Source organism: Scyliorhinus torazame, chromosome 1, assembly GCF_047496885.1.
Source record: "Scyliorhinus torazame isolate Kashiwa2021f chromosome 1, sScyTor2.1, whole genome shotgun sequence".
Classification (NCBI taxonomy): domain Eukaryota; kingdom Metazoa; phylum Chordata; class Chondrichthyes; order Carcharhiniformes; family Scyliorhinidae; genus Scyliorhinus; species Scyliorhinus torazame.
Window position 1 is genome coordinate 346,164,384 of NC_092707.1, and position 277,162 is coordinate 346,441,545.

Genomic DNA, 277,162 nt, shown 5'->3' on the forward strand with positions numbered 1-277,162 from the left:
GGGCTTCCTGAGCACCTCCCACACCTGTCTTCCACCCCAAAGAACCTGCTCAGCCTCACCCCTGTCATATGCGCTCTGTGAAGAACCTTAAATTGTATCAGGCTAAGCCTGGCGCAAGAGGAAGAAGAATTAACCCTACCCAGGCTGTCCGCCCACGTACCCTCGTCTATCTCCTCCCCAAGCTCCTCCTCCCATTTACCCTTTAGCTCCTCCACCGAGGTCTCCTCCTCCTCCTGCATCTCCTGGTAGATCGCCGAGACCCTGCCCTCTCCAACCCACACCCCCGAGCGCACCCTATCCTGGATCCTGAGTGCTGGAAGCAGCGGGAACTCCCTCACCTGCCGTTTTACAAACGCCCTTACCTGCATGTACCTGAAGGCATTTCCGGGGGGAAGCCCGAATCTTTCCTCCAGCGCCCCAAGGCTCGCAAACATGCCATCTAAAAACAGGTTCCCCCATCCTTCTAATTCCTGCCCTGTGCCAGCTCAGGAACCCTCCATCCATTCTCCCTGGGACAAACCGATGGTTCTCCCGGATCGGGGACCAAACCGAAGCCTCTACCTCACCCCTGTGGTGTCTCCACTGCCCCCAAATTTTCAAAGTCGCCGCCACCACCGGACTCGTGGTGTACCTAGTCGGCGGGAGCGGCAGCGGTGCTGTCACCAGTGTTCCCAGACTCGTGCCCATACAGGACGCCATCTCCAGCCTCTACCACGCCGCCTCCTCCCCTTCCATTACCCACTTGCGTATCATCGCCACATTGGCAGCCCAGTAATACCCACACAGATTAGGTAACGCTAACCCTCCTTTGTCCCTACTACGCTCCAGAAACACCATTCTCACCCTCGGGGTCTTTTTCGCCCACACGAATCCCATGATGCTCCTACTGACCCGCTTAAAAAAGGCGTTAGGGATCAGGATGGGGAGGCACTGGAATATAAAAACCTCGGGAGCACCGTCATCTTCACTGAATGTACCCTACCCGCCAAGGAGAGTGGCAGCATATCCCACCTTTTAAACTCCTCCTCCATCTGCTCCACCAGCCTCGTCAAGTTGATCTTGTGTAGGGCCCCCCAGCTCCTGGCCACCTGAATCCCCAGGTACCGAAAACTCCTTTCCGCCCTCTTCAGTGGAAGCTCATCTATCCCCCTTCCCTGGTCCCCTGGGTGTACCACGAAGAGCTCACTCTTCCCCACGTTGAGCTTATACCCGGAAAAGTCCCCAGACTCCCTGAGGATCCACATCACCTCCGGCATCCACCCCACTAGGTCCGCCACATACAGTAACAGGTCATCGGCATACAACGAAACCCGGTGCCACCCCCCCCCCCCCCCCCCCCTCTGACCTGCTCCCTCCAGTTCCTGGACTCCCTAAGAGCCATAGCTCAATTGCCACAATTAGATCAGCCATGATCTTATTGAGTGGTGCAGCAGGCTTGAAGAGCTGAAGAACCGAATAGCCTCTTCCCAAGTCCTCTGTTTATGATAATCTAGTCATTTCATGTTCACTACTGATAGAAGATTTAATTCTGAAACTGAGAAACAACTATAATTCAGTTTTGGAACTCCGGATGAAGCAGTGTCTCAAATATCTCACTTGATGTTCCGCATCTGGTTTGCAGCTTATTGAACAACAGAAGTTGAAGTTGGTTGTACCCTCCTGACTTACATACAGCACTTGCAGCAGGGATTGTTGTGCCATCAGAAGTAGGCGTAGCAGCCATCTTTTTGCTTCGATAATCCCAAAACACTGGGGTCAAGATAATCTGACAGAGCAGAAATTGAAGATTTGGTTTATTTTATTTTTTTTTTTTATTTTATTTTTTTTAAATTTTTTTTTTTTTGAAGATTTGGTTTATGTTTTGATATTTCGGAATGGTCCACACAATAATTTGCAAATCTGATGCAGGAATGTTAAGCAAGGTGTGATCTGGTGGAGAGAAAAAAATCTGACCCAGACAAGCAGAAAATACTGGAAATGTTCATAGAATAAAATCACAGAATTCTTCCAGTAAAGAAAGAGGCCATTTGGCCCATCAGGTCTGCACCTACCCACCGAAAAAACACCCTACCCTAGACCCACTCCCCTGCCTTATCCCTGTAACCCCACGTCTCGAAAGACATGCTGTTAGGTAATTTGGACATTCTGAATTCTCCTACTGTGTGCCCGAACAGGCGCCGGAATGTGGCCACTGGGGACTTTTCACGGTAACTTCATCGCAGTGTTAATGTAAGCCTACTTGTGACAATAAAGATTATTATTATTATCCCCGTTGGACACAAAGGGACAATTTAGCATGGCCAATCCACCTAACCTGCCCATCTTTGTACTGTGAGAGGAAAACGGAGCACCTGGAGGAAACTCACGCAGACGCGGGTAGAACGTGCAGACTCCACACAGTCACCCAAGGCCGGAATCGAACCCGGGTCCCTGGCGCTGTGAGACAGCAGTGCTAACCACTGTGCCACCCCGTGCTAACTACTGTGCCGCCCCAGGGAGGCAGCATCTGGGGAGAGATCTTCAGGTCAATGTGAGCATTCTCTGCTTTTACTTCAGATTTTCTGCATTTTGTTTTCTGCTCAAGGAGGGTGGGGTGGGGTAAATGAACTAAAATGTGAATTGGTCAACAAGTGAATTGTTTTAGCAGTTATATGTTGTCAAAAAGACTGAAATAACAAATAAATGGTTTTGTCTGAACTTGGTGCCCTGATGATTGGTCTGACAATGGGAGAGGGTGATTGGCTGAGGGCCCATGCCCCCCAGCAGAGCGGATGTTTGGCCTTGGTGACGATCATTTCCGCTTTCAGACCCGCTCCCGTTTCTTAGGCCCAGAAATCCAAGATGGCCGCCACTGAGTCGGACGAGGTTCCGTCCATCCCGAAGTTTTTAATGGACTGTTCGGCGAAGGACATCGCCTTGGTACGAAATATAACCCACCTTCTGTTCATTTTCCTCCTGCTAATACAGTCGGAAACCGGTGTTCCCGTTGATTTCTTCCCCCGGCAGAAAGCAGCAGTTTGTATTTCTCAGACAGAGGGAAGGTTGCTATGTAAAGACCTCTCTCTCTCTCCCAGGCCTGAGGCGCTTTCCTCGGATTTGCTGAGACATGGTGTCCGCGGCTCACATGAAAGGCTGGTGAAAGAACCAGCCAGCGCTTTAAGCTCCTGTGGGGATCTCCACGACACTTGGGGATGGTCGTTATTGTTTGTCAATTACTTGTTTTTTTTCAACAGCTGCAGGTCCACTTCCGTTGTTAACTTGCCGGGTTTGGCACTTGCTGCTGTTGACGTGAAGTTACAACCTCATCAGGAACAAATTGTTTTATTATTTTGCGGGATGTGGGTGTCGCTGGTTAGCACTAATTTATTGCTCATCCATAGTTGTCCTTCAGAAGGTGGTGGTGAACTGTATTCTTGAACCTCTACAGTCCCTGAGGTGTAGCTACACCCACGGTGCTGTTAGGGAATTCCAGGATTTTGACCCAGCGACGGTGAAGGGACAGTGTGCTGAGTGACTTGGAGGGGAACCTCTAAGTGGTGGGGTTCACAGGTATCAGATGCTCTTGTGTTTCTAGATGGTAGTGGTTGTGCGTTTGGAAGGTGTTGCCTAAGGAACCTTGGTGAGTTCCTGCAGTACACCTTGTTGATTGTGCACAAGGCTGTCACACTTCGCCAGTGGTGGAGGGATTGAATGTTTGTGGAAGAGGCGGCAGTCAAGCGGGCTGCTTTCTCCTGGAGTTGAACTTTTCCCCCCATTTATTTTAGCATGGCCAATCCACTTACTCTGCGCATCTTTGGGTTGTGGGGGTGAGATCCACGCAGACACGGGGAGAATGTGCAAGCTCCACACGGACAGGGACCCGGGGCCAGGATCGAACCCGGGACCTCAGCGTCGTGAAGCAGCAGTGCTTGCCACTGTGCTGCCTGGTATCGAGCGCTTGAATGTTGTTCGAACTGCACTCATCCGGGCAAGTGGAGAGTATTCCATTGCAATTCTGACTTGAGCCTTGTATGTTGAGTTGCACAGGCTTAGCTGGAGCCAGGAGGTGAGTTTCTCGCTGCAGGATTCCAAGCCTTTGACCTGCACTCATAACCACAGTATTAAAAGAGCTAGTCTAGTCCCAAGATGTTGATAATTGATTCAGCGACAGGAATGCCATTGGATGTCAAGGAGCCATGGTTCGATCCTCTCTTGTTGGAGATGGTCATTGCCTGGCACTTGTGTGGCAGAAATATAACTTGCCGCTTGTCAGTCCAAGCCTGGATATTATCCAGGTCTTATTGCATTTGGATATGAACTGCTTCAGTATCTGAGGAGGTATGAACAGTGCTGAACATTGTGCAGTCATCTGCGAACATCCTTATTTCTGACTTTATGGTGGAAGGAAGGTCATTGATCAAGCAGCTGAAGATGGTTGTAACTAGCACACTACCGTGAGGAATTTCTGCAGTGATATCCTGGAGCTCAAATGATTGACCTCCAATCACCACAACCATGTTCTTTTGCACCAGGTAGAACTCCAACCAGCTGAGAGTTTTCCCTGATTCCCATTGGTTCCAATTTTGCTAGGTCTCCTTGGTGCCATATTTGGTCAAATGTTGCCTTGATGCCAAGGGCAGTTATTCTTGCCTCACTGCTTTCATTTGGCTCTTCACTCCATGTTTGCACTGAGGCTGTAACAAGGTCATGAGTTGATTGTCTCCGGTGGAACCCAAACTGGGCGTCTGTGAGCAGGTTATTGTTGAGTAAGTGCTGTTAGATGGCACTGTTGATGACCCTTCCATCACTTTGCTAATGTTTCAGAGTAAACTGATGGGGTGGTCGTTGGCCTGGTTGGATTTGTCCTGTTTCTTTTGTGTGCAGGACATACCTGGGCAATTTTCAAATTGCCATGCAGATGCCAGTGTTGTTGCTGTACTGGAACAGGTTGGTTAGGAGTGTGGCAAGTTCTGGAGCATTAAACTTGAGGACTGTTGTCAGAAAATTGTCAAGGCCCATAGCCTTTTCAATATCCAGTGCCTTCAGCCTTTTGTGTACATCATGTGGAGTGAATTTAATTGGCTGAAAACTGACACGTGATGCTGGACACCTCCAGAGGAAGCCGAGATGGATCATCTACTCGGCACCTCTGGCTGAAGATTGTTACGAATGCTTCAACCTTCTCCTTTGCACAGATGTGCTGGGTTCCTTCATCATTATGTCTATTGGTTGTGGAATTGCTTAGCTCTGTCTATTACTTGCTGCTTATGCTGTTTGGTACGCAAGTAACCCTGTCCCAAGTTTCACCAGATTGATATTTCATTTTTAGGTATGCCTGGTGTTGATCCTGGCATGCCCTCCTGCAGTCTTCATTGAGCCATACCTGGTTTGGTGGTAATGGTATTGTGGGGGATATGCCAGCCATGAGGTGACAAATTGTGGGTGAATACAATTCTTCAGCTGCTGATGGGCCACAGCACTGCATGGATGCCCAGTCTTTAGTTGCTTGGTCTGTTCAAAGTCTGACCCATTTTGAATGGCGGTAGTGCCACATAACATGATGGAGGGGATCTTCAGTGTGAAGACTGGGCTTTGCATCCACAAGGACAGTGCGGTGGTCACTCCGAACGACACTGCTATGGACAGATGCATCTGCAGCAGGCAGACAGGTGAAGATGAGGTCAGGAAGGTTTTTCCCAGAGGCAGCACGGTGGTGCAGTGGTTAGCATTGGTGGGATTCAAACCCAGATCCCCAGGGATTACTCGTGCAGCGGCAATGCCACTGTGTCACCTCCATCCACATTTGGACCCCAATTCTCATTTGACATCTAATCTAATGATATGTAACCAATATTTAAATATCCAGAATCTGGAACTAGAGGAGCAGGTTGACTGGAAAAAAAAAACAAGCTTTCGGAGTTAAAATATTCATTAAAAATACCAGCTGTTATTATCTGTTAATTGGCCACACTCCAAATGTATTACTTATAGCAATTTGGTCGTGTCTAAGTTGAATCTATTACCACTTGTCATAAATCTGCACTTCAGTTGTGAAGTGGTTTATTTTTGAGAGAAATTTTATTAGCCTTTGAGCAAGGTTTGAAACCTTGGCAAGCCTGTCAACTATCTGTATATTGCATAAAAGATAGTTTGTGGGGTGTAATTTTATCCAAACTAAACAAGAATAATGAAGTGTTTTCTAAAAGTGTTTTCTAAAGTGTTTGGGGTGCTCTTAAGTGCTTGATAGTTATTTTGATGTTCAGTCATTTTAAGGCCGGCAAAATTTCAATAATTTAAAAAAAAAAAACCTTTATTGTCACAAGTAGGCTTTCATTAACACTGCAATGAAGTTACTGTGAAAAGCCCCTAGTCGCCACTATCGGGCGCTTGCTTGATTACACTGAGGGAGAATTCAGAATGTCCAAATTACCTAACAGCACGTCCTTCGGGACTTGTGGGAGGAAACCGGAGCACCCGGAGGAAACCCACGCAGGCACGGGGAGAACGTGTAGACTCCACACAGACAGGAATCAAAACTGGGACCCTGGAGCTGTGAAGCAACAGTGTTACTGTGCTGCCCACAATAGCAGCCAATTTGGTCCAGAACAGCCAGCTATGAAGAAGAGTCATAAGGATTCAAAATGTTAACTCTGTTTCTCTTTCCACAGATTCCAGCATCTTTTGTTTTTATTTAAGCCTATTTGATGGGTTGCCGAGGAAATGAGGTTAATTCCCCATGCATGAAAAGTGCTTTCTGAGGAAATATTTGCCGTCCTATACTAAAGCGTATTTCAGCCAGTTCAGTACATTTGAAGTTCAACACTGTTGCAATGTAGGGAAATGTGGCTGTCAGTCTGCGCACAACAGTGAAACCTGTAACCAGATGATCTGTTTAATGTTAATGGTTGAGGCATTAATATTAGCTCGGAGCCAGGGAAAACTCTGCTGCTCTCCGAATAGTGCCTTGGGATATTTTACAGCATCTGAGAGTGTTAGTTTAAAGTTGTTCAAAATTTCATATGAAAGACAGCAGAACCCTCAGCACCGACACTCCCTGGAGTGGGACTTGAACTTGCAACTTCTGCCAATCAGTTGTGCTCCCCCAGTAGAACACAGAACTATCAACCTAGCTCAAAGGTGTCAATATCTTGTCAATTTAAGAGTTTAATTTAGCCAATGGTGTGCTATGTTGAGGGTTGTCAAGACTGATGGAACTGATAGTGAATCTCCCTGGTACTGCTTTTCATGGTCTGGGACTGCTGAGGATTGGGGGATTGGAACATTGGGAAGGAGGTGTGTTTGGGAGGTTTGGATTCCTGAGAGGAGGGATACAGAGTTGATTCAGGTGGAGCAGAAAATCCACCAACGCTTTGGGATTCCCAAGACAGGAAGGTAGGGGAGGATTGCTCAGGAAATTGGAACTTGTGCTGGAGGCAGTGGTTTGGGAGAACAGAACTCCCTAAATAGCATGGGATTCATTTGGGAGATTGGAACATCTGGGAAATAGTGGAGGTTAGTTATGGGGACTTTTATAAGGTTGTGGCTCCCAGGATTGGGATATAGTAGGTGTGTGTTATTCTAAGAATGTGGGCATTGCTGGCTAGACCAGCATTTATTGTCCATCCCGAATCGTCCTGGAGAAGGTGGTAGTGAGTCGTTGCCTTGAACTGTGGTGTAAGTACATCCAGAGCGCTGTTTGGTTTCATGCCTTTGATACTTCATTACGGTTTGTTGCAACTGAGTTGCCATTTCAGAGGGTACAACCACATTGCTGTGGTTCTGGAGTCACATGGAAGGATATTAGATTTCCTCTCGAGGAATAAGTGAATCTGGTGACATTGACATTTGAACCTGTGTTCCCAGAGCATTAGCCTAGTCCTTGGATTGCTATTCCAGTGATGTTACCACTACGCCACTGCCTCCCTATTAACTTCTTGAGTGTTGGAGCTGCACTCGTCCTGGCAAGTGGAGAGTATTCCATTGCACTCCTCACTTATGCCTTATAGATGATGGGCAGCCTTTGGGAGGTCAGGAGGTGAGATACTCGCAGGATTCCTAGCCTTTGACCTGCACTGGTAGCCACAGTATTAATATAATAATGTTCTTTATTAGTGTCACAAGTAGTCTTAGATTAACATTGCAATGAAGTTACTGTGAAAATCCTCTAGTCACCACACTCCAGCACCTGTTCGGGTAGACTGAAGGAGAGTTCAAAACATCCAGTTCACCTAACAAGCATGTCTTTCGGGACTTGTGGGAGGAAACCTGAGCGTCCGGAGGAAACCCACGCAGACACAGGGAGAGCATGCAGACTCCGCACAGTGACCCAAGCCGGGAATCCAACCCGGGTCCCTGGCGCTGTGAAGCAACAGTGCTAACCACTGTGCTACTGTAGTCCAGTTCCGTTTCTGATCAATGGTAACATTCAGGATGTTGATTTTGGGGGATTCAGTGATGATAATGCCCTTGAATGTCAAGGGGCGATAGTAAGAACCTCTCTTGTCAGAGATGGTCGTTGCCTGGCACTTGTGTGGCATGAATGTAACTTGTCAGCCCAAGCCTGGATATTGTCCAGATCGTGCTGCATTGGGACATGGACGGCTTCATTATCTGAGGAGTCGCGAATGGTGAGCATTGTGCAGTCATCTGCGAGCAACCCCACTTCTGACCTTATGATGGAAGGAAAGTCATTGATGAAGGAGTGGAAAATGGTTGGGCCTAGGACACTACCCTGAGGAACTCCTGCAGTGATGTTCTGGAGCTGAGATGAATGACTTACAACCACCACAACCAGGACTCCTTTGTGCCAGGTATGACTCCAACCAGCGGAGAGTTTTCCCCCTGATTCCCATTGACTCCATTTTAGCGAGGGCTCCTTGATGCCATAGTCAAATGCTGCCTTGATATCAAGAGCAGTCACTCTCACCTCACCTCTGGTATTCAGTTCTTTTGTCCATGTTTGAACTGAGGCTGTAATGAGGTCAGGAACGGAGTGACCCTGGCGGAACCCAAATTGAGTTTCCGTGAGCCGGTTATTGCTCCGTAAGTATAGCTTGATAGCACTGTTGATGACTCCTCCCATCTCTTTGCTGATGATGGAGAGTGGACTGCTAAGTTAATTGCCTGGGCTGGATTTGTCCTGTTTCTCGTGTACAGGAGACACCTCGGCAATTTTCTACATTTCTTCATTGACGGATAGATGTCAATGTTATAGCGGTACTGGAACAGCTTGGTTAGGGGTGTGGCAAGTTCTGGAGCACAAGTCTATTGTCCGAATATTGTCAGGGCCCATCCCTGTTGCAGTATCCAGTGCTTTCAGCTGTTTCTTGATATCACATGAAGTGAATCATATTGGCTGAAGACTGACATCTGTGATGCTGGGGACCCCCGGATTAGACCGAGATGGATCATTCACTTGGCACTTGTGGCTGAAGATTGTTACGAATCCTTCAGCCTCGTCTTTTGCACATATATGCCGGGCTCCTCCATCATTGAGATGGGGATATTTGTGGAGCCTCCTCTGCCAGTGAGTTGTTTAATTGCCTACCACCATTCAGGGCTGGATGTGGCAGGACTGTAGAGCTTAGATCTGATGCATTCGTTGTGGAATTGCTTAGCTCTGTCTATTACTTGCTGCTTATGCTGTTTGGCACACAGTAGTCCTGAGTTGTAGCTTTACCAGGCTGACACCTCATTTTTCGGTATGCCTGGTGTTGCTCCTGGCATGTTCTGAACTCCTCATTGAACCAGGGTTGATCTCCTGGCTTGGTGGTAATGGTGGAGTGGGGGATATGCCGGACCATGACATTGCTGATTGTGGTCGAGTACAATTCTGCTGCTGCTGATGGCCCACAGCACCTCGTGGATGCCTTGTCTTGAGTTGCTAGATCTGTTCAAAGTCTATCCCATTTAGCATGGTGGAAGTGCCACAAAACCGTTATTATTGTATTTATTTTCCCCCTTCTGCCCCTGATTATCTATTTTTGGAATGTTCTTCGTATCTTCCACCGTGTAGACTGATGCAAGGTATTTGTTTAATTTCTCTGTTATTTTCTGGTTCCCTATTACTATTTCCCAGGCTCATTCTCTAAGGAACTTATGTTCAGTCTAGCCTCTCAAGCTCTTGCTGTCCGTTTTTATATTACTTGCTAGTTTACTTTCATAGTTTATCTTCTTCCTCTATTATTTTCTTGCTCATCTTTTGTTGATTTTAAATACTTTCCCAATGCTCTGGCTTGCCATGAACCTTTGCCACATTATATGTTTTTTCTTTCAGTTTAATACTAGCCTTCACTTCCTTGGTTAACCATGGTCCATGTAGCCCCTTCCGAGAATCCTTCTTCCTTACTAGGATATGTTTTTGTTGTGAGTCATGATCTATTTTCAAGTTTGCCATTGCTGAACAACCGTCTTTCCTGCTCAACTCCTCTCCTCTCCTAATCCACTCCAACCAATTCTGCCCTCATTCTCCAGTTGGATCCACATTTGTTCTTAGAAACTGTCCTGAATGCATTCGGATTCTTCCTCCAGGCTACCCCTTAGCCAATTGATTTCCCAATCTACATGAAGATTAAAGTCACCCATTATTAAAGTACTGCCTTTTTTACGTGCCATTGTTATCTCCTGATTTATTCTCCACCCTACAGTATAGCTACTGTTTGGGGGCCTATAGATTACTCCCACCAGTGTTTTCTTCCCCATGTTATTTCTGACCTCCACCCATATGGATTCTACATCTTCCGATCCAAGATCATTTTCTTGCTATTGTACTTATTCTATCTCTTACTAACAAAGCTACTCCTCCATTCTCTCCTTCCTGCCTGTCTTAGGAAAAGTCACATACCCCCGAATATGTAGTTCCCTGTTTTGATCTTCCTGTAACCAGGTCAATCTCAATTTAAGCTGTTAATTCATTATTATTGTGCCGAATTCTATGTGTGTTTAACAAAAGAAGCATTAGTTTTGCCTTGTTCCAGGGCGGCACAATGGCGCAGTTGTTGGCACTGTTGCTTCACAGTGCTGAGGACCTGGGTTCGATCTTGGCCCCAGGTCATTGTCCCAGTGGAGTTTACACATTCTCCACCTGACTGTGTGGGTCTCGCCCCCATAACCCAAAAGGAAGCCCCCCCCATCTCACTTGAATGGTTCCCTATTCCATGGTGCTATGATCAGTTTGTTCATTCTCCACACAGTCCCTCCTCTTGTCCACACAAGGAGCATGAATGTCAAACTTGTTAGACAAGGGCAGGGGCTGAAGTTCCTGCAGTGCTCCCTCTTGGAAACCTCTACCTGCCTCATTTGTAGTCACACCCTCCTGTCCCTCGCCACTGAACAAATTCAAGGCAGTCAATCTGCCTCTTGAAGCACAGCGTCCAGGCAACTCGAATATGTCACAATGTCAAGCTCAGAATTCAGCTCATTAGCTCTGAGCCTAAGTTCCTCTGGGTCTCTGGATTACTAGTCCACTGACATTACCACTATGCTACCCTCCCCAACAATTTTAATATAGAATCATAGAATGATGTTGCATAAAAGGAGCCCATTTCGGCCATTGTGTCTGTATCAGCTCTCTGATAGAGCGATCAAATTAATATTGTTCCGTTAACCCCCTCCCCAGCCACTGCTCTTTCCCCACAGTACTCCATTTTTTTTACCACCAAGTATTTGCATGGTAGCACAGTGGTTAGCACTGTTGCTTCAGTGTGCCAGCGTCCAAGGTTAGATTCCCGGCTTGGGTCTCTCTACGCGGAGTCTGCACGTTCTCCCTGTGTCTGCGTGGGTTTCCTCCGGGTGCTTCGGTTTCCTCCCACAAGTCCCGAAAGACATTCTTGTTAGGTGAATTGGACGTTCTGACTTCCTTGAGCAACCAGCATTTGCTATGGATATGGTCGCTATGAACCACAATGGGGTCCACCATCTCCCACATGCAGCAACAACATGTCGTCTGGCCTTCCATCCCTACCCTATTTAATTAGATTTTCAATTTGTTTTCATTTTACGAATGATCTTTTGTTTTGCTCTGATGTTTTCTACCTAGCCTTCAATCTGAAAGCAAGTCTGAAAAGGTAGAAGAGAGAAATATTCACCTACCAAACACTTAACTGTGATATCACATGGGCATTTTCACTCTATGTTGTAGGACTGCAGCTTATTTCCCAGCTCTCTGACCTTGGCCTGCTCCTGCCCCACTGACCTGCGAACGTAGTAATGAAATCAAAACACAGCAATACCTCCCTCCCCCACTTCATAAAGCTTCCACACTTAACCCAACTCCAGAGACTCACTCATTGCAGCTAGCACTCCGTGTCCAAAGTCTACCTCAGTGTGTTGAATATGGCCCATGGGAAGCTCCAGGATGTTTCATCAAGCCCTCTATTTAAAATAAGCTTGTCATTCTCAGCCTCAGTTACGTTCTCATTATGGAGAAGAGCTCAGATCTGTAATTTTCTGAATCTGATGAGTGCTAGCTATGAGCCAAGTGGATACTTATGTCAATCTTGAGTCAGAGCCTAGTTTTGACTTCAGAACAAAGTTGAGAGTCAAGGGCGGTTTCTCTGAACTTCGTTGTACCTGTTATCAAATGTCTCTTGAGATCATTGCAGGATTAATGTTACCCACTGTCATGCTAATCTTTCCCTTTGAATTCTTCCAGTCCAGCTTTCATCAGCCACCAGTAGTCAGTCAATTCAACAGCTGCATCCTTTTATGTTACCCAGTGTTTTCCTTCCTTTTGTCCTCATTGCCCTGTCCAAGGCATTGACACAATTGATCATATTGTCTTTGTGATACTGTTGACGTAAACAGAATTAATTTTAATTAGTTTGGCTCTTACATTTTAAGCAATGGTTTCTCTTCCTGACCCTGTGCAGCAATCGCACACTGGCATGCTTCAAAGTTCATTTTTCTTTGTTTGCATGGGACTTCTTCTTAAAAAATATATATTTTATTCAAATTTTTTTCCGGTCAAACAAAACAATACAAAGGTTTACCTTTTTACAACAATAAAACAATATATATAACAGTGACCGTTTTAACAAATAAATAAATAATATATAAACTAAATGGCAACTGCCATAACAAAAATAATAACTCTCCAGCGATAAAATCAAACAATCCAATATACATAACCAAGTACAAATATCTATACAAAAACACCTCTGAGGACCTGCCCGAGCTCTCTTCCCCCCTGGGTTGCTGCTGTTACCTTCCCATTTCCTTTATCGTTCTGCGAGGTAGTCAATGAACGGTTCCCACCGCCTGGTGAACCCTTGAGCCGAACCCCTTAGTGCGAACTTTATCCTTTCTAGTTTTATAAACCCTGCCATGTCATTTATCCAGGTCTCCACGCCCGGGGGTTTGGCTTCCTTCCACATAAGCAATATCCTTCGCCGGGCTACTAGGGACGCAAAGGCCAAGACATCAGCCTCTTTCGCCTCCTGCACTCCCAGCTCTTCTGCAACCCCAAATATAGCCAACCCCCAGCCTGGCTCGAGCCTGACCCCCACCACCTTCGAAAGCACCTTTGCCACCCCCACCCAGAACCCCTGCAGTGCCGGGCATGACCAAAACATGTGGGTGTGGTTTGCTGGGCTTCTCGAGCATCTCCCACACCTATCCTCTACCCCAAAAAAATTTACTGAGCCTTGCTCCGGTCATATGCGCCCTGTGCAAAACCTTAAATTGAATCAGGCTTAGCCTGGCGCACGAGGACGACGAGTTTACCCTACGTAGGGCATCAGCCCACCGCCCCGCCTCAATCTCTTCCCCCAGCTCTTCTTCCCATTTCCCCTTCAGCTCATCCACCATGATCTCCCCCTCGTCCCTCATTTCCCTGTATATATCCGACACCCTACCATCCCCCACCCATGTCCCTGAGATCACTCTGACTTGAATCTCCTGCATCGGGAGCTGCGGGAATTCCCTCACCTGTTGCCTCGCAAATGCCCTCCGTTGCATGTACTGAAATGCATTCCCTTGGGGCAACCCATATTTTTCCGTCAGCGCTCCCAGACTCGCAAACGTCCCGTCTACGAACAGATCTCTCAGTTGCACAACCCCAGCTCTCTGCCATGCTCCAAATCCCCCATCTATTCTCCCCGGGACAAACCTATGATTATTTCTTATCGGGGACCGCACCGAGGCTCCCGTCCTTCCCCTATGTCGTCTCCACTGCCCCTAAATTTTTAGCGTTGCCACCACCACTGGACATGTGTATTTCTTTGGGGAGAACGGCAACGGCGCTGTCACCAGTGCTTGTAAGCTGGTTCCTTTGCAGGACGCCATCTTCAATCTCTTCCACGCCGCTCCCTCCCCTTCTCCCATCCACTTACACACCATTGAGATATTGGCGGCCCAGTAGTATTCACTTAGGCTCGGTAGTGCCAGCCCCCCCCTATCCCTGCTATGCTGCAAGAACCCCCTCCTCACTCTCGGAGTCTTCCCGGCCCACACAAAACTCATGACACTTTTCTCTATTTTCTTGAAAAAAGCCTTCGTGACCATCACCGGAAGGCACTGAAACACAAAAAGGAATCTCGGGAGGACTACCATTTTGACCGCCTGCACCCTACCCACCAATGACAGGGGTACCATGTCCCATCTCTTAAAATCCTCCTCCATCTGTTCCACCAATCTTGTTAAATTAAGCCTATGTATGGTTCCCCAACTCCTGGCTATCTGAATCCCTAAGTACCTGAAATCTCTTATTACCTTCCTCAGCGGTAAATCATCTATTCCCCTGCTCTGCTCCCCCGGATGCACCACAAACAACTCACTCTTCCCCATATTCAATTTGTACCCCGAAAATTCCCCAAACTCCCTGAGTGTCTGCATTATCTCAGGCATCCCCTCCACTGGGTCCGCAACATACAGCAATAAATCATCTGCATACAAAGATACCCGGTGTTCTTCTCCTCCCCTGAGTACTCCCCTCCACTTCCTGGAGCCCCTTAGTGCTATGGCCAGGGGCTCAATCGCCAATGCAAACAGTAACGGAGACAGGGGACACCCCTGCCTTGTCCCTCTATGAAGACGGAAGTAGTCGGACCTCTGCCTGTTCGTGATCACACTCGCCACCGGGGCCCTGTACAGCAGCTGTACCCATCCAATAAACCCTTCTCCAAAACCAAATCTCCTCAGCACCTCCCACAGATAATCCCACTCCACTCTGTCGAATGCTTTCTCGGCGTCCATCGCCACCACTATCTCTGCCTCCCCCTCTGGTGGGGGCATCATCATTACCCCTAGCAACCTCCGTATGTTCGTGTTCAGCTGTCTCCCCTTAACGAACCCAGTTTGATCCTCGTGGACCACCCCTGGGACACAGTCCTCTATCCTCGTCGCCATCACCTTGGCCAGGAGCTTAGCATCTACATTCAAAAGGGAAATGGGCCTGTAGGACCCACACTGCAGCGGGTCTTTATCCTTCTTCAAAAGGAGCGACATCGTCACCTCCGACATAGTCGGGGGCAACTACCCCCTTTCCCTGGCCTCATTAAAGGTTCTCGTCAAAAGCGGGGCCAGTAGGTCCATATATTTCCTATAAAATTCCACCGGGAATCCGTCCGGTCCCGGGGCCTTCCCCGCTTGCATGCTCCCAATCCCTTTTACCACCTCCTCCATCTCAATCTGTGCTCCCAGTCCCGCCCTCTCCTGCTCCTCCACCTTCGGGAATTCCAGCTGATCCAGGAAACACCTCATTCCCTCCCTCCCTTCCGGGGGCTGAGCCTTCTATAGCCTCTCATAGAATGCCTTGAACACCCTGTTCACTCTCTCCGCTCCCCGTTCCATCTCTCCCTCCTCATCTCTCACCCCACCTATCTCCCTCGCTGCTCTCCTCTTCCTCAATTGGTGGGCCAGTAGCCGACTCGCCTTCCCTCCATACTCATATTGTACACCCTGTGCCCTCCTCCACTGTGCCTCTGCCTTGCCCGTGGTCAGCAGGTCAAACTCCACATGTAACCTTTGTCTTTCCCTGTACAGTCCCTCCTCCGGTGCCTCTGCATATTGCCTGTCCACCCTCAAAAGTTCTTTCAACAATCGCTCCCTTTCTTTACCCTCTTGCTTCCCTTTATGTGCCCTTATGGATATCAGTTCCCCTCTGACCACCGCCTTCAACGCCTCCCAGACCACTCCCACCTGAACCTCCCCATTGTCATTAAGCTCCAAGTACCTTTCAATACACCCCCTCACCCTTAAACAAACCCCCTCATCCGCCAATAAGCCCATATCCATTCTCCAGAGTGGGTGCTGTTCTTTTTCCTCTCCTACCTCCAGGTCTACCCAATGTGGAGCGTGGTCCGAAATGGCTATGGCCGTATATTCCATCCCTGTCACCTTCGGAATCAGTGCCCTTCCCAAGACAAAAAAGTCTATCCGTGAGTATACTTTGTGAACATGGGAGAAAAATGAAAACTCCTTACTCCTAGACCTACTAAATCTCCAGGGGTCTCCCCCTCCCATCTGCTCCATGAAGTCCTTGAGCACCCTGGCCGCTGCCGGCCTCCTCCCGGTCCTGAACCTCGACCGGTCCAGCCCTGGATCAAGCACCGTATTGAAGTCTCCCCCCATTACCAACTTTCCCGCCTCCAGGTCCGGGATACGTCCCAACATACGCCTCATAAAATTTGCATCATCCCAGTTCGGGGTGTAGACGTTCACCAGAACCACCGCCTCCCCTTGCAATCTGCCACTCACCATCACATATCTACCCCCACTGTCCGCCACTATGGTCTTTGCCTCAAACAGTACCCGTTTCCCCACTAAGATAGCCAACCCCCTATTCTTCACATCTAAACCCGAATGAAATACCTGTCCCACCCATCCTTTACGTAGTCTGACCTGGCCTATCAGTTTCAGATGCGTCTCCTGCAACATAACCACATCTGCCTTTAATTTCTTTAGGTGTGCGAGTACCCGTGCCCTTTTAATCGGCCCATTCAGCCCTCTCACGTTCCACGTGATTAGCCGGGTTGGGGGGCTCTTTACCCCCCCCCCCCCCCCTTGTCGATTAGCCATCCCCTTTTTTAACCCAGCTCCTCACCCGGTTCCCACGTACCCGTATATCCCCCCGACGGTGCCCTCCCGCCTCGACCACCCCATCTCATAACAGCTCCCCCTTCTCCTTAGCAGCAGCAACCCAGTTAACCCCCCCAATCTCGCCGGTTGCAACATTCCAAACTGGAGCTTCTTTTTGTGAAGCACCACCTTAGCCCGATTGAAACTTGCCCTCCTTCTCGCCACCGCCGCACTCCAATCTTGGTATACGCAGATCACCGCATTCTCCCACCTACAGCTCCGAGTTTTCTTCGCCCATCTGAGAACCGTCTCTCTGTCATTGTAGCGGAGAAACCTCACCACTATAGCTCGAGGTATTTCTCCAGCCTTTGGTCTTCGCGCCAGAACTCGATAAGCTCCCTCCACCTCCAAAGGGCCCGTCGGGGCCACCGATCCCATTAGCGAGTGAAGCATCGTGCTCACATATGTCCCGACGTCCGCCCCTTCTGCGCCTTCGGGAAGACCCAGGACTCTTAAATTCTTCCTCCTTGAGTTATTCTCCAGCGCTTCCAACCTCTCCACACACCTTTTATGCTGTGCCTCGTGCATTTCTGCCTTCACCATCAGGCCCTGTATTTCATCTTCGTTTTCAGCAGTCTTTGCCTTCATGACCCGAAGCTCCAGCTCTTGGGTCCTCTGCTCTTTTAGTCCTTCAATCGCCTGCAATATCGGGGCCAACAGCTCCTTCTTCAACTCCTTCTTCAACTCCTTCTTCAACTCCTTCTTCAGCTCTTCCACACAGCGCCGCAGGAACTCTTGTTGCTCCGGGCCCCATAACAAACGGCCACCTTCCGACGCCATCTTGCTTTGAGCTTCCCTTCCTTGCCGCTGCTCCAGAGGATCCTCCGCAATCCTCTCCCTTTTCCATGCGTGTCCGAGGGGATTCCCTTCTGGTTTACCGCAGTGTTTTTGCCGTTTAAATTGCCGTTGGGGCTCCTATTAAGAGCCCAAAAGTCCGTTCCAACGTGAGTTGCCGAAACGTGCGACTCAGCTGGTCATTGCCGCACCCGGAAGTGCATGGGACTTCTTCGTGACATTATCTATTGTATGGGGCCAGTCTCCACCAATAGGCTAAAGATATATAGCCTCTTCACAACCATCTCCATGTCACCAGATTGTTATGCCAAAGAGTTTCTAACTTTGTTTCGCTCCCTGGTTTCTCATTCAGATTGAATCAGAAATTTTGCAACTTGGGTATTCCATTCAGCTCTGAACTGATCGACAAACTCCACGTACTCGGACTGCCTGCTTCCATCGTTTTGTTATCTTTTAGAATGTTTGCTCTTTCACCTCATGCACCACCTCTGCTACAAATAGCCACACTCTTGCCTCAAGACTGCACCTCTGCAACTGCCACTATCATTTGAGCTCATGCTGCAACAACTTCAACTTATCACTTGAATATCTGTTGTGCATATTTATTATTCCTGCTCTTACTTGTTTGCCTTCATGTTTTTAAAATAATCAATTAACCTCTAATTTCAATGAAGCAGCGTGAATGGCGCAGCAAAGAGGCATGTACTGCCTGAAAGGTTAAAACAATAACTTAAAAATATCTTTAAAATGCTGTATTCATATAAAATGGAGGAATCCACTTGCTATTGAGCCTGACTTTGGAAGGAGAATGGTACAGAAAGGACAGAAGATGATATGGGTAGGAGGGAGACAGGATGTAGGTGGAAAAGGCAGTGGAGATGGGAGAGTGAATGATGAGGATGATTGACATTGCCTTGCATTCTCTTGACTGCCCAGCAATTGAGGTGGTAACGGTAGGCTGCTGAGGTGGCCGTGGAGGAGATGAGGTGGATGTGGAGGAGAAGTGATGGTGACCTGGCATTCCTCTGGGTGTTAAAACAATCAATCTCAGGCAGGAGTGGGATGGGGGTTGGGATTCTGGAGAAAGTTCACTGTAAATTATAGGATAGCTACCATAACCAAGGCTGTGCGATAAAGGTCATCACTTGGTCCAATTTCTTTCTCACTCTCGTGGCCAAGGAGTTGTAGGTGATGTGTTGAAATGGGGGAAATTATTCTGGGATGAACTGGGTTGCTTCAGAATCATAAAACTTGAGAGGGTCTCAGTTCATGACCATAAGCCTAAGATCAGAATGAGGTGAAGCAAGTTATGCTTGTTTCAGATGTGTAAAAAATGTTGGCTTTTCTTCAAGAGGCAGCGTGGCAGATGCATCAGGACATCACTTTTTTGTTCTTTTTTTCATTAGGATGTGGAGGCTCTTGACAAGAGGCTAGATTGGCTTTTTAAAGTTTCTGAAAAGTACTAAGCTGTTAGTTTTTTGTATCGGTCAAAATCCTGGGACTTCCTTCTTGACTTCACTGTGGGTACGCCTGCACTATATTGACTGCAGCAGTTCAAGAAGGTGGCTCACCATCACCTTCTCCACTTAAAGATAGTTTAGCCAGTGATGCCCACATCTTGTGAAAGAAGAAATTAGTAATTGCTAGAAGGGGCATGCCAGGAATTCCCTATGACTGTCCCCCTCTCTAACAAGTATACCGTTTTGGATGCTGTTAGGGGGGGAAGAGCTATCAGGGGAAAACAGCAGCAGCCAAAGCAGCGGCACCACAGTTCGCTCTGTTGTTAAGCATGGAGGAATAAAGTGCAGAAGAGCTCTAGCTATAGGGGACTCTATTGTCAGAGGCACAAATATGCACTTCTGTGGACATAAAAGAGACTCTAGGATAGTATGTTGCCTCCCTAGTGGCAGGGTCCAGGATGTCTGAACGGGCAGGGAGCATTCTGAAGGGGGAGGGGGAGAAGCCAGAGGTCTTGGTACATATTGGTACTAATGACATAGGCAGGAAGAGTGACAAGGTCCTGCAGCAGGAGTTATGGGCGTTAGAAAGAGAAAAAAAAGGACCTCTCGGGTTGTAGTCTCAGGATTACTCCCTATGCCACATGCCAGTGAGGCTAGAAATGGGAAGATAGCACAGCTAAGCATGTGGCTAAACAGCTGGTGTAGGAGGGAGGCTTTCAGATATCTGGACCATTGGGATCTCTTCTGGGGCAGGTGGGACTTTAACAAGAAGAACGGGTTGCTTCCAAACTGGAGTGGCATAAATATCCTGTCCGCGAGGTTTGTTAGTGTCACACTGGTGTGCCGGGGAGTGGGAACGCAAAAGGTCAGAAGGTGAAATAACTGAGGGGGAACTAGAGAATAGGGCCAGTAAGACTCCGAGGAAGAGCAAGCAGGGAGATGTTGCTGAACACAGCAGGGCTGCTGGTCTGAAGTGCATTTGTTTCAAGGTGAGAAGTATAACAGGTAAGGCAGATTAATTTAAAGCTTGGATTAGTACTTGGAACTTTGATATTGTTGCCATTACAGAGACTTGGTTGTTTGGCAGGTAAATGTTCCATGATTTAGATGTTTCAGGTGGGATAGAGGGGGATGGAAAAGGGCTGGGGGAGTTGCACGACTGGTTAAGGGGGATATCACAGCTATACTGCGGGAGGATACCTCAGTCGTCTCATGCAGCGAGGCAATAAGGGTAGAGCTTCGGGATAGCAGGGTGCAGTCACAATGTTGGGGGTTTACTCAGGCCTCCCAACAGCCAGCGAGAGAGAGAGGAGCAGATATGTAGGCAGTATTGCTGTGGTGGGTGACTTTAGCTTCCCCTATATTGACTGGGACTCACTTGTGGTAGGGGCTTGGATGGGGCAGATTTTGGAAGGTGCATCCAGGAGGGTTCCTTGGAACAATATGTAAATAGTCCAACTAGGGAATGGGCCATACTGGACTTGGGAATGAGCCTGGTCAGGTGGTCGAAGTTTCTTCGGGGAGCATTTCGGGAACAGTGGCCATAATTCAGTACGTTTTAAGGTACAGTTGAATAAAGATAGGAATAGTCCTTGGGTGATGGTGCTAAATTAACAATATTAGGCAGGAAGTGAAGAATCAAGATTGGGGGTGGGTGTTTGAGGTTAAATCAACATCTGACATGTGGGAGGCTTTCAAATGTCAGTTGATAGGAATTCAGGACCAGCATGTTCCTGTAAGGAGGAAGGATAAATATGGCAAGTTTCAGAGAGGTTAGCTATGGCAAGGGTTGACCCACTTAAGGACGGGGCAGGCAATCAAGCGTGGAAGCAGAGGTAATGGGTGAGGTACTAAATGAGTACTTTGCATCAGTATTCACCAAAGAAAAGGACTTGGTGGATGAGAGTCTGCGGAAGGATGTGCAGATAGTCTGGGTCACATTGAGATCAAAAAGGAGGAGGTGTTGGATGTCTTGAAAAACATTGAGGTAGATAAGGCCCCAGGGTTGATTCTGATTGAATCTATCCCAGAATACTGAGGGAGGCAGGGGAGGAAATTGCTGAGGCCTTGATAGGAATCTTTGTATCCTCACTGGCTGCAGGTGAGGTGCCAGAGGACTGGAGAGTAGCTAATTTTGTTCCTTTGTTTCAGAAGGATAATCCAGGAAATTATATGGATAGGATTCTCCGAGACTGGATTTACTCATTTGGAAGCAAATGGAGCTATTAGGGAGAGGCAGCATGGTTTGTGAAGAGGAGGTCGAGTTTTTCGAGGAAATGATGGAAGATGATTGATGAAGGAACATTGGATGTTGTCTCTGTGGACTTCAGTAGGGCCTTTGACAAGGTTCCTCATGGCAGACTGGTACAGAAGGTGAAGTCGCATGAGATCAGAGTTGAGCTGGCAAGATGGATGCAGAACTGGCTCGGTCATAGAAGCCAGAGGGTAGGAGTGGAAGGGTGCTTTTCTGAATGGAGGGCTGTGATGAGTGGTGTTCTGCAGGGATCAGTGCTGGGACTGTTGTTTGTAGTATAGATTTGGAGGAGAATGTAACTGGTCTGATCAGTAAGTTTGCGAATGACACAAAGGTTGGTGGAATTGCGTGCATATAGCGATGAGGACTGAACAAAGAAAAGTACAGCACAAGAACAGGCCCTTCGGCCCTCCAAGCCTGCGCCGACCATACTGCCCATGTAAACTAAAATCTTCTACACTTTCAGGGTCCGTATCCCTCTATTCCCATCCTATTCATGTATTTGTCAAGATGCCCCTTAAACGTCACTATTGTCCCTGTTTCCACCACCTCCTCCAGCAGCGAGTTCCAGGCACCCACTACCCTTTGTGTAAAAAAAAACGTGCCTCGCACATCTCCTCTAAACCTTGCCCCTCGCACCTTAAACCTATGCCCCCTAGTAATTGACCCCTCTACCCTGGGAAAAAGTCTCTGACTATCCACTCTGTCTATACCCCTCATAATTTTGTAGACCTCTATCAGGTCGCCCCTCAACCTTATTCGTTCCAGTGAGAACAAACCAAGTTTATTCAACCTTTCCTCATAGCTAATGCCCTCCATACCAGGAAACATCCTGGTAAATCTCTTCTGCACCCTCTCTAAAGCCTCCACATCCTTCTGGTAGTGTGGCGACCAGAATTGAACACTATACTCCAAGTGTGGCCTAACTAAGGTTCTATACAGCTGCAACATGACTTGCCAATTTTTATACTCAATGCCCCAGCCAATGAAGGCAAGCATGCCGTATGCCTTCGAGACTACCTTCTCCACCTGTGTTGCCCCTTTCAGTGACCTGTGGACCTGTACACCAAGATCTCTCTGACTGTCAATACTCTTGAGGGTTCTACCATTCACTGTATATTCCCTACCTGCATTAGACCTTGCAAAATGCATCACCTCATATTTGTCCGAATTAAACTCCATCTGCCATCTCGCCGCCCAAGTCTCCAAACGATCTAAATCTTGCTGTATCCTCTGACAGTCCTCATCGCTATCCGAAATTCCACCAACCTTTGTGTCGTCTGCAAACTTACGAATTAGACCAGTTACATTTTCCTCCAAATCATTTATATATACTATGAACAGCAAAGGTCCCAGCACTGATCCTGCGGAACACCACTAGTCACAGCCCTCCAATCAAAAAGCACCCTTCCATTGCGCCTACTCTCTGCCTTCTATACCCCGGCCAGTTCTGTCTCCATCTTGCCAGCTCATCTCTGATCCCGTGTGACTTCACCTTTTGTACCAGTCTGCCATGAGGGACCTTGTCAAAGGCCTTACTGAAGTCCATATAGACAATATCCACTGCCCTACCTGCATCAATCATCTTTGTGACCTCCTCGAAAGACTCTATCAAGTTAGTGAGACACGACCTCCTCTTCACAAAACCGTGCTGCCTCTCGCTAATATGACCCCTTGCTTCCAAATGGGAGTAGATCCTGTCTCAAAGAAATCTCTCCAGTAATTTCCCTACCACTGACGTCAGGCACACCGGCCTGTAGTTCCCTGGATTATCCTTGCTACCCTTCTTAAACAAAGGAACAACATTGGCTGTTCTCCAGTCCTCTGGGACATCACCTGAAGACAGTGAGGATCCAAAGATTTCTGCCAAGGCCTCAGCAATTTCCTCTCTTGCTTCCTTCAGTATTCTGGGGTAGATCCCATCAGGCCCTGGGGACTTATCCACCGTAATATTTTTCAACACACCCAACACCTCGTCTTTTTGGATCTCAATGTGACCCAGGCTATCGAGACACACTTCTCCAGACTCAGCATCTACCAATTCCTTCTCTTTGGCCCATTTCCTCTGGCTCCACACATAGATTCCCTCCCCTGTCCTTCAGTGGGCCAACCCTTTCCCTGGCTACCCTCTTGCTTTTTATGTTTGTGTAAAAAGCCTTGGGATTTTCCTTAACCCTATTTACCAATGACTTTTCGTGACCCCTTTTAGCTCTCCTGACTCCTTGGTTACATTCCTTCCTACTTTCCTTATATTCCACACAGGCTTCGTCTGTTCCCAGCCTTCTAGCCCTGACAAATGCCTCCTTTTTCTTTTTGACGAGGACTACAATATCCCCCGTTATCCAAGGACCGTGATATTTGCCATATTTATCCTTCTTCCTCACAGGAACATGCCGGTCCTGAATTCCTTTCAACTGACATTTGAAAGCCTCCCACATGTCAGATGTTGATTTACCCTCAAACATCCGCCCCCAATCTAGGTTCTTCAGTTCCCGCCTGATATTGTTATAATTAGCCTTCCCCCAATTTAGCACATTCACCCTAGGATCACTCTTGTCCTTGTCCACCAGCACTTTAAAACTTACTGAATTGTGGTCACTGTTCCCGAAATGTTCCCCTACTGAAACTTCTACACCTGGCTGGGCTCATTCCCCCATACCAGGTCCAGTACAGCCCCTTCCCTAGATGGACTATGTACATATTGTTTTAAGAAGCTGGTTTAGCACAGAGCTAAATCACTGGCTTTGAAAGCAGACCAAGGCAGTCCAGCAGCCCGGTTCAATTGCCGTACCAGCCTCCCCGAAAAGGCACCGGAATGTGGCGACTAGGGGCTTTTCGCAGTAACTTCATTTGAAGCCGACTTGTGACAATAAGCGATTTTCATTTCATTTCATTTCAGAAGCCCTCCTGGATGCTCCTTACAAACTCTGCCCCATCCAAGCCCCTAGCACTAAGTGAGTCCCAGTCAATATTGGGGAAGTTAAAGTCTCCCATCACAACAACCCTGTTGCTTTTACTCCTTTCCAAAATCTGTCTACCTATCTGCTCCTCTATCACCCACTGGCTGTTGGGTGGCCTGTAGTAAACCCCCAACATTGTGACTGCACCCTTCTTATTCCTGATCTCTACTGTCATGTGAGAGTACCTTTGTGAAATGGATGTTTAAGCAATGTACCTTTAAGAACTGGAGCTGATCATTTTACTGAAGTGATGTCAGAGGGTGGGGGGAGCTGAGCTCACTTCTGCTTTTGGTTTCAGTTTTGATGAGGCAGCTGAGAGTATCTGGGTGTTTTGCTGAGAGCTGCAGGAAGAAAACACAGAGCTGGTCTGTTGTCTGCAAATCCAAAGACTACAATTATATTGAATGTAACCTCATGTCTGTTTTTGAAGGTTTGAAGTCTTTTGGATGTTTAAAGGAACAGTTTGAAGGATTATTTAGTGTTGTAGTCTTTTGGGGTTATCTTTGAAGTAATGGGTGTTAAGATATTCAATGTTTGTTTTTAAAAGGTTAAATTGAGTTCATAGAATAAACATTGTTTTGTTTTAAAAACCATTTGTCCATAATTGTATCACACCTGGAGAGTACGCAGTGTGCTCCCCACACCACAATCTATTAAAAGTTGTGGGTCGGTTGAACTCCATGAAACACTTTGGGGTTCTGTAAACCCGGACCCATAACACTACGCATATAGCCTCGCTGCCCTCTGAGGTGTCCTCCCGCAGTACAGCTGTGATATTCTCCCTAACCAGTAGCGCAACTCCTTCGTCCCTTTTACCTCCCCCTCCCGCCTGAAACATCTGAATCCTGGAATGTTTAGCTGCAAATCCTGTCCTTCCCTCAACCAGGTCTCTGTAATGGTAACAACATCATAGTTCCAAGTACTAATGCAAGCTCTTAAGTTCATCTGCCTCACCTGTTATACTTCTTGCATTAAAACATATGCACTTCAGGCCACCAGTCCTGCTGTTTTCAGCAACATCTCCCTGTCTGCTCTTCCTCAGAGCCATAGTGGCCCTATTTCCTAATTCTCCCTCAATTTTTTCACCTTCTGACCTATTTCTCCGGTGCCCACCCCCCTGCCATACTAGTTTAAACCCTCCCGTGTGACACTAGCAAACCTTGCGGCCAAGATATTTATGCCTCTCCAGTTTAGATGCAACCCATTCTTCTGTTAGAGGATACAGCAAGATCAGTTAGAGACTTGGGCGGAGAGATGGCAGATGGAGTTTAATCCAGACAAATGTGAGGTAATGCATTTTGGAAGGTCTAATACAGGTGGGAAATATACAGTAAATGGCAGAACCCTTAAAAGTATTGACAGGCAGAGGGATCTGGATGTACAGGTCCACAGGCCACTGAAAGTGGCAACGCAGGTGGAGAAGGTAGTCAAGAAGGCATCCGGCGTGCTTGCCTTCATCGGACAGGGCATTGAGTATAAAAATTAGCAAGTCATGCTGCAGCTGTATAGCACCTTAGTTAGCTCACACTTGGATTATAGCGTTCAATTCTGATCACCATATAACCAGAAGGATGTGGAGGCTTTGGAGAGTGTACAGAAGAGGTTTACAGGATGTTGCCTGGTATGAAGGACATTAGTTATGAGGCGAGATTGGATAAACTCGGTTTGTTCTCACTGGAACGATGTAGGTTGAGGGGGGGCCTAATAGAACTCTACAAAATTATGGCAGGGGCATGGACAGAGTGGATAGACAGAAGATTTTTCCAGGGTGGAAGAGTCCTTTAGTAGGGGACAGAGGTTTAAGGTGCGAGGGGCAAAGTTTAGAGGAGATGTATGAGGGAGGTTTTTTTGCACAGAAGGGTGCCTGGAACTCGCTGCCGGGGGAGGTAGTGGAAGCAGATACGATAGTGACGTTTAAGAGGCGTCTTGATAAATACATGAATAGCACCGGAATAGAGGTATACGGGCCCCAGGTTTTTTGTTCAAGGGGCAGCATTCTGCACAAGCTTGGAGGGCCAAGGGGCCTGTTCCGTGCTGTACTTTGTCCTTGTTTGTTCAATTGCCTGGAATCAATTTGTGCTTTGAATTGAGGAACCAAAGTTGAATGTTATTCACAGGATCAGTAGGATGGTTGGTGTAGGGGTAAGATTCTCGCTTCGGGGTTTGTGCTGCAGGAAAATGTGAGAGGTCCCGGGTTCAAATCCCGGACGAGCCCTTTGATGTTGGACAGCACGGTAGCATTGTGGATAGCACAATTGCTTCACAGCTCCAGGGTCCCAGGTTCGATTCCGGCTTGGGTCACTGTGCGGAGTCTGCACATCCTCCCCGTGTGTGTGTGTGTGGGTTTCCTCCCACAGTCCAAAGATGTGCAGGTTAGATGGATTGGCCGTGATAAATTGCCCTTAGTGTCCAAAATTGCCCTTAGTGTTGGGTGGGGTTACTGGGTTATGGGGATAGGGTGGAGGTGTTGACCTTGGGTAGGGTGCTCTTTCCAAGAGCCGGTGCCAACTCGATGGGCCGAATGGCCTCCTTTTGCACTGTAAATTCTGCGATAATCAGTAGGATCTTGGATTTTAAATTAGTAATGGCAAATCAGTGCCCACATACTCAACGAGTGGTTAGTTTTAAAGTTGTTTTGCCAGGCCCATATCAGATTAGCTATATGCAGATATGGCAGTGTCCAGGCTAACTTAATGTTAGTTGAATCTCGCTGTACTTAAAGCTGATTCTCAGAGCTCTATCCACAACAATGTTATTGGAATGTTGAACCTATTCATTGGTTGTAAGTATAAATCAGAGTTTGATATATAATTTTTCCAAGTGTGAAATATGACTGAATTATAAGGAGTAGATGGATTTAAATACCGGACTTAAATGATTGTTGGTTCCCACTAGTACAAAATATGATCCAAAAAAACAAATTTGCATCAGGCAAAGCGCTACATATTTTTAAAATTGTATTTGGATCTTTGGCTGTCAGGTAAATATTGGGTTTATATGATAATTTTCAAGGCCACTGAAGTCTAATTTACTGATTAAAATATATGAGCCAGAAATACAATATTAGGGCATCATAAGAACCTTTGTTTCTTGCTATTGATTGCTCATAAGTGCTCCCTACTAGAAAATGTGTTTATATCTGTTCAGAAAACTGATTTAGATGTGACGGCAACATTGCTAGATTGTCCACTGACACTGTATACACGCTCATTTGAAGAGGTGCGAGAGGGTTATTGTTGCCATTATGAATTCTGTGAGGAGGTGAATGGAGAAAATTAAAAATAAATGCTGGTTCAGAGGGAGAATAAGATTTCAGATTGCAGGGGATGAAGTGAAGGTGAATAAATATTATTGAACACTAAGGATAGGTGTGTTGCGTGTAGAACAGCATTTCTCATAATGGGGTCTGAAGATACTGTCCGAGTTTGGGGGGGGGGGGCGGCGGGCGGCTTGGGTGGGGGGGGGGGGGGGTTGGATCCTTGAAATAATCTGAAAGTACTTAAAAGAGCTGAGACCACATAATGGCTCAGGTTATTGTGGTCAGGGCTTAAATCTCACCCTGCTGCGACAGAACCACTCAGCACTGCCAGCTGCTGCTTAAGATGCTCTGCTCCATGGTTAAAAGCCCTATGCAGTGTGACAAAGCAAACAATGAAGCCTGCAGCTCCTTGCATTAATGCATCAGAGAATCATGTCATAGAAACTCCGGCACGGAGACAGGACCTTTGGACCAAACTGGCCCATGCCAAACAAAAAGCCCATCTAAGCTAACTCCATTTGCCTGCATTTGGCCCATATCTCTCTAAACCTTTCCTATTCATGTATCTATCCAAATGCCTTTTAAATGTTGTCAATGTCTCTGCCTCAACCACTTCCTCCGGCAGCACATTCTGCATACGTGGCACCCTTTGTGTGCAAAAAAAAAAAAAAAGTTGCTCCTCGGGTTCCCATTAACTTTCCCCTCTTAACGTAAACCTCTGCTCTCTCGTTCTCGATGCTGCCACTCTAGTACTGATTAGGGCCACTGGTTTACTAGGCAGTAAAACAAATTTGGTTTTCAATTATGTCGGATTTTTGCAAGTGTTTTGTGGGACCACATTCTGCAATTCCATCCACTTTAACTGAAAAGCAAGAAATATAAATTTTTATACAGGATGATTTTTCAAGTGCTATTTTCAGGTATCACACTAAGGATAGATACTGACTCTTCAATGAAAAACAGGCACATCCTTTTTCATGTATATAAGTAAATACTTAGCTTAGAACCATAGAAAAGTTACAGTGCATTTGACTTCCGGTGACAGCCATGAATTAGGTCGCACTTTTGATAGCTCCCGCCTGTTACGGACTTTTGGACCTTTTCTCCCGGTGTTTTCCGGATTTTATTGGATGAAGTGGTGGAGAGTGAGACTGAGAGGAGAAATCCCCCTCCAGTGTATGGAGAATTGGACCAGAGTGGCCGTGTCAGAAGACAAAGCTCTACAAGAAAGACGCGAGCAGGGCAGGCAATGCAGGAAAGCATGGCGGAGAAGCAGGGCCGCGGGGAGATGGCACAGTGGTCGACGGAGCAGCTGGTGAAGTTTGTTTAAGATTGCTTCGCCAAGCTTAAGAAGGACACGCTGGTCCCAATCAAGGCTTCGATTGATCAGGTGGTGCAGAATCAAGAAATCCACGGATGTGTGGTCCAGGAGGTGGAGAAAAGGTGTCCGAGCACGAGGAATACCTAACCGTGCTGGAGACCAAGGTGCAGATGATGAATGACCGCCAGAAAAGAATGCAGGAGAAGCTGGAGGACTTGGAGAACAGGTCCAGGAGGCAGAACCTGAGAATCGTCGGCCTCCCTGAGGGCAGTGAGGGATCGGATGTGAGGGCCGATGTGACGAACATGCTGGAGAAGTTTTTTGTTTTAATTTAGAGTGTCCAATTCATTTTTTCCAATTAAGGGGCAATTTAGGTGGCCAATCCACCTACCCTGCACATCTGTGGGTTGTGGGGGCGAAACCCACGCAAACATGGGGTGAATATGCAAACTCCACACAGACAGTGACGCAGAACCGGGATCGAACCTGGGACCTTGGCGCTGTGAGGCAGCAGTGCTATCCATTGTGCCACCGTGCTGCCCTACATGCTGGAGACGTTGATGGAGGCTGAGGTGTTCCCTCGGCCCCCGGAAGTGGAAAGAGCGCACAGAGTCCTCGCAAAGAAGCCCCGAGTGAACGAGCCGCCGAGGGTGATGGTGGTACGAATGCACCGATTCCTGGACAAGGAACACGTTCTGCGGTGGGCCAAGAAAGAACAGAGCAGGAGGTGGGAGAATTGCGCATTTATCAAGACCTGGGCGCGGATTTGGCCAAGAGGCGAGCCGGGTTTAGTCGGGCAAAATCGGCCCTCTTTAAGAAGGAGGTGAAGTTCGGGATGTTGTACCCAGCGCGCATGTGGGTCACATATGAGGACCGGGAATTTTACTTTGAAACACCAGATGATGCTTTGACTTTCATCAGAGAAAAAAGACTGGATGTGAACTAAAGACACTGAATCCTTGGGAAGAGTATTGCAATGGCAATTTGTTGGCAATCACTTCTGTGTCGGTTTGAGTAAGTAGTGTTAGGTGCAATAAGGGGCTGTTTCAATGGCTAAAATTAACTTTGTCTTACTGGGAGCTGGGTGGAAGGGGGAGGGGGGGTGGGGGGGGCGGGTGGGGTGCTCTGTGGTTGTTTTTTCTTTGGTTGTTTTTTCTGCTGTTTGTTTACTGGGGAATGTGATGCTTTGAATATGTATGTTCAAGTGGGGGGAGAGGTGAGAGAACAATGGGGAGACAGTCCCTTTGGTGCCATGGGTGGGAGCTATCAGGCCAGCTAGATCAGCTGACTCACGGAAGCACAGTCATGGGGCGAGCAGGTGATAAGCTTGAGCTTGATATGTGGGGGGGGGGTTGGGTTTCTGGTGCTGTTACCAGAGGGGAGGGAAGGGCGGGGGGTGGTGGGTGGAAGCTGCTTGGCTGACGGGAGAGGAATTGTTACGCGGGGACAAATGGGAGGTCGGAGATGGCGGATGCCCGAGGGCGGGCTCGAGGAGGTTGGGCATACGAGCTGGAGGCTGGCCTAAAAAGGGTGATGGCTGGTCGGCAGGGTGGGGGTGGGGGGGGGTGGCGGTGAAAGCTGCCTTGCTGACAGGAGAGGAACTGTTACTCGGGGACAAATAGGAGGTTGGAGACTGCGGATGCCCGAGGGCGGGATCGAGGAGGTCGGGTATACGAGCTGGAGGCTGGCCTAAAAAGGGTGATGGCTGGTCGGCGGGGGAGGGGTGGGGGGGCGTTGAAAGCTGCCTTGCTGACAGGAGAGGAACTGTTACTCGGGGACAAATAGGAGGTTGGAGACTGCGGATGCCCGAGGGCAGGCTCGAGAAGGTCGGGGACGCGAGCTGGAGGCTGGTCTAAAAAGGGTGATGGCAAGTCGGGGAATCAGCAAGTCCGATCAGGCTGATTGCATGGAACGTGAGAGGGCCGGTCAAGAGGGCTCGCGTGTTCGCGCATTTGAGGGGGCTGAAGGCGGACGTGGCGATGTTACAAGAGACACACCTAAAGGTTATAGACCAGACTAGATTGAGAAAGTGGTGGGCTGGCCAAGTATTCCACTCAGGGTTGGACTCAAAGACCCGGGGGGGTAGCGATTTTGATTAATGAATGGGTGGCATTCGAGGCAAGGCGAATCGTGTCAGACCCTTGGGTGGGAGTGGGGGGTGGGGGGGGGGGGGGGGGGGGGGGGGTACTCGTGAATGTACATGCTTCGAATTGGGACAGTGTGAAATTTATGAGGCGGGTGTTCGGTAAGATCCCAGACTTAGAGTCACATAACTTGATCATGGGGGGAGATTTTAACACAGTCATTAATCCGGAATTGGACCGGTCAAAATCCAGGACGGAGGGTGCCAGCCGCGGCAAAGAAATTGAAAGGGTTTATGGAACAGATGGGGGGAGTAGACCCATGGAGGTTTGCACGGCCAAAGGCGAAGGAGTTTTCTTTTTTCTCCCATGTCCACAAGGTATACTCTCGGATCGACTTTATTGTTCTGAGCAGGGCTCTAATACCAGGGGTGGTGGATACGGAGTACTCGACAATCGCGGTATTGGATCATGCCCCATATTGGGTGAATCTACAGGTTCATTTGGAGCGAGGACAACGCCCGCTATGGAGGCTGGATGTGGGGTTGTTAGCAGACGAAGCAGCCTGTGGGCGGTGTGAACAAGTCCATCCAGAACTACCTGGAAAAAAATGATGCGGGGGAGGTCTCTGCAGCAACGGTCTGGGACGCTTTGAAGGCAGTGGTCAGAGGGGAACTAATCTTGATACGGGCCCACAGAGAAAAGGTGGAACAGGCTGAGAGAGACAGATTAGTTGAGGAGATACTCCATGTGGACAGGAGATACTCGAAGGCCCCGGGCATGGGGCTACTGAGGGAGCGGCGGAGGTTACAGGTCGAGTTTGGGCTGTTGACTACAGGGAAGGCGGTGGAACAATTGAGGAAGGCAAGGGGGACGATCTATGAGTTTGGGGAAAAGGTAAGCAGAATGTTCTGTGCACCAGCTCAGAAAAAGGGAGGCGTCCAGGGAGATAGGGAGAGTAAAGAGTAGAGGTGGGATCACGGTCCTGGACCTAGTGGGGTGAATGATGTGCCTAAGGACTTTTACAGCAAATTATATGAGTTGGAACCCCCGGCTGGGGTGGAGGGGATGAGTCAGTTTTTAGGTCAGTTGAGGTTCCAGAGGGTGGATGAGGATCTGGTGGAAGGGCTGGGAGTCCCAATTGAAATTGAGGAAATAATGGAGGGGCTGGAGGGCATGCAGTTGGGCAAGACCCCGGGGCCGGACAGCTACCCGGTGGAATTCTCTCCGACCTTTTCGGAGATATTGAGCTCACTGCTGGTGAGGACATTTAATGAAGCAAGAGAGAAGGGAGTCCTCCCCCCAACAATGTCACAGGTCTCGATTTCGTTGATCCTGAAATGGGAGAAGGATCCGGAGCAATGTGGGTCATACAGGCCAATTTGTCTACTGAATGTGGGCGCCAAACTGCTAGCTAAGATATTGGCCACAAGGATAGAGGATTGTGCCCCGGGGGTGATAGGGGAAGACCAAGCAGGATTTGTAAAGGGCAGGCAACTCATGGCCAATGTTGGAAGGCTTTTAAATGTTATTATGATGCTCTCAGAAGGAGGGGAGATGGAGGTGTTGGTCGCGATGGATGCGGAGAAGCCTTTTGATTGGGTGGAGTGGGATAACCTGTGCGAGGTTCTGGGAAGGTTTGGGTTTGGTGAGGGCTTCATTGACTGGGTGGGTTGCTCTATCAGGCACCAGTAGCGAGTGTGTACACGAACCGGCTGAGGTCGGGGTATTTTAAACTACACTGAGGGACGAGACTAGGGTGTCTCCTCTCCCCGCTCCTGTTTGCTCTGGCCATAGAGCCATTGGCCATGGCGTTAAGAGCCTCTAGGAACTGGAAAGGGCTGGTTCATGGGCGGCGGGGGGGGGGGGGGGGGGGGGGGGGGGTAGTGGAGCACCTGGTCTCGCTTTACGCAGATGACCTGCTCTTGTACATTTCAGACCCGTTGGAGGGGATGGGGAAGTTATGCGGATCCGAGGGAAATTTGGTAATTTTCCAGGTATAAATTGAACATGGGGAAAAGCGAGATGTTCGTGATACAGGCGAGAGGGCAGGAGAAGAAACTAGAGAGCTGCCGTTGAGAATGGTAGGAAAGAGCTTTCGATATCTCGGAATCCGGGTGGCTCGGGAATGGGAGGCACTGCACAAATTAAACCTATCCTCGCTCATAGAACAAATGAAAGAGGACTTTAAGAGATGGGACGTGCTCTCGCTATCACTGGCGGGGAGGGTACAGACCGTGAAAATGATGGTTCTCCCCAGATTTCTGTTTGTCTTTTCGTGCCTTCCCATCTTTATCCTGGGGGCCTTTTTCAAACGGGTAAATAAGGTTATTTTGGGCTTTGTGTGGGCGGGTAAAACCCCACGAGTGAAGAAAGTGTTGCTGGAGCGCAGTTGGGGGGAAGGTGGGTTGGCGCTGCCAAACCTTTGTAATTACTACTGGGCAGTTAATATAGCCATGATTAGGAAGTGGGTAGTGGGGGAGGGGTCAGTGTGGGAGCAAATGGAGGCGGCGTCATGTAAAGACACAAGTTTGGGCGCACTGATAACGGCACCTCTTCAGTTCTCGCCAGCCCAATGCTCCACAAATCCGATAGTGGTGGTGGCTCTGAGAATCTGGGGGCAATGGAGGAGATATAAGACAGTGGAGGGAGCATCGGTTTGGACCCCGATTTATAATAGTCATAGGTTTGTACCGGGTAGGCTAGATGGTGGGTTCCGGAGTTGGCAAAGGGCAGGAATTAGGAGGATGGGGGATCTATTTATAGACTGGAGCTTCCCCAGCTTGAAACCCTTGGAGGATAAATTTAATTTGCAATGGGGAATGGGTTTCGGTATCTGGAGGTACGAGACTTCTTGATAAGGCAGGTTCCGGCCTTCCCGCTGCTGCCGCCACAGGGGATACAGGAGTGAGTTGTCTCCAGTACATGGGTGGGAGAGTGGAAGGTATCAGATATCTACCAGCAACTTTTGGAATCGGAGGAAACTCCGGTGGAGGAGCTGAAGGGCAAGTGGGAAGATGAGCTCAGAGGCGAGATGGAGGCGGGTCTGTGGGCGGATGCCCTAAGCACGGTTAACACATCCTCATCGTGTGCCAGGCTTAACTTGATACAGTTCAAGGTAGTCCACCGGACACACATGGCGGTGGCCCGGATGAGCATGTTTTTCGAGGTAGAGGACAGGTGTGCGAGGTGCGCGGGAAGCCCAGCAAATCATGTCCACATGTCTTGGGAGGGTTTTGCTAAGGCGATGTCCATGGTACTCAAAACACGGGTGGTGCCGAGTCCAGAGGTGGCGATCTTTGGAGTGTCGGAAGAGCCGGGAGTACAGGGGGCGAAAGTGGCCGACGTCTTGGCCTTTGCCTACTTGGTAGCCCGGAGATGGATCTTATTAATGTGGAGGGACTCGAAGCCCCCAAGTGTAGAGACCTGGGTAAGTGACATGGCTAGGTTTCTCAGTCTCGAGAAAATAAAGTTCGCCTTAAGAGGGTCAGTGTTAGGGTTCACCCAGAGGGGGCAGCCGTTCATCGACTTTCTCAGAGAAAATTAAAATGTCAGCAGAAGCAGAATTCCAAAGGGGGGGGGGGCAGACTGTTGTTTTATGATTGGTGTGTGTGAAGATTGTGATGGGGATGGAAATGTTTATTGTACCATGTTTATGTCGCTGTTATTATAAAAATTGCAAATAACCTAATAAAAACATTTTTTTTTAAAGAGGCCATTCAGCCCATCTATTTGGCTCTGACCAAAAAAGAGAAAAAAGAAACTTGATACTCATTTTAATCCCACTTTCCAGCAGCTGGTTGGTAGCCTTTCTGGTTACAGCACTTATAGATATCTTTTAAGTGAGTTGAGCATTTCAGCCTCAACTGCCAGTTTAGGCAGTGAATTTCAGATGCCCATCACCCTCTGGATGAAATTTTTGTTCCCTCTAATCCTTCTGTGAATCACCTTAAATCTATGCCCGCTAGTAACTGTCCCCCCAGCTAAGCGAAACCAGTCTTAAAAGCATTAGTAAAGCACTCTTTCTACATTGCAATTTCATATTATGAGTATTATATAATAATGTAACATAATTTAGTTGGCGGTAGGGGGTGGGGTTCTGTGATTTACTAATCCCTTAAAAAAATTGAGACCCATGAAGGTAGAGACAAATGGTGAAGATTAAATTCCCTTTACTGTCCTGTTGGACAGATTTTTCTGTTCTTCACTTTTGTTCGATCAGGAAAAATAATGAACAGTTTGTATCCCTTAGAGACATTAAGCTCACACCCTGTCCACCAGTTTAGGTGGATGCAAAAGGTCCCATGAGTTTTTCCCATGGTGGCCATGTCCATATTCCCGTATTAACACTCACAGCAGAGATTAATTGAATGTTTTATTTAATTTTTTTATCTATTCTTGCATAGAATGTTGTCATCGCGGGCAAGGCCAGCATTTGTTACCCATCCTATGCTTTCAGCCATTGATATGTGAAGTGAATTGAATTGGCTAAATATTGGCATCTATGTTACCGGGGACCTTATGGGGTCTTGCTGTGTGTAAATTGGTGCTATATTTGGCTACAAAACAACCTGTCACCTACAATATGTACCTCTTTGGCTCTTAGAAGGCTAAAGAGCATGACAAGGACAAATATAATGCTTAATTTTTCCCCTCTCTCGCCCTATAAATGTTACCATTGAGTGGCATTTTGGATGAAGTGTTCTTTTGCACACATTTCTGGTGTTGCACTTTGGGAATTTCTGCACTTTTCTATTCATGACCCTAAATTATTGGCTTAGAACTTATCACAAGTCTTGAACAGAACATTTGTGAAATCACTTTCCAGGAATTTCTGTTCAAAATTCAACTCCCCATAATGCTAATTTGTTGTCCATATGAAGCATAGACAGTAACTGTGATGATTGACCGCAGTGTATTTTCAGTGTATTTTTCTTCAGACTTTTTTATTAATCTGCACTAATTCCAAAGTCACACATTATCGCCTCATCATTGTATATGTGGAGCAAAAAGTAAATCATGCAAGTGACCACTGCTTCTTGAATAGAATTCATTTGGTCAGTGGGTACCTCAATGGCTATAAAACAATCAAAGTGGAGGATGAGAATGTAGGCCAGACCATCTGAAATTAGCAGGTTCCTTTCCATGAAGGACATTAGTGAACCAGTTGGCTTTTTCATTGTTATCTTTCTGGCAACATCCCAAACAAATTGACACATTTATTGAATTTCTTAACCACCAATTGCATTTTGAGCTGAGTAACCCTTTTCTGTCATCTTCCTGTGTATATACTGGATAAGGGAATGGCACTCACTGATATGCTGATACAAGCTGCTTGTGTCTCTCTCTGTTTAATTTAATTGTTTATTTGTGGTTGCGTTATTGCTGAATCTCTTTTGTCTTCTCCCCCTGGACCTTAGCTACATGTTGTTTCACCAGCTCAAGCTCTTGAAGTTGACTAGTAACAAAGTACATTACATATCTTTAATTTAAAGAAAGTAAATAAACTGCATTGACACAAAAGCAACTATTATGGGTGCTTGAAATCTTGATTAAGGATATGATAAGCACCACAGCAAGCGCATGAAGTGGAAAGATCTCATTTCTTAAGAGTTCTTTACAATCCCCATATTCCTCAACCAAAATGGAACTGTGCTTTCAACCGAATTATTTGAATTTTAAAATACTACTCAGGAACACAGCATTAAAAATAAGTTACCAATGATCAAGACCTGTGGATTATTCATTATTTAAAAAGAAAAAAATATATATTGCAGTTTGTTGAGCTTGCCAGTACAGCTTTCGAAAGAATCATAAATAATTGATACTGTAGTGTTCCAGGGTTGAAGTACATTTTGTTGATGAATTTCGGGCGTCTTCCAGGCTAGAGTAAATTAAAATGGATTGTTACTGACAATGCAGGCATAAAATACTGAAATTATTGAATATTGTGGATTGGGAGCTGTTTGTAGGGCTGCTGCCCCATTGAATGACCAACTCATTCTCTGAGGCCTGCACTAAGCCTGCAAGAATAAAAGAAGGTCACAGGTTGCTTTGATAAGATAATTGATCGGCCGAGTCACTGGCTTTTATCTTGGGGAAGAAAACAACCAGTCTTAAATGGGTACTTAAAATGCCCAGTATTTTTGAAGTGTGGGGTCGGTCTGGTAACTGAGGAAACACAATGACCAATTCTGATGCTTGATCTCAGTGATGGTTAAAACATGCTAAAAGTTGTTGAGAGCAAAAGAAGTGTCTGGATATCTGCTTTTAATGCATTAATTTTGGATTAAATCAGGATTAAATTTTTAAAAGCAGCTTGATCTTTTACATTTTTGAGGGTGAGATATCCAGAACAAAGGAGGGAGGGAAAACCTTTTAGCCTGTAAAGCTATCTTTCGCATATCTGTTTACTTATGGATTCTATCCAATTGAATTAACACATGTTGCTAACTTTTGGTTGGCTCTTAAATCGTAATTTGCTCTGTTATTTTAACCGTTGCTCTAGAGTCGCCAGGTATTTTTATGATACCGCCACGAGGTTCAAGTTCAAGGACTGATCAATTACTCAACACACCAATTAGTAAGATTCAAATCAAAACGCATTTATTATACACAGTAAATCACTACTCATGCATAAACTCTACTTTCTAGGCTATTCCTATCACTAAAAGGCCTATACTTAGCTTCGGACTGGCCCACCAGGTCAGGGGAACAAATGGCCTTTCGTTCAGGTCCTGAGTCTGCAGGATTCAAAAGCTGGTATGGACTGGTAGCTAGGAGCGCCTATCTCGTAGCGAGCGTTGACTTGAGACTTACTTGGTTGGCGGCAGCTGAGACAGGCCACTCTCATGGGTTGATTCAAGTTGCTGAGTGACCCTTCCAAAGAAGGACGATTTGAACTTGGGGGCTTTACTTTATAGTCCCCAGGGGCTTCCCGCCCTTCGGGGCGGACCCCGTACCTGGTTCCAAATTATTGGACTGCGTCCCGATCACGTGATTCGATTTCTCCAATACTGGAGTTGTTCCCTGATTGTTGGGCGGTCCCTAAATGTCCATTGGCCTTCCTTTGTCTTGGCTCCTGCTGGTGCTGAGGAGTCTGGCTTGGCTCTATTCACCTTAACTGTTGCCATTGTGCCTTGGAATCGCTCATTACTATGCAGATGGCTGCTGCATTACTATGCAGATGGCTGCTGGTTTCAGTGCTGTCTGGTTGTTTTGCAGGTTTCAATATACATGATTTCTGCACTTGCTAGTCTTTGCCTGTGTTGGCTGAATTTCCCTTCAGCCTTTGCGGTTCTCCATTTTAAGTCGGGAAGTGGCCAACCCAGGTGGCTACACACCCATGTGAAAATTTTGCATTATTTTTCTGGCTAATGAAAATCAACATACTGCAATGTACCTTCACTATTTTTAAGTTCACCAGATTTTTTTTTTTTTTTAAACAGTCCTGGCCTGAGGTACATAAAACCTCGGGTTGTGGTATTATTTCCCTCTGTGTGCCTTATAACCATTCTTCATACTCTTAATTGTCTGTCGCATTTTTCTGAAGGAGTTATTTGATGACGATACAATCTACCTGTCAGTTTTGAAAAATGCGTTTTTTTTTAAACAAACAATTTTATTGAGGTCTTTTTTGGCATTGTAAACAGTTACAGATAACAGAAATGCGAAGTCGATGAATGGTTGCCACCTTCGGGCGAACCCCAGTACAGATCCCCTCAAGGCGAACTTAATTTTTTCCATACCCAGAAAACTTGACATGTCCGAAAGCCATAGTTCGGCCTTTGGAGGTTTTGAGTCCCTCCATGCCAGCAGTATTCGCCACCGGGCTATTAGGGAAGCAAAGGCCAGAACATCTGCCTCTTTCTCCCCCTGGACTCCCGGGTCTTCCGAAACCCCGAAAATTGCCACCCCTGGACTCATCACCACCCTTGTTTTCAGCACCCGGGACGTGACCCCCGCAAATCCCTCCCAGTACCCCCTAAGCTTAGGACATGCCCAAAACATGTGAACATGGTTTGCTGGTCCTCCCGCGCATCTAGCGCACTTGTCCTCTACCCCAAAGAATTTGCTCATCCGAGCTACCGTCATGTGGGCCCGGTGAACGACCTTAAATTGAATCAGGCTGAGCCTGGCACACGTTGCGGTTGACTTTTTACCCTACTCAGAGATTCCGCCCACAGCCCGTCCTCCATCTACCCGACAAACTCCTCCTCCCATTTGAGTTTCAGTTCCTCCATCTGGGACTCTTCCCCCTTCATGAGTACCTTGTAGATATCCAAGACTCTACCCTCTCCTCCTTCTCCTCTAGAGACTATTCTGTTCTGGATCCCTATTGGCAGGAGGCGTGGGAAGGATGGGACCTGTCTGCGTACAAAGTCCTGCATCTGTAAGTACCTAAAGTCATTTTCCCTTACCAGCCCAAATTTCTCCTCCAAACCCTTCAAACTCGCAAAGCTCCCCTCCAGGAACATATCGCCCACCCTCCCCACCCCTGCCCGCCGCCATGTTCGAAACCCTCCTTTCATGTTCCCGAGGGAAAAATGCGTTTTTAACTGTTACTGGCTGATTTTACAGATTTGACTTGAATAATTTTTAAATCTTACACTGGACATGGGCATCACTAGCAAGGCTATCATATATTGCCCAGCCCCATTTGCCTTTGAGAAGATGGTGGTGATGAATTGCTTTCCTGAACTTCTGCAGTCCATGTAGTGTAGATATACCAACAGTGCTGTTAGGAAGGGAATTCCAGGATTTTGACCCTGCGACATTGAAGGAATGGTGGCAATATAGTTCCAAGTCGAGATGGTGTGTGACTTGGAGGGGAACTTGTGGTGTTCACATTCATCTGCTGCCCTTGCCTTCCAGGTGGTAGAGGTTGTGAGTTTGGAAGCTGTTTTCGGAAGATACTTGAATGTCATGGGGAGATGGTTGGATTCTCTCCTGTTGGAGATGCTATTGCCTGGCACTTGTGCGGCACAAATGTTACTATAATAGCGTTATTGCAATGCTATAAACATGTACTTTTTTTGCCGCACAAAGAAATAAAAATCTGTAAGCTGTTTATAGAATGATTAAAGCAAATTCTATTTACTAATCAAAATAATAGGATTAAACTAGATTTTCAGTCTGACAGGTTGCAGAAATTACTAATTCTCAGCTGTTCCCTCCCTCAAATATTTATCTCATTCTCTTGTAACTTTTTCCATGCGGTTTGCCCTTGTGCCTCACTGGGTAAGCCATTTTACACAGAGCACTTTATAATGTGGGTCAGTCATGGACTCTGGAAATTTATCATTTCAGAATGCATTTCAGAACATTGTTGAAGTATAAATACTCCACAGATGATTTGAAAACAAATAAATCAAATAACAGCCTTGTGAATAATAAAGGTGCCTGTTTTCTCTGTATAAATACTGGTCAAACTTTCAGTGATACCCATATACCAATCATCACAACATTGTGTGTTGAATCGCAAAAGAGAACATTTGCTGAGACGAGGAAATATATATCAAGGAAGGCAATATGCAGGCATCCATTTCACAGTGAATCATCGCTTCATGTGTGGTAGCAAGATGAAGAGAAGTTGAGATTGGTGTAATTGGACATAGATTAAAGTGGCCAAGCAAGGAAGAAAGCCTAAAATGTCAACAACACATATCTTGACAAGGATGTATATATTGGGTTCACCCCACAGAGAGATGAGGACATATCTGTCTCTGCCCCTGTTGTTCAAGGTCAGGTTAACAAATTTTGCCACCAAATGAATGGAACTATAAAAGTCCCCGTAGAACTTGGAGGCAACAAAGGATCGTTAACACAATTGAAGAACTGGCAAGGCATTTTGCACATTACTACAAGAGGACAATGTTGTATAGACAAGTCAACTGCAGCATAACTTTCAGCTGAATCCAAGAATTCACCTCTGTGCTCATCACAGCAGCCTACACCCCACCCCAGCCGTAAGTGAAGAAAGCACTTGACGAACTACATTCCACCATCAACAACCAAGAAACAAATCACCCCGAAGCCCTGACAATCGTCGCTGGATACTTCAACCAGGCCAACCTCAGGTAGGTCCTACCCAAACTCCATCAACATATCTCCTGCTCCACCAGAGGTGCAAACACCCTGGACCACTGCTACACAAGCATCAAAGGAGCCTACGGCTCCATTCCCTGACCTCACTTCGGCAAATCTGACCATAAGTCGGTATTCCTACTTCCGGCTTACAAACAGCTGAGCCAGTCAAGAAAACCGTGCAGTGCTGGTCCGAGGAATCTGAGGACATCCTCCGCAACTGCTTGAAGACTGTGGATTGGTCCATATTCAAGGTCGCGGCAGCTAACCTGGACGGGTAGGCAACCACCGTCATAGACTTCATCAGTAAGTGTGTTGAGGTCTGTGTACCGAAGAAGACAATACGGGTATTCCCCAATCGGAAACCCTGGCTCAACCAAAAGGTTCACTCCCTGCTGAAGTTCCAGATGGAGGCTTTCAAGTCTGACGACACTGACCTATATAAGAAATCCAGGTACGATGTACGGAAAGCCATCAGGGATGCAAAAAGACAATACCGCATCGAACTAGAGTCCCAGGCCAACAACACAAATCCATGACGACTATGGCAGGGCCGACACAAGATCACAGGCTATAAAGCAAGGCCAGGCGGAATATCTGGGGCTGGAGCATCCCTACCCGATGATCTGAACAAGTTCTATGCCCGCTTTGAGCAGTCAGCCAATGTATCAGTGCCACCTGCCCCAACAGCCCTGGACACACTAATACCCACTATTACAGCCTCCGAGGTAAGAGCTGCCTTCTTGAAAGTGAATCCGCGGAAAGCGACGGGCCCCGACCGAGTCCCTGGGTGAGTTCTCAGAGCCTGCGCAGACCAGCTGGCGAGTGTATTCGCAGATATCTTCATCGCCTCACTCCTCCGCACTGAGGTCTCCACCTCCTTCAAGAAGGCCACCATAATACCAGTACCAAAGAAGAACCAGGTAGCCTGTCTCAACGACTACCGACCGGTGGCCCTAACGTCTGTTATCATGAAATGCTTCGAGCGGCTGGTCATAAGACGGATCAGTGCCAGTCTCCCAGACTGTCTCGATCCACTGCAGTTTGCCTATCACCGCAACCGGTCCACAGCAGATGCTATCTCACTGGCTCTGCAATCAACACTAGAACACCTCGACAACAAGGACACATATGTAAGACTGCTGTTCATAGACTACAGTTCCGCCTTCAACACCATTATCCCAACAAGACTAATAACCAAACTCCGCAATCTTGGACTTGACCCCTCCCTGTGCAGCTGGACCCTCGACTTCCTCACCAACGGACCGCAATCTGTCAGGATAGGCAACAGCACTTCCTCCACAATAGTCCTCAACACCGGAGCCCCGCAAGGATGTGTGCTCAGTCCTCTACTGTACTCACTATACACCCATGACTGTGTGGCAACATTTAACTCCAACTCAATCAATAAGTTTGCGGATGATGCGACTCCGGTGGGCTGCATCTCAAACAACGACGAATCAGACCACAGGAGGGTGATAATTCACTTGGTTGCATGATGCACCGAAAACAACCTGTCTCTAAATGTTGGAAAGACAAAGGAACTGATCATCTACTTCAGGAAGTGCAGCACGACCCCCCCCCCCCGGTCTGCATCAATGGCTCCGAAGCGGAGATGGTCGATAGCTTTAAATTCATGGGGGTCGCCATCACCAACAGTCTGTCCTGGTCCACTCACGTTGTTGCAACAGTCAGGAAAGCCCAACAACGTCTCCCTGCGGAAGCTAAAGAAATTTGGCATGTCTGCATCGACTCTCACAAACTTCTACAGATGTGCGATAGAGAGCATCCTATCTGGCTGCATCACATCCTGGTATGACAATTGCTCAGTCCAAGACCGCAAGAAACTGCAGACTGTGGTGAACTCAGCCCAACGCATCACACAAACTTGCCACCCCCACATTGATTCTGTATACACCTCTCGCTGCCTCAGGAAGGCAGACAGCATAATCAGAGACCCCTCCCACCCAGGCATTGCCTTCTTCCAGACCCTTCCATCAGGCAGAAGGTACAGAAGTCTGAAGACTCGCACAGCCAGACATAGGAAAAGCTTCTTCCCCACAGCTACAAGACTCCTCAACGACTCCCCCTTGGACTGATCAGTTCCCTGTAAGAACACTATTCACCACGCCCTATGCTGCTCTTGCTCATGTATTTGATATGTTTGGCCCCTTGTTCCACATTGTAACCAATCACTGTTTTGTCGATGTACCATTTGTCAATGTTCCCTGTTGATTATTCTTGTGTCTACTATATACGCACTGTGTACATTCCTCGGCCGCAGAAAAATACTTTTCACTGTACTTCGGTACATGTGACAAATCAAATCAAGAAGATTTTGGGCAAAGGAGATGAACCAAAGAACACATCTACAACTGAAATAAGATGGCTCTGCATACAGTACTTCATTGCAGTGTAAATGGAAGGTTACTTGTGACACTAAAGATTATTATTATGTTAGCAGAGGAGACCCAAGCAACAAGAAATGGCACCTACAAAATGTCCAGATTTAAACAGAAAATGAGAAGGTTGACCGTCTGCCTTTGCAACAAAACTGATTGACACAAGCTGACTCAGTTTGACATGGAAATTTGCCACACCAAGCATCCATTATCTAAACCTGAAATCACTATCATGCCAATACTCGTGCAGCACCCAAAGTTAGGATGACATCAGAAAACATCTTGGAACGAATTACTGAGGAAGGACATCTTGTTCCTTGACAACAGCTTTGCAGGACCACCCCAGAGAAGCTCGTAAAGCGAGATAGGATACGTCTATCGAAAGAAAAACATTCAGCATTTAACCCCTTTACCAAAGTATCTGATTGACTTTCAGACAGCAAATACTTGGGAAGGCAAATGGAATGTTGACCTTTGTTGCAAGGAGTGTAAAGGTAGGGAAGTCTGACTACAACTTTACATGGTATTGGTGAGACAGCAACTGGAGTACTGTGTACAGTTTTGGTCTCCTTAGCTAAGGAAGGCCTTGCATGCGTCGGAAGCAGTTCAGAGGAGATTAACCAGGCTGATATCTAGGTTGACGTGGTTGTCTTTGAGGAAAGGTTAAGCTCATTGGGACTGAAGGTGATCTTATTGAACTGTAGATTCTGAGGGAGCTTGACAGCTTAGATGCTGAGAGGATGTTTTCCCTCATGGGAGAATCTATTTAAAAAATTTTTTTTTTTTTTTTTTTTAAAGAGTAGCCAATTTTTTTTTTTACTGATTTAAGGGGCAATTTAGCATGGCCAATCCACCTACCCTGCACAACTTTGGCTTGTTGGAGTGAGAATTGGGATCACTGGGAGAATGTGCAAACTCCACAAGGGCAGTGACCCAGGGCCGGGATCGAACCCGTGTCCTCGTCGGCGTGAGTCACCAGTGCTAACCACTGTGCCACCGTGACGCCCCATCATGGAGGAAGCTGGAACAAGCGGCATAGCTTAAAGATAAGAGGTTTTCCGCTTCAGGTAACAATGAGAGGAAATTATTGTCTGAGGGTTGTTCACCTTTTTTGAATTCTCGTCCTCCAAGCAAAGGAGGCTGGGTCATTGAATACATTAAAGGCTGAATCAGCCAGATTGTTGATCTACAGGAGAATCTCGGGTTACGGGACATGGCAAGAAAGTGGAATGAAAACTACAATCTGATCAACCACCATTTTTTTTTCTCGAGGATATTTTATTCCAAACACATTCAAAAATTAACACAAGCTTAATATCCAATAAACGTATACAGTTTGTACATTTTCCCTCTGTTACTCTCTTCCCCCCCCCCCCCCCCCCCCCCCCGACAAACAGATACCCAAATATCGCCATTTACAGCCTCCACCGTATCTCAAAGCCACCCTCTGACCCCCTTGAAGCAAATTTGATTATCTCCAATCTGAGAAATTCGTACAGATCCCTCAACCATGCCGCAACCCCCTGTGGCATAACCAACCTCCAATTCAAAGGTATTCATCGCCGGGCAATCAGAGGGCCGAAGGCCACGACTTTGGTCCCTTGCCCCTCCAGCAGCTCTGGCACCTCCGACACCCCAAAGATCGCCACCATAGGTCTCAGCTTCACCTCACCCCCTGCAATCCTTGATAGATTCCGGGACACTGTCTCCAAAGGTTTTGCAACTCCTCACACCCTGAGAACATATGCGCGTGGTTCGCCGGCCCCCTCCCACACTTCTCACCCCCGTCTGTTACTTTGCGGAAAAAACCCACACTTCCGAGCCCGAGTGATGTGGACCCTGTACACCACCTTAAATTGTATCAAACTCATTTTTGCACAGGAGGAGGTTGAGTTCACTTGCCACATTACCTCACACCAAAGTCCCCATCCTATCCCCCTCTCCAACTCAGGCAGTACGGTGGCACAGTGGTTAGCACTGCTGCCTCATGACACCAGGAACCCGGGTGCAGTCCCGGTCTTGGGTGACTGTGTGGAGTTTGTATATTCTCCCTGTGTCTGTGTGGGTTTCCCTCGGACGCTCGGTTTCCTCCCACAGTCAAAAGATGTGCGGGTTAAGTGGATTGACCATGCAAAATTGCCCCTTAGTGTCCAGGGATTTGCAGGTTAGTTGGGGTTACAGGGATGGAGTGGGGGAGTGGACCTGGGTAGTCATCATAGATTATCATAGAATTTACAGTGCAGAAGGAGGCCATTCGGCCCATCGAGTCTGCACCGGCTCTTGGAAAGAGCACCTTACCCAAGGTCAACACCGGCACCCTATCCCCATAACCCAGTAACCCCACCCAACACTAAGGACAATTTTGGACACTAAGTGCAATTTATCATGGCCAATCCACCTAACCTGCACATCTTTGGACTGTGGGAGGAAACCGGAGCACCCGGAGGAAACCCACGCACACACGGGGAGGATGTGCAGACTCCGCACAGACAGTGACCCAAGCTGGAATCGAACCTGGGACCCTGGAGCTGTGAAGCAATTGTGCTATCCACAAGGCTACCGTGCTGCCTTTGTACTCTTTCAGAGGGTTAGTGCAGACTCGATTGGCCAAATGGCCTCCTGCACTGCAGGGATTCCATGAACAACTCCTCCCATTTCCACTTGATCCTTTTCACTAATGTCATGCTGTGCTCTCCCAACCACCAATACATATCCCCAATTCTGCCATCACCCACTTCATCCGAGAGCAGCATTTTCTTCAGAAGTGTATACTCCAGAACCTGAGTGAACGAAGGCAACTCCTTTCGCGCAAGGTCCCGCACCTGCCAGTGCCTAAACTCACTCCTCTTTGGGAATTCAAACCTCTCCAGCAGCTTCTCAAGCCCAGCAAACCTCCCCACTGCAAACATGTCCCTGACCCGCAGTAACCCCTCCACTGCCTATAAATCCCATCCATCGACCTCCTGCCGATGTGAACCTGTGGTTCCACACATTGATAGCAAAGGTTATCAACCGAAATTCTCAGTTGGGAGAGTGTTAGTCTGAAAATCTAAAGGACACTTGTTCAATCCCGGGTTTAGGCACCTGGCCGCGTGCTGGCTTTTCTCGCTATCTGTCAAGTTGCCCTACCTTTGGGGCGGCCCGGTGGCACAGTGGTGAGCACTGCTGCCTCACAGCTCTCGGGTCCCGGGTTTAATTTGGGTTACTGTCTTCTGTGGACTTTCTCCCTGTGCCTGCGTGGGTTTCTTCCGGGTGTCCCATTTCCTGCCATAGTCCAAAGATGTACAGGTTAGGTGGATTGGCCATGCTAAGTTGCCCCTCGGTGTCCAAAAGTTAGGTGGGGTTACGGGGAGAGGGTGGAGGTGTGGGATATTAAGTAGGGTGCTCTTTCCAAGTGCCAGTGCAGACTTGATGGCCCGAATGGCCTCTTGCACTATAAATTCTATGATTCTATGACATCAAAACCGACATGTGACCCAGTTTAAAGTGCCCCTCGGCTGGTTCCAGATTTTCATAGATGACTCCGCCACCGGATTCCCCATATACTTTCTCGGAGCGAGCGGCAACGGGGCAGGCAGCAGAGCCCTCCGGATCATACCCATGCAAGACTCCTCCTCTAATCTGACCCAGCCTTCCCCCTCCCACCACCGTCTCCACATTCGCTGCCCATTAATAATGTAACATGTTCGGGAGCACCAACCCTCCTTCCCGCCTCTACCTTTGCAACAAAGCTCCTTCACCCTAACCACAAGCTTATTGATGGTAGAGCAGACTCGATAGGCTGAATGGCCCTCTTTGAATTCTTATATTCTTATGATCTCAAATGTAACCATAAAAGGGAACTGATCAAAAGAATAGTGGAGGGTAAGGAAGACATGACAACTTGCCTGAAGAAACCCGATGTCTAGAGGGCATTTGCATTTGTGGCCGTGCCTGGCAAGAAGTGATAAGCAAATGTGTTTAAAACTTGGAGAGGTATGCCGAGGCTGCTGCATTCAAGACTGAAGTGAACAGTGACAACATGGAAGATTTCAAAGGCTTCACTAAATAAATATTTGAAAGTGAGAAGAGAGCTATGGACTTGATGCTTTCAATGCTTGCGACCTGAATGAGATACTCCTTCTGTACCAGGAGCCACCTGTGCCTGGCAAAGGCAGAGGTGAGGAGTAGATAAACATCATGGATCTGAATGTACTGAAATGAACATAAATTAAAAATGACTGACTTCTTCACATTTCCATCCATTCAACAATAAATGATTGTACGTGCATATTCAGATTTCTGTTACTTGAAGAAATAAAAATGTATTGGTTGTCTTCACTTTTTCATGTTATTCTGGCTACTCGGGTTTGTGTTTTTTGAAAGAATCTCATTGTAATGCAGACTCGCCTATAAATCAGAATCAAGATGCATTATAACAGGGTCCCAGTGTAGGACTCCAGGTATAGTCATACCTGTGCTTTGTGCCAGCATGGGTTGGTGGTAGACTCTCCTGTTGGAATTAAAAGTATTCAGTTCAAGAACTGTTCCTAGAACTTGAGCAGATAATTTAGACTGACACCAAGTGTAATGCTGAGGAGGTGCTATATTGTTGGATATGCCTTTCAGATGAAACATGGGACATAAAATAACTTGTACTGCTATTTGAGAAGTGTTCACAGAATAATAGAATCCTACAGTGCAGAAGGCGGCCATTCAGCCCATTGGTTCCGCACCGACCCTTCAAATAAGCACTCTGCCCATTTACAAGTGTCCACCCCTACCTATCCCGGTAATCCCATAATCTGTCCTGCACATCCTTGGACATTAAGGGGCAATTCAGCATTGTCAATCCACCTAACCCGCACATGTTAGGACTGGGGGAGGAAATTGGAGCCCATGGAGGAAAACCCACGCTGACATGGGGAGAACGTACAAACTCCACACAGTCATCCCGAGGCCGGAATTGAACCCGAGTCCCTGGTGCTACAAGGCAGCAGTGCTAACCACTGTGTCACTTGTGATGCCCACACGTGTTCGTGAGGTTTAAAAAATGTTTTCAAAATTAATTGACGGGAAGTGGGCGTCGCTGGTTAGGCCAGCATTTATTGCCCATCCCTAGTTGCCCTTCAGAAGGTGGTGGTGAGTTGCCTTCTTGAACTGCTGCAGTCCTTGAGGTGTCCTTTTTGTGTTTTCAAAGTGGTTGAATACAACTGAGTGGCTTGCTAGGCCATTTCAGAGGGCATTTAAGAGCTGTGGGTCTGTAGTCACTTGTAGGCCAAACCAGGTAAAGATGGCAAATTTCCTTCCCTAAAGGACATTAGTGAACCAGGTGGGTGTTTAACGAAAATTGACAATCGTTTCATGGTCATCATTCGACTTCAATGCCAGATATTTTACTGAGTTTAAATTCCATCACCTTCCGTGGTGGGATTCGAACCTGGGTCCCCAGTTTATTATCTTGGGTCGCTAGTTCATTCTCCTGGGTCCCTGGATTACTCGTCCAGCGGCAATACCACTATGCCACCACCTCCCAATTGTGCCAGTTAGTGGGGTTCATTGGTCAGCATTGCGCATGCTGGCCAACATTTACCGTTTGATCATTATTAAAGCAAACGAGTTGTTTTAGCTGTAAGAATTTGCCTTTTGAAAGGTGGCTTCATAACGACGACATGCCTGGATGACCGAAGAACAAGAGCCGGTGCAGACCCAATGGGCCAAATGGCCTCCTTCTGCACTGTAAATTCTATGAAGACATTTGCTATAATAAGTATATGTTTGTTCTTAGTATTTTTAATCACCTCCGTGGACATGTACTCTTAAGTTCTGGTTGTACATGACTAACAGCGTGCAGTGGGGTTTTTGAGCAGCCTCCAGTTGTTTGAATTGGGTATGGAAGAGATGCACTAAAATGGCTCCAAAGGGAGGGATGACTGTTGAATGGATAGACACCGAGAAGATTTGATATGGTTATTTAAAAGTATTAGAGGTTCAGATAGGTTAAGTCAGAAAATAATGTTTCCAATGGCCAAAGGGTTGATAACCAGAGCTTGCACATTTAAGGTGATTGGCAAAATAACAAGAGGTGACTTGAAAGCTTTTTCTATGCAAGTCAAACGGTAGAGGCTTATCAGAGTCCCCATTGCACCAGTGAGGACGACATTCTGGCTGCTCATCAACTGGTAGACTATTGGCAAATCTGGACTGACACCTGGAGCAAAAAGACAAGAGTTGTTAAAAGTATTAAGTTAAAGCGATTTCATCGATATAATTCTCTTCGCTATGCAAAGAGAAGATTGAGCCTGGAATGTACTAGCCGATAAGATAGTGAGTGCTTGTCCTCCCGAGATTCCTCTTTGTGTTTCAGTGCCTCCCGGTGGTGATTACGAAGGTTTTTTTAAAAAAGGATTGAAAAGAGCATCATGGGTTTTGTGTGGGCCGGGAAGACCCCGAGAGTGAGGAAGGGATTCTTACAGCGTAGCAGGGATGGGGGGGGGCTGGCACTACCGAGCCTAAGTGAGTATTATTGGGCCGCTAATATTTCAATGGTGAGTAAGTGGATGGGAGAGGAGGAGGGAGCGGCGTGGAAGAGATTAGAGAGGGCGTCCTGTAGGGGGACTAGCCTACAGGCTATGGTGACAGCCCCATTGCCGTTCTCACCGAGGAACTACACCACAAGCCCGGTGGTGGTGGCTACACTGAAGATTTGGGGACAGTGGAGACGGCATAGGGGAAAGACTGGAGCCTTGGGGGGGTCCCCGATAAGAAACAACCATAGGTTTGCCCCGGGGGGAATGGATGGGGGATATGGAATGTGGCAAAGAGCAGGAATAACGCAACTGAAAGATCTGTTTGTGGATGGGAAGTTCGCGAGTCTGGGAGCGCTGACCGAGAAATATGGGTTGCCCCAAGGGAATGCATTCAGGTATATGCAACTGAGGGCTTTTGCGAGGCAACAGGTGAGGGAATTCCCGCAGCTCCCGACACAAGACGTGCAGGACAGAGTGATCTCAAAGACATGGGTGGGGGATGGTAAGGTGTCAGATATATATAGGGAAATGAGGGACGAAGGGGAGACTATGGTAGATGAACTAAAAGGGAAATGGGAAGAAGAGCTGGGGGAGGAGATCGAGGAGGGGCTGTGGGCAGATGCCCTAAGCAGGGTAAACTCGTCGTCCTCGTGTGCCAGGCTAAGCCTGATTCAGTTTAAGGTATTACACAGGGCACATATGACTGGAGCACGGCTCAGTAAATTTTTGGGGGTGGAGGATAGGTTTGCGAGGTGCTCGAGAAGCCCAGCGAATCATACCCATATGTTTTGGTCATGCCCGGCACTACAGGGGTTTTGGATGGGGGTGACAAAGGTGCTTTCAAAAGTAGTAGGAGTCCGGGTCGAACCAAGCTGGGGGTTGGCTATATTTGGGGTTGCACAAGAGCCGGGAGTGCAGGAGGCGAGAGAGGCCGATGTTTTGGCCTTTGCGTCCCTAGTAGCCCGGCGCAGGATATTGCTAATGTGGAAAGAAGCCAAGCCCCCGGGGGTGGAGACCTGGATAAATGACATGGCGGGGTTTATAAAGCTAGAGCGGATTAAGTTCGTCCTAAGGGGGTCGGCTCAAGGGTTCACCAGGCGGTGGCAACCGTTCGTCGAATACCTCGCAGAAAGATAGACGGAATGGGAAAAAGAAGGCAGCAGCAGCAGCCCAGGATCGGGGGGGGGGGGGGGGAGGGGGGGAGGAGGAACCAGAAGGACTCTCAGGGTTGTTAATATATACTGTATAGTATGTATAGGTCGTTGCTACAGATAATTATATATTGGACTGTTAAATTATATTTTTGGAGAGTGTTACTTGTGACAAGGTAGTTGCCAATTAGGGTTAGTTTTCATTTTTGTTATTTATTATTTATTCATTTTTTGTTTATAAAATAGGTCATTGTTATTTGTGTTATAATATTGTGTAAAGGATGCACAATGTACTGTGTTGGTTGACCAAAAATTTTCAATAAAATATTTAATTTAAAAAAAAAAGATTGTGAGTGCTTATTCAATACTAGCCTAGAGATAAACGCTTGACGAAAAACATTGTAGCGACATGAGAAAACAGAGGAAAGAGACAAATTCTATTTCTCTTTGAAAGGTTCAGGTTTGATTGTGGCCAAGTGGCAATCTCCTTTACTATTATAGGATTCATATTGTACCTTCAACTGCGACCCTATTTTGAAGTGCTTTACAGAGGTGTCATGAGGCAAATGATTATTTAAAAAATATATTTTTTTATTCAAATTTTTACATATTTTCAACCAAACCCCCCCCTTACAGAAATAAGAAAAAACAAAGAACACATAAATAAACATCTTATAGCTATGTCACGTATTCCCCCAATATACAAGCCCCCATTAAACGATAATAAACACAGTAGTAAACAAAAAGTCCCCCCCGCCCCCCCCCCCCCCCCCCCCCCCCCCCCCGGGTTGCTGCTGCTGTCCACCTCATAACGCTCCGCTAGAAAGTTAGGAACGGTTTCCACTGCCTGAAGAACCCTTGCACAGATCATCTTAAGGCAAATTTTACCCTCTCCAGTTTAATGAACCCTGCCATGTCGCTGATCCAGGCTTCCACGCTTGGGGGCCTCGCCTCCTTCCACCGTAGCAGAATCCTCCGCCGGGCTACCAGGGACGCAAAGGCCAGAATTCCAGCCTCTTTCGCCTCCTGCACTCCCGGCTCGTCCGATACCCCAAATAGTGCGAGCCCCCAACTTGGCTTAACCCGGGTGTTTACCACCTTAGACACCGTCCTCGCAACACCCCTCCAGAACCCATCCAGCGCTGGGCAGGCCCAGAACATGTGGGTGTGATTTGCTGGGCTCCCCGAACACTTCACACACCTGTCCTCTACTCCCAAAAACTGACTCAGCCTTGCTCCAGTCATGTGCGCCCTGTGCAGAACCTTAAATTGTATCAGGCTAAGCCTGGCGCAAGAGGAGAAAGAATTTACCCTACCCAGCACGTCCGCCCACGTGCCCTCGTCTATCTCCTCCCCCAGAGGCAAATGATTCTAAGATCTCGTTACCTTTTTTTATTATTTGCGAAGATGATGATGTTGTGGTAATTTCACTGAACTAGCAATGCTCTGGGGACATTGGTTCAAATCCCACCAAAGCAGCTGGTGGAATTTGAGTTCAATAATAAATCTGGAACACAAAGCCAGTCTCAGTAATGGTGACCATGCCATTGATTGTGGATTGTTGTAAAAACCCATCTGGTTCACTGATTTATTTTAGGGAAGGAATCTGCTTTCCTTACTCGGTCTGTCTATGGACACATAGCCATGTGGCTGACTCTTCACCACTCCCTGAAATGACCTTGCAAGCCACTCTGTTCAAGGACACCAGATGCCTGCCTTGCCAGCAGCGTCCATATCCCATGAATGAATACATAAATTATTGTAGCCTTGTGCTTTGCATTTGGCTTCCTTGAGCTACCCACCATCGCAGAATTCCCATCCATTGCACAGGTGATGAAAATTGGTTGATCGGCTGTAAAAAAAAATGCAGTTCATGTGAAACATTGAATAAATATTTGCCTCTTCACCCTGATACTGCTGCTTTCTGCATTTCTAATTAAATTGCCGAGATTAAGTTTCACATCTTTGTTTTATTTTGATTGTGAATATGTGTTTTAAATACCCACTGCAAGAATCTAACACAAGTCTTTTTTTCTTAGAACTGGCTTCAAGCAACAGATTTGACCAGGGATGTGTACCAGCACCTTGCCTATTATGTACCAAAGATTTACTGTAGAGGCTCTAACCCGAATCCACTTAATGAAGAAATGTTAGCACAACACATACTGTTGGGGCCAATGGAATGGTACCTGTGTGCAGAGGATCCTGCTGTGGGAATAACTAAACTTGAAAAGGCAAACAAGTCATCACAGCTCTGTGGGCGTGTTTTCAAAATTGGAGAGCCTACCTACTCTTGCAGGTACAGAAATCCTAGCAAGTTTCACATTATTTCCATGTGTTCATATTTGTTAATGCGATGAGTGTTCATAATGGCAAAAGTTTTTGAATCATGCCACAATATCAGGGTTGTTTTAAATTTCGCTTGGTCAGAATACGGTGGCAGTCAGCCACTAAGGAAAGGCACTTGATGTTCAATATGATGACAGTTGCTCAGAGGTTTTGCAGGCTTTTGTCAGGAATGTCTGGTCCATTGTGTCGCCCTCGATTGGGGATCTCTGGCATGTGTGAGCAGGGCAGTGAAACAGCAAGGCTCTTCAACCAATCGGATTGAAGAATGAAGCATGTCGAGCTTAAATTAGGAACTTTTACCCAGGAATTAGACTATAATTAAATTGGATTTAAGTCATATATGTAAGCAAAACACAGACTCCAGCCCCACCGTTTAAAAGTTAACTTAATTTGATAAAAAATCTCCAACACTGATTAAATTAGTGAGATTGCACATTGGTAAACCTATATTATCAGAGCCAGAGAGGTTGTTTGGCAGGAAGAATGACTCCTCTACCCCTCCACCTTGTAACAAATCTTTGTCTTCCTCTGAATCTGGCTTCTTGAGAATTCCAGGTTTTCAATTGCTCCACCATTGGTGGCTGTGCCTTCAGTTGCCAGGCTCAAAGTCTGGAATACACAATAAACTACTCCACCTCACTGTTTTTCTTCTTTAAAACACCTTAAAAGCCACCTCTTTTACCTCTCATATCTCCTGTATCTTGATGTCAAGTTTTCTTTGTTTCTGTTTCTTTGAATTGTCTTGGCCTGTTATACTGTGTTAATTGCATTTTCGTTAAATACAAATGTTGTTAACATGGTGAAACCATGGGATGATTTGAAAACAAGATAGAGAATTCTAAAAGCAAGAATAATGTCAGTGAATGTCATGGTGAGATGCTCAGGTGAGGTCTATGTGGCCATGTTCATTTTAATTTTCTAATAATCTTTATTAGTGTCACAAGTCGACTTAGATTAACACTGCAATGAAGTTACGGTGAAAACCTCCTAGACGCCACACAAAGGCGCCTGTTCGGATACAATAAGGGAGAATTCTGAATGTCCAAATTACCTAACAAGCACGTCTTTTCGGGACTTGTGGGAGGAAACTGGAGCACATGGAGGAAATCCGCGCAGACACGGGAAGAACACGCAGACTCCGCTCAGACAGTGACCCGAGCCAGGAATCAAACCTGGGTCCCTGTGGGTGGAAACTGAAATTTTAGTACATCAATAACTCAACCTGCATTTATATAAATCCTTTCATGTAATAAAATGTCCCAAGGTCCTTCATAGGAGCATTATGAATCAATATATAATGCTGAACTCAGCCTCCTCTGCCTCCTTCAGGTACAATGCCGGAAGAGGGTGTTGGCAACCTTGGACTTGCATTAGATTGTCCATGATTTTGCTTGGAAAACTAATGCAGTGGTTTCCAATTGCCTTTTGCAGTATGTCTGACCAGGAAATACTCCCACTCTTACTGCCTGCCACCAGGTATACTGGAAGGACTGATCATCTGTTTGGCCACACTATGAACACACTTTCTGTGGCCATCAGGTCCTCAAGTGGGACTTGACTCCAGAGCTTCTGGCCTGGAGGTCGGGACGCTACCACTGTGCCACAAGACCTACTGACACTGAGCCTCCAAAGTAAATTTTAGGGAAGATGACTAGAAGGTGGGTAAGGAAGGTAGGTTTAAGGAGGTAGAGAGGTGGAGTAGCTTCAGTACCGAATTCCATGCTAAGGGTCTTTCGGATAGCTGAAATCATGGCCACCAATGGTGAAGTGATTAAAAATCATGGGTACTTGAAGCCAGCGATATTTCAGAACATTGTAGGGCTGGCGGAGATTAAAGTAATGGGAAGCAGGAAGGCCATGGGATTTGTAAACATGGTAACTGTTCTAAAATTGAGATGTTGCTTAACTCTCAACCAATGTGGGTCAGTGAGCACAAGGGCAATGGGTGAACAGGACTTGGCGTAAGTTAGGACAGTGGCAGCAGAGTTCTGGATGTGGATGGTCTCCAGGAGTACTTTGGAATAGTCACCTCTAATGTGTGACCGTCTTTGTGCAGGTAGTCCCTAATTACTGCCCTGACCTTTGACTTGTATGTTTCACAACAAAATCAAATCAAATCATTGTCAATGTGTTGAATGAGTTGCAAGGTGGCTATTTCCAGATTACATTGCTGGTCGGCCTGAATGCTGCAGTTTCCTCAGCACAATGATCATAGAAATGAGCATTTGAAAACTAAAGTTGCTTCTCACTGCTCGATTAAGATGGAGAAATTCCCCATGTCAAATTTGACTTCTGAGCCGAAATTTCAATATTTAAGTCCATTCCTAAAGTCTAACCTGAGCAGCTTGGACTTCCATCTTATTGAAGGCTTAGCTAATGGTGTTATTACAGACACCTATCAGAATTTACTGCTACTGATGAGACATAATTTTCGGCTCTTTTAATGACCTGTTTGCTTCGGCAGCAGTCTTGTTCTAATTTGTTTCATTCTTGGCTTGAAATTGACATTTCTGACCAGAGTTGTGATGGTCTGAGCTAAATTTGGAATTGGTGCATGAAGAGTACACCATTACCTGAGTACAAGTAATCTGGACTGCAATTGTTTTTCTTTTCATTTGTTTGTGGACAATTTATTCTATTATTTGGAAAATAAGTGGACAAATGTCAGAACATTGACTTGGGGAGATTGTGTTATTTTTAAAACAAAATACAGTTTGAACCTTTGTTTTGTATTTCGTAATCTGCAGAAATAGCAAGATGTGCACAGTAGACAAATGGAAGGTGTGAGGGAGAGGAAAAGTGAGAGGATTTTCTAGATTTTCTTTTCCTCTTGAATTGGCTTTGTTTTCACCCGACCTATTTCCTGGCCCAGGGAAATACATAACTCAGGTGGGGAGTTTTATGTCGTGACATAGAACAAGGGAGAGCATGAGTGAGTAGCATCACAATTTTATGGAACACACTGGATTACCAGTCTGCCTTTGTCTGTAATTTTTCACTTGTTTGTGAAGACAAACACCAAAAATGCAGGAACCAGGTTGGATTTGGGTGACACAGTACCAGAGAGTGGTTCAGAGACTCTCACTGTCTTCACAGTGAAGACAAACTGATCGTTGAATCAAGAATATCAGTTTTAAAAAAAATAAATTGAGTACCTAATTGTTTTTTTTGCAATTAGGGGGCAATTTAGTGTAGCCAATCTTCCTAACCTGCACATCTTTGGGTTGTGGGGGTGAAACCCACGAAAGCATGGGGAGAATGTGCAAACTCCACACGGACAGTAACCCAGGGCCGGGATTCGAACTCGGGTCCTCAGTGCCGCAGTCCCAGTGCTAACCACTGCGCCGCATGCCACCCCCAGTTTTTTTTTTACTGCCAATGCTGCAGATGAGCTTGTGCTGTGTTTAGTGTCCTGTGTCTTGAATTTCTGATATTAATTATTGGAACATTTGGGCCAAACTCAAGTGTGATATCTTGTTTTCTTGAGGGGCTTGCACAAATATAATTTACAGTAGGCACCTGTGATCTTGCATCCATCAAGAGCAGTGCAGGTTGAGCTTCCTGTGTTTTGTTTATTTTTTCAATTAAAGTGGCAATTTAGCGTAGCTAATCCACCTACCCTGCACATTTTTGGGTTGTGGGGGTGAGACCCCCGCAGGCATGGGGAGAATGTGCAAACTCCACATGGACAGTTACCTGGGGCCGGGATTGAACCTGGATCCTCAGTGCTGTGAGGCAGCAGTGCGAACTACTGCGCCACCATACCATCCAATGTTTTGTTTTTCTTGCTGTTTTGTGGCTTTAGATTTGATGCTACTGCAATTGGTTTTGTAACATTAGGTTTTATTACCTCCTCCAGTACAAGACCTTTCTAATCCTGTGCATTTTTGCTGCAGTTTTCAATCCAATTTTTTTGTGACGAGCAACTGGTTCTAGTCTTCACCCCGCACATGACTCCAGTAATGTTCAATGTAAGACCTGAGAGTCACGTTGCATTGTTGGCAGTACTTTAATCTTCGAGTCAAAAGATTGTAGACTTCCACATTGGGAGTTTCAGATTATAAATAACTCTTGATCAGTTCTGTAAGACGACTAAATTGTAAAGGTGGTGCCTGATGAGATGTTTAATGTAGGGCTTCTTCCAGCCGTCTAAGTAGCTAATGCATTGGAATCGATAACGTGGAAAGCAGCGACTCCTGGTATCCTGGACAATATTGCTTCCTTACAAAATATCATCCTACACATAATAACTAGTTGACTCATTTTTGTTTATCAGAATCTTGCTATGTTTGCCTACGTCACTCACTGCACTTAAAGCACCTCACGTACAGTAAATAATTTGAACATTTCTGGGATGATGTGATGACATGCTTACATAATTGCTGGTATTTTTTAATTGTTTGGATGCAGGAAAGGAAATTTGGCAGGCGGGTGAACCTGTGCAACTTTTAATGTTCTCTGAAGCTTGAGAACAGTTGCTCACATTGGTTGAGGAATTGTAATGTGCAACAGGAAACCAAAACAAATATTAAAAAGCAGTTGATGAGGTTGCCAAACCACAACTTGAGGACAAAATATTGTTTAAGTAATACATTCTTATAGTGCACTGTTTGTATATGAGACTTGAATAGTTAGGAAATACTAATTGTCACGTACATCTGCATTATAACATTGCTGATCTACAAAGTTAACTGCAGTTAACAGATCTCGCTGTGGAACATGTCTGTGAATGTGTTCATAAGCTCACCTGCTGTGAGGAATTAAAGACACTTTCTTGGTGAGCTCAGAACATTCTTTAAATTGTGCAAAAAACCATGACCCATAACTTTCTGGTTCCCCAGCGTCACATTTAGGGAGTGCCCCAATGATGCACTGGGGAAACTCTCGAGGAGGTTCCCACTTAAGGGTTTACCCGGCAATTGTCCAGATGGTTCTTTGGATGGTTCTGCCAGTTTTGCCCTGATTAACTATCACGATTAACTCCAGAGTAACTACTTTAAAAACTGAGACCCAGTCTTGCACAGCATACACACAAACGACCCCGCCCCCCCCCCAAAAAAATTGTCTGACCCACTTACGTTTTAATTGTCCCGTCAAACACCTTTACAGCAGCTGGTGCTGTAAAAAGGGGGCATTTCTTACCTTTATGCACCCCAGTTACACAAACCGATGCAGCTGGGAGCGCGTTTCTCACCTAGTCTGATGACGAAGTTTGGTCGAGCCGGGGGCTTTCGAACCCCAGTTTGGGTAAGTCCGTTGAGAATGGCAGTCCGCCGGATCGTGCCACTCTGAGGAAGTCCTGGGCCGATAAGACAACTTTAAGGTTCTGAAATTTGATTTTAGCCCTTTCTGCTCTGTTTATCAATATGCATGGATCCTTCTGTAGCACAATAGCATTGGTTAGTGTTTCACTGACCTATATAGGCCAGAAGCTACTGGGGTTCGAGCTACTTTCTGATGCCTCTTTTTGGAAGTAGTGCATGTGGGAACATGGCACAGGAAAATGTTTAGACTGAAGTGTGATAAACTGCTGCCCGAGCAAACGTTTTATATGTAGAATGGTCACTCGTGATGGCTGCTGATAGCTGCGGACCAACAGAACAAAATCACTTAGTAGCTTTGTCGGGGAAACAAACCTGAAGATGCAAAATGTATATGAATATCAGTTCCCTCTATTCTCTTGTCTTATTTTTAAAGATCCCTGTTATTGCTGTTTACCTTTATTTGCTCAATTGGGCATCATTCTTAGCCAAAGGACTAGAATGAGTATAATGTTCCTTCCTTGTTAAAGAAATTGTAGAGGAATATGAGAAAAATTATTCCAATTCTTGTATTAGGTACAGGTAAACATCTAGAATCCAAACATAATAAGGCTGAAATTAGTGAATATTTCGGAAGATGTGGACTGCCATACATAGAAATATGGCCAATACGTCAAGCAAATACCAGCAGATTGTGGGAGGGGAGACTGTCTTGGTTGAGGGAGTGAAGACAAAGTGGGTAGAAGAGCTAGGGTGGGGCGGGGGGCGTTACAGTGGTTAGCATTGCTGCCTCACGGCACCGAGGTCCCATGTTCGATCCCGGCTCTGGGTCATTGTGTGGAGTTTGCACATTCTCCCCGTGGTTGCGTGGGTTTCGCCCCCACAGCCCAAAAGATGTGCAGGGTAGGTGGATTGGCCATGCTAAATAGCCCCGTAATTGGAAAAAATGAATTGGGTACACTAAATGTTATATTAAAAAAAAAGAAGAGCTAGGGCCAAGTTTGGAGGAGGAAGTTTGGGGTGAGCACTGAGAAGAGTGAACGCAACCTTGTCCTGTGTGAGGCGGAGTCTCAATCAGTTAAAAGTAGTGTTTCGAGCGCACATCACGAGGGCTAGAATGAGCTTGTTTTTTGATGAGTGGGGGATAGATGTGATTGGTGTTCGAGGGGTTCGGCACATACCCCGCACATGTTCTGGTCGTGCTCTAAGCTGGTGGGCATCTGGAGGTCCTTTTTTGACTCCATGTTGGCAATCCTGAACATCGGGTTGGAGCTGTGCCCACTGGTAGTGATTTTTGGTGTCTCGGATGTGCCCAAGCTCCGGATGAGGGCAGGGGCAGACACTCTGGCCTTTGCCTAGCTTTTGGCAAGGATGCGGATCCTCTTAGACTGGAGGTCAATTACACCGCCAAGTGACCGGCACCCCGAGAAAGTCAGGTTCACCGTGAGAGGATCAGTGTACGGGTGTATAATGTATTTTAAAGGGTTGGTCACTGCTGGCTGTTGGAGGAGGGGATTTAGTTTACAGTGTTGTGGGAGTGGAGGGGTTTATCACTGTTATTATTTGTTGTTGTGTGGTTTTTGTAAAATGCATGAAAACTGTTAATTTTAATATAAAACATAGAAATATGAAAGTGCAGTAATGGTCCTGAACTAGCAGCCCAGAAATTTTGAGTTCCGATCCCACCACGCGAAACTGGAATCAACAACTCTGGTAGTGATGGCTCAGCAGCATGCAAATAACCATTAAAGTTACTGGATTGCCATTTTAAAAATAACTCGGCGTGTTGACGCATGCAACTCCATGAAGGAACACGTTATCTCTACCTGGTGGAACCAAAATGTGACTATAAATCCACAATTCATGGTTGACTCTCTGAAGTGACCTCAAGTCATAGACAGACCAGATCAGATAATGATGGCAAATCTCTTCCCTAAAGTGCATTTGTGATCCAGGGTGCAGGTGGTAAAGATGAATGTATATTCAAAAGTTTGTACTCTTCTCCCCCCCGGCCTTTTATTACCCCCCCACCGCATGACGAACAACTCCTCAAATAACGTCAAGAATGGACTCCACTGCAGCTCAAAACATCCTCTGGCCCCCTCAATTCGAACTTGATTTTCTCCAGCCAGAGACAGTTATACAAGTCCCCAGCCAGGCCGCCACCCTCCGCGGCATATCCGACCTCCAAGCAATCAGAGGGGCGAAGGTCACAACATCGGCCCCCTTCCCCTCCAGCAGCTCTGGCTTCTCTGAGGCTCCAAAGATTGCCACCACAGAGTTCGGCCTGATCTCTACTCCCACTAGCGTGGATAGCGTCCCAAACACCGCCTCGCAAAAGCCCTCCAGCTTCTTGCAGCCCCAGAAAATGAAATGAAATGAAAATCACTTATTGTCACAAGTAGGCTTCAAATGAAGTTACTGTGAAAAGCCCCTAGTCGCCACATTCCAGTGCCTTTTCGGGGAGGCTGGTACGGGAATTGAACTGTGCTCCTGGCCTGCCTGAGTCTGCTTTACAAGCCAGCTCTTTAGCCCTGTGCTAAACCAGACTATGTGAGCATGATTCGCCGTCCGCACTTCTCACATCCATCGGTCACCCCTGGAAGAAATGTTCATCCTCACCTGAGTCAGGCACTACCTTGAACTGAATAAAACTCAACCGTACGCAGGAGGAGGTTGAGTTCACCCGCCGCATTGTCTCACTCCATAGTCACGTGTGAGAAGGAGTACTCCCTACCACCCGGGTTCCTAAACTCCCATGGATTCACCAGCTCAACACTCTCCATAAACCCTCCCCGCTCCTTCGCCATCCTCGACCTTCCCATTGACTTGGGAATTGGGGCTCGAACTTCCACCTTTGGCTCCATTACACAGTTGAGATCCCCTCCCATGATCAGCTGGTGTGTTAACTCCATCCTACACCGCCCCTCAGTCCCCGTCTCTCCTCCCCCCCCCCCCCCCCAAAAAACGTCAAGTCTATCATGAAGTCATTTGCCTCCTCCGGCGTTCTCAAAGTAATACTCATGACCGTCATACGTTACCCAGAGTCTGGCTGGGTACAGCACTCCTAAAACAAATCTGTCTGTACAACATCGCCTTGGCCTTGTTGAATCCCTCTCGCCTTTTCGCCAGCTCCGGGCCAATCTCCTGATAAATCTGGACTCATTTTCGACCCATTCACAGAGTCCCTTCGCCCTAGACCACCTCAGGATCTACTCCTTGTCCACGAACTTATGCAACCTGCAGCGGCACCCCTGCTCTCTTCTGCCTCAAGGACCTATAGGCCCGAACCACCTCTGGAGCCTTGGCCAGCATCTTCTCTACCAACCTGGATAGCATCCTCTAAATGTACTTTGTGGCACTCGTTCCCTCCACATCCTCCTGCAGACCCACAATCCGCAAATTCTGTTGTCTGGACCTGGTCTCCTGGTCCTCCACTGTCGACTGCAGGAACTTGTATAGATCTCCCAGGATCCCCACCTCTGCCTTCAAAGACACCAGTGCAGCCACTCTGGTTGGGCACCATCTTTTCCACCTCATGGATTGTCACCCCATGCACTTCGAGGCACTTCTCCACCCGATCCACTGGCCCTCGAAGAAGTGCCCCTGTTTCCTCAATCGCCCTCGACCAGTCACTGTGCATCTCCTCCTTCTGCTGTTGAAATTGCTCCTTGATGAAGCTTTTCAATTGCTCCACATGAAGCTTTCATACCGATGACCACCCTTCCCCCTTTGACATTCTCACAATTGGTGCTGCGCCACAGATCTCCTCCAGCTCCTTATCCAGGTCTTTCACTGTCTTCTGCCGGGTCTGATAGCCAATAGATGCCAATCCAGGGGAGAAGCTCTTCTACACCTTCTGCTCAACTTTTCTGCCGAAACTATCCCGCTAACAAGTAAAAATGCAAAACTGACGCCATTGAGCCGGCTCTGCTCTTTGTGCAACCACTCACTCCATGGTTGCCTACGGAAGTCCAGCAGCTGTTCATTTATAAACAAATTTAAAGGCTGGAAAGCATCCAAGAGCCCCAAAATTCCCCAAATAAGCAATTTAACCTCTCAAATGTTAATTTTAGCGTCCGTCTAAACTGAAAACATATAAAAGCAATTGAAACTGTTTCAAAAATTCAAAACTTGGTCCTTTTATTACTGGGTCGCATTTATAATATTGTGTAATGTTCATTACCATTTATTTCATTTTAAGTACTTCCTAAAATTCATTTCCAGCCTTTTCCCATGTTTACTTGCATGATATTAAAGGTTGTATAAACTCATAAAAACAATTAGAATCTTTGAAAAATTAAAAATAGTTTTATACCAGGGCTGCACGGTGGCACAGTGGTTAGCACAGCTTCCTCACGGCGCCGAGGATCTGGGTTCGATCCCGGCCCAGGTCACTGTCTGTGTGGAGTTTGCACATCATTCCCATGTCTGTGTGGGTCTCATCCCCACAAACCCAAAAGATGTGCAGGGTAGGTGGATTGGCCACGCTAAATTGGTGTTGTATAAAGTGTAAAATAACTACCATCTGCGGTTAAATAAAAATTTCAAGACAGCATCAAACTATCAACCCATGATCTTAGTAAATGGCACAGCAAGGCTGACTGGCCTACTCCTGCTCCTAATTGGCATGTTCATAAGAACCAAATTTGGAGAAAATGAGCATCCAGGCGTGTACGTAAACTGTGGTCACTTGGGCAAAATATCACAGGTGACTATTATCTTTGGAACTGTACTTCAATAAAGAGATGCCGCTTTCCAGTGGAAGAATTTAAGTATTATCAGAAACTTATACTCATTGACAATTTATATCTGGTGGGACTGCAGAAAAATAATTCTTCATATCTTTGCATTATGACACCTTAGTTAACTTTTTATTTTAAAAATGAAGAAAATCCCCAATAATTTTTTCTTCCACTTCTTCCTTCACTGAGAGTTTGGAAGGCTCGATGCTCTCAGATCTATGAATGAGTTTCCAGAAGGTATGTTCAAATAATGTGAAGAGATTTATTAATATTTCTCATATTTGCTCAGCTGAAATTCATTCTGATAAAAAAGCTAAAAACAAAACACATACTCAAGCATAATATGAACTTTTTGTTCCTTTGATTAAAGGGATTGTGCAGTAGATCCAACCTGTGTACTATGCATGGAATGCTTCTTGGCCAGCGTGCACAGAGCACATCGATATAGGGTAGGTTGTTTAAGTATTTATCTCTCTTCGTATTCACTGCTGTTGTTTGTATATTGTCGGGTCAACAGATACAAATTGAGAAAAACCCTCACTGCTAATCTGAAAAACAGAAATGTAGTTTTTCCTTGGCAACTTAGTGACTAACCATCATATAGATAGGCACAAAAACATCCTTTGATTGCTAACTTGCACTGATGTGCCTAATAACTGATCCACTGAAATCATGGAATCAAAGAATTTACAGTGCAGAAGGAGGCTATTCGGCCCATGGAGTCTGCACCGGCTCTTGGAAAGAGCACTCACTTAAGCCCACACCTCCACCCCATCCCCCTAACCCAGTAACCCCATGAAACCTAAGGGCAATTTCGCATGGCCAATCCACCTAACCTGCACATCTTTGGACTGTGGGAGGAAACTGGAGCTCCCAGAGGAAACCCACATAGACACGGGGAGACCGCACAGACAGTGACCCAAGCCGAGAATCAAACACTGGAGCTGTGTAGCAACTGTGCTAACCACTGTGCGACTCTGCCACAGCATTGGCTTGTATGTTCCTGTTGCTGGAGGAGGGAGGAAGATGCCAGGGTTCCTGCCCATTGTTGCTGCCCATAGATCGTACAGTTCAATGCCTTGGAGACACAATGAATGGGCCTTTGCTACAAAATACTAGAAGTGTGTCAGTGTAATTCAGTATAAATTGGTGCTTTCACACTAAAAAATCTTTTTGAAGTATCTTGGTTACCTGCACAAGTTGTTTGAAAATCATATGTTTATCACATATGCCTGTTAGATGGAAATAAATGGAATATCTTCGTAGCCAATATAGAAATGAAATATACGGTATATATCCATGTAAAGGTTGGCTTTTAAGCCCAAATTATAAGCAAAAGGTTATGTTAGCTAATACATGAGTCATATTTTCAACGGGTTGAAATCCATGCATGTTCTGGACATAATGTACTTTAGGGCTTTTACTTTCCCATTATTTTGCCCCGGGACCAAGGGAGTGTTGGTGACTCGATTAGTGCCATTTTGGAATGGGCCTATTAACTTACCGTGACTCTCTATCACCTGCATCCTCTCTTTTGCCACCCCTGTCCAGAGTCCTTGCACACAGCAAGGGTTCGGGAGAGAAAGCAGCGAGTGGCAAGGTTGGGATCTGAAGCGAGTGCCGATCTGCAGGAGAGTCAGTGAGTTGGTGCTACGTAGAAAAAAATGTTTCTGGCGAAAATCAGGAGATTGACTTTTACACCAGATTGACTATTACTCTAATAGATTTGGTAATCCGGTTTCCTTAATAGATTACAAATTGTGGAGCCTTGCCACTTAGTATCTCTGTATACCCATTTATACCTTGCCTCCATTTTGCTTAAATCCTCTCCCATGCGTTTGTCAACTTCTCCAATGCATTCTTTGTTGATCGCATCTTGACCCAATTTTCAACAAATCTGGAGCTCTGCAAATCTGCATCCTATCCCTGCAAAGTTCTGCTCATATATTTCCCTTATTCTTGCCAACCTCTCTTTCTTGCCCATCCCTCAGCATACCAATTTCATAGTCTTTATCCTCATCTGCAGGTTCTTCCATAACCTTGCTGCTCTAATACTCTGCTTGCTTCCTCTCTTATTATGGCTCTAATTTATTTGGATTTTCCTTCCCCCAGCCTAACCATCACTGGTAGACCTTTCTGCTGTTTTGTTTTATCGCTAATGCCATATTAGTATTTTCCCCCTTTCAAAAGTCTACATAAAGCCTACTCTTGAACTGCATTTTGTGCTGCCTCCTCTCAATGGGAAGTTTGATGCTCAACTGTGAAAACATGTTGCCGTTAAACTTCCAAACTCTGGAATGTTGTAACTAGGTGTTTGTAGCAATTTTATTCCATGTCAAATTAAATTTTGTTGCACTTGGCAGAATAGGCTTATATGAAACGTGAACAAAACTGCCCACATTTTGACATCTGGAATAATCCAAAATTGTAAATGTCGATAACTAGATCCAAATTATGTGATCATGAGTAGCTTGTTTGCAATTGCATAATATTCTTCAGGCACAACATTTTTTCCCCTTTGAATTGATTCCCTACTGTGCAACAGTTGGGATTTGAATTTCAATATGACTATGCTTGTTTTAATCTAGATGACTACTTCAGGTGGAGGGGGTTTCTGTGACTGTGGAGACACTGAAGCTTGGAAACAAGGCCCATATTGCCTGAAACATAAACCTACTGTCTCAGGAGCAATGGAGGAGGTATATTTTCTTGATCAGTTATTTAAAGTTACATGTTTATTGTATCTATTGTAGTTTTTAAAATAAATATTCATTCTTGGGATGTGAGCATTGCTGGTAAATCCAGCATTTATTGGCCTTCTCCCACTGGACCATTTCTGAGGTCAATTAAGAGTTAACCATGTTGGTGTAGGACAGACTAGGTAAGAATGACTAATTTCTTTCCGAAAAGTTCAATCACAAACTAATTGAGTTTTTATGATTAACAGCTTTATGATCTATTGTTGGTAGTTTATTTCCAGATTTTTATTTTCAGTGGAATTAAAATCCTTAAGCCACCTGGGTAAAATTTGTATTTGTATTGGATTAATAATCCAGGCCTCTGGGTTGCTTGTCCAGTAACATTGTTTTTATGTTGCTGTTACTGCTATTATCGTTATTTCTTCAAATGTTCTAGATGCTTCTGTAGAATGTTCTCAGGAATTCAATTTATGCCACACAATTCAGTCTCTGAAATGTACTCTGATGTTTCACTGTCCTCACAGTTTGTACTGTTAGGTTACAATAATTTCCTCCTCTGATCAAGCAACCTGTTGGAAATAGGGAGAAAAACCACATATTCACAATGGACTTAGTTTTCCATAGAATCCTTGCAGTGTAGAAGGGGGCCATTCGGCCCATCAAGATGCACCGACCCTCTGAAAGAGCATTCTACCTATGCCCACTCCCCTGCCTTATCCTCGTAACCCCACCTAACCTGCACATCTTTGGACTGTGGAGGAAACCAGAGGAAACCCACGCAGACGCAGGAAGAATGCACAAACTCCACACCGTCAACTAAGGACAGATTCGAACCTGGGTTCCTGGCGCTGTGAGGCAGTAGTGCTAGCCACTGTGCCAGCATGCTGCCTTTATATCCCGGGTCCCCGAGGCAGCAGTGGCAGCCCACTGTGCTGCCTTTACATCCTTAAGTTGTAAATACAGCACTTCGACAAATTGATGAGGGTGTAATGTATTTATTATGCGGAAGATGATAGAGTTCAGTAAATAACAGGACAGAAGTTGCGCAGGCATTGGTTCTCATATCTCAATTTTATTTTGTTTCTTTGTAATTTTCTCTTTTTAAAATTCCAAATATTTGTTAAATTTCCTTTTGAACTCTGTTGCACTCTGTCTCAATAGCTTCTTTGTTCTAATCACCCCATTTGTGCAACGATTTATTTTGTTTTCCCTTTTATTCTTGCGATAGTAATTGAGTCTTTATCCCCATTCATATTGATTCAAATATCGGTAGAAGCAATATTGTACTTGTTCTCAAAATCTTTCACAATTTTGACAACTTCTGTTAGATCCTCAATTTTCTTTGTTCTTGCAAAGGCACCAATTTTTCATTCCCTTCAATTCTGGTGCAATTCTCATAAATTTTAGCTGTTTGCTTTCCATATCACTAATATTTCTACAGAGGGATGACCTGAACTGCGCACAGTTTACTCAATTGTGGCAGAACCGTGTCTCATCCAACAGAGTTTGTCTGCTTTATTGTTTCAAAAAGAGATTTATTTGGTTTTTACTCCCCACTGCTAACACTTTGGTAAATCTATATATCTGTTCATGCACCTGTTAAGCACCTTGCCACAGGGCTTTTCGTTCCATGACTGCTTTTCCCAAAATGTGCTATTTCACATTTTTTCATTGAAATACATCTCGTACCTATCTGCTCACTTACTAACCTATTCATGCCCTTCAGCGGCTTATACAATATTTCTTGCAGATTTTCCCTATTTTGGCAATTACAATTTTTGACATGTTTTATGTGCCTATTTCTAAGCTATCTACATTATAAGTATATTGGAGATGGGAGCTTCCAACTCTAATCCCTGGACACTGAATAACTCCCATCCCTCCAAGCAGCTAAATACTAAATTATCACCACTCTTTATTGTCTTTCCCGAAGCCATTCCACCTATATGGTTTAATTCTCTCAAACCATGCACCTTAATGTACCATGTACTGGGCGGCATGGTAGCACAGTGGTTAGCACTGTTGCTTCACAGCTCCAGTGTCCGAAGCTCGATTCTGGCTTGGGTCATTGTCTGTATGAAATCTGCACGTTCTCCCCGTGTCTGCGTGGGTTTCCTCCAGGTGCTCCGGTTTCCCCTCTCAGGCCCCGAAAGACATGCTGTTAGGTAATTTGGACGTTCTGAATTCTCCCTCCGTGTACCTGAACAAGCGCCGGAATGTGGCAACTAGGGGCTTTTCACAGTAACTTAATTGCAGTGTTAATGTAAGCCTACTTGTGACAATAAAGATTGTTATTATAATAGCACCATGAGTCTTGTAAGGCATTTTATATTTTATAAATTATGTATATGTCCACGTATTTCCCTTTATTTAAATAGTGTTTTTTAGCCCCCCAAAAATCTATTATCTTGAAGCCAAACCTGTTACAGATCCTACCTGACTTCACATAATTAGCCAATGCCTTTCTAATTCTGCCTGAATTTCAATTCATATTATAGATTCTTGAAAATTTACCTACAACTGTGGTGAGAGTAATTGGCATAAAATTTAGTGATATATCCCCTTCCACTTGAACAGTGGTGTAAAGATTGCACTGTGCAGCACAATTTCCAAAATGAAGATATGGTTATTGCCATGACAATCTTTGCAGCGGAGGCAGAGGGTGCGATTTACCCGCTGCATCCCACCGGAATCGAGACGGGACGCGGCTGGTAGATCCCGGGAGAGGCCTCCCACAGATTCCCGACGGCCATTGCGCCTTGCGAGATCTGGACCCCACCCACAATGGGCGGGACATGGCCTTGCAAGGTTTAGTGAGTCTAAGAGGCCACTTAACCGTGCTGATGTCAGATCGAATTTCCACCCGGCATCAATCGGCCACGGCGAGGAGACCTCAGCCGAGCGCCGAGTAGTACTGGTCCCCACAAACCGGGACCAGGCGTACCGGCACTTGGGCGGAGGCACCTAGACGATCGGAGGCCCTGGGTAGGTGGCCTGTGGCAGGCTGGCACCCTGGCATTGCTTGTGTCGGCCTGGCACACTGGCAGTGCCACCAAGGTGCCCAGTGCCCCTGCCAGGCTGGCAGTGCCAAGCTGGCATCTTTCCCACACCGGGGATCAGGCCCAGGAGTGCCCTACCAGTTTGGGTTTGGGGGGGGGTTCCGGGGGTTGAGAGCTCAGCTCACCCGAAATGCGGTTCAGTGTGGCCTAGGTGGGGCGTGAAGTTTAAAAACTCACCACTATTCTTAGAATTCCCCCTATACCAAAAAGAGGGTCGATATTCTAAATGGTGAACAGGAATTCTCACTCCCCGACTCCGATACAGGCTTCAGTGGGTGCTATTCAGGTCAAACTATATTTTCAAGTCATCCCCCAGTATAACCTATACCTTCACCGAAGAATTGTACCTACTTACTCCTCAGTAGCATTGATATACTGGGTCCTGCGTTGCTAAGTAAGTAAAGTAGGCTAATAACCACTGTTTCAGGTTAAAACTTTAAATTTATTTTATTATTATATATTTAAAAAAAAAAAAAGATGCAATCACTGTCTTTACAGAAAAGTAAAAAGATCTTGCTTCTGGATCCTTCTGGTTGGTTGAAAGGACCTTCAGGCCCAACTTGACAATCAATCTTCTTTTTGAAATCTTGTCTTCTTTAAATGTATTCGCTGATGAGCTCGGTTGCTGTGTCCTATCTTTCCCATGTACCGAGCTATGAGAGCTGGCTCTGCTGCCTGTCCCCTTTCTTCGGGTTTATATATTTTTCTAACAGTTATCTAGTTTTTATGACTTTATTGTAAAGTAACTCTTGATTCTCTTTGATTGTAAAAAGTATCTTTGATCTAAACATTCTAATCCAACTAAGTATTCATTTTGACATAACCTCATCTCGTAGATCTGATTACATTGTGTCCTTTGTGATGTTCAAAATGCTTTGACTTTAAGAGGTGTTACTTTTAATTTCTGTCATTTCTATAGTTTTATTTTCCAATTGTGTCCTCAGCTCATAATTTTGACTTTGATTTTGGCTTTAAATTATGTTTCTCGTCGACTGATAGTCTCCAGTTTTCTTTAATTTACCTGGTATTAGCAAATTTTCACACCTAGATTCTCACCAAATTCAACTGAACCTCATCCATGCTTTTCCAGATGTTTACTAAGATAGTTACTTTCAATGAAGGTGTGAGCCATTGTTTTTGGCTTCATTCAAAATCCTGTTTGTCTTGTTTGCTTAGCCTGCTTGACCAAGGATATCTGCATTTTACAATCCTTCCCTGGCAGCTGCTGTTAACCCTTTGTGGGATTTTGCCCTGTATTCTCTCATGTTTCTCTCAGACCAGATATTGCCAGACTTCCATGTTTCAAATGACACATCTTTCCATATTTTCAATAACAGGCGTTCCTGCGGGGGCCAAAATAAAAGTGGGGTCGTTCCTGGTGCTACAAGCGCTGGGAATGACCTCTCAATTCCCGCCCAGAACGGACTCTACTTTAATTAAATTGCGCTCTGAGCCTTTAAATAGCTTTAAGGCATAGCTGGATAGATTTTTGATAAACAAGGGGGTGAAAGGTTGTTCGTGGTAGGCAGGAATGTGAAGTAGATATTAAAATTAGATCAGCTATTATCATATTGAATGGTGGAGCGGGCTCGAGGAGCCCAGGGGCCTACCCCTTGCCGTAATGCATTTGCTCATATTTATTTCTAGTATTTGTTATTGACCAGTACTTGAGTGGTATAAACCGCTCGTCAGTTCAACACTCCTGCTGGTCTTGCCATTGGTGGTATGGAAGCTTCTGTATTGAAGTTGTAATGAATGGGCTTAAGTTGTAGAATAATCAAATAAGCAGCATCACTTCTGACATGGGGAAAAGTTGAGATGGTTTCACCCCTACCTTCCAAATGGATTGTTCTGGGAGGAGCTCCATCTTCTGGGTTGATAGGGGATCAACCACACCTGTTATTTATTTGATAGCTGAAGTAGTTACCTCTGAGATACAAATCAGTTGGATAAATGGTTTCTGTGGCTTAATAACAAATATCTGCACATTATAGCTCGTGTTTGTTTAGATTACTTGACGTTGCCCTTTCTTTGTTGTGATTGTATTGAGCTTTATTTTGCTTTTATTTTCATAGGATCCACTGGCACATTTGCCTGAGGATATGATTGGACGCGCCTATAACATTTTTGCAATTACATTCAAATATGCTGTAGATATGTTGACGTGGGTGGAGGAAGATAGACTACCTTCTGGTTTAGAGCCTCCGTAAGTATGCATAATGAAAATGTTACAGCCGTTAATTATATTGACAAATGGCTGTAAATTGATACAAATTTCTTAAAAGAAGACTGGATTGAAAAATATTGCCGATTTCTTTCCTCCTCAGCACCACCACAATTCCCAACTTTTTTTGTTTCTGGTAAAGGTGGTAGAAATGTCCATTTTTTGCTGGTTGACGTATCCTTGAAAGTTTGCCTCTTTTGGCCTGGTTTCTGGGGTGCACTTGTGGGAAAAAAACTATCCATCTGACGATATAAGGAACCTGTTTCTTGAGAATGCCAAGAAAGGCTGGAGATAAGAAGCCTGTGAACGGGAATTCGTCGACAGACCCGGAAGCTTCGAGTGGCACCTCTATAGAGAAAATGGTCTCAATAGAGCATTTGAGACCGGCTGCAGCCGCTCCGAGCACGGCGTACATGCTTATCGGCGTGCTATCAATGGAGTTCAATAAGGAATTTGAGAAGCAGTGGAAGGTGATGTCTGAGACCCTTGAAAGTCGATCGAGGAGGCTCTGAACCCCATCTGAGCGCAGTTGGAAAAGACCTTTGAGACAGTGAAATAGCGTGGGGAGGTATTGAAGGATGTGGAGAAGGCCCCGTCGAGGCACAGCGAGCAAATTGCCTCGCTGGAGGCTGAGACCTACTTGGTGGCTGAGAAGAACAAGAGTCTGAGGGCTAAGGTGGACAACCTTGAGAACCGGTCGAGGAGACCGAACCTCAGATTAATGGTTTTGCTGGAGAGTGTGAAGAGCCCGGCTCCCACTGTGTATTTCTCGCAGATGTTTGGGAAGATGATGGGAGAGGGTGGACTCTCACCCCTCCAGAGCTGAACAAGGCCTAACGGACAATCTGGCAGAAGCCTCGATCGAATGAACCACCACTGGTATTTTTCGTTTGGTTTCACAGCTTTCAGGAGAAGAAGCGGTTCTTGAACAAGGGCCAATGAACACCGAGATTGGAAGCGGGAAGGTAACTAGAATGCAACGAAGAGACACACGGAACGCATAGGAGGATGTAAAATGAACGACGGTTTATTTGGTATACATAGCTAACTCTCCTTGCCCCGAAGGGTCACCCTCACCGACCTGCACCCAGATTGGGGTTTAAATACAACGAGGGTCGCTGCTGTTGCGCCCTTGGCCATTGCCTTGAGATCTTCACGTAAGTGGAAGGGGATTCCGCTATCTGAGAAACCAGATGGCCCGTGATTGGGCCCTGCCCCACAAATTGAACTAAGCTAGCCTGGTGAGCAAGGGTAAGTCCATCTTGCAAAAATGAGTGAACTTTCCCCTGTCTTTAGCGGGTAGAGTCCAGTCTATTAAAATGAATATCCGCCCAAGGTTTTTGTTTCTTTTTCAATGCCTCCCCACTTTTCTCCCCAGATCATTTTTTGTTAAGGTTAATAAGTTGGTAATATCCTTTATATCGGTGGGTAGGGCCCCAAGGTTCTGTAGGGCTGGTCGGCAGAGAAACAGATAGTTGGGGAGATTAGTGTTGCCCAATTTGCTCTATTATTGGGCAGCCAATATTGAGAAGGTGCTGGGGTGGTTTAGAGATCCGGGTTCCATGTGGGGACAGATGGGGGTGAGCTCATGTAGGGGTGCTCTCTCGGGCTTAGGTGCGTTGGTAATAGTTCATTCATGGGTGGGGAGAGGTTTTTTTTTCTTTTGAATTAGCTTTATATGGTTGGTTGTGGTTTTGCTATATTTGGTGGTGTATCCATTGTTTGTAATGTATTATAAACGAAAAATCTTCAATAAAAATACTTTAAAAAAAAAAAAAAAACAACAAAAAAACGTCGTCTTCGTAAAGCAAATTCAAAGGTGTGGTTCCTGAAAGCAGTCAGTTTTCATTTGTAATCTGATCACACCCAGTTCTACCCCACTTACTTCACTTTTCCACAGTTGTTATATTCTCTGATTGCTTGTCTGAAATCCAGGACCGGATAACCAGATATTTCCGCCAATTATAATTGAGAAGTCTGAAATGAATCTTCAATCCCGCTGAAAATCCCTTCCCGAGCTCCAGATTCCACCCCTTTGGGGCGGCACAGTGGCGCTGAGGACAAGGCCCGTGTCACTATCTGTGTGAGTTTGCACACACTACGTGTCGGCATGGGCCTCACCCCCACAACCCAAAGATGTGCAGGTTAGGTGGATTGGCCACACTAAAATTGCCATTTAATTGGGGGGAAAAGCAAATTGGGTACACTAAATTTAAAAGGAAACAGATTCCATCACTTTCCCTGGCAACTGGCTGAGGCTGAGCCAAACTGTTTGCAACCTTGGTTTGACCACTTGGATGTTGTCATTCAAATCGCCTATTTCCAACTTCATAATATTGCGTGACACTACCCTTATCTGAGCTGTTGAATCCTCATGTCTAAACTTGACTATTCCAACAGACTCCTGGCTGGTTCCAACATTATACGCTCCATAAACATGGCCATCCAAAATTCTGCTGCTCATGCGCTTACTCACAACTATTACCCTTGAGCTTGAATTAGCTACCAGATAGGCAATGCCTTGATTTTAAAATTCCGGTCCTTTTTTTTTAGGTTCCTCCCTAACTTTGCTCCTCCCTATCTCTGGGCTCTCCTCCAACGTCTGTTTGCACTCCTCTAATTCTGACCTCTTAAGCGTCCTTGATTTTAATCGCTCCACCAATGGTTGTGATGCCTTCCGCTGCGTCAGTGCTAAGCTCGGAAACTCGTCGGGTCACATAAACTGCCAAGTGGCTGATCCATCTCAGCCTCCTTCTGTTCCCCATCATTGTAAAAAAGAAGCGGCAGCCAATTCAGTTCACTCCACCTCAAATCAAGAAACACCTGAAGGCACTGGTTACAGCAAAGGCTATGGGTTATGATAACATTCCAGCAGTACAGAAGATCATAGAATCCCTACAGTGCAGAAGGAGGCCATTTGGCCCATCGAGTCTGCACCGGCCCTTGGAAAGAGCACCCTAAAGCCCACGCTTCCACCCTATCCCTGAGACCTAATAACCCAACCTAACCTTTTGGACACGAAAGGGCAATTTAGCATGGCCAATCCACCTAACCTGCACACCTTTGGACTGTGGGAGGAAACGGGAGCACCCGGAGAAAACCCACCCAGAGAAAAGACACTGGGATAAGTTGCAAACTCCACACAGTCACCTGAGGCTGGAATTGAACCCAGGTCGCTGGAGCTGTGAGGTAGCCGTGCTAACCACTGTGCCACCGTGACACCCAAGATGTGTGCGACAGAACTATCATGCACCCTTAGCCAAGCTGTTCCACTACAGCTACAACACTGATATCTGCCTGCCAATGTGGAAAATTGCCTGGATGTGTCCTGCCTAGAAAAAGCAGAACAAATCGACTACTCTTGACCATCAGCAAAGTGATGGAAGGAGTTATTGACTGTGCTTTCAAGTGGCGTTTATACAACAATAACCCACTCACCAATGCTCAATTTAGATTCTGACATGTCACTTGGCTCCAAATGTCATTGTAGCTTTGGTCCAAACATGGGGGGAAAAAGGCTGAACTCAAGACGAGGCGAGAGTGACTGTCCTTGAAATCTAGACAGCATTTGACCGTGTGGTATCAGGGAGCCTTAGCAAAATTAAAGACGATGGAAATAGGGGAAAACTCCCCACTGGTTGGAGTCAGACCTAACACAAAGATAGGTATTGTGGTTATTGGAGGTCAATCATTTCAGCCCTAGAACATTGCTGCAGGAGTGCTCCAGGGTAGTGCAGGCCCTAAAGATTTTCACTGCTTCATCAATGACCCCCATCATGAGGTCAGAAGAAATGGCAATGTTCACTGATCATTGCTCTGCCATTTGCTGCAACTCAGATGCTGAAAAGGTCCGTGTCCATAATGCATCAAGACCTAAATAACGTTCAGGCCTGAACTGACCGATGGCAAGTAACATTAGTGCCATACAACCGCCAAGCAATGACCACCTCCAACAAGAGAGAGTCTAACCCTCTCCCCATGACATTAAACAGCATTGCCATTGCTCAATCACACTATCAACATTCTTGGGGTTACCATTGACCAAAAACTGAACTGACCAGCCATATAAATACTGTAGTTGCAAGAGCAGGTCAGAGGATGAGAATTCTGCCATGAGTAACATGGTAAAACTCCCTTTTACCACCTGCAAGGCTCAGGGGAAGCACGGTAGCATTGTGGTTGGCACAACTGCTTCACTGCTCCAGGGTCCCAGGTTCGATTCCCGGCTTGGGTCACTGTCTGTGCGGAGTCTGCACGTTCTCCCCGTGTGTGCGTGGGTTTCCTCCGGGTGCTCCGGTTTCCTCCCACAGTCCAAAGATGTGCAGGGTAGGTGGATTGGCCATGCTAAATTGCCCTTATTGTCCAAAATTGCCCTTAGTGTTGGGTGGGGTTACTGGGTTATGGGTGTTGCAGGGAAAAAGTCAGCCTGAGTCAGAAGTTTGAATCGCAAGACAGGGTTTATTGTCTGAAGCTCCAGGGAGAACAGCGGGCCGGCGTTAAAAGACAGCATGGTCCACACTGAACTCAAAATACATACAGAAAGACTTTATCTTCTAGTACAGATTTCTTACAAGTTTTGGTGGTTTTTCTGGTTCTGACGTCAATACCATGCATTTTTATAGGATTTATTTAGGTTCACAATAGAGCTCCCTTTAACTAGATTAAATTATTTAGGTTCACAATAGAGCTCCCTTTAACTAGATTATATGATGATGGCTTTTGGGTGGTGGTTGAGATATGTTCCGGGTTTCATAACGAGGTGTTAAATGCAGGCTTTGTATTGATTGGGAATACTTTATTGTCCTGATAGGATCTGTGTCTGTGGTTTTTAAGTGTGGTCTTTCTGTGCTACCCATCTGATTTAACCCTTTGCCTGCCTGTTTCTGGTACAGTGTCAGCCATGATTTATGGTCTTGATCCGTTGTCCCAAATTTTCCCCTTACAACTCCCCCCTCTCGGCCAGGGGGTCCCATTCATGGCCGACCCCCCTCAGGCCGACATTTGTTCATAGATATGTCGTTGGTAGTTGAAGATCTTCTGGGGGAGTGAAGTCGCGGGGCTCTTCTGTCATTAGACTTGCGGTTGGAATGGCTTTGGACACAATTAATTTGCAACACATTTTTACACAACCCAGGCCTAGGCAGAGTACAAACAGTGTGGATAGCAGCAGAATCACCCCATTCTTCAAATATGTTCCCCAAGCCTTACCCAGTAACCAGCCAAGCCAATCACCATTCCCCTGGGACCACTGCCTGAACCCATTCAGCTGTTTGCGTATTACAGCCATTGCTGCTGTGATATTGAGGGTCTCATCGTGTACATATGTTATGCATTTGTCCTGAATAATAGTGCACACCCCTCCTTGTCGGGCCAGCTGATAGTCTACTGCATAGCGAGTTTGTTGTGTGTACAGCCTAAGTTCCGCGAGTTCCTGATTAATAGCCCCTAATGCCTGCAAAGTGTGATTCCCGAGAATGGTTAAACCACAGATGATGAAGTTCCTGTTTTTTGCACTAACCACCCCGGCTGCTCCCCCTCGGGATACAGTCCCTAGGAACCCATATCCTAATGATGACCGCAATGTAGTAGGTGTCTGCCAGTCAGCGCAGAATTCTGCACTGGCAGATCGAGGAACTATTCGTTTTTGGACGTGTCCCTCGCTTGGGCATGGAACAGTAAGGGGTTTCATAGTCCCTACTGTGAAGAACCTCGGGGGTCGCGCTGTGACTGTTGTGTAAACATTTTTAAACAAGAACACGTATCCCTCCTTTGCCCGGTAGCACCCTGTGCTCCTGGGTCGCTTAACCCTGTGGTTCCATGTGGAGGAACCCTCCCTTTTCCTCGACTCACCAGTTGATTCTACCCCCTGGTAGAAATCAAATGGGTATGTCCATAAGGCTGAGCTTACGTGTGTACCGTTGCACATACCACACATAAGCTGCCTTCCCTTTGTAATCGCGACGCATTTCTGCTGCATGCAAACGCAGGTGAAGTGTCCCTCTTGAACCTGGCATTTCTGCTGGGTACACTGTGTCCGGACGCACGAATTGCTTCTAGGGACTAGGGCATACACGCATCCCCAGCTCTGTCCTTTGAAGCATTGGGGTAATCCCCATATCCCTCTGCCCGTTGGGGCTCTGATCTTCCCGATATCCCGAGCTCAGTGAGCTCCACACACCTCCCCTGTATTCCCCGTTTGAAATGTCCAATTTGCTCGTTGCAGGGTTTCCCTGAGGTGTCTATGGTAATAATTTGTGTGGTAGCCACCCTGGTGTGGCTATGAATAGGGATTCTACTGACCGTGCTTTAGGATAGCAGGCGGTCCTGTTCCCATGTATCTGGGTGTGGGTTTTATAAAACAAGTACTCCCCTATAAGTGACGTTTTTACATTGGTAGGACATAGATATTGGAAAATATATATAGTTATAAGAATGGATTTGTCTAGCCCCATGTTGTGGGCCTCAATACAGTTATATACAGTACAGAAATATAACCAATATTAAATAGGGTGTTGTCTTGCTGGTCGATCTTTTGATGAATTGAGTTCGTCCTGTAGTCCAAAAAGAGAAAAATTAATATTTAGATTTGGTTATCTGTACATGGTTTCAATTGGGTCCAGTGTTTCCAAATCCCTTGTCTTCTGATATCTACACATGCACAGGTGTCTCCACTAATAATAATTTCATATGGTCCACACCACTTTGGGGCAAATCCCGGTTTTGCGGGCAGCATTTTTACAAAGACACGGTCTCCAGCTTCTGGGACCTCGGAATATTTCTAGGTCCCTCTGTGCGTCGGCTTGTGTCTGATTAGTAATTGTGGATCGGCGCATCCCTTTCAGTTGGGTGCTAAGATCCTGGATGTATCACCGAATTTTGTCTTTTATTGGACCCACATCGGTCCCACCTGTGATGATATTTTCGGGCAGTTGCATGGCTCGCCCGGTCATTAACTCGTACGGGGTTAAACCCGTGGTCCGGTTTGTGGTTGCCCTAAGTCTCATTAAAATTGCCGGCAGGACCTCTGTCCCACCCTCTTCCCGACGTTTGTATATCTTTAGCTAGGGCAACTTTTAAAGTTCGATTCATTCGCTCTACCATCCCTGAGCTTTGAGGGTGGTATGGTATGTGGAATTTCTGTTTTATATCTAATAATTGGCAAATGGTTTTCATGACCTTACCTGTGAAATGTGCTCCTTGGTCCGAATCGATTTGTACTGGCATTCCCCATCGGGGAAGTATCTCCTTTGCTAAAATTCTGGCCACAGTGGTGGCAGTACAATTTGTTGTTGGGAATGCTTCCACCCACCTGGTAAATTGGTCGATAATAACCAGGCAGTGTGTTTTCCCATGAGAGAGTGGCAACGGTCCTATGAAGTCCATTTGTATCTGTTCCCAGGGCCCCCTTGGTCTCAGTCACATTCTAACTTTTATGGGTCTCCCGGGATTGTGCTATGCGCACACGGTGCAGTTGCGACAATATGTTGCTACATTTCTCCCCAATCCCTTCCACCACCATTCTCTCTCCAGGCTGCTTATCTGCATCTCTGCCTGTCTGGGAGAGTCCGTGGTGTAGTTCCAATAAGGTGGTCTGAATACATTCTGGTGCCATTACCCTATTGTCCTTCCTCCAAATTCCATCAGCCCTCTCGGCTGCCCCTAATTCTCTCCATCTATCTCGCTCCGGTTGTGGAATGTCCTCATGTAATTTCTGGATATTGATTTCCTCCCTTTCTATCCCTAGTACTGCAACGGGTTGTTCCTCTATAGCACTGTCTTCCAGTGCTCGTTGTGCTGCTCTGTCTGCGGCTTGATTTCCTTTATAATGGATCCACCCCGGGGTTCCTTTCCCTGGCTCCTTTTGGTGGGCTTTTATTTTTATTACTGCGGCCTCTTCAGGCCCTCCGCTAGCTTCTAGCAGTGCTGTTATTCGCTGCTGGTGTTTAATGGGGGTACCACCAGTCGTAAGGAATCCCCTTTTGCCCCATGCGGTCATGTAATCATGGATCACACCGAACGCATATTGGCTGTCCGTGTAGATGTTTACAGTTCCTCCTTTGGCTTGCCGTAACGCTTGTGTGAGGGCTGCCAATTCTGCTACCTGGGCGGATTGACCCCCATCAATCCTTCCCTTTCCCTATTCTCCTGAATTGGGGGCCTGTGATTGTCACCCCTGCGGACTCCGGGAATGTTGTGGCTCCGCAGTGGGCCTAGGTTGGCCCTGGGGTCTACCATGCGTCTCCCAGCATGTTGCCTCCCTGTGCCCTGTCCTGTGACAGTAACTACAGCGGGGCCCGTCGTTCCTCTGCCTATCTCCTGCTTGTGGGTTCCTGCAATTTCTAGCTATGTGTCCCGGTCTGTCACACTTGTAGCAGCTGGGCCCACTCCCTCCTTCGCCTCCTTGGTAAGAGGCTCCTATCCTGTCTGGTCTTGGTTTTGCTTGGGGCATTTTCCCTTCCTGTACCCCGCTAGCCCACTCGACTAGCTCATCATAATCTTGGGAGGCTATCACTCCCATTCTCAGGATTCCCTGATGCGTTTCGGATAACCCGTCCTTAAAGGCTTGGACAAAGGCTCTGTCCCCCCTCTCGGAGTTATCCTGCCCTGAGCATTCTTTATAGATTTTAAACAATCGTTCCCCAAATTCGGATGCTCCCTCTCCCTTCTGCTGTTTTGTGTTAGTAATCTTGCTCCAATTAGTGGGAGAGTTCCCTAACACCCGCTGTATTTCAATTTTAAATTGCGCAAAGGGAACCAGCTGCGCTTCTATTTCTGCCGTTAAGGGAACGGCATGGGTCCATCATCCCCCATTATAATCCTGGGCGGTTGGAGTGGTGGGTCCACCCGCTATCAGTCTCCACTTATCCGCTGGGCAGGCTGCCCTGACCAGCTGGTGTACATCTCTGAGGTGTAGTTGGTGTCCCACCCAGAGTGAATCCAATTCCTCCCAAAGCTTCAAATTTGTACTTCTGGGACTCAGTCGCCCCAGGGAGGCCATAATCTGTTGTGTCTCTCCTGGGGTGAAAGGTTTGTAATTTGCTTTTGGTTGCGCCTCAGTCCCCCCTCTGGTGACTGGTGCCAAATTGCAATTCCTCGTGCCCCACTCCTGTTACGGAGCAGTAGCCCCAAGTTGCACGGGCTCATATGGAGGTGAGGGGTCTGTTCTCCTTTTCCTCTGCTTTACCCTCAACATGTAATTCTCTTGTTCTAACTCCCCAATCTTCTCCTCCAGCTCACTGATTCGTTTGGTTTCTTTCTCCTTTTCATCCGAGGAGGCATTTACTTCCTCAATCAGTCCCGCTAATTGAGTTACTAACATGATGCCCATCTTCTTTACTTTATCCCGTTTTATCCCATTTATCCATTCTCTTTGGTGTTCTTAAGGTTGTGTTGCATCCCACCCTTCCTTTTTCATCTTGGCCACTATCGCTTCTCTGGCTGATAAATACTTAAACATGAGGGAGTCTGCAGACACTCCCTTCAAAACAACACGGTCTGCCATTTTCTGGACAGACCCACAACCCCCGCATGCTTGACTACAGTAAAGTGCCCGACTGTTTATCCCACTCCTATTCACTCTCCTGTCCCAGCACCGTACAGTATTGCTATGTGTCCTCGTAGTGTGATCACAGTGGGTCTCCTTGCCCCTGTACCCCCCACTATTCCTGGCACCTCACGCTTGGCTTATCGCTGTCCTAGTAGGGTATACGCCCGGGGATCACCCCGAGGCAGACACCTTCCAGCACCTCCCGCTTGGCTACCGCCTGCACCTAACAAGGCTGATCCGTTGGCCCCCTGGCCACCTGCTATTCAGACGGTGTTCCACATAGACGAACAGAGTTGTGACACAAAATTCGCGGGTCCCCGTAAGGATTGCCACATAAAAACGTGGACTTTTGGTCAGAGGGGATCGATCTTCTGTTCCTCACCACAACACTATACTTAACAGCAAAGCCCCTGTAAGTTAGTAACCCTTTTTCGACCCTGCGTTGTTCACCACTACAGGGTCTTTTTGGTTACGCGATTTCCACCACTCGTGACCTTCAGTCCAAGTGCCCTTGTGTCTCAATTCCTACTTCAAATCCTGACCTTCGCGTGGGAGATTTCTCCTCTTAACAGCCAGTCCAAGGCAAGGTTTTGAGACAGACACTGTCCTTTGCTTAGGGACACAGGTAGTGCTTTCTATACACAATACATGGGTTAGTTACAACAGTTATCAGCATGCGGTTTATCTTACTTTGAATCTACACCCAGTGATCACTTCTTACCCTGTCAATTTCACGAATACTGGATTTTACTTTTAGCTCTGTTCCTTATTGTATGGAAAACTTTTAAACAATAATTACATACCTGTTTTCTGAGCTTGCTCCGACCTTTACCTCTGGGTTCCTTGACCCTTCACCTTGAGTAAAACTCACTTGCTCCGGAATTAAAAGTTTCTGTAAGTTAACTTATATTTTAAACAGTTACCATACTTAGTCAGGAATCCCGTTCCCCAAATTTAAATGTAAGAACCCCAAATTTCCCCCAAAGTACCTTTTGTTTAAACCGTGTCTTGTGTCCGTTCTGACTGTTTTTCCAGATTTGTTGGAAATCTGACCCCGACCTCCGTGCCATGGCCATCGGCCAGAAAGTCAGAAATCAGACCCGTGTTCGCAGCGCCATTTGTTGCAGGGAAAAAGTCAGTCTGAGTCAGAAGTTTGAATCGCAAGACAGGGTTTATTGTCTGAAGCTCCAGGGAGAATAGCGGGCCGGCGTTAAAAGACAGCACGGTCCACACTAAACTCAAAATACATACAGAAAGGCTTTATCTTATATAGTACAGATTTCTTACAAGTTTTGGCGGGCTTTCTGGTTCTGACGTAATAGAGCTCCCTTTAACTAGATTAAATTATTTAGGTTCACAATAGAGCTCCCTTTAACTAGATTAAATGGTGATGGCTTTTGGGTGGCGGTTGAGATATGTTCCGGGTTTCATAACGAGGTGTTAAATGCAGGCTTTGTATTGATTGGGAATACTTTATTGTCCTGATAGGATCTGTGTCTGTGGTTTTGAAGTGTGGTCTTTCTGTGCTACCCATCTGATTTAACCCTTTGCCTGTCTGTTTCTGGTACAGTGTCAGCCATGATTTATCGTCTTGTTCCGTTGTCCTGAATTTTCCCCTTACATGGGGATGGGGTGGAGGTGTGTACTTGGGTAGGGTGCTCTTTCCAAGAGCCGGTGCAGGCTCGATGGGCCGAATGGCCTCCTTCTGCACTGTAAATTCTATGATTCTATGAGTGTGATGGAATACTTTCCACTTGCCGAGACAAGTACAGCTCCAATAATAGTGAAGCTCAACACCATTCAGGACAAAGCACGCTTGATTGGCACCACATCAACCACCACCACTTCCTTAACCACCAATGCACATCAGTAGCGGTGTGTACCATCTTCAAGATACAGTGCAGCAACTTGCAACGGTTCTTTCACAGTACCTTCCAAACTGTGACCTCTGACACCCAGCCAGACAAGGGCTACACAAAACAAGTTTCCCTCCAAGACTCTCACCATCCTGACTTTGAACTATCATTGTTGCTTCATTGTCATTGGATCAAAACCTGGAATTCCCTTCCTAACAGTGGTATGGGTGTTCCTGTCCAGATAGACTGCAGCGGTTCAAGAAGGTGACCCCACCAACACTTCCTCAAAGGCAATTAGGATTGGGCAACAAATGCTCACCTTGCCAGTGATGCTCATATTCTGTGAAAGAACAGAAAAAAAACCTCATGAAGTTATGTCTACTGTCGTGCCTGATCAGTAAATGTTTTTGGGCTCTTCTACTGTGGGACTCGGAGCTTAACTTGGACTCTGGGCAGCACGGTGGTGCAGAGGGTGAGCCCTGCTGCCTCACGGCGCTGAGGTCCCAGGTTCGATCCTGGCTCTAGGTCACTGTCCATGTGGAGTTTGCACATTCTTCCCGTGTTTGCATGGGTTTTGCCCCCACAACCCAAAGATGTGCAGGTTAGGTGGATTGGCCACACTAAATTGCCCATTAATTGGAAAAAATAAATTGGGTACTCTAAATTCATTTAAAAAAAACTTGGACTCCTCTACAAGTGACTGAATTTCAGCAAAGATTTTCAGGATGGAGAAGAATGATCCCCATGAGGAACTGGATGGCTTCGGAGCTGTATTTGTCCCCGAATGAGAGACATTTGACATTGGGAAGATGCTGCACCAAATCTCAAGGCCCAAAGTGTATTAAAACACCTAAAGTTGTTCCTCCATCATGGGTAGTGTGTAATTTATACATTGTAGCTGTAACTTTCCTTGATGGAAAAAATACTTTTGCTTAGTCAATGTGGTGTAGGTTAGAAGATCAATTTTGCATTCTGTTTTTGTTAAAACCACTTGGGTATTTTGGTGCCTCTAAACTTAGAGATGTATCTTTTATTGGATCATTGCATCTTCACAGTCGCAGGAGTTGGCCCTTCATCCCATTGTGGCTGTGCTGGCTCCCTGCAAGAACACCTCAACTCACCCGACTCATGTGCCTTTACCCGTGGCTCTGCACATTTCTTTTCTCCTTCGTAATTCAATTTCCTTTAGCAAGCCATGATTGAATCTGCCTCCACCACAATGCAGATTCGAAAAACTTTGTGTGCAAAAATATTTTCTCCATGTTCCCATTGCTTTTTGTGCCAATCAATTTCATTTTGACATTCATATGTTTTGATCAACAAAGGCTCTGAAGGGAATCTGAAATATTTGTGACTATTTTCTCTTCAGGGAAAAGGAAGATACTTACTATTGTATGTTATTTAATGATGAAGTCCATACTTATGAGCAAGTGATTTACACCTTGCAGAAGGCTGTGAACTGTACGCAGAAGGAAGCTGTCAGCTTTGCGACCACTGTAGATAGAGATGTGAGTTATCTTTTAAGTATTTTCCACTTGTTACACCCCTTACTGTAAGTTCACCAAAAACAGTTAGATTGGAAAGAAAGGTTTGACAGAAAAGTAGAGTTTAAAAAAAATGCTGAACTACAATTTTGCAAATGTGGTTCAATGACATGAAAATTAGAAAAACACGGTCATAACTGGATGATCCTGTGGCTTCGAATTTCTAAATCCTTTGTAGAATTTATTCATGGAAGATCTACATTACTGTACTGTCCATGTGTATGTTTATATTGCTAAAATACGGCAACTGAAAGTAGATCTTGCAATTTGAAAACGCTATTGCATAAAAAAACTCTGCTTTTCTATTTAATTTTATTTTTGTGGTTCGATTTACCTGATGGTTTTGATTCAGTCATGGATAGATCTACAAATGTATTTTTTCTACTCTTATTTTCATATACATGCCTTACTTAGTCAAACTATTGTTGGGCTGTTGACAGTTTCTGAAAATAGCAATAAGGTATTGTTGCCACAGTCACAGATGACCAGAGGCCTCTTTCTCCTCTGAGGGGGAAAGCAGACTGGTGATGATTTAATCTGAGGATCAGCACATCTCAGGTGAAAGGCAAGGTTGAGAAGGCAAAACCTTCATGAAAATAGCAGTTCATCATTAAGCCCCTCTCGGCCCCCCTGCGTTCCCCCTCTCGGCCCCCCTGCGTTCCCCCTCTCGGCCCCCCCCCCGCGTTCCCCCTCTCGGCCCCCCCCGCGTTCCCCCTCTCGGCCCCCCCCGCGTTCCTCCTCTCGGCCCCCCCGCGTTCCCCCTCTCGGCCCCCCCCCCGCGTTCCCCCTCTCGGCCCCCCCGAGTTCCCCCTCTCGGCCCCCACGCGTACCCCCTCTCGGCCCCCCCGCGTTCCCCATCTCGGCCCCCCCGCGTTCCCCATCTCGGCCCCCCCGCGTTCCCCCTCTCGGCCCCCCCGTGTTCCCCCTCTCGGCCCCCCCGCGTTCCCCCTCTCGGCCCCCCCGCGTTCCCCCTCTCGGCCCCCCCGCGTTCCCCCTCTCGGCCCCCCCGCGTTCCCCCTCTCGGCCCCCCCGCGTTCCCCCTCTCGGCCCCCCCGCGTTCCCCCTCTCGGCCCCCCCGCGTTCCCCCTCTCGGCCCCCCGCGTTCCCCCTCTCGGCCCCCCGCGTTCCCCCTCTCGGCCCCCCCGCGTTCCCCCTCTCGGCCCCCCCGCGTTCCCCCTCTCGGCCCCCCCGCGTTCCCCCTCTCGGCCCCCCCGCGTTCCCCCTCTCTGCCCCCTCTCGGCCCCCCCCCCCCCCGCGTTCCCCCTCTCGGCCCCCCACCCCCCCCCGCGTTCCCCCTCTCGGCCCCCCCCCCCGCATTCCCCCTCTCGGCCCCCCCCCCCGCGTTCCCCCTCTCGGCCCCCCCCCCGCGGTCCCCCTCTCGGCCCCCCCCCCCGCGGTCCCCCTCTCGGCCCCCCCGCGTTCCCCTCTCGGCCCCCCCGCGTTCCCCCTCTCGGCCCCCCCCGCGTTCCCCCTCTCGGCCCCCCCCGCGTTCCCCCTCTCGGCCCCCACCCGCGTTCCCCCTCTCGGCCCCCCCGCGTTCCCTCTCTCGGCCCCCCGCGTTCCCCCTCTCGGCCCCCCCGCGTTCCCCCTCTCGGCCCCCCCCGCGTTCCCCCTCTCGGCCCCCCCCGCGTTCCCCCTCTCGGCCCCCCCGCGTTCCCCCTCTCTGCCCCCCCCCGCGTTCCCACACTCGGCCCCCCCGCGTTCCCCCTCTCGGCCCCCCCCCCCCCGCGTTCCCCCTCTCGGCCCCCCCCCCCCCCGCGTTCACCCTCTCGGCCCCCCCCGCGTTCCCACACTCGGCCCCCCCGCGTTCCCCCTCTCGGCCCCCCCCCCCCCCCGCGTTCACCCTCTCGGCCCCCCCGCGTTCCCCTCTCGGCCCCCCTGCATTCCCCCTCTCGGCCCCCCCCCCCCCCCGCGTTCCCCCTCTCGGCCCCCCCCGCGTTCCCCCTCTCGGCCCCCCCCGCGTTCCCCCTCTCGGCCCCCCCCGCGTTCCCCCTCTCAGCCCCCCCCCCGCGTTCCCCCTCTCGGCCCCCCCGCGTTCCCCCTCTCGGCCCCCCGCGTTCCCCCTCTCGGCCCCCCCGCGTTCCCCCTCTCGGCCCCCCCCGCGTTCCCCCTCTCGGCCCCCCCGCGTTCCCCCTCTCGGCCCCCCCGCGTTCCCCCTCTCTGCCCCCCCCCCCCGCGTTCCCACACTCGGCCCCCCCGCGTTCCCCCTCTCGGCCACCCCCCCCCCCCCCCCCCGCGTTCACCCTCTCGGCCCCCCCCGCGTTCCCACACTCGGCCCCCCCGCGTTCCCACACTCGGCCCCCCCGCGTTCCCCCTCTCGGCCCCCCCCCCCCCGCGTTCACCCTCTCGGCCCCCCCGCGTTCCCCTCTCGGCCCCCCTGCGTTCCCCCTCTCGGCCCCCCCCCCCCGCGTTCCCCCTCTCGGCCCCCCCCCCGCGTTCCCCCTCTCGGCCCCCCCCGCATTCCCCCTCTCGGCCCCCCCGCGTTCCCCCTCTCGGCCCCCCGCGTTCCCCCTCTCGGCCCCCCCGCGTTCCCCCTCTCGGCCCCCCCGCGTTCCCCCTCTCGGCCCCCCCGCGTTCCCCCTCTCGGCCCCCCCGCGTTCCCCTTCTCGGCCCCCCCGCGTATCCCCTCTCGGCCCCCCCCCCGCGTTCCCCCTCTCGGCCCCCCCCCCCCCCCCCCGCGTTCCCCCTCTCGGCGCCCCCCCCCCGCGTTCCCCCTCTCGGCCCCCCCCCCCCGCGTCCCCCCTCTCGGCCCCCCCCGCGCGTTCCCCCTCTCGGCCCCCCCCGCGCGTTCCCCCTCTCGGCCCCCCCCGCGCGTTCCCGCTCTCGGCCCCCCCCGCGCGTTCCCGCTCTCGGCCCCCCCCGCGCGTTCCCGCTCTCGGCCCCCCCCGCGCGTTCCCCCTCTCGGCCCCCCCCGCGCGTTCCCCCTCTCGGCCCCCCCCGCGCGTTCCCCCTCTCGCCCCCCCCCCCCGCGTTCCCCCTCTCGGCCCCCCCGCGTTCCCCCTCTCGGCCCCCCCGCGTTCCCTCTCTCGGCCCCCCCGCGTTCCCCCTCTCGGCCCCCCCGCGTTCCCCCTCTCGGCCCCCCCGCGTTCCCCCTCTCGGCCCCCCCCCCGCGTTCCCCCCTCTCGGGGGGCCCCCCGCGACCCCCTCTCGGGGGACCCCCGCACCCCCTCTCGTGGCCCCCCCGCGCCCCCCCCCCCCCGCACGTCGTTTTCCCCCACCCCCACCCAGCGTCCTCCTCTTGAGCCCCCCCCCTCGGGTCCCCCCTCCTTCCCCTCTCGGGTGTGAGGGGGGCACGTCCCCCTCTCGGCCCCGCGGCCCCTTCTCGTGCCCCCCCGCTTCCATCTCTTCCCCCCGCGCCCCCCTTGCAGCCTCCTCCCCTCGCACACTCACTCCCTCTTCCCCTCGCGCGCTCTCCCCTTCGCCCCCTCGCGCGCTCTCCCCCTCGCGCGCTCTCCCCCTCGCGCGCTCTCCCCCTCGCGCGCTCTCCCCCTCGCGCGCTCTCCCCCTCGCGCGCTCTCCCCCTCGCGCGCTCTCCCCCTCGCGCGCTCTCCCCCTCGCGCGCTCTCCCCCTCGCGCGCTCTCCCCCTCGCGCGCTCTCCCCCTCGCGCGCTCTCCCCCTCGCGCGCTCTCCCCCTCGCGCGCTCTCCCCCTCGCGCGCTCTCCCCCTCGCGCGCTCTCCCCCTCGCGCGCTCTCCCCCTCGCGCGCTCTCCCCCTCGCGCGCTCTCCCCCTCGCGCGCTCTCCCCCTCGCGCGCTCTCCCCCTCGCGCGCTCTCCCCCTCGCGCGCTCTCCCCCTCGCGCGCACTCTCAAATGACAGAGATGCACATGTCAGGTTTGCAACGTACTATATGGAAAGTTACAACTGCAGACCTGTATCCTAACATTAAGCAGCAGTGCACAGCTTTACCTTTAGCAGCACTGTTGCAGGTCAAATTATGTTATTATAGGCATTTAGGCTTCCTGTGGACATCCTGGTTTATAATGCTACTAACATTTATTAATCCATTGTTTCTTTTTTTAATAATCTTTATTGTCACAAGAAGGCTTACATTAACACTGCAATGAAGTTACTGTGATAAGTCCCTAGTCGTCACATTCTAGCGCTTGCTTGCTTACACAGAGGGAGAATTCAAAATCTCCAAATTACCTAACAGCACGTCTTTTGGGGACTTGTGGGAGGAAACCGGAGCACCCGGTGGATACCCATGCAGACGTAGGGAGAATGTGCAGACTCTGCACAGACCCAAGCCCGGGAATTGAGCCTGGGACCCTGGCGCTGTGAAGCAACTGAGCTAAACACTGTGCTACCCGTGACCAGTGCCACATACTAGATTTTAGGTTGCAAAAGTTTTGTTAGTAAAATACTTCTAATTTTCTGACATTTTCAGGGTCGGAGATCAGTTCGCTATGGTGACTTTCAGTTTTGTGAGCAGGCGAAAACAGTAATAGTGGTGAGAAATTTCTTCTCCATTTAAAATAAAATGTACATGTGTTACTAAAAGCAATTAGAAGTTTGTGTATATTCTTCTGTCCTTCAACAGCTTGACAATGTGTTTTCAACATTTGATTTGCTCTAGAGGAATACTAGTCGACAAACAAAGCCGCTAAAGGTGCAAGTAATGCATTCATCTGTTGTTGCACATCAGAACTTTGCCATAAAACTATTAATTTGGCTGAGTCAGGTGATTGGTTACTCAGGTAAGCATTATTTACAAATAATTTGCAGTTGACCCTGCGGTGTAACACTGCCCACTACTTAAAAAGCAGTTCATTTCAGCTTAATTAAAAAATAATAAATTTGCCATTTTATATCAGAAAGGACCAATAATAACACGTGTTCTGTCTTGAAAATTGATGGTTTGTTTGTGTTATGGATAGGTTTTTTAAAAAAGTGGAACGTGAACTCTGTTTTTGAGAAATGTCGCAATCCCTGTAGAGATCTATAATTTTTAAAAAGATACTTTAATTTCCAGTGTCTGCCTGGAAGTTTCACACAAGATTAAGTTTTAATCATTTAAGTCTTTCACTGCAATAAACAATCAAATAGAACATTATCTGAGCACTATTCGGTCTGCAACCTGTACTCTAAAGTAGAAAAATGACTGAAAATGACCCACCATTTTTGTACTTTAAACTGTCCCAATATTCCGATAGATATCCGACTTGAGTTATTAGGGGTAGAGAAGGAAAGTTAGGTTCAGTGAAAGTGTTTGTGTACTTTTAATCTATTTTATGTAACTAACTATTTAAGATCAAGTGCAGTTAGTAGTATATCACGTTCTTAGATATTTGAGGAGTAAAATTCTTTTTGATTTGAACAGTGAACCTTGTAGCTTCATTCTTTTAGTTAGTAGCTGAGATTTCTGAATGAAACATAAACAAGTTACTTGTCTCTACGAGGACTATAACAATTTGGGACTTGTATGGGACTGCAAATTCACAAATTGTGAAGGGTGCACTCGGTTATTGGCTAAAGTTAGGGTAACAGGAGTTCATGGTGAATGTTACTGTACTAAATGAACAGCAGGCTAGCTTTGTTAATTGGTATGACTTACTGGAGACGAGATATTTATTCCTGCACGATTTGCAATAATCATCAACGGTTCAGTTAATCGAATTAGGAGAATTGAAGTTGGAGATGAAAGCAGAGTCTAAAAAGGCAGACGTAAGCGATGCAGCAGATTGCCATTTTGAATTTGAAGGAAAAGAAAGTTAACCCAGGGAAACAGAGTTTGCGATAGTTTAAATGCGGTTGCAGATTTGGAAAATTGAGTTGGAAGAAAATAAATTGGGAATTGAGCCGTGAACTTGAACTCCAGAGAGAGTGAAGTTTCGAAGGGAGGAAAGCGATGATAAAGTTTCAAAGAGACATGGAAGTCAGAAAGCATGAATTCGATAAAGAAAAGCTGAATTTGTGGGCTGAAAGAGAAACTCATAGTTAAAGACAATGAGTTGAGATCCATTGTAAATTTTGATTTCACAAAGATTCTTTGCCTGGTGCCTAAATTTACTGAGCACAGTACGAAGTCTTACAACACCAGGTTAAAGTCCAACAGGTTTGTTTCGATGTCACTAGCTTTCGGAGCGCTGCTCCTTCCTCGGGTGAAGGAAGGAGCTGAGGAAGGAGCAGCGCTCCGAAAGCTAGTGACATCGAAACAAACCTGTTGGACTTTAACCTGGTGTTGTAAGACTTCGTACTGTGCTCACCCCAGTCCAACGCCGGCATCTCCACATCATAAATTTACTGAGGATGGAGTTTCAGAGATATTTTGTCTCATTTGTCTCATTTAGGGCAGCACGGTAGCACAAGTGATTAGCACTGTGGCTTCACAGCGCCAGGGCCCCAGGTTCGATTCCCCGCTGGGTCACTGTCTGTGCGGAGTTTGCACGTTCTCCCCGTGTGTGCGTGGGTTTTCTCCGGGTGCTCCGGTTTCCTCCCACAGTCCAAAGACGTGCAGGTTAGGTGGATTGGCCATGCTAAATTACCCGTAGTGTCCATAAGGGTTGGGAGGGGTTATTGGGTTGCGGGGAAAAGGTGGAAGTGAGGGATTAATGTGGGTCGGTGCAGACTCGATGGGCCGAATGGCCTCCTTCTGCACTGTATGTTCTATGTAATCTATGTAATCTATTAGTAATAATAATCTTTATTGTCACAAGTAGGCTTACCTTAACACTACAATGAATTTACTGTGAAAAGTCCCTAGTAGCCACATTCCGGTGCCTGTTCGGTGGCCACAGGGACTTTAGACTCTTATTTTGCAAAGCGTTTTAATAAGAAAAGCAATGGTTGTGCATTCCATTTTTCAGGAGAATAATCCCCAGATTATGAGACTGTTAAAAATGCAGTCCTTAACACTCGTGAGCTGGTTCCTGAAGCATATCAATTAAAATTTTGGACTTTGAAGAAAAGACAGAATGAAACATTTGTAGAATTTGCAAAAGAGAAGTAAATGTTTTACTGGTGGTTTTAGTCAATGAAATTCGCTGAGACTTGTAAATGTGAGAGGTAATGATTCTAGAATTCAGGAAAAGTATTAGGTCTCATTCGGAGGATTGGAAATCATAGAATCCCTACAGTGCAGAAGAAGGCCGATTGGCCCATCGAGTGCACCGGCCCTCTGAAAGAGCACCTCACCTACACCCAATCTCCCCAACTATCCCTGCGATTTAGCATGACCAATCCACCTAACCTGTACATCTTTGGACTGTGGGAGAAAACTGGAACACCCGGAGGAAACCCCCACAAACATTGCGAGAACGTGCAAACTGCACACACTCACCTCAGGTCGGAATTGAACCCGGGTCTCTGGCGCAGTGCTCACCACCGTGCCGCCCCGTCAAAAATATGGGAATCTGCAGTTTTAGCCACTGGTTATGATAACAAAGGCGCATTAAATCTTCATTTATGGACCTACAGGGAGGAATTGGAAATTTGGAAATGATTATGGCTTTCAGGGGAAGGTGAGGCTATTATGGTTAATAAGGATGATAATGTTGAAACGAGGAGTCAAGAAATTTGTAGGTTTTCATTGCGGCAAGCTAGGGCATTAAAATCAAATTGTGGGTCTCTTAAAGGAAATCCAGTTGAATTTGTAGGAATCTCTCCAGTGTCTCTGTAAAATAAATTAGTAGTAAACCCATAGCAAATAATAGTTGCAAAATGATCCCTCTGAACCAACTATAATGGTGGATGCAATGGGCGGCACGGTAGCACAGTAGTTAACACTGTTGCTTCACAACGGCAGTGGCCAAGGCTCAATTCCCACTTGCATACTCCTCACAGACAGTGACCATGTTCTCCCCGTGTCTGCGTGGGATTCCTCCGGGTGCTCTGATTTCCAACCACAAGTCCCGAAAGAGGTGCTGTTAGGTAATTTGGACATTCTGAATTCTCCCTCTGTGTACCCGAACAGGCACCAGACAGAAACTAGGGGCTTTTCACAGTAACTTCATTGCAGTGTTAATGTAAGCCTACTTGTGCCAATAAAGATTATTATTATCATTGGCTGCTGAGTTACTTTAATTAAGGAGCGTGATACTTTTTACTGCGGTCATTATTGTGTATTTATACTCCTATGTTAAGACGGAAGTAGAGCATTGCAGCATCAGCTTAATGTGAACGTTTAAAGTAAAAGCATCATAATTTCTTGAAAATTCTGGAACACCTCACCGAATAACACTGTCAAAACACTAGTGGTTCAAGAAGGTGACTGGTCACCACCTGTTGTACTGATGACATAGCTTTTGCCAATAGTTTAACTTGGGCTTTACCTTGAAATATTATGGTAGTACTGATATGTAAAATAAGTTCATAATTTGGTCTATTCTGTTTAAACTTCATACATTGAACCTTGCACTTAAAAGGGAAAAACTTTCAAAGGGAAAATATTTTCAAATCGGATAGTGCAAAGCAGCTGGTAGATTGTGTTGGGCACTACCATATCAGGTATCTTGTGTTCAGATAAACAGCTGGAATTCATTAATACTTATTTTTGCCTAATAAAGGTGGATTGAGGCGAATATTGTGTGAAGTCGGATTACAACAAAGACCAGATGAAGAAGGTTCTTCCCTCATTGATAAACTGATGCTCTGTGACTCCAAACTGTGGAAAGGTAATGTTTTAATCTCAAATTTAGGAATGTATTAATTGAACTGTTTGAAGCATGTTGGGTCCACAGTACTTAGTTATTTCCCATCCCTTTGAAGTTTGCCTTTCTTAACTGTAAATCCTTGGTTTGTGACTCAATTTCCCTGATCAAATCTAACACCAAATTGACTAATAATGGAGTCACTTTTGCAAGGTATTTCCTTTAAAAAAAAATAAAAAAATTTATAGTACCCAATTCATTTTTTCCAATTAAGGGGCAATTTAGCATGACCAATCCACCTAGCCTGCACATCTTTGGGTTGTGGGGGCGAAACCCATGCAAACACGGGGAGAATGTGCAAACTCCACACGGCCAGTGGCCCAGAGCCGGGATCAAACCTGGGACCTCGGCGCTGTGAGGCATCAGGGCTAACCCACCGCTCCACCGTGCTGCACCTGCAAGGTGTTTTCTGTAGTCCGATTGTGAATTAGCTCTTGTTTTTTCCTGATCAATAATTCTAATATGCTATGTTCTCTTGTTGGTTTTCAAAAATATTGGTTTGGGAATATTCCAGAATGCATTCTACAAATTCATTGCTTTTACTACTTGAGCTGTTCTACCTTTCCCTGAACGTTAAAATCTGCCATCATAGCTAAGTTTCTGTTGCCTGCATCCCTGATCTCCAGATTTATACATTCCAGCACTACATCATTAATGTTAGATTTAAAGACAACTCCAACCAAAGACTTGCATTCTCTGTTGTTCGTTCGTTCAACATGTTGTGTTTTCTTCTTGAAATCCTTTCTGCTGCTGGACTTAGAACATAGAACGATACAGCGCAGTACAGGCCCTTCGGCCCACGATGTTGCACCGAAACAAAAGCCATCTAACCTACACTATGCCATTATCATCCATATGTTTATCCAATAAACTTTTAAATGCCCTCAATGTTGGCGAGTTCACTACTGTAGCAGGCCTCACTACTCTTTGCGTAAAGAACCTACCTCTGACCTCTGTCCTATATCTGTTACCCCTCAGTTTAAAGCTATGTCCCCTCGTGCCAGCCATTTCCATCCGCGGGAGAAGGCTCTCACTGTCCATCCTATCTAACCCCCTGATCATTTTGTGTGCCTCTATTAAGTCTCCTCTTAACCTTCTCTCCAACGAAAACAACCTCAAGTCCATCAGCCTTTCCTCATAAGATTTTCCCTCCATACCAGGCAACATCCTGGTAAATCTCCTCTGCACCCGCTCCAAAGCCTCTACGTCCTTCCTATAATGCGGTGACCAGAACTGTACGCAATACTCCAAATGCGGCCGTACCAGAGTTCTGTACAGCTGCAACATGACCTCCCGACTCCGGAACTCAATCCCTCTACCAATAAAGGCCAACACTCCATAGGCCTTCTTCACAACCCTATCAACCTGGGTGGCAACTTTCAGGGATCTATGTACATGGACACCTAGATCCCTCTGCTCATCCACACTTTCAAGAACTTTACCATTAGCCAAATATTCCGCATTCCTGTTATTCCTTCCAAAGTGAATCACCTCACACTTCTCTACATTAAACTCCATTTGCCACCTCTCAGCCCAGCTCTGCAGCTTATCTATATCCCTCTGTAACCTGCTACATCCTTCCACACTATCGACAACACCACCGACTTTAGTATCGTCTGCAAATTTACTCACCCACCCTTCTGCGCCTTCCTCTAGGTCATTGATAAAAATGACAAACAGCAACGGCCCCAGAACAGATCCTTGTGGTACTCCACTTGTAACTGAACTCCATTCTGAACATTTCCCATCAACCACCACCCTCTGTCTTCTTTCAGCTAGCCAATTTCTGATCCACATCTCTAAATCACCCTCAATCCCCAGCCTCCGTATTTTCTGCAATAGCCTACCGTGGGGAACCTTATCAAACGCTTTGCTGAAATTCATATACACCACATCAGCTGCTCTACCCTCGTCTACCTGTTCAGTCACCTTCTCAAAGAACTCGATAAGGTTTGTGAGGCATGACCTACCCTTCACAAAGCCATGCTGACTATCCCTGATCATATTATTCCTATCTAGATGATTATAAATCTTGTCTCTTATAATCCCCTCCAAGACTTTACCCACTACAGACGTGAGGCTCACCGGTCTATAGTTGCCGGGGTTGTCTCTGCTCCCCTTTTTGAACAAAGGGACCACATTTGCTATCCTCCAGTCCTCTGGCACTATTCCTGTCGCCAATGATGACATAAAAATCAAAGCCAAAGGTCCAGCAATCTCTTCCCTGGCCTCCCAGAGAATCCTAGGATAAATCCCATCAGGACCCGGGGACTTATCTATTTTCAACCTGTCCAGAATTGCCAACACCTCTTCCCTACGTACCTCAATGCCATCTATTCTATTAGCCTGGGTCTCAGCATTCTCCTCCACAACATTATCTTTTTCCTGAGTGAATACTGACGTAACTATTATTCACGTTCCTAGTTCTTGCCCAATTCCCTGTCCTTTCTAAAGACCGTATTGCTTGAAATATTAACTCCCAATTATGTCCAGTTTATACCCACGTCTCTAAAGAGCTATGACATCATGCCCTTTAACGACAACACTTGTATTTATATGGGAGCTTGACATAAAACTTCCCAAGATGCATCACAGGAGCATTATAATACAAAACACGACACCGAGTCATGTAGGATGATAAGTCAAAGAGGTAGGTTTTAAACAGTATTTTAAAGGAGGGAGGAGAGGTAAAGATGGGTAGGGAAGGAATTTCAGAGCTTGGGACCGAGGCAGCTCAAGACACGGCTGCCAATGATGGAGCAATTAAAATCAAAGATGCTCAAGAGGCCAGAACTGGATGAGCAGAGATATCCAGAGGGTTGTGGGGTTAGAGGTGATTATAGAGAGGGAAAGGCTGTGGAGGAATTTGAAACCAAAGATGAAAATTCTAAAACCAAGACACTACTTAAGTAGAAGAAAGAAGCTAAAATATTGACAAAATGGCAGATGTCCAATTAGTACAACTTCAAGAAGACTGTGCTTGATCTTAACAGGCTGTGATTGCCCATGAAAGCTTGGGGGAATCACTTTACACCTACCCTTACTGAAATCAAATCAGTTGGGGATGGCAGGCGCCCTTTCTAAATTGGGTTTTCTTTGTGGGGAGTTGGGGGAAGGAGGGATCCCGGGCCCTGGCATGGTGTGAGGCCTAATTGTGGGACTGGCTGGAAACCACATGGACTGAGGGGTTAGATTGGCTGCAGGAGCTGCTCTCACGGGGCCAGCTGGTGCTAACGTGAGAACCCTTGTAGGACTCGTACCTGGAACTCGCTGCCGGAGGAGGTGGTGGAAGCAGGGACGATAGTGACGTTTTAAGGGGCATCTTGACAAATGCATGAATAGGATGGGAGTAGAGGGATACGGACCCCGGAGGTGAAGACGATTTTAGTTTAGACGGGCAGCATGGTAGGCGCAGGCTTGGAGGGCCGAAAGGCCTGTTCCTGTGCTGTACTTTTCTTTGTTCTTTGTTATACCGAGGCCAAGCAGCAAAGAAAGGTAACCTTTCAGCTTGGAAACTGGATGTGAAGACAGTGCTCTGGTATGAAGAATGACTCATTCCACAATGTGTACACATGCCTGACCTGATTGACCGTGAGCTGCACAAACCTGGTGTCGACATTGCTGCTCTACAAGAAACGATTATCTGGTCTGCTGTAGAGCTGACACAGGCTCTATTCATGTGGCTAATTACATCATCTACTCTCATGGAAAGGGTGCTAAAGACCATCCTGAGAATGGCACGGGCATCGCAGTGAGCAACCAACTGCACAGTCAGTGGAGTCACCAGACGCAACCTTGGAGTATCTCGTCTTCGGCTGTCATCTGATGAAGGCTTAATCAACGTCTTGAGCACCTACGCACCAACTCAATGCCAGAATTTTAGACAGTTAACATTCTATGACTGATGTTCTGAGGAACATTTCAAATTTAAAAAAAAAAAAAAAAAAAAATGTTTTTGCGGGATATGGGCTTCGCAGGATAGGCTAGCATTTGTTGCTTATCCCGAATTGCACTTGAGGAGGTGGTGGTGACCTGCGTTCTTGAACCATTGCAGTCCATATGGTATAGGTGCGCCCAGTCTGCTCTTAGGGAGGGAGTTCCAGGATTTTGACCCAGCGACAGTGAAGGAACGGTGATATATTTTCTCAATGTGGTGAGTGACTTGTAGGGGCACTTCCAGATGGTGATATTCCCATGTATCTACCTATGTCCTTCTAGATGATAGTGATCGTGGGTTTGGAAGGTGCTGTCTAAGGAACCTTGGTGAGTTCCTGCAATGCATCTGGTAGACAGCACATCTACTACTACTGTGCGTCAATGATGGGGGGAGTGAATGTTTGTGGAAGGGGTGCCACTCAAGCGGGCTGTGCTGTTCTGGATGGTGTTGAGCGAGTGTTGTTGGAACTATACTCATCCAGGCAAGTGGAGAGTATTCCATCACACTCTTGACTTGTGCCTTGTAGATTGTGGATGGGCGTTGAGGAGACAGGAGGTGAATTATTCTGACCTTCTCATATAGTCACAGTATTTATATGGCTAGTCCAGTTCAGTTTGTGTTCAATGGAAACCCGCAGAATGTTGGTTGTGGATGATTCAGCGATGGTAATACGCTGAATGTCAAGGGAGGATGGTTAGATCCTCTCTTGTTGGAGTTGGTCATTGCCTGGCATTTGTGTGGCGTGAATGTTAGCTGCTGCTTGTCAGTTCAAGCATCATGAATTGGCTTCTTCTGTTATCAGCAAAGGTGCTCCATATTAATAAAAGCCCCACCTGAATTGGATTTGTTAGCTATATGTCTACCGTCTTTTGTAGACAGCTTGATGTGGAACTGCTTAACTGGGGAACCACTGTAGGTCAGTGAGTACAGGATTGATTTGTGAACAGGACTTGGTACAACAAAAGACACGAGCAATTGAGTTTTGGATTACCGTAGTTTATGATGGTTCGAATGTGGGAGACCATTCAGGAGTGCATTGAAATAGTCAAGTCGAGAGGTAATAAAGGCATGAATTAGGGGTTTCAGCAGCTAATGTGTGGAGGCAGGGAATGAAGTTGGAAGATGGTGATAGACAGTCTCAGTGACGGCATAATTATGTAGTCAAAAGCTCATCTTGGGAGTAAATGTGATAAGTTTCCAAACAGACTGGTTTAATCCCAGACTGTTGCCAGGGAGAAGAAAGTCAGAAATAAGGTAATGGAATTTGAAGTGGGGACCAAAGACACTGATTTTGATCTTCCCAATACTTAGTTGGAGTAAATTTCTGCTCATCTAGTACTGCATGTTGGATAAGCAGACTGATAATTTAGCAGCAGTGATGGAGTTGTGAGAGGTGGTGATGTGATAGAGTTGGACGTATGTCGCCAGCGGGAAGCATACAAATGAGAAATAGGGGGCCAGGATCATTGGGGGGGATGCTTGATGGAACGGGAAGAAAGACATTGCAAGTGCCACTCTGTCTATGATTAGATTAGAGCAGTCCCACCCAGCTGGATGACAAGTGGAGGGGCATAGGCTTGGAGGACGGGTAGGAATGGGGATATATCCGGGTGGTTGGGAGAGCAGGGTTGGGACACAGGTGGTGAGGATAAAGCACAAGGAGTTGGGGAGGAAAATAGGTTTGGTGAGGCGGTGTGGCGCGTGAACTCAACAACCTCCTAAACGAGGATGAGCTTGATTCAGTTCAAGGTGGTGCACAGGGTACACCTGACTCAGGCAAGTTTTTCCGGGGGATGATCGATGGGTGTGACGAATCATGCTCACAGGTTCTGTGGCTGCGAGAAGTTGGAGAGCTTTTGGGAGACGGTGTTTGGGATGCTATCTAGGATAGTGGTGGTTAGGCCAGACCCCATTGCGGCGATCTTTGGGGTCTCGGAGGAGCTGCTGGAGGGGAAGGCGGCTGATGATGTGGCCTTCACCTCTATGATTGCCTGGCGAATGATCCTGTTGAATTGGAGGACGGATACGCTGCCCGGGTGGCGGCATGGCTGGGGGGAACTTGTCTGACATCCTCCGGCTGGAGAAGATCAAGTTTGAGTTGAGGGGGTCAGAAGAGGGTTTCGAGGAGCAGTGGAGGCTATTCATGATGTTATTTGAGGAGTTTTTTGTCGTTGGGGGTGGGGGGGGGAATAAAAGAGGAAAAACTGTACAATCTTTTGATTATGCTTGGATGGAATGTGGATTTTGTTGATGTGTATGCTTGGAATAAAAGTGGAGGGGTACAGGACGAGGATGGCGTAGTCAACTCTGTCATCGGCTCAGGATAGGCTGAGTAGGATGATGAGAGATGGTTTACCTTTGTCACAATTAAATGAAATGTGATTTGTAACTGAGTTTTTTTAATCATTGCTTTTGTTTCTTTTTCCTATTGCTGAATCTGTGCCCCTCATTCTCGATTCTCTCTTGAGTGGGACTCTGATCGGACCCCTCATGATTTTGGAAACTTCTTTCAAATCTCCTCTCTGCTTTCTTTTCTCCAAGGAAAACGGCATTAATTTCTCCAATCTATCTTCATAATTGAAATTCCTCATCCCTGGTACCACTATTGTGAATCTTTTCCACACCCTTTGGAGGAAATTGAACACAAGGATGAGACTTACCAGTTCTTCAAGGGAACTCTTAATGTGACAATTGCTCTCAGTATAATGTTGACACGTATTTTTGTTTTGGTATTGTGGCATGCGTGATTCAAACAGAGTTCCAGAAAAGATGGGCATGGATTTGGGAGGTGACAACACATTCAAAGACTTTGGAAAGGGAAGGGAGATTGGAGGTGGCATGGTAGGTTGCTTTGAACAGGGGATAATGACAACAAATTTAAAGGAGGGAGGCACAACACTTGAAGTTAGAGATTAACAGTATCAGCTAATCTGGAGGCCAGGAGGAGAGTTGGATGGTCAACAGTTTAGCGGTAATAAGGTCAAGGGAGTAGGAGGTGGGTCTCATGGACAAGATGAGCTTGGAGGGGCCATGAGGGGAGATGAAGGTAGGAGAGAAACTAGAGAAAGACAAGAATTCAGGCCTGAGGGGTGTGTGCCATTTTGGTAGATGTTTAGTGGGTTAGTGCAATGCACAAACATACAAATTAGGAACAGGAGTAGGCCGCTCGGCCCCTTGAGCTTGCTCCACCATTCAATAAGATTATGGCTGTTCTGATTGTAACTTCAATTCCACATTCCTGTCTACCCTGATAACCTTTTAGCCCTTATTAATCAATAATAGATCTAGCTCTGCGGTAAAAATATTCAAAGACTCTGCTTCCACTACCTTTTGATCAAGAGAGTTCCAGAGAATCGTGACCCACTATGAGAAAAAATTCTCTTCATCTCTGTCATAAATGAACGACCCCTTGTTTTTAAACCGTGAACCCTTGTTCTAGATTTTCCCACAAGAGGAAACATCCTCTCCACATCCACCCTGTCAATACCCAGCAGGATCTTCAAGGTTTTGATCAAGTCACCAATTACTCCTCTTCACTCTCGTGGATACAAATCTAACATCTCCAACCTTTACTCATCCGACAACCCGCCCATTCCTGGTAGTAGTCCAGTAAACCTCCTCTGAACTGCTTCTAACTCATTTCAACTTTCCTTAAGTGAAGAGACAAATACTGTACACAATACTCCAGATGTGGTTTCACCAATACCCTGGGCAACTGAAGCATATCCTCCCTGCTTTTGTAATAATTTCTCCTCCCAATAAACAACTGCATTCTGTTAGGTTTCCTCATTACTTGCTGCACCTTCATGCACATTAGAGCTCTGCAATCTCTTACCATTTAGATAATGGGGCTGGTTTAGCACACTGGGCTAAATCGCTGGTTTTTAAAGCAGACCAAGGCAGGCCAGCAGCACGGTTCAATTCCCTTACCAGCCTCCCCGAACAGGAGCCGGAATGTGGCGACTTTTCACAGTAACTTCATTGAAGCCTACTCGTGACAAGCGATTTTCATTTCATTCATTTTTCATTTCATTTTCATTTCATTTCATTTTTTCATAAGCTTTTTCATTCTTCCTGCCAAGATGGACAGTTTCACATTTGCCCACATTATACTGCATTTGCCAGATTTTCTTTTGTCCGCTCACTTAACCTATCTATGCCTCTTTGTAGCCTCCTTATGCACTCTTCACAATTTAACTTTCCTACCTATCTTTGTGTCGTCAGCAAATTTAGCAAACATACCTCAGGTCCCTTTATCATCTGTAAATTGTGAAAAGTTGAGGCCCCAACATTGATCTCTGTGGCACACCACTCATCACATCCTGCCAACCAGAAAAAGACCCACATATGTCAACTCTGCTTCCTGTTAGCTAGCCAATCTTTAATCCATGGCAGAGGATGGATGGCCTCGATCTTTGATACAAAGAAATCTCTGAGCTTATTGCACTTACAGTTGGACGTGAGGGCAGAGGAGGCAGAAGGGGATTTAAGAATGCAACTTGAGGTAGAATAAATAAGTTGGGAATGATCTTTGCAATCTCGGATGATCTGAGAACATTGAGCAGGACCTGATAATACTTACATGACCCAGCCTGATTTTGCAGTGGATGATTAAATTAGTTATCAGCCATAGCCTTTCAAATCTGCTTCATTTTGACTTGAGGAATTAGAGACCCATGCAGGGGAAGAAATGGAGGGCCAAAGACTAAACAGTTAGGATTTTGACAGTGCAGTTGTAAGTGAATTGCAGGATTCTTTGCAGTAGCAGATACAGAAGGAGGGAAGTTTGAGGCACTGGAAGGGGATGTGGGTGGAGTGGGATACAAAGAATTGACAAGAGTTGGCATCATCTGTGATAAATGTGATCGGACTAGTAAGAGCATGAGAGATGGTAAAATCAATGGATTGGCTGCCTAAATGGGTCGGGGAGGTTACTTGAGGAAGGATGAAAGCGTTGTACACTTGGAGGAGAGAGATCAGGATGACTTGGATCATCAGGGATGAGAAGTTATTCAATTCAGAGGCTGAGGAAGGAGAGCAGTGAACATTGAGAAAACATTTTTACGTACTGAGGAGTGTAGTGAAGAACAGATATTTTGAATGAGAGGTGAGGTGAGGGGACTGGAGTAAGACAAGATGCTCATCGACCTAGAAGATGCCAGGCAATGAAGGACACAGGCCATGGTGAGATTTTTGCCCTCTACCACTGCAGCAGTCTTGACTGGAGAAGTCGTGAAGGAATAACCAGGTGGAGCAATTTCATTAAGGGGCAAAGATGTCATCACTCCTCAGCTACGTTTCCATTAAGGGCGCCATGTTGATGCATCATCCATAGTTAGTTCATGGCTGGCAACAGTCTTGTTTACAAGTGAATGGACATTCAGAAGTGTGAGCAGTGGTCGGGGTGAGCTCAACAAAAAGGAGATTTTACGGTTTTCCTCCAGAGATAGGCTGGGCCCAGGTTCTGAATTGATGCTTCAAACTCATCTCTTATTACTTATGCTGCGTACATTTGTGTACAGAATACTCCGGTTGCTAACCGTGCCCATATGCCCTGATGGCATTTTTCTCTCACTATTTGACTTTTTAAAAATAAATTTAAAGTGCCCTATTTTTTTTTTCCAATTAAGGTGCAATTTAGCGTGGCCAATCCACCTACCCTGCGCATCTTTGGGTTGTGGGGATGAGACCCAAGCAGACACGGGGAGAATGTGCAAACTCCAAACTTTCAAGATAAAGATAGATAGTTTTTTTGAGAATAAAGGAATAAAGAGTTATGGTGTTCGGACCGGAAAGTGGTGCTGAGTCCACAAAAGATCAGCCATGATCTCATTGAATGGTGGAGCAGGCTTGAAGAGCCAGATGGCCTACTCCTGCTCCTAGTTCTTATGTTCTTACGTTATGTTCCACACTGACAGCGACCGGGGGCTAGGATTGAACCCAGGTCTTCGGCACCGTGAGACAGCAGTGCTAAGCCGCCCTACTTTGGACAATTTAATATGGTCTGATTTTTCATCACTCCTTTATCATTGCAAGTTTTTTGTGCAATATATTTCTGTGACCTTTTCTGTTCCTTGATTATTTATGCTTTCTTTATCTTTTTATGTACTCTGACTTTTGCTCTCAGCTTCTCTTGATTTTATCTTTCGGTTACTACTATTTGCACTACCTCCTCACTGACTGGTTCAAAATCCTTTTTACATTTCTCTTTATCCTTTGTTCCAGCCCAGTTCAGGTGCCACTGTCCCATGAAGAGAGGAAATTGCTGGGGCCTTGCAGTAATCTTTGTGTCCTCATTGGCTACAGGTGAAGTTCCAGAGGACTGGAGAATAGCCAATGTTGTTCCATTGCTTAACAAGGGCAGCAGGGATAATCCAGGAAATTATAGGCTGATGAGCCTTACTTCAGTGGTAGGGAAATTATTGGAAAAGATTCTTAGTGATAGGATTTACTAACATTTGGAAATAAATGGACTTATTAGTGATGGACAGCATGGTTTTGTGAAGGAGAGGTCGTGCCTCGCTAATTTGATTGAGTTTTTCGAGGAAGTGACAGATGATAGATGAGGGAAAGATGGTAGATGTTGTATACATGGACCTCAGTAAAGCATTTGACAAGGTACCTTATGTTAGACAGGTAAAAAAGGTGAAGTCACATGGGATCAGAGGCGAGCTGCAAGTTGGATACAGAACTGGCTTGGGCACAGAAGACAGAGGGTAGCTGTAGAACGGTGCTTTTCTGAATGGAATGCTGTGACAAGCAGCGTTCCACAGGGATCAGTTCTGGGGCCTTTGTTGTTCGTGGTGTATATAAATGATTTGGAAGAAAATGTAGCTGGTCTGATTAGTAAGTTCGCAGACGACACAAAAATTGGTGGAGTTGCGGATAGTGAAGAGAATTGTCAGAGGATACAGCAGGATATAAATTGTTGAAGACTTGGGCGGAGAAATGGCAGATGGAGTTTAATCCGGACAAAGTGTGAGGAAGTTGGAAGGCCCAAAGCATGTAGGAATTACACAATAAATGGTAGAACTCTTGCGAGGACTGACAGGCAGGGAGACAGGCAGAGAGATCTGGGCGTACATGTCCACCGATCACTGAAAGTGGCAACGCATGTGGATAAGGTGGTCAAGAAGCCACACGGGAGACTTCCGGGTGCGGCGATGACCAGCTGAGTCGCACGTTTCGGCAGCTCCCGGTGAAACGGACTTTTGGGCTCTTGATAGGAGCCCCAACGGCAATTTTGACGGCTAAAAACACTGTGCGGTAAACCAGAAGGGAATCCCCCCTGGATACGGATGAAAAAAGGAGGAGTAAGTGGCCAGATTGCAGTGGATCCTTTAGAACAGCGGCAAGGAAGACAAGCAAAAACCAAGATGGCGTCGGAAGGTGGCAGTTTAACATGGGGCCCTGAACAACAAGAGTTCTTGAAATGCTGTGTGGAAGAGCTCAAAAAGGAAATGAATAAAGAGCTGTTGGCCCCGATACTACAGGCGATCGAAGGGCTAAAGGAGGAACAAAAGACCCAGGAGCGAGAGCTTCGGGTCGTGAAGGCAAAGGCAGCCGAGAATGAGGACGACATACAGGGCCTGGTGGTGAAGACGGAGACGCATGAGGCACATCAGAAACGATGTGTGGAAAGGTTGGAGGCACTGGAGAACAACGCAAGGAGGAACAACCTGAGGATTCTTGGTTTTCCTGAAGGTGCGGAGGGAGCGGACGTCGGGGCATATGTGAGCACGATGCTGCACTCGTTAATGGGAGCGGAGGCCCCGGCGGGTCCATTGGAGCTGGAGGGAGCATACCGAGTGATGGAGCGAGGACGGAGAGCAGGAGAAATTCCCAGAGCCATAGTGGTGAGATTCCTCCGTTTTAAGGATAGAGAGATGGTCCTTAGATGGGCAAAGAAAACTCGGAGCAGTAAATGGGAGAACGCGGTGATCCGCGTTTATCAAGACTGGAGTGCGGAGGTGGCGAGAAGGAGGGCGAGCTTTAATCGGGCCAAGGCGGTGCTTCATAAAAAGAAGATAAAATTTGGAATGCTGCAACCGGCAAGACTGTGGGTCACATATCGAGGGAGGCACCACTACTTTGAGACGGCGGATGAAGCGTGGACTTTTATTGTGGAAGAAAAACTGGAATGAGCGGGTTATTAAAAAGAACATTTGAACAAAGTGGTGGGGCGAATGTGGGGGGCGACGAGGGGGGTTAAAAAGGGGGAAAGAGGAGTTTTATGTACTAATCCTGCGATGTGGTAACTTTTTTCTCTTCCACAGGTGGTGATGGGGGAGGAGGGGAGGTGGAGGAGATGGGGCGTTGGCCATTGGGGGCGGGGCCAAGGGAGAAGCGCGGGCTTGGTTCCCGCGCTATGATAATCATGGCGGGAATAGAGAAGCAGGAAGGAGGGGGCGTCGCACGGTGCAAGCCGAGGTCGCGGGGGGAAGCCGAGGTCGGCCAGAGTTTGCTGACTTCTGGGAGCACCATGGGGGGAGTAATTACGCTAGCGGGGGATCTAGCGGGGGGGGGGGGGGGCGGGGGTGGTGGGAGGGGGGAATTACTGGGTTGCTGCTGCTGGGGAGAGGGGGGAAGCTGGTATGGGAGGGGATGGGCGGGGGGGCACCGCCTGGGGGAGATACAGCTGCGTGGGAACCGGGTGAGGAGCTGGAAAAAGGGGATGGCTAATCGACAAGGGGGAGTGGGGGGGGTAGGAAGCCCCCCAACCCGGCTGATCACGTGGAACGTGAGAGGGCTGAATGGGCCGATAAAGAGGGCACGGGTACTCGCACACCTTAAGAAACTTAAGGCAGATGTGGTTATGTTACTGGAAACGCACCTGAAACTGATAGACCAGGTTAGGCTACGCAAAGGTTGGGTGGGGCAGGTGTTCCATTCGGGGCTAGATGCGAAAAACAGGGGGGTGGCTATATTAGTGGGGAAGCGGGTAATGTTCGAGGCAAAGACTATAGTGGCGGATAACGGGGGCAGATACGTGATGGTGAGTGGCAAACTACAGGGGGAGACGGTGGTTTTGGTAAACGTATATGCCCCGAACTGGGATGATGCCAATTTTATGAGGCGGATGCTAGGACGCATTCCGGACCTAGAGATGGGAAAGCTGATAATGGGGGGAGATTTTAATACGGTGTTGGAACCAGGGCTGGATAGGTCGAAGTCCAGGACTGGAAGGAGGCCGGCAGCAGCCAAGGTACTTAAAGATTTTATGGAGCAGATGGGAGGTGTAGACCCGTGGAGATTTAGCAGACCTAGGAGTAAGGAGTTCTCGTTTTTCTCCTATGTCCATAAAGTCTACTCGCGAATAGACTTTTTTGTGCTGGGAAGGGCGTTGATCCCGAAGGTGAGGGGAACGGAGTATACGGCTATATCCATTTCGGATCACGCTCCACACTGGGTGGACTTGGAGATAGGGGAGGAAACAGGAGGGCGCCCACCCTGGAGAATGGACATGGGACTAATGGCAGATGAGGGGTTGTGTCTAAGGGTGAGGGGGTGCATTGAAAAGTACTTGGAACTCAATGATAATGGGGAGGTCCAGGTGGGAGTGGTCTGGGAGGCGCTGAAGGCGGTGGTTAGAGGGGAGCTGATATCAATAAGGGCACATAAAGGGAAGCAGGAGAGTAAGGAACGGGAGCGGTTGCTGCAAGAAGTTTTGAGGGTGGACAGACAATATGCGGAAGCACCGGAGGAGGGACTGTACAGGGAAAGGCAGAGGCTACATGTAGAATTTGACTTGCTGACTACGGGCACTGCAGAGGCACAATGGAGGAAGGCACAGGGTGTACAGTACGAATATGGGGAGAAGGCGAGCAGGTTGCTGGCACACCAATTGAGGAAAAGGGGAGCAGCGAGGGAAATAGGGGGAGTGAGGGATGAGGAAGGAGAGATGGAGCGGGGAGCGGAGAGAGTGAATGGAGTGTTCAAGACATTTTATAAAAAATTATATGAAGCTCAACCCCCGGATGGGAGGGAGAGAATGATGGGCTTCTTGGATCGGCTGGAATTTCCCAAGGTGGAAGAGCAGGAAAGGGTGGGACTGGGAGCACAGATCGAGGTAAAAGAAGTGGTGAAAGGAATTAGGAGCATGCAGGCGGGAAAGGCCCCGGGACCGGATGGATTCCCAGTCGAATTCTATAGAAAATAGGTGGACTTGCTCGTCCCGGTATTGACGAGGACCTTTAATGAGGCAAAGGAAAGGGGACAACTGCCCCCAACTATGTCTGAAGCAACGATATCGCTTCTCTTAAAGAAGGAAAAGGACCCGCTACAATGCGGGTCCTATAGACCTATTTCCCTCCTAAATGTAGATGCCAAGATCCTGGCCAAGGTAATGGCAATGAGAATAGAGGAATGTGTCCCGGGGGTGGTCCACGAGGACCAAACTGGGTTTGTGAAGGGGAGACAGCTGAACACGAATATACGGAGGCTGTTAGGGGTAATGATGATGGCCCCACCAGAGGGGGAAACGGGGATAGTAGTGGCGATGGATGCCGAGAAAGCATTTGATAGAGTGGAGTGGGATTATTTGTGGGAGGTGTTGAGGAGATTTGGTTTTGGAGAGGGGTATGTTAGATGGGTGCAGCTGTTGTATAGGGCCCCGATGGCGAGCGTGGTCACGAATGGACGGGGATCTGCATATTTCCGGCTCCATAGAGGGACAAGGCAGGGATGCCCTCTGTCCCCATTATTGTTTGCACTGGCGATTGAGCCCCTGGCGATAGCGTTGAGGGGTTCCAAGAAGTGGAGGGGAGTACTTAGAGGAGGAGAAGAACACCGGGTATCTTTGTATGCGGACGATTTGTTACTATACGTGGCAGACCCGGCGGAGGGGATGCCAGAAATAATGCGGATACTTGGGGAGTTTGGGGATTTTTCAGGGTATAAATTGAACATGGGGAAAAGTGAGTTGTTTGTGGTGCATCCAGGGGAGCAGAGTAGAGAAATAGAGGACCTACCGTTGAGAAAGGTAACAAGGGACTTTCGTTACCTGGGGATCCAGATAGCCAAGAATTGGGGCACATTGCATAGGTTAAATTTAACGCGGTTGGTGGAACAAATGGAGGAGGATTTCAAGAGATGGGATATGGTATCCCTGTCACTGGCAGGGAGGGTGCAGGCGGTTAAGATGGTGGTCTTCCCGAGATTCCTCTTTGTGTTTCAGTGCCTCCCGGTGGTGATCACGAAGGCTTTTTAAAAAAGGATTGAAAAGAGCATCATGGGTTTTGTGTGGGCCGGGAAGACCCTGAGAGTGAGGAAGGGATTCTTACAGCGTAGCAGGGATAGGGGGGGGGCTGGCACTACCGAGCCTAAGTGAGTATTATTGGGCCGCTAATATTTCAATGGTGAGTAAGTGGATGGGAGAGGAGGAGGGAGCGGCGTGGAAGAGATTAGAGAGGGCGTCCTGTAGGGTGACTAGCCTACAGGCTATGGTGACAGCCCCATTGCCGTTCTCACCGAGGAACTACACCACAAGCCCGGTGGTGGTGGCTACAGTGAAGATTTGGGGACAGTGGAGACGGCATAGGGGAAAGACTGGAGCCTTGGGGGGGTCCCCGATAAGAAACAACCATAGGTTTGCCCCGGGGGGAATGGATGGAGGATATGGAATGTGGCAAAGAGCAGGAATAACGCAACTGAAAGATCTGTTTGTGGATGGGAAGTTCGCGAGTCTGGGAGCGCTGACTGAGAAATATGGGTTGCCCCAAGGGAATGCATTCAGGTATATGCAACTGAGGGCTTTTGCGAGGCAACAGGTGAGGGAATTCCCGCAGCTCCCGACACAAGAGGTGAAGGACAGAGTGATCTCAAAGACATGGGTGGGGGATGGTAAGGTGTCAGATATATATAGGGAAATGAGGGACGAGGGGGAGACTATGGTAGATGAACTAAAAGGGAAATGGGAAGAAGAGCTGGGGGAGGAGATCGAGGAGGGGCTGTGGGCAGATGCCCTAAGCAGGGTAAACTCGTCGTCCTCGTGTGCCAGGCTAAGCCTGATTCAGTTTAAGGTATTACACAGGGCGCATATGACTGGAGCACGGCTCAGTAAATTTTTTGGGGTGGAGGATAGGTGTGCGAGGTGCTCGAGAAGCCCAGCGAATCATACCCATATGTTTTTGGTCATGCCCGGCACTACAGGGGTTTTGGATGGGGGTGACAAAGGTGCTTTCAAAAGTAGTGGGGGTCCGGGTCGAACCAAGCTGGGGGTTGGCTATATTTGGGGTTGCACAAGAGCCGGGAGTGCAGGAGGTGAGAGAGGCCGATGTTTTGGCCTTTGCGTCCCTAGTAGCCCGGCGCAGGATATTGTTAATGTGGAAAGAAGCCAAGCCCCCGGGGGTGGAGACCTGGTTAAATGACATGGCAGGGTTTATAAAGCTAGAGCGGATTAAGTTCGTTCTAAGGGTGTTGGCTCAAGGGTTCACCAGGCGGTGGCAACCGTTCGTCGAATACCTCGCAGAAAGATAGATGGAATGGAAAAAAGAAGGCAGCAGCAGCAGCCCAGGATCGGAGGGGGGGGGAGAGGAACCAGAAGGACTCTCAGGGTTGTTAATATATACTGTATAATATGTATAGGTCGTTGCGACAGATAATTATATATTGGACTGTTAAATTATATTTTTGGAGAGTGTTACTTGTGATAAGGCAGTTGCCAATTAGGGTTAGTTTTCATTTTTGTTATTTATTATTTATTCATTTTTTGTTTATAAAATAGGTCATTGTTATTTGTGTTGTTATAATATTGTGTAAAGGATGCACAATGTACTGTGTTGGTTGACCAAAAATTTTCAATAAAATATTTATTAAAAAAAAGAAGCCACACGGCATGCTGGCCTTCATCAGTCGGGACATTGAATATAAAAATTGGCAAGTCATGTTGCAGCTATACAGGACCTTAGTTAGGCCTCATTTGGAATATTGTGTACCAAAAGAATGTGGATGTTTTGGAGAGGGTTCAGAAGTGGTTTACTTGGATGTTACCTGGTATGGAGGGCATTAGCTATGAGGAGAGGTTAGATAAAGTAGGTCTGTTCTCACTGGAACGACAGAGGTTGGGAGGCGACCTGATAGAGGTCTACAGGATTGAGTGGTATGGACAGAGTGGATCGTCAGATGCTCTTTCCAAGGGTAGGAGAGTCAAGTATTAGGGGACATAGTTTTAAAGTGTGTGGGGAAAAGTTTAGAACAAATGTGCGAGGCAAGTTTTTTTTACACAGAGGGTGGTAAATATATGGAGCGTGCTGCCTGGAGAGGTGGTGGGAGCAGGTACGATAGTGGCATTTAAGGGGCATCTAGACAAAAATATGAATAGGGTGGGAATGGAAGGATACGGACCCCGTACGTGCATACGGTTTTAGTTTAGGCAGGTACCATGGTCGGCACAGGCTTGGAGGGCTGAAGGGCCTGTTCCTGTGCTGTATTGTTCTTTGTTCTTTGAAATTGGATAACTGCTTTCCACAAAAGTCTTCCAGCAATGTATTTTTTCCTAACCTGTTTATCGCTGTGATTTAGTAAGTGGCTTGTATAGTAATCTGGAGGTTGCCACCCATGGGGTCCTTTTTAATTTAACGCCTGGCTCCTGATGCTGCCCTAGAAGAATTTACTTCCTGATCTTTACTGCATCATTGGTTTTATGGATCACAACAACTGATTTTATCACAGTCCTGATCTTCGTCTGCACTGCTATCTCCTGCGCCCACAAGTTTGGCAAGTGTCTGGGATTCTGGATTAAAAATTCCCATTATTGCAGTACGGTATGTTTCATGTTTTTCTCCCTGCTCCCAGAAGAACAATTATGTCCTTTTATTCAATAGGAGCACGAAACATCTATCACCAATTGTTTATGAGCAGTCTGCTCATGGATCTGAAAAGCAAAAAGCTATTTGCAGTTCGATTTGCAAAAGTAAGTGCAGTATTGAGTTACTTTGTGTAGTAAAGATTTACATAGTTTTGATCCATTAACTGAAAAAAGTTTTTATTCTTTGTCTTCATAATGTGTATCTGCCTTTAACTTGCTCAATATTACTTTTGTTTGTTAATTAGTGGCATTAACTGTTTTGATGCTGTTAAATAGTGGGCTCTTTTTTTTACTGCTGAAATAACATTCACTTCCAAGAAGTGTAGTGAGGAAAATAAGCATTATCTTTTTTGATAGCAGTAAATAATTTTTGCTTTCCTGTATCTAATACGTCAAAGTAATAATTTGAAATTAGGATAAGTTTGCACAGAAACAGATAATTAAGATGTGTTTAAAACTTGATTTATCTATGATTAATGTACTTGTACAAAAACTGGCTAAATAGGGTTGCAATTATTATGTTTTGTGTTTTCAATTTAATCATTCTTAATTGTGGTAACATTGTTCCATTTATTGCATTCTTCTGTAATTTATTTCTGTTAAAAAATTTATGACCTGAACTACAAAGGAACTAAATTAGTCTCCTAGTTAGAAATGGCTACTCTTAGTTTGAAATGTGCAGGGAATTTCCGGTGTTGCACCCTGTCCTCTCATCTCTTGGACCTGGGTTTGAGTCCAACTGGATTGATGGAATGAAAGGGCACTCTCTCTCTCCTGGCTGTTTGGCTTTTGCAGTCTTCTACCAGATGACTGATAATTTCAGTACTAAACTCCCAACACTTGTGACAATAAAGATTAATTATTATTCTGTGCCAGGTTGGCAGTCTCATTCAGATCACAAGATTAGTTGTCGTGGGGAAGATCACAAAATTTTTTAGTGTGGGTAAGTGCAATGGAGTCAGGAGAAGAGAATCTCAAGGGTGGTGCTATGGTACCTTGGCATGCATGACCTTGACTCAGCTTGATGCTGATTCCAGGTGGCAATAGCTGATCAAATATATTGTCTCCCAGGAGTGACATTCTTGGCTAAAACCTAGACATATGCAAAAGTCAACCTGTGCCTTCATACCTATCCAAACAAACATGTTCTCTAATGGCTGTATATTTGTTAATTCAATTTAAAATTGAGACCCACGAAAAGTGATGCAACAGGCAGAAATGATGCAAGTCAAGTGATGCATTTCTTTAAAATTCATTAATTTGGATTAAGTAAATTTGTTTGTGGACATGGACAAAATACTTTTTTTTTATCCCTTCTCATAAAATCTGCACTGAAGAATGTTTGCCCTCCACCGTTTCAGGAAACTTAATGGTTAGAAGTAGAATCAGTATTTAATTCTGAGGACAGTCTGGACATGACCTGGAGGTGAATTTATCTTGTTGTTTAGAATTACCCACAGTTGCAGAGAGATTTTATGGAGGATGATCACGAGCGGGTAGTGTCAGTGACCGCTCTGTCTGTCCAGCTCTTCACTGTCCCAACTTTGGTAAGTACAATGTGTTTTCATTCAAGTCATTTGTCCACCACCTTGCTTCTTCTCTGCCTTTTCATTAGAACTATGAGAGGTTGCAGACTGACTATGTGAATGATGACCACGACAGAGAGTTCTCGGTTACCGACCTTTCAGTGCAAATTTTTACAGTCCCGTCCTTGGTGAGTAGTGATTTGAATTTGACCAAGGACACTAAGATGTTTTGGTGGCATAACTGTGTGAAAATTGATTTTCTGGGATTCTTCTCAGTGGACCAGCAGGTTAAGGATAGTTCTGAGCCATGGAGATCAGGAAGGTTCCAGGTTTGCAGTTGATCTGTAGTGTTTAAGCTGCTCTCAGTTGAAGTAGCAGGTTAGACTCAGGATTTCTTAATTGTGGGGGAGTGTGGTGAGTAAACCCAGCGCTCTTACTCAATGGCGCCTGGTATCATTTCTTCTAACCTCCCGTCTGTTAATGACCATTGGGTTCACACTTAAAGAACAGCCAATTAAACAAGGTACAAAGGGTACAGTTTGCAGGTGAAAATAAACTCCAGTAATGATATACATCTTGAAGAACGAACTGTGGAAGAGAAAAAGGAGTTGGAATTCTGATTACTGTTGGCCTAATCTCATCAGCTAGGCTTCATTGGTAATCGTTTCCTCTACACCTTTTAAAAATCTTCTGAAAATATATCTGTTTGGCCAACTGTATGCTTCTCTCTCCTAAATCTACTGGACAGGCTTGGCACCCAATCTTTTCTTCTGTGAAGCACATTGAGACTTTTCTTTTCTCCTTTGAAGGCATGATATCAATGCAATTCATTGCTGTATTTACGGCTGCACAAGAACACAAGAATTATGAGTAGGAGTAGGCCATTTAGGCCTTGAAGCCTACTTCGCCATTTGATTCATAATCTATCCAATTTAGCCTTGAATATATTCAAAGCCCCATCTTTCACTGTTCTTGGGAAGAGAATTCCACAGACAAATATCCTTAGAGAGAAGAAATTTCTCTTCACCTCAGTCTTGAATGGGAGATCCCTAATTTCTAGCTTGTCTCCTAATTCTAGACTCCCCCACAGATGGAAACATCCATTCAACATCCACCTGTCAACTTCCCTCAGGATCTTGTATGTTTCGATGAGATCACTTCTCATTCTTCTCAACTTCTCAACCTTTCTCCCAACGTGCTCAACCTTTCCTCATAAAATAATCCCCTCATCTCAACAATCAGTTGAGTGAACCTTTTCTGAACTGCTAATGAAATTATATCCTTTCTTAAGTAAGGAGACCATAATTGTACACAGTCCTCCAGTTACAGTCTTACTGAGGCCTGAACAGCTGGAGCAACACTTTCCTTCTTTTATACTTGATGCCCCTTGCAATAAATGCCAACATTCCAATTTCCTTTCAACTCACTTGCTGCACTTCCATATTCACTTCTTGTGATTCACACCAGGAAACCCAGATCACTGGTACATTGAGAGTGCTGCAGTTTCTCCCTATTTAAATAATGTACTACTTTATTATTCTTACTGCCAAAGTGAACAAGTTCACATTTTCCCATACAGGGTATTATCATCTGCCAAATTAACCAATCTAAATCCCCTTGTACGTTTTATGTCCTCTTGACAACTTATTTTCCTGCATATTTTTATGTCATCAGCAAACTTATTTGGTCCCTTCATCCAAGTAATTGGTATAGATTGTAAATAATTGAGGCATCAGCACTGATCCCTGTGGCACTCCAGACGTTACAGCTTGCCAACTAGAAAATTACCCATTTAATTGTGTCCTCTGCTTCCTTTTACTCGGCTGCCTGTGAGCTCAATACAGTGCATCAGTATCTCAGGATACTGCAACTAAAATTGTCCCAGCCTGCAGTGTTTTGATTGATCTGTCTCTAGAGCAGTAAAATAAATAAAGTCCTGCATTCCCTTGTTTAATGAACAGGACATGACTTTTCATTTGGAATATGCTCAAGGGACTGAATAGGCTACTCGTGTTCATATGCTGTGGAATACCTTTTACCAATTGGACCATTGTTAATGTCTAGCTCAAATATAAAAGTAAATGCAAGAAAACGCAGAGTGAGAAGACTGTTGGCGTGTTCAAACTCTTAAGCGGCCTATGCTCACTGTTCCACTACTCATCTGCTCTCTTGAAGGTGATTGTGCCAAGTTGTTTCCTGTCTCATTCAGCACAAGTGATTGTGCAACTCTTGAAAAGTAATATTGCATCATTTACCCATGAGTATTTTGTGTTGGATAGAGGGAGAAAATGCAATTTTTAGTGGAGCCGCGGAAGATATGAAAATTGAGAGTCTCACCGATGCAAAATGTTGGAGAAGTTGATAGAATCATAGAATTTACAGTGCAGAAGGAGGCCATTCGGCCTATCGAGTCTGCACCGGCCCCTTGGAAAGAGCACCCTACCTAAGCCCACGCCGTAACCTTTTTTGGACACTAAGAGCAATTTAGCATAGCCAATCTACCTAACCTGCACATCTTTGGGCTATGGGAGGAAACCCGTGCGCCCGGAGGAAACCCACGCAGACACCAAGAGAATATGCAGACTCCACACAGACAGTGACCCAAGCCGGGAATCGAACCTGGGACCCTGTAGCTGTGAAGCAACTGTGCTAACCACTGTGCTACTGTGCTGATGGAGGAAGCCTGAATGGCATACCAGGTGGTTTAACAGGCCTTTCCCCACTGGATGTTGGAGCACTGGTATACTTGTACTTTGTACACTGACATATGGGTTTCAAACCAGGCAAATCAGTGGGATGGAAATCTCTTTCTATTGTCTTTGAATACACTTTGTGATTAAAATTTCAGTAGCTTTTGCGAGCTCGTTATTTTTGGGATGAGTTACTGATCATCCTTGCATGGGGATGTAATTGAGGGTTTTCTGCCACATTGGGATTAAGACGTAATCATAGATTATCAGAGAATTTACAGTGCAGAAGGAGGCCATTTGGCCCATCGAGTCTGCACCGGCTCTTGGAAAGAGCACCCCACCCAAGGTCAACACCGCCACCCTATCCCCATAACCCAGTAACCCCACCCAACACTAAGGGCAATTTTGGACACTAATGGCAATTTATCATGGCCAATCCACCCTAACCTGCACATCTTTGGACTGTGGGAGGAAACCGGAGCACCCGGAGGAAACCCACGCACACACGGGGAGGATGTGCAGACTCCGCACAGACAGTGACCCAAGCCGGAATCGAACCTGGGTCCCTGGAGCTGTGAAGCAATTGTGCTATCCACAAGGCTACTGTGCTGCCCAATGCAGGAACATGGTAGTTTAATGGGTATAAAAATGTGTTGTTCCCCATCACCAGCATTTATGAAATGTTCTGGGCATGGTTGCCTTTATAGGATAGTCATCTGTTATAGCCACTGTTAACAGTCACTAATTAGTTCCAGTGGAAGTAAATAGAACATTTCCTCCATTAAATATATGTATATTATGTTGTACTTTTGTTGAGTTTCTGCCCAAAGGCAAGTCATTGGTGATTATTCTCTGAACTCGTGCCATGATTTTTAAAAAACTTATAGGTAGGGCAGGCAGACAGGCCCCAAGTCTACATTGGCTGGAACAAGGATTGAGCCCTATGCTGTTGGTGTTAATCTGATCCACATGGTAGCCAGTCAACTGAGCTATCCCCAAAATTTTGCATCACAGCTACTCAATTCAGCCTATATATATGTAGTACTTGTGTAATTTATTTGTACTTGACGGTTAGAATCACTGAAGAGCACTACAAAGCAGAGTGTCATGTGAGAGTGCCTTTAAGAAATGGGTGTTTATCAAATAGCTGCAGTGATGTCAGTGTGTGGGTGGAGCTGGGCTCTGCTCTGCTTTTACTTTCATTTTGAGCTGTGAGCTGGTTTTGGCTCTGTGTTTAGTTTCGCTTTGAGTTGGAGAGCTGCAGTCAAAGTAAGCAGATGTATACTGGTATCTCCCTACAAGCTAAAGAATGTCCAGCTCATTTGATGATTTCAAAGTAATACCTGTTTCTGTAGAGAATACAAACCAACTGTCTTTGTTAAAAAGTGTTTTGTCTTATGGATGTTGTTAGGAAAGTTACTAAGGGTTACCTATGGAATATTGTATTTAGGAAAGTATCAGTGTTTGTAGTTGATAAGATGTTTACTGTGTGTTTATAAAGTGTTAACTGAATTCATAGAATAAACATTGTTTTGTTTTAAAAATACTTTAGATCTCTGTTGCATCACACCTGTAAAGTGGGCTCTTGTGCCCCCCATAACCAAAATCTATTAAAAGTTGTGGGTTGGGTGAATCCCATGATATACTTTGGGGGTTCTCTAAACCCTGGTCCATAACAAGAGTGAATCTGACAAGATGATCTTGGATTAAGTGCCACCTGGTTATTACACCCATCAGGCAGGTCCTGTGGGTAACTGTAATTAATATATTGTATTCTGCATGACTTGTACTTACTCCAGAGTTTTAGTGGTGTGTATCAATCTGTCTGTTTGGCAGTTAACTTGAAACATTGCTAGCTAACAGCAGTGCAAGCAAAATGCTTCATTCTCTATTGAAGAGCTTTTTAAAAATAGTTAGCTTATGGAATTTAAATGCTTTCCATTGTATTTGGTAAAATTTGTTATTTGCAGTTCTCATTGAAACTTGTGGAAAACGATCTAAAATATATTGCTGGGGGCAGCATGTGGCGCAGTGGTTAGCACTGGGACTGCGGCGCTGAGGACCCAGGTTCGAATCCCAGCCCTGGGTCACTGTCCGTGTGAAGTTTGCAAATTCTCCCATGCCTGCATGGGTTTCACCCCCACAACCAAAGATGAGCAGGCTAGGTGGATTGGCCACGCTAAATTGCCCCTTAATTGGAGAAAAAATAATTAAGGTATTCTAAATTTATTAAAAAAAATATTGTTAACTGCTTTCACATTAGTGAATGAAATGCACTGCCAAGTGAGGTGGTTGAGGCAGATACGTTAGCGACCTTTAAGACTTATCCAGATAGGCACATGAACAGACTGGGTATAGAAGGATGCAGGCGGTTGGCCTAGATAGGACACGTGATCGGTGCAGGCTTGGAGGGCCTACGGGCCTGTTCCTGTGCTGTATTCTTTGTTCTTTATTGTTATACCATCTGGTGTGTAAACTCAAAGTCTGCCAATGTTTCCAACACATATCTCCTTCTGTACCCAGACCGAAAGATGCCTGATCTGTTACGAGTCAACCATGAGATTGTTCCCTGAGCTGGATTAAACAAAAATCTTATTCCTCATACAATACTAAATTGGGGAATAATTTTCTTGTCATCTTCCTCCTATTTCTAATCTTCTATAGGGACATAAAATTTAAAAGAAAGGGGCCAGGCCACTGCATTTTTTTGGGAAAATATTTTTATTCTGTTTTATGACATTTTGTACAGAAAACAAAACGAGAGCAACCCCCCCCACTCTACCAACTAACACCCCAATATCTCAAAGAATAGCCCCCCCAGCAGCTGGCGGTCACCAACTCTTTAAAATGAAGAATAAATAAACCCTACCTCTTGTGAAATACCTCAAGATAAACTTAACTGTCTCCAAATGCAAAAACTCCATCAGGTCCCCCAGCCATAGCAAGATGCTGGACAGAGAGGCTGACCTCCACCCCAATCAAATCCACTTATTGTCACAAGTAGGCTTCAAATGAAGTTACTGTGAAAAGCCCCTCGTCACCACATTCCGGCGCCTGTTTTGGGGAGGCTGGTACGGGAATTGAACCCGTGCTGCTGGCCTTGTTCTGCTTTACAAGCCAGCTGTTTAGGCCACTGTGCTAAACCAGCCCCCTTCACAAGATGAAGACCAAGATGTCTGTTCCTGTCTGCAGCTTCGGCAAATCTGACACCCGAAATGTGGCCCCCACAGGACTGGTCTTCAAATCCAAGTACAAGATCGCCCATATGGTGCTGAAAAACAGCCCCCAAAATGTCTCCAACTTGAGGCATGACCAGAACATAATGTACATGTTTGGCCGGACCTCTCCCACACTGCTCGCAAATGTGTTCTACACCCTCAAACAGCCGGCTCATCCTCGTCTGGTGAACCCGGTGCACCACCTTTAACTGTATTAACCCGAGCCTCGCACACAAGGTTGAGGCATTCGCCCTCCGCAACACCTCACACCACAAACCCTCCTCCAATGCCACGTGCAGCTCCTCCTCCCACTTGGTCGTAACCCCCTCCAGCGACTCCATCGCCTCCTCCAAAACCTTCCCATAAATCGCCGAGATTACCTCCACCCCATCACTGGCAACACCCCCTCCAAAATCGAGGAAGAAGGTGTCACCGGAAACGTCAAGAAAACCTTCCTGGCAAAGTCCTGTACCTGCATATACCTCAATGCCTCCCCCCAGGAATCCCAAACTTCTCTGTCAACCTCCAAACCTGCAAACTGCCCTTCCAAAAATAAGTCCTTAATTTCCATTACCTGCCGCACTTCGATTACCTGTAACCAAGCATCCAGTCTCACCAGTCCAAACACATGGCTCTCTTGAACCAGCATCAGCTTCGACCCTGCCCTAACTCAAAATGGTGCCAAAATTGCCTCTACATCTTCAGCGTGGCTGCCAGCACTTGACCACTCGAGTATTTCCCTGGGGCAAACTGGAGCGGCACTGTTGCCAGTGCCTGCAACCCCGACCCCCTACAAGAGCCTGCCTTCTAGCTCACCCACATTGCCTCTGGCTCCCTACCCCAGCACCACACCCTTCTCGCCGTTTGCCGTCCAATAGTAATACATCGCAATCAGAAGAACCAAACCCCTCAATTATCACCTTGAAGCACCGTCTTTGGAATCCTCGCCATCTTACACGCCCATACAAACCACAAAATCACCCCCATATAAAAAAAAAATCACCGTTGGCAAAATGACTGGTAAGCACTGGAATAAAAATAACAACAGCGCAAGATATTCATCTTTACCGCCTGCACTCGGCGTGCCAATGATAGACTGCCCCACCTCAACAAACTGCCTTGATCCTACCCACCAGGCTTGTAATATTCAATTTACGGAGCTGGGCCCAGTCCCGAGCCACCTGCACCCCCAGGTACCTGAATTGAGTGGTCACCACAGGAAATGGCAGTCTCCCAAAGCCAGCCGTAGAGGTAACCAAAAAGCACTCATTCTTCAAATTCAATTTATATCCTGAAAAAGCCCCAAAACGCCTGAGGACCCCCATTATATCCCCTACCGTGGGACTCGGGTTAGAAATATACAACAAAAGGTTGTCAGCACAGGGACACCTTGTGCTCCACCTCCGCCCCCTCACTATCCTCCTCCAATTATCCGAGCTCCTCAGTGCAATGGCCAAGCGTACTATCGCCAGCGCAAACAAAAGGGGGGGACATGGAACATCCCTGTCTCATTCCCTTTTGCAGCTGAAAATATCAAGGAGTTGACCTCATTTGTACGAAATGACCATGCCATAAACTTCAGCCCAATCCCAAACCACTCCAACACCACTCTACTCGCACAAACGCCTTCTCTGCACCCAACGCCACCACCAGCTCCCCGCCCTTCTGAAGGGAAAAGCACCACATTTAATAAACGCCGCACATTTGAGGATAACTACCTGCAAACCCTCTCTGATCCTTCCCAATCACCCGCGGAAGGCACCCCTCCAACCTCAGCAGTAACACTTTGGCAAGAGTTTTGGCATCCACATTTAACAGGGATATTGCCGATATGACCTGCACTGAGTCCTTATCTTTTTCAAACAACAGCAAAATAGATGCCTGTCCCATCGTCTCCGAGAGCGCCCCCATGGCCACTGAGTCCTCAAACATCTCTACCAACAGCGGCGCCAGCCTATCCAAAAACCGCTTTCAGAATTCCACCGGAAACCCATCCAGCCCCGGTGCTTTACCAATTTGCATTTTCTCCATCGCCGTCTGAACCTCCTCAATCCTCACAGGCCTTTCAAAGTTTCCCTCTTCTCCTCTCCTACTTTCGGACACCCCAGCCCCTCCAAGAACTCGCTCATATCCGACTCATCCCGCGGAGGCCTTCTTCAGCCAGAGAATGGTGGGTCTGTGGAATTCATTGCCACAGAGGGCGGTGGAGGCCGGGACGTTGAGTGTCTTTAAGACAGAAGTTGATAAATTCTTGATTTCTCGAGGAATTAAGGGCTATGGAGAGAGCGCGGGTAAATGGAGTTGAAATCAGCCATGATTGAATGGTGGAGTGGACTCGATGGGCCAAATGGCCTGACTTCCGCTCCTATGTCTTATGGTCTATACAATCTCTTATAAAACTCCTCAAATGCCCTGTTCACCTACTCCGGCGCCACCACCTGCCCTCCTCGCCCCATCCTGGATCTCGATAATCTCTCGCAAGGCCACTTGCTGGTGGAGCTGTCCCACCAACGAGTGACTGCTGTCCTCCCTATATTCGTACACCACGCCCGTTGTCCTCCTCAACTGGAGTACCGCTTTGATCAAAGCATTTATGTGCCTATTTGTTCAGGTTTCATCACATTTTAGCTTAATTTCTTTATTACAATAATATCATGCCAAAATATTTTGTTAGGGAAGGGACGAGGGGAGGTTTGATGTTGCTCCTTCGACTCATTGCTATGTGGGGAAATATCACTGCACTCTTATAATTAATATGATTGCATTTCAGGCTCGCATACTGATAACTGATGAAAACCTCATGACAACCATAATTCAAACTTTCATGGATCATTTGATGAGACAGCGGGATTCTCATGGCAGGTTTCAGTTTGAAAGATATACAGCCATACAGGCCTTCAAATTCAGGAGGGTGCAAAGTCTCATTGGTGATCTGAAGTAAGCGAGAAAAGTGAACATTTTTTAAGTTCTTTTGTAGAAATGCCTTTCAGAGCACCTGCTGAATGCCTCCTCTGACCAGTTCATCATTAAATTTAGTGATTGTATAAAAGTTATTTAAGAAATAACTAATGAAATAAAAAATAATTAATGTTTCCAGTTTTGCAGCAACATTAATGTAGATCATTAAAAAAAATGTGATGGTAGAATTGCCAGCTTTCGTAGCTCAACAAATATGTCTCCTGATGATGCACTGAGATTATGGGAATTAACTTTTAATCAGAATGACTTGGTATAAATCTGGTGGCTCATAATTTAAATAAACATTTTGGTAGCAAACTGCTACCATAACTTTTAATCTATATTTTAGTTATACACAGTGACCTGTTAAGATGTTGTGGGGCTGCTCTCACCTTGTTTCCTAGATGGGTCCAAGCTAATGCTTTATCAGTGAAAAGGAGGTTGATTTCTGATCAGAAATCCTCTCTATATCTACAGACCTTCACCTCGTGACATATCCACCCCTCCTTGTGGGGATCCATTAAATTCTACCTCAAGTTAGAAATGCAGCAATCGGTAAAACTAAAACAGCGTAGGCTTTGAATTTGGGGACAGCACGGTGGCACAGTATTCAGCACTGCCGCCTCATGGCGCTGTGGACCCGGTTCAATCCCGGCCCTGTGTGGAGTTTGCACATTCTCCCCGTGTCTGCGTGGGTTTCACCCCCACAACCCAAAGATGTGTAGGGTAGGTGGATTGGCCACGCTAAATTGTCCCTTAATTGGAAAAAAATAATTGGGTGCTCTAAAATAAAAATAAAAAGAATTTAGGAGCAGATGTTGGAAGGGTGCAACAAAGTCTGTTATGGCTTGGACGGCAGCACGGTACAAATATTTGGTATTTTCGGCAGATAAGGAGCAATGGTAACACAGTGTAGACTGTGGCAAAAGCAGAGAAACAGCTGTACTAGCCATCCACTGCAGCTGCCAAGCTGGTTAAATGTCTTTGATCCTCCTTGCTCCTGGGATTGTGCAAAAATAAGCCAGAGAGTGGGAGCAGCAGCACGCATCTTTTCCTCCTCCTCTGTACTCAGACTCTTTAGCTAGGATTTAGCCGTGAAATGTGACATACAGACATGTATTCAAATCCTACAGTGATGGGAAGTGGGTGAAGTGACGGGTGCATTCCCACTGGATGTTGTATAAGATGTACCTGTTGTAAAATTGGTACTATTAATGATACAAAATTTCTTCTATGCACTTCTGCACAAAGATAATCTTCTCCACATATTTTGCTCAATGCAGATGGACTGGTGATTTGCTCCCACTTTCCCAACATCATTTTATCGGAGGGGCACAAATCAATCTGTTCTTAAATTTTTCTTTGTTTCGTTGTGCAGCTCTTTGAGGATCTAGTTGAACTTTATATGTTTGGAATCTGATTTAATATTTTGTGATTAAAATTAGTGCAAATGTCTTATTTCTTCATCATAAACGTTCAACAAATTCCATCAATAAATTCAGCGCATATGCTGTTTTAGCTTTACTGATTACTGCATTTGTATCTTGTGCAGTATTTTTGGCAGTTTGTACAGTTATAATATTAAGACTGGAATAATTTGGTCATTTTTTTGCCATCGGAATGGAGTAGAAGTCCCCATTCTACTATAAAATCACTAAGTTGTAAAAATTCTGCATTTAACAGAGTGCTCTTTTCTTCACAGATATGTATTGGTTAGCAAACCCACAGAGTGGACTGACAAACTAAGGGAGAAATTTCTGGAGGGCTTTGAGGTGTTTTTGCAGTTATTAAAACGCATGCAGGTTGGTTCAGAATTTAAATTTCTTAAAAAGTCAGGAGAATAATAAACAGATAATTCATTCCAAAACAAAACAATTTCATTTTGGTGTAAATGCTATTTGATCTGAATTACTATTACCATTAAATTTCTTTACTGTTTTGATGCATATAAGTACATTTAAAAGAAATTGTTATCCTTAGCTTGCATAGCTTAAGCAAATAAGCTAAACAAGACCATAATAACTTCGGTCCGTGTCAATATTTGGGCTTTGGATTAATCCCTTTCAAAACTCAACAATAAGAATGTTCAAGCCAATTTGTCTTGATTGCCAATTGCATAATTTTTAAATTATATGATTGCCAATTATATAATTTTTAAAAAATGTTACTAATCAGTGGTCTTGGAAGGAGGGAGTATATGGGGGAAGAGGGAGGTCTGGCACTAAAAACTGTAAGTTCTGTCTTGGAGGGCATGCTCAATAAAGACAATAATTTGTTATTAATCCAAGTGGAAAAGCTGGATTTGTTTGAAATGTGCAAGATAGGTCCAAATGGTTTAAGAGTGGGAACCCATTATAAACATAATAGAGAGGAATGTAAGCACAGAGCTGCACATCCTGTAGTTTCAAGTTACACTTATGATGCCGAGGGGCATACATTTATCTCTTCAAATATATTCAACTTGCCTGTTCATTTATAAGATCCATTTTAAAACAAAAGGTCTTTGTGAGACTTGTGTTGGAAGAGAATGTTTTTATACAACACGCTACATTACTCAGGTTATGAGACAGCTCCTGAAAAAAAGTGATTTTTTTTTCAGTCAGCTTCCTTTACCCACCATGGTGTTTGAGCACATATTACTTTGAAGTTTGAAGAACTGGCACCATCTGTATATGAGATAACATCTTTTAACATCAATTGCTTGTCTTTTCATTCATTCTGGAGATGTACAGAATGGAGGTTAGCAAGTCCTCTTGACAGGACTTGAGTGGAAGGAGTATGATTAGAGGGTACACAGATGATCACTGGATGATGAAATTATTGTTTGGGGTGATTATGTAAAGAATTTTGCCAGATGCCTTTGGAGGCATTGCATTCTTCTGATATAACACTGCTTATCAAGGGAACACTCACTCCTTGGACCAATTTTGAACATGTTGGGAGCCTTTGTGAATTTGGCATTGGATAATGACAAAAAAACCATTTCATATTTCTAGTTAGGATCAGCTTGATTTGTGGTCTATTAATCATAGAATTCCTACAGTGCAGGAAAAGACCATTCGGCCCAACAAGTCTACACCAACCTTCTGATAGAGCATCGGCCCACTCCCCCACCCTATCCCCATAACCCCATGTAATCCATGGACACTGAGGGACAAGTTACAGTGGCCACTACGCCTAACCTGCACATCTTTGGGCTGTGGGAGAGAACCGGAGCACCCGGAGTAAACCCATGCAACATGGGGAGAATGTGCAAACTCCACACAGACAATCGCCCAAGGTCAGAACCAAACCCAGATCCCATGTGCTGTGGGGCAGCAGTGCTAACCACTGTGCCACCATGCTGCCCTACATTTCTGAGTGCTGTGGCCTCCTCATGGAAAAGGACAGCCACACTCCTTTTGGGTTTGTACTGAATTTTTGTTATTTATGTACTCTGTTGCAATGGAGCTGGAAAATGAAGTTGCCTGCCCTGTAAAGTTAACAAGGTTTCCTGAATAGAAATAATCATTCTAAAACATAAATTACACACACAGTTTCTCTTTCTGCAGTTTTGAGAATTTCCAGCATTTTCTGCTTTATTTTGCATAACATGTAACATTTAGCCAAAAAGGCCAAAATTCCATTTGCCTTCCTTATTACCTGATATAGCTGCATAATATTTTAATGAGAGTCATGTACGAGGACACCCAGATCCCTCTGCATCAAAACACTCTGAAGTTTCTCTCCATTTAGGTCATTTCCATTTTTCCGACCAAAATGGACAACCTCACACTTGTCCATGTTAAACTCCATCTGCCAAATTTTGGCTCACTTATTTAACTTATCTATATCCATTTATAAATGTCTTACTTCCTCATTGCACCTTACTATCCCCACCTATTTTAGTGTCAACTGCAAATTTGGCTATAGTACACTCTAACCCTACATACAAGTCATTAATATATATTGTAAATAGTTGGGGCCCACGGACCAAACTCGATGGCGCCCCAAACCCATTTATCCCGACTTTCTGTCGTCTATCGGTTAGTCAGTCTTCTATCTAAGCTAACAAATTACCTTAATCCCATTTGCAATTCTGTATTGAACTTTTGTGCAACACCTTTTCAAATGCCTTCTGGAAGTCAAGCTTTACGATACCTACAAGATGTCCATTATCCACTTGACTTGTTACATCTTCGAAGAGCTCTAGCAAATTAGTCAAACACAATTTACCCTTCATAATACCATGCTGACTCTGATGGATTACGTTTTGACTTTCCAAATCTCCTGTTATTACTTCCTTAAAATTGGGTTCTAACAATTTCCTAATGACAAATGTTTAACTAACTGGTGTATAGTTTCCTACTTTCTGCCTCCCTCCGTTTTTGAATAAGGATTTTTCCAATCTACTGGAACCTTTCCCGCATAAGGGGAATTTGGAATAAAGGTAATGTGGACACAAGTTGTTATTGTTGGCTAACTTATGATCAATCTTAGTTAACTATTTCTTTAAATAACTCCACATGTTCTGTAATTTTGTATTAACATTTGTGGCTAACATAAATTTCTTCATCAACAACAAAAACAGAAAATACTGGTCAATCTCTGCAGGTCTGACACCATCTGTGGAGAGACAAGGGAGCTAACATTTAGAGTCTGGATGACTCTTTGTCAAAGCTAGAGAAAACTGGAAATGGGGTCAGATTTATACTGTGGTGGGGGGGGGGGGGCGTGGAGCAGTGGGGCTGGATAGGGGGCCAGCTATAGTGGTGATAGACAAAGATGTTGAGGACAGAAGACAAAAGTAATGTAAATGGGGGTGACTAATGCGAAGAAGGGTTCTGATAGTGGCACATAGAGAAATTCAAATGTGTGAATTTCAGAACAAAGTTGAGCGGTGTGTCAACTAGGAACAGTTGGCCCAAGTGGAGTTGGGGGGGGGGAACAGATCAATGGAAGAAAGAAAAATAAAATGATAGAAAGAAAAATGGGGTGGAAGTTGAGGAGAGAGTTCACAGTCTGAAGTTGTTGAACTTGATGTTAAGCCTGGAAGGCTGTAACGCGCCTAATCGGAAAATGAAGTGCTGTTCCTCCAGTTTGCGCTGGGCTTCACTGGAACATTGCAGCAGGTCAAGGACGGACATATGGATGTGGAAATGCAGGACTGTGAGTTGAAATGGCAAGCGACAGGAAGGTCTGGTCCTTTTTGCGGACGGACCGGAGGTGTTCTGCAAAGCAGTCACCCAGTCTGCGTTTAGAGTAGACTGATGTCGAGTAAATTTCTTCATGTTGTCTTTTGCAGGGAATGGATCCAGTAACAAGACAAGTAGGTCAACACATAGAGATGGAACCAGAGTGGGAGGCAGCATTTACCTTGCAGATGAAGCTTACACATATCATTTCTATGATCCAAGAATGGTGTGCCTCAGATGTAAGTCCCAGTTCAATGTAGCACTTCATCTTCTGTAATGTTTCTCATGGATAACATATTAAAAAAATATTTTCTTAAGTAAAGTTTAAATGCCTGACACCTTACTTGAATATAGGAGCAGAGGTAGGTCATTTGAGCCTGCTCCACTATTGACTGATCTGTCTGTGGTCTTAGCTCCACTTCCCTGTTTGCTCCCCATAACCCTTGCCCAACAAAAATCTGTCCAGCTCTACTCTGCTTTGAATAAATTCTAATATCCAGCTTCCACTACTTTCTGGGGAAGAGAATTCCACACACCAACGACCCTTCAGGAGAAAAGGTTTCTCCTCATTTTTAATTTGAATTCTTTGCTAATTGAGGTGATGAAGCACAATGTTGTCCAGGCCTTCAACTTAGTGCTTAAGGGAGTTGAACATTGATTTGCAGCTTTTTAACCAAGTTGAAATAATTATTGAGTCTTCAGTTGATATGGTGGTGCATCCAATCCTGTGTTCAGGGATGTAATTCTCTGATTAAGTCCTGAAAATAACATGGCCGACAACATTGTTTGTCCATTGTTTTAAAAAAAAAATTTTAGAGTGCCCACTTATTTTTTTTTCCAATTAAGGGGTAATTTAGCGTGGCCAATCCACCTACCCTGCACGTCTTTGCATTGTGGGGGTGAAACCCATGCAGACACGGACAGGGCCGGGATTCAAACCTGGGTCCTCAGCGCTGTAGGCAGCAGTGCTAACCACTGTGCCACGTGCCGCCCCTTGTTTTGTCCATTGTTCGGATCAACCAATCTGATACACTTCATTCAGGCTACTGGTATATAGAGAAAAATATTTCCATTTGAACCGTTATTTATGTGACACAAATTGCATGTTTTTTTTTTCTCCCCACCCCCACCTCAAATCAGACTTCTGTTTTCTCTAAGAAAACTAGCCAGCTCAAAACATAACGTAACCTCATAAGTTTAGATTTCTTTTGTCTCGACCCCCTGGACTAGTGCACAGTCAAATCCAGTGCATTTGACCCAGAGTTAGAGCACAAGTGAAATTAGATGTTATTTTAAAATTATTGAAGACCTTGTGTGAGCCCAATAAACTGCAGTCACCGAATTTGGATAAATGAATCACGAGTAATCTTTTATTATTTAACAATCATATAATTAAACTGAAATAAAAATGTAGCTGACTACCTAATACCCCTTTCCCAACCCCCCCTTTTAACTACCCCCACACTCGACACGCACACACAAACAACACCGGGAGGAAGAAATGGTTGAGAGGTAAAGAAAATATCAATAACAATAAAATGATAAAGGATCTTTGAAACACTAAATGGCTTCCAGCTAATGTCTGGAGTTCAAGCTTTTGTTTCAGTGCTCCTTCTTTCTCAGCTTAAGGTGGTTTTCTCTGGCAAAATTGTCCACTTTCTCTGTACATCCAAGATCATTTCTAGTTTACGGTACAAATGTGCCAGGCACACTCTGGTTTTAAAACAATAAAGCAGATCTTTAATTCAGCAGTGAGAGAGTAAGACTGTCCCTTTCACTTTCAAGGTCTAGACACTTGGCACTCTCACTCAGAAGCATCATGCAGGAACAAATCACTGACTGTTGTCAGGCAGAACACCGTCCCTGACCAGTCCACAGCTTGCCAGCCTGCCGGCCAGCCAGCCAATTGAACCAACTTCCTCCAAAGCTGGTTGTTAAGAATCACTCAGCGCCGACAAGTCTGTTTTCTCCTCTCCAAAATATAAAACCTGGAACACCCTATCCTGACTAACAGGCTGCTTCAACTTTAGTCCTCTCTCTGAAGGCACGTTCTGATTATGGGTCCACAGACCAAAAATAATAAAAGAAAAAAACGAGGGAACAAAGGAAATAACAAGAAGGACTGTTACTCTCTTAAACTTTAGTCCTAATCAGGACTGTCCAAAGTTTTGAAAATGAACAGAAGTCAACTATTATTTTAAATTTGTTTTGAATGTCTAATTTCTTAAATTACATAATATTGTTATAGCTCTCACAGAGTTGAGGTTTATTTTTATTTATATGGAATTCTTGATTGAAGGATACCATGTAAACAGGTGCTAATTGCTCTTTATGCTGCTTAGTAATATAACTTGGAAACAGGCCTTTTGACCCAACCGATCTAGATTATTCTAAATCCTGTGTGCCTGCCCTGTTCTTGCATCCCTTCATTCATTTTTTTCCCTTTATTTACTTATCCATCTTGTTCATAAATATTGATATAGCTTTTGCATCAATTATTAGGGCATTCCATAGCATCGTAAGCTTCTGTATAAACATCTCCTTTGCTCACCATGCTAAATTTCTTACAATTAATCTCGTATTCTAATTCTAGATCTCCCAATTCCTTGAACAGATCTTCAGTCAGGCTGTGATATTTTATAAGGCTCGTACTGCACCAGCTACTTGGAACCTTACATTTATATGAAAGACATTAATTTATTCTTATGCACAAAAGTAGATTTGCATCTGTCTGCCGATATATAAACTGAAATTTGGCCAATACCTTATCCTTTCAAAGCTGCAGCAAACGCTTCTGAATTCTGAAAATCCTTCTCTTTTCTGCATTCTTCCAATTACCAGTTTTGGTTGTGTTCTTCAGTAGACATAGCCTTGACAAATAGAACATTTTGTCTGTCTTACAAACCATTTCCAGTATTCAGTACTTGAAGTTTCCATGTAATGCAGTCGCAATTCCATTTTGAGAAGTGTTACAAAGAACAAAGAACAAAGAAATGTACAGCACAGGAACAGGCCCTTCGGCCCTCCAAGCCCGTGCCGACCATACTGCCCGACTAAACTACAATCTTCTACACTTCCTGGGTCCGTATCCTTCTATTCCCATCCTATTCATATATTTGTCAAGATGCCCCTTAAATGTCCCTATCGTCCCTGCCTCCACTACCTCCTCCGGTAGTGAGTTCCAGGCACCCACTACCCTCTGCGTAAAAAACTTGCCTCGTACATCTACTCTAAACTTTGCCCCTCTCACCTTAAACCTATGCCCCCTAGTAATTGACCCCTCTACCCTGGGGAAAAGCCTCTGACTATCCACTCTGTCTATGCCCCTCATAATTTTGTATACCTCTATCAGGTCGCCCCTCAACCTCCTTCGTTCCAGTGAGAACAAACCGAGTTTATTCAATCGCTCCTCATAGCTTATGCCCTCCATACCAGGCAACATTCTGGTAAATCTCTTCTGCACCCTCTCTAAAGCCTCCACATCCTTCTGATAGTGTGGCGACCAGAATTGAACACTATACTCCAAGTGTGGCCTAACTAAGGTTCTATACAGCTGCAACATGACTTGCCAATTCTTATACTCAATGCCCCGGCCAATGAAGGCAAGCATGCCGTATGCCTTCTTGACTACCTTCTCCACCTGTGTAGCCCCTTTCAGTGATCTGTGGACCTGTACTCCTAGATCTCTTTGACTTTCAATACTCTTGAGGGTTCTACCATTCACTGTATATTCCCTACCTGCATTAGCCCTTCCAAAATGCATTACCTCACATTTGTCCAGGTTAAACTCCATCTGCCATCTCTCCGCCCAAGTCTCCAGACAATCTAAATCCTGCTGTATCCTCAGACAGTCCTCATCGCTATCCGCAATTCCACCAACCTTTGTGTCGTCTGCAAACTTACTAATCAGACCAGTTACATTTTCCTCCAAATCATTTATATATACTACAAAGAGCAAAGGTCCCAGCACTGATCCCTGTGGAACACCACTGGTCACAGCCCTCCAATTAGAAAAGCATCCCTCCATTGCTACCCTCTGCCTTCTATGGCCTAGCCAGTTCTGTATCCACCTTGCCAGTTCACCCCTGATCCCGTGTGACTTCACCTTTTGTACTAGTCTACCATGAGGGACCTTGTCAAAGGCCTTACTGAAGTCCATATAGACAACATCTACTGCCCTACCTGCATCAATCATCTTAGTGACCTCCTCGAAAAACTCTATCAAGTTAGTGAGACACGACCTCCCCTTCACAAAACCGTGCTGCCTCTCACTAATACGTCCATTTGCTTCCAAATGGGAGTAGATCCTGTCTCGAAGAATTCTCTCCAGTAATTTCCCTACCACTGAAGTAAGGCTCACCGGCCTGTAGTTCCCGGGATTATCCCTGCCACCCTTCTTAAACAGAGGAACAACATTGGCTATTCTCCAGTCCTCCGGGACATCCCCTGAAGACAGCGAGGATCCAAAGATTTCTGTCAAGGCCTCAGCAATTTCCTCTCCAGCCTCCTTCAGTATTCTGGGGTAGATCCCATCCGGCCCTGGGGACTTATCTACCTTAATATTTTTTAAGACACCCAACACCTCGTCTTTTTGGATCACAATGTGACCCAGGCTATCTACACCCCCTTCTCCAGACTCAACATCTACCAATTCCTTCTCTTTGGATAACATCTGTTATGATCCAGCAGATGTTTTTAAAAAAGTATGTTTATTTTAAAATGTCATAATGAACAAAACCGTACAACACAGTTAACCAAAATTACACAATAGAAGAATGAACCAACAAAAGCACATATTAATTTAACTCCAAAGAACAAAACTAAACCTCCCAACAGCTGACCATCACGAGCTCTGTAAAAAAGGAAATGAATGGCTGCCATCTTGGGTAGATCCCTTCTACTGACCCTCTAATGGTGGACTTAACCGTCTCCAAATGTAAAAAAGACTAGAGGTCACCAAACCAAGCCGAGGCAATGGGCGGAGTTGGAGACCTGCACCCCAGCCAAACTCTCTCTGGGCTATCAATGAGGTGAAGGCGAGGACATCCATCTTCACTCCTGTCTGATATCCTAAATATGGCCAGCAGTGGACATGGATCCAAATCAACATTGAGTACCTCCGACATGGTGTTGAAGAAAGAGGCCCGGAAGCGTACCAACTTCGGACAAGCCCAGAACATATGAGTGTGGTTAGCCTGCCCCCGAGAGCAGCGGTCACACTTGTCCTCCAGCCCAGAGAAAAATCCACTCATCCTCACTTTAGTCAGATGTGCTGTGTGTACCACCTTGAATTGAATCAAACTTTTATTTTTAAATTTAGAGTACCCAATTCATTTTTTTCAATTAAGGGGCAATTTAGCGTGGCCAATCCACCTAGCTTGCACATTTTTGGGTTGTGGGTGTGTAATCCACGTAAACACAGGGAGAATGTGCACACTCCACACAGACAGTGACCCAGAGCCGGGATCGAACCTGGGACCTCGGTGCTGTGAGGCCGCATTGCTAACCCACTGCGCCACCATGCTGCCCAGAATTGAATCAAACTTAACCGAGCACATGAAGACGTGTGACCCTGCAAAGGGCGTCATTCCACACCTCACCATCCAGAATGGGACCCAATTCACTCCCATTTCATCCTCTCCTCACACCCCCAGAGAAAGATAGTTATTGCATATGGGAGCTAGAGAAGACCAGGAACAGAGCTTAAAATGATGCCTGAAATGCTTCCAAATTCTCAGCGTGGATGCCACCGCTGGATTCAAGGAAAATCTTACAGGAGAGAAAGGCAACGATGCAGTAACTATTGCACCAATGCACGAAACAGTGCAGGAACCCACTTCCATTTGTCCCCATATGGAACCAGGATTGCTGAACCACAACAACATCTTTTGAATATTGGCTACCCAATAGTAAAATGATAAATTGGGTGTGGTAAGCCCCTGACTGTCCATCTCTTTGGAGCAAAGCCCCATGGATCCTTGGACTCTTCCCCGCCCAAATAAAGGAGGACATTAATTTGTGGTTTTTGACAAAAAAAGACTGGGGGGGGGGGGGGGGGGGAATAAAATAAGGAGACATTAAAAAAAAAAAAAATCTTGGAAGTACGTTTGTTTTAATAGTCTGAACCCTGCCCAAACTGGGGAGGGAGGCTAGCTGATTATGAATAAAATCTGTATCGTCCCAGTTTGGGGCGCAAATATTAACCAGAACCACCGGAGTGCCCGCCAGAGAGCCACAGACAGTACATGTCTGCCATTGAGGCCAAGGTCGTAGAGGCAGAGAGCTAAACCCTTTTGTTAATTAATATTGTCGATCCCCCGGCCCTACCATCTAAGCCTGAATGAAAGACTTGTCCCACCTATCCCTTGCACAGCCTTTTCTTGACCCTGACCCGCAAATGAGTCTCTTGCAAAATTAGCACATCAGAATTTAAACTTTTACGGTGAGAAAATCGTCTCAACCTTTTCACTGGGTCATTCAGCCCTTTGATGTTCCAGGTGACCAAATGAATTGGGGGTCCCCCCCCCCCCCACCACCAAATCTGGAGACAGCCATTTCCACCAAGAGAGATTACCCAGCAACCAGGCCCAGCCAAGATCGCCAAACCGAATCACAAAACTAAACAAAGAAAAATCTGCAGGCATTGTCAGCAAGCTACCCCCACCCCTTCCTTGACCTTATCCTCAGATACTACCACAGCCAAATATGCATACAAATAGAAGCAAGAATTACACAAACAACTAAAATCTACTTCTAACAAACCTAAACAAAACAAGAACTCTAAGCTCATTATTTAAAAAGCTATTATAATGAGCTGCAATCAACCCTTCAACACCACTCCCATTAACTAACTCGTAGGTTAGCAGGTAGGCTCCCATTAGAGTGAAGATAAATGGTTGTAAACAGCAAAATATTAAAACCCCCAAAACCATTGCGCTCCAACAAGCAGCTATATATTTTCATAACAATCAGAACAGAACCCCACATGAAATTAAACCCTGAGCATTTCACTTATGTAGGATTCTTCTTCTTCTTCTTCTTCTTCTTCTTCTATTAATTATATGGGTTTTCCAAATAAAATACCCCTGAAACTGAGAGAAAAGGGCAAAAAGTGCAGTGCTCTAGTCAGAGCCACCTAGTGCACGTCTTCCCACATTTACGCTACCGGATGTTCTCATCCAGCAGATGTTAGTTGCTGCACAAATCAAATCCCAAAGGGAAACTTGGCCCACACAACACAACCCTTTTTGTATTCTGACAATGAGAAAAGAAGTCTACTGAATTCAGAAGCCACAAATTCCAATGACACTATCAGGAATTTAAACATTAAATTAGAACATTTATTAAGAAAATAAAACAAGATTACAGTTACACCATTAAAGTTTACTTGACTGAGCATCTCTCAAAAAAATCTCACTTCGTTAGGCATACACGTAAACATCCTCTAGACAACACTCCCTTATAGATGGTTAACTACAAAGTTTAATTGATAGTAACACAAGGCAAACACGCTGCTGTAAAAAAGTATATCACAAGATTTTGCAACCTATTCCAACTTTGCTGTGGAAATTTAAGAAACTTCAAAAACAAATCCCTGCTTTCTGGAGAACTGAAACTTTTCTGGCTTGGCTGAAATGACTGTTTCAAACTTTGCCTGTTCACTGCTCCTTTCCCAACATACTACTGTACTACAGGAGGTCTCACATAGTCATCCCCCAACACAGCTCAACATCTCTTTAAATATCCTTTTTCTCTTTCATCTTCAGTTCTATTTTCCTTGGCGCATCTTTGAATTTAACTTTCCCAAAATACAAATAGCTTTCAAGTTCTCCCTACTGTCCCCACTTTTGGATAAAATAAAATGTAACAACCTTTCCTTATTTATTTATGACCTATTCAAAGTTATGTAAAACCTTTTACATAAATTGAAATTTAACAGCCAAAAATCCAAACCCTTATATCCTCATGCTAATCTCTACCCACTGATTGTTTACTGATAGAAAATTCACATGACCGTACCTACTTCAAATGCATGCCTTTAACACCTACACTCCTTTCATGCAATCTTGTCTTCAGTTTAATTAAGTTAGTTTCTCACACACACACCCACAAGCTTGCATCATAGAATAACATAATAGACCTCCATAATATTGAAAATAATACCATCTCTCATCACAGAAGTGTATATATAAATAAATACATGCAGTTTTTATTGAGTTTATATTGAGGTTGTACATCTTTTAAAGATCATGCACAGGGTGTATTAAGTTTCTATCTTGAATTACTTAATGCTGTGCTTCAACATTGATCAGTTGCTGTTGGCTCATGGATGTCGACTGTTGCAATGTTGATTCACTGATTACAATAGGATTCTCCAAAGTCATAGATTTCAATGTCATAGATTTTACAATGCAGAAGGAGGCCATTCGGCCCATCGGGTCTGCACGGCCCTTGGAAAGAGCACCCTACTCAAGCCCACGCCTCCACCCTATCCCCGTAACCCAGTAACCCCACTTAACCTTTTTGGATACTCAGGGCAATTTAGCCAATCCACCTAACCCGCACATCTTTGGACTGTGGGAGGAAACCAGAGCACCCGGAGGAAACCCACACAGACACGGGGAGAATGTGCAGACTCCGCACAGACAGCGACCCAAGCTGGGAATCAAACCTGGGACCCTGGAGCTGTGAAGTAACTGTGCTAACCACTGTGCTACCGTGCTGCTCGAGGAACTTTTGTTCGAGGAAATTATTTTTATCATTGGCAAATACACTTCCTGTATGGTTATTTATAAGATGATGTGGCGATGCTGGCGTTGGATTGGGATGGGCACAGTACGAAGTCTCACAACACAGATTAAAGTCCAACAGGTTTGTTTTGAATCACTAGCTTTCGGAGTGCAGCTCCTTCCTCAGGTGAATGAGCTCACCTGAGGAAGGAGGTGTACTCCGAAAGCTAGTGATTCGAAACAAACCTGTTGGACTTTAATCTGGTGTTGTAAGACTTCTTACTATTTATAAAATAGAAGGTAACTTCTGAAGCTGCAATGTGTTCAATTCTGTTAATACGTTTTCAACATCGGGTAGGCCATTTTCTCTAATTTCTGCTTACAGCTTCAAGTTTGTTCATCATGAACCAATTCAGATTTTGCAAACTTACTTTTCATCACTATTGAAATTAATTTTGGGGTCTTTGTAATCCTGGCCAGATTCCTCGTATAGGCACTGCTTCTAAGAGTTGGATACTATTTAAATGAAACTGAAGTCTTCATTGTTCCGTTCATCAGAGTATCTGTGCTGTGTTTAATATTGCACTAAAACTAATCTTGTTTTATTTCCTTTATATTCCAGGAAAGGGTTCTAATTGAAGCCTACAGGAAGTGTTTGATTGTTTTATTGCAGTGTCATAGTGGGCCATGTGATGGAGAGCAGCCTATCACTTTAAGCATGTGTGGACATACATTGGAAAGTGTACAGTATCGTGTATCCCAGCATCAAGTCAGCATCCATTTGCCAGTTTCACGTTTATTTTCAGGTGATTACGCACACTTAAAATGAAGAGCATAAAATTGAAATAAAATCGCAGTGGTTAGCACTGGAACTGCGGCACTGAGGACCCGGGTTCGAATCCCGGCCCTGGGTCACTGTCCGTGTGTTGTTTGCACATTCTCCCCTTGACTGCGTGGGTTTCACCCCCACAACCCAAAAAAATGTGCAGGTTAGGTGGATTGGCCACGCTAAATTACTCCTTAATTGGGAAAAAAAATAATTGGGTACTCTAAATTTAAAAAAGAAAAAAAAAATTGAAATAAAAGAAAATGCTGGAAATATCCAGCAGGTCTTGCATAGTCTATAGAAAGTGTTGTGGAGCTAACATTTCAGGTTATTGATCTTTCATTCTGCTAATACATTTGAATAAACTTGGGTTCTATGTGAGTCCTTTAATTGCTCAGACACAGATCCAGCAAACAATAAATTCTATAGCCTGTTTGAATAGTGAAACTTCTGTGAGCCTGCTAATTTCAGTTTCAGGAGAGCTATTTCATCCATGAATGCTCCAGTTGCTGGTGTGTGATCAAATTAAATAAATAAATGGCACATAGACAGAGGAGTGTAGAAGACTCTGAACTGAAACGATTTCTGCTTTGTTCTTTTACAAAGAATACTTAGTTGGGATGCACGACAACCATGGTTAAAAGGTTCAAGGCAAATTACTGCGGATGCTGGAATCTGAGACAAAAACAGAAAATGTTAGACAACCGCAGCAGATCTGAAGAGTCATCCAGACTCGAAATGTTAGCTTCCTTCTCTCTCCACGGATGCTGTCAGATGTGCTGAGATTGCGCAGCATTTTTTATGATTAGAAGGTTGTTCTGCAGAGAATGGATAGATGGTTATTTTTAGAATGGGCAAATTTCAGCTTTCTAGTTGCTAAGTTTGTATTTAGTTAGAATGAATGAATAGCTTAGCAATAACAAAATGGTGGACCCAAGATAGTTGAAATTCTTAGTAATAAAAAAAAAATTACCCATGTTACGTTAATTGGAGTTGAGCAGCCAAACATCCTCCAAGGGAGCCCCTGAGATTTTGCACAAACATGTCAATCTCTTGCATTATTTTGGGTTGTTTTTCTGATTGGTTAACATTTAAAAATAAATTTTAAATCCTAGTTTTGATTTGTAAAACTATGCCACAAGATTTCACTTTTTAATAGCAAAACAAACTTTTTGTACATAAAAGAATGAAATAAAACAAGCACTTTTCACTTAATATTATGCTTTATAAATACGTATGTTATGCACTCAATTTTGCTTACATTCCCAATAATTGTTCTATAAGACACATCAATCTTAAATTATTTACTTTTCTGAAGACCATTCATATATCTGCCACAATCCTCTGGAAACTATCTTTAAATCTCCTCAATTCCAGCTATTCTCAGTGATAAAATATTAATTTGCTATCTTTTGATTGGATGCCTTAGTCCTTTGTTCTGATTACTTTTCAGTACTTTCATACTAACCTGTTGGTTGCTTTCTTTGGCACAAGATTCTGAAAGACCAGTGTAGATCTGACAACTAGTTTTAAACTAGGCAATCATCAAACTTATGTTACCTCACAAAATTCAAACTGAGATTAAGCCTCACCCACAAACCACATGTTTAATGATGAAATTAGTTTATTACACTGTTTATGCAGGCCTACCTAATTATAATTTGCTTTGCGGATACTTAGTGAGCTACAAATCACACAAAGGCCCTTACTGCAACTGTATGCAAATGTAAGAACAAGGAGCAGAAGTTGGCCATTCAGCCCCTCGAGCCTGTTCCGCCATTTAATAAGATCATGGCCGATGTGACAGTAACCTGAAATCTGCATCCCACCTACCCCCAATAACCTACCACCCCGTTGCTTAACAGGAATCGATGCACCTCTACCGTCAAAATATTCTAAGACTTTGCTTCCATCCCCTTTTCAAGGGGAGAATTCCTAAGACTCGTGGCCCTCTGAGCAAAATAAATTTCATCTCAGCTTTGTTTTAAATGGGCATCCCTTTTTAAATAGTGACCTCTAGTTCTAGATTCTCCCACATCCACTCTGTTGAGACCTATCAGGCTCTTATGTGTTTCGATTTCTGAGCAAACACCCAGATAAATTGAATCCATAGAACTGTCTGAAGTTCCACCCATCTCCAGGATGATGTAGCCCACTCTGGGTTGTGCTCAAACTGACCTTTTAACTTCATTATCCTCATTTATAATTTATTTTCTAATTTGATTAAGTGAATGGGGTTTAAGCCTTCCAGGGTTTACTGATTGCAATTCAACTATTTTAACTCTACCTCCCAAAATGAAAACAATTTTCTGGACAAACTCTTTGCAAGCATTTTAGGCGTTGCATCTCCAGGTTTTGGGCTAATTAAGCTCACCTGCTATTTTATAGAATCATAGAATTCCTACAGTGCAGAATGAGGCCATTTGGTCCATCTTTCTGCACCGACCCTCCTAAGAACCCCCCCCTCTCCCCCTGTAACCCCTGGACACTAAGGGGCAATTTAGCATGGCCAATCCACCTAACCTGCACATCTTTGGACTGTGGGGAAACTGGAGCACCCGGAGGAAACCCATGCAGACACAGGGCGAAAGTGCAAACTCCACACAGTTACCCAAGGTAGAAATCGAACCCGGGTCCCTGCCGCAGTGAGGCAGCAGTGATAAGCACTGTGCCACCGTGCCACCCAAATGATTTTATGAAATTACTGCACTAGTTATTAACCCCTTAAGGTAACATTACCCAACTTTTTAAACATACTGGGCTCCAAGCTTGCTTTAATTGCATTTATCTAATTTTTTAATGGTTAATTTTTTGTATTAAGAATGAAAGTTCATATTCTAAAACTGAAAGATATATTCTAAAACACATGAACCATGATCATAGAATCCTTACAGTGCAAAAGGAGGCCATTTGGCCATTGAATCTGCACCGACCTTTCAAAGGAGCGCTCCACCTCGACTTACTCCCCTGCCCTATTACTGTAACCCCGCACATTGACCATGGTTAATCCACCTAACCTGCACATCTTTGGACTATAGGAGGTAGCACCCACAGGAAATCTTTGCAGACACGGGGAGAATGTGTAAACCCCACACACAAAATTACCCAAGGCCGGAATTGAACCTGAGTCCCTGTCGCTGTGAGGCAGTAGTGTTAACCACTGTGCCGCCGTGTTGCTCACAAATAAACAAAATTTCCCTTTTAAACATGTGGATCATGTACTGCAATTTAGCTCAGCCCGTTAAATGTCGCCTCAGCTCAGTTGATTATTATTGCTTTCCTTTGTACTGTCAGGGGTTTGCTGCTCCTTCAGAATATTTGCTTGACTCCTTCCTGTGGACTTTGGTGATTGACAATCCTGATTTGTTGTAATTTATGACTCTCCCACTCTTTGCCACACCTCATTCTGCACATCCATCATTGCAACTGCTTGATGGCACTTAAATGTTTGTTACTATCTGGGAGAAAGTTGCACAGAACTCTACAAATACATCCTGTTCACTATCAGTGAGTGCCTTTCCCTCAAATGATGCTAATATGACTCGTGCCATATAATCCAATTTTGCCCCCATTACATGTACTGGAAAAAGAGAAAATAGGGACGATGACAAGGGTTTGTACAAGAATAATATGACAGGAAACAATGTTGGGTATATTTTATTGCCTGATTGGTGCAAGTGCTTGTTTTGTTCTTCCTCATGTTTCAGTGACCCAAATAGAACCCAATATTTACTTGATGCAGTCTTCTAGATAATAGGCTTTGGATCAGTTCAATGCCTGGTCAGTTTTGATTCCAGGATATTGATGATATGGGACTTGATAATGCAGGTGCCATTGAAGGTCATGTGAAGGCATCTGAACTTTCTTTTGATCAGGATGGTCATTCTACAGCAGAAGATCATATGATGAGAATGGTACCTGGCATATGCTGTTGATGAAGCAGCTGACTATGGGTGTCTTGAGGCAGTGGTGGGAAACCTACGGCCCGGGGCCACGTGTGGCCCATCTGGGTCCTGAGTGCGGCCCACAAGACGTTTTGTTAACTGTTGCCACGCACAGGATTGCGACATTCCGCTGATTTTCATCTGACTTTTTTAAATTATCTGTTATTGAAGTGATGCACACAAACCAAGGGCAAGTGAGGTGCATGCTGATTGCACACAATATTAACTGAGGCCATGTGTTTCCATTGCATCCTAAGTATAAATATTTATTTTGGTTTTATCATTTGAAGTTTATTACAGTTCTATTAATAGATACATGATTCAGCATTTCTATAACTAAATATGAAATATTCAACATGCATTAAATTTATTTAATCTTATTCATGGGCCATGGTTAGTGAACAAGCCGGATTTCAATCTTGCAGCCTACTGAGATAAAGGAGGGCCACTCATGCTCACTAGCCGTGGTTCCCCATCACTGGGCTGAGGCCCCTTAGTTGAGGTGCAAATGCATTAATGGCTTGCGGCTGTGAAGACTGGTCCTGACGAGCATCAATAACTGGTGTTTATATAGATCCTCTGACATAACAAAACATCCCCAAGGCACTTGACTAGAATGTTTTTAAATAAAAGCCTTTTGACAGTCGCAGAAGGAGATATCAGAACAGTTTGTCTAAAGCTGGGCCAAGGAGTATGTTTTAAGAGTATTTTGAAAAAGACGAGAATGCTGGAGTGGCTTAGAGAGGGAAACCAAGTTGAAAGCTTGGCTGCCAATGGGAAACCTGATAATGAGGGGAAATATACTGGTCCGAAATGGCAAAAAGCAGAGATCTCCAAGGCTCGTCAGGTTGGAGTAAGTTACATTGGAATTAAATGAGTTGACTGGGCGCCAGTATCTAGACAGACTACAATCATATGCTCTGTATTTGTGGCTAAAGATGCCTGTAAACATGTTAACCTTGTCTCATGAACTGTGTGCGTTGCCCCACCATAATCCAGACGGAACTTCTTTATCCCGTTACGTGCCTGATTCTCCATCACCACTCTCAGATGATGTGATGGGGCATATAGAGCTTTGCTGTGATCCATTGATTGTGGAACTCCTTAGTTCTGTCTATAGTGTGCTGAATTTGTTGTTTTGTGTGCAGGTAGTATAATGTAATTCTTTTGCTAGATTGGTATCTTGTTCTGCAGTGTGTCTGGTGCTGCTCCTGGCAGGCCCTTGGAAACTCCACATTGAAGCAGAGTTAGTCTCCTCTGATTTGATAGTGGAATGAAAGATGCACCAGGTGTTGAGTTGTAGGTTGCAGTGGTAAACAATTGCTGCTGATGGTCCATAGAGTCTCACATCCCCATTTTGGGCTGATAGATATGTCCTTTGTCTCTGTCAGGTAGCTTGCGGGTTGCATGACACTACCTAATGATGAATAGCAATGCTATGAGGACAAAATGAGAAAACAAGATGTCGGCAGATGAACTGTGTAGTATAGTCCTTAAAGTTATGGATGCCTAATGAATTATGTCATTTGAAGTATTGTTTTTAGGATGGAAGGTGACGCTACTGGTCATGTTAATTTCAACTGGCAGAATTTTAGTTGCAAACTAATGATTTGCAGATTTTGATTCCAAGTCATGGAGATTTATTTATGATGAGGATCGTCATTCTTGGACTGACTGTTCTCGCCAAAGGTGATCTCGCTGTTTTGTTTTAATCAAAGTTTAATGCGTTCTTTTTAAAAAATCAGCAATCAGCATTATGTGGATATGCACACAAGTGTCTATTTGGATTAAGGAAACTCTAATAATATTAAGCAAATATTTGTTGTAACAAAAGAAGGCCATTGAAAACTTGGTGGCAAAGACTTGTTATGTCTCACTTGTATCACATGGTGGATAAAATTCTGGAGATCCGGTTGAAGGCTGTTTTATTTGTTCTATGCTTAATTCTTGGAGTTCATTTCGTGAAGGATTAAAATTGGTGAATAGCAATAAGCAAAAAGAAAATACTGCAATCGAGAAAGTTACATTGTTGAAACTTGGCTTCACCCAGTGCAGACTAGGAACCAACCATTTTGGGTTATAATGTTTTCTTGAAGAGATGGGTAGCAGGAAGCAGTGTATTCCAGAATTCGATGAATTTGATTGTTCTGGACTTTATAGGACAAAAGAAAAATACTACAAAACCTGGAAAACTGAAATAATAACAGACTGCTGGAAATATTGAGCAAGTCGGGTAGTATATGTAAAGAGAAAACTGAATAAATGTTTCAACTCTGTGACCTTTCATCAGAACTAATGAAAGGTCACTTCTCTCTCCAGATGCTGCCTGACCAGCTGAGTACTTCCAGTATTTTGCATATTAATAGACAAAGTGGCAGAACTTTGGCAAATGGATTTCAACAGAGTTAAGTATGAGGACATCCACTTTAGACCGAAAAGGGACAGGTTAAAGTATTTTCTGGATGGTAAAAAATTAGACACAGTGGATGTTCAAAATGATTCGGGGGTCCATGTGTATCTCGATTGTTAAAATGTCATGGTCAGGTACAGAAAATAACCAAAAAGAAAATGGATTGTTGACCTTGATATCTAGAAAACGAGAGGACGAGGAGTTGAAAGTCTTGCTGCAACCAGACAAAGTCCTAGTTTAATTAGCCCACAATTAGTTAGTTAGACCACAACTGGTGCCCTGTGCAAAACTGAACACAGTGCATTCAGCCAATGGTATTCATACAACAGAAAAGGGAAAGGAAGAGGTAAAGGACAAAGACAATAGACAACTAAGAGTTCTTGTTTCACAAGCCCAGAATCGGAGGCCCAATAGTGTATTCCTTCAGAGAGGTTAGCCGACTGAAGCTGATACTAGGTAATCACCAGTTTTCCAGTAGTCCTGACGTCCACGATGGGAGAAGGACATAGAGATGAATTAGGTAGTAGGCCCTAGTGCAGAAGTTCAGATGTTCCAGTAGAAACAGTGTAGATGAGGGCTAGGCAGGTTCATGTTTAATCCATTTCACCCATTAAGTTTACCAGAGGTTTCAGTCCCCTTTGTCCTTGCTGACAGATCATTTCTGTTGGCCAGGGCTTTGCCTCAGAAATGTAAAGGATTATTTGTGCATTTCTTTGGAATTCGATTTCTGCAGTCTAGGGCATTAGTACATGTCTGGAGATAACAAGGTTGCTGTGGTTTCCTGAAGGATAGAAATTCATTTTGCATTGCCAATCATCACTTTGGTCAGTGTAAATAAAGCCATTGTCTCTCATGTTTAAAAAATAATTTTATAAAGTAGCCAAGATGATAGAGATATAAATTTTCTTTAATGTCTTCTTGGCATCATAGGCAAAGGGGAGAAGCCCCTTGTGGTCTGGGAGAGAGGGGAATAGGTGAGAGCAGAAGTGCAGGAACCAAGAGAGATAAGGCAAAGGCCATCTACCTCACTGGAAGGCAATCCTCAGTTGAGGGAAAAGGAAGGCATATTGAAAGGTATGGAAGGTATCATCTTCAGAACAGATGCATCAGAGATCGAGCAACTTACAGAATGAAATCAAATCCTAACAGGAATTGGGGTGGGAGGAAGTGAAATGAAGATGGCTGTGGGAGTCAGTGGGCTTCTTTATTGGTCAAAGGCCTACTCCCAGAAATGGAGATAGAGATGGACCTTGTGGATGTAAAGAAGTAGTGGAAATTGAATCAAGCATGCTGACATTTACCAACACGCGATATGAGCAGGAAGTGGCACTGCTAAAGTAATTAATGGACTGGCAAAAGAGTAGAGGGAGGGGACCTGCGCACGATACAGATTGTTTCACATATCCCACGAAAAGACAAACTATAGCTCGCAATCTCACGGGTTCTCATAGCAATACTTTTTTTATTTGGAGGAAGTGAGTGGAGTCAAAGGAGAAGTTATTCAATTTGAGAGAAGGGCAGCGAGGTAGAAGAGGGTGGTGGTGGTGGATGGCGACTGGTTAGGCATCCAAGTCATAAGCAGACTGTCTTTAGATTGTGCAGTTCATGGATGGAAGTGCTGAGGGACTGGGCAGCTGTGCTGACAGGTTTTTAAAAAAAAATATTTATTTTTGTTTTAAATTTAGAGTACCCAATTAATTTTTTCCAATTAAGGGGCAATTTAGCATAGCCAATCCACCTACCCTGCACATCTTTTTTGGCTGTGGGGGTGAAACCCATGCAAACACGGGGAGAATGTGCAAACTCCACACAGACAGTGACCCAGGGCTGGGATCGAGCCTGGGACCTCAGCGCTGTGAGGTAGCAGTGCTAACCACTGTGCCACCGTGCTGCCCGTGTGCTGACAGGTATATGGGGATGGCCAGGATACGGGAAATGGTTCCAGTGGCAAAGAGAGTTGAAAGAGCTGCATATGGAGGTGGGAGGAGACTGGGCAAGGGGAGGAAAATTGAGTTGAGATGGGATGAAACCTGTTTCATTGCAAGTACAGACTGAAACAAATAGTTAACCAGACAACAATAAAATGTTGGAAATGCTGAGCAGGTCTGGCAGCATCTGTGGAATAAAGAAGTGTTAATGTTTCAGATTTATTACCTTTCCTCAGAGCTGACAGTTTTGTTTGTGGACCTTGGGAAGGGAATGGAAACATGCTGTGCTGGTTCGGGGACTAATAGGTTGGAGACAGTGGAGGGAAGATCTCCGGATGAGATTAGGTCAGTCACAGTCGGGGAAGCAATGGCTTGGTGATCGGTGGTAGGGTTATGGGGGAGTTGGGAGGTGTTGTTTCACCAAATAACAATCGCAACAACCTTTCTGAGCCAATTTAGTCTCTTGCTAAATTAATTGTTATTTGCTCTTTGTCACATCTATGCAATCTAAAATGAGCCTTCTGTTTTGACCAATTTTAATTTATACCTGATGCAAACCCTTCAATGTAGCAAATTGTGGCACTGGTATTAGGCACTTCTATGATATCTGTGACGGCAAATTTTATTGCTACATAATTTTGGTAAACAAAACTGGAGCCATGTTTCCAAAGCACTTGTTGGATCTTGAATCACTTGTTTTAATTTCAAGTAAAGCTTGAGATTCAGTGAGATACCTGTGGTTGAAGAACAGTGATCCAGGATTATTTCACTTTTTCATTTCAGGCCTACATGTGCTTTTAAGCAAAACTGAAGTGGCGTACAGGTTTCCAGAGTTGTTGCCCCTCGTGAGTATGTTGTGTATTTTGATATGTAATTGAGTAAACTTTATTTTTAATCTAGCTGGAGATAGAAAACATCAAAACTAATCCTACACCTGAAACATTAATCAGTCATAGAATCATAGAATGGCCACAGCACATAAAGCCATTCATGTCTGTGCTGTCTTTCTGAAGGAGCAATTCACCTGGAGCCACTCCCCTGCCTTCTCCCAGTTGCCCTGTACATTCTTCCTTTTCAGGTAATTCAGTGCCCCCTTGATTGCCTCGATTGAACCTATCTCCAACACACTCGGGTAGTGCATTCTAGACCCTATATGCATTGGATTTGTTTATTGTCACATGTACCGAGGTACAGTTAAAAGTATTTTTCTGCGAGCAGCTAAAATAGATCATTTAGATCATGAAAAGAAAAGCAAAAGAAAATACATAATAGAGCAACAAAAGGTACTTGTAGATGGAGTTGGAACCTCCACTCACTGTGTGAAAACGTTTTCCTATGTGTCACCATTGCTTTTGCCTATTGCTTCTAATCTGTGCCTTCTGGTTCCTGATCTTCCCCCAATGGGTGCAGTTTCTTCCTATCTACTCTCTCCAGGGCCCTCATGATTTTGAATATACCCATCAAATCTCCCTTTTTAAAAATAAATTTAACAGTATCCAATTCTTTTTTCAAATGAAGGGGCAATTTAGCATGGCCAATTCACCTACCTTGCACATTTTTTTGGTTGTGGGGATGAGACCCACGCAGACACTGGGAGAATGTGCAAACTCCATACGGATAGTGACCCGGGGCCAGGATCGAACCCGGGTCCTCGGTGCCGTGAGGCAACAATGCTAACCATTGTGTCACCATGCTTCAAATCTCCTTTTAAACTTCTCTTCTACATAAACAGTCCCAACCTCTCCATCTAACTAGGTAACTAAAGTTCCTTGTCCCTGGACCATTCTCGTGAATCTGTTCTGTACTCTCTCTAATGTTTTCATATCCTTCTTAAAATGCGGTGTCCAGAACTGGGTATTATTTTCCTTTGAGGCTGAACCAGTGTTTTTCACAGGTTTAACATAACTTGCTTGTTTTTATACGCTATGCCTTAATTGATGAAGTCCAGCACGCCGTATGCTTTATCTAACCTGGCTCTCAACCGGTCCTGCCACCTTGAATGATTGGTGCATATATGCACCAGGTCCCTCTGCTCCCACACACTCTTTATAATTTTACCCTTTATATTGCCTCTCTGATTTCTTCCTATCAAAATGAATGCTTCACACTTCTCTACATTAAATTTCATCAGCTTATCTGCCCATTCTACCAACATGTCCGTGTCCTTTTGAAGTTCTGCACTATCCTCCTCACACTCTGCAATACTTATACATTTTTGCATGGGCGGCATGGTGGCGCAGCGGTTAGCACTGCTGCCTCTCGGCGCCAAGGACCCGTGGCCGATCCTGGCCCCAGGTCACTGTCTGTGAGGAGTTTGCACATTCTCCCTATGTCTGCGTGGGCCTCACCCCCACAACTCAAAAATGTGCAGGGTAGGTAGATTGGCCACGCTAAATTGTCCCTTAATAGGGGAAAAATATAATTGGGTACTCTAAATTAAACAAAAAAGTTTTGCATCGTGTGCTAATTCTGAAACTATGCCCTGCACACCAAGGTCTCGGTCATGAATGTGTATCAGCAACAGCACGGGTCCTAACAACAATTTCAGGGGTACTCCACTACAAACCTTCCTCTTGTCTGCTGATCATCCATTAACCACTACTGTTTCCTGTCACTCAGCAAGTTTTGTATCCGTGTTTTTACTGTCACTTTTATCCCATGAGCTATAACTTTGCTCACAAGTCTATTGTGTGGCATTTTATCGGTTGCCTTTTTGGAAGGCCATGTACACCACATCAAAAGTTTTTGCCTCATCAAAGCTCTTTCTTACCTCATCAAAACCTCATCAAGTTAGTTAAACACTATGTGCTCAGAAAAAGTCTGTGCTGTCCTTAATTAACTCTCATCTGTCCATTTTGTGATTAATTTTGTCTTGAATTAGGATTTCAGAAGCTTCCCTGCCACTGAAGTTAAACTGACAAACATGCAGTTGCGAGGCTTATATCTACACCCACTTTAAAAAAAAAAAAAAAATTTAGAGTACCCAGTTATTTTTTTTTCCCAATTAAGGGCAATTTAGGATGGCCAACCCACCTAACCTGCACATCTTTGGGTTGTGGGGAGTGGAACCCACGCAGACATGGGAGAATGTGCAAACTCCACACGGAGAGTGACCCAGGGCCGGGATTTGAACCCGGGTCCTCAGCGCCGCAGTCCCAGTGCTATCCACTGTGCCACATGCCGCCCCGTCTACACCCACTTTTGAACAAGGATGTGTCATTTTCAATTCTGCAGTCCTTTGGCACCACCTTTGCGTCTGAGGAAGACTGGAAAATTATGGCTGGTGCCTCTGTAATTTTACTCTCACTTCTCTCTGTATCCTTGAATGCATCTCATTTAATCTAGGTTCTTTATCATCTTTAAATAGAGGAAGCCTATCTAATACCACTTGTTTCTTTATTTGAAACCTTTGTCTCTGAACTACCTCCTCTTTCACCATGACCTGTGCAACATCATCTTCCTTGGTAAAGATGGATACAAAGTATTAATTTAATACTTCAATTATTTCCTCCCTGCGCAAATCCCCCTTTTACTCCCCTAAATGACCTTGCTCCTTTTGGATTCCCTTTTATGTTGACCTCCGGTCTCTACTCATACTATCTGTTTGCTTCTTTCATTTGCTTTTTTCAATTCCCCTCCAAACCTTTTGAATTAATAATTTCAGACCTGTTTGGACATTTGATCATTTGATCTTAATTCTTTAAATTGATTGTTTCCTATTTTTGAATTTTTTTTCCCCCTGGGATAAACTTAAATAAATAATATCCTTTGACTTTAAACATAAGTTTGCACATTTCCAATAATTTAGATTTCACTTCATAAGGAGCATTGCTGCCTATCTAGATATTTTGATACGGGTGGCACAGTGGTTAGCACAGCTACCTCACAGCGCCAAGGACCCGGGTTCCATTCTGGCCTTGGGTGATTGTCCATGTGAAGTTTGCATGTTCTACCCCTGTCTGCGTGGGTCCTCTCGGTGCTCCAGTTGCATCCCGTGGTTCAAAGATTGTGCCGGTTACGTGGAGGGGCAGCACGGTAGCACAGTGGTTAGCACAGTTGCTTCACAGCTCCAGGGTTCCAGGTTTGAGTACTTGCTTGGGTCACTGTCTGTGCGGAGTCTGCATGTTCTCCCTGTGTCTGCGTGGGTTTCCTCCGGGTGCTCCGGTTTTCCCCCACAGTCCAAAGATGTACAGGTTAGTTGGATTGGCCGTAATAAAGTTGCCCTCAGTGTCCAAAAAGGTTAGGTGGGGTTACTGGGATAGGGTGCAGGCGTGGGCTTAAGTGGGGTGCTCTTTTCAAGGGCCGGCGCCGACTCGATGGGCCGAATGGCCTCCTTCTGCACTATAAAATCTATGATTCTATGTTATTCAGGAATTTCTTATCTGGAGAGTAATGGTGTTTGAAATTAATTTGTGATGGATGTTCAAGGCCATGCTTTTCTAATGAATGGTACCCCAGGTACTCACTGTTAAACTCACTGGGAGAATTGCTGGTTAGCACAGAGGAGCAGAAGTCCTTGCCAAAAGATATTCCCCTTTCCCCCTTCCTCTACCTCAAACACAAGCATATGAAGACCAGCTGTAATGTCTTGCTGCTGCCGAGTTTAACTATTTTAGTACAAGCTAGGCTTCTCAGTGGGTGTGCATTAGTGACTCACAAAGGCAACCACCTAAGCTCTTGAGGAGTTGTCAAGATTATTTTAATCATTTTATATATTCCTGACAGAATTTTGTCTGAATCAGCTACACAAAAATGACAATCCAAGCTTTCAATGTTGTAGTTATAATTTGAAATTAATATAACCACTGTTTTGAAATACATTTTGGCTGTTCAGCAACTTCGTATTAATTTGAGGCTGCCAATGGTTAAGCGTAAAGCGGTACGACAGTATGGCCATTAATTGCTTGCCATAAAGTTGTAAGATGTATTCCACCTCAGCGGAGAAAAACTGGGAAATGCACTGTCCTGCAGATACCTTGTCCTATTCGCCAGCTTGGCAAAACTATTGAAACTAGTGAGGGATATGTTCTCCGCTCAATTTCTCCCACTTTCCCAGAAGATGTCATGAGTGTAATGGTGAGAATCAGCGAGCTATTAAGAGCCCTAACAAACATAATGCATTTCTAAATCAACATATGAGGAAAAGGGCCACATGGTGGCGCAGTGGTTAGCACTGCTGCATCTTGACACCGAGGGCCCAGGTTCCATCCTGACTCCGGCTCACTGTCTGTGTGGAGTTTGCACATTCTCCCTGTCTGCATGGGCCTCACCCCCACAAACTCAAAGATGTGCATGGTAAGTAAATTGGCCAACCTAAATTGTCCCTTAATTGGACAAAAAAAAATCGGGTACTCTAAATTTTTTAAAAAAGAAGAATTATGACTGCCTTGTTTTGTCTTGTAATGAGACTTGGCACTAAAATGTGGAAGATTTTTACCCATAGTTCTTAGAAATATCCTGAGATTTTGTGTACTACTTTTCTCTGAAAATATGACAATGTTACATATCTCAGTACATGTGAGGTAAATAATTACCCACTTGCTTGAGGCTGTCAAAATAAGTAAATTCACCCAAGTCCCAGATGCTTTCCCCTTTGAGGCGAAGAGCTGACTGCTGGTGATTTAACCTGAGGATCACCATGCCTCAGGCGAGAGGTAAGGTTGCGAAGGTGGAGCCTTCATGAATAACCTCAGGTGGTACGGGAATTGGCAGCTAGTTTGTGATGAGGAGTAAGGCCAGCAGCTTGAGGCTATAAAGTGGTCTTGAATGACACAGAAATGCTTGAGCTTTTTGATGCTTTAAGTTTTGTGCAGCCCCCTAGGATAGGTTCAACACCAAAGCTGATTTTCCTGTATCGACAAAATGGAATGCTACAAAGCTGGATTCTTTTTTTCTCTGCAAATGCCTATTGTAATGTATTTGTTTTACTTTAATCAGCAGAAATCTGTTCAGGCTAATTCTTTAGCTGTTAATGCTTGATCATTTATTTGTACTTCAGTAGCTGACCTTTTTTAAACCAATTGTCCACAGAGTGAACTGAGCCCACCATTGTTAATAGAGCACCCTCTTCATTGCATGGTGCTGTGTGCACAAGTACATGCTGGAATGTGGAGGAGAAATGGATTCTCCCTAGTTAATCAGGTAAGTGTCAATCAGAGCATTATTTAGATTATATTTGCGAGTAATATATGTCAAACATTTTACAAACAGACTCTGTAATGACTAATATTTCAGTTGCAAATGTTAAGCATGCTTCAACTTTTACATTCAACTGATATGGCAAATGCCATAGCAGGCTACTTGCATAACTACAACTTTTAATAAAACTCCTTGGCTGCTTTCCAAGTGCAGAAAAGCAGAATATTTTTTAAAAGGCATGAAACTTGTAAATGTTGATGTTCTGAGAGACTTGGGTGTACTCATACAAGGAACATCAAAAGTTCACATTGCAGGTCAAACAATCAATTAGGAAAGCAAATGGCACTTTGGGGATTGGAGAACACGAATAAAGAAGTCTCACTGCAATTGTATTGCACTTTGGTGAGACCACGCCTGGAATACTGTGTGCAATTTATATCTCCATATTTATGAAGGATACACTTAGATTGAAGGCAGTACAGTGAAGATTTGTCCCTGGGATGAAGAAGTTGTCCTCTGATGCAAGATTGAGTAAATTGGATCTATATTTTCTGGAGTTTAGGTGAATGAGAGATGATCTCATTGAAACATTCAGAATTATGAAGAGACTTGATAGGGTAGAAACTGAGATGTTGTTTCCCCTGGCTGGGTAATCTCAAAAAAGGAAAAAGGGCCAATCGTTTGGGACTGAGGTGAGGGGAAAATTATTTGCGCAGAGTTGTGAATCTTTGTAATTCTCTGTCTCCAGGGTTGTGGATACTCCATCATGGAATACATTTGAGGCTGAGTTAGAGACATTTTGGTTTTTCAGGGGATCAAAGGATATGGGGATCAGGTGGGAAAGTGACTCAAAATCAACCATGATCATATCGAATAGTGGAGCAGGCTTGAAGGGCTGTCTGATCTTCTGTTATTTCTTATGTTGTATTCTGAGGATTATTATGCAAACAAACTTTCCTTGGATTTCTTTTTCTTTAAACCTTATTTTTTTCTCCTCATTCTCAACATTTTCATCAAATAAACGACAAAAGAAAAAACAAACAAAATACAAACACAATAACAATTCTTCAAAGAAAACCAGCACCCCTCTCTATATACATACTAAGATGTCCTCTCATGTGTCCCAGGTAAAAGAAAATTAACAGTCAATCAGTAAACAGTGCATTCAAAAAAAAAACAATAACCCTAGCACCCTACCTCCCTATATTCAATGGGAATCAATTTTCGAAAGTGCACAATAAACAGTGCCCATGAATTATAGAACCCTTCCTTCAGCCCCCTCAGTTCAGATTTCACCTCCTCAAGAGTCAGAAATTCAAATAGGTCTCCACGCCAAGCTGAGGCACAGGGTGGAGAAGCTGACCTCCACCCCAACAGGACCTGCCTCCAGGCAATCAGCAAGGCGAAAGCTAAAACATCTGCCCCCGCACCAGCCTGCAGCTCGGGCTGGTCCAACACCCTGAAAATGGCTTCTAGGGACCCTGGTTCCAAGTTCACGTCTAGCACTCCCGAGACGATGCTTAAAACCTCCCTCCAATACTTCTCCAGCTTCGGACTGGACCAAAACATGCATACATGGTTTGCGTGGCCCCTCGCATACCGTTCGCATACATCCTCCACTCCCTCAAAGAGTCGGCTCATCCTCGCCGTCGTGAGGTGCGCACTATACACGACCTTCAGCTGTATCAGCCCCAACTTCATGCATGTGGTTGAGGAATTCACCCTCCGGAGCATCTCACACCGCAGACCTTCCATAACCTTCCAGAACTCTTCCTCCCACTTGGCTTTAATCCCCTCCATGGATATCCTGGCCTCCCCAAAATCCTCCAGTAGATCGCCGACACCATCCCTTTTCCATTCCCGCTGCCGTCAATACCTCTTCCAATAGCGATTGGGTCAGCGCGATCAGGAAGCTCTGAACCTCCTCCCTAGCAAAATCCTGGAACTGCATGTACCTAAACCCTTCCACATGCTCCAGTCCATATTTCTCCCCCAGTTCTTCCAACCTCCCAAAACATTCCCCCAGGAACAGGTCTTTTAATACCCTGATCCCCCTCTCCTCTCATCTCCAAAAGCTCCCATCCAGCCTCCCCGGCTCAAACCTGTGATTCCCCCTGATCGGCATTACCCCTGACCCAGCCAAGTGTTGCCTCAACTGCCTCCAAATCTTCAGTGGCACCACCACCACCGGACCCCCAGACTTGCCCGGGGCCATCTGGAGCGCCCTCAACCCCGACCCTTTACACAGACCCTCCTGCATGGTAACCCACTAGACCTCACCCCCAAACCAATTTCACCTTTCCGCTTTCTCCATCGAAAAATAATATGTGCCCTGACTTCTCCCCATATTCGTAAATCTCTCCCCTCTCCTGCCTCAGTTGGCGTACCGCCTTCCCCGTGGACAACTGATCAAAGCTAGCCTGAAGCTCACTTCTTCTGTCCAAGAGGGTCGGATCTGCATCCCCGTACCTCCTGTCCACCTCCAACTTCTCCTCTATCAGCCTACAACGCTCCTCCCTTTCCTCTTTATCCACCTTGGCCTTAAATGATATCACCTCCCCCCTCATTACCGCCTTCAGGGCCTCCCATACCACCGTCTGCGATAATTCCCTGTACAGTTAAAATATATATTTTTTTTGCTGTTTGCTGTTAGTGCGGAGCGCAGTAGTTGCTGTGTGACTGCTTGCTGAGAAAGGGAGTAAATTTTTACAAAGCTTACTGTTGGGGGTTTCCAGCTGAATCCGGTCGGAGTGAGGACAGAGTGACTGCTGGTAAGTAGTAAAGATTTAAGTTGTTTGCGCGGGCTCATAACAGCTGATTGCTGTTATAGTGTGGGGCGCAGTGGTTGCTGTGTAAGTGCTTGCTGAGAAAGGGAGTAAATTGTTACAAAACTTACTGCTGGGGGTGTTGCTCTTATTGGCCTTAGTTTTATTAGCTCTAATTCAGTCACGAGTCGCCAGGTATCTTTCTGATACCGCCACGTGGTTCAAGCTCAAGTAATGATTAATAATGCAGCACACCGCTTAGTAAAAGTTAAATCAACGATCATTTATTATATACAGCAATAAACACTTATACAATAATCCTACTTCTAGACTATTACCTACCACCAAAGGCTAATACTTAACTTTGGTGATGGCCCACCAGGTCAGGAAACTAATGGTCTATCGAATTGGGTCTGGCCTGCGGGATTCAAAAAGGCTGGCACGAGTCGATAGTCTGGAACACCTACCTGGTAGCGATTGCTGGAGTAACACTTACTTGTTTCTTCGTCGAAGGGTCTCGAAGGTTGCGAGTAGGAGAAGATGGGTCGATCTGAACTTTGCCCCTTATTTTTATAGTTCCCAGGGGCTTCCCGCCTCTCGGGGCAGACCTTGACCCTGGTTCCAAGTGATTGGACTTGGTCCCAATCACTGGGTTCGATATGCTCCAATAATGGGGCGATTTCTTGCTCGGGGGGTGGTCGTCCACCTTTCTTTGTCTCAGCCACTGCTGGCGCCGAAAAGTCGGATCGGCTTTATGTTGCTAATGTGTAGCAATTGTTCCCGGGGATAGCTGCTCAGTATGCAGATGGCTGGGTTGATGTGCTGTTAATGGTTGCAGGTATCGGTCTGGGCCGACTTCTCCAGAGCCGAATACACTGTTTTGCCTGCAGCTGTCCGTTTGAGTCCCGTTGGCTGATTTTCCCATCAGCCTCTTTCGTTCGCCGTTTTAGATCGGGGCTTGAACATTTTACTCGGGAATCAGCCATTTTAGGTGGCTACAGGGGTTTCTAGCTGAATCCGGTCGGAGTGAGGACAGCGTGACTGCTGGGTAAGTAGAAAGATTTAAAGTGATTAAATTGTCATCGTGCAGGGCGCAGTGGTTGCTGGTTAAGTGTTTTATTTTTACCTGTATTTAAGTTGGGCGGTTCCTAAACCCGAGACACTACACTTGTAGTGTCCCCCACCCTTCCACCTTCTCACCTAAGGGGTTAAGTGAATATCAGGTAAGCTCTTTCTTTCTTTCTTTCTTTTTCTTGTTTTTATCCGGATGTTATCTAGGGGGGATGGCAGGGAAGGCAGTGCAATGTTCCTCCTGCAGAATGTTTGAGGTGAGGGACGCCGTCAGTGTCCCCGCTGATTTAATCTGTGGGAATTGCACCCATCTCCAGCTCCTCAAAAACCGCGTTAGGGAACTGGAGCTGGATGAACTTCGGATCATTCGGGAGGCAGAGGTGGTCATGGATAGTAGCTTCAGGGATGTAGTTACTCCGAAGAATCAAGATAGATGGGTGACGGTGAGAGAGGCTGGGAGGAAACAGTCAGTACAGGGATCCTATGTGGTTGTTCCCCTCAGTAACAATATACCGCTTTGGATACTGTTGAGGGGGACGACCTACCAGGGGTAAGCCACGGTGAACAGATCTCCAGCACTGAGTCCGTCCCTGCGGCTCAGAAGGGAAGGAGGGAGAGCAGGAGAGCAATAGTTATTGGGGACTCGAAAGTTAGAAGGACAGATAGACGGTTCTGTGGCAACAAAAGAGACTCACGGATGGTATGATGCCTCCCGGGTGCCAGGGTCCGTGACGTCTCGGACCATGTTTTCAGAATCCTGAAGGCGGAGGGGGAACAGTCAGAAGTCGTGGTACACATCGGTACCAACAACATAGGTAAGAGAAGGGACGGGGATTTAAAACAGGAATTTAGGGAGCTAGGGTGGAAGCTGAGAGCCAGGACAAACCATGTTGTCATCTCTGGTTTGTTGCCGGTGCCACATGCTAGTGAGGTGAGGAACAGGCAGAGAGTGCAGATAAACACGTGGCTGCAGCGATGGTGTAGGAGGGAGGGTTTCAGTTACGTGGATAATTGGAGCACATTCTGGGGAAGGTGGGACCTGTACAGACTGGATGGTTTGCACTTGAACCAGAGGAGCACCAATATCCTGGGTGGGAAATTTGCTACGGCTCTTCGGGGGGGGTTTAAACTAATTTGTCAGGGGGATGGGAAAACGAGCTGTAGTCCAGAAGCCAGTGTTGAGAGTAGTGAGGTACTGAGGAGGGCATCAAGGTCGCAGAACTGTCCTGGCAGACAGGAAGGTGGGTTGAAGTGTGTCCACTTCAATGCAAGGAGTATCCGGAATAAGGTAGGTGAACTTGAGCGTGGATTGGTACCTGGGACTACGATGTTGTGGGCATTACGGAGACATGGTTAGAACAGGGACAGGAATGGTGGTTGGAAGTTCCGGGGTATAGATGTTTCAGTAAGAGTAGGGAAGGTGGTAGCATTGTAGCAGCATTGTTAATCAAGAATAGTCTTGACGGCTGCAGAAAGGCAGTTCGAGGGGGATCTGCCTACTGAGGTAATATGGGCTGAAGTTAGAAATAGGAAAGGAGTGGTCACGTTGTTAGGAGTTTTCTATAGACCCCAAATAGTAATAGAGATGTGGAGGAAGAAATTGCAAAACAGATCATGGATAGGTGTGGAAGTCTCAGGGTAGTTGTCATGGGTGACTTTAACTTTCCAAATATTGATTGGAACCTCTATAGGTCGAACAGTTCGGATGGGGAAGTTTTTGTACAGTGTGTGCAGGAGCGTTTCCTGACACAATATGTGGATAGGCCAACAAGAGGGGGGGGCCACATTGGACTTGGTACTGGGTAATGAACCGGGCCAAGTGTTAGAATTGTTTGTGGGAGAGCACTTTGGGGATAGTGACCACAATTCGGTGTCTTTCACTATTGCAGTGGAGAGGGAAGGGCCATACGGCAGGGCAAGGTTTATAATTGGGAGGGGTAATTATGATGCGATTAGGCAAGAATTAGGGAGCATAAGATGGGAACAGAAACTGTCAGGGAAAGGCACAAATGAAAGTGGAGCTTGTTCAAGGAACAACTACTGCATGTCCTTGATAGGTATGTCCCTGTCAGGCAGGGAGGAAATGGCCGAGTGAGGGAACCATGGTTCACAAAGGAGGTTGAATGTCTTGTCAAGAGGAAAAAGGAAGCGTATGTAAGGATGAGAAAACAAGGTTCAGTTGGGTCGCTTGAGGGTTACAAGGTAGCAAGGAATGAGCTAAAAAAAAGGGCTTAGGAGAGCTAGGAGGGGGCATGAGAAGTCGTTGGCGGGTCGGATCAAGGAAAACCCCAAGGATTTTCACTCTTATGTGAGAAATAAAAGAATGACCAGGGTGAGGTTAGGGCCGGTCAAGGACAGTAGTGGGAACTTGTGCATGGAGTCGGAAGAGATGGGAGAGGAGTTGAATGATTACTTTTCTTCAGTGTTCACCAAGGAGAGGGGCCATGTTTTTGAGGATGAGAGTGTGATACAGGTGTGTAGGCTGGAGGAGGTAGATGTTCTGAGGAAGGATGTGTTAGCAATTTTGAAAAACCTCAAGGTCGTCAAGTCCCCTGGGCCAGATGGGATATATCCTCGGATTCTTTGGGAGGCAAGGGATGAGATTGCAGAGCCTTTGGCTTTGATCTTTGGGTCCTCACTGTCCACGGGGATAGTGCCAGAGGACTGGAGAGTGGCGAATGTTGTTCCTCTGTTCAAGAAAGGGAATAGGAATGACCCTGATAATTATAGGCCAGTTAGTCTTACTTCGGTGGTCGGTAAGTTAATGGAAAAGGTCCTGAAGGATAGGATTTATGACCATTTGGAAAGAGGTAGCTTAATCTGGGATATTCAACACGGATTTGTGAAGGGTAAGTCTTGCCTCACAAATTTGATTGAATTCTTTGAGGAAGTAACTAAGTGTGTAGATGAAGGTAGAGCAGTTGATGTCGTGTACATGGATTTTAGTAAGGCGTTTGATAAGGTTCCCCATGGTTGGCTCACAAAGAAAGTAAGGAGGCATGGCATAGAGGGAAATTTGGCCGATTGGATCAGTAACTGGCTATCATAAGACCTTAAGACATAGGAGCGGAAGTAAGGCCATTCGGCCCATCGGGTCCACTCCACCATTCAATCATGGCTGATTTCAACTCCATTTACCCGCTCTCTCTCCATAGCCCTTAATTCCTCGAGAAATCAAGAATTTATCAACTTCTGTCTTAAAGCCACTCAACTGCCCGGCCTCCACCGCCCTCTGTGGCAATGAATTCCACAGACCCACCACTCTCTGGCTGAAGAAATTTCTCCTCATCTCTGTTCTAAAGTGACTCCCTTTTATTCTAAGGCTGTGCCCCCGGGTCCTAGTCTCCCCTGCTAATGGAAACAACTTCCCTACATCCACCCTATCTAAGCCATTCATTATCTTGTAAGTTTCTATTAGATCTCCCCTCAACCTCCTAAACTCCAATGAATATAATCCCAGGATCCTCAGACGTTCATCGTATGTTAGGCCTACCATTCCTGGGATCATCCGCGTGAATCTCCGCTGGACCCCGCTGGACCCGCTCCAGTTCCAGTATGTCCTTCCTGAGGTGTGGGACCCAAAATTGCTCACAGTATTCTAAATGGGGCCTAACTAATGCTTTATAAAGCTTCAGAAGTACATCCCTGCTTTTATATTCCAAGCCGCTTGAGATAAATGACAACATTGCATTTGCTTTCTTAATTACGGACTCAACCTGCAAGTTAACCTTTAGAGAATCCTGGACTAGGACTCCCAAGTCCCTTTGCACTTCAGCATTATGAATTTTGTCACCGTTTAGACAATAGTCCATGCCTCTATTCTTTTTTCCAAAGTGCAAGACCTCGCACTTGCCCACGTTGAATTTCATCAGCCATTTCTTGGACCACTCTCCTAAACTGTCTAAATCTTTCTGCAGCCTCCCCACCTCCTCCATACTACCTGCCCCTCCACCTATCTTTGTATCATCAGCAAACTTAGCCAGAATGCCCCCATTCCCGTCATCTAGATCGTTAATATATAAAGAGAACAGCTGTGGCCCCAACACTGAACCCTGCGGGACACCACTCGTCACTGGTTGCCATTCCGAAAAAGAACCTTTTATCCCAACTCTCTGCCTTCTGCCTGACAGCCAATCGTCAATCCATGTTAGTACCTTGCCTCGAATACCATGGGCCCTTATTTTACTCAGCAGTCTCCCGTGAGGCACCTTATCAAAGGCCTTTTGGAAGTCAAAATTGATAACATTCATTGGCTCCCCTTGGTCTAACCTATTTGTTATCTCTTCAAAGAACTCTAACAGGTTTGTCAGGCACGACCTCCCCTTACTAAATCCATGCTGACTTGTCCTAATCCGACCCTGCACTTCCAAGAATTTAGAAATCTCATCCTTAACAATGGATTCTAGAATCTTGCCAATAACCGAGGTTAGGCTTATTGGCCTATAATTTTCCATCTTTTTCCTGGTTCCCTTCTTGAACAGGGGGGTTACAACAGCGATTTTCCAATCCTCTGGGACTTTCCCTGACTCCAGTGACTTTTGAAAGATCATAACTAACGCCTCCACTATTTCTTCAGCTATCTTCTTTAGAACTCTAGGATGTAGCCCATCTGGGCCCGGAGATTTATCAATTTTTAGACCTCTTAGTTTCTCTAGCACTTCCTCCTTTGTGATGGCTACCATATTCAACTCTGCCCCCTAACTCTCCGGAATTGTTGGGATATTACTCATGTCTTCTACTGTGAAGACTGACGCAAAGTACTTATTTAGTTCCTTAGCTATTTCCTTGTCTCCCATCACTAGATTACCAGCATCATTTTGGAGCGGCCCAATGTCTACTTTTTCCTCCCGTTTGTTTTTAATGTATTTAAAGAAACTTTTACTATCATTCCTAATGTTACTGGCTAGCCTACCTTCATAATTGATCCTCTCTTTCCTTATTTCTCTCTTTGTTATCCTCTGTATGTTTTTGTAGCCTTCCCAATCTTCTGACTTCCCACTACTCTTTGCCACATTATAGGCATTCTCTTTTGCTTTGATGCATTCCCTAACTTCCTTTGTTAGCCATGGCTGCCTAATCCCCCTCTGATAACCTTTCTTTTCTTTGGGATGAACCTCTGTACTGTGTCCTCAATTACTCCCAGAAACTCCTGCCATTGCTGTTCTACTGTCTTTCCCATTAGGCTCTGCTCCCAGTCGATTTTCGTCAGTTCCTCCCTCATGACCCTGTAGTTACCTTTATTTAACTGTAACACCTTTACATCTGATTCTACCTTCTTTCTTTCAAATTGGAGATTGAATTCTACCATATTATGATCACTGCCTCCTAAGTGTTCCCTTACTTTAAGATCTTTAATCCAGTCTGGCTCATTACATAACACTAAGTCCAGAATGGCCTGTCCCCTCGTGGGCTCCATCACAAGCTGTTCCAAAAAGCCCTCCTGTAAACATTCAATGAATTCCCTTTCCTTGGGTCCACTGGCAGCATTATTTACCCAGTCCACCTGCATATTGAAGTCCCCCATGATCACTGTGACCTTGCCTTTCTGACATGCACTTTCTATTTCTTGGTGCATTTTGTGCCCCTGGTCCTGACCACTGTTAGGAGGCCTGTACATAACTCCCATTATGGTTTTTTTGCCTTTGTGGTTCCTCAACTCTACCCACACAGACTCCACATCATCTGACCCTATGTCGTTTAGTGCTATTGATTTAATTTAATTCCTAATTAACAAGGCAACCCCGCCCCCTCTGCCCACCTCTCTGTCTTTTTGATAGGTTGTGAATCCATGGATGTTTAAATGCCAGTCCTGAACCCCCTGCAACCACGTCTCTGTGATGCCTACCACATCATACCTGCCATTCACAATCTGGGCCACAAGCTCATCTACCTTGTTCCATACACTGCGTGCATTTAAATATAGCACCTTTAATTCTCTATTGACCGTCCCTTTTTGTTTTCTTAGTGTGGTGGACCTTGGTTTACTGAGCCTTTCCATACACTGTGTCATATTTTGTGGGATGGGGACTATTGTAACCTCTCCTGAGTTCTGTCTTTTCGTGCTTTTTTGTATTCCTAAGCAGCTACGCTTCCCACTGATTACTTCACCTCTTGGTTCCCTGACTTTCCCATCCCCCCCAATCTCTCGTTTAAAGTCCCATTGACCACCCTATTGACTCTTTTTGCCAGAAGACTGGTCCCAGCTCGGTTCAGGTGGAGACCATCCCAACGGTACAGGTCCCCCCGTCCCAAAACTGATGCCAGTGTCCCATGAAAAGGAACCCCTCTTTCCCACACCACTCTTTCAGCCACGTGTTAACTTCCCTTATTCTTGCCTCCCTATGCCAATTTGCACGTGGCTCGGGCAGTAATCCGGAGATTATGACCCTTGAGGACCTGTTTTTTAATTTGAATCCTAGCTCTTTATAATCTCTAAACAGGTCCTCTTTTCTCGACTTGCCTATGTTGTTGGCACCGACATGGACCACAACAACTGGATCCTCCCCCTCCAGTATCCTTTCAAGCCGGTCAGAGATGTCCCGCACCCTAGCACCGGGCAGGCAACATACCATGCAGGACTCCTGCTCACAAAGGATACTATCTATCCCCCTGATAATAGAATCCCCTACAACTTGCCTATTTACTCCCTCCCCTTGAATGGCCTGCTGAACCATGGTGCCTTGGTCAGCTGACTCATCCTTCCTGCAGCCCTGTTCGCCATCCACACAGGGAGCAAGTGTCCCATACCTGTTGGACAGCGTCAAGGGCTGAGGCTCCTGAATTCCTGACTGCTGGTTCCCTTTACCTGCCTGGCTTGCAGTCACACCCTGCTGTCCCTGGCCACTGGCAGGATTTAAACTACTTACTCTGACAGGTGTGACTGCCTCCTGAAACACAGTATCCAGGTAAGTCTCCCCCTCCCAGATGTGCCTCAGTGTTTGAAACTCAGACTCCAGCTCATCAACTCTGAGTCGGAGCTCTTCGAGCAGCCAACACTTACTGCAGATATGGTCGCTGCAGCTCGCAATGGGATCTGCCAGCTCCCACATCAAGCAGCTCAAGCACATCACCTGACCAGCCATCACTAATTAATTAATTAGTTTAATTTAAGTTGACGGGTTTAGCTGTGTTTTTTAAAAATTGGGGGCAGATTTGCTATCAATCAATCAGATCACAGCTTCCCTCTGACGTCACTTTCGGAAAAAAAACCCTGGAAAACAGGAAGTTACCGTTAGGTTTTTATACTCAGAGACTGCTCCTCCTCCTCCGAACGGCTCCCGAAATTAGGCCCGAAGAAACAGAGAGAACAAAACAGTCGGGGGGAAAGCACGTTCTCCCACTCTTCACCAAATTACCTCACTGCACCAAATTACCAAATTCTCACTCTGTCTGTGTCTCACTCAATCAGGCTGTGTCTCCTTGACCAGCGCAATGCTTACTAAGTGCGCTTTCTGTCTGTCTTTTATACAGACTTTTGGATGACTCACACTAAAACTTCAAAGAGAAGAATACAATGTGTACCTTTGTGCCCCTTAACAGGCCTCAGGTGACTGCCAGATCATATAGAAGACAGAGGGTGGTGGTGGATGGAAAATTTTCAGACTGGAGACCGGTTACCAGCGGTGTACCACAGGGATCAGTGCTGGGTCCTCTGTTATTTGTGATTTTTATCAATGACTTGGAGGAGGGGGCTGAAGGGTGGGTCAGTAAATTTGCTGATGATACCAAGATTGGTGGAGTAGTGGATGAGGTGGAGGGCTGTTGTAGGCTGCAAAGAGACATTGATAGGATGCAGAGCTGGGCCGAAAAATAGCAGATGAAGTTTAACCCTGATAAGTGCGAGGTGATTCATTTTGGTAGGAAAAATTTGAATGCAGATTACAGGGTCAACAGCGGGGTTCTGAGGAATGTGGAGGAACAGAGAGATCTTGGGGTTCATGTCCACAGATCTCTGAAGGTTGCCACTCAAGTAGGTAGAGCCGTGAAGAAGGCCTATAGTGTGTTTGCGTTTATTAACAGGGGGCTTGAGTTTAAGAGCCGTGGGGTTATGCTGCAACTGTACATGACCCTGGTGAGACCACATTTGGAGTATTGTGTACAGTTCTGGTCACCTCATTATAGGGAGGATGTGGAAGCATTGGAAAGGGTGCAAAGGAGATTTACCAGGATGCTGCCTGGTTTGGAGGGTAGGTCTTATGAGGAAAGTTGAGGGAGCTAGGGCTTTTCTCTTTGGAGCGGGGGAGGATCAGAGGCGACTTAATAGAGGTTTATAAGATGATGAGGGGGATAAATAGAGTGGACGTTCACAGACTATTTCCTCGGGTGGATGTAGCTGTTACAAGGGGGCATAACTATAAGGTTCAGGGTGGGAGATATAGGAGGGATGTCCGAGGTAGGTTCTTTACTCAGAGAGTGGTTCGGGTGTGGAATGGACTGCCTGCTGTGATAGTGGAGTCGGACACTTTAGAAACTTTTAAGCGGTTATTGGATAGGCACATGGAGCACACTAGAATGACAGGGAGTGGGATAGCTTGATCTTGGTTTTGGACCAGGCTCGGCACAACATCGAGGGCCGAAGGTCCTGTTCTGTGCTGTGCTGTTCTATGTTTATTCTCCTTTTTCACATTTTCACCCAAATTTACACCCAACAATAAAAAATAATCAGTAACGAATGTCATGCCAATCCCCATATCAATAACAACGATCCCTTCCTCCCACCAAACCCCAGACATTGGCCCACAAGTTAACATAAACAAATGACAAAAAGGAATCAGGAATCACCCATAGTCACCATTAACACATACAGTCCCGGGGCAGCACGGTGGCGCAGTGAGTAGCACTGCAGTCTCAAGGCGCCAAGGTCCCAGGTTCGATCCCGGCTCTGGGTCACTGTCCGTTTGTGGAGTTTGCACATTCTCCCCCAAACGCCAGGGAGAGGTTAATCTCCACCCTAACAGGATCCGCCTTCGGGCGATCAACGAGGCGAAGGCTACAACATCTACCTCCACACTCGTTTCCAACCCTGGCTGGTCTGACACTCCGAATATGGCCTCCCGAGGGCCCGGGTCCAGTTTCACGTGCACCACTTTAGAGATTACCCTGAACACCACCTTCCAGTAATCCTCCAGCTTTGGACAGGACCAAAACATATGAACGTGGTTTGCAGGGCCTCCCCCGCAACGTTCACATAAATGTTCTACCCCCTCAAAACTCCGGCTCATCCTCGCCCTTGTAAGGTGCGCTCTGTGCACCACCTTCTGCTGTATCAGACCCTACCTCGCACACGAGGTGGAGGCGTTCACCCTCTGGAGCACCTCACACCAGAACCCCTCCTCCATACCCTCTCCCAACTCTTTCTCCCACTTTGCCTTGATCCCTTCTAGCGGCGCCTTCTCCTCCAAAATAGCCCCTTTAACCACCATACTACCCCCTTCTCCAGTCCCCTTGTCGTCAGCACCTCCTCCAGCAATGTGGAAGCCGGCTCTACTGGGAAGCTCTGTATCTCCTTTCTGGCAAAGTCTCGAACCTGCATGTATCTAAATATTTCTCCCTACTCCAGTCCATACTTTTCTCCCAGCTCCTTCAATCCCGCAAAACGACCCCAAGAAATATATCTAGTGTCTTAATTCCTTTCTCCTCCCATCTCTGAAAATTTACATCCCACTTCCTTGGCTCAAATCTGTTCCCTGTACAGTTAAAGCCCACCTACTGCTCAATCACCTTCCTGATTTTCTCACAGAAGCTTTGATCGCTCAGCAGCCCACATCCATTCTCCATCCTGGCCTCTACGCTACCCCCTTCTCCAGGACCATGTCCACCCAATGTGGTGCGTGTCCTGATATCGCTATCGCCTAATACTCTGATCCCCTAATCCCTGCCAGCAATGCCTTCCCGACTACGAAAAAGTCAATCCTCGAATAAACCGTATGAACCGAGGAGAAGAACGAATACTCCCACTTCCTCGGGTGCAAGAACCTCCCTGATGAAGGAGCTGCCCCGGAATCTGAAACAAACTTGTTGGACTTTAAACTGGTGCTGTAAGATTTTTTATAAGTGAACATGGTCGTTTATTTCTAAGAAGCTACGTTTTCTGGTCGGTGTGCAGTCATGACGGACTGGTATGATGAGGGCTGATCAGTTTCCTTCTATGTTGTAATTTCACATCATCGCATTGGCTAATTTATTCACTTCAATTCATTGCAAAAAATAATTGGTTCAGATAGGAGAAGATTATCAACATGAGAGTGTCTTCAGGGCAGCACCGTCGCAGAGTGGTTAGCATTGCTGTCTACGCCGCTGAGGACCCGGGTTCGAATCCCGGCCCTGGGTCACTCCCCGTGTCTGCGTGGGTTTCTCCCCTACAACCCAAAGATGTGCAGGATAGGCGAATTGTCCACACTAAAATTGCCCCTTAATTGGAAAAAATAATTGGGTACTCTAAATTTAAAAAAAACATGAGTGTTCTTGGAATATCGCATTATTTTTGAATGTCCCCTTCAAGAAATAAGTAGTCTGGTAACAAATTATTAAATATAAAGGGATGTGCTTCCTGTGGTAATGTTTCTATTTTGGCATTGAAACAATAATTGCATTTCAATATGACAGTGGTGATAGGTTTCCACAATGCAATGAAACATTTTGAATATTTTACCAATATGAACCGGAGGAAGGAATGGTGCGTTTCCTAAATTAAGAACCAAATCCTTTTAATTTTGGCACAGATATGGAAATTTTGCCGTTGCCATCAAGCCAGAAAACTGTCAAATATTTTACTTTCTTTTGCTCTCTCCTCCAGATCTATTATTATCACAATGTGAAATGCAGAGTTGAAATGTATGATAAAGACTTAATAATGCTCCAGGTAAGAAACTTCATCCCAGCTGAAGTATGCACATTTATTGTCCAAAGATGGAAGGATTGAGGTTTCAGACAGTTAAGCTTTTAGATTAAATGTTTGATCGTGTGTAGTTATTTGGAAAGTTTCCTGGGTAGCTTGAAATGGCATGTATTTATTTTAAATTTTATTCATGACCTTGAAATAGGTGGCACTAACTTTTTGAATTTCTTGGATGGTTTGTACCAACTTGCACTGTTCACGCCACGTTTCTGATCTGCAACGGATGGTTTGAGTTGTCTTGTTAGCTCGTGGTCCAAGTAACTGATCAAGCCTCTATTTCAAATGGCAAAGATGGATTCTGTTTATTGCGCTGCTTCCGGAAACATCTTCCCAAACCATTTCTCTACCTAATGTACCCAACCCGGGACAGCAGTGCTACTTCCTCTTCTCATGGAATTTACAGTGCAGAAGGAGGCCATTCGGCCCATCGAGTCTGCACTGGCCCTTACAAAGAGCACCCCACTCAAGCCCATGCCATGACCCTACCCCCGTAACCCAGTAACCCCACTTTGCCCTTGCACCAAGGGCAATGTAGCATGGCCAATCCACCTGGCCTGCACATCTTTGGACTGTGGGAGGAAATCGGAGTACCCAGAGAAAACCCACGCAGACACGGGGAGAACGTGCAGACTCCACACAGACAGTGACCAAGCCGGGAATCGAACCAGAGACCCTGGAGCTGTGAAGCATCTGTGCTAACCACTATGCTACCGTACTCTCCTGTACTAATTTTTTGACAGCATTCTAAATGTAATATTAGTTCCCATTTATTCTATGGTACTGTTACATTGATTTATACTACACATGGATGACTGGAGTTTAAGAACAATTGCAAAAATTTCATGATACCTTTTTTATTTTTCAGGCGGGAGCTTCGATGATGGATCCAAACCATTTTCTCATGATTATGCTTTGTCGATTTGAGTTGTACCACATATTTAATAGTCTTGACTATGGCAAACGATTTAATTCTGAACATACCAACAAGGTGAAGTAGGAAAGGCTTGTTTTCCAAAACAATTATGTCATCAATGTATTTCTTTTTGTCTTTTAAATTTGTTTGAAGTGTAAAAGTGTTTCCCAAAGGTAATTGCAATATTACAGCTGAAATTTATAGATGAGGCGATTAATTGTTCTGTATTTTCTATAAATTTTACATGTCCAGGATGTTCTGCAACAAAACAATACTCTCATAGAAGAAATGCTTCACCTGACCATGATGGTAGTTGGTAAGGCACGCATTTTTTTGAATCACTATTGTAAAATCTTTTGTCAGAATTGGCATCACTTGTTTTCTGTTTAATCAGCCTGACATCATGAATGATAGAAGGGATAATCTAAAGGTGATCACAGACTGCTGCTTTATATCTTCTGTTAAATAAGATGTCCTTAGTGAATGTTGAGAAGATTGCTCACATGTTTACTCTTTTCGGGAGTAGTATCTGGTGTGAAATTGGTACATGGAGTTTTAATGGAGAAAGAAGATTGGTTTAATGCGCTGATTTAATAGCATTGAAGTATGCGTGTTTCTCATTGCAATTTTGGCCTCTTTACTTTGTTGTTTTTTTCTTTGTGTCTTAGGCGAAAGATATACTGCTGGAGTGGGTCATGTGTCTGCTGAGGAGGAACTCAAACGTGAAATTGTTCATCAGCTTTGTATAAGGCCAATGGCGCACAGTGAGCTGGTTAAAGCATTGCCTGAAGATGTGAGTATAATGTTTGCCCAGTGGTTGATAATATTGACAATATTGCACTTGATCTAATATTCTTCCTTTCTGGGATGATATTGAGAAGAGTGAAGAAAGCATTCTGTTACTTTGGTCTGAACAATGCAACTAGCACCATCCCATGAACAACTTATGTGTTAGGTTTTTGATTTTCTGTTGGGTCAGTTTTAATTCAAAATTTACCCCATTCGCCTCCTTTTTGCTGTTGCATAAAATTCTGCATTCTCACCTGTAGAGGCAGCAGCAAATCAGCGACATCCAATTGTTAGTTGGTATGCCACGTATAAACAGATTTAGCATGGCTACCCACTGTATCCCATTGACGAATGGGAGCCCTGGCCTGTTGCTCCTGATGTGAACCAGAAGTCACTGACACTAGGAGATTCGTCCCATCAATATTGTGCCATCAATGCCACGCCATTTGTTTTGCAGGCTACCCATTTAGTATATACAATTGTCGCATTTGCTATTGAATCTTTTCAAAATATGTAGATAACCAAACGCACGTGAATTTGAGTATGTACTTGTCTCTTTTTGCGGTACCAGATTAAGATACTCAACATTTAAAACCTATTAACCTACGTAACCTACTATCCTTGTTTTTGTTTATTTCCTGATCCCTTCTACAAACGCATTCTGCTAATTCATTTTTTCCTCTTAGGAGAACAAAGAGACAGGAATGGAAAAGGTTATTGAATCTGTAGCTTCATTCAAGTAAGTATAGAACTGAATGTGAAATATTGCATTAGTTTGATAGACCTTGCATGTCTGCTGGCACGTTAATTCCTTTATTTTTCCATCATAGGAAACCAGGTTTAACAGGAAGAGGGCTTTATGAACTAAAACCTGAATGCACCAAGGAATTTAATGTTTTCTTCTACCATTATTCTAGGGCTGATCAATCTAAGGTAAACTATAATTAAACAAAAAATAAGGTTGGAAATAGAGTATACACTTCATCTATGCTTGAATATTATACACTAATTGATGGTATTAAGTTGTGTAAGCTAAGTGCTATCTTAAATATTAATTCCAAAGCAGGACTATGAAAAGGGGAAAATACAAAGACCAAAACCTACAGTTCTCAACATGAGAAATTTCCCTCTTCTAACTCATGAATCCACTCCTAGAAACATAGAAAATATCCCACTCATGCTTTCCCTCCATACCCCACGGTAGCACAGTGGTTAGCACAGTTACTTCACAGCTCCAGGCTTGGGTCACTCTGCGGAATCTGCACGTTCTCCTCATGTCTGCATGGGTTTCCTCAGGGTGCTCCGGTTTCCAAGCACAGTCCAAAGATGTGCAGGTCAGGTGGGTTGGCATGATAAATTGACCTTAGTGTCCAAAAAGGTGAGGTGGGGTTACTGGGTTACGGGGATAGGGTGGAGGCGTGGGCTTAAATAAGGTTGCTCTTTCCAAGAGCTGGTGCAGACCCGATGGGCCAAATGGCCTCCTTCTGAACTGTAAATTCTATGATTCTATGATCCCTTTAGCCGCAGGGCCACGTGCAGCTCCCTCTTGAATATATCCAACAAACTCGCCTCAACAGCTTTCTGTGGTAGAGAATTTCACAACTGTCTGAGAGAAGAAGTTCTTCCTCATCTCAGTCCTGAATGGCTTACCCCTTATTCTTAGGCTGTGTCCCCTAGTTCTACACGCCAGGGAGTACAAGCCCATTCGATCCAGTCTTTCTTCATATGTCAGTCCTGCCATCCGAGGAATTCGTCTGGTGAACTTTCACTGCACACCCTCAATAGCAAGAATGCCCTTCCTCAAACTAGGAGACCAAAACTGCACAAAATACTCGAGGTGTGGCCTCACCAAGGCCCTGTATAGCTGCAGCAAGACATCACTACTCAAATCCTTTCTCTTTGAAAACCAGCATGCCATTAGCTTTCTTCACCGCCTGCAGTGCCTGCATGCCAACCTTCAGTGAATGTTCCACCATGACACCTAGGTCTCGTTGCACTTCCCCTTTTCCTAAACTGCCACCATTCAGATAATCTGCCTTCATGTTTCCTCACATTTACCCACATTATATTGCATTTGCCAAATATTTGCCCACTCAGCCAGCCTCTCCAAGTCACCCTGCAGCCTCTTTTCATCCTCCTCACAGCACACACTGCCACCCAGCTTAGTGTCGTCTGCAAATTTGGAGATATTGCATGCAATTCCGTTGACCAAATCAATAATGTACATTGTGAACACCTGGGGTCCTAGCATTGAATCTTGCGGTACCCCACTACTCACTGCCTGCCACTCTGAAAAGCACCTGTTTATTCCCACTGCTTCCTGTCTACCAACCAGTTCTCTATCCACCTCTCAGAATCGAATAAAGTTTTTTTCTGTCTCTGGAAACAGAACATTTTTGGACCCCAGTGATGATAACAAGCAGCTAGTCAGTTGTAAAAAGGCACTGTTTCAGATCTTGGATCTTTGCAGCAGGGACGTGAAGTTCTGTGACTCAATTGTCTTGGGAGGTGAAGGCTTAGAAGTTTGCTGTGTCCCGTTTGGAAATGTTCGCTGGCATTGCCTGTCATTTATTTTTGCTGACTATTTAGCGAACTCTGGGGGTCAAGAGGAAATGGGCATAAATTTGGAAATGTGCGGTGTCAGAAAACAAGTTCACAAGAGTTGCTTAACGTAAAGAGCATCCTTTCCTTTTATGTCCTTTCCCCTCACTGCCCATTCCGTCATTATGCACTACCTCCACTCATTCCCTTCCAACCCTGTGCCTCATTATCCCATCGCTTTCTAATCTGCGTGACTTGAATAATTAATTTGTTGACTTATTATGTGGAGTGCTAGTTTGAGTAATATTCCTGAATTTGTCTTTTGAGATTCCTTATCAAACAACTTCTTGAAATCCATACACTGTATACTTCATTTCTTCAAAATTTCACAATTTCTTTAAAGTTATAAGGAAAATTTTGTGAGGCCTCAAGAAGCTTCGAAACTGTATTATTTTTCGCAAAGCAATGTGATAACTATCGGTCATTTCATATTAATGGGTTTTAATTTTCTTTAGGCTGAAGAAGCCCAAAGAAAGTTAAGGAAACAGAATGGAGAAGACACCGGTATGTTAGTTCTTCACTTTTTGTCCCATTTTGAAGTTAATTTTATTTCTTCTCTAATTCTGAGCTGGTCTGTTCTCCTCCTATCATTGTCAACCCAGAAATTAATCTGGCTCCATGAATCCATTTTTTGGTGTTTCTTTGGTTGTGCATTACTTTAATTCACTATCTTCCATACTGGACAATTCAGAATTGATAAAATGTCAAATTAGATGCATTTACCACTTGAGTAATCCACGTTCTTTACAATGGATCAGAATAGAATTAAGAGAAATGTACATTTGCATATTTAGTTTGTTTTCAGATTAATATATCATTTTGTATATTATGCAGCTAAACTGCAATTTTAATTGCAGGCATAACCTAGAAGGTGCAATGATTTTCAGTTATGTGTACAGACATGTACTTGCACCGTGCTGTTATTTACTTCAGAAGTCTTACAACACAAGGTTAAAGTCCAACAGGTTTGATTAGAATCACTAGCTTTCGGAATGTAGCTCCTTCATCAAGTGAGTCACCTGGGATATTCAATGCAACATACATTTTCTGAATTAAAAAAAGAAAATGCTGGAAAAACTCAACAGGTCTCGCAGCATTTGTGGACAGAGAAACAGAGTTAACATTTTGAGTCTGCATGTGTCTGAACACATGGATTCGAAACGTTATCTCTGTTTCTCTTTTCGCAAACGCTGCCAGACCTGAGTTTTTCCAGCATTTTTTGTTTTTATTTCAGATTACCAGCATCCACAGGATTTTGTTTTTATTGTGGATTTGCTGAATAATGGCTCCAGACTGATGTGCAGTGTTAGTGTGGCTGCTAAGTTATATGGTTGTTTTAAAAAAAAAAAAAACTTTTTTTTTTCCAATTAAGGGGTACTTTAGCGTGGCCAATCCACATACCCTGCACACCTTTTGAGTTGTGGGGGTGAGACCCACGCAGACACAGGGAGAATGTGCAAACTCCACACGGGCAGTGACCCGGGGCCGGGATTGCGATCAAACCCGGGTCCTCGGCACCGTGAGGCAGCAAGCAGTGCTAACCACTGCTCCACCGCGCCGCCCATTCACAACCATATTTGATTGAAGAAAGAGAGCCTGCTAGAGAAGCATTTATATCCTAAATCCTTCTGATCCTTTGGGTTTTTTTTTTAATAAACATTTTATTGAGGTAGTTTTGGTTTTACAACAATGACAAAATAAACAATGTACATGAGTTCTGATCCTTTATTACGGATTCAGTGAATGTGATCCTGTTCAGATAAACACACAAGCTGCTGATCACCTCTGGTTTGAGCTGAGAACCTTTGTTAACATGAATGATGAGATTGTAAATTATGTCCAAGGATGGAGAATTGGATTTGATTACTTTTATATGTTAAATACAGAGTACAAATTTGAGATTTTATGCAATGATAATATTCATGGAATAATTATTTGTTTCAGCACTTCCACCTCCTGTCCTTCCTCATTTTTGCCCACTGTTTGCCAGCCTGGTAAACATCCTTCAGTCTGATGTTTATGTGTATATTCTGAGAACAGTGTTGCAGTGGGTTGTGGAACCAAATGGACATGCTTGGACTGAGAGTATGTTACAAAGGGTAAGCTTTGCTAATCCCTTTACGTTCTAAAGTCCAATATGTTCACTGTTTAGAGTTTATCTTGTGATCTCTTCAAAACAGCTGAAAATGAGCTCTTATTTAGTTAGGCCTTTCTGTTTTGAGGTTACAAAATGGAGGGAAATCATTTAGCTTCTCCAAAATGGTTCGGCTTCCTGCATTAAAACATAATAATCTTTATTATTGTCACAAGTAGGCTGACAACACTGAAATAAAGACATTGTGAAAATCCCCTAATCGCCACACTCTGGCGCCTGTTCGGGTACACTGAGGGAGAATTCAGAATGTCTAATTCACCTAACAGCACGCCTTTGGGGACTTGTGGGAGGAAACCGAAGCACCTAGAGGAAACCCATGCAGACACGGAAAATGTGCAGACTCTGCACAGACAGTGATCCAAGCCGGGAATCAAACCTGGGTCCCTGGTGCTGTGAAGCAACAGTGCTAATCACTGCTACTGTGAAGAAAGCATTGCACTTCAGGCCACCTTCCAACAACTTTTAGCTGTTGGCATTTACAGAATTTCACATGAGTGGACTGACCTGTGAAATTTTCTAACAGCAAGTGAACAAAGATAAATTTACTCAACTTTTTAAATATCATTACATCAAACAAACCTATTAGCCAGTTTTACATAAATATCTAGTGACTTGACATCTTTTGTTAGGAATAAGCTTCTGGGATGTTCTTGAGTAAGCGGGTGCTCCGGTTTCCTCCCACAAGTCCTGAAAGATGTGCTGTTAGGTAATTTGGACATTCTGAATTCTCCCTTTGTGTACCCGAACAGGCGCCGGCATGTGGCGACTAGGGGCTTTTCACAGTAACTTCATTGCAGTGTTAATGTAAGCTTACTTGTGACACTAATAAAGATTATTATTATTATTTTAGAAAAGTGTTTGGTTTTGTTTTGCATCTTGAATTCACCACTGAGATTGAGAAATCTGTGGAGACTGAAGTGCATGACACCAATCTTACCAATTTGACATATTGCCACTTTACATCATGGCACCAAATCCTGTTTCCTTCATAAATGTTAAAGTTTGATTATTTTAGTTTATATAGATCTTTGTAAAGGTGGGTTTTCATGATATCATGATCCTGTTCACCTAGGTTTTGCATTTGATTGGAATGGCTTTACAAGAAGAGAAACAACAAATAGAAAGTGCAACTGCAGACAGTGATTTTACTTTTAACTTCACATCAAAATTTTCACGTATGTATTAGTTTTGTCAAAAATTCTGTGTATTGGTGAATAAAGAACTCCAGAAATGAGACAGGTGTTATTCATTAGCTTTGAACTATCATTCAGGTACTTTCCTCTTTCCTGCCCCCGATTCCTATATCTCAGTTTCCTGCTGCTGAAACTTAGTACAGTTTCTTGTTCAATTGACTGCTGAATCAGTATTTGCATTTGTAAGCTGAACAGTCCTCGAATGAAACTATTATTCTTTTACTACTTCTACATTGCGCCATCTTCAATGAATAATTGCCGTCAGATTTGTTGTTACATGTATTTCTGTGGATCTGCCATTCACAATTAATTGTTTTAAAAGCTTGCAATATATTCTTTCCAACTTTTAATGAGAATACACTTTCCTCGAGTGTCCATTTGGGTTGAAACCTTAAAATCCTGATTTCCCCGCCCCACACAACCGTGATCCTGTCTACTCTTATATTGTTTTTCAAAAACATGAACTATTTGTAGTCTGCAGAAGCTGGAAAACAATAATTTATCTTTGATTTTTTAGGAATGCTTCTTAAGGACAGGCATCTTTCATAGAATCCCTACAGTGCAGAAGGGGGCCATTCAGCCCATCGCATCTGCACCGATCCTAGGAAAGAGTACCCTACCTCAGCCCATACCTCGACCCTATCCGCATAACCCAGTAATCCCACCAACCCTTTTTTTTGGACTCTAAGGCATGGCCAATCCAGATAACCTGTACATCTTTGGACTGTGGGAGGAAACTGAGCACCAGGAGAACCCATGCAGACACTGGGAGAAAGTGCAAACTCCACACAGTCACCCAAGGCTGGAATTGAACCTGAATCCCTCGTGCTGTGAGGCAGCAGTGCTGACCACAGTGCCACCCCTTTCAATGACAGCTGCAAATGATATTAGCAGTATTATTTAAGTAGTTTTATTAAGATGTACTTCATCGGGTAAAGTTATACAAATTAAATGTGTTATTTGTCAATTGTAATTTACATTGTAACCATTTACAGGTCCTGGGGAAGCTCCAGAAAATACGCCTAGTATCTTAGCAATGCTAGAAACCTTGCAAAATTCTCCCCATTTGGAGGTTTATAAGGACATGATCAAATGGATACTTAAGGTATGTACCAGTGATGCCAACCAGTTTAATTAATTTATTTCAGTTGGTCTTGTTCAATTGTAAAACCTGACTGAATTTCGGAATGCAAACAGTGAGAGAAGATTTTGAAGTGTGTATTTGGGATTGGAGTTTGCAAACTCTCATGTGATTTTCATTTGGGAGAATTCTGAGGAGAAATCCACAGACACTAACTTGGGTTCAAAGCGGAATGTGTGTATTTGACCACAGTCATAAGAACATAAGAACATAAAAACTAGGAGCAGGAGTAGGCTATCTGGCCCCTCGAGCCTGCTCCACCATTCAATGAGATCATGGCTGATCTTTTGTGGACTCAGCTCCACTTTCCTGCCCGAACAGTATAACCCTTAATCCCTTTATTCTTCAAAAAACTATCTATCTTTATCTTAAAAACATTTAACGAAGGTGCCTCAACTGCTTCACTGGGCAAGGAATTCCATAGATTCACAACCCTTTGGGTGAAGAAGTTCCTCCTAAACTCAGTCCTAAATCTACTTCCCTTATTTTGAGGCTATGCCCCCTAGTTCTGCTTTCACCCGCGAGTGGAAACAACCTGCCTGCATCCATCCTATCAATTCCCATCATAATTGTACATGTTTCTATAAGATCCCCCTGCATCCTTCTAAATTCCAACGAGTATACTCAACCTCTCCTCGTAATCCAACCCCTTCAGATCTGGGACTAACCTAGTGAATCTCCTCTGCACACCCTCCAGTGCCAGTACGTCCTTTCTCAAGTAAGGAGACCAAAACTGAACACAATACTCCAGGTGTGGCCTCGCTAACACCTTATACAATTGCAGCAGAACCTCCCTAGTCTTAAACTCCATCCCTCTAGCAATGAAGGACAAAATTCCATTTGCCTTCTTAATCACCTGTTGCACCTGAAAACCAACTTGGTGCGACTCAGGCACTAGCACACCCAGGTCTCTCTGCACAGCAGCATGTTTTAATATTTTATCATTTAAATAATAATCCCTTTTGCTGTTATTCCTACCAAAATGGATAACCTCACATTTGTCAACATTGTATTCCATCTGCCAGACCCTAGCCCATTCACTTAGCCTATCCAAATCCCTCTGCAGACTTCCAGTATCCTCTGCACTTTTTGCTTTACCACTTATCTTAGTGTCGTCTGCAAACTTGGACACATTGCCCTTGGTCCCCAACTCCAAATCATCTATGTAAATTGTGAACAGTTGTGGGCCCAACACTGATCCCTGAGGGACACCACTAGCTACTGATTGTCAACCAGAGAAACACCCATTAATCCCCACTCTTTGCTTTCTATTAATTAACCAATCCTCTATCCATGCTACTACTTTCCCCTTAATGCCATGCATCTTTATCTTATGCAACAACCTTTTGTGTGGCACCTTGTCAAAGGCTTTCTGGAAATCCAGATATACCACATCCATTGGCTCCCCGTTATCTACCGCACTATTGATGTCCTCAAAAAATTCCACTAAATTAGTTAGGCACGACCTGCCCTTTATGAACCCATGCTGCGCCTGTCCAATGGGACAATTTCCATCCAGATGCCTCGCTATTTCTTCCTTGATGATAGATTCCAGCATCTTCCCTGCTACCGAAGTTAAGCTCACTGGCCTATAATTACCCGCTTTCTGCCTAGCTCCTTTTTTAAACAGTGGTGTCACGTTTGCTAATTTCCAATCCGCCGGGACCACCCCAGAGTCTAGTGAATTTTGGTAAATTATCACTAGTGCATTTGCAATTTCCCTAACCATCTCTTTTAGCACTGTGGGATGCATTCCATCAGGTCCAGGAGACTTGTCTACCTTTAGCCCCATTAGCTTGCCCATCACTACCTCCTTGGTGATAACAATCCTCACAAGGTCCTCACCTGTCATAGCCTCATTTCCATCAGTCACTGGCATGTTATTTGTGTCTTCCACTGTGAAGACCGACCCAAAAAACCTGTTCAGTTCCTCAGCCATTTCCTCATCTCCCATTACTAAATCTCCCTTCTCATCCTCTAAAGGACCAATATTTACCTTAGCCACTCTTTTTTGTTTTATGTATTTGTGGAAACTTTTACTATCTGTTTTTATATTCTGAGCAAGTTTACTCTCATAATCTATCTTACTCTTCTTTATAGCTTTTTTAGTAGCTTTCTGTTGCCCCCTAAAGATTTCCCAGTCCTCTAGTCTCCCACTGATCTTTGCTACTTTGTATGTTTTTTCCTTCAATTTGATACTCTCCCTTATTTCCTTAGATATCCACGGTCGATTTTCCCTCTTTTTACCGTCCTTCCTTTTTGTTGGTATAAAACTTTGCTGAGCACTGTGAAAAATCACTTGGAAGGTTCTCCACTGTTCCTCAACTGTTTCACTATAAAGTCTTTGCTCCCAGTCTACCTTAGCTAGTTCTTCTCTCATCCCATTGTAATCTCCTTTGTTTAAGCACAAAACACTAGTGCTTGATTTTACCTTCTCACCCTCCATCTGTATTTTAAATTCCACTCTATTGTGATCGCTCCTTCTGAAAGGATCCCTAACTATGAGATCCTGAATCAATCCTGTCTCATTACACAGAACCAGATCTAGGACCGCTTGTTCCCTCGTAGGTTCCATTACATACTGTTCTAGGAAACTATCGCGGATACATTCTATAAACTCCTCCTCAAGGCTGCCTTGACCGACCTGGTTAAACCAATCAACATGTAGATTAAAATCCCCCATGATAACTGCTGTACCATTTCTACATGCATCTGTTATTTCTTTGTTTATTGCCTGCCTCACCATAATGTTACTATTTGGTGGCCTATAGATTACTCCTATCAGTGACTTTTTCGCCTTACTATTCCTGATTTCCACCCAAATGGATTCAACCTTATCCTCCATAGCACCGATGTCATCCCTCACTATTGCCCGGATGTCATCCTTAAATAACAGAGCTACACCACCTCCCTTACCATCCACTATGTCCTTCCGAAAGGTTTGATACCCTCGGATATTTAACTCCCAGTCGTGACCATCCTTTAACCATGTTTCAGTAATGGCCACTAAATCATAGTCATTCACGATGATTTGCGCCATCAACTCATTTACCTTATTCCGAATACTACGAGCATTCAGGTAAAGTACACTTATGTTGGCTTTTTTACCTCTGTTCTGAATCTTAACACCTCGATCAGTAACCTCTCCTAAGTTATATTTCCTCTTAACCTTTCTCCTAATTTTCCTTGTCGTCGAACCCATATCTTCCTGTAACAACCTGCCGCGTCGCTTACCATTAATGTTTTCACTTCCCGTTTTATTTCTTTTAGGATTCCTGGTCCTATTCACTGAGCTCCCCTCAGTCACTGTACCTTGTACTTTCGCCCTTTTTGATTTTTGACTATGGCTTCTCTGCCTTACACTTTCCCCCTTACTGCCTTTTATTTCTGTCCCTGTCCCGTCTCCCCCCCCCCCCCCCCCCCCCCCCCCCCCCCCAGAATGTCCTGCAGCTGCTCCGAGACATCCTTGACCCTTGCACCAGGGAGGCAACATACCATCCTGGAGTCTCGATTGCATCCGCAGAACCGCCTGTCTATTCCCCTTACAATTGAGTCCCCTATCACTATAGCCCTGCCATTCTTCTTCCTGCCCAGCTACGCAGCAGAGCCAGCCACGGTGCAATGAACCTGGCTGCTGCTGCCTTCCCCAGGTGAGCCATCTCCCTCAACAGTATCCAAAGCGGTATATCTGTTTTGCAGGGAGATGACCGCAGAGGACACCTGCAATGCCTTCCTACTCTTGCTCTGTCTTTTGGTCACCCATTTACTATCTCCCTCAGTACCTTTCACCTGCGGTGTGACCAACTCGCTAAACGTGCTATCCACGACGTCCTCAGCATCGCGGACGCTCCAAAGTGAGTCCATCCGCAGCTCCAGAGCCGTCAAGCGGTCTAACAGGAGCTGCAACTGGACACACGTCTTGCACGTGAAGGAGCCAGGGACAGTGGACGTGTCCCTGAGCTCCCACATCGCACACGAGGAGCATGACACGGGTCTGAGATCTCCTGCCATGTCGTGAACCTTCGGTTAACTTCAACAATTTCAATTCCCCCCCCAAAAAATTTAAATAAATAAATAAACAACGAAGGGAAAAAAAAAAAAACCAATGAAAAGAAACAGAAAAACAGAAACACTACTTACCAGTCACAAAAAGCACTTCCTCCCCACCCAGCTGCTGTGTGTGCTTTAAAGGGACTTTTTGGACTTCCGGGTGCGGCGATGACCAGCTGAGTCGCACGTTTCGGCAGCTCCCGGTGGAACGGACTTTTGGGCTCTTAATAAGAGCCCCAACGGCAATTTTAACGGCTAAAAGTACTGTGCGGTGAACCAGAAGGGAATCCCCCCTGGATACGGATGAAAAAAGGAGAGGAAGGTGGCCGGATTGCGGTGGATCCTTTAGAGCAGCGGCAAGGAAGGCAAGCAAAAACCAAGATGGCGTCGGAAGGTGGCAGTTTAATATGGGGCCCTGAACAACACGAGTTTTTGAAACGCTGCGTGGAAGAACTCAAAAAGGAAATTAAGAAGGAGCTGTTGGCCCCGATATTACAGGCGATCGAAGGGCTAAAGGAGGAGCAAAAGACCCAGGAGCGGGAGCTTCGGGTCGTGAAGGCAAAGGTTGCCAAGAATGAGGACGACATACAGGGCCTGGTGGTGAAGACGGAGATGCATGAGGCACACCATAAACGATGTGTGGAAAGGCTGGAGGCGCTGGAGAACAACGCGAGGAGGAACAACCTAAGGATTCTTGGTCTTCCTGAAGGTGCGGAGGGAGCGGACGTCGGGGCATATGTGAGCACGATGCTGCACTCGTTAATGGGAGCGGAGGCCCCGGCGGGTCCGTTGGAGGTGGAGGGAGCATACCGAGTGATGGCGCAAGGACCGAGAGCAGGAGAAATTCCGAGAGCCATAGTGGTGAGATTCCTCCGTTTTAAGGATAGAGAGATGGTCCTTAGATGGGCAAAGAAAACCCGGAGCAGTAAGTGGGAGAACGCGGTGATCCGCGTATACCAAGACTGGAGTGCGGAGGTGGCGAGAAGGAGGGCGAGCTTTAATCGGGCCAAGGCGGTGCTTCACAAAAAGAAGATAAAATTCGGAATGCTGCAACCGGCAAGACTGTGGGTCACATATCAAGGGAGGCACCACTACTTTGAGACGACGGATGAGGCGTGGACTTTTATCGTGGAAGAAAAATTGGAATAAGCGGGTTATTAAAAAAAGAACGTTTGAAACAAAGTGGTGGGGCGAAGAGGGGGGTAAAAAGGGGGGAAAGAGGAGTTTTATGGTATTAATCCTGCGATGTGGTAACTTTTCTTTCTTCCACAGGAGGTGGTGGGGGGAGGAAAGGAGGTGGAGGAGATGGGGCGTTGGCCATTGGGGGCGGGGCCAAGGGGGAAGCGCGGGCTCGGTTCCCGCGCTATGATAATCATGGCGGGAATAGAGAAGCAGGAAGGAGGGGGCGTCGCACGGTGCGAGCCGAGGTCACGGGGGGAAGCCGAGGTCGGTCAGAGTTTGCTGACTTCTGAGAGCAACATGGGGGGTGTAACTACGCTAGTGGGGGATCTAGTGGGGGGGGGTGGGAGGGGGGAATTATTGGGCTGCTGCTGCTGGGGAGAGGGGGGAGCTGGCATGGGGTGGGGTGGGCGGGGGGGCACCGCCTGGGGGGGACACAGCTGCGTGGGAACCTGGTGAGGAGCTGGAAAAAGGGGATGGCTAATCGACAAGGGGGTGGGGTAAAAAGCCCCCCAACCCGGCTGATCACGTGGAACGTGAGAGGGCTGAACGGGCCGATAAAGAGGGCACGGGTACTCGCACACCTTAAGAAACTTAAGGCAGATGTGGTTATGTTACAGGAAACGCACTTGAAACTGATAGACCAGGTGAGACTACGCAAAGGTTGGGTGGGGCAGGTGTTCCATTCGGGGCTAGATGTGAAAAACAGGGGGGTGGCTATATTAGTGGGGAAGCGGGTAATGTTTGAGGCAAAGACTATAGTGGCGGATAGCGGGGGCAAATACGTGATGGTGAGTGGCAAACTACAGTGGGAGACGGTGGTTTTGGTAAACGTATATGCCCCGAACTGGGATGATGCCAATTTTATGAGTCGTATGCTAGGACGCATCCCGGACCTAGAGGTGGGAAAGTTGGTAATGGGGGAGATTTCAATACGGTGTTGGAACCAGGGCTGGACAGGTCGAGGTCCAGGCCTGGAAGGAGGCCGGCAGCAGCCAAGGTGCTTAAAGATTTTATGGAGCAGATGGGAGGAGTAGACCCGTGGAGATTTAGCAGACCTAGGAGTAAGGAGTTTTCGTTTTTCTCCTATGTCCACAAAGTCTATTCGCGAATAGACTTTTTTGTTTTGGGAAGGGCGTTGATCCCGAAGGTGAGGGGAACGGAGTATACGGCTATAGCCATTTCGGATCACGCTCCACATTGGGTGGACTTGGAGACCGGGGAGGAAACAGAAGGGCGCCCACCCTGGAGAATGGACATGGGACTAATGGCAGATGAGGGGGTGTGTCTAAGGGTGAGGGGGTGCATTGAAAAGTACTTGGAACTCAATGATAATGGGGAGGTCCAGGTGGGAGTGGTCTGGGAGGCGCTGAAGGCAGTGGTTAGAGGGGAGCTGATATCAATAAGGGCACACAAAGGAAAGCAGGAGAGTAGGGAACGGGAGCGGTTGCTGCAAGAACTTCTGAGGGTGGACAGGCAATATGCGGAGGCACCGGAGGAGGGACTGTACAGGGAAAGGCAAAGGCTACACGTAGAATTTGACTTGCTGACAACGGGTACTGCAGAGGCACAGTGGAGGAAGGCACAGGGTGTACAGTACGAATATGGGGAGAAGGCGAGCAGGTTGCTGGCCCACCAATTGAGGAAAAGGGGAGCAGCGAGGGAAATAGGGGGAGTGAGGGATGAGGAAGGAAAGATGGAGCGGGGAGCGGAGAGAGTGAATGGAGTGTTCAAGGCATTTTATAAAAAATTATATGAAGCTCAACCCCCGGATGGGAGGGAGAGAATGAGGGGCTTTCTGGACCGGCTGGAATTTCCCAAGGTGGAGGAGCAGGAAAGGGTGGGACTGGGAGCACAGATTGAAATAGAGGAAGTAGTGAAAGGAATTAGGAGCATGCAGGCGGGGAAGGCTCCGGGACCGGATGGATTCCCAGTTGAATTTTACAGGCAATATGTGGACTTGCTCGCCCCGCTATTGATGAGGACCTTTAATGAGGCAAAGGAAAGGGGACAGCTGCCCCCGACTATGTCAGAGGCAACGATATCGCTTCTCCTAAAGAAGGAAAAGGACCCACTGCAATGCGGGTCCTATAGACCTATTTCCCTCCTAAATGTAGACGCTAAGATTCTGGCCAAGGTAATGGCAATGAGGATAGAGGATTGTGTCCCGAGGGTGGTCCATGAGGACCAAACTGGGTTTGTGAAGGGGAGACAGCTGAATACGAATATACGGAGGCTGCTAGGGGTAATGATGATGCCCCCACCAGAGGGGGAAGCGGAGATAGTGGTGGCGATGGATGCCGAGAAAGCATTTGATAGAGTGGAGTGGGATTATCTGTGGGAGGTGCTGAGGAGATTTGGTTTTGGAGATGAGTATGTTGGATGGGTGCAGCTGTTGTATAGGGCCCCAGTGGCGAGTGTGGTCACGAATGGACGGGGATCTGCATACTTTCGGCTCCATAGAGGGACAAGGCAGGGATGCCCTCTGTCCCCATTATTGTTTGCACTGGCGATTGAGCCCCTGGCAATAGCATTGAGGGGTTCCAAGAAGTGGAGGGGAGTACTTAGAGGAGGAGAAGAACACCGGGTATCTCTATGCGGATGATTTGTTATATGTAGCGGACCCGGCGGAGGGGATGCCAGAGATAATGCGGACACTTCGGGAGTTTGGAGAATTCTCAGGATATAAACTGAACATGGGGAAAAGTGAGTTGTTTGTGGTGCATCCAGGGGAGCAGAGCAGAGAAATAGAGGACTTTCCGCTGAGGAAGGTAACAAGGGACTTTCGTTACTTGGGGATCCAGATAGCCAAGAATTGGGTACATTGCATAGGTTAAATTTAACGCGATTGGTGGAACAAACGGAGGAGGACTTTAAGAGATGGGACATGGTATCCCTGTCACTGGCAGGGAGGGTGCAGGCGGTTAAAATGGTAGTCCTCCCGAGATTCCTCTTTGTGTTTCAGTGCCTCCCGGTGGTGATCACGAAGGCTTTCTTCAAAAGGATCGAAAAGAGTATCATGAGTTTTGTGTGGGCCGGGAAGACCCCGAGAGTGAGGAAGGGATTCTTACAGCGTAGTAGGGATAGGGGGGGGCTGGCATTACCGAGCCTAAGTGAGTACTACTGGGCCGCCAATATCTCAATGGTGAGTAAGTGGATGGGAGAAGAGGAGGGAGCGGCGTGGAAGAGATTGGAGAGGGCGTCCTGTAGGGGGAACTAGCCTACAAGCTATGGTGACGACCCCATTGCCGTTCTCACCGAAGAAATACACCACAAGCCCGGTGGTGGTGGCGACTTTGAAAATTTGGGGACAGTGGAGACGGCATAGGGGAAAGACGGGAGCCTTTGTGGGGTCCCCGATAAGAAATAACCATAGGTTTGCCCCGGGGAGAATGGATGGGGGATTTGGAATATGGCAAAGAGCAGGAGTAACGCAACTGAAAGATCTGTTTGTGGATGGGAAGTTCGCAAGTCTGGGAGCGCTGACCGAGAAATATGGGTTGCCCCAAGCGAATGCATTCTGGTATATGCAACTGAGGGCTTTTGCGAGGCAACAGGCGAGGGAATTCCCGCAGCTCCCGACGCATGAGGTGCAGGCCAGAGTGATCTCAAAGACATGGGTGGGGGACGGTAAGGTGTCAGATATATATAGGGAAATGAGGGACGAGGGGGAGATTATGGTAGATGAGCTGAAAGGGAAATGGGAAGAAGAGCTGGGGGAGGAGATTGAGGAGGGGCTGTGGGCGAATGCCCTAAGTAGGATAAACTCATCGTCCTCGTGTGCCAGGCTAAGCCTGATTCAATTTAAGGTGTTACACAGGGCGCAAATGACTGGAGCACGGCTCAGTAAATTTTTTGGGGTAGAGGATAGGTGTGCGAGATGCTCGAGAAGCCCAGTGAATCACACCCACGTGTTCTGGTCATGTCCGGCACTTCAGGGGTTCTGGATGGGGGTGACAAAGGTGCTTTCGAAAGTAGTGGGGGTCCAGGTCGAACCAAGCTGGGGGTTGGCTATATTTGGGGTTGCACAAGAGCCGGGAGTACAGGAGGCGAGAGAGGCCGATGTTTTGGCCTTTGCGTCCCTAGTAGCCCGGCGCAGGATACTGTTGATGTGGAAGGAAGCCAAGTCCCCGGGGGTGGAGACCTGGATAAATGACATGGCAGGGTTTATAAAGCTGGAACGGATTAAGTTCGTCCTAAGGGGATTGGCTCAAGGGTTCACCAGGCGGTGGCAACCGTTCGTCGAATACCTTTCAGAAAGATAGAGGGAATGGAAAAGAAGAAGGTAGCAGCAGCAGCCCAGGTGGGGGAGGGGGGGGGGGGGTGGGGGGGGGTGGGGGGGGGGGGGTGAGGAACCAGAAGGACTCTCAGGGTTGTTAATATATATGTATAATATGTATAGGTCGTTGCTATAAATAATTGTATATTGGACTGTTAAATCATATTTTTGGAGAGTGTTTATCTGAGACAAGGCAGTTGCCATTTAGTTTTAGTTTTCGTTTTTGTTATATATTATTTATTCTTTGTTTATAAAACAGGTCATTGTTATTTATACTGTTATGTTATTGTGTAAAGGATACACAATGTACTGTGATGGTTGACCAAAAATTTTCAATAAAATTTTTTTTAAAAAAGGGACTTTTTGAGTGAATGAGACCATTGTAGCTGAAGATGTACTTTGTAATCCATGTTAATCTTTATATTTGTGATGTGGAGATGCCGGCGTTGGACTGGGGTGAGCACAGTAAGACGTTTTACAACACCAGGTCAAAGTCCCAACAGGTTTGTTTCGAATCACTAGCTTTCGGAGAGCTGCTCCTTCCTCAGGTGAATCCACCTGAGGATATATTTGTGTGTATTTGTTAAGCTGGTTGGTGGGGAGGGGAAAGTAAGGGAGTGTTGTACAATATCCAACTTTCCATGTTTAATAAATATTGTTTTCTTATTACAACTAATTGCCCGTCCTGTGACTCTGTTCATCCACGTTTTAGGAAGAAAAATAAAAGGTACAGTCTTTTGAGCCAGGGTTCTATTTTGGGATCTTAGCGTCCAGTTATAACATCAACTGAGAGTAGACATAGACTGTAGTTACGCTACCTCATCTCCACCAGTAAGGCACTTTTAACAAATGCAAACTGATGCAAAATTGGCAGTGCCATGTCAGAAATGGGTCCCAATCTGACAAGAGTACCATTAAGCCAAGAAATTTGAGTACTGTTCCTGGTGCAGTCTTGCACTGTTTGAACTCCATATTGCACATGTAGAAACACCAATTTGTGAATGTAACACCAGTCAAATATTTCCAGCAAGGCTAACAGTGAATTAGCTAGTGGTCATTCGTATTTAGTGCTTCGATTCAGTTTGGATTCCAAGCAGATTTATCGAATGTAAGCTTACTCTGTTTTTTGTTTGGAAGGGTCTTGCATGAAGTGATTTTGTGACATCTCATTCCAGTTCCAGTTTTGGACATCCAAAATAAACTGTTTCAGGGTGGGCACTGTGAGGAAATAGAAAAAACAAATGTTTCTCTGGTCTAGGCTGAGGTGCATTGTTTCAACAGAGGAAAAATAATTTTAATCTGTTCCGGGTGCACCATTGCTTCACACTTTATCTGGATAACTTGATGCTGATACTGCTGATAGCAACAATTTTGAGAGAAAACCATGACTTGCAGGTTCCATTTTAAGTGACACATGATCCAGATGGACGTATGCTGCCAGTTCTTCATTGTTGCTACTTACCACCACTATGGGGGCACTGTCAGCTCAAGGACTGTACCTTCGCACCACCTTGTCACGGTCTTTGGGGGCTCAGCAATAAATGCAGCTTTTCCCGAAGCTTGAGAACAAATAAAAGGAAAACTTTGACCTTTGATGAGAAGCAAACTCTGCCACCATTGATTAGTTGGTTGTGAAACTTTAGAATTCTCTGAATCCTACTGTGTGAATGCTCCTAAAACACTGGGAATGCCCAAGTCTGGTCAGTTAAGTGCCTGATGAGCACTTAATTCCAACAGACCTTAGAGGCACCTCCTGGTTCCTGCCACTTCTCCAATAGGTGAGCAAGACCCCTGTCGCAAACATTAAATTCTGCTCTTTGTGTAAGATAGAGTTCAAAGTATATTAAAAATAAAATGTACAATTGATTCTTTTTATTGACTTCAGCAATTTGTAATTCCTGAGTAGTGATTTCTGTGACTATTGTAGAAACTAAGGATTTTGTGCGTTAAATGAAGTAAACATCTACAAATTGTATTTTGTCACCCATCTATTGTGTTCAAAGATGTCTTGCAAAATTTTGAGCAAACATAATCCACTTTGCAATGATATTAGTCCCTGTCTTCAAGTCGTATATAAATGTGGAATAATTCCAGCAGGTCTGGCAATATCTGCGAAGAGAGAAATCGAGTTAAACTTTCTCTTCTTCAGAACTCGTGTTGAACTGGAAACAGTAATTCTGTTTCATTCTCCACAGATGCTGCCAGACCTGCTGAGGTTTCTGACTGTTTCCATTATGGCAGATTTATATCATTTGCAGTATTTTGCTTTTATAAAGACTGAATAATTTTTAAAAAATGTTCATTGCCCATTGGAAGAGAAAATCTTGGTTACTTTCATCACGCAATCAGAAAGCAAATATCAAATTTGCCCTACACACTGCTCTTTGCAGATGGTGTGATATCTTTGCATGAAGATCAGTGTGTATTTTGAGTGATGTAATGGATTGGAATGCTATTTTAATTTCAGTGCACTCTGAAATTAATACATGGGCAACAGTAACATTTGTTACCAAGTTAGAATGTTTTTCACTCACCATAAATTAAAGTAGGAAAACTGCAGTAGAAATACTCCGCTAAACAGTGGCCTACGGTATTGTAAGCTTTGTCATATTTGGAATCAATTGGTGCTGAGTTAGGGGAAGAATAATTACTTTATTTAGACACCCGAAGTTCAAGAAGTCCAAAATTCTTAATAAAAAGTTAAAACCAAGTAACAATTGTACATGCCCAATTTTTGTTTACTAACAGACGTATTTCTTCAGCTGCTTACTCTAATATCGGCCCCTCTCACTTAAATGTACTTCATCTACCAGTTTTATTGGCCAGCTCATGTCATTTGGTATGAAAAATGAGATTTCATTCCAAAAGGATATTTTGAAAAACTAATTTCAAGTAACCTTTAGCTGAAATAAGTGACCTGTGTAACTGAAAGGCCTCTAGATATGAATACCAATGTTCTTCTGTGAATGCATAATTTTATGGACCCTGGAAGGCAGGAATTAATGTAAATGTTAATGTCGCACTAATAAAATGGATTGTTCGTCAATGTTCAAATCTTAAAAGGCTAATTTTTGTTTTCAAGCTTTTTGGAATTGTTAAAAAGATGAGAGAACGGACTAGTTCAGCTCCTGTTGTAGAAACAGAAGGGCATGGTGTGGAGGAGGTAAGATAATAGAATGAAATCAAGATTCTTTAAAACATTTTCTGTTCCTGAAAAACAAAGCTGAGCTTCATACAGTTGTATATTTAAATTTTAAGCTGGCTGGGAGATGTTTTACAAAATGTGTGCTGAAGTACCAAAATATTGTAGTATTGCAAAATTATTTTGTAATATTTACAATTTTAGGTGGTCCGAGATACAGTTTTTGTAATATATTTTGTGAATAATAGGATCTGGTTTATGTTTCCCTTTCAAGTTATGACCTTGCGTCAAATATTAAATGAATGTTTTGAATTTTTGTTTTATATTTTTCTCATTCTTTCTTCTCTGCTCTTCTACTCTGCTGAAAGCACTGGCTGCTTCTTGTAATGGGGCCTCGACCATTGACAGCCCCCATTGTTTAACCAAAATATCTATTTATTTATGTGTGTACTTTGATTGTGTGGCACATCGGCAAGATGTTAATCTGCAGGAATTGTTATATTACATCTGATATCTGTATAAATATCTGCAAACATCGGGAGAGCTATCTCACAGACTAGTTGAGCAACAGCCTGACATAGTCATACTCACAGAATCATACATTACAGACAATGACCCATCACCACTATCACCATTCCTGGGTATGTCCTGTCTCACCGACAGGACAGACCCATCAGAGGTGGCGGCACAGTGGTATACATTCGGGAGGGAATGGCCCTGGGAGTCCTCAAGATCGACTCTGGACCCCATGAAGTCTCATGGCTTCAGGGCAAGGAAATCTCCTGCTGGTTACAACATACCACCCATCATCAGCTAATGAATCCGTACTCCTCCATGTTGAACACCACTTAGAGGAAACACTGAGGGTGGCAAGGGCACAGAATATGCTCTGGGTGGAGGACTTCAATATCCATCACCAAGAGTGACTCGATAGTAGCACCACAGAACGAGCTGGTTGGGTCCTAAAGGATATAGTTGCTAGACTGGGATGGCAGCAGGTGGTGAGGGAACCAACAAGAGAAAAAAACATACTTGACCTCATCCTCACCAATCTGCCTGCTGCAGATGCATCTGTCCATGACAGAATCGGTAGAAGTAACCACCTCACAATCCTTGTGGAGGCAAAGTCCCGTCTTCACATTGAGGGTACTCTCCATCGTGTTGTGTGGCACTACCACTGTGCTAAATGGGATGGACTTCAAACAGATCTAGCAACTCAAGACTGGGCATCCACGAGGTGCTGTGGGCCATCAGCAGCAGAAATGTATTCAACCACAATCTGCAACCTCATGGCCCAGCATATCCCCCACTCTACCATCACCACCAAGCCAGGAGATCAACCCTGGTTCAATAAAGAGTGCAGGAGAGCATGCCAGCAGCAACATCAGGCATACCCAAAAATGAGGTGTCAGCCTGGTGAAGCTACAACATAGGACTACTTGTGTGCCAAACAGCATAAGCAGAAAGTAATAGAGCTAAGCGACTCCATAACAAACTTATCAGACCTAAGGGAAGCAGTCTTGCCACATACAACTCACTGGAGGAGGAGGCTCCACAAATATTCCCATCCTCAATGATGGAGGAGCCCAGCACATGCGTGCAAAAGACAAGGCTGAGGCATTCACAACAATCTTCAGCCAGAAGTGCATAGTGGATGATCCATGTTGGTCTCCTCCGGAGGTCTCCAGCATCACAGATGTCAGTCTTCAGCCAATACGATTCACTCCACGTGATATCAAGAAACGGCGAAAGGCACTGGATACTGCAAAGGCTGTGGGCCCTGACAATATTCCGACATGTGCTGCAGAACTTGCCGTCCGGTATAGCTGCAACACTGGCATCTACCCGACAATGTGGAAAATTGCCCAGGTGCGTCCTGTACACAAGAAACAGGACAAATACAACCCAGCCAATTGCCACCCTAACAGTCTACTCTCCCATCAAAGGCAAAGTGATGGAAGGAATCATCAAAAGTGTTATCAAGCGGCACTTACTCAGCAATAACCTGCTCACTGGATGCTCAGTTTGGGTTGCACCAGGGTCACTCGGCTCTTGACCTCATTACAACCTTGGTTCAAACATGGACAAAAAAAGCTGAATGCCAGAGGTGAGGTGAGAGTGACTCTGCTTGACATCAAGGCAGCATTTGACCAAGTATGGCATCAAGGAACCCTAGCTAAACTGGAGTCAATGGAAATCAGGGGGAAAACTCTCTGCTGGTTGGAGTCATACCTGGCACAAAGATGAGATGGTGGCGGCGGTTGGAAGTCGATCATTCAGCTCCAGTACATCACTGCACGAGTTCCTCAGGAAAGTCTCCTTGGCTCAACCATCTTCAGCTGCTTCATCAATGACCTTCCTTCCATCATAAGGTATGAAGTGGGGATGTTTGTGGATGAATGCACAAATTTCAGCACCATTCGCGACTCCTCAGATAATGAAGCAGTCCATGTCCAAATGCAGCAAAACCTGGACAATATTCGGGCTTGGGCTGGCAAGTTACATTAACTTTTTTAAAAAAAGATATTTATTAAAGTTTTTTAACACAATTTTTCTCCCTTACAAACAATAACCGCCCCCCCCATAACAAAAAAAAAAACGAGAAATCGCGCAGAGCAAGATATATACATGACAAAATGATATATTTACACAGCTTTGTACACTGGTCCTCACCCGTACGTGCCAGTTTCCCCAACCCTTCATGTTATCTCTTGCTCATCCACCCTCTCAGGCAGTCCCCCCCCCCCCCCAAGGTTGCTGCTGCTGCTGACCGACCTTCCTCTAACGCTCCGCGAGATAGTCTAGGAACGGTTGCCACAGCCTGTAAAACCCCTGCGCAGACCCTCTCAAGGCGAACTTAATCCTCTCCAACTTTATGAACCCAGCCATATCATTTATCCAGGCTGGGGGGGCTTCACCTCCTTCCACATTAGCAAGATCCTTCGCCGGGCTACTAGCGACGCAAAGGCCAGAATGCCGGCCTCTTTCGCCTCCTGCACTCCCAGTTCGTCCACTACTCCAAATATTGCTAGCCCCCAGCTTGGCTTGACCCGGACTTTCACCACCTGAGATATTGCTCCCGCCACTCCTCTCCAGAACCTGTCCAGTGCCGGGCATCACCAAAACATATGGACATGGTTCGCCGGGCTCCCTGAGCACCTTCCACATCTGTCCTCTACCCCAAAGAACCTACTCAACCTCGCCCCCGTCAAGTGCGCTCTGTGGACCACCTTAAATTGTATCAGGCTGAGCCTGGAACACGAGGAGGAGGAATTAACCCTACCTAGGGCATCAGCCCACAGACCGTCCTCGATCTCCTCCCCCAGCTCCTCCTCCCATTTACCCTTCAACTCTTCTACCAGCGCTTCCCCCTCTTCTTTCAACTCCTGGTGTATTTCCGACACCTTGCCCTCCCCGACCCATACACCCGAGATCACCCTATCTTGAACTTCTTGTGCCGGGAGCAACGGGAATTCCCTCACCTGTCGCCTCACAAAAGCCCTCACCTGCATATATCTAAAGGCATTTCCCGGGGGTAACTCAAACTTCTCCTTCAGTGCCCCTAGGCTCGCAAACGTCCCGTCGATGAACAGGTCCCCCATTCTTCCAATCCCTGCCCGATGCCAGCTCTGGAACCCCCCGTCCATCTTCCCCGGGACAAACCAGTGGTTATCCCTGATCGGGGACCACACCGATGCTCCCATTGCACCCCGGTGCCGTCTCCACTGGCCCCAGATCCTTAGCGTTGCGGCCACCACCGGGCTCGTGGTATACTTTGTCGGCGAGAGCGGCAGCGGTGCCGCCACCAACGCCCCCAGGCTCGTTCCTTTACAGGACGCCATCTCCATCCTCTTCCATGCCGCCCCCTCTCCCTCCATAACCCACTTGCGGATCATCGCCTCATTTGCTGCCAAGTAGTAGCTCCCCAGGTTTGGCAGCGCCAACCCTCCTCGGTCCCTACTGCGTTCCAGGAACCCTCTCCTTACTCTCGGGGTCTTATTCGCCCACACAAACCCCATAATACTCCTGCCTACTCTCTTAAAAAAGGCCTTAGTGATCACGATGGGAAGGCACTGAAACACAAACAGAAACCTCGGAAGGACCACCATTTTGACCGACTGCACTCTACCCGCCAGCGAGAGCGGTAACATGTCCCATCTTTTGAAATCCTCCTCCATTTGCTCCACCAACCTCATCAGATTCAGTTAATGTAGGGTCCCCCAACTCCTGGCTATCTGGATCCCCAGATACCGAAAGCTCCCCTCCGCCCTCCTCAGCGGTAGGTCCCCTATCCCTCTTTCTTGGTCCCCCGCCTGTAATACAAAGAGCTCACTCTTCCCTACATTGAGCTTATAGCCCGAAAACGCCCTAAACTCCCTTAGAGTCTGCATGACCTCCACCATCCCCTCCATTGGATCCGCCACGTACAGCAACAGGTCATCCGCATATAGCGACACCCGATGCTCTTCTCCCCCCTCGGACCACCCCCTTCCATTTATTAGGCAAGTTACATTAACACCACACAATTGCCAGGCAATGATAATCTCCTACAAGAGAGGATTTAACCATCGCCCCTTGACATTCAATGGCATTACCATTGCTGAATCCTCCGCAATCAACATCCTGGGGGTTACCATTGATCCTAAACTAAACTGGACTAGCATATTAATACTTTGGCTACCAGGGCAGGTCAAAGGCTAGGAATCCTACGGCGAGTAACTCACCTCCTGCCCCCCCAAAGCCTGTCCACGATCTACAAGGCACAAGTCAGGAGTGTAATGGAACACTCCCCACTTGCCTGGATGAGTGCAGCTCCAACAACACTCAAGAAGCTTGACACCATCCAGGGCAAAGCAGCCCGCTTGATTGCTCCTCCACCACCGATGAACAGTGATGACTGTGTGTACCATCGACAAGATGCACTGCAGTAATTCACCAAGGTTCCTTAGACAGCACCTTTCAAACAAATGACGACAACCATCGAGAAGGACAAGAGCAGCAGTTACCTGGGAACCCAACCACCTGGAGGTTCCCCTCCAAGTTACTCACCACCTTGACTTGAAAATATATATCGCCGTTCCTTCGCTGTTGCTGGGGCAAAATCCTGGAACTCCATCCCTAACAGCACAGTGGTTGTACCTACACCTCAAGGACTGCAGTGGGTCAAGAAGACAACTCACCCCATCTCCTGAAGGGCAACTCGGAATGGGCAATAAATGCTGGCCTGACCAGCCATGTCCACATCCCGTAAATGAATTTTTAAAACATTAAATCGCCTTTGGAGCAGTATTCACTGGATAACAGTCAGGGGCAGGACCCCTGATGTTTTCTCCTCAGTAACCCTAGACTGCACCAATAGGAACATTCTACAGCTGACAACTAATTGAGCAAAAGCCATAATTGATTTTGAGACCTTCCAAGTGTTCTTGCCTAATCTTTTCCTTGCTAAGTTGGTTGAACCATTGTAGGGAGAGTGATTTAAAGTATAAATTGATACAATTGCTAGATTTTAAGTTTATTAGAATTCCTATTATTGATGGGTATCATAGAACAATATAATTACTTTTAACTTGGTTAAAATTGTAACTTGTGTACTTAATAATGCTAACAGGGAAAGGACATTGAGTTATTTGGCCTGAAAATAGCTTGCTGCTTCACTATCTAACTGAACCATTTTTAAGAATAGTCGAAGAATGTTTAACATGCTTGCTGTGAGCCTTTATCGTCTTATTCCACACATTTTCCGTGGTGATTTCGATAATTAAGTTATAAAGCATGTTTTGCACTAAGTAATACTATTAACTGTCCTTTTTATAGTGTATACGAGATAAAGATAAAGCAGATCGGAAGCGGAAAGCTGAAATTGCACGGCTGCGAAGAGAGAAGATATTGGCCCAGATGTCCGAAATGCAGAGGCATTTTATAGATGAAAACAGGGAATTGTTTCAACAGACATTAGAAGAACTAGAAGCTTCATCTTCCACAGCACCTGACAACAGGTAAGCCAAAAGGATCTTTTGTGTGTATAACTGCTATTCTAATAATAATAATCCTTATTGTCACAAGTAGGCTTACATTAACACTGCGATTAAGTTTTTTTTTTTTAATTTAGAGTATCCAATTCATTTCTCCAATTAAGGGGCAATTCTGTTTCAAGTTGTGTGATTTGGGCAGGGGTTGCTCTGCTGTCTTGAGTTAATTCTTCAGGTGATCTTGGAGGTCTCTGTTGCAGCTTTGCCAGAATGTGAATTTCTGGAAGCCTGATTCTAAACAGAAGATTGTTTCCGTGATCAACTGGGAGAATTAAAATAAAGACTATTCTCAAGCACTTTGCCTGATGGTCTGGTCCATGTGCTAGAACAAGAGATAAAGTTTAAGATGGATGTATCTAATTTTCAAGTTGTGTTTTTAAAAAAAAAACTGCATTTATGTCACACCTTCGCAACCTTGATGTCCCAAAGTGACACACAGCCAATTGAATACTCTGTGAAGTGTAATCCCTGTTGTAATGTAGTACAAATGCTTTACCTCGGTGGATACGACTCATCAATATGAGTATCCTATAGAATAGGTTCATGTGTTGCTAATTTTGTCTTGTTTTACCTCCAGCCCTATTGTTCCTGATGCAGCATTGATTGCTTTAGGTCCCAAACAAACGAGAGTTTTTGAGAAGAAGCAAGTTGTTACGTGCATTTTGTGCCAAGAAGAGCAGGAGATTAGAATAAACAACAAAGCAATGGTCTTGGCATCATTTGTTCAAAGGTCGACAGTTTTGTCCAAAAACAGAGCAAGAACCATTCAAGATCCAGGTGACTTTGCGCATTGGTGTTTATGATTCTGTTAGTTCTCATTTTTTCTATAATGAAAACTAGCGTAGTTAAATTGCAATATACTTCATGCCCCACATTGGGTGGACCTGGAATTAGGAGAGGAAAGGGAGCAGAGAACACTCTGGCGATTAGATGTGGGACTGATGGCGGATGAGGGAGTGTGTGCAAGAGTGCGGGGGTGTATTGAGAGATACCTGGAGGTCAATGACGACGGCGAGGTCCCTGTGGGAGTGGTATGGGAAGCACTAAAAGCGGTGGTCAGAGGAGAGCTGATCTCCATTGGGGCCCACAAAAGGAAAACAGAGGCCAAGGAAAGGGAAAGATTACTGGGGGAGATTTTAAGGGTGGATAGGGAATTTGCAGAGACCCCGGAGGAGGAATTGTACAGGGAGAGGAGACGACTCCAGACGGAATTTGACCTTCTGACCACCAGAAAGGCGGAGGTACTGTGGAGGAAGGCACAGGGGAGGAGGTATGAATATGGGGAAAAGGCGAGTCGCCTGTTGGCTCATCAATTGCGAAAGAGGGCAGCAGCGAGGGAAATAGGAGGAATTAGAGACGAAAGGGGAGACACGGTGCGAAGGGCAGGAAAGATAAATGAGGTGTTCAAGACCTTCTATGAGGAACTGTATAGGTCTCAACCCCCAGAGGGAGAGGAGGGGATGCGGCAGTTCCTGGACCAATTGAGGTTCCCGAAAGTGGAGGAGCGGGGGGTGGTAGGCCTGGGGGCACCGATTGGGGTGGACGAGGTTATTAAGGGACTGGGAAGCATGCAAGCAGGGAAGGCCCCAGGACCAGACGGGTTCCCGGTGGAGTATTACAGAAAATATGTGGACTTGTTGGCCCCGTTGATGGTGAGGACGTTCAATGAGGCCAGGAAAGGGGGGACGCTACCCCCGACGATGTCGGAGGCGACGATATCGTTAATTTTGAAGAGGGATAAAGATCCGTTGCAGTGCGGGTCCTATAGACCCATTTCATTGTTGAACGTGGACGCCAAATTGTTGGCGAAGGTACTGGCATCGAGGATAGAGGACTGTGTCCCGTGGGTGGTGCACGAAGATCAGACAGGGTTCGTAAAAGGGAGACAACTGAATGTTAACGTGCGACGACTATTAGGGGTGATAATGATGCCCCCAGTGGAGGGGGAGGCAGAGATAGTGGCGGCAATGGACGCAGAGAAGGCATTGGATAGGGTGGAGTGGGAGTATTTATGGGAAGTGTTAAGGAGGTTTGGGTTTGGGAACGGGTTTATTAGCTGGGTTAGACTTCTTTATGGGGCTCCAACGGCAAGCGTAGTTACAGGTCGACATAGATCGGAGTATTTCCGACTATATAGGGGAACAAGACAGGGATGCCCGCTGTCTCCATTGTTGTTCGCGTTGGCAATTGAACCTCTGGCCATGGCGTTGAGAGACTCCAGGAAATGGAGAGGGGTGATTAGAGGGGGAGAAGAACACCGAGTCTCGTTATATGCGGATGACCTATTGTTATACGTGTCGGACCCAGCGGGGGGAATGATAGAGGTTATGCGAATTTTGAGGGGGTTCGGGGATTTCTCGGGGTATAGGCTAAACATGGGAAAGAGTGAATTATTTGTGATACATCCAGGGGACCAGAGTAGAGAGATAGAAGGCTTGCCTCTAAGGAAAGTGGAAAGAAACTTCCGATACCTGGGGATTCAGATCGCTAGGAGCTGGGGAACCTTGCACAGACTTAATCTGACACGGTTGGTAGAACAAATGGAGGAGGACTTCAAGAGGTGGGACATGCAGCCTCTATCGCTGGCGGGCAGGGTGCAAGCAATTAAGATGATGGTCCTCCCGAGGTTCTTATTTGTATTTCAATGTCTCCCTATACTAATCACTAAGACCTTTTTTAATAAAATAGACAGGAGCATCACGAGCTTCGTGTGGGCAGGGAAAGTTCCGAGAGTAAGGAGGGGGTTCCTTCAGCGTAGTAGGGACAGAGGAGGATTGGCACTACCGAACTTGGGCGATTACTATTGGGCCGCCAATGTGGCAATGATACGTAAATGGATGATGGAGGGTGAGGGAGCGGCGTGGGAAAGACTGGAGAGAAAGTCCTGTAAAGGGACGAGTTTAGAGGCGCTGGTGACGGCGCCGCTACCGATCTCACCTAAAAAGTTTACCACGAACCCGGTGGTGGCGGCAACATTGAATATCTGGGGACAGTGGAGGCGACAGAGAGGGGTGCGGGGAGCCCTGGTGGGGTCCCCAATCAGGAACAACCATAGGTTCGCCCCAGGAAGAATGGATGGAGGATTTCAGAGCTGGTTCCAGTTGGGAATTAGGAGGGTGGGAGATTTATTTATAGATGGGACTTTTGCGAGCTTGGGAGCATTGGAGGAAAAGTATAAGTTGCCCCGGGGAAATTTCTTGAGATATATGCAGGTGAGGGCATTTACTAGACAACAGGTGAGGGAATTTCCATTGCTCCCGACACAGGGGATACAGGACAGGGTACTTTCAGGGGTGTGGGTCGGAGAGGGCAAGGTGTCAGAGATTTACCGAGAGATGAGGGAAGAGGGGGAGGAGTCGGTGGGCGAACTAAAAGGAAAGTGGGAAGAAGAACTAGGGGAGGAGATAGAGGAGGGTATGTGGGCTGATGCCCTAAGCAGGGTAAATTCCTCTTCCTCATGCGCCAGGCTTAGCCTGATTCAATTTAAGGTGCTACATAGAGCACACATAACGGGAGCAAGATTGAGCAGGTTCTTTGGAGTGGAGGACAAATGTGGGAGGTGTGGCGGGAGCCCGGCAAACCACGCACATATGTTTTGGGCATGCCCGGCACTGGAAGGGTATTGGAAGGGAGTGACGGGAGTGATTTCGCGGGTGGTGAAGGCCCGGGTCAAACCAGGCTGGGGGTTAGCTCTATTTGGAGTTGCGGAAGAGCCGGGAGTGCAGGAGGCGAAAGAGGCCGACGTTGTGGCCTTTGCGTCCCTAGTAGCCCGGCGCAGGATCCTACTCATGTGGAAGGAGGCGAAACCCCCCGGACTGGAGGCCTGGGTAAATGATATGGCGGGGTTCATTAAACTGGAGCAGATAAAGTTTGCCCTGAGAGGATCGGCCCAAGGGTTCACCAGGCGGTGGCAGCCATTTCTCGACTACCTAGGGGAACGTTAGAGGGAAGACAGATGACCAGCAGCAGCAACCCAGGGGGGGGGGGGGGGGGGGGGGGGGGGGGGTTTAGTTTAGGTCAAAGATAAAGGGGTTTTGTTACTTGTGTATTGTTTAAAATTTCTGTATTGTTATTGTTGCGTTTGCTTTGTAAGAGGGGAAAAATTGTTGTTTGGGAAAAAATTTTCAATAAAACATTTATAAATAAAAAAAAAAAAAAAAAAAAAAAAAAAAAAAATTGCAATATACAATTGCTGTGAAGTTGGACCTCAGTAATTTTGTAATATTCTTCCTCACTTGGCAAGGCTTGAGATATTGACATTTTCTTTCATGAGCCAATGGAGTTTGAACAAATATATATAACACCAAAACACTATTCATGCTTATTTGCAAATGTATATTTTAATATTGTATCTCAAGAAGCTAAGTGGCATAATATTGTCTGTTGCCTAAGGGACCTTACAAACAGGTGAAACTGAGCAACAGTGTTTAGAAATCGCAAAATGTTCTTGATCAACTTTGAATTGAATAAATATTTAAACTTTTTAAAATTCAGTATGTCCCTCTTCTCCTCATCAGATAACTATGACCCATTGTTCATGCATCCAGATTTGGCCTGTGGCACTCATGTCGGTAGCTGTGGACATATCATGCATGCCCACTGTTGGCAGAGGTTAGTACCAAATAGTAATACCAATTGTAGATCCTTTTACGAATATTTAAACTGCTAATGTTGGCTGTTCTAATTACTTAGCTGTAAATGACACGGAAGCAAATTACAAGAAATGAGCAGTCAGCCACCATACTAACGCCTTTAACTAGCAATCACGTATTGCACTACTTTAAGGATTATTCTGGGAAGCAAGGCAATTAATCTGTTGTAACTATTAAACTATTGTTCAAACAAACTGCACACATTGCTGTTGCTATATAATTGTGTACTACTGGACAATAAGATTCAGTATGCTTTGTCCTGTAACTTAGTTAGAGTTTCTTGAACACTCAAACCATATTATGATGCATGGATGTGAATGCAGAGAGTATAGTAAATAAGATTGGAGAGTTATGGGCGCACATTCCGGTGTGGAAATATGATGTGGCGATAGCAGAGACCTGACTCGAGGGCGGGCAGAACTGGGCGCTAAGTGTCCTTGGGTACAAGGTGTTCAGGAAGGATAAGAAAGGAAGGATGTAAAGGGGGAGTGTTCGCAGTATTGGTTAATGAGAGCATTGCAGTGCTGGAGAAAGAGCATGTCCCAGTGGATTCAAGGACAGAATTAATTTGGCTAGAGCTAAAGAACAAAAGGGGTGCAATTACATTGCTCGATGTAGTCTGCAGACTGGCAACTCATGAGGAGGGTGTAGAAGAACAAATCTGTGGGGAAATTACAGAGAGATGCAAACATCATCGAGTAGTTACAGTGAGGAACTTTAATTACCCAAATGTAGACTGGGGCTATGGTAAAGGGTGGAGAGAGGCAAATGGTCCTCGATTGTGTTCAGGACAATTTTCTACAGAAGTATATGCCCAGTCCAACAAGACTTGGACTTACTTCTTGGAAATGAAGTGGGACAAGTAGATCAACTGTCAGTGGGGGGACATTTAGGAAATAGTGATCATTGTATCCTAAGGTTTAGGATAATGGTGCAAAAGGAAAGTAGGCAATCCAGAGTAAGAATAATTAACTGGAGGAGAGCTGACTTCAGAGGGGCAAGAACGGAGCTGGGCCGGTTAGATGGAAAAACTAGCTGAACAACGAACTGCCTTGAAAAAAGAAATGGTCCAGGCACAGGTCTATCCCCTTAAAAAGGAAAGGTAGGACAAACAAATCTAGAGGAGTGGTTTGGGTTTGGACCAAGATTTGTGGACTGGGTAAAGCTACTTTATAAGGAGCCGAGGGCGAGTGTCCACATAAATAACATCAGCTCGAAATACTTTCCTCTCCACCGTGGGACTAGGCAGGGGTGTTCTCTGAACCCCTGCAGTTTGCACTCGCGATTGAGCCATTGGCCATCGCGTTAAGAAGTTTGGGGGTATGGAAAAGGGATACTGCAGAGGGGAATAGAGCATAGGCTGTCCTTATATGCCGATGACTTGTTATTATATGTGTCGGAACCGAATGTGTCAATAAGGGGAATACTGGAGCAGCTTCGGGTATCTCGGGGTACAAATTAAATCTAGACAAGAGTGAATATTTTGCGGTGTCTCGGCCGGGGGTGGGGGCAGGGGTGGGGGGGCTGCCATTCCATAGGGCAGGGACTCAGTTTAGATACCTGAGGGTGCAGTTGCTCGGGATTGGCGGGGGGGGGGTGGGGGTCCGTAGGTACAACATTTCTAGTTTGGTGGGGAGGGTGAAAGCTGATCTGGCAAGGTGGGATGGTCTCCCTCTGTCACTGGCGGGTCGGGTACAGGCGGTTATAATGAATGCGTTGCCGCGATTCCTGTTCATTTTCCAATGCCTGCCGATTTTCCTGCCAACGGCATTTTTTAGAGAGATTGAAGGGATGATTATCTCGTTCATATAAGGAGGGAAGGTGGCCAGAATTAGAAAGGTGCTACTACAGAGAGGAAGGCAGGTAGGAGGTTTGGGTCTTCCGAACCTGATGTATTATTACTGGATGGCGAATGGAGAAGGTACGGAGCTGGGTCAGAGGGGTTGCCTCCCAATGGGTCAGAATGGAGGCGAGCTTGTGTAGGGGGTTGGGATTGAAGTAGCAACAGCGCCGCTCCCGACAGCCCCAGGGAGATACTCAGGGAGTCATAGTATTAGCTTTGTTGAGAATTTGGAGGCAGTTTTGCCAGCACTTTGGGTTGGTGGCAGGGTCAAGGGAAATGCCGATTCAGGGGAACCATAGATTTGAGCCAGGGAAGTGGGATGGAAATTTTCAGAGATGGGAGGAGAAAGGAATTAGGATACTTAAAGACTTGTTTCTTGGGGGTCGGTTTGCAGGATTGAAGGCGCTGGGAGCAAAGTATGGGCTGGAGAGGGGGAGATCTTTAGATACATGCAGGATTGAGACTTTGCCAAAAAAGAGATAGAGAGCTTCCCAGTAGAGCCGGCTTCCACATTGCTGAGGAGGTGCTGACGACGGGGGGACAGGAGAAAGGGGGAGTATTGGCGATTTATGGGGCTATTTTGGAAGAGGATCAAGGCACCACTGGAAGGGATCAAGGCAAAGTGGGAGGAAGAGTTGAGAGAGGGTATGGAGGAGGGGTTCTGGTGTGAGGTGCTCTGGAGGGTGAACGCCTCCACAAACAGACTGGAGTTTTTGTAGAATTACATAGAACATACAGTGCAGAAGGACGCCATTCGGCCCATCGAGTCTGCACCGACCCACTTAAGCCCTCTTCCACGCTATCCCCGTAACCCAATAACCCCTCCTAACCTTTTTGGTCACTAAGGGCAATTTACCATGGCCAATCCACCTAACCTGCACGTCTTTGGACTGTGGGAGGAAACCGGAGCACCCGGAGGAAACCCACGCAGGCACGAGGAGAACGTGCAGACTCTGCACAGTCAGTGATCCAGCGGGGAATCGAACCTGGGACCCTGGCGCTATGAAGCCACAGTGCTACTTGTGCTACCGTGCTGCCCAAGAGTTAAGAGAATGGGCCGATAAGGATAATGCTGTTGATGTGGTGCACATGGACTTTAAAAAGGCATTTGATTGAGTGCCACACAACAGACTTACGAGAAAAATTATAGCTCATGGAGTAAAAGGGTCAGTAGCAATGTGGATTCAAAATTGGTTGAATCATAGGAAGCAGAAAGTATTGCTTAATGGATATTTTTGCACTGGAGGCAGCTTTGTAGTGGTGTTTCCCAGGGTCACTATTGGGACCCTTGCTTTTTCTGATGTATATCCATGATCTAGATCTTTGCAGTATTGTAAACTGTGAAGAGGTCAGTGTAGAACTTCAAAAGGACATAGACAAGTTGGTGGAGTGAGCAGATAGGTGGCAGACGGAGTTCAATGCAATGATGTGTGAGGTGATGCATTTTGGTAAGAAGAGCATGGGAGAGACAATGTAAAATAAGGGCAAAAATTCTTAAGGGGGTACAGGAGCAGAGAGGCCTGGATGTATGTGCATAGATCATTGAAGGTGGCAGAAGTGGCGGTGAGAGCAGTTAAAGCATGTAGTATTCTGTATTTTATTAATGGGGCATAGAGTACAAGAGCAAGGAGATTATGCTGGACTTATACAAGGCATAAGTTAGACCTCAGTTGGAGTATTGTGTACCGTTCAGGTGCCACATTATAAGAAAGATGTGAACACATTGGAGAGATTGCTGAAGAGATTTACAAGAGTGATTCCCAATGATGGCCAACTTTCAGTTTATGAGGATAGATTGGAGAGATTGGGACTATTCTCCTTGAATCACACACAAGACAGGCAATCAGAGAGGGAGACGTAAAAATAATATGAGGATTAGTATGAAATGGAGGCTGAGTATTCTTGCTTCAGAGATTGAAGTCATTGCAGCAGCAGGCTGTCCTTCCAGGATGCAAAGTGATTGTAACGGCCAGTTGGATTGCCAACAAGGATCTTCTGGCAGGGGCATTCAGTCAGAACCCACAGGCTGTAGGGTTTCTTCTGGGGGTGCCACTTTAACTATTATTACCCCGGGCCTTCACTCAAAATAACAGCCTCAGGCCTGTGTAATTCTTATTTGTTTCCAACTCCACCAGAATGACCAGCAGATATTCTGAGATAAGAACAGTGTTCCACGCATGAGATTTTAAAAGGGTTTTTAAACAACTGACCCTCCTTTCAGCAGGTGGCTTCTCTGGATTTCCTTAAGATTTTGTTTGTCTCCCCTCACACCCAGTTCTCAGCCTGAGTTTTCCTCTTACTTGATTTCCAATCTCACTAGACTGTCTTTCCAGCTTTACTGCGGAGAAAACAGAGTCTTCAACCGGATGTTTGAAAGAGGTTTACCCTTTCAGGGAGAGAGAAAGCCTCCATCAGCTCTGAGTTCAAAATGAAACTAAAACTGGAAAAACAGTCTCTCAGAGGAAGGAACATTCCAGAGAAAAACCTGAACAATCAGCACTAACCATTGATAAGGCCCGGCAATCTGAAACAGTCTATTGGCAAACAGCCAAGTCCATCGAGATGTATCAGCACTGATGTCAGACTAAACAGCACATCCTGCTGGAGTTTTTAAAAAAAAATTAACGGTGAAGTCCATCTTAAAGGCATAGGTCCCCATTAATTGTCCAGGTACAAAGATTGAAATAGCAGAATAACAGAAATTTAAATGGTAAACAAGAGACAGATAGGGATTAACGGGAGGGTCCTTACAATTCCCTGGTTATCTGGACTGTAACTTGTACTTCAGGAAGCTTGCCTATTTACAGTTCCTGTCCTATCCAGACCTCCTTTTGACAGAGTTGAGAGATGTTCACTCCCAGAGGTCCTGTCTCCAATTGCAATCAAATTAGTTCAGCTAAAACTTAAAAGTTTCTCCACCTTGCAAGGTCCCAGTTGCTACGCAACACTCATATGCTTATGCCTTTTGTTTAATCTTAACGTTGTCGCCTTCAGCACAATAGAAACACAGCTGGAACTTTTTTTGTTGAAAATTTAGAGTACCCAATTTATTTTTTCCAATTAAAGGATAATTTAGTGTGGCCAATCCACCTACCCTGCACATATCATAGATTATCATAGAATTTACAGTGCAGAAGGAGGCCATTCGGCCCATCGTGTCTGCACCGGCTTTTGGAAAGAGCACCCTACCCAAGGTCAACACCTCCACCCTATCCCCATAACCCAGTTACCCCACCCAACACTAAGGGCAATTTTGGACACGAAAGGGCAATTTATCATGGCCAATCCACCTAACCTGCACTTCTTTGGACTGTGGGAGGAAACCGGAGCACCCGGAGGAAACCCACGCACATCCCCACAGACAGTGATCCAAGCCGGGAATCGTCTTTGGGTTGTGGGGGCGAAACCCACGCAAACACGGGGAGAATGTGCAAACTCCACACAGACAGTGACCTAGAGCTGGGATTGAATCTGGGACCTCGGCACCGTGAAGAGGTAGTGCTAGCCACTGCGCCACCGTGCTGCTCTCACAGTTGCAACTTAACCAACCCCCACACATACAAATATCTTTATCCAGCATGAATCTAACGTAGGTTTCATCCTTCCAAGCACAGAAACATTAAATGAAACACATTCAAAACTGTAATCTATTCCAGGCACAGAAACATTAAATTAAACACACTTAATACTATACCCTATTTCTAATATTTACCGGTACAAATATAAATCCCTTAAATCCATCTTTGCTTTCCTAACACCATGTAGTTAGAGTCTGGATGCACTGTCTGGCATGTGGTGGAAGCAGATTTTGGAGGGCATTATATGATTATTTGAATAGAAACAATGCAAGGGTACTGGGAAAAGGCAGGGGAATGACCTGCAGTCATAATGCTCATTTGGAGAGCTGGTGCAGACACAATGGGCCGTTTGGCGGCCTCTTGCTCCTTAGCAATTCTGTGATAGAATGGTCACAGCCCAAAAGGAGGCCATCTGGCCCATTGTGTCTGTGTCCGCTCCCTGGAAGAGCAATTTACCGAGTTCCCCTCACGAATACAAGAATTTGGGCCTGGAGTAGGCCATTTGGCCTCTCATGCCTGCTCTGCCATTTCATCAGATGATTCTCTTGTCGATCAAAAATCGATCTAACTCAGTCATGAATATATTTCATGACCCAACCTACACTGCACTCTGGGGAGAAGAATTCCAGACCTCTTTCAAAAAAAAAATTTAGAGTACCCAATTCATTTTTTCCAATTCAGGGGCAATTTAGCGTGGCCAATTCACCTACCCTGCAAATCTTTGGGTTGTGGGGCGAAACCCACACAAACAGGGAGAATGTGCAAACTCCACACGGACAGTGACCCAGAGCCGGGATCGAACCTGGGACCTTGGCGCCGTGAGGCAGCAGTGCTAACCACTGCACCGCCGTGCTGCCCGTAACAACCTCTTGAGAGAAAAAAGTCTCCTCTTAGTATTAAATCGTAGTCCCCTAATTTTTACACTGTCTACTAGTTCCAGACTCTCCACCAGTCAGGAGCACAGATGTTCAGTTGTGTTGCTCCCAATCAATAATGGTGTTTAAATGTTCAGAGCCTAATGCAGAATCGATATGCATATGTAGTAGCATCCTGCTGCAGTGCCAGATTTCTCAGGCTTTCAGTTACAAAAGTAAGGACCGCTTGCTAATCTTCCACATTCTAGTGACATTACATACTGACAGTCTCTTGAAATTGTGAATCTGTGGCATTTTTAGTCCTGAAAGTAGTTAATTTTTCACAGAAGGTTATCAAAATGTTTGTGTTCAGAGCTCAAATTCAAAAGATCACCTAGTTACTCTCAACATCTATATACAATGTGTTAAATGAACTGTTTATGTTTATGTGAAGAATTATTAGATTAAATATTGTTCTTCTTACCTGCCAGTTACTTTGATGCCGTTCAAGCAAAGGAGCAACGGAGACAGCAAAGGTTAAGGGTTCACACAAGCTATGATGTGGAGAATGGAGAATTTCTTTGTCCGCTATGTGAATGTTTGAGCAACACTGTTATTCCTTTACTTCCTTCTCCTCGAAGCCCACTGAACAGGTTAGATTATTGAATTATCTAAGACAATAGCCTTCTCCAACTGTAAATTCCTCATGTCGTAAGTGTTAATGCTTGACCAAAAGGTCTTGACTTACTCTTCACTATTCAAATTGCAATTAATTTGCCTCTTTCTGCTGCATCTGTTGTCTCCCATAATTTTCCTGTACAAAAGCTGCTACACTGGGATCATTCTTAAGTGAAAATAATTTCTGCATTATCAACTATTTCCTTAAACTTCACTCTTCTCTCCGTGCCCACCTCTCAACTCTAACTGATCTTTGTTTCTTTTTCACGAAGATGGTGACTTCTCATTCAAAAATGTATTTGTTTTTCCGTTTTCCTCTTGTGCAGCAAATCTTCCCATGCATTGAACTCCAATTCTTTCTCTAGTTTCTCTACCATCAATCCTTCATGCTCCTCTCAGCCATGAAATCTACCCCTCCACACATTAACCTATTCCCATTCGTCTCCAGGCCCCCAGGATGGCTGATACTGTAAATGGTATCATCGGACACTATCCTCTTTTTCAAATGCCATTCTCTGACCTTTTTCATGGTGCAGGGATTGAATGCTCAATTGGAGAAACTTTTATTTCCCCAATGAGTTAACTGTTTAGGGTTCAGGTGGCCAAGGGAAGTAGAGGTGTTGATAGGGAGGAAATATTATTACCGAAGTGGTGCTGGGTATGTTGAGGCAAATAGGAATGGAACCATGGAACAGGACAGTTGCATTATCAGCTGTTAAAGTGTGCTGAGTAAGCAAGGAGAACAAGTAACGGCAACGTGGTTGCAGTGATGAAGGAAATAGTTGGAAACAGCAACAAGCGCAGCCTCAGTGACATGAACAGAGCTGAGGCTGTACTAAAGGGATTTGTACAAGAGCTTATGGGGGAGTTGTGAACTGAACAGGTGGGTTGTGGCAAGTTTAATGATCTTGGATAGTAAGCAAGGCAAGAGAAGGGAAGTAGTTGGATAGGGTGGATGAGACAAGGGAACATCAAAGTGGCCAACATGACACAAGCTGCCAGAATAACCTCTGTACAGGGGGCATCTGAACATTATATAAAGAATGACGAAACCCAGATTTGGGAGGACAACTGTTAAAAATTGCTATCTGGAGGCCAGGTACGAGAAAAAGCATTCATATATCCAGGGCTTTTGGAATACCTTGAATCTGATCATTTAATAGAACATACAGTGCAGGAGGAGGCCATTCGGCCCATCGAGGCTGCACCGACCCATTTAAGCCCTCCCTTCCACCCTATCCCTGTAACCCAATCTAACCTTTTTTGTCACGAAGGGCAATTTATCATTGCCAATCCACCTACCCTGCACGTCTTTGGAAACCGGAGCACCCGGAGGAAACCCATGCAGACACGGGGAGAACGTGCAGACTCCGCACAGACAGTGACCCAGCGGGGAATCAAACCTGGGATCCTGGCGCTGTGAAGCCACAGTGCTGTCCACTTGTGCTACTGTGCTGCCCTTGTGGGGCACTTGTACTGTATTGCACTTGTGGGCATCCATCACTATATTCCTCTAGTTAGCCATTAAACTCAGCGAGATTGCAGAGGATCTCAGAATGAACCTTCTAGCAACCCGTTCCCATCTACAGAAAGCAGCTCCACAGCATCTTCAGAATATTGGCACATAGTGATCATGCATACATTGTATTATTTCACAATGAGCACATTTTTCTTTGACTTTTTAAATATTTTTGTTGGGTTTTCTTCAATATTTGTAATATTTCTGGGTCAAAATGTTCTGTCAGTAAATCTGTTTAGTTGCCTTTTGCACCCATTTATATTTGAACCCATCGTAATAATTATCAGTTTGGATCAACTTTGTTGTGCTCTTTATATAATGAAATTTTAATGTCGCCCCAAGTTAGCAAGGGAAGTCCAATCAATGTCTTGGATTTTTTATGATTCTTTGAATACCTTAATTTCTCACCCATTAGGTGCAGGGATATAGTTTGTTATGTAGGATTACATAGGATATATGGTCGAGAAACAGACCATTCTGCCCAACCAGTCCATGCCAGAATTTATGCTCCACTCATGCCTCCTTCCGCCCCACCTCATCTAAATCAATCATCGTAACCACCTATTCGCCATATACTTGTCCAGCTTCTCCCAGATACAGATTACATCTGTACCTATTTTCTTCAACCACTCTATGTGTTACTGAGTTCCACATTCTTGTCACTCTTTGGGCAAAGATATATGGTCCACAATTGATCGAACCAATGCTCCATATGGTAATTTATTTTTATTCTAAACTGCCTGCAAATGAGATTCTTCAGTTTTTAAATTGCAGCTGATCTGCGGCTGCTGGCTTGATACGTCGATCCACTTTAATCCATACATTATGTTACCACTGCTTTATTCAAGTAATGTGGTGCCTTGGTAACAAACTAATTACTGTTATCCATGTTAAATTTATCTGGTGTCTAATGGTCTTGCCGCCTAAACAAGTCACATTTTTCATGAATTTTGGTGTATTGTCTGTTGTTTGCTTTTTCTCCTATTTTGATATTCACAAGTTTAATGATTTTGCTTATTTTTCTTTAAGTGAGATTTTTGTTGTCTTCTAATATAATAAAATAAATTTGATACATTTAGGGTGCGTTTTTTCTCCATCACACTTTGTTGCACTACAAATCTTTATAAACGAGTATGAAAAATCATAAAATCCACCTCTTTAATCGTGCCTATGTTAAAGCTGTAAGTTAATGTTTGAAAAGGACACGTGAGACAGGTGTGTGTATGCACAAACAGGAACGGTTGCATCCACCGCTTCTAGCTTACAATAAAAAAAATTGTGCATGAAGATGAATATTTTCATTTTTAATCACAGACACGGAAAGGGCGAGACAGCTGCATATTTTTGTTCTGATCACTGAGAATCAACAGTCATTGTTCACAGAGCAGGCTTGGTTATATTCAGTTGTAATGGAAAGGAAATCATTATTATCCAGGATCCAATTTAAGATATACTTGCTTGTGTCTCTGAATAGAAATGTTAAACTTTTTTCCACTTTCTTTCACCCCAGTTGAACACCCTTGCCTTATTTCCACAACCCTGCACAGCAGCTATCCCTTTAGAGCAATATAACCAAAGTCTGGCACACGTTGCCGGTTCCTTTTCTCCCACACCTTCCAATTCCCATTTTCTTCAACATTTCCAATTCTTCTATCAGCTTTTCTGTATTTGATTTCTAATAAATACACAGTTTGCCTTAGTCAGGCGTATCCATGGTCCAGAGACATTTTGTTACCATGGAATAAGGTATTATACCATGTATTATAAAAATGGACTTGTGATACCCTACCTGTGTAATCTTTGGGTTGCGCTTTGTAACTATCTTAAATCAATTGTTGATAGAGAACTTCTGAAAGTAAAACATAAGGTTGTGTAATCCCCACTTATGAGAAAGATCAGGACTGATAATTCTAAACTGACCCCTTGGTGTTTTTTTAAGTGATTGTTGATCTCTTGAGAAGTTGATGTATGGGTTTTTTTTTTAAATGCACAATTGATTTTATTTTTGAATCAATTACAAGGAACAGTACTGGAGCAGAACATTAGGAGCGAAAGAGAAAATGCTGGAAAATCTCAGCAAGTCTGGCAGCATCTGTAGGGAGAGAAAAGAGCGAACGTTTCGAGTCCGATGACTCTTTGTCAAAGCTAACAGACAGAGAAAGTGGGGAATATTTATACTGTGGAGTGAGACTGAAAGATGAATGATAGCCACAGAAACCCAGGGAAATCGGGTGCTAATGGCCACAGAAACCAAGGGGAAAGAGTGCTAATGGCAGTCCCCAGAGAGGACAAAAGATGTGAAAGGTCAAACAGCAGGGAAACTAACATCAGAGGATGAACTGTAGATGTGGGGAAGGGGAAGGGGAGCAAAGAGGAGAAAGGTGCAGGAAAGGTGGATAAGATTTGGGGGGGGGGGGGGGGGGGGGTGATGCGACCATCAATTCACTGAGAGACACGTTGAGAAGTAAACCGTGGTTTTAATCAGCTTACAACTGAGCCTGCCTGTGACCGGTACAACAATGAATGTGGCCCCGCAGGTCAGCTGCCTTTATACTTCCTGTAAGGGGTGGAGCCATGGGCGAGCCTGTACATGCCCCGACATATCCCCCTGTGAGTGAAGCCGTACTATGGTCCATAGGTGGAGCCCACAGGGTTAAACACACAACGTAACACGATACAGCAGTAACATGATATCACAGTGCACTGGTGAATTAACAGTAGTTCCATTCACCACAGGGGGGAAATTAAATGTATATTAAGAAAGAAAGAAATGGTAAAAGACAGTTAAAATGAAATGAAAACAAATGGGTCGCGGTGGGGTAGAGCTGATCATCTGAAGTTGTTGAATTCGATGTTCAAGCCAGAATCGCAAGATGAGGAGATGTTCCTCCAGTTTGCGTTGCGCTTCACTGGAACATTGCAGCAGGCCAAGAACAGACATGTGGGCATGGGAGCAGGGTCTTTTGTTAGGATAGAATATTAGGAGTTCTTGTTTTAAGAGGAAACGGGCAACACTTTGGTGCCATTTTCATTAAACACGATTACCTGTGTTTTTCTTTTTAGTGACAATTCAAAAAACTGCACAGGCCTTCCTGCTTTATCACGTTGGCTAAAGTGTACGTTGCAACAGTTGAATGTCCTGAAGAAAATCCAGGAAAAGCAGACGGTACCTGGTAAGTACGAGAAAAAAGAAATTCAGGTTTATACTTAATTTTTGTTAGCAGTCTGTTATTATACATGTAGTATGACAGTTGAAGTGAAAAATGCCTTCTGCGGAATGCCGTATTACTATGATTAATAGAAAAATCTTCCATAGTGAAGGTTATTTGTTAACTGAACCCTAGTGTGTCCAAGGATGTGTAGGTTCCGTGGATTGGCCATGCTAAATTGCCCCATGGTGTCCAGGGCTGTGCAGGTTAGTTGGGGTTGCAGGGATGGGGAGAGGGTGTGGGCCAAGGTTTCATAGGGTCGGTGAAGACCTGATGGGCCGAATGGCCTCCTTCTGCACTGTGGGGAATCTATGGTTCTATGAACTCTGCCTGTGATACTGAATTGAGCAGAGTCAAGATTGTTGAATGTTAACAGAAATTTCTATAGCCCTTTCAAGATGAAATTGTGATTGGAGCAGTAGAAGTAAAGAAAACTTCAGGATGCCTCCTAATTCTTTCCTTTTGCTCATCATAAGACCGCTTTTAAGCAGGCTTACATCTCTTACAAACCCTAACTTAATCTTGTGTCTAGTTAATGTGATCTTGCATGCCTCAGGACAAACAAGTTATCTTTCACATGCTGGGCTATACTCCGTTATATTGGATGAATACAATATACTCCTTAACTCTCTGGTAAGGTGCCATTCAGGTTAAATTTCAATTCTTTTATTGGAAAGAAAATGGGTTTAATTCTCACTGATACATTAAACTGCTTTAATCTGTATTAAAATCCTGTGCTCTAAAGCAATCTGAAGTGATGTGTGAAGACAGGAGAGCCTTTGTAATAATCTGAAGAGCTTCATTGCTCATGTCCCAACTGCTGTCATTGAGCACTATGCAAATGAATTGTGTGTGCTTGAAAGAGCAGACTAACTAATGTAACATAAAAGCAAAATGCTGTTAATGATGAATTTGAGTAGTTCTAATTTTAGTAACTTCTGGAATGACATTGAAGTACATTTTATATGTTGAGGCTCTTTGAACAACTCTTTTTGTGAAGGAAGTATAAGTATTGAGTTTCACTTGAAATTTATTTTTGGCATCTTAATTTGAGTTTTCAGAGTTGATTTCAAATGTGCTCCATTGTACGATCAAATGACTAGTCTATAAATTTACTCAATGAAATAGTTACACAGGAGCAGAAATTGAAATGCGGTACTAGTGGTAACATTTTAGTTTCTTGATTTGGCCTTTTGTTTGTAGTTTTGTGCCATTTTGCCTCCAATTATTGGGTGGAATAGTTTGGCTAGCATTTGTGGTCCACGATCAAACAACATTGAAGGAAGCAAGTTAACTTCAGTTTTCTGTCTCCTCGACGTGAGAAATTTGTTTGTCTGAACAGTAAACATTGGACTCCAATTATCTGGATGATTGACAGATGCTAAATGCTGAAGCTAGTGTGCTCAACTGTGTTTAACTTGAGAAATAAATGTGAAAACATAATTTTAAAATTTTCATTCATCATGTGCACTCTGCCCAAAGGCAGGTCCGTGGCTCATTGTCTGCTGATGCTAACTTTAAGATATGCATTCTGTAAAAACAAGGACGATTGTATAAATGATTTTCTTAATTCCTACCTCCAATTTTACTCCAAATTTCTATTAAGTTGAATATTGTACCTATAGTGATAGTGATTTTCTATACAGGTAAAGCCCACATTTATGTAATACCAATTTGCCAGAAATGCCAGTTTTATGGACAGGCTTACCTGTTTGGGGTGAACGTTAGTTTGGTATTGTTTGATAACCAGCTGCTACAAGGCAGACAGAAGTAATGTGAGTCAATGCTCTCTCTCTCTCGGCTTCTTGCCTTCTCCTTTTGCTCCCCTCCTGATTGATTAATTAGTTTTTTTAAATTTTGAGTACCCAATTTTTCTTTTCCAATTAAGGGGCAATTAAGTATGGCCAATTCATCTACCGTGGGCATCTATTGTTTTGTGGGGGTGAAACCCAGGCAGACATGGGGAGAATGCGCAAACTCCATATGGACAGTAACCTGGAATCGAACCCAGGCCCTCGGCGCCATGAGGTAGCAGTGCTAATTACTGTGCCACCGTGCCGCCCCTTAATTAATTTATTCTAAAGCCATTGAAAGTGATGTAGTATTTTACGGTTGACATGTGTTCATCACTTTCGATTGATCGCCGTGCTTCATTAAACATATGCAGTGGAAGTATATTCCAGTCATTAGACTCTAAACCTGAATCTTATAACAAGCACGAGCGGTATTGTTGACCATTTGATTTGGAGCATTGTTTGTCGTTGGCAGCACTGTGGAATTTGGACCATAATTCAAAAAAGTCTGACTCCCAGGGACTGGCAGTCGAGATATTGAGTTGCATTTAAACTAATGCGTAAGTGAGCCAATGAACCACACAATACTGGTTTTAAGGAAAATCCTTTTTTACAGAATGAACTCTGCCCCGACCCATTTCGTAGAAGCTGGATTTACCTGTACTTGCATTCATTCATAACAGTGTTTGTGTTTCAAATTAGACTTTATTGAACATTTAAAAAATCAACTGTATTAATCACAGTTCATCCATAATCTGTTTCTTTTTTCAGATAACCTACCCAATACTATTCTAGAAGGAATGGAAGTCCCTGAGGGATTTGAACCTGATGTAAAACCAAAGTGTGTATTTTGATCATTAAACAATTTTAAATGATTCAATGTAGCCGTAGTTTGCTTTGCCATTTGTTGTGAAATGATAAATTAAAAGCACTCAGTTTATCATTTCAAACACCGTATTCTGTTTTATAGAACCAATATTGGATTGTGTGTACACAGCCCCTAAGTTTGAGTTCCTGTTTAATTGTTATCACATGGGATGGTGTTTCTTTAAGATCATTTGCATCTAATCTCAGCTTTAAGGCCATGAATGAATTATTCTATGCCTAATGGCATGCTTTCCAGCCAGAGACTGCTCTTGGTATCTCTAACATGATAATGGAGATCTGGACAGTTGATTGCTGAGCAAACATTTCACTATATGGTGGATATAGCAGTTTTATTTTATTCACCCATTTGATGCAATGTTAATAAGTAAGCTTCTTGCTCCTTAAAGTTTACTCAGCCATATACAAAGCCTTGTCAATTGTTCCAAAGAACCATTTTCTTGCTTTATATAGTCTGTTGCTGTGCTGTTGGTTGAGACAAAAATTTGCTACTTGGATGTTTCATGCAATGGTGCTTTATTTCTTTTTTCAGGAATCCGTACTCTGATAGCATCAAGGAGATGCTTACAACCTTGGCTACAGCAACATATAAAGTGGGTCTCAAGGTCCATCCCAATGAGCAGGACCCACGGGTGCCTATAATGTGCCGGGGAAGCTGTGCATACACAATGCAAGCAATTGGTGAGTCACAGTAAATGCAGTGCTGTATTTGCTTTCAGGATGCCAGACCAATATGAGGGGCTGGTTTAGCACAGTGGGCTAAACATCTGGTTTGTAATGCAGAACAAGGCCAGCAGCGCGGGTTCAATTCCCGTACCGGCCTCCCCGAACAGGTGCCGGATTGTGGCGTCTAGGGGCTTTTCACAGTAATTTCATTGAAGCCTACTTGTGAGAATAAGCGATTATTATTATTATGTTAAACTATTTTTAAAAAGCCAGTATGTTTGCTAAGTAAACCTTGTTGACTTCGTTCTCCAAAATTAATTTTAATGAAGAGTTTTACATAATGTTAAATTTGACCAAATTGTCTTTACATAGACATCTGAAATTTATCAGTGTGAACAAGACGAGTGTAGGCTTTTAGAACTGTTTTACATTTACCTTTCCAGAGCGTTTCCTGGCAGATGAAGAAAAACCATTGTTTGGTCACCTGCCATGCAGGCAGGTAGGAATGATTAATTTGTGTAAACATTGCAGATTCATAAATGCAAACCAAAATCTGAAAATAAAATAATGGAATTGCAGTGCAAAATTTATATAGCTACTAAGATATATTCTGGAAGAATGTTCTCTAAAAGCAGTGAAGACTAATATGTTAAACTATGCTGCTGGTCAAACTTTATTATAAGGAATGTGAATGTAGCTTAGCCTGGGCTTCTACATTACTTTGCTTGCGATCTTTTAAAAATTGATAGTTGTAATTTGGGTTGATGTAAAGAATTAACATATTAACATGTTGTTCCAGAAATTATGCATGTTAGCGTTGTAATTCTAACACTACTACCACTGGCATTGTTTATTGGCTGTGAAGCACTTTAAGATGTCCAGAGGTCATGGAAGGCACTATGTAAATACAAATTATTTCACTCTTTCTTTGTAAGTCAAGTTTCCAGTTGTTTTTCTGCAGCTGTAATTGTGTCTTTTAGGATGACTGTCTGAAGGCATTAACCCGATTTGCTGCATCACAGTGGACTGTGAGTTCTGTGTCTGTGGTTCAAAATCAATATGCTCGACTGTTATCAGGTTTGTGCGTTATGTAGCTTGAGTACTTGATAATGATTCTATACAACTTCAAAAGTCCTTATTACAAGTCAGTTTGCCAGGTCTGATATTCTGCTGCCTTGGGAAAGCGGGTAACATAATCAAAGACCCAACCGAGTTATTTTCTATTCCAACCACTTCCATCGGGCAGAAGATACAAAAGTCTGAGAACACACACGAACTAATTCAGAAACAGCTTCTTTCCCGCTGTTACCAGACTCCTGAATGATCCTTTTATGGACGGACCTAATCTCTCCACGCATCTTCTCTACTGTGTAGCACTATACTCTGTATTTACTTTGTGTATTTATCGTGTGCCCTATGGTTTTCATGTATGGAACGATCTGCCTGCACTGAATGCAGAATAGTACTTTTCACTGTGCGTGGTACATGTGACAAAAAATCTAAATCGAAATGAACATAGACTAAAATGGCAATTTTAATGAATTGTTGTGTAGTGTTTGGCCTTGTAAAATGGAACACAATTTTGTATATTTTTTCCCTTTTTCAGTTCTGATACCCGATGATAACACTCCGATTCCTCCATCCATTCTTGATGTTGACATGTTCCATTTATTGGTAGGTGATCAACCTATTTTGCTCTTTTAATGATCTCTCACTTTAGTGATGACTTTTTAATTGTATAGTAAGACGAGGCTTGATAAGTGAACAATTTTGAGTTTGCTTCTTGGGTGTGCTGTAAAAGTGTGCAAAGTGGCACTTTCACACATTTTTCATATCCCTAAGGTAGTTAGTTCATCGGTTCTTCAAATGGTGAACTAAGTTGAAAGTGACTACATCCAATTTCGAGTAACGTTTTACATTGGAGCATCAATTATTGCAGCTTGTAACATTTATTTCAGAAAACACATCAGGGTTTTTCTATTATGGGAAGTTAAGATAATAAGGGTTACATAAAATCCACTTCAATGTTGAAATACAATTTCAAGTACAATCAATATCATTTATGTTCCCAAAATTTCCTTAACAAAATTTATGTTCTCTTTTTGTTTTAATTTAGAGTACCCAATTCTTTTTTCCCCAATTAATTGGCAATTTAGCATGGCCAATCCACCTATCCTGCACATCTTTGGATTGTGGTGGGTGAGACTCTCAGACCCGGGGAGAATGTGCAAACTCCACACGGACAGTGGCCTCGGTGCCATGAGGCAGCAGTGCTAACCACTGCGCCACCGTGTGCCGCCACAAAATTTATATTCTCAAAGGTTTATAATCCTGTTGCTTGTTATCTTTTTCCTTACAATTTTATTCCACTAAAAGATCTTGAGTTGAATAAGTCATTCTGCTTTGTACTGTCTATTTAACCGCAGTAACATTTGACATGAGAGAGGGCAACATAATTTTGGAATTAAGCACGGAAGGGCAGCATGGTAGCATAGTGGTTAGCACTGTTGCTTCACAGCTCCAGGGTCCCAGGTTCGATTCCCGCTTGGGTCACTGGCTGTGCGGAGTCTACACGTTCTCACTGTGAGTGCATGGGTTTCCTCTGGGTGCTCCGGTTTCCTCCCACAGTCCAAGGATGTGCAGGTTAGGTGGATTGGCCATGCTAAATTGCCCTTCGTGTTCAAAAAGGGTTGGGTTGGGTGGGGATACTGGGATAGGGTGGAGGTGTGAGCTTGGGCTGGGTGCTCTTTCCAAGGGCTGGTGCAGACTCGATGGGCTGAATGGCCTCCTTCTGCGCTACAAATTCTACGATTCTATGTATGAGAAGTGAGTACTTCAGCATTTAACTTTAAAGGTTTCTATTAGAATGCTGGAACTGCCTGTTTTTTTTTATATGTAATCTACTTATCGAGTCATTGTATTCCTATTGGTCTGGTGAGGCCAAATGGAGCTATAAACTGATTAAGGCAGGGAAGGAGGCCATTTGTCCCATCAAGTCCATTGCCAGCTCCCTGTAGACTAAAGCAATCCAATCAGTCTCATTCCCCTGATCTATCCCTGTAGCCCGACAAGTTTATTTCCCTCAAGTGCCAATCCAATTTCCTTTTGAACTAATTGATTCCACTGTCCCCTATAGTCAGTGAATTCCAGGTCATTACCACTCCCTGCTTAAAGCAAGGTTCTTCGTCCCATCTCCCTGCATCTCCTGCCAAAATCTTAAATACGTGTACCCTTGTCCTTTTGCCATCATTTTGGAGTCAAGTTTATATTTTGGCAGCTTCCCATTGTGCTGCCAAATGTCTCTAGATATTTGTGTATGATGCCATGTGGAACTTTGTTGTTCAAAATTTTACCATCAAATTTGTACATCTCTTGATAAATGAAGTGTTCCTTTAAAAAATTTTGTAACTGGCTAGTGCAGTTTGACAGTCCTGTCGTTCTCCCTACAGGTAAGCCTTGTGCTATCTTCCCCAGCTTTGCATTGTCATGATTTCACTGGAGTTAGCTTAGCTGTTGGTCATCTTCATCTCTTCCATCTGGTTACCATGGCACACATTGTACAGATTTTGCTTACATCTTCAACAGGTAATTTTCAAACATTCTAACTTAAAAATAATTGATCCTGTTTGGATTGACAGTAAATAAGATTGGGAAAATCTTGTGTGATTGTTTATGATCGATGAATGTTACAATATGGCAGGCACGTTTTGTATAAGAAAAAATAAGTAGGAGTAGCCAGCCGTGCCTTTCAATACAATCACAGCTGATCTATCTCATTCACCTTCCTGCTCTATCCCTATATCCCTTGCTCCCCTTCGTACTCCAAAATCTAACAATGTCTGTCTTGAATATGCTCAACAACTGAGCATCCACAGTGCGCTCGGTTAGAGAATTCCAAAAATCCACAGCCATTGAGTGAAGAACTCTTGTCTCAGACCAGTCTAAGACTGTGATCCCTCGTTCCATACTCGTGGACCAGGGTAAATATCCTTCCAGCATCTACTCTTATCAAACGCCTTTAGAATTTTATGTTTCAATGTGATCACCTCTCATTCTTCTAAATTCCAGTGAATATAGTCCCTGTCTCCCCATCTCTCTTCATAGGACATCTCCTCATCCAAGGGATTAGTCTCGTGACCTTTCATCGCACTCCCTTCCCAGGCTAGTATATCCTTCCTTAAGTAAGGAGATCAAAACTGTACACCGTGGCCCGGGTGTTGCCTCACCAAAGCCCTTTGCAATTGCAGTACTGTTTATTCACTTATAACGGTAATCCCTTTATAAAATGGCCAACGTATTATTTGTTTTCCGAATTGTTATACTTGCAAGTAAACGTCTGTGATTCATAGACATGGATACCTTGTCCCTCTGCCAACATTTCCCAATCTCTCTCCATTTAAAACATTCTGCTTTCCTGATTTCCTTCCAAAGTGAATACTTCATATTTCCCCACTTTATATTCCATCTTTTCCAAACTCATAGCCTGTCTGTATCCTCAGGCTCTTTGCATCCCATTTTCCCACCCAACTTTATATCACCAGTAAACTTGAGCACATTAAATTCAGTCCCCTCAGTAAGTCAGTGATATATATTGTATGTAACTGAGGCCCAAGCATTGATCCTTGCAGCCTAGTTACAGCCTACCAAACCAGAAATAACCCGTTTATTCTTATTCTGTTTTCTGTCCATTAACCAATCCTCAATGCATGATATGTTACCTTCAGTCTGTGCTATTATGTTTTTGGGGAGAAGAATAAATCTAGTTTAATTAAATTGTTAGCCATGAAATGCTATTAGAAATGCTAGCAAACCTTCACTTTTGCATGTTTAAATGAGTATTTTGACTCCAGTAATTTACTGCTTTTAGAGGATAATAATATGGACCAGGAGAGTGCTGATGGAGTTGAAGAGGCTGCTGCCTTAACAGTATTCGACAAACTCAGGCAATACTCAGGAAGGTAAGATGAAAATCAAGTAATCTGTAGCATTTATGGGTTGAAAAGGAAAATGGGATTTCTGCCATTTGATACTGTGCAGGACAATGGGCAGCAAGACTCTGGCCCATCACTCCATTTCTTTCACTGCAGCCCGGGTGGTGTCCCATTCTTGAATGCCTTCATTAAGTGTACTTTGCCAGGTCGTCTTTGGCCAGCCCCATAGTCTTTTTTCCATTTGGTGGTGTCCTTTCCACTGCCACTTTCTGGCTGGGAGGTGAATTACATGTCCTGTCAGTCTCAGTCATCTCTCCATCATTTTATGTCCCACAGGCACTTCTGACCAGTCTCTGTAGTGCTTCTTCGTTTGTCTCCCTGTTGATGCCAAGGATCTTTCGAAGGCAACAACGATGAAAGAAGTCCAACTTACTTGACACCATTGATGTTTTATTCCCTGTCTCACTGGCATTGATTACAGTTGGTACTATGGAGGAAATGTCGAGGCACAGCTTCATGGCTATGTTGATGATGTTAGATGTCCAGAGTGTATGGAGCCACTGGAAGACTGGTGCTGCTTTACCAATTCTTGTGGGAGTCCATCTCTACATCGCCCTCTCTGAATATGTTGCTCCCTAGTTCGGGAGCTGAAGCTTGGACAAACCTTGGCGCCGCTCCTCTCAGGACTGGTGGTCATGTCTTGCAGTGCATGTGATTCTTTGACCTACTAGGCGATGTTATCTGCAAAATCCAAGTCCATCAGCCAATGGTATTGCCATAATATGCAACCACCATTGTCTTCCTCTTGATGAAATCAATTAACAAGAGGAAAAGGAATGGGGAGAGTACACAGCCTTGTCACACCCCAGTGATATTGAAGAAATCTGTGGTGCTCTTTCTGGTCCTGAGGCAGCAGCTTGAGTTGCGTACAAGACTTTGACAATGTTAATATACCACTCTGGGATGTGGTACTGTCTTGCAATGTACCAGAGTGACTGCCAACGGATGCTATTGACAGCCTTCTTGAAATCCGTGAAGTTGCGAACAAGTGGCTTCTGATACTGTAGGCTCTGCTCGATGATATTCCTGAGCGTAAAGAACTGCTCGCAGCATGATCTGCCACCCCTAAAACCTGCCTGTTCGTCACAAAGGGTACTTTCTGCTTCGGCTTTGAATCTATTGAGGAGCATCGTGCTGAAGACCATGCCAGGTAGTGACAAATAAAACTGGAAATACAATGCAGATTTAAGCACCTTGAGATGTTTCATTAAGTTAAACAACTGTGTAAATGTGTTATTATAGGTCAGAAAGAGAACAGATATTTATGGTTATATATGGATATAACCTTTGTTAAGGAATTTTGTGTTTCCTTTGTATATATTAATGTTTTTTTAAAACTTTGTTGTCTGATAACAGTTTATTGTTTAGATGATAATCAAGAACACCAGTTCAAATCCCACAATGGCAGCTTGAGAATTTGAATTCCATTTTAAAAGCAAACCATTTGTAAAATAAAGGCTGATACCAGTAAGAGTGATCATGAAGCTGTTGGATTGTTCTAAAAGTCCAACCGGTTTAATAAGGTCCTTAAGGGAAGGAAACTTGCTGTCATTACTTATAGTGTGTGTGTGTGTGTGACACCACCAATTCCATACCAATGTGGGTGACTTTTAACTGCCCAGCAAACCACTCTGTTCAATCAAACTGCCAGAAAGGAACTAAAATATCTCGGACTGTAATCTGAGCCTCATGGCCTGGCATATCTCACCACCAATGAGCTAAATGACCAATGTTGTTTGAATCAAGAATGTGGAAGCATGCCAGGGGCAGTGCAAGGTGTACTTGGAAATGAAAAGTGAAGCCACATATATGCTGGATAGCAAAAGCCGCATGTTATAGACCGGCTTAGTGACTCTGAAACTATCAGATCATGGCATACTCGGGAGTCGTGCCACATTAAGTCACAAATGGTGATTAACAGCACCTGACAGCGCCTCTATGAACGTCTCCACCCTTAATTCTGTGGAATCCAGCATGTGAATGTAAAAGTAGAAACTGAAATGTTTACAACCCTGTCAACCAGAGCTCTGTAGATTATCCTTGTTGGCCTCCTCCTGAAAGTCCATCCTCACAACTGCTCGTCTTTCGTCAGTTCAATTCACTGCACATGACATAAAAAGCTGATCGCGCTGGACAGATTAATGGCCATGGGCCACAACAGTAACCCGCTGTAGTGCCGAAGACCTGTGCTCCAGTACAAGCTGCACCTTTAACTGAGCTGTTCCTGTACAGCTGCAAAACTGGCATCTACTTAAACAATGGAGGAAATGTATTCAGATATGATCTGTCCACAGCAGGATAACTAACCAATTAATGTCTCATCAGCCCACTCTCATTCAGCAGAAGAGTGAGGGAAGAAACATCAACAGTGCCATCAAAAGGCACTTACTAATAGCCTGCTCACAGATCTGGCTAGTCCTGGAGTACAGGTCTTCCGTACCTCAGCCAGGTAATTTCCAGGATCCATACATGTTGTATTTACTTAGGATTCCATCAGAAACACTTGGCTTCAGACCTTATTCCAAAATTGGTCTAAACACTGACGCAAATTAATTTTAAAAGTTAAGGTGAGCATGGGCTACTTTATAATAATACCAACAATAACTTGTATAGCGACTTTAACTTCATGAATAGTCCTTAGGTGCTTCACAGGATGGTTACAGAGCCACATAGTTTGGCGGTAAGAGTTGGAACGGACTATTTGAATTAGGAAGTATGGAGGTTAGCATTAAGAGGCTGATGATTTGTTTACATGGGCTTGCCGCTTTCTGACCTGGTAATGTGCTCCATCTGGTGGCTTAGACAAGAAAAAATAAGTAAAATTTACTTTATTGAGAGGCTTAAATGAAGTGAATCCCCAACCCTGACTTCTGGTTGGGAGGTAGATATTGTACTTTTGGTCTGCAAAATTTTGCATAATGTGTTTTTAAAACTATTTTAAGAACATAAATTATAACATTTCTTTGGATAGTTAGATATTGTGAAGATTTGTCAGTTTATTGTGTAATTTCTGTAATTTAGCATGGCTTATATCTGATCATCATTCATCCTTAGTTAATGACAAATGAAATAATTTTAGGGAATGCTTATGTTAGCTCAATCTTTCGAGTGCTGAGTGTAATGAACTTGGCCAAGATGGCGATGGAGGTCCTGCAGTTGATCTTTTTTCTGGGCTGGAGAGAGGGGAAACCACCCTAGATTCTTTGATCTGTTTACTCACTGCACAGTGATCCTTTTGGAAATGCATATGTTTGGTTCATTGGCATAGCCTACCATTCTCAGCGTCATCACAGTATTCTGCCATCAGTTACCTCCCAGACCAACCTAATGAAGTTTCATTACTTGTGCTAGATTTTTAAAGGATGGTATTGCAAATGGAACATGAAATAAATTGAACAAAACATTATAGTGGCGCCCTGACAATTATTGGAGAAACCTGTCTGTTGCATTAACCAATTGAATTTGCATCAAATAATTTATAAACAATTTCTTGTTACGTGTTTGATCCATTGTTGACTTTATGACATGTTTGGGGACAGGTGTCCTTTGAAACAGACTTAAATATAATTTGAACTAAGAAAAGCCCGTCTGTTCAATTGAAACTAGATTGGATCATCACAACAGAAATGGCTGTCAGTGGAGTTTGTACATTCTCCCTGTGTCTGTGTGGGTTTGCTCCGGTTTCCTCCCAGTCCAAAGATGTGCATGTTACGTGGATTGGCCATGATAAATTGTCCATTAATGTCCAGGGATGTATAGGTTAGATTATGGGGATCGTGGGGAGTGGGCATAGATCAAGTGCTCATTTGAAGGGTCAGTGCAGACCCACTGGACCATATGGACTCCTTCTGCACTTTAGGGATTCTAAGTAATTCTAAAACTAACCCTGGATTAACATTTGTGAGCAGTGTGCTATATTAGACCTTTATGAAGTACTACACACAACTAAATTACTCTTCAACCAAAGTACATTTCTTGGAGTTTGTAAATAATTGACTCTTCTATGTTTTACCTCCTGTAGTGCCTTGAATTCAATGTCCTCAGGTTGGCACCTGTGGCAATATATCAAGACTGGAATAATGCCCTATCTCCGATGTTCTGCTTTGTTCTTTCACTATCTCAATAGTGTTCCGGTACCAGTTGAACTGCAAGGTAATTTATTTCTGAATACAAAATTAAATCTTGAAGATGTGTGTGCTTTGAAGACCCATTGTTAGAATGTGTTTTCCACCTTTTCTAGGATAAACAGTGCAAAATTATTTTACAAATAAAATCCAAACAACCCATTTTCTCAAAGCTGTTTTTTCTTTACCATGAAAGCAAAACATACTGCTAAATTACAGACCGAATAACTTTACATTTTTATTGTAATGTATACAGTTCGATTACTTGTGCTAAAACTCTTTGTGTGTGTTATATTTATTTTAGATTCTTGCCAAAACTGCTAAAAGTGTAGCTTTTTGTAGAAAAAGTGGAAAAGCTTTTGGTAGCTCCTCTGATGCTAACGGAGCATATATTCTGAAATATTTCTATTGTGTTTGATATGTGTGTGCTCGGAGGAATGGTGATCCTGATTCTATTCATTTTCAGAGAACAGACCACACCACTTTGAACTGTTGTGTCGCTATCTTTCCCTCCCAACAAACCTAATGAGTCTTTTCCAAACTGAGAATGAAACGATTGAGCCATTGATGCAAAGGTAAAAATGATGAAGAAGAAATGCTTGCTTATACATTGTATGAACAATGTGGTTCTTGATGTTGAAAAAAATGTTGCAGGGTTGTGTTTTAGTTGAGGGAAAATAATTCACCGTTCTGAAACTTGAATTTATATGCTTGCTTAGTTAAATATGATATTTTTCAATAATGTGAAAAATTATTTCAAAAATGCTTTCTGTTTTGAAAAGTGAGTTAGTTGTTTTCAGCATCAAAAATGATCAAATTCAACAGTAAAAGTAGTCCAATGTTATGCTATTGCAATGACTCTTTGCATATGTTAATACTGTGATTGTTGCAACCTAACATACCTGTGTACAAACTTGAAAATGTAGATGGTGTGGAGTTGCAGAAGTGCAGAGTTTTGTGAAGAGGGAGAGAACAGCTATTAGGTAGGTTCATAAAACTGTGGTTTTGTGATTATTTGCCAAATTGATTATTTCTGTTCTTTTAATTTAAATTTATTTTCTTCTCCGTAACCCTGTTCTAGCTATCCTAGGGAGTCAAACAAATTGATAGAACTTCCTGATGATTACAGTTGCCTCATAAACCGGGCATCTTGTTTTACGTGAGTACACAAAATATCTTTCAAATTGCATCTCTTTAGATTTAACAGTGATCTGTTGTAAACTGAATCATGAATTGCTGACCTTGATTTTATTAATCTTAAAATCATGCAGCATTATAGTAATGTTAAAGGGCAGTCGGTGCATACTTTTTACCTTTGAACCACAAAATCAAGATTTGCCCTAATTTGCTCATAATGTACAAATATTGAAGAGCATGTCAGGAACAGCATCAGGTGTACCTAAATAAGAGGTGTCAACCTGGTGAAGCTACAAACAGGACTTACTTGTATGCTGAACAGCAAAAGCAGCATACCATAGAGCTATGCAATCCCTCAACCAACAAACAAGATCAAAGCTTTGCAATCCTGCTACATCCAGCTGTGAATGATAGTGGACAACTAAACCACTAACAACAAGGTGGGTTTCCGTGGACCTTAGCAACCTCAATGATGGCGGAGTCCAGAACATGAGTAAAAAACCCAGACCTAAGTCTTTTCACTCCTCTTCAGCCAAGTGGCACAGTGGTTAGCCTGCTGCCTCATAGCGCCAGGAACAATTTGGGTCTTGGGACACTGTCTGCGTGGAGTCTGCACGTTCTCCCCGTGTTTGCGTGGGTTTCCTCAGAGTGCTCCGGTGTCCTTCTACAGTCCAAAAATGTGCAGGTTAGGTGGATTGGCCATGAGAAATTTCCCTTTGTGTCCAAAAAGGTTAGGTGGGATTACTTGGTTACAGAGACAGGATGGAGGGTGCTCTTTCCAAGGGCCGGTGAAGACTCTATTGGCCAAATGACCACCTCCTGCACTGTAAATTCTATGATTTTATGAAAACCGCTGGAAATTAACCCCTCATCCACCATCTTAAACATTCACTTCCTTCGCAGTGCATATCATCTACAAGATGCATTGCTGCAATTTGCCACGGCTTCTTTGACAGCATCTCCCCAAACCCAAGGTACTGGATACTTCGCCCCACAACGCTGGGAACGTGAATCGCAATCTGGCGTCATGCGCAAATTGAGGATTGCACCAGGAGCCGATTTTGGAGCCATACTCCGATCTCGCCCTGGTGGCAAAACGGGGTTTGCGCACCATGCCGGCAGGGGCATGCAAAACTGGCATTTGCATGCATGTAAATCCGATTTGCAGGTTGGACACAGTATGCTCCGCTCTTCTGGCCGTGCCAGGTGGACATCACGCAGGCGCGAATTACAAGTATTTACAAACTGGACACCATTACTGCGAGCAGGGGCAGAAGGGTAAAAAACACATTGAAAAACTGTTGAAAATTGTTGGGCTTGTCGATGGATGGTTGCCCGGGCCGGAGGTCAGTCGTGGGGAACAACTTGCTGCTAAGTCTCTGGGTATCCCCCTTGGGATTGGGGTGGCCTGACTCAGATGGCCTTTGGTCATTTTGGAGCTCACCAAGGTCACCCCTCTGGACACCCTCATACCACACCTGTATTACCTAGGGGATGGACATGGCCAAGCTCAATCAGGGACCCACCAAGTGTTGGCACTCCTTAGAAGCGCTGCCCCACTGCAGCGGAAGCAGGGCGGCAGCAGAGCTCACACCAACCAGAGTGCACCGGCACTCAGGCCTTTGGAGCCCTCCCTGGTTCTCTGCCCCTCTCAGGGCAGAGGCCTTACCAGTGATTCCCATGCTACTGGATCACCATTCTCTTCCTAGTGAGGCTGGCTGCGCTGACTGCCTTTGTCACCAGCTCCCAGGCAGTGTTGAGGAGAGCATGCTTGAGTTTGCGGATCACCCTGGGGAAGAGGGTGTCCCTCCGCTCTTCAGTGGCGTGGAGCAAAAGGTCCACCTTGGAATTTGACCTCGGGGACACATCTTCTGTGAGCCATCTTCGTGACTGCAATGAGTGTGTGGTAAGTGGAACGCTTAAAAACAGCTCCAGCTTCCAGGCTCTTTAGCACTGACTCCAGCCCAGTGGTTAGAATGCCCGCTGGGTTGGGAATTGCTCTCAGTTTGTGCCGGCAGTGCTGGCCAATTTGCATGCCTTAAATCTCTCACCGAATAGCATCCCCAGCAGGAGCGCGAATCACACGCATTACAGTTGTGGCGGCAGCATTATGTCTCCCAAACGGAGAATCCTGCCCAAGATCTCTCTCACCTAACAGGAAAAGGCAGCAAAGAACACCACCACCTGCATATTCCTATGCAAGTCTCACTTCATCCTGACTTGGAAATCTATTTCTTCATCGTTGCTGGGGCAAAATCCTGGAACTGCCTATCTAAAAGCTCTGTGGGAATAACTTCACGACCAGGATTGCAGTAGTTCACATCGCAGTTTACAATTCCCATCATAAGAGCAAATAAATTCTGGTATTTTGAGCAATGCCCAGATCCCGTGAATTCATTTTGATTAAAGGTTTTCCTCTTAATTTCTTGTTGTGGATCTGAACCTCATATAAAACCAATGATGTGTGAATTTAAAGTGAAGTTGCAGATTTATCTAAAGTGATGTTGCAGATTTTTTTTTTTAAATTTAGAGTACCCAATTATTTTTTTTCCCAATTAAGGGGTAATTTAGCATGGCCAATTCACCTAACCTGCACATTTTTGGGTTGTGCGGATGAAACCCATGCAGACACGGGGAGAATGTGCGAACTCCACACAGATGGTGACTCGGGGCCGGGATTGAACCCGGTTCCTCAGCACCGTAGGTAGCAGTGCTAACCACTGCGCCACAGTGCCGCCCCGTGATGTTGCAGGTTGAGTATTTTATTTGTAGCAAAGAATAGAGAAATAAGGTGTCAGGTTGTGAAACCATGAGTTATAGGCACAGTCGATGAAGTTGTCCAAAGCAACCTTTCTGCCACTGAAATTGGGGTTTCTCAAAATAATGCAGGACATGAGACATCTGAGCAATAAATTTCTCCTTGGCTGATGGGATAGGTCCATGAAAAAAATTGTTCTTTTTATCTTATATCATCAGAATTTCTTTGTAATTGAAATTCTCATTTAGTCAGCCGTGACTTGGTTCAGCTGTATGCACTATTCTATTAGATGTGTTACAACCTCGGTTCCATTTTTAATTATGTTTAATCTCTACATTACGAAGAGTGTATAGAAATGCCATTTAAAGGGCAGAATGGTGGCATAGTGGTTAGCACCGTTGCCTCACTTCACCGAGGACCTGGGTTCGATCTTGGTCCCGGGGCACTGTCCGTGTGGAGTTTGCACACTTTTCCAGTGTCTGCGTGGGTCTCACCCCCATAAACCCAAAACAACGTGCAGGGTACTCTAAATTTAAAAAATTTTTTTTTTTTACAGAAATGCCATTTAAATAGATAACGTGCCCAGAATAAGCATTAATCATAGCCCATGACAAAATGTCATACATGTTAAAAAGTCTCAAAAGCAATGAGTTTGAAAATAGCTCCTGTGTTTTTTTAGCCAGGAAGGGAGCGGTTGGAGTGAAGAAAAATATATGAGGTGGAATTCTCTGTTGGCCGACGGCAAAATTGGGGCGTGCGATCGTGCGGAGAATAGCTCCTGATGTCGAATCGTCGACTTTTGGCGGCGAATCGCGATGCTTCGCCTCCCCGAAAATGGCGACGCACGCCACGTGTAGTTGAAACACCGTTCGCATATCATAATCGTGGGCCAACCCGCGATTCTCCGATGGGCCGAGTTTCCGACGGCGTAGTCCACGTGTGCTCTAACAAATCGTGAACCTGGCATAGTGGCTGCTGTGAGAGAGACTCTGCAGTACGGACAGTGTCCAACACCGCCGTAGTTCGCCGACAGTCGTGCCGCTGGCCAGGCGCTTCTGCTGGGGCTGGGGGGAATAGTGCGGGGTGGCCAGGAAGTGGGCTGTGAGGTCGGGGTGGACAGGTACGCAACACATTACCGCAGCCGGCAAGGCAGCCATGCAGCTGCGCATGCCACTGGCAGCCCGCTTTAAACCTGATACCCTGGGTCGTATTGACACTCCCCTGGGTGCCCTCTGGCCTTAGCCGACCCATCGGGTGTATGGGCGCTCCAGCACAACCTGTCGCATCTTTTCCGCCGCAAGCAGTGTGTGTGTGGGGGTTGTACAGTTTCAGCGCGGCTGCAGCTTGACAGCCCTGTGAGTGTCTATCTGTGAGTGGGTTTTGATGGTGTTCCATGCAGCGCTTGTGCTAGCCCCTCGCCGGAAGCAGAATTGGTGCAGGTGTGGCGCCGATATTTCTGACGTGAAAGTCCACAGATTCTCCGTTGGCGACTCCGTTGCAAACATCTGCAACTATTACAGTCCACGCCTATTGAATAATTCAAGTTAATCATAGGCAACCACGTATATCAGCCATTAACCAATTCCCCTGCTTTGGACTCTGTTACACAGATGCTGCTTATAACATGTTAAGTCGTTCAGCCATATTGGGCAATTCAGAAGTTCCTTGCATCACATTTGTGTTTAAAAACCTCCATAGAGTTTTTTTGTGTCTATTAATCTCCAGTGCTGAAGTAGATCCCCATCTATTGCATATTTATTAGAATCTGATGCTGAAATTTAAGAAATTTCAATTTTGTCCCTTCTGCATTTTACCAGCTTCTGATTCTTGATTCCAGGCAAACAATCTACTAAATAATCTTGGGTGAAGACCTGGATCCAGTCAGCCATTATCTTCATTGTTTCCCCTCTGAGTGTCTCTGAGAGGCAATACACAATCCAAGGCTTGTAGCAGGCTAATTGTGATAATACCAAAGTGCCTGAGATGAACAGTGGGAATTAACACCAAATAGGTTTGTTGCCTTAGTCAGGAATCATAAAATGATACTGAAACAGCAGGGAGCTCCTTTCATAAGGGGAAAATAACATTTCACACTCCGTGTCAAATTTGCAATCAGTGCATTTCATTATTGTCATTGACAGAGTTTATTTCTTTCTTCATACTTTGAAATAGATGTCCAAAATCAGGTGGGGATAAAAGTCGAGCACCAACCCTCTGCTTGGTGTGTGGGGGAATGCTGTGTTCTCAGAGCTACTGCTGTCAGACAGAGCTTGAAGGAGAAGATGTTGGGGCTTGCACTGCTCATACCTATACTTGTGGGTGCGGAGTTGGAATTTTCCTGCGGTGAGTTAAAACCTTAATCTTATTACTGTAACCATTTAGAGCCACTTCCAACTTAGCTAGGACACAAATAACAATCATGTTAAGGTATGAATCATTGTAATTATGATCGACATTAACTCTGAATCGAGTAGGTCTGGTTTGAGAATGTGGAGCGCTGAAGCTCTCTGCTTCAGGATGGCACTTGAATCCTGGCTGACTTCTGACTCATACCTCAAGTGGCAGTATTTCACCCTCAAGTGGCAGCATTTCACCAATTCTTGTTCAGGCAGCTAAATTATAAGAACATCTGATGGTTTTATTTTCTGTTACGAGGGAGATGAGCAAGAAATCGATCCCTTAATTCAGTGCTTTGTAAAATAAGAATGTAAATATACATAGTTAAGTTTGTTGTGCATTTTCAGAGTTCGAGAAAGTCAGGTGTTGTTCTTGGCTGGAAAGACAAAAGGATGCTTTTATCCACCACCCTATCTTGATGATTATGGAGAGACAGATCAGGGACTGAGGTAATAAGTTTAAATCTTTTATAAATATCGACTGCATTTCAGTGAAAGAACATGCACAAGTTGAGATTTTATATTGATTGTTCCAAAGGTTCTCCACATTTTTGAACACATTGAATCCCTGCAGTGCAGAAGGAGGCCATTGGCCCATCAAGTCTGCATCGACCCTCCAGAAGGGCACCCCCCCCCAGGCAAACCTAACCGTTGGACACTAAGGGGCAATCCACTTATCTGCACAACTTTGGACTGTGGGAGAAAACCCACACAGACACGGGGAGAATGTGCAAACTCCACACAGTCCCCCACTGCCATAACTGAACCCGGGTCCCTATTCTGATTCTATGATGGTTATATGATTCTTTGTGTAAATATTATTCCTTGTGATTTATTTTGATAAGGTGACCTGTTTTCTTATCACATTGCTGGAGAAAAATATTTTCTCTCCTAATATGTGTTATGTGTCCCTTTGTATGGATTGCAATGGTATTGCAAGTCACCAGATATCACTGAATTGGTTGATGGAAGTTCTTGCCCATTCTTGAGAAGTTAGCTTCAATTGTATTTAATGGGGTGCACAGGGCTGAAATAACATATTGTAAAATAGTTATATTGATTTATGGATTTTGCTCCACACCAGCCTTGACATGAATGAATTAGCTCATACTATACTTTGTTGAGTCCCAATTACTGTTGATGATTGCTGCTCGTTCCTTTGCTCAGCAGGTTTGCGTGTTTCTTTCTCGCAGTGAAAAAAGTTGATGCACAAAGATAAGTACTTGACAATGATCTTGTTTGAATTGCATTTTTCAGACGAGGGAACCCCCTTCATCTCTGCAAAGAACGATACAGGAAATTGCAGAAACTATGGCAGCAACATAGCATCACAGAGGAGATTGGCCATGCGCAAGAAGCAAATCAGACGCTAGTTGGCATCGACTGGCAGCACTTGTGATTAGCTTCTAACAGAACTATAGACACTCGCCTCATCCTGAAGCAAAAAATATCCTCTTGAGGGAAATCAGAGGATCAGGTTAAATGAAATACACCTCAGGCTACCCATTTTGGAACACTTGCTCCTGAATTACAGTAATTTAAAAAGAAAGGTTACATAACTGTTCACCTGTCATTAAGAAAATGTGGATTGCATGTGAAGTGCATATTTTAAAGAGATGTTATTCACTTTATTTGCACTTGAAATCTTCTCCACAAAGATGGAACATTTTGGGACAATAAAGCCCACATCTTCAAAGTAGCGAATCTTTCTTTGAATCCGAATTATTTATCAGGTGTTGGACTAATACAATATGGACATCCAAAGTGTGTTTCTGTGCTCTATAGTTAGTGATGTCTAATGAACAAGTTTGGGTCAAATATGTAAAAGATTGCTGGTCTTCAGATGGAAGCATTTTATTTTAATTCTTGCTTTCCTTCTCTTTGTCTTTGCTTCCTTTAGTGGTTTAACTCACTTTACACTGTTTTGTGAATGTGTTTCCTTAAGGTGTGCATCTGGTTTCAGTCAACTAATCAGAAATTGAGTTCAGTGGTCACTAATGCAAGAAAAAATTCCCTCAACTAAAAAAGCAGTTTGTCACTGTTCTATTTGTGTTAAAATCTTACTATTTGTGCTTTATAAGAAAATATATTGTAAAATGCATTTAAAGGATATATAAAGCTATTTTATAACTAGCAGTTTATTATAAAATTATTTTTAAACAAAACAGCCATATGATGCAAGTGGTTGTAATCAGGGCAGATAACTTGATTTTTTTTTTTAACAGCAAGAATTGACGAGAAGTTTCTTCTTGAAATAGACTGATCATAGGAATGATGATAGGCGAAGAGGAAATGCTTCTAGTTTTCATTTTCTTGTATTCGCTTATCTGAAGCATTCCATTATTCACTTAAAAATTAAGTTCTGACTTCCCTGTCAGAACATGCTTGTCAATACCTACCATGCAAAACACAATGATTCTGTTGTTCTTTGGCTGGAGTTGATCATGGATTGTTTCAGGCATTTTATAGAAGTTAGCAAAGAAAAGTCTCTGAAACAAGATGAAAACAAGTAATATGATTGAATTCATATTTAGTGAAAATAGTCTCCACAACAACCGTGAGCATTTTTCCCCATAATCATCAGTAATCCATTAAAAAAAATTGTTGAGGGTATGGCAAAACAAGCTAATAGTGTGTTTCATACCTTTTAATAACCATGTTTGGTCTTCAAAGAACGTGGAGAAGTGTGGATTCAATTCAGTTCCTGCCTGTATGTTGTGAATACCTATGTGGTACTTGGGTAGATTAATTTCAATGGACAGACTCATCTGGCTTTAAACTAATTTTGCTTACGAACAGGAGCAAACATACCTTGTGACTACCTTTGTTAGACATCAGTGGGGTCTTCTGTTTCTGTTGCAGTTGCAATATAGGGTTTCAATATACAGATATGCTATGTAATACTATCAACAAATTCTTAACTGTAAAGCTTGATGTAGAAAAGGCAAGCAAAATGATCAGAGCGAGGAAAACCGTAAAGTGTATATTACTCTGGATCGTGTGGGAAAGTTGAGGATTCTGACTAATATCTTTCCAGTTCAGGATGACAATCGGGCAGCCATTTTTGGGATTGCTTCACTTCTGTGACAGTAATTATTTTCTTAATTTTTATGAACTGAGTGAAAATCCTGTCATGTGGGGAACTTAAATATGATGGCAGGGAGTAATATTTGTTTCATTGTGAGAAAAGATACATGCTGTTGAAGCTTTTCACCTTGTATTCCTCAGGACAGATGCAGGAATGCCAAATTTCAAAGTGATCAAGAATTTGTATTGCATCAGAAAAGGGTGCTGTTTGGTTGGCAAGTTGACTCTGATTGCTTAAGGTATTGCCATGGAGAAGGCACCAGGGAACTATTGTCCAGCCCGCTTCACTTTAATTCAAAAAATGCCTGGATATGCATATGTATACATGTAGCTTCTTGCAAGCGTAAGTGATCCTGACTGTTAATATTAGATTGTTTTAATGGTATTCAGAGCACACTGAGGATTATTCAGCGAGTGCTATTAGACCATGGAATCACTTGTTCTGAGTTTTACAAACACTGGCTGGTTGAGTATGGTCAGTCCTCTGACTATTGCCAACAGTCAAAGGGACATGCTGTTTGATATGATCTGCCAGCCTTTCGGATTAACGGCCTACAAACCTAGCATCGCACTGGCACTGAAATTTGTTTGTGTGGTGGGCAAAATGCGTTGGGCCATGATTGCAAAACCCAGAACATAATGTGTAACGTCCGGTATGATTACACAATTGGATACCACTTGCTGGACAATCCTGAGTGTGCTAATTATCAATTTAATGTTATCAGTTGAGTTCAAAATGTGGCTCCTGCTAGAAGCAACATATATTCATGTGCAAAAAAATCTGTCCTCTGGAGGCAAAAATAATATGTCCAGGCATTAGACCTTTTTATGAATTAAAACAAAAGTTCCCTTGTGCATTCTCCATGATGATGCCTTGACCAATCAGAAAACATGCCAAAACAAAAGCACTCTTTTGTCTTGCAGTATAAATTGTTGGTCTCTATGAAATTTGGCAAACTTATGTCTGTCCTGATGAGTGCTAGGTGAAAAGCTTTGGCAGTATGCCTTTTTTTCAGCAATATAAGTTCTATACTACCAAGCAATGTTAATACTCATTTATTTAAAAGGAAACTGCTGATCTACATGGCACGATGGATTTGTTTCAGCACAATACATATTGTGAACGATTTTCAACAATTCTATTTATAGCTGTCCAAAATTCAGTAAGGAAAAAAGACAACACTGGGCATAATGTAATAATTAGATCTTCTATTAGTAAATAAAGATCAAGAAAACGTACAAGAAAAATTACTGAATTTTAACCAACTTTATTGATACATTTTCCAGAACGTAGAAAAGTTAATCCTGAAGAAACATAATTTTCCAACGTAATAAAAGCAAATTAGTACGGATACTGGAAAGCTGAAATAAGTGATGTAAAGACTCAGCAGATTGGGCAGCATCTGTGGAGAGAGAAGCAGTGTTAACGTTTCAAGTCCAGATGACTCGTCCTCAGATCTGAAGAAGAGCCATAAGGACTTGAAACATTACCTCTGCGTTCTCGCTCCACAGATGCTGCCCAACCTGCTGAGTTTTTCCAGCATTTCTGTTTTCATAAACTTTCCAACATGTCTGACAAGTAGGTGTTTATTTATTTAATATTGTTGTCAGTTATGTTCAATGCTGATAGCTTGTTTTTGTAGCTGCAATACTAGTTCCAGTTCTTTTTCATCCTGACTATGTTCATTTCAGAAGATAGGTACAAATGAAAAAAGCCATTCAGCATCCAGAAAGATCCTATGGGCGACACGTGGCGCAGTGGTTAGCACTGGTGCCTTGGCGCTGAGGACCCAGATTCGATCCCAGCCCCGGGTCACTGGCCGTGTGGAGTTTGCACATTCTCCCCGTGTCTGCGTGGGTTTCACCCCCACAACTTAAAGATGTGCAGGTTTGGTGGATTGGCCATGCTAAATTGCCCCTTAATTGGAAACAAAATAATTGGGTACTCTAAATTTAAAAAAAAAAGGGGAGGGGGGGAAAGCACCTAGAAAAATCCTACTGTTCTAACAGTGTCCAATTGTTTCTCAAATCAGTTTAATATTTCTGCATCCTCTACCCTAACCAGTGATCCATTCAATTATGGTATTTGCTCCTTACGGACTTCCTGACATCAAATTTGCTTATCAGTTTGAGCATATGCCCTCCAACTGTCAGTTTATGTTGAAACAGTACTCTGGCATTACCTTTTCAATACCAATTATCCAGTATTTCTCCTCAATCAACTTCTTCCACTCTTGAAAAGTCCAGCCTTTCCATATAACTCAAGTCTGCTGATATTTAGAACCACTCTTTCTCTGCATTGTCTTGAGCCTTGAGCCTTAGTGGTTGGAAATGAACAAACAGACATCTCTAGTTCACTTTTTTAATGGTCTCTGAGTTGGTGAGAATGTGAGAAACAACCCCTGATTCTCCAGTAATTTGCTTTATGGCAAGTAGTTCTGCAACTTTTCGACTTGTTCTATAATGATTTTAGAAAATAGCCATTTTTGTTTTTCCTGCTATTATGGGTAATGACTTGAAATACGGATTGCTTATCAGTCAAATATTTTATGCATATATTGACTAAATTGGAGTATTTTACAATGCTTGGAATCAAGCTGTGTATTAAAATGTTAAACTCAACTTGGAGAGGTACCATATAAATTTAACACGTCTTTGATTTGTTTTACTAATGCCATTTCATTTTCTCGCAACATTACTGTTCCACCAACACCTAAACCTTATTGTTTAACAATTAATACTACTTGCAATATATTCTCTTGTTGGAAAAGTTTTTCATGCTGCTTATACTCCATTCTTGCTTTGTCCATGTTTTATTGAGATTAGCAAACAAAACTTAATATTATATCCATGTAAAGAATAGCAGGCTACGAAAAAATTTGTTGTTGAACAGAACCCACGTACCTGGTATATGAAGTATATAAACTGGATTTGTGTATTGTACAGGTAGTAAATATAATCTCCATGTGCAGTACTGCACCCTTTGAAAATGGAAGATCCGTTTTGGGGGATTTTTCTATGTTGCATAGTGTCAAGGAAGGTTTTTTTTAATGCTTGAACAAACATGAAAATTCACAAGTGCTGCAATTTGAATATGACATTGGGTTAAGTAGGGTCTTCCAGATAATTTTGTTTTCTGTTCAATACAGTTTGTTGTGAAAGTGAGGCTGTTCTCTTTTCCCACTGTTGGCTGACCCAGTTATGAATATAAATAAAAAAACCTGACAAGACTGAGTAAACTCGATCTTTAGTTTTAAACTAATGTACATTTTGCTGAAATGGAGAGCACACCCACTTCTTTTCCTTTTTCTTGTCCTGTTGATACTTTAAATTTACCACATTCTCTTGTATCGTGCAATCTCTTCTCATGAAACCATTTAGCATGTATTTGCATTCACTGTAGAAATGTTTATAAAACAGGAATACTTTCGGTATTTGGGAGAATACTTGTAATAAATGGGCTGTTAATATATGTTGAATTCATGTATAATTGGTACTATGTACTATATGTAAAAATGCGCTCAAGATTCAAAATAAATGCTTTCGGTGTTGAACGGTTTTTGTTCCTCCTTCATGATGCATATCATGTCGAATGAGTATTTGTTGCAAAAGATTTGTAATCTTTCTGGAGATCATTTAATCTATAGAGTAGAGACTTATTTTAGATTATTCAGGTTAATTTTCTCTGCATTATTTAGGCTGGTCAGTGAGAAAAGAATCAGGCCGGGGATCCCGTTCCAGATTACCAGACAGTGCATCTGGTACTTTAAACATGTGTGGAAGTTGTGTGAGAATTAGTCCTGATTGTGATGTTCCATGTCCAATTGGTTGGCCATGCCAATTCAAACCAGGTACTGCTTTTGTGGTAGGGTAGGGGTTTACACCTGCAGCTCCCAACTCAGGGGAGTAGCTGAGGAGAGACTGGATTATTTGCCATAGGGACATTTAGAAATCGAAGGGCAGGGCATCCTGATTTCCTTTCCATCACATGGCACGCTTGCCAACACTTGTTTGACAGAATTGTGGAGATTTGTGACATCTAATTATATGACACCTAATAACGTGGCACTTTCCTAGTTTGCAAATGTTATTGTAGAAATTGAATCCTCTGCTGTGTGCTCATAGTTTACACTTGCTGTTATTGGAACAGGAGTAGTTGGTTCAACTCCTTGAGTCTGTCTAGATATTCAATTAGTTTATGGCTGATCGGTATCATGGTGCCATTTACCTGCCTTTGTTCCCTATCTTTTGATATCTTTACCCAACAATTCTGACCCAAATTTCCACTTGCCTTTCCGTGGAATAAGTACTTCGGGATTTTATTTCAAAGTGGCCTAACATTTCCTTGTTCCAGAATTCCTCATCAAAGGAAATAATTTCTCTGTATACCTTGTTGAATCCTTTAATCATTTAAAATCCTTGATGAGCTCACCCCTAGACGTCCAACCTCAAGGGAATGCAAGCCAAATTTACAAACTGTGATAATATGAGCCTTTAACGCTGTTATACTGATGAAGCTGAGTCACCCAAAACAGAATGCAGTACCCCAAATAAGCCTCTGGAGAATGAGAATCAGAAGGCTGCTAGGGAGTAGGCAAAGAAATACAAACTAACTACTGGAAATAGTCATCTGGCCTGGCAGCATCCGTGGAGAGAGAGAAACTGAGTTAACGTTTCAAATCGAGGATGGCTCTTCAACAGAACAAAAGAGTAGGCAAAGGAAGTGCACTAACTTATAGCTCCAAAGTAATGAGGTCATGAAAATAATTATTGGGAGACATTGAGACAAAGCTCCCTTTCAGCACCAGGAGAAAGTACATGTAAATACCTCTGGAATTCAGAAGGAACAAGAGTTTGACCTGACCAACCAACATAGATTTAATCAGGTGAGAGGATGCACTGGAGAATGAGGGGGCAGAGATGTTGGTTCCAATCAATGTGTGTCAAAGATATTGGCATTGTTCAAATCAAGAAGTGTTGAGGAGGTGGGGGGGGGAGTTGGTGTGAACTTATTTACTTGGTTAAAATGGGAGGGAGCATGGAGAACATCAGTGTCATAGGTAACATGAGTGATGTGAGAGTGATGGTTTGAATTTTGAAGCACAGGGAGCTTGAAGCACAAGGACAGTCTTGGAAATAAAGTCAGTTTTCAATCAGAGAAGTTGTGTGGTGGTGTTCACACTCTCTGTCACGAGTGCACTTTTAAAACATTTAAAGTACCCAATTCACTTTTTTTTCCAATTAAGGGGCAATTTAGCATGGCCAATCCACCTACCCTGCACATATTTGGGTTGTGGGGGTGAGACCGACACAAACATGGGGAGAATGTGCAAACTCTACACTGACAATGACCCGGGGCCGGGAAGAAACCTGGGTCCTCGGCACCGTGAGGCAGTATTACCACTGTGCCACCATGCTGCCCCCGAGTGCACTTTCTGATAATGAAATTATCCAGACCACAGTGACGCAGCTAGATGGCCGCAATGCCAAGCACTGCTGGATTTCTCTGAAGTTGGTAAAAGCATGGATGATAGTTTCACCAACAGGCGAGTGATGGTAAGGAGAAAAGAAAGTCTTTATGATGAGCATATGAGGTTGGAACCTCAACTCTGGTTTGCCTAGTATGCTAGGATTCTGAATATCTGGTTCAATATTTGACTGTGGCTGAAGACAAATTCTTTTGATCTTCCCAATATTTCAAATACTGTGGCTTGTCCAAGTCTGAACGAACAAGGTGACGACACTGAGATAGTGAACAGTTAGAGCTACGTGAGCGAGTATACATGTGGAAGTTGGCCCCTTTTTTTGGATGTTACTGAGGAGTGGCATGTAGGTGAGAAAAGCCAAAGATGGAGCCTTGGAGGCTTGAGAGGTAAAGCTGCAAGATGGGGAGGGAAGCTATTACTGGAAATTTGTTGCTACAAATGAACATGATGTAATTGTGAAACCAATGAAAGGCAGCTCCACTGAGATGCAGAACAGAAGCATTGAAGGAGGATGTTGTCAAATGTTGCAAAGCCTAGAGGAATACCAAGAGGTGGAAATGCTGTGTATGGTTTTGGTTAGATTAGTATTGCAAAGCGACACATCAATGCATTTCATCTTGCACTCATTAGGGCACTTAAACGTGCAGGTTAAGCGGATCGACCACACTAAATTGCCCCTCAGCGTCCAAAGATGTGCAGGTTAAGTGGATTGGCCTTGATCAATTACGGGGTTAGGGTGGGGGCCACATGCAGCCCATTAGATGTGATTCTGTGATTGGACAACATTTGCTCAATAATCCTCTGCATGCTAAGAATAAAGCTGACAACAAATTTATGGCACATTTGCTTGTACTGCAAGTTACATACAATTAATACAATGGACCCTGTGCACTTGCCAACAAATTAGCATACCCTTCTCACAGTATAAATATCCCCCCCCCCACCCCGGTTATACTGGTATTTTTGTGAAGTATCCTGATGAGTGCCAGATCAAAAGCTTTGACATATTTCTATTTTTCAGCCACACTCAAGTTCTGTACTACCCATCGGCTTTGGTTAGAATTGTTTCAATGCTGTGTGAGAGAGGCAAACCCAATTGAGGAGCTTGTGGAAAGGATTGGTACGAATTTGAGATGTTATTACATTAGAGAATTTTGGAGAGGAAAGGGATGTTGAGGGAGATAGACATAGTTTGCTAGGACTACACTTGACAATGTGTTTTTTGAGGGGGTCGGTCCTGATGCCTTAAGGGATGAGAGTAGTACCTAAGCATTAGGAGTTATTTACAATGTCAACTCGCAGGCACCAAGAAAGAAAGTTGGATGAACAGCAGACTTGGTGGGAATGGGACCAATGTCTGGGATGAGGTGAGTTGAGAGTGACTGAGGGAGATCGAGAAGCAATAGAATGTGGGGTAATGTCTGGGGAGTTTTCAGTTGGGGAGAAGAAGCAGGAGCAGAGGTTTAATTGATTGTTTTAATCTTGATGACTAAGGAATCCATGACCTTGTGTTTGTTGGTGAGGTGGGTAGAATGAGCAGAAGGGGTTAAGGAGACGTTTGGTAGTGGTAAAGCTGTATTATCTTTGCATTCCAAGGAGATGCTGGGGAACAGTTTTCACAGAGGAGGGTGTTAGGAAAACAATAGTTTTAAGGGATTTATATTTGTATTGGTAGACATTAGAAATGTTTCTGTGGAAGGAATTGTAAAACCTATAGTTAGATTCATGTTGGACATATGTGTATGTCTGGGGTTGGTCAAGTTCCAATTGTGATTCTATTATACTGAGAGAGGGTTACGGCATGAATAATAAGTAGAACTAGCAGGGGTTGCTTAGCTACTGGAGGCCCTTGTGAAGGTAGCAAATGCTTTTAGGCTTTAGCTCGATACATTGCAGTTGGAGCCAGGACACTGGGGAGTGAACATCTCAATTCTGGCAGGAGAAGCTGGACAGGACAAGAGAGTTGCAAAGATGCAGACCTTCTAAGGAACAAGTTACAATCAAGATAACAGGGAATTGGGACAGAAAGAATGTATAAAACAACTGGAATTAAGAAATCAGAAACCAAAGTATTGTTCAGAAGAAATAGAGGAAAAATAAACAGTGTTCTGAGTTAGAGACAATTGCATTAACCAAGTTTAAAGTGGGAAAGGAGACTTCAGAGGGAAATAATATGTTTGGTGCCATTTTGAGAAGAGTCTGGGAATCGGGCAGCACGGTGGCGCAGTGGTTAGCACTGAGACTGCGGCGCTGAGGACCCGGGTTCAAAACCCAGCCCTGGGTCACTGTCCGTGTGGAGTTTGCACATTCTCCCCATGTCTGCGTGGGTTTTACCCCCACAGCCCAAAAGATGTGCAGGTTAGGTGGATTGGACATGCTAAATTGCCCCTGAATTGGAAATAAATTAATAATCGGGTACTCTAAATTTATGTTTTTTAAAAAGTCTTGTAATCGAAAGTTAAAGCAATTGTAAACAAGTTGTACAATAGTCAAGTCGAAGAAATTCTCAAAGGGCTGGTGTAAATCCTGAACTGGATTTGTTGTTAAAAGTGGAGCAGAAGCTTTGGTTCAGAGTCATATGTGAAGTCTGGATTGGATTTTGGAATGCAAACCACTAAGGGAATACATTATGATGAGAGAAGATTTTGAAGTGTGCTTTCAGGAGTGAAGTTTGAAAAAGCTCATGTGACAGTCATCTGGGGATTTCTGAGGAGAAATCCACTGACACTAACTTGGGTTCAGATCGGAGTGTGTGTACCTGACCACAGCCAATCTGTGTGCTTAAAAGGGTCTTTGTTAATCAGACCATTGTAACATAAAATGTACTTTGTAATCTGTTAGTCTGAAAATCTGTGTGTATTTGTTAGGCGAAGTGGGGAGTAAAGGAGGGTTGTATAATCCAACTTTTCATAATACATTTCTTTCTTGTTAAAACTAACTAATGTCCTGAGACTCTTCCTCAAGGTTTATATATTATTTTAAAAATAAAAGTTAGTTTTTTGGGCCAGGGTTCCATTCTGGGATCTTCTGCCCAGTTACAACATCAACTGGGATTGTAACAAGAGTGAAACTTGATGTGATCTGCTAGATCTGGTGATGGATGGCAAAATCAGTTGTGCATTTCATATGCTCCAGCGTGCATTCTTGGACTTGAAGGAGCAACAATATAGTGCACAACCAGGGTGGAAGGAAGTAAAAATCTTACTACAGTTAAGGACATAAAAGTTGGAGGTGGGAAGTGGATTATAATTAATAGCTTTTGTGGTTCCATAAGAGGGAAAGGAATTTATGTACAGTTGTGAAATGGCAAGGAAACATTAGAAATGTGATCGGGGTTTTTTGAAGTCCAACAGTGAGGGAATTGGATACAGTCAAAGCCAGGAATTATCTTCGGAAAATTGTTTGGCTCTTTTGGAATGATTGACCCATTACTCTCAACTGAATTCCCAAGTCATATTCTTGCAAAATCTAATGTACCTTAAGATAGCACAGTAGCTAGCATTGTTGCTTCACAGCACCAGGGACTCGGGTTTGATTCCCGGCTTGGGTCACTGTCTGTGCGGAGTCTGCATGTTCTCCCCGTGACTGTGGGTTTCTTCTGGGTGCTCCAGTTTCCCCTCATAAATCCCAAAGGACGTGTTTGTTAGGTGAATTGGACATTCTGAATTCTCCCTCAGTGTACCTGAACAGGTGCCATAGTGTGGAGACTAGGGGATTTTCTCAGTAACTTCATTGCAGTGTTAATGCAAGCCTACTTGTAACACTAATAAAGATTATTATTAGCTGAATCGTTCCATTCATTCAAATGAAGGAGAGCCTGAAAATGCCAACAAAAGTAGTAAATCATCAAATCATCTTCTATATATGCCCTTCAGCAACTATTGCTTCAAATATATTTTGTGATTGGAATCACTAATTTGTAGTACTATTCAGTATTTTCCATAAGAATGGGAAGTTCATTCAACTTATAATAGTTTCACGTATTACTTTATTTATCGATCTATAAAAATGTACACAATCTGTAGACAGTTCATTGGAACTAAACCTGTAGTTATTTTTTTGAATTCCCACACCTCTACTTCGATTTTATTTTTCTTTGCTGTTATCTGAAGGTGGTGACTCGTACTGAGGCACATTTCCATTGATTGTGGGCAGTGTTGGTTTTGAAAGACATAGAACCATGCCCTCAGCTGAAAGTCATGCTGGATAACTCTGAAGAGCTGGAACATTGGCCACTATTTTCCCCTTTCCAATAAAGGGTCACTGAAGCCAAATGGAGAACACATACATTTGCAAAGGTAATTTAGCACAGAATAGGAATTAAATTTAATTTTTCTGATAGGACGTACATTTATCTCCAGAGACATTTAGAGAACTTGTGCTTCATCCTCCAAAGCAGCACCCCAAAGCTACTGTCACACTTCAATTTTTTTAAGTAGCTATTTAATCAGACAAACCATTTTTAGATTAATTTTAACTTTTTTTGAGACCATGTAATGGTGCAGAGACATTTCTGTTCTGTGACTTGTGCAAAAGAATCTTTGATTATTCCAAGCTTTATTCGCAGGACAGAAAGAAGCCATTTACCCATCCTGTCTGTCAGTTCTTTGGAAGTGATATTCAATTAGTCTAGCCCCTGTGTTTTTTTTATCCATTGCGCTGCAAGTTTGTCCTTTTGAAGCATGTTTCCAATTACGTTTTGAAAGTTGCTGTTGAATCTGCTTCCTCTTTTCTAAGTGCATTCCAGATTATAATTCATTGAGTTAAAAGTAATTCTCCTCATTGCTAGTTTTCATAAATCAGTATCTTCTTGTTACCCACCTTATTTACTCTGTCAAAAAAATCACTCATAACCTCTCCTAGATCTCTCTTTAACCTTCCCTGCTCTAAGGAGAACAACCTCGGTATCTCTAGTCCCTCGTCCTTTGGTGGCCCAGATCTGTCAATGGTAAGCTTACGTATTTCAGTAATTCCTGCATAGCTTGCAGCTGCAGTTTTTAATGATATCCTGAAATTTAACAAGATTATCTTATTAGCCTTTAATCCTATTTACTCCACCTTGAAATAACATTTCAAGATATTACAAGTAGGGAAGGAAAGTAAATGAAAATTCTGTGGCATCAATAAAATACCTGACCCCTTTTTTAAGAATAACTTGGAGATCCCTTCAAATTAGTTTGTAATATGCATAGTTTTTTAAAAGCATTTTGTAACTAGAAAAATTATATCACCTGGTTTAAAAAAAAGATTCATTACGTAAAAAGATTCATTACGTACGCCATCATCCTGTGGATTAACTCTCGCCAGTGTTTAATTGATAGAATACATGTTTTGAGCATTTTGGGGGTATTGACTTTGTCCTTTCCAAATATTTTCCTTAATTGGATACATAGACTTATAAGTAAGAGGCACTGCAAATGTATCCATTTTGGGGTTTAGTACACATATAATCCGATTTGTCTGATCAAATGAAATTTTGAACCGTCCCTCCAATGTGTAAAACATGTGGTATGGGGTACTGAGTTTTTCATGCTAAAATGGCTTGAGTTTTAATTTCTAGATTGCCCTGAACTTAGTTTCTCAACTCCAACAGAACAAGAATTCTGCAGTTATCCTCAGTTTCTTGAGCTGCAAAGCAAAAATGAATCGGGCTGTCTCATATTATCTTTCTCTTGGAACCTCTGCTGAAAGTATGTGGAGGCTGGTGAGGATAGGAATGATTTGGTTGTGATAGTTTCAATGATTAAAAAATAACCTGCTCCAATAAAAAATAACCACACACAAAGAAAAGCCATTCAGACCATGTATCGCAGGGCTGTTGGTCCCATGTAATTCCTTCAGTATGAGTTCTCTTGACGAGAGGGAAAATCGAAGTACGGTTCTTTTTATTAAAAACGCAACTTCGAGGAGGAAGGAATTTGTGAACTTACAAAATTCCCTGTTCAGCCTTTTTGTTTTCACAGGTGTTTCTTGTGAGATGAAATAACCACAGTAGTTTTTGTTAAATTCATAGTATATGCTCTATTCACTATTAGTACAGTACTTTTATACATCAGTCTCTGACCAGTATTTTCACAACAGAGATACAGAGAAGAGGAAGAAAAAGCTATTGTAAAATATATTTTTTTGTTGAGTTAAGCAAATACATGAAGGATACTGAATGGATAGCAGTGTTCCATTAGCCAGGTATTGATTAAAAAGATTGGTCATTGAGAAAATTACCATCTGTGGAGAGATCCCTTTGTAATTTTGCAAAAACTGCACAATTCCTGTGGTATGCATGAAAAAAAAAAATCTTATTTCAGTAACTTACAATTGTGCCTTTATCTTACAAGAAACCCTCAATTTGTTGAATGGAAGTTACAGAGGCAGATCACATTGATGTTTTATTCTCCCATTGAAAGCATGACAGCATGAGTTAATTTCACTTTCCTGAAAGGAAACCTGTTGGAGTTTGTTGCCTTTATATTGCCATAAGCCTGGCTTCATAAATCATCCACAAGTTGTTATCAAGCTCCCAGATGGAAGTAAAAATGGACAAAACCAATCAGTGACCTGTTTGTAACATTCTTGGGTGTTTTCATTTGCCTACACCACCTCATTCTTTCACCCCCTACACTCTGGTCTTTAAGGATATTCACGGCTAGAAATATTTTATGAATTTGGGCCAGGATAAAAGAGAACAGCTTTTTTTTTTTAAGGAAAACATGAACAACCCAAAAATCACCTGTTTTAAGTTGACAAAATGTTATTTGGTAAAATTGATATGACATTCAGCTGTAACCATGAAGTGCAGATTATTCCAGCCAATGGCAAGAAAAATGAATTTTCAAATAGTGTTTACAGCTTGCAAATTTTGTGGATTGTTTTCCATTCTTGCGTTTTTAAAATTAATTATATTTGCCTCAGCTCTCAGATAGAGCTCACCTGAGGGAGGTGATCTTCAGTCGGGCCAAACCAGGAAAGTCCATAAAATGTCATCAACTCTGCTGGTGAAGCTAGATGCATATTTCATTTTCATAGTAGGGCCTAAATGTTTAACTCATTCTACCTATTTGTTCTAAAGTTTATTCGACTGGTGGTATGTAGGTCAAGTTTGTTCATGCACTAGTAATCACTGCATTTTTAAAAAAATCATGTGTTGAACATCTTGAGTGTTTTGATAATACAATCAATTGCTATATTAGTATGTCTGTCTTTATCTTCACTTTAGGTGCCAGTGTTCAAATACAAATTTGCAGCTATCTCGACTTCCATTCATACTCACTTGCTTATTCAATTATGCTGACCTATCCTTGCCCATAGAGCCCCTTGTCAAGTTATATCATAGGAAAGCACTTATGTAACACAAATATAATGAGAACTCACCATTTATTTTAAAAGAAAAGGTTTGTGAGTCAAAGGGCCAGGAACAAGTCCTGCTGAAAGCCTTGAGATACCTAACTCATTATATAATCATAGAATTTACAGTGCAGAAGGAGGCCATTCAGCCCATCGAGTCTGCACCAGCCCTTGGAAAGAGCACCCTACTTAAGCCCCACACCTCCACTCTCTTCCCCCTTTATCCCCGTAACCCCACCTAATGTTATTGGACACTAAGGGCAATTTAGAATGGCCAATCCACCTAACCTGCACATCTTTGGACTGTGGGAGGAAACCAGAGCACCCGGAGGAAACGAACGTGCAGACTCCACACACACACTGACCGAAGTTGGGAATCAAACCTGGGACCCTGGAGCTGTGAAGCAACTGTGCTAATCACTATGCTACCATGCTGCCCATTCGAGCAACCCCTGTTTTTGGATCTTGAGTGCAAGTCTTTAACAAAATGTGTATTTGTAGTCATGTGCAGACATCAATAAATGTTCGGGAAGTAATTTCCAATCGAGAGATATAATTTATGTATGTTTATTTTTTTGAGAAGGGTTGTGTTTTAACACTAAGCTTTTCAGCCCTCGAAAATGTCACTACCTCCAAATTAACTTTTAAATAAAATACAACAGTTCACTATTAATATTCAATCAAGGATTAAACATTATGAAACAGATACTGAGAAAAGCATAAAAGAAATATTAAAACTTTTCATACATCCAGGAAATTAAGATTGATGTTTATAACCGGCATCCATCAACCGTTGCACGGGAGCCTCCTCAGAAGAATATGTTCTTTGTTAAAAGGAAGATCTTAAGAAGTGAGGAGGCTCATTTACAATAGCCACTCTATGTCTATTGCTTGATTGATTGAGAGGTAGTATTAACTGTGATAAAGATATTCATGACCTGCATTCTCCCAATCTTACAACTGAGGATATGTCTGTCTGTCACCAAGATTGAGTACTTTCTTCTGAAACTTACCCATACATTTAATGACTCACGGCTCAACTTTCCACAGCAGAGTCCAAAGCTCATCACAAAGAATTTACACAAAATTCTAATGCTGAAAAGTCCATACTGGGATTTTGTATTCAATGCTTCAGGAAACCGGAATCATTGGAAAGGACAACAGTGACAGCCACACAGACTTTGTCTGCAAAGTTCTCAGACCCACAAGTTAGAGTTTGTGTAGTAATGAGCTTTGGATGCTGGTGAAAAAAGTTGAGCTGTGAGGTAACAAAAGTATGGATAAGGGTTTCTGCAGGGAAAAGTGCTCTGATGGATGGGCACCCATGACTGCTATCATTTAGAAGGACAAGGGCAGCAGATGCATGGGAACACCACCACTTGGAAGTCCCCCTCCAAGCCACGCACCATTCTTAGTTGGAAATATATTGTTGTTCCTTGTTGCTGGATCAAAATGCTGTAACGCTCTTCCCTAACAGCACTGTGGGGCTACCTACACCAGATGGACTACACCACAAGGTAACTCAGCACCTTCTCAAGGGATGTTAGAGATGGGCAATAAATACTGGCCGAGCCAACGATGCCCACACCCCTGAATGAGTGAAAACAACTTCCTCAATTAGAAGATTGAGTGACTTGGCTTTGACTTGCTGTATAACCTCCTAACATCCCACAATTTGTCCAAAGCTTTGGTCGGTGCCCAACAAGAACTCACTCACTAAACCCTTTTGCTTTGCTTTACTGTTTGCCTCTGAAGGTTTTCTCAATGTATCCTTTACACTGTCTTGATCCTGTTCCATCTGGTTTCTTGTAAAGTGTCCTGAGATATTTAATTTCTTTACAGGATACTCTGCCAGTGCCAAGTAGTTTATAGATCATAGAATTTACAGTACAGGAGGCCATTCGGCCCATCAAGCCCACACCTCCACCCTATCCCCGAAACCCCAGTAACCCCACCTAACCGTTTTGGACACGAAGAGCAATTTAGCATGACCAATCCATCTAACCTTCACATCTTTGGACTGTGGGAGGAAACCGGAGTACCCGGAGGAAACCCATGGGGAGAACATGCAGACTCCGTACAGTCAGTGACCCAAGCCGGGAATTGAACCTGGGACCCTGGAACTGTGAAGCAACTGTGCTAACCACTGTGCTACCGTGCCGCCCAGTTGTATGCTGTTTCGGATGGAATTGTGAGAGTATTTTGGTACAGTAGCCAAGTGATTATGTTCCTGGATTGGTAATCCAGACACCAAGACTGATGATCTGGAGACATGAGTTGAAATTCCACCATGGCAGCTGGGGAATTTAAATTCAATTACTTAAATAAATCTGGAACAAAAGGCTAGTATCAGTAATGGTGATCATGTAATTAGCAATTGTCACTAAAAACTCTCTGGTACTCTAATGTCTTTTAAGGAAGGAAATCTGCTGGCCTGTATGAGACTCCAGACCCAAAGCAGTGTGGTTGAATCTTAGTTGGTCTGAAATGGCCCAGCAAGCCATTCACTTTTCAAGAAACTGGCTCACCACCATCTTCTCCAGGAAAATTGGGATAATCAATTAATGCTGATGTTACCAGTGATGCTGACATCCCATGAATTAATACATTTCATGTCAACTTTCTACAGAGCTGTATATGGCAGCATAAAGGACAATGTTTATCCTTTTCTCTTATAGCTAGCACACACTCGTATGTACATTTTGATGTCATGATGAGTTAGTTGTCTTTCCTTTGAAACGAATTACAAAAGTTAATCCTATAAACTGGTGTTAAGAATACTTAGCACTTTTATCCTTGAAGCAGTGGACAGTTGCATCTCAAACTGCTAACACAGAGAAACGTTTCAAATAATCAAGAAGGACATTGGTTTATGAGACTTTGTTTGAAACTGTTCCAAATTCCACTGCATTTCAAAAAGGATATCTAACTGCCTGAATTGAAATGCACAGCAATTTTTCAGCTGGTATCTTGTAGGCAATTGAAATACATTGAGAGTATATCCTAAATACAACTAAAATTTTGGCAGCGACAGAAAAGCTATTTAGAAAAAAAATCACATTTAATGAACACACCATGCCACGGTTTAGTTTCAATTGGATGTGATACAAGTAATTGTACAAAATAATGAACGCGTGTACAAGTGCTAGTTGTGTTTTTTTAAACTACATTTCCTATCTAACTGGATAGCTGCAAACAAATGTTCAGAGACTTTACAGGACAGCCAGGGATCTCCTCATATTTATGAAGCTGATTTCAGGGACTATTGTGAAACACGGGATTTATAACGTATCAAAATACAGGATTCCATTCATCCATCAACAGATGTCTTGTTGGATTTAACAAAATTTCAGAGCAGTGTTTACCTCAGTAATAAATTTGCTAGTTGACCATTAGGCAAATGACAATAAGGTGATGATGTGAGTTATAAGTCACGTGTTTTCTAAATCTGAATCAACCTTCATAAATTTCCCATTCCTGCTGTTTTCTTTTATTAGCACTCCCTGCTTTGAAGAGTGAATATTCTAGTTCTATCTATAAGTTGATTTGTCACATTTATCTGATCTTGTTTTGGATTTCTAAAGTAAAGTTTTGAAATACATAAAATATTCATGGAAAACCTTCACTTCATGAAAAATGTCATTTTTCTTGGAAGATGCTTTTAATATTGAGCCCTATGTTGTAACAGCGTATATACTATATAACTTCACATAGCATTTGAGCTACATTAAAGGTGGCAGGAGTGTTTTACATTGTCACACAATCAATCCATATTTCCAGATTCAGACACCTTGGTTATATTTACCACTTTATATAGTACAAAGTATGGAAGGAGACTCCTGCTGATTGAATAGTGCATAGACTGTCAAAATTAATTTCACAAAGGAAATCGACAATCCAGGTGTAAATAGATGAATTACATAATATGATGGATGGTAGATGGATTACATAATGTGATGGATTATAATACAAAATACAGGAGAATAGACTCCTTATTAAGATACATGCATCATATATTATACAATAATGGGAATTGTTTATCTGGTTTTGTATTGTACATTTCTTTAATTTTCATTTCCTTCCGAGTCTAAATTGTCCCGTCCCCCTCCCCCCCAACCTCCCTCAGTGGGTTTTGTAGTCTCTTCAGCTGACGGTGGCGACGGTCGTGCCCTCTTCTTTTTTCCCCTCTTCAGTTGTAGCCACCTGATTGAACTTACCCAACTCTTTAATGCTTTCCAGCAGAGATTTAAATGTTTCCTTGAGCCCTTTCTCCATTAACCAACCCTCACTCTCACACTCAGGATCTTCGGGATTTGCAATGCTATCCAGGGATGTGTGCAAGTATTGGATCCCAACCATCACAGCCACCTAAAGTACAGGTAGAAAATATACAGCCAGTTACACAAATCAGTGGTATTCACACAAAGGAAAAGCATCGTACAAGTATGCAACTCGGTTCATTAATAGAAAGTGCTCTGCCGATGTATTTTGCAAATTATATTTGCTGCAAATGAAAAAAAAAGTTGCTTTTGAATGTAACTCGCATTATCACCTTATTGCCATTCGCCTAATGGTTAACTAGCAAATTTCCTCCTGAGTAAACACTGCTCTTATATGTTGTTAATTCCAACATGACATATCTGTTGCTGGATGAATGGAATCCTGTATTTTGAGACCTGAGCCATACATGCCTTGAATATCTGGGCATTGTTAATGAATGATCAGACAGCCTGGTGGAGTAGATGTGTCACTGGGATTGGATTGATATTCCACTTGGCTCCGGATAATCAGGACCATGTTTGAACAGGAAGAAGATGCTATCCATGCCATGGTAAAAGAAGAGGTAATTCAAACACCAGAAGAGTTTAAAATTGAAAAAGAGGAAGTATTGGATAAGTTATATGTACTTAAAGTTGATAAGGTACCAGGACTGTATGAGATGCACTCAAGGATACTGCTAGATACGCACTGTCTGTGAGGAGTCTGCATGGTCTCCCCGTGTGTGCGTGGGTTTCCTCCGGGTGCTCCGGTTTCCTCCCACAGTCAAAAGATGTGCAGGTTAGGTAGATTGGCCATGCTAAATTGCCCTTAGTGTCCAAAATTGTCCTTAGTGTTGCGTGGGGTTACTGGGTTATGGGGATAGGGTGGAGGTGTGGGCTTGGGTAGGGTGCTCTTTCCAGGAGCCGGTGCAGACTCGATGGGCCGAATGTCCTTCTTCTGCACTGTAAATTCTATGATCTAGAAGTGAGAGTTGCAGAACTACTGGTCAGAATTTTTCAGTCTTCCTTCGATTCAGAGGTGGTGCTCAAGGACTGGAGAATTGTAAACATTACACCCTGGTTCAAAAATGGGTGTAAGAATACTCCCAGCAACTACAGGTCAATCATCTTAACTTTGGTGGTGGAGAAACTTTGAGAAACAATAAGTTGAGACAAAGCTAATAGTCAAATGTGGGTTAATTAAGTAAAGTCAGCATGGGTTTCCTGAGGAAAAATCATGGTTAACTAACTTGCTGGAGTTTCTTTGAAGAGGTAACCAGAGAGAGTTGAGGGCAATGCTGTTGATGTAGGGTATATGGCCTCGTAAAAATAATTTGATACAGTGCAGCACCACAGGTTTGTGAGCAAAGGGATGCAGGAGTAGAGGCATATGGATGTATATGCACATAAATCATTGAAGGTGACAGGACAAGGTGAGAGCAGTGGCTTTATTAACAGGGGCATAGAGTACAAGGGCAAGATATGTTTAACTTGTATACGTCGCTTGGTTGGTCGCAGCCAGCGTATTACAGCCCGGTTTGGGTGCCGCACTTTAGGAAGGATGTGAAGGCATTGGAGAGCATGTAGAAAAGATTTAGAAGAATGGTTCCTGGGATGAGGAATTCCAGTTATGAAGATAGATTGAAGAAGTTGAGACTGGTTTCCTTGGAGAAGAGAAGGCTGAGAGGAGATTTGATAGAGGTACTCAAAATCATGAGGGGTCTTAACAGAGTAATTGGGAGAAACTTTCCAGTTGTGGAAGGATCGGGCAGCATGGTAGCATAGTGGTTAGCACAGTTGCTTCACAGTGCCAGGGTCCCAGGTTCGACTCCTGGCTTGGGTCACTGTCTCTGCGGAGTCTGCACGTTCTCCCCGTGTCTGCGTGGGTTTCCTCCAGGTGCTCCGGTTTCCTACCACAGTCCAAAGATGTGCAGGTTAGGTGGATTGGCCGTGATAAATTGCCCTTAGTGTCCAAACAAAGGTTGGGTCGGGTTACTGGATTACAGGGATAGGGCGGAGGTGTGGGCTTGGGTAGGTGCTCTTTCCAAGGGCTAGTGCAGACTCAATGGGCCAAATGGCCTCCCTCTGCACTGTAAATGCTATGAATTCTATGAATGGGAGGGCACAGATTTAAAGTAAATAATAAAAGAAGCAATAGTGAAATGAGGAGAAAAAAAAAATCTCACAGCGAGTGGTTTGAGTCTGGAATGCTCTGCCTGCGAGTGTGGTGAAGGCAGATTCGAGTGAAGCATTCAAAAGGGAATTAGACTGTTATTTGAAAAAAAGGAGTGTGCAAGGTTACAGGGAGAAGGTTGAAAAATGGAAGTAGGGGAGTTGTACATTCGGACAGGAGGCGGAGATATGATGGGCCAAATGGCCTCCATCTGCACTGTTACAATTCTGTGAGGTAGTTCTGGATGGGCACACAGTTGGAAACTTTAAAATGCTCTTTGTTGGCATCAAGCACATTTTAAGCTCTGGGAACAATTGAGGAGGTTCTTAAAGCTTTTGATTCTGACTAATCTTTCCCTATATTTTCTGTATTTAGCTAAAGGGCATATGTAGAGAACGTGCACTTCATATTGCACAAAAACAGGCTATTATTATGAGTTAAACAGTAACTTGGTTGTCTGGCTAAAATTTCAGGGAAAAGTCAGTTCATTCTGTCCTGTTTCCGTTTTTGTTTCTTTCTGCCCAAGTATGGCGATAGATTTCCATACTTGTTGGAATCGCAACTAACCAAAACAAAGACACTTTTTTTTATGAACCAACTAAATATGGGTCTTTCTGTCTTGTGCTATTGCTTTCTGGCATGTGGGTCTGAAGCCATTCGTGGCATTCTTGGTCTGCTCTCCACCAGTTGACCTGTTGGAATAATATTCTCTGCTCCTGAGTTGCAAAGCATCTGTAGCCTGGCCAGAGTGATAATGCCCTTGTTTTGGTACAACTGCACTGACAGATTCAAAACGTCAAGTTCCTTGCAATTATGTCACAATATGATTTTGCAGCTCTGCCCTGAACCAACCTCCAAATGACCAGGATGGAAACAAGAACAAGGCAGCAGGATAGTTAGATGAGTATTGAATTTAGGTTGCTTTGATGCCAATCTCCCTGAACCCAGAAGATAATAAATACACCATCTCATTGACTTGGTTTCTGACATTATCTGAACCGCCTGTAATAATGGCATGTCAACTCAGCTGTGACTGCACCAAGATTTTCCAAGTTCTAGATCAAATGCCTGACCCACCATGATCTCCCAAGGGGAAATGCTCAAACTCTGAAATGGCTAAAGAACATACATGCAATGCATTAGTTCACATATAAACATTCAGTTCAGGAAACTTTGTACAACTGGAAAGTAGGATTTTGCCCAGGCCTCTTGATAAGTGTATTCTGATAAATTGCTCCAACATTATAAAAGTTAATATTTCTACATTTATTGGTATATTCAATTTTCCCATTTTAATTGATTTGAATGATTGATTAGAAACATTATGTTGGCATTGACTTCAGTTTAACAAATGTCCTTCCTCATAGGTAATTTTCTTTACGAGTTCTGATAGAGAGCTAGATATTAGCCAGGACATCAGGGAGAAGTAAATCAAAAGCTAAATATTGCAGATGCTGAAAATCTGAGATTAAAAAACGAAATTGCTGGAAATGCACAGCAGGTCTGGCAGCATCCATGGAGAGAGAAGCAGAGTTAATGTTTCAAGTCAATGATCTTTCATCAGAATGATTTCTGAAGAATGGTCATTCATATGAAACTTTAACTCTATTTTTCTCTCCATATATGTTTCCAGATCTGATAAGTATTTCTAATATTTTCTATTTTTCATATCAGGGAGAACTACTCTGCCTGTCTTTGAAATAGTACCATGACGTATGTTATATTCACCTGCATGTGGTAGCACAGTCTAGGTTTAATATCTCACCTGGAAGTCGGCAACTCTGAAAATACAGCACTCTTCAGTCCTGCTTGGGAGTGTCAGCTTCTATTCTTGACTCAAGTAGGGGAGTCTAAAACTAGAGGGCATAGGTTTAAGGTGAGAGGGGAGAGATTCAGAAGGGCCCAGAGGGGCAATTTCTTCACTCAGAGGGTAGTGAGTGTCTGGAATGGGCTGCCAGAGGTAGTAGTAGAGGCGGGTACAATTGTGTCTTTTAAAAAGCATTTAGATAGTTACATGGGTAAGATGGGTATAGAGGGTTATGGGCCAAGTGCGGGCAACTGGGACTAGCTTAATGGTAAAAACTGGGCGGCATGGACTGGTTGGGCAGAAGGGCCTGTTTCCATGCTGTAAACTTCTATGATTCTATAAGTCTGGAATTATAGGGCATATGTAGAGAACGTGCACTTCATATTGAAGTTTAATGGTAAAAACTGGGCGGCATGGACTGGTTGGGCAGAAGGGCCTGTTTCCATGCTGTAAACTTCTATGATTCTATAAGTCTGTAAAGTGGTACATGATCCCATAACATTCTGACTCAGATGAGATTGTTATCATGGTTGAGTGGCCATATGTAAGGATTAATGGGCAACACAATATTTAACTTGACCTCCCTGGAGAATCTTGAGTCACATTTGCTTTTGAGATTCCCCTGGAGTGTGAATATCATGGCAAAATTTTATCTGTGGTGGGAAGGCAGGAACGTAATTTCTATATTGGATTTATTTTTCATGAAAGAAGATTATTTGGATCTTAGGGCGATGCAAGAATATGTGGAATTTGAGACAATAATCTCACTCCTTGTAATTGTGACATCAATTCATTTTGCTTAAATTGTCTGATAATCCTACATCTCACGTGAGGAAAGACCGTATGGCCCATCAAATGAGCTTCATCCAAAGTTAATGTATTATTATCCTATCATAGTCTTTCCACCTCCTTGCCAATGATTTCCCTCTCCATTCTCTGCAGTGGTTCCCGGAATGATCTCTTTCTCCTGGGATGAAGAGGTTGTCCAATGAGGAAAGGTTGAGTGGGTTGGGCCTATACAAATTGGAGTTTAGAAAAATGAGAGTTTATCTTGTCACAACATATAGGATTGTGAAAGGGCTTGACAGGGTAGATGCTGAGAGAATGTTTCCCCTTGTGGGGGAATCTGGAACTGGGGCACAGTTTTAAAAATAAGGGGGCCTCTCATTTAGATGAGGTGAATTTCTTCTCTCAGAGGGTTGTTAATCTTCTCCAGTAACCAGTAGGAAGGCTGGTATATTCAAGGCTGAGTTAGGCAGAGTTTTGATCTACAAGGGAGTAAAGGTTGTGGGGACAGGCAGGAAAATAGAGTTAAAGCCACAATCATTATCATACTGAATGGCAGAGCAGGTCAATGGGCCAAATGGCCTACTCCCAGCTGCTGCTGTTCCTTCTGTTCTGACCATACCCCCAACACACACACATACATATTGGGTCCTGAGTTTGTATGTGTGGATCTCATACAAGTTATCCAGAAGTAGTACTGAATATAACCTGAATCCTTAAGGGGTGAATAAACATTGGGCATAATGAAAGAGAGGCTCCCATTTACAAAGCAACTTTTACAACTTAAGACATCCAAAAACACTTTATAATTGAGAAGGGCTTCATTCACTGTTATACAGGAACACATGGCAGGTAATTTGCACAAATCAAGGCCCACAAAAAATCATGAGTTAAATGACCAGATACTTGTTTCAGTGATAATAGTTGAGGAATAGATAATAGCCAGAGCTTTCGACTGTTGACTAGTAGAATTGGCATGGGTAATTTCATGTGTATCCGAGGAGGCACATTTGGTTTAATGTGGCATTTGAAAGACGGCACCTTAGCCAGTACAGCGCTTCCTCAATGCTGCACTGAAGTATCAGACTAGATTGTATGTTCAAGTCCCTAAGGTGGTGGCACAATGGTTAGCACTGCTGCCTCATAGCGCCTGGGTTCGATTTTGGCTGTGTCCACAAGAGTTTCCTCTGGGTTCTCCGGGTTCCTCCCACAGTCCAAAGATATGCAGATTAGGTGGATTGGCCATGCTAAATTGCCCCTTGCTGTCCCAAGATGTGTAGCTCAGGTAGGGTTATAGGGATAGGGCTGGGGAGTGGGCCTAGGGAGGATGTTCTTTCAGCGGGTTGATGCAGATTTGATGGGTTGAATGGTCTTCTTCTGCACGCTAAGGATTTTATGGAATATGACCCCATGATTTTCTGATTCAGAGGCAAGACTGCAGTCAATTGAGCCAAGGCTGGCACCACTTAAAGATTACAAATGATTAAATCTATAAGGACATTAAGATGTGTTCCATCCCAAACCAGCAACAATAGTCCAAAACATACTGTGTCAAGATTTGTTTTAATATTGCGTTTTAGCACTTATTCATGCTGATTAAATGTAAAATAAACTCATCTTGGCCTGGTATAAATTACTTTTATAGACAGATTCACATACCTGTTGTTTTTGAATGCTAGAAAATATGTTTAAGTATCTTTTTTGTAACTTTCCTAATAAAGTTATATGCCAAAGCACAAGGTCCAAGAAAATCAAATTGTTTACCTGGTTACATTAATGAAGCAATTTTTTAAAATATTGACTAAAATACAGATGCTGAAGGATTTTAGGCAGATCCAGAATTCACCCTGTCCCACAAGAATTTTGCACCAGCAGTCCATTAAAACATGATGTTGTAGAGATAGGTGAGTATAAATACCACATGTACTCCACAGATAACTCCACCTAACAACAATGCTTTAGAAAACAGATGTTTAAGTTCAAACTTAAAGTTTACATGTGATGTTGGTTCACCTTGATGCAAAAAAACATAAGACTACCAACAATTCATTGACATGGCCACAGAGAAACAGTACCAATTTATCCCCAAAGAACTGGACTTGTTGGTGTAAAGGTAATGCAGGTAGCATCTGTCCAGAGAGAGAAACCAATTAACTCTCTCTCCACAGATGCTGCCTGACCTGTTGAGTATTTCCAGCATTTTCAATTTTTATTTCAGATCACCAGCATCCACAGTATTTATCTTTTGCAGAACCTATTGTTGTAGTTTCTTTAATCCAGCCCATATTGATCCTGCAGATAGGTTGTGATTGTATATAATGAACATAAGAAGTAATTTTTTAAAAGGTAACTGTAGAAACCCTCCAGCTACATGGCAGACTTTGTAAATGCTAAGCTGATCAATTTGTGGACTGCCGCCATACGCTCATCAGAACAAAAGACTCGTTTTTGCTCTTAGGCTGTTTGTTCATTTAACATCTGTGCTGAATCTGAGGAACATTTTCTTCAATGTTCTGACTAAAAGGCCCTATGCAGAGATTATGCATAGGGGTCGAATTTGTTCGTTATTTTAAGGGTGGTAAGGCAGAATTCCAAACATCAATAATATAAAAGCAAAATACCGTGGATGCTGAAAATCTGAAATAAAAACAGCAAGTGCTACTTTCAGTCACTTTTTCCTGTATAATAACAAACAGTTAATGAAACTCTTTTCCATTGTTGGGTGTTTTTGGATGTCTTAAGTTGTAAAAGATGCAGTCATGTAGAAAGGATCCTCCCTATACAAAATGATTGCTCTACCCACAGTTTACACACAAGCATACAGCTGGTACCTATCCTCCAACAAAAGTTAGTGCTGTACATCACCCACAACTCTGAAAAAGTGCAATGATTTCCCAGATATATTGTCGGGATCTTCCCATTTACCATTAAAGATATGTAATAACTATCCCTGATTTGTTCATAAATTTCATAGAATTTACAGTGCAGAAGGAGGACATTCGGCCCATCGAGTCTGCACCAGCTTTTGGAAAGAGCACCCGACCCAAGGTCCACACCTCCACCCTATCCCCATAACCCAGTAACCCCACCCAACACTAAGGGAAATTTTGGACATTAAGGGCAATTTATCATGGCCAGTCCACCTAACCTGCACATCTTTGGACTGGGGGAGGAAACCAGAGCACCTGGAGGAAACCCATGCACACACGGGGAGGATGTGCAGACTCTGCACACACAGTGACCCAAGCCGGAATCGAACCTGGGACCCTGGAGCTGTGAAGCAATTGTGCTTGTTATCATTTGGCAAGAACATGTTACTCTTTGTAAGGTTCAGAACCCGGTTGTCGCTTGCGTTAAATGAATGGCCCTCTTACCTCAAGCATCCAAACGAATAAGACTAGTGCTCCCATGGACTGCATCATGTTGGTGTAATAGTTGAGGAGGGCTTGCTTGCAGCCCCGAGTCCACAGGTTCAGCTCCTCGGTCTGGAACTCGTAGCTGTAATGGGCCGAGTTGTTGGCGATCTGCTGCTGGATGCAAGGTCGAGGGGAGGCTGGATTGCAGCAGCTGAATGGGACTCCATCCGTCAGGTACTTTCCATCAACATTGCTCCTAACGCGGCTGTGGGGGGAGGGAAAGAAATGGCGGGACTGTGTTTAGGGCTCAAAAGTCAACGAGGGCACAGAAACCATGCCCATTTTATCTCCCCATCTCGTTCTTGAGTAATAAAAACCTCAAGAATAAAATACACGACTTCGGACTGAGACATACCTTACCTCATCTCACCCCCCCCCCCCCCCCCTCCCCCAACAACCCCAGTGGATTTCCCGCCTTTACTTACTCTTTCACCTCCTTGGAGCTGAAGTCCAGGTATCTGTTGCTGATCCACTGGATCTCAAACCAGTCTCGGAATCCATTGTTGCCACAGCAGCGAAATTCGATCTGAAGATGGTCGATGGTTTTTTTCATGAAGCACCGACCCGGAGTGTCGGTGTCCCGGTAATATTTCATGCCGTTCTTCAGCCCCTTGGCCAGAGTATCCTCTAGATAAATCCTCATCAGGAAACAAAACACCACGGTGATGAAGGTGAGGAAAGTGAAGAACAAACAGGCGGCCAGGTAGAACTTGAGGAAAGATTTCCACCGGGCGTACTTCGCCGGATCGAGGGAATCGTAGCAAAACTTGCCGCCGAAGCAGTTGATGGCACAGGCTAGGATCCCCACCAGGATGAGAGAATTGGGGACCAGGTGGCTCTCCTCGTTGTCCATCACCTCGCTTCGTTTCCTCAGCTCCACCTTCAGGAACACACCCATGCCGAAGACAACGATTCCCGCCAGTACGCAGAACCAGTTCAGGAGCCACAGCCCCTGGGCTAACTTGACCCGCTTCTGCAAGTTGAACTTGATTTTCAGAATGGCCATTTTCTATCACAACCCAAGCCCGGTCAGTCGAATTGGAAAGAGTTGGCTTTGGTAAATCAGTAAGATTTGGGCACGGGTGCAGAAAGGGCAGGAGACAGTCCGCCTGAGATTAACTCAACCATGTATCCCTCCATACTGTCCACCCTGAAAGCAAACCTACAAATTGGCACACGGATCCCAGGGAAACTCTACGCGCTTCTCCAATGTGCCAAGCCGAAGCTTGGGGGAAAAAATCGTCCGCCTCTAAGCCTAACCTCGACGATTCTTTCCCCAGCCAAGGAGAAAACTCTTCCAGAATGCACCAGAGAAAATCTGAGGCTGCAAGACGTCACCTTAAGACCAGTAATAGGCTTTATCGCTAATCATTTGGAGAAAGCTCTGCCCGCCCCAGATGAGCGATTGAAATTAATCCACATTTTTACCGGGTAATTGCTTTGTCCTCAAGTTGTTAGCGATTGTATCTTCACCTGGAAGTGTCCTTACGTTTGAAACGCCGGGCCCCTCTGGTGTTTATTGAAAATTCTTTCCAGGTGGGAATGACTATGGATTATTATCGAATGCACTCTCCATGTGCTTCAGGTTTACTCGTGGAGAATATAATGAACGCAAAACAAAATGTGTCAACTTAATAAGCTAAGTAAGCTTAAATGTAGGCCAATGCCCTGGAATGAACACTGAGATCAAATATAAATAGATCTGTGCCAGTCGAGCTCTTATAAAGCTGTGGTCCGGATAATGTTCTACATGAAAGGTTGTGTTTAGAGAGGGGTTTTATGCAGGGCTAAAGATTCAGCAAGTGTTCATTGTTCAATCCTTGGATTTTCCTCAATCTCCGCATCCCTCTCCAATACAGTGATGACAGCATTTGCGTTTGTATTGCGCCTTTAATTAAGTAAATCTTCCCAAGGCACAGTGAAATATTATTCCACAGGAGTCAACAGAAGGGGGGAAGCACTCCAAAGCCACATTTCCAAAGACCATATATTGGATAGTCAGTTTAAGAGTTCTTGAAATTATAGGCATCATGACCATTTGGAGCCCTCCCTGCACAGCAACCACCAGCCACGCCCCACAATCTATTCACATACAGAAGTGTAAAAATAGGCCGTGAGAATATTTCACCATGTATTAATAATAACATGTTAGAATATGCTACTTAAATGAAACTCCTTTGTGGGACCCCAGATTTCCTGGGAGCGTTGGCTTGGGTGGGGTAGGCCTTGCATTGATTTGCCCTGATCTTGGGCTGAGTTTGGGGGTACTGGGTGAAAAGTGTATTGCTGAGCCATGTCACTGGAAGTGAAGCCAGATATAACTTTACCTCCCATAACAAAGTTATGAGCATATCTCAGCAAGCAGCCTTTTACTATCTTACCCAAGCTGGTGAATCCCATATAGTGAATTGTCTCCCTGGTGCCATAATAAGGAACACAATGGAATTGATGCAGAAACTCTGGGAGAAAGAGGGACATTAGGCAGAAGTTGTGGTTTATGCCAGAACCAATGATTTAAAAAATAAATAGGATTCAGGTCTTGCAAAACAAGTGCCATTAGTTAGGAGGTGGATTAAGAAGATATTCCTCAAAACAATCAAATAAAATATTACCGGTATTACATACTAGATTTTACCAAATGACCAGATAAGGAAAGTTAAATGCATGGTCACAGATTTGGTGTAGGCATGAAGGGTTCAAATTCCTGGGTATTAAGGCCAGCCTTGTGCTCCAGAACTAGCCATGCCCCCAACCAATTTGTTCCAGTATAGCCACATCTTGGCATCAACCTGATAATGTGTGAAATTGCCTAGGTATGTCCTCAGTTTAGCTCAGTTGGCTGGACAGCTGGTTTGTAATGTAGAACAAGGCCAACAATGCGGGTTCAATTCCCTTACTTTTTACACTTGGTGTTAACTGGACCAGGCATTTAGGCGTTGTTCTAATTTCCAACTCTCCAGCCACGCTCCCGTTAAGATCTATTGAAGTATACCACAAGGGCAATAGACCTTGGTCTTTTACATTTCAGACCATGATGTGAGGATAAGATCAGGCTTGGCAGGAAAAGCCACCTCAGCACGTGGTCAAATAGCCAGCTTAAACTGTGCATTTACCACAGCAGGATATGGGCGGCTTCAAATACAGTAGGCTTCTGATACAGTATTATTTTTAGACAGTAAGTAGGCTGCAGTGAGCAGGGGAATGCAGTAAGACCATAAGACGTGGGAGCAGAAGTAGGGCATTCGGCCCATCGGGTCTGCTCCTCCATTCAATGAGATCATCGCTGAGCTGATACAATCCTCAACCCCATTTTCATGCCTTTTCCCCATAACCCTTGATTCCCTTACCGATTAAACATCTGTCCATCTCAGCTTTGAACATTCTTAATGAACCGGCCTATACAGCTCTCTGCCGTAAAGAATTCCACAAATTCATGAGAAGAAATTCCTCCTCCCCCCTGTCTTAAATGAGTGACCCCATACCCTTTGATAATGCTCCCTGGTCCTAGACTCTCCCGCAAGAGGAAACATCATAGAATCCCTACTCTGCAGAAGGAGGCCATTTGGCCCATCAAATCTACATCGATCCTCTGAAAGAGCACGCCACTTAGGCCCACCGCCCCACCCTATCCCCATAACCCCACCTAACCTGCACATCTTTGGACTGTGGGAGGAAATCTGAGCACCCGGAGGAAACCCACGCAGACGCGGGGAGAAAGTACAAACGCCACACAGTCATCCAAGGTCGGAATTGAACCCGGATCCCTGGCACTGTGAGGAAGCAGTGCTAAACAGTGCCACCATGCTGCCCATGTGGCATCCTCTCAGCAGCTACCCTTTCAAGCCTTCTGCGAATCCTATATGTCTGATTAAAATCATCTCTCATCCTTCTAAACTCCAATGAGTACAGGCCCAACATATTTACCGTCTCCTTGTAAGAAAATCCATCCATACCTGGGATCAACCTAGTGAACCTTCTCCAGACTGCATTCAACGCCTGTATATCTTTCCTTAGCTAATGGGACCAAAGTGTTCACAGTATTCCAAGTGTGGTCTAACTCGTGCCCTGTATAGTTTTAGCAGGACAATCCTATGTTTATACTCCATTTTCTTTGAAATAAAGGCCTGCGTTCCATTTGACTTCCCACTTACCTTCTGAACCTGCATGCTGTTTTTTTGTGATTTATGCACATGACCCCCCAAATCCCTCTGTGCTGAAATTTTCTGCAGTCTTTCTCCATTTAAATAATATTCAGCACCTTTATTCTTCGTACCAAAGTGCATAACTTCACATTTTCCTACATAATATTCCACCTGCCAGGTTTTTGACCAGCACTCCCCTAACCTGTCTATCTTCCACTGTAGACTCCGTGTCATCCTCACCACTTGACTTCCCACCTATTTTTGTGTCATCCGCAAACTTGGCAATAGTGCATTCACTTCCCTCGGAAAAATAATTGTGGCCTCATCATGGATGACACTCCACTCGTTACAGGTTGCCATCCCAAAAATGCCTCTCTTATCACCAATCTCTATCTTCTATTAATTAGTCAATCCTCTATCCATGCTAATATACTACCCCCAACACCATGGGCTCTTATCTTAAGTAGCCTTTTATGTGGTCCCTTTCAAACGCTTCTTGGAAATCCAAGTATATTAGATCTGCTGGTTCTTTCATCTATTCTGCTCGTTACCACCTCAAAGAAGTCTAATAAATTTGTCAAGCATGATTTCCCCTTCATTAAACTGTCTTGACTCTGCTTGATTATATTTTGCATTTCTAAATGCTCTGCTAATACATCCTTTATAATGGACTCTAGCATTTTCACCATAACAGAAGTTATGTTCACTGGCCTATAGTTAGTTGGTTTTTGTCACCCTCCTTTTTTGAATAAAGGTGTTACTTTGGCATTTTTCCAATCCTCTGGGACTTTTCCAGAATTTAAGGATTCATTGAAGATTACTACCAATATATCCGCTATCTCTGTAGTTATGTACTTTAATATCCTGGGATGCACCCAATCAGGTCCAGGGGACTTATGGCCTTTAGCTTCATTAGTTTCCTTAGCAATTTTTCCCAAGTGATTGTTATTGTATTTATTCCCCCCACTCCACCCCCAACTTCTGCCCTTGATTATTTAATGTTTTTGGAATACTATTAGTGTCTTCCACCGTGAAGACTGACACAAAGTATTTGTTTAACTCCTCTGTCATTTCCCCGTTCCCCATTATTGTTTCCCCGGGTCTCATTCTCGAAGGGGCCTATGTTCACTATGGCATCTCGCTTCCTTTCTATATATTTAATATATTGGCATATAATATATACAAATTGCCAATTTGATCTGGGACCATAGCATTAGAGCAGAAAATTACAGGGTAGAATATCTTTTTTAACAAATGTGGACACAGCCTCACCAATGACACTAATGTAGTAGCAAGGCCACCACTAAAGCTACCTTGAACCTGTTGCCTGGAGCTGTGTGAAAATATCCTGTAGATGACTTTTCTTTGTATTTCCATCTTGATTCTGAAAATGAGCAATTGCAAACACTGTTCTATTAAAGCAACATTGTTGCTTCTCAAATCTCTGAAACCATGATTTAACACCAAAATCTTCCAAAACAAAATATTGAAAATATTTTTTTTAACGAGAAAAGAAACACTTAGTCATACTTCTACACCTACTAGTAATATTTTGTTAGCTTGGCTTCATTTGACCCATGCTTGCAGCACACACTAAACAATCTTTTGAAAACACTACTTGTTGATTGGGTGTCAATATTCTATTTTCTTTACTTCACTTTGGTGAAGTATTAGTAATACACTACTAGTAAACAACCAATGTTGTTGTAAGATTCTTCAACATTTGCAAATTTCTCTTTATTGGTCCAGTCTCTCTTTGGTTTCCTTTCCTGAGACAGCAAGGTTAAGGGTTACGATTTTTGCAAAACTGAATGGAACTTGAAGCCAACCCGGCCGTTTCTCTCCACAGATGTTCCCTACTGTACTGAATGTTTCCAGCAGTTTGTTTACTAGATCTGCAGCTTTTGTTTTTCAAAAGGGGGATTCGTATATAATTTTGAAAACCCACATATTTTTGGTACAAAATTTGTACTGAACATTGTGTTCAACCAACCAAAGAAAGTGGGCAGAATACCTATATAAGACGTTGGCAGGTGCCCAAGACTGAAGGCCAAGAGCTTTGGAACCTCTACAGCTCCACTGGAAGAAGTGGGTGCTGATGAGGCAGATTGGGTTCCATAAAGGCACTTCAAAATGGCTCTGTTGGCCCCATCTGGCCTGCAGCCTCCAATGAGCTGGTGGCCCTTTCACTTAGTAGGGGTTTGTTTCATTGGCAGACAATTCCTGGCGATGCCCCTAATTAAGCTGTTATTACTCTAATCGACTGCCTCCCTCTGTGGAGTGGAAAACCAATTCTGTTACCAGCCTGTCCCTGGGAAATTCCCCTAAAGGTGAGAATGCATTGGGGATGCCAGAGCTCCAGGAGAACCAAGGGGCAGAGGTGAGTGCAGTGACCATTACTAAGGAGAAGGTTCTGGGGAAACTGAAAGGTCTGAAGGTGGATAAATCACCTGGACCAGATGGACTACACCCCAGGGTTCTAAAATAGATAGCTCAGGAGATTGTGAAGGCATTGATGATGATCTTTCAGGAAACATTGGAGGCAGGAAGGGTTCCAGAGGACTGGAAAGTGGCTAATGTAACACCACTGTTTAAGAAGAGAGGGAGGCAGAAGACGGGAAATTATAGGCCGGTTAGCCTGACTTCGGTCATTGGTAAGATTTTAGAGTCCATTATTAAAGATGAGATTGCGGAGTACTTGGAAGTGCATGATAAAATAGGGCTGAGTCAGCACGGCTTCATCAAGGGAGGTCATGTCTGATAAATCAGTTAGAGTTCTTTGAGGAATTAACCAGGAAATTAGACAAAGGAGAACCAGCGGACGTGATTTACTTAGTCTTTTTTTAGGATGGCAGCCAGTGACTCGTGGTGTACCTCAGGGGTCAGTGCTGGGACCACAACTTTTCACAATGTACATTAATGATCTGGAGGAAAAAGATGTTCAGGGAGCCCGGCGAACCATGTCCATATGTTTTGGTCATGCCCGGCATTGGAGGGGTTCTGGAGAGGAGTGGCGGGAGTAATATCCCAGGTGGTGAAAGTCCGGGTCAAGATAAGCTGGGGGCTAGCAATATTTGGAGTAGTGGAGGAGCCGGGAGTGCAGGAGGCGAAAGAGGCCGGAATTCTGGCCTTTGCGTCCCTTGTAGCCCGGCGAAGGGTCTTGCTACTGTGGAAGGAGGTGAAGCCCCCTAGCCTGGAGGCCTGGATTAATGACAAGGCGGGGTTCATAAAATTGGAGAGAATTAAGTTTGCTTTGAGAGGGTCTGCACAGGGGTTTTACAGGCGGTGGCAACCGTTCCTAGATTATCTCGCGGAGCGTTAGAAGAAGGTCGATCAGCAGCAGCAACAACCCTGGGGGGGGGGGGAACGAGAGACTGTCTGAGGGGATGGACGAGCGGGAGATAGCATGGAGGGTGGGGGGAAACGGTACGCGCGGCCAAGAGCCAGTGTATAAAGCTATGTAAATATACCATCTTGCCTTGTATATATCTTGCTCAGGGAGAATTTGTGTTATTTTGTTACGGGGGGGGGGGGGGGGGGGGGTTATTGTTTGTAAGGGGAAAAAATTGTGTTGTTAAAAAACCTTAATAAAAATATTTTTTAAAAAAAAAAATGATCTGGAGGAAGGAACTGAAGGCAATGTTGCTAAGTTTGCAGATGATACAAAGATCTGTAGAGGGGCAGGTAGCATTGAGAAAGCAGGCGGGCTGCAGAAGGACTTGGACAGGCTAGGAGAGTGGGCAAAGAAGTGGCAGATGGAAGACAATGTGGAAAAGTATGAGGTTATGCACTTTGGAAGGAGAAATGGAGGCAGTGACTATTTTCAAAATGGGAAGATGCTTAGGAAATCAGAAGCACAAAGGGACTTGGGAGTCCTTGTTCACAATTCTCTTAAGATTAACCGTGCAGGTTCAGTCGGCAGTTAGGAACGCAAATGCAGAGTTAGCATTCATGTCAAGAGGGCTAGAATACAAGACCAGGGATTGTACTGAGGCTAAATAAGGCTGGTCAGACCCCATTTGGAGTATTGTGAGCAGTTTTGGGTCCTGTATCTAAGGAAGGATGTGCTGGCCTTGGAAAGGGTCACACGAATGATCCCTGGAATGAAGAGCTTGTCATATGAGGAACAGTTGAGGACCCTGGGTCTTTACACATTGGAATTTAGAAGGCTGAGGGGGGGGATCTTATTGAAATTTACAGGATACTGCATGGCCTGGACAGAGTGGACGTGGAGAAGATGTTTCCACTTGTAGGAAAAACTAGAAGCAGAGGACACAGTCTCAGACTAATGGTACGATCCTTTAAAACAGAGATGAGGAGAAATTTCTTCAGCCAGAGGGTGGTGAATCTGTGGAACTCTTTGCCGCAGAAAGCTGTGGAGGCCAATTCACTGAGTGTCTTGAAGACAGAGATCGATAGGTTTTTGATCAATAAAGGGATCAGAGGGTTATGGGGAGAAGGCAGGAGAAGGGGATGAGAAAAATATCAGTCATGATTGCATGGCGGAGCAGACCCGATGGGCCGAGTGGCCTAATTCTGCTCTTATGGGCACCATCCCGACACAGCTCACATTGTCACATTTCATAAATCTAACATTTCCATTGTCTTTTAGTAAAATTCACTTTCTGAACTTTAAATTATAAATTTAAAGTGACCACTTCTTTGTTTTCCCAACTAAGGGGAAATTCACCTACCCTGCACATCTTTGGGTTGTTGGGATGAGACCCAGACAGACATGGGGAGAATGTGCAAACCCCTCGGTGCCGTGAGGCAGCACTGCTAATCACTGCACCACCGTGCTGCCCCAACTTTCTGAATGTTACCTGGTGAAGATGTACTGTGGTTTTATATATTTCCAATAACTTTTTACTGCATTACCAACCATTAAAAAGCAATCTGGACAGGAAATAAATGGGTGCTCCCTCCAATTCAAGTCAACTGAATGAAGTGAAAAATATATTTTATTTCATTGACTGTCATGATGATTGGTTATTTCTAAACATAAATGATGCACAGGACGACACAAAATTGGAACAGGTGTAGGTCATTCAGTTCACGGGCCTGCTCCGCCATTCAAAAAGACATTCAAAAAGACCAGATGTGGAGTCTGTGTGGGTAGAGTTGAGGAACCACAAAGGCAAAAAAAACATAATGGGAGTTATGTACAGGCCTCCTAACAGTGGTTAGGACTGGGGGCACAAAATGCACCACGAAATAGAAAGTGCATGTCAGAAAGGCAAGGTCACAGTGATCATGGGGGACTTCAATATGCAGGTGGACTGGGTAAATAATGCTGCCAGTGGACCCAAGGAAAGGGAATTCATTGAATGTTTACAGGAGGGCTTTTTGGAACAGCTTGTGATGGAGCCCACGAGGGAACAGGCCATTCTGGACTTAGTGTTATGTAATGAGCCAGATTTGATTAAAGATCTTAAAGTAAGGGAGCACTTAGGAGGCAGTGATCATAATATGGTCGAATTCAATCTCCAATTTGAAAGAAAGAAGGTCGAATCAGATGTAAAGGTGTTACAGTTAAATAAAGGTAACTACAGGGGCATGAGGGAGGAACTGACGAAAATCAACTGGGAGCAGAGCCTAGTGGGAAAGACAGTAGAACAGCAATGGCAGGTGTTTCTGGGAGTAATTGAGGACACAGTACAGAGGTTCATCCCAAAGAAAAGAAAGGTTATCAGAGGGGGGATTAGGCAGCCATGGCTGACAAAGGAAGTTAGGGAATGCATCAAAGCAAAAGAGAAAGCCTATAATGTGGCAAAGAGTAGTGGGAAGTCAGAAGATTGGGAAGACTACAAAAACAAACAGAGGATAACAAAGAGAGAAATAAGGAAAGAGAGGATAAAATTTGAAGGTAGGCTAGCCAGTAACATTAGGAATGATAGTAAAAGTTTCTTTAAATACATTAAAAACAAACGGGAGGCAAAAGTTGACATTGGGCCGCTCCAAAATGACGCTGGTAATTTTGTGATGGGAGACAAGGAAATAAAGCTGAGGAACTGAATAAGTACTTCGCGTCAGTCTTCACAGTAGAAGACATGAGTAATATCCCAACAATTCCGGAGAGTCAGGGGGCAGAGTTGAATATGGTAGCCATCACAAAGGAGAAAGTGCTAGAGAAACTAAGAGGTCTAAAAATTGATAAATCCCCGGGCCCAGATGGGCTACATCCTAGAGTTCTAAAGGAGATAGCTGAAGAAATAGTGGAGGCGTTAGTTATGATCTTTCAAAAGTCACTGGAGTCAGGGAAAGTCCCAGAGGATTGGAAAATCGCTGTTGTAACCCCCCTGTTCAAGAAGGGAACCAGGAAAAAGATGGAAAATTATAGGCCAATAAGCCTAACCTCGGTTGTTGGCAAGATTCTAGAATCCATTGTTAAGGATGAGATTTCTAAATTCTTGGAAGTGCAGGGTCGGATTAGGACAAGTCAGCATGGATTTAGTAAGGGGAGGTCGTGCCTGACAAACCTGTTAGAGTTCTTTGAAGAGATAACAAATAGGTTAGACCAAGGAGAGCCAATGGATGTTATCTATCTTGACTTCCAAAAGGCCTTTGATAAGGTGCCTCACGGGAGACTGCTGAGTAAAATAAGGGCCCATGGTATTCGAGGCAAGGTACTAACATGGATTGACGACTGACTGTCAGGCAGAAGGCAGAGAGTTGGGATAAAAGGTTCTTTTTCGGAATGGCAACCGGTGACGAGTGGTGTCCCGCAGGGTTCAGTGTTGGGGCCACAGCTGTTCTCTTTATATATTAACGATCTAGATGACGGGACTGGGGGCATTCTGGCTAAGTTTGCCGATGATACAAAGATAGGTGGAGGGGCAGGTAGTATGGAGGAGGTGGGGAGGCTGCAGAAAGATTTAGACAGTTTAGGAGAGTGGTCCAAGAAATGGCTGATGAAATTCAACGTGGGCAAGTGCGAGGTCTTGCACTTTGGAAAAAAGAATAGAGGCATGGACTATTTTCTAAACGGTGACAAAATTCATAATGCTGAAGTGCAAAGGGACTTGGGAGTCCTAGTCCAGGATTCTCTAAAGGTAAACTTGCAGGTTGAGTCCGTAATTAAGAAAGCAAATGCAATGTTGTCATTCATTTCAAGAGGCTTGGAATATAAAAGCAGGGATGTACTTCTGAAGCTTTATAAAGCATTAGTTAGGCCCCATTTAGAACACTGTGAGGAATTTTTGGCCCCACACCTCAGGAAGGACATACTGGCACTGGAGCGGGTCCAGCGGAGATTCACACGGATGATCCCAGGAATGGTAGGCCTAACATACGATGAACGTCTGAGGATCCTGGGATTATATTCATTGGAGTTTAGGAGGTTGAGGGGCGATCTAATAGAAACTTACAAGATAATGAATGGCTTAGATAGGGTGGATGTAGGGAAGTTGTTTCCATTAGCAGGGGAGACTAGGACCCGGGGGCACAGCCTTAGAATAAAAGGGAGTCACTTTAGAACAGAGATGAGGAGAAGTTTCTTCAGCCAGAGAGTGGTGGGTCTGTGGAATTCATTGCCACAGAGGGCGGTGGAGGCCGGGACGTTGAGTGTCTTGAAGACAGAAGTTGATAAATTCTTGATTTCCCAAGGAATCAAGGGCTATGGAGAGAGAGCGGGTAAATGGAGTTGAAATCATTCAATCATGATTGAATGGTGGAGTGAACTCGATGGGCCGAATGGCCTTACTTCCACTCCTATGTCTTATGGCCTCAACTCTTTTCTTTCTGCCCTTTATAACCCTTTACTCTCTTGTAAATCAAAAGTAAAACTCAGCCATGAATATATTGAATGAGCCAGCTGCTGCTGAGGTAGAGATTTCCAAAGATTAACAACCCTCAGAGAATAAATCCCTCATCTCTATCTTTTTTTTTGTAAAATATTTTTATTCTCCATTTTCTCCAGAATTTACACACCACCCACAAGCAGTAAATGGTAACAAATACAAAATCAATTTCCTTAACAACAATGATCCCATCCTCCTACCACCCCAAGCAACGGCCCACCTGACAATATAAACATCAAATAGAACAAACCCTCCCACCTTGGGACAAAGGAGAAATAAAAGAGAAAGGAATTAGGAATCGGCTATGGTCACCATTAACCTTAAGAGTCCCTCCCCCTAACATTCAATGCCATCCAATCCCCGAAAGAGTACCGTAGATGACACCCATGCATTACAAGCCCACCCCCCCCCCCCGCCCCCCTCCCCAGCTCCTCCCCTCCACTTCCTCTTACAAAAATCCTCCCCCCCAACCTCCGTTCCTTCCCATCTTTCCACCCCGGCTAGACTCACTGGGACCTATTCTGCCAGGCTCCGATAGCCGCAGCCCATCCCCCCCACGTCACTCCCGTTCACTGGCCTGCTTAAACCGGTCAGCGTGGAGGCCCCCGCCCGGGTCTCTTTCCCCCTTGCCCGGCCCCAGGAAAACCAAGAAATACCCTTTAGCACACAAACCCCGCATACACACCCAAGCTCCAAAGAACCATCATTGCAAGTGAAAGTCCCCCCTCTTCCCTTGTCCAAGTATATATGTTGGCTCATTTAGCACATACACCCACCGCAGTGCAAAAAAATACAACTACATGAGGCTACATCAGTACATGACCACTTCTCAATTCAGCCACAGTCCTTCTGCCTTCGCAAACTCCTCCGCTGCTTCCGCCATCCCAAAATAAAAGTCCTTGGATTTGTAAGTCACCCTCAACTTAGCTGGGTATACTATGCCGCACCTTACTGATGTACAGCGCCTTCTTCACCCGGCTGAAGGCAGCCCGCCTCCTCGCCAGCTCCACCGTAAAGTCCTGATATATGCATACACCAGTTCCAGCCCACTGCACCACCCGCTTCTGCTTTGCCCAGCACAGGACCTTCTCCTTCACACTGTACCTACGAAAACACAGAGTCACTACTCTTGGCAGCTCACTCTCCTTTGGTACAGGCCTCCACGACCGATGAGCCCAATACAGTTCATATCGGGAGGGATCACCACCCTCCCCCAATAGCTTCGCCAACATCGTGGCAAAATACTCAGTCGGCCTCGGGCCTTCCATTCCTTCAGGCAGACCCACAATCCTCAGATTCTGTCGCCTGGATCCGTTTTCCAAGTCGTCCATTTTGGCTCGCAGACCCTCGTTGATCTCTATCACCTTCTGCATCTCCTTCTCCATCGAGGTACGTTGATCGCTGTGCTGTACAATGTCTCTTCCACTTCCTTCAGCGCCTCGCCTTGCTCCCGTACCTCCGCCACGGCGTTCAATACCGCTACCCTCACTGGGGCAATCGTCTCCTCCACCAGCACTTTCAATACCGCCCCCATCTCCTTCATGTGTTTTGTGAACTGCCTTTCGAGTTCCACAGCTATCACCTGAGTAATTTCTTCAGCCGTGGGCAATGCGGCCTCCCCTGGTGCCCCAGCCTCCATTTTTCTTGCGGTGACCTTTCCATTCCCCGACGGACTTTCAGCTGTTTATTTCACGGCCGTTTTTTTTACTTATTCTCAACATCTTTCTTCACTGTGCCTTCTCCCTGCTTTTGCCGCCTGTTACCACTGCGTTAGACCCCGAAAATGCCGTTCCCGAGCAGGAGAAACTGTTATTTTGAAACTGTGCCCCCAGTTCTAGGTTCCCCCAGAAAGGGAAAAGTTCTTTCAGCATCTGCCCTGCCAAGTTCGCTCAAAATCTTATGTTTCAATATCATCTTTCTTTTAAACTTCAATGAGCAAAGGCCTGTAGCCACGTAAAATGGCTGCGTCCCGATTAATTTGGCCAAAACCCGATTTGAAATGGCTAACCGGAAAGGCTGCTGGGAAAAGCAGGTAACAAGACAGAAACGGACAGCTGCAGACAGAATAGCATATTCGGCTCTGGGGAAGTTGGCCCAGATCGAAACTCAGGGCTATTAACAGCCCATCCACCCAGACATCTGCAGTGTAATCAGCTATCCCCGGGAACAATTGCAACATATTAGCAATTGAATACCGGGCCAGACCTGTTGGCGCCTGCAGTGGCCGAAATAAAGGCAGGTGAACGACCACCCCCCGATCAGGGAATCGCCTCGCAATTGGACGTATCGAACCCAGTGATTGGGAACAAGTCCAATCAATTGGGACTCAGGGTCAAGGGCCGCCCCGAGAGGCGGGAAGCCCCTGGGCCCTATAAAGTGAGGGGCCAAGTTCAGATCTCTCTCTCTCCCTTCTTCGCCTTCTCGAGACCTTCGTAAGAACAGCAACCGGCAACTAAGTTTTGAATCCAGCGATTGCTATCCGGTATAGCAGCCTTTTGAATCCCACGGGCCAGATCCGATTGGATAAGCCATTTGTTTCCCTGACCTGGTGGGCTCTTCCTAAAGTTAAGTATTGGCCAGTAGTGATAGGTTTATTATATAGATAGTAGGATTATTGTATAAACATTACTTGTTGTATATAATAAATGACCGTTGATTTCAATCTTACTAAGCGGTGTGCTGACTTATTAATCATAACTTGAACTTGAACCACGTGGCGGTATCAGAAAGATACCTGGCGACTCGTGAGTAAAGGTGACGTAATCAGAGCTAATACACTAAGGCTAAAAAGAGCAACAGGCCCCATCTTCCCTTGTGATAAAAGTCCCTCATCCCAAGAATCAGCCTAGTGAAGCTTTTCTAAACTGTCTCCAACCTAAGTACATCCCTCCTTAAATAAGCAGACCAAAACTCTAGGTGCTATTTCACATTTTTATTTTTTTCTTCTTCTCAAATAAGATTCAATTCAATCTTCCTGCAACATATTTGCGGACAGGTAACATCACTCATGTAAAGTTCAAATTATGAGAAACTCTCTCTGTGGCTCTTCTTCACCCCCCCTGCCCCAGCTTCCAGGAGGTCTAAACAATTCCAGCAAAATAGCTGAGAGATGGCAAGTGTGAAAATCAAGTATGAAGCATTTTTTACTCATTGATTATTCCAGACCATCTGAGCATTGCACTTTTGCAGTATGTATGGGTTCAGAATATAGATCTAAACCAAGACAACAAAGTGGAATGAGTTTGAGACAGTAAACGGAAGCAGTTTCTGCTTGAAGAGATTTTAAACTTTGACATGTCAGCTAATACTCTAGACTAATATGTAGATTACTTGAACATAAAAAAGGTGTTATTTTAACTTTACCCTCGATATAAATCTACTCTTATTTTGTTTCTGGGCCACACAGAACCAAACTCATCAGTCTACATCCCCTTTGTTACCTTATATCAAACCCAGTCAAAGATTGTCAGGCAGATTTTTACCATTTGACTGATAAGGAACTGCATTTTAGAGTCAGGTAGTTATTCTAAAATGGAATGTCAGTAAAGCAGAAAAGAAAATGATGGATGAAATTTAGATAGATGGAAAAGGTACTTAAATTATATTTGATGTAAAGACTTAACTTTTTAGCTTTCATAGTTTAGGGTTATTGTATTGACGGCACCAAACACAGAGGAGCCTCATAAGATGAAATGAATATTCCTCTCCTTCCCCCACCACAATTTCAGTATAGTAGGTGAAAACTCAAACCTGATGTAGCCAGACAGTCTCTCAAGTTGAAGCTAGAATGCAGTAGAAATGTATTCACATGAATAAAGCAAAGTGAACCAGGTGTGGTGAACACAGGGTCACATAGTAGAACTGGTCACCTTGAGTGATATTGAGCCTCATTTTATTAAGTCTGACAAGAGATCAAAAATAAGCAAGAGATTAATTTAATGCAATGCCACCAAAGCTCTCAGGTAGGTGATTGGAATGAAGCAGACCAAAGTCTGCTCGTGGCCCAACCATTCCTCATGCTCCTGGCTTTACATGAAAACAATTTTGCTGGTGTAATTTAATTCTCTTTGATGACCTCCAACAGTTCATTTAAAGTACAATGGGTTAGATTGTTGTAGACTGGACATACAAAACTAGTCACAGCTTGCATGGTGCAAGTCTGTCCAATCTCTGGCCTCTTATTAGGTTATTGGCAGAAACACCTATGGAGCACCAATATGGTGTTGGACTTGCTTTTACTGTTATTCAGACAGAAATAGGCCTCCAACATTGGGCCTCTGTGCTTTGTTTCCACCTGTAAGACATGTACAATGAGGTTCAATTTCAACCCTTGTAGATTTGATTTGGCAATGGATGATTTCAGATTTAAGTATAGGTTGACCCTGTAGAAAAATCAAAACCAAGCTAGTTAAGGATGGCCAGAAACAAAATGACAGAAGATTTAAAAAAAAAATTTAATTACTGTTATATTCTTAAATTAGTTTAACTTCTTCTTTACAAACTATATTCCAACAGTATGATAACTAGCATGTCAATAGAAACTCAAACACTTAAGAAAATGTTGACATGGTTACATTGCATGTAACATCGTCATATACAAGATACTTCACAATTGAACATGCAAACTTGTACAAGTTGAGCCTTAACACATACCAAGTACTGTCCTACAAATAAATAGGACCAAAATGTACTGAGTTGACTTTCTTTCAGTCCGTGAGATTTATTTTACTTTGCTCATATTCAAGTATAGGAACAACTGCAATTAAGTCACAACATCCTGCGATTACTCAGTAAATATTGATACATTTATGGTGCTAAGATTTCGTCCCAATCAGTTATTCGAGACTCTTCAGCTAAAATACTCCAGTTAGGGGAATGATCAGACGCGAGCCAATTGAAATCATCAATTATGTTCCAATTGTTTTTCGTTCGGTCTAAACCTGCCAGCTCAAAATCCTTCTCAATACCTTCATACTTCCAGTTAAACGGTGCAAAGGAAACTCCAGTACAATCTTCTACGATGGCTCTGCTGGTCACATGCAAATACACAGTTGCATCCTTAGTATTATGGGTTCGAAGTTGCTGACAAGCGAAGGCAAAAGTGCAGCCGACGGACTGATCAATGAACACAGAGGTAGAGACAGGTCCGCACAACACCTTGGAGTTGGTGACATTCTTGACATGGAGTGTATTGGGCGAGCCCAGAAGCTTCACCACGCAGTTGGACAACCTCGTCAACAACACGTCTTTCCCGGTGATCTCATCCTCCCGCCGGACCAATACCTGAGAGTCGGCGTCCGAAAAGCCGCAGAGGTTTTCCTCGATCGCTATGGTGTCGTTGGGTTTCTTGTCCGGTAGGGAATCAGCGAGTTTGGTTTCTTTCGGGCCGGCGCCTTCCTTTTTGCGGGATTTGAAAGCGAATTTCTTTTTGGGCAAACACTCCTCCCTCTTCTCCACCACCGCCCCCTGCAACTTCTGCACGGCGTCCTGGGCCTGGCGCAGCTCGTAGGCAGACAGGAACATCATGCTGTCGTTCACGAACTTCTGCAGCCGCTGCATCTTCAGCGAGATCTCCTCGAAGCGGGCGCTCAGCGCGGTTCTGTCGCTGCCTCCGCAGCTCTCCAAAAGCGCCTCGATTTCCGCCTTTTCCTCGGAAAACGCCGCCGTGAAGAAGTTGGACTTTTCTTCCTTCACGCTGGTCACATCCTTGGCAATTTTCCTCCTCTCCACCCCCTGCTGCCTCTCCTGGTCCCTGCGCTGCAGAATCTCCACCATCTTCTCTTTCCGTCGGTCATATTCCGGGATTTCTTCCGTTAAATTCTCTCTGTTCTCGCTCTCCCCCACCAGCGCCATCTTGAACCGTTTCCAACCGAACACTCAACAACCAGTCATTCCATTGGTCGCAGCTCAGGCGGGTTACCCTCTTGTATCGCTTGTTCTGAATGGGCGGCGTGTTGGTTCAGAGGGCGATGGGTGTGGCTCTGCAGATGATAGGCTGGAATCTGACCAATAGGGACATTTCATACGACAAAGGGACAATGCTGGATGCATGAACAGAGATAGAAAATGCTGGAAGTGTTCAGCAGGTTAGGCTGCGTCTGCTGAGGGAGTAAACGCTTGATGAGCTTCCAACGGAAGATTGAAATGTAATAGGGTTTGAGCTGGTGAAAAGGTTGAGGAAGAACAATAGGGAAGGTCGGTGTTAGGGTCACAGGGAAGATTAAATGACACAAAAAGTTTCATGGTACCAAAGGGAATGGAATGGGGAAGGTGAAAAAAAAAAGCAAGGTGCGTTCAGAAGAGGCCTGTTGTAAGTTGACGTCTGAATGCAAAGTGAAGGAATAAAGAAACTCGAAACAAATACAACGTGAAACAAAACAAAATGGAGGCAGATGTTATGATGTAGTGACCCCAGATGGGTGTTGAGGGCTGAGTCAAAAGATGAGGTGCGGTTCCTCAAGCTTGCATTGAAATGCATTGGAGATGAAGGACAGGAAGATCAGAGTGGAGGCAAGGTGGAAAATTGAAACGGCAGGTGATGGAAAACTCAGGGTCTATGTTTGCAGACTGAACTGAGGTATTCTGCAAAGTGATCATGCAGCCAGTATTTGGTCTCCCCAATGAGACACCATTGTGAGCTGTGAATTCAGTATACTAAATTGAAAGTAGTACAAGTAAATTGCTGTTTCATTTGGAAGGAGTATTTGGGGCTGTGGATGGTGAGAACGGAGGTAAAAGGACAGGTGTTGCATCTCCAGGAGAGGGTGTTGCAAGTGACTGAGGAGTGAAACAGATTGTCATGGAGGGAAGGGCCCCTTCCGAATGCTGAAAGGGGAGGGGGAGATGTGTGTTTGATGGTGGCTTTGCACTGTGGGTGACAACAGAGGTTGGTCGGTAGAAGGTGAGAAAAATAAAAAGCCTATCATGCTTCTGGGATGGAGGAGACAGGGTGAGAGCAGACATGCATGAAATAGATTGGAAACGTGGAGGGTCCTACCAACCACTTTGGTGGGGTGGGGATCCTGGATGATGAAAAAAGACATTTGAAGTGCTAGTTTGGATGGTTGCATCATCTGAACAGGTCCGATGGATGAGAAAATGGAAGGATGGAATGGAGTTCTTAGAAGAAATGGAGTGTGACTTAGTGGAGGCAAAGCCTTTGACAAGATCCCACATGGGAGATTATGCAGAAGGCAAATCCAAATGGGATGCTGGGTAACTTGATTAAGGTGGATTCAAAATTGGCTGAGCTGTAGGAGGCAGAGGGTGATGACAGATGTCTGCTTCAGTGACTGGAAGCCAGTGTCCAGTGGCATATCACAGGAATCTGTGCTGGGTCCCTATTTGTTATTTATGTAAATGACATAGATGACTATGTGGGGAGTAGGATCAGTATGTTTGCGGATGACATAAAGATTGGCCAGTTGGTTAACAGTGAGGTTGAGTGTCTTGGGTTAGAGGAGATATAGATGGTCAAATGAGCAGAAAGGTGGCAGATGGAATTTAACCCTGAAAAGTGTGAGGTGATACACTTTGAAAGGAGTCATTTGACAAGGAAGCATTCAATGAATAGCCTGACACTGGGAAGTTCCGAGGAACAAAGGGATCTTGGCGTGGATGTCCATAGATCTCTGAAGTCCGAAGGGAAGGTTAATAGGGTAGTGAAAAAGGCATATGGGACACTTGCCTTTATCAATTGAGGCATAGATTACAAATGTAAGGAGGTCATGTTGGAGTTGTATAGAACTTTGGTTAGGGCACACCTGGAGTACTGTGCAGTTCTGGTTGCTCTGTTATGGGAAATATGTGATTGCACTGGAGGAGGTGCAGAGACGATTCACCAGGATGTCGCCTGGGATGCACCATTTAAGGTATAAAGAGAGGTTGGATAGGCTTGGATTGTTTTTACTGGAGCAGAGCAGACTGAGGGTGACCTGATCGAGGTGTACAGGATAGGGTGGCAGCTGTTCTCCTTAGTTGAAGGGTCCGTTACGAGGGGACAAGGTGAGGGGCAGGTTTAGCGAGGGTTTGAGGAAAACCCTTTATATTCAGAGGTTGGTGACAAACTGGAATGCACTGCCTGGGAGGGAAAGCTGAGTTGCCTCACACCCTTCAAAAAGTACCTGAATGAGCACTTAGCCTTGAATGTTATGACATGCCATGTGCCAAGTATTGGCAAAAAGGATTAGGTAGGCAGGACAGGTGTCTTTCATGCGTCGGTGCAGACCTGATGGGCCAAAGGGCCTCTTCCACATTGTTATTCTGTGATTCTAGTTAAGGGAGCTGTGGGAGTCCATAGGCTTGTCGTGAATTTGTAGTGTAGGGCCATTTTATAAACCCTTTTTGATTTGAGCGATAGGTGTGATGGTAAGTTGCCCCAGTGCCACCAAAAGGGAACATAAAATTGTAACAAGTGTTCTTGGGCATCACCATTACAATAACCAAACAATTAGTTATAGGGAATTCAGAATACATTTATTCATCCAAAGAGTGGTAAGAATGTGGAAGTTTCTACCAGAGGAAGTGGTTGAAGTGAATAGCATTTCTGTAATTAAGAGGAAACTGGACAAGTATATGAGGGAGAAGGGAACAGATGGTTACGATGGTAGATTTAGACGGGAGGAGGCTGTAGCCTGTTTCTGTGCCATGTATCCTTTCCGACCATATGTAAAAATAATCGACTTGGCCAATGGAGCAACAAATATAAATTTAATTATAAGATTATGAGTGTCCAGAATACATTCCATACCCTGAGGTGCCGATCATCATAGAACCAAGCACATTTTCAGGCAATGGGTGTGCTTATTTCTGTGTTTTATGTACAATACAATGATGCAATAATTTTTTTTATTTGTCATGGGGTGTGGGGTTGCTGACTGGGCCAGTATTTATTGCCCATCCCGGAGAGCATTTAAGAGTCAACCACATTGCTGTGGGTCTGAAGTCACTTGTGGGCCAGACCAGGTAAGGACGACAGATTTCCTTCCCTCAAGGACATTAGTGAACCAGATGGGTCTTCGACAAT

The 277,162-nt window shown here is 44.6% G+C and overlaps 3 protein-coding genes and 1 long non-coding RNA gene across 6 annotated transcripts; 1 reads left to right on the forward strand and 3 right to left on the reverse strand.

Annotated features, from left to right (window-relative positions):
- Nucleotides 1–2,814: 2,814 nt before the first annotated feature.
- On the forward strand, nt 2,815–234,482 carry ubr2 (ubiquitin protein ligase E3 component n-recognin 2). 3 transcript variants are annotated; one of them, XM_072510121.1, is made up of 47 exons: nt 2,815–2,919; nt 53,373–53,632; nt 64,059–64,137; nt 66,277–66,387; nt 71,522–71,652; nt 84,443–84,581; nt 89,006–89,068; nt 89,195–89,315; nt 93,123–93,230; nt 111,027–111,115; nt 112,459–112,557; nt 121,215–121,381; nt 123,105–123,204; nt 126,687–126,815; nt 135,928–136,111; nt 145,197–145,258; nt 150,444–150,554; nt 165,183–165,248; nt 166,150–166,272; nt 166,450–166,513; nt 166,866–166,990; nt 167,673–167,725; nt 167,817–167,919; nt 170,043–170,091; nt 171,532–171,686; nt 172,815–172,917; nt 173,931–174,040; nt 186,667–186,747; nt 192,544–192,725; nt 193,336–193,535; nt 197,276–197,369; nt 204,177–204,338; nt 208,946–209,055; nt 211,656–211,725; nt 212,302–212,450; nt 212,879–212,934; nt 213,416–213,512; nt 214,042–214,109; nt 215,885–216,020; nt 217,303–217,393; nt 221,448–221,578; nt 222,017–222,125; nt 222,477–222,533; nt 222,632–222,709; nt 227,618–227,788; nt 228,190–228,291; nt 229,099–234,482. In XM_072510121.1, the coding sequence occupies exons 1-47, from the start codon at nt 2,842–2,844 to the stop codon at nt 229,238–229,240; spliced, it is 5,268 nt and encodes a 1,755-aa protein (XP_072366222.1). In that variant the 5' UTR covers nt 2,815–2,841; the 3' UTR covers nt 229,241–234,482. The 3 variants fall into 3 exon arrangements, with proteins under 3 accessions (XP_072366222.1, XP_072366213.1, XP_072366231.1); XM_072510112.1 differs by lacking the exon at nt 112,459–112,557 and adding an exon at nt 112,626–112,724; XM_072510130.1 differs by lacking the exons at nt 112,459–112,557; nt 221,448–221,578; nt 222,017–222,125; ... (3 more) ...; nt 228,190–228,291; nt 229,099–234,482 and adding exons at nt 112,626–112,724; nt 217,703–218,568.
- Nucleotides 76,109–82,477, reverse strand: LOC140425629 (uncharacterized). Its single transcript, XR_011947915.1, has 2 exons — nt 82,207–82,477; nt 76,109–78,221 (listed from the first exon to the last, which is right to left on the reverse strand). It is a non-coding gene; the product is annotated as an uncharacterized lncRNA (long non-coding RNA).
- A 9,824-nt stretch (nt 234,483–244,306) lies between the features above and the next one.
- prph2a (peripherin 2a (retinal degeneration, slow)) lies at nt 244,307–257,735 on the reverse strand. Its single transcript, XM_072510147.1, has 3 exons — nt 256,622–257,735; nt 256,155–256,401; nt 244,307–248,123 (listed from the first exon to the last, which is right to left on the reverse strand). Exons 1-3 carry the CDS (start codon nt 257,200–257,202, stop codon nt 247,899–247,901), a joined length of 1,053 nt encoding a protein of 350 aa, XP_072366248.1. The 5' UTR covers nt 257,203–257,735; the 3' UTR covers nt 244,307–247,898.
- Nucleotides 257,736–271,054: 13,319 nt separating this feature from the next.
- tbcc (tubulin folding cofactor C) lies at nt 271,055–274,032 on the reverse strand. The gene has a single exon (XM_072510152.1). It carries the CDS (start codon nt 273,988–273,990, stop codon nt 272,944–272,946), a length of 1,047 nt encoding a protein of 348 aa, XP_072366253.1. The 5' UTR covers nt 273,991–274,032; the 3' UTR covers nt 271,055–272,943.
- Nucleotides 274,033–277,162: the final 3,130 nt, after the last annotated feature.

Bases quoted from the DNA above. Each gene is read 5' to 3' on its own strand.
- ubr2 (XM_072510121.1), top strand. From the start codon at position 2,842: ATGGCCGCCACTGAGTCGGACGAGGTTCCGTCCATCCCGAAGTTTTTA. The intron at 89,316-93,122 runs GTAAGCATTATT...TGCCTAATAAAG, and splicing joins TCAGGTGATTGGTTACTCAG to GTGGATTGAGGCGAATATTG. The intron at 165,249-166,149 runs GTAAGAAACTTC...TTTATTTTTCAG, and splicing joins AAGACTTAATAATGCTCCAG to GCGGGAGCTTCGATGATGGA.
- tbcc (XM_072510152.1), bottom strand. From the start codon at position 273,990: ATGGCGCTGGTGGGGGAGAGCGAGAACAGAGAGAATTTAACGGAAGAA.
- prph2a (XM_072510147.1), bottom strand. From the start codon at position 257,202: ATGGCCATTCTGAAAATCAAGTTCAACTTGCAGAAGCGGGTCAAGTTA. The intron at 256,402-256,621 runs GTAAGTAAAGGC...CTCCCCCCACAG, and splicing joins AGCTCCAAGGAGGTGAAAGA to CCGCGTTAGGAGCAATGTTG. The intron at 248,124-256,154 runs GTAAGAGGGCCA...CCTGTACTTTAG, and splicing joins TATTCGTTTGGATGCTTGAG to GTGGCTGTGATGGTTGGGAT.